At 43.1% G+C, this 256,761-nt stretch overlaps 7 protein-coding genes across 20 annotated transcripts; 3 read left to right on the top strand and 4 right to left on the bottom strand.

Moving 5' to 3' along the window:
- Positions 1 to 23,297: 23,297 nt before the first annotated feature.
- fndc1 (fibronectin type III domain containing 1) lies at positions 23,298 to 56,015 on the bottom strand. Of its 2 annotated transcripts, XM_023806765.2 has the most exons (22): positions 55,918 to 56,015; positions 47,112 to 47,306; positions 46,893 to 46,991; positions 43,261 to 43,425; positions 42,731 to 42,829; positions 42,456 to 42,573; positions 41,734 to 41,927; positions 41,204 to 41,311; positions 40,049 to 40,237; positions 37,711 to 39,777; positions 36,520 to 36,635; positions 36,309 to 36,420; positions 35,355 to 35,708; positions 33,565 to 33,648; positions 31,595 to 31,720; positions 28,927 to 29,157; positions 28,250 to 28,358; positions 25,884 to 25,963; positions 25,771 to 25,800; positions 25,413 to 25,574; positions 25,054 to 25,176; positions 23,298 to 24,335 (listed from the first exon to the last, which is right to left on the bottom strand). In XM_023806765.2, the coding sequence occupies exons 1-22, from the start codon at positions 55,988 to 55,990 to the stop codon at positions 24,220 to 24,222; spliced, it is 4,950 nt and encodes a 1,649-aa protein (XP_023662533.2). In that variant the 5' UTR covers positions 55,991 to 56,015; the 3' UTR covers positions 23,298 to 24,219. The 2 variants fall into 2 exon arrangements, with proteins under 2 accessions (XP_023662533.2, XP_023662535.2); XM_023806767.2 differs by lacking the exon at positions 33,565 to 33,648.
- A 7,599-nt stretch (positions 56,016 to 63,614) lies between these two features.
- On the top strand, positions 63,615 to 113,658 carry otofa (otoferlin a). 2 transcript variants are annotated; one of them, XM_023806632.2, is made up of 47 exons: positions 63,615 to 63,949; positions 67,107 to 67,165; positions 71,281 to 71,369; positions 75,754 to 75,853; positions 77,874 to 78,070; positions 87,674 to 87,741; positions 87,925 to 88,039; positions 88,691 to 88,745; positions 89,531 to 89,662; positions 90,380 to 90,442; positions 90,539 to 90,623; positions 90,710 to 90,869; positions 91,117 to 91,303; positions 91,418 to 91,604; positions 92,023 to 92,243; positions 92,783 to 92,891; positions 93,049 to 93,226; positions 94,413 to 94,533; positions 94,999 to 95,099; positions 95,274 to 95,364; positions 95,866 to 95,982; positions 96,184 to 96,336; positions 96,563 to 96,746; positions 96,933 to 97,057; positions 97,280 to 97,414; positions 98,650 to 98,811; positions 99,526 to 99,645; positions 99,731 to 99,892; positions 100,133 to 100,295; positions 100,480 to 100,550; positions 100,808 to 100,837; positions 101,096 to 101,224; positions 101,818 to 101,893; positions 102,430 to 102,566; positions 102,991 to 103,128; positions 103,288 to 103,425; positions 103,632 to 103,759; positions 104,297 to 104,467; positions 104,595 to 104,755; positions 105,403 to 105,545; positions 106,046 to 106,134; positions 106,755 to 106,853; positions 108,155 to 108,396; positions 108,588 to 108,766; positions 108,877 to 108,977; positions 109,440 to 109,635; positions 111,932 to 112,066. In XM_023806632.2, the coding sequence occupies exons 1-46, from the start codon at positions 63,871 to 63,873 to the stop codon at positions 109,618 to 109,620; spliced, it is 5,931 nt and encodes a 1,976-aa protein (XP_023662400.2). In that variant the 5' UTR covers positions 63,615 to 63,870; the 3' UTR covers positions 109,621 to 109,635; positions 111,932 to 112,066. The 2 variants fall into 2 exon arrangements, with proteins under 2 accessions (XP_023662400.2, XP_023662401.2); XM_023806633.2 differs by lacking the exon at positions 109,440 to 109,635 and having other exon boundaries at positions 111,932 to 113,658.
- A 4,089-nt stretch (positions 113,659 to 117,747) lies between these two features.
- Positions 117,748 to 132,433, top strand: LOC111841130 (frizzled-3). Its single transcript, XM_072702844.1, has 8 exons — positions 117,748 to 117,919; positions 118,289 to 118,439; positions 119,854 to 120,424; positions 126,768 to 126,964; positions 127,465 to 128,482; positions 129,957 to 130,105; positions 130,298 to 130,534; positions 130,697 to 132,433. Exons 3-8 carry the CDS (start codon positions 120,230 to 120,232, stop codon positions 130,914 to 130,916), a joined length of 2,016 nt encoding a protein of 671 aa, XP_072558945.1. The 5' UTR covers positions 117,748 to 117,919; positions 118,289 to 118,439; positions 119,854 to 120,229; the 3' UTR covers positions 130,917 to 132,433.
- A 100-nt stretch (positions 132,434 to 132,533) lies between these two features.
- LOC111841146 (serine/threonine-protein kinase MRCK alpha) lies at positions 132,534 to 213,511 on the bottom strand. 6 transcript variants are annotated; one of them, XM_023806661.2, is made up of 39 exons: positions 213,334 to 213,511; positions 186,727 to 186,818; positions 178,928 to 179,011; positions 178,442 to 178,537; positions 176,684 to 176,832; positions 167,326 to 167,419; positions 163,032 to 163,232; positions 162,687 to 162,935; positions 161,952 to 162,031; positions 160,408 to 160,568; positions 160,193 to 160,315; positions 159,910 to 160,043; positions 159,478 to 159,720; positions 159,060 to 159,170; positions 158,633 to 158,880; positions 157,074 to 157,179; positions 154,153 to 154,277; positions 153,597 to 153,702; positions 153,348 to 153,496; positions 152,966 to 153,057; positions 152,806 to 152,882; positions 151,569 to 151,607; positions 147,997 to 148,116; positions 147,575 to 147,649; positions 147,348 to 147,453; positions 146,413 to 146,549; positions 145,898 to 146,037; positions 145,486 to 145,567; positions 144,831 to 145,050; positions 144,656 to 144,718; positions 142,916 to 143,509; positions 142,471 to 142,568; positions 142,304 to 142,388; positions 140,727 to 140,850; positions 140,302 to 140,419; positions 139,679 to 139,861; positions 137,798 to 137,915; positions 136,756 to 136,916; positions 132,534 to 136,323 (listed from the first exon to the last, which is right to left on the bottom strand). In XM_023806661.2, the coding sequence occupies exons 1-39, from the start codon at positions 213,509 to 213,511 to the stop codon at positions 136,192 to 136,194; spliced, it is 5,493 nt and encodes a 1,830-aa protein (XP_023662429.2). In that variant the 3' UTR covers positions 132,534 to 136,191. The 6 variants fall into 6 exon arrangements, with proteins under 6 accessions (XP_023662429.2, XP_023662424.2, XP_023662425.2 ...); XM_023806656.2 differs by lacking the exon at positions 139,679 to 139,861; XM_023806657.2 differs by lacking the exon at positions 139,679 to 139,861 and having other exon boundaries at positions 147,575 to 147,646.
- Positions 213,406 to 221,309, top strand: LOC111841147 (left-right determination factor 2-like). 4 transcript variants are annotated; one of them, XM_023806666.2, is made up of 5 exons: positions 213,406 to 213,523; positions 219,498 to 219,707; positions 219,979 to 220,222; positions 220,338 to 220,577; positions 220,693 to 221,309. In XM_023806666.2, the coding sequence occupies exons 2-5, from the start codon at positions 219,515 to 219,517 to the stop codon at positions 221,012 to 221,014; spliced, it is 999 nt and encodes a 332-aa protein (XP_023662434.1). In that variant the 5' UTR covers positions 213,406 to 213,523; positions 219,498 to 219,514; the 3' UTR covers positions 221,015 to 221,309. The 4 variants fall into 4 exon arrangements, with proteins under 4 accessions (XP_023662434.1, XP_023662433.1, XP_023662432.1 ...); XM_023806665.2 differs by lacking the exon at positions 213,406 to 213,523 and adding an exon at positions 214,618 to 219,059; XM_023806664.2 differs by lacking the exon at positions 213,406 to 213,523 and adding an exon at positions 214,618 to 219,059 and having other exon boundaries at positions 219,318 to 219,707.
- Positions 221,310 to 223,453: 2,144 nt separating this feature from the next.
- On the bottom strand, positions 223,454 to 230,185 carry LOC111841207 (ADP-dependent glucokinase-like). Of its 4 annotated transcripts, none has more exons than XM_023806802.2 (7): positions 229,871 to 230,185; positions 229,324 to 229,682; positions 228,250 to 228,409; positions 227,533 to 227,723; positions 227,201 to 227,297; positions 226,968 to 227,104; positions 223,454 to 225,873 (listed from the first exon to the last, which is right to left on the bottom strand). In XM_023806802.2, exons 1-7 carry the CDS (start codon positions 229,921 to 229,923, stop codon positions 225,203 to 225,205), a joined length of 1,668 nt encoding a protein of 555 aa, XP_023662570.2. In that variant the 5' UTR covers positions 229,924 to 230,185; the 3' UTR covers positions 223,454 to 225,202. The 4 variants fall into 4 exon arrangements, with proteins under 4 accessions (XP_023662570.2, XP_023662571.2, XP_072558904.1 ...); XM_023806803.2 differs by having other exon boundaries at positions 229,324 to 229,541; XM_072702803.1 differs by having other exon boundaries at positions 229,926 to 230,185.
- Positions 230,186 to 233,715: 3,530 nt separating this feature from the next.
- hnrnpub (heterogeneous nuclear ribonucleoprotein Ub) lies at positions 233,716 to 242,757 on the bottom strand. Its single transcript, XM_023806724.2, has 14 exons — positions 242,038 to 242,757; positions 240,943 to 241,057; positions 238,879 to 238,952; positions 238,529 to 238,668; positions 238,334 to 238,433; positions 237,925 to 238,037; positions 236,245 to 236,508; positions 236,031 to 236,150; positions 235,729 to 235,857; positions 235,470 to 235,638; positions 235,108 to 235,377; positions 234,730 to 234,965; positions 234,517 to 234,615; positions 233,716 to 234,333 (listed from the first exon to the last, which is right to left on the bottom strand). Exons 1-14 carry the CDS (start codon positions 242,537 to 242,539, stop codon positions 234,283 to 234,285), a joined length of 2,382 nt encoding a protein of 793 aa, XP_023662492.1. The 5' UTR covers positions 242,540 to 242,757; the 3' UTR covers positions 233,716 to 234,282.
- Between the last annotated feature and the right edge of the window lie 14,004 nt (positions 242,758 to 256,761).

Genomic DNA, 256,761 nt, shown 5'->3' with positions numbered 1-256,761 from the left:
CAAATAAAAAGTTCAAATTATGAGTGCATTACTTCACTGAATTTGTCTTGTAAAATGCGCAAGTGATTCCAAGAAGTAATGTTCCGAACTAACATTTGTTTGCTTGGAAGCCAGGGTGCTTCAAGGCTGGTTTAATTTAGTGCTTTACTGAGACTAAACATTTCTTATTGATCCCTATGGTAAGATCATCTGATGAATTATATATATTCATGCATTAATTTCGAGAAGATCGTTAATAATGAAATTCCACTAGGACTTGTAGGCTCTGACATAAAAAAGATACCTTTTTATGAATTACTGTGAAATGATTTTTTCACAAGGGTGGCATGTTGGCCTCACAGTTCAAGCGTTCTTGATTCACTGCTTTCCCCCAGCAGTCCAAAAACATGCTAAGGTGAATTAGCGTTGCCAAATTGTCCTTGCGGCGTGAACAGTGTGTCTGGCCTTCCTGAGTTATTCCTTGCCTTGTGCTCGTGGCTTTCGGACAAGCTCTGGACCTCCATTACCCTGCAGAGGATATGGAACATAGATGGACGATTTAGGCACCTTTGTGACTGGCCTTCTTGAACCCTGTTCTGGTGTATCTGTTTTGATCCAACCAGGTTCAACCAGGAAGCCCATGGGTGTGGTTCTGTTATCTGCCTATGACACAGTTATGTTCTGAAATCATGTCTAAAAGCATATTATATTATAATCAGTAGAAGCAAAGAGGTGCTTTGGATTTTTAACTGTCAAAAGACGCCATTCATTTTCAGCCATCTTCCAAAACAATTTATTTAAGCAATTTGTTCTTTTATCTTAAGATATAATCCCATTGGATTTTATGAAAGGGATAAGGATTTTGAAGTGATTTAGCATAGCTTGGAGATTTTATTGGGTTGCTCCTAAGAATGCATGTAAAATCTCAACTGATCAACTCCCTAAAAAATCACTAAAAGATGTCTAATGATATTGGCATATGTTCCAGAATGCTGTGGTGTCTGTCTGTTTGTCTGCCTGTCTGTCTGACTGTCGTGTTCAGTCCCAGGGCCTTATGATTTAATCCAAGGAGAGGTCCTATTATTCAGCTCACTTTTCAGGAGGAGAGAAATTGCTGGAATTCAGGAAATGGCAAGTTCCAAAATTCCAGCAGTTAGAAAATTTGTGGTCCATAGAAAAACGTAGGACTGTAATTCTTGTAATGCCATTGTGAATGTGAAAATAGACTGTTAGGGTAGCTTACAGCAACTGAATTTAGCACAGATAGAGAGGTGGAGGACTTCCCATACTGAAAAAGAGCAGCTTTGTAGTTACACACATCATCTCGTTGAGAGAGAGTGAAGGCTTTATAGCGATATTTCTCACAGAGAGGGAGTGAAGAGTTTATAGTGATGTATCTCACAGACAGAGAGTGAAGGGCTTATGGCGCCATGTCTCACAGACAGAGAGAAGCAAGCTTTGTAGGGATACTACCTATAAACTGAGGAGAGTTTACAGCATTTGCTCGAATGACTGGAGGATCCAATTTCTTAAATGTTGAATGGTTTAACTGAACTGAGAGGGAAAAGAGAATTTGTGCCAATGGACAGACAGGAAGATATATGTATCTTTTCCCAGATCAAAGAGGATTATTCTTGCAAGCCATTTCATCTATCTACCCAAACATGATCAATGACCACAAGGTTGACCCTTTCATCCATCTTCCAACGGCTTATCCGGTCCTGGGTGGATCTAATTACTTGGCTATTGTTCAATGACTTAGGAAACAGGACCTTGTTCAGTCCGTGTTAAGCAGGTGTGGGGAGGTGCCTACTCTAGTTATTGTTGAGTAGTAGAATAGTTTGAGGAACTCCTTAACCTGGTAGATACAGATGTTGGAAACTTCTGGTGGATCAGAGTCTATCACTGCAGCTGAGGTTCCTATGGTGATCAGAGACGTCCATGGTGGGAAGGGCCACAGAGGTGTGATGGTTCTTTCCAAGAAAAACTAGAAGTTATGCAGAAGGAAGATAAAGTGCCCTTGGACTGGATAGCAGGACTGGTGGTCCCTATTTTTAAAAAGGGGGCTTCCTGGGAAAGCATGTGTTAGGGATGCTTTGCCTGATGATCAAACCCAGGATTCAGGATGGACAAGGTGGATTCCAGCTTGGCCATGGAAGAATGGACCAGTTATTCTCCATTGCAAAGTGGTGTTTAGGAATGTGTTAACATGGCCTACATCTGTTCTGTGGGCTTGGAAACATACTGAGGGAGGTTTTGCTTCTAGTCTTGCTGTATATTTCTCCCTGTTGTTTGTGTTGTTCTGCATGTCGTCTACTTGTAACATTCTCAAATACACCAATCATTCTCCAATGTGCTCTTGTTTTTTCATAGGTATTGAACAACCCGCAAAGGCTACTTCTGTCAAAATCAAGTTAGGATTCCTTTACTTATCCTAGATAGTCACATAGTTTATCTGCATTACCTGCGCATGCTGTGTGAAAACATGCTATACAAATAAACTTGAATTAGTGTACTTGGGATGTCAGTGACAGAGAGAATAAGCAAACATAACATCAGGATAACATGTATAACGATGCAGTCAAATGACAAGGAGAATGACATATCAAAACGACATATAAGGAAGACAGGCAAAACGACACAAACGACGAGCATAAAGACATCATAATGACGTCTTGAGATATTTGGTTGACATGCAATACAAGTCAAATGATAGGGAGTTACTAAGATGACAATAAAGTTTGGTCAGGTGAGCAATCAACACCAACGATCTCATCGTCAAAACAGATCTGTCGCAGCTGAAGTACAGTTCAAAGTTGAATAGACAAAGACAAATATTTTGTTACATGTTCAGTCGTCATGGACAGTGAGCTATTGACATATTTTTGGCACAAATGGAACCCTGTATATATGAACGGTACAGCGTTGTGACGACCTGGAAAGTCATGTAGTGTGAATTTAGCATTACCAACTCATTTACATACAGGTGAATTAAAAAAATATCTTTGGAATAAAAAATTAAATAATTTTTCTATAAATCTTTGGAATGAAAAATTAAGTAAATTAATTTTATGATTATGTCACGTTTCGTCCTCCATACTTTACGGCGCTTCATGCCAGCGATGGGGGAAACGACCTTCAAATAATCTGCTGAAATAATTTGTCAAAAACACATATTTGTGAAAACTTTATATAACATTTGTGAATCACATAAAAAGTTATTTTTTATCTTCCTAATTTTCCTTGACAGTGGTCAAAAACAATTTTACTTTCCCTCTATAATTCAAAAAATGGCTCGGCCCTGCTCTTTTAGTGCCTGTTAAACAAACTCATTGGTTGTTCCAAAAGCATCGCTGCAGTGCAGAAGAAGCAGCAGTATTGTATTTCGTTTTTTGTGTAGATTTTTGTTCAGTTTGTCTGAGATGTCGGAGAGGTGAAAAACCTAATTTAACATTTCATAGATTTCCCGCAGACCCAGAAAGATGCAGTAAGTGGATTGTGACAGTCAGAATTGAGAATTGGCAGCCCACTGAATACATGCATTTGTGTATTGCTGATCTGTATGATTTTTGTGTGTTTTTTGTATGATTTATTAAAATTAGATTTTGATTTGTTGCCTTTTTTCATGTTCTGACCTGTTTAAGGGCAATTCTAAATAGGTAAAAATGGAATACTTTTAAGTGAAAATGGAACATTGAAGTGAAGAAATAAGACTTGAATTATATTGTGATAATTATCAATTTAATTAGATATGTAAAAAAAATGTTAAAATGTTTGACCATATCTCCCAGCCCTAGGCTGATATCAAAACTGTTTTACACACAACTGTTTTACATACTGTGTCTCAGTCATTAGACATTGCAGCGTCAGTAAGATAAGGGTAAAACTCTCACCTTCGATACAACTAGGAAGTGACCTTTTCCGGGAATTTCCCATACACCAGTCCCACGTACATGACCAGCCAGAAAATACTTGCAAGCATCTTAGCTTTCATAATCGCTAAACTGCTCATGCCTGTATCGAGACGTGCTGTGAACTTGATAACTAATGTCGATATCATAATACTTCAGGTCGGCGATGTTGCTCATGCTACATGACTCGCTAATGAGTGTGGATCGCGTTTACCAGCATTGATGAGTTTCAGCGGATATCCGATATCACTTGAGATTTATAAGTCGTCATCTAAGAGACTAGATGAAGGAAGATCACCTTTCTGGGTGTGTGGGGCTGGAGGGAGCTTTGAGATAATCTTGTATCATCCTGCAGTGATTTTAAATGCAGTGATGTAATGACCTGTCAGTGGCACCAAACAAAATCAAATGATCCTCCTCCATGACTTAACTGGTCCATCGCTATGAGACAAATCACAGCCAGACAAGTCCTCATAATGGGCCTTCTTAATATGCTGCAAGGTGCTTTAGCCCAAAAGAAATACTGTTAAATCTAATGAAAGGAGACAGTGACAAAATGAATGGATAGATAACGTGACCCTGTGGTGGAGAGGAGGGAAGGAAGATGGCTGGATGTTTTCATTCTTCCGAGTTCCTTGCCCAGAACGAGTCGCGTCTCTCTCATCGTCTGAGATGATGGGACTAACAGCTCGAGGGAACGTCGGAATGCTGGAGCCTGCAGTCAGCAATAGATCATGAGATGCACCTTTCCTTCTCACACCACTGACCTTTCCTTCTCACACCACTGACCTTTCCTTCTCACACCACCGAAAACTGTAGCAATAACATGACACACAAAAGTTATGCAAAATACTAGAATTTTATTTTCAATGCATTGCGTGTAAGAAGTTGGCTTCCCATCTAGGCTGTACCCTTACCTTCTGCCCTGCGCTCTCTGACAGACACTCCAGACTCTCCACATCCTGTACTGTACAAGCGGTTGGAAGATTGATGATGGATGCATAAAAGAAATGGAATACTCTGAATTGGCAGCCATGCTGAATATTGCAATATCGCATTCATAATGCTGCAGCATATAGCCAGCACCTGGATGCGATTTAGGACACATTTGTTGCAGAATGGATTTTTGGTGCCCTCAGGGAGAATATCTCACCAAAATCGCTCCAGTTGTATATTGCTATACAGTGGAATGACCACTACTGCAACAGCTGGATAAAGTAATAGCTTTGCAACAAAAATAATCCAAAATTTATAAATATAAATGACAATATATTAAGGCTAATATTGCATATAGTTTAAGTGTATATATGATGGTTACTTCAATAACTGCTTGTCTGTGTAGGTATGTGTGTCTTTATGTGTGAGATGGAGTGTAGGGGCCGAAAGGTGAGTCCACTGCGAGAATACTGTACTGATTCACTGCACCCCCTTTCTTTGGTATGTTAAATATTCGCCCGCTCTGTCTCCTGTTACCGTGAATCCTTTTCCATGGCGCCCACACCCACATAACATTTGTGCGTGTGTGTTTCTTGCCAAAATAGTTCTTTCTGATTTTCGCATCATTCCCCTCATACTGCCTCGATCCCCTTCCCCCGTGTGCCTTCTCCATACACCTAAGAAAGGAATCCTCTCCAAATAACCACCTGTCTGTCCCAGGTCACATGTCTCCTTCGCTGTTGACTCATTGACTCTCAAAACGCACAGGAGTTTTTGGGATGATTATCTGGGATGGCAGATGCATTCATGCAAATAACTGGGAATAACATTCCCAGCAGCTGTGTGTGTGTGTGTGTGTGTGTGTGAGAGAGAGAGAGAGAGAGAGAGAGAGAGAGTATTTATTTATTTAAGGAAGAGGACATCATACCTTATCACCTTTGTGTGTGTGTGTGTGTGTGTGTGTGTGTGTGTGTTTCAGCGAGTGTATCTGCATTTGTTTGCTGGTGCTTGGGTTCCCTCCTCTGCCAGGGGATTTTCCAGAACCGCTGTTTCATCTAGAACCAGATGCGTCAGGGTTGCTGAAGCCAGCAGACTGATGCAGAAAGCAGTAAAAATAAACCTTCAAAGCATTCCGGTCTTCTTCCTCTTTTAGCCTATACACTCCCGTTCACTTTGCATGGCTTGATAAGTAATTTAGAAAAATGAGGCATTTTCCACGTTTTTTACAGGTGCAAGAATTGTGCTCACATTTAGATATACATTTTAAATATATTGGTCGAGTAAATGATTATAGCTTTACTTGATTTATATAAAACCTTTTTCTGTTTTTTTTTTTTTTTATTTTTTTTAAAGATTTTTCTGTCCTGAGGCTGGAATAGGCTAAATCTCCCCCTGAATCCAAAAACTTTGGAAGGAACAGCTCACTATTTAATAGAAAAAGGAAAACCAATTTGGAAGGAATTTAACATGGAATTAAGAAAAGGGAAAATTATACAGGGCTGAATACGTTTAACAGTGCTGCTCTTTAATCTCTAGATGTTTCAGGCAGGATTTCCAGTTCTCATTAAAGGCATGATTTTAATTCTGTCTGTTGTGCTGTGCTGGACTGATCAAAAGCGTGGCAGAATGTAACTAAGTTAAAGTATTGAGTGCCTGGTTATTATGGGTCAGACTGCATTGTTCAGTTGTCAGGTAGTTACAAGGTTAATGAGTGTCACAACTCTGTTCAGTACAGAGAGATTTAATGTAACATTCATACAGATTGATTCAAAGACTTGTGTAGGGTTTTGTTAATAGGGTGAGATTATAAGTTAAGGGAGCGAAGGGGGCAGTGTGTCTGTGGCTGGTAGGTCGCAGGTTCGAAGCCCGGGGTGGTTTTATTGTAGGGCCCTGTCTGACCCGCCAAAAAAATATGTTGCTTTGGATGAAAGCATCTGTGAATAAATTAAATGTAAAATTAATTAAACACTGAAGAGCTTAGCTTTCAATAGCATTGTCCTAATATTCTTGGTTGAAATCATAGCGTATTCTTTCAGATAGAAGTGGTCGTCTCAGCAAAAACCAGCTGGCTGCTCTCTGTCACAAAGGTGGTGACCCTCTCAGTCCTCTCTGCAGCTCCAACATCAGCTACTGGGATCGCTGGCTTGACAGCCACACCATGTGGAAACTGCTCTCTCCGACATCCCTGAGCGCTTCGCCAAAAACGCGCCTCAGCTTATCTGTAGAAATGGGGTCAATGAGGAGCCTCTAAATCTGCTGTTACCGAAGTTCTGATAACAGAATTATTGAAGCTTAATAAATTTATTTAGATGTGAAGTGACGTGATAAAATTATCATGACTGAACTGTAAAATATAGCATAGAATCACTTTAGTGTATGAGTGGCTTTAGGGAGCAGAGCTGCTGTAGAAGATCAGACCGTCAGGCTGATCTGACATCAGTCTTTACAATGAGACAGTTACAGGCATAAAACAGTAAGACAGATAATAGAGGGCAGCCTAAAGATAGGATAATGTCTTAGGCTCAGTTTCATGTTTGTACTTGGGGGGGGGGGAGCAAAAAAAATATACCCTCTGTGTTAACGCACGTATCTGATGCACGCATAACTTATTTTATCTAGCTATTTTGGGTAGCAACAAACCGTTTATGCAAAGGTGCAAAGTGCCAAAAGAGAACATGCAATGCTGGTCTTGCCAATTAATTGCAATTTCTACTCAGGTGGCTGGGGGGGAGGGGGACACTGCCCCCTGCTGGCCACATCCAAACTCCACCTACGGATAACATTAAGGCATTAAACTACAGTAAGACGACATTAAGGCAGACATTAAACAATGTGGATGGCACGGTGGCACAATGTTTAGCACTGTTGTGTCTCCCCTCTGGGAGCAGGGTTTGAATCTCTGCCATGGCTCCATGTGTGTGGACTTTGCATGTTCTCCCCGTGTCCTTGTGGGGTTTCCTCTGGTTACTCTGATTTCCCTCTACAGTCCAAAAAAATATGGGTGTTACCCATCAGTGTGCCTGTGTGAGTGACTGGTGTGTGAGTCTGTCCTGCCATGGATTGGTGCCCCATCCTGGGTTGTTCCCTGCCATGCGTCCATAGGTTCTGGATCCCCGGGACCCTGAATGGGACAGGTGGCTACAGACAATTGATGGATGGATGGATTAAACAACACTAGGACAACACTAAGATGTCATTAAAAACAGCATGACAATATTAATATTGACATTAAATAACAGTAGGACAGTATTAAGACAGTCATTAAAAAGCATTAGGATGAACATTAAACTACAGTAGGACAACAGAAAGGTGGACATTGAACTGCAGCAGGCCGGCAGTGAGACAGCAGGCATGTGCTGCATCGGTGAGGCAGTTTAAGGGCCGAGGCTGGACACTAGTGGGACGCCAGTGAGACAGAAACCAGTACCTTGCATTTGAGGGTCATTTCTGACTCATATGTTAAGCACTTCCAGCTGAAGTGCAACCTAACTGGTAGAAGTGGCCTGCGATTCTTGTTTTGATTATACTCACTTGCTTTCAGCATCCAACTTTTCAGATTAAACTTTTGAGCTCTTTGCTCTAAATACAGTGTCGGACTTGTTTATAGCTATCAGAGTTACATCATTGTCGGTGTAATTACCCTTTTTTTCCGATCGGTTCTGCTTTGGTACTTCTTTCCTTCTGTGAAATACGAGGGGCTGAATCTGGCAGCTGAGGTTAGGCTAATCGAAGCTCTCCCGTTAGTCTGCGCCAAGGGTCACCGCTGCGGGCCACGCCGGAGATGTTCACCAGCACTGCCGGCGGATCCCTGCGCTGCAGGCTGCCTCACCGATGCCGCCAGGCACGACTCCTTCTGCAAGTGTGTTTTTAACATCAGCTAATGGAGAAGCTGCGAGACAGGCTAGAACCATAAGGTCATATTGCCTGCTCGCTGCTCCTAAGTTATTTAATGTCATTTAAAATTTTTAAATAGCTTGTTATTGATGAACAATTAAGTAGCATATTACTCTTGAAACTGTGGCTAAGAAAAAGTCAGCGGCCACAACTGTTTTTTTTTTTCCATGGACGCATTTCTAGCTCGAAATTAGTTTTCAAGATGTGTTATTTTTGGGGACTGATTCAAGATTTTATGACATCACTCCATTGCCAAGTGGAAAGGAGAAATATAGGGGCTCCTTTCAAAAGGAGTTTTTAGTACATTTATATTTTTAGAATTTTTTTTTTTTAGATTTATATTAGATGTAATTGTTGTCAACAATCCCGTAACCCTGTACTGGAAAAGCAGTTGCGGATGGATATATATCGCTCAAGAAACAAGAAAAAACATATATCTTTGGGGTTGATAACATCGACTACGTTAATTCCGCCCAGTTTTGTTTGTCAGTTTTACTTGAATGCTGTGGAATTGTCAGTGTTTTAACCACAAAAAGCCATGTTTTCCCCAGGATGAAGCCTTTATAATGACTTGTTTCTGTACCAATTTTTTTTCTAATAAAATCTTGTGTAGAGCCCAGTGGTTTGCTTAGTTTCAAAACTTTTTGCATTGATTTTATTCAATCATTCATACATAAATAAAATCTGCTGTAAAATCTAGCCCTTATTAAAGAAAATTCAAATGAATTCAAATGTACAGTGAAATAGGTTATGTACAATATAAAAAATTATATTAGTACAAGAATTAATATCTCATTAAAAGATCTTTCAGCTGATAAAAATCTAATATTTTGTAATATGTCAATTTTCTAATAAATCCATTTTCATCTAACACTCTGCTGTTACATTCTGATCATTTTTATTGTCTGGTTGCCCACATGGGACGTCATGGCGGCTGGGTAGGTGTCATGGCCGCCTCATACCTCCAAATGTGGCCGATTGAATCTCACCCCCCATTTGATTTCTGTCCACCGTGTTGTGAGGGTTTTCCTCTGCTTCGGGGATCCTCATACAGTCCAAAGACATCCACTTAGGTTAACTGACATCTCTAAATTGCCTGTTGCTGTGGTGGGGGGCATGATGTATATATTACCAAATGTCCCCACAATGTGATAAAATCCTGTTACTTTGATGTTGTGGTGACATTTTTTCAGTCCCCACAAGGGAAAACTCAATTTTATAAAAATCTGTGACTGCAATCAAAAAACTAAAAATGTCAAAAGTCTTGTATTGCATTTGGTTACTTATAGTTAAGGTTAGGGCTGGGTAGGGGTTAATGGCTCGGATTAGGGTTATGCGAATAGAAATGAATGGAGAATCTCCACACAGGTATAGATTCTGTGTGTGTGAGTGTGTGTGTGTGCATGCATGGATTAGGTTTATATTACATTATAATATATGTAATATATCTATTAAATGTCTTCCACAGTATAATAAAAACCTGCTTTTGACATTGTGGTGACCATTTTTCAGGTCCCCGCAAAGATCTGTGAATGCAATCAAAAAAGTAAAAATGTCAAAAGTCTCGCATTTTGTTTGGTTACTTATGGTTAAGGCTAGGGCTGGGTAAGGGTTAGGTGATTAGAGTTTTCTCCATGGAAATGAATGGAGAGTCCCCACAAAGATATAATTATGAATCTGTGTGTGAGTGCGTAAGTGCCCTGTGGTGCCCTGGCATTCCATGCAAGATGTACCCCTGCCTTATACTCTGTGCTGCAGGGATAGCCTGCAGGCCCTGACTGACCCTGCTATGGATAAGCTGATGGAAGATGGATGCGTGCAAAATATCTGTATACTTAGACTAAACTGAGAATAGAATAGAATAGACTTTTCTGAAATGTTAATCATATCTAGCAACTCACTGTTTGATTGAAAACTAATTACATTAATATAATGTTAACATTAAACATTTTTGAATAGCCAATTGCTGCTTGGGATGTGGGACACCTACTGTGAAGGTGATGATATTCAGGGCAACATTTTGAACAATGTTGCTGGGGATCTGCCAACCAGGTGAGACAAAGGGCAACTCATCTGGAGGTGGATGATGGCGAAAAGTTGCCCAATGCCAATCAAAGATTTTAAAATAGAAATGTGTTGCTTTGATGTCAAAGGGAAAGTGCCCAAGCAACACTGGTCAGTAGCATTGCTCAAAAAGTTGTCCTTTGTATTGTCACCCTAAATGCTGATTTGTGAAGGCAAACACCCCACACTCAAGAACCTCATGCATTCATGATTGAGTATCGGCTCTTACTGCTAATTAGCTCACAATTACACAGCTGGTTTCATATATAATAGCCAGTATTGCATCTTATTGAACTAAAATGCTCATCAACACATTTGACATTATTTAGTTACTCAGCTGTGCGCCTCTCAGTAACCAATTAACAGAGAGCAGTGAGCTGAATAACCCTCTGCTGTTACCTTTATATCATCGGACACACAGACGTTCATAATGAATCAGGTCTGGCTCACTGACATCTGCTCTGCTGTCTGCAGTATTGTGCCAACTCTTCAGCAACACTGCATTAACTTACAGTCTCAGTGCCATGGTGCCCCACAGCATGCCTCCACAGCCAACAGATTTATAGTAAAATGTCATGGAAGCTCTATTTCAAATATGAATTTCTCAAGGAAACAGGATCCTTGGGGTACTTAGCGTAGTCGAAGTCCTGATGGCCCCTATCACAATCCAAACTGTCGTCAGTCAACTTGACGTCCGTAGGCAAATAATATTCAGCAGAGCATACGGAACACAATTAATTATGGACTGAAAATGATGAAATGAAACTTATTAAAATTATTATGAAATAACATTGTAGTCTATAAGTTACTCCACAAATACATACATTTATAAAATTATTTTTTAGTGAAATATGTAACCTTGACCAGGATAAGATGTTAGAAGATGAATGAAATTTTTAGTGAACCTTGAAATTAGAAATTAAGTAGTAGTCAGTACTACATACTGTATGTTTTAATGCCCTCTTATAAATTGGTTATTACATGTTAGGAACTGGATGGGTGGATGGATGGATGGATGGAAAAATGTCTTCATACTTTCAAAACTAGGCTGAAAACGCAAACATTTTTATTTTTTATGCATGTATTATAATCAGCTGTTGCATTCATTTATTTTTGAAAAGGTAGGGGCTAGAATCCCAGTGAGGTAGGGGCTCGAGTCCCCAGTGAGGCAGGGCTTAGAGTCCTCAGTGAAGCAGGGGCTTGAGTCCCCAGTGAGACAGAGCTTAGAGTCCCCAGTGAGGCAGGGCTTAGAGTCCCCAGTGAGGTAGGTGCTAGAGTCCCTAGTGAAGCAGGGCTTAGAGTCCCTTTTGAGGTAGGGGCTAGAGTCCCCGGTGAGGTAGTGCTTAGAGTCCCCGGTGAGGCAGGGCTTAGAGTCCCTATTGAGGTAGGGGCTCGAGTCCCCGGTGAGGCAGGGCTTAGAGTCCTCAGTGAAGCAGAGGCTTGAGTCCCCAGTGAGATAGAGCTTAGAGTCCCCAGTGAGGCAGGGCTTAGAGTCCCCGGTGAGGCAGGGCTTAGAGTCCCCGGTGAGGTAGTGCTTAGAGTCCCCGGTGAGGCAGGCCTTAGAGTCCCCGGTGAGGTAGTGCTTAGAGTCCCCGGTGAGGCAGGGCTTAGAGTCTCCGGTGAGGTAGTGCTTAGAGTCCCCGGTGAGGCAGGCCTTAGAGTCCCCGGTGAGGCAGGGCTTAGAGTCCCTATTGAGGTAGGGGCTCGAGTCCCCGGTGAGGCAGGGCTTAGAGTCCCCAGTAAGATAGTAGAATGAGGGCTTGGGTCCCATTATTATTATTCTATTAAGTAATTCTACTTTTATTTTTTTTCTGTGTTTATTGTTATGTTTAATTTAATTATTTTAATTTTAATGTCTGTAAAGCACGCTATATAAAAAAGATTGACTGATTGGTGTATTTTATTAGAATTTATTTAAATTCCAGCCTCTCTGCCTTTGGTTTGAGTAACCCTGATTAATATCCCAAGCTGTCTATCTTCCTAAGGTCTGCCCTCACAGGTTTTGGATTGGCTAACCTTCTCTCCTCAAACCCACTCCATTCTGTTTTTGAATTGTCCCTCCCAGTATAGGTAGATTTTATTGGGAGAAACAGAGTTGAATAGTTGTCTTATTAGCTTGTTGTATTGTTTGGAAGATGTTGTGTAGCTCCTGCTCCAATATTGCATACATTTATACCTGGGCCTTCACTGGAAGCTCAGCCTACCTGCATTTATGCCTAGTTGACTCCTGTTAATACCTGTCTTATTAACTTGTTGTATTGTTTGGAAGATGTTGTGTAGCTCCTGCTCCAATATTGCATACATTTATACCTGGGCTTTCACTGGAAGCTCAGCCTAGCTGCATTTATGCCTAGTTGACTCCTTGACAGCCATATGTATGGAATATGCTATTTGTCTTTCTTGTATGTCGCTTTGGACTAAATTGTCTGCTAAATAAATGTACATGGGAAGTGTGAAGCCTACAGATGTTTCCTTGAGGGCATTTGGCCCTGCTTTCCTTAGCACCTCCCCCAGATGGCCGGTGATGTCAGCGTCGCTGAAGCAGCTGCTGGACCAGTAGATGTTTTCCTCCTCGAATGGGAAATCGGGGACCCCAAATAGTCCATGTTTTTGCTCCCTGGCAGGGAGTTGGGAGGGAGCAAAAACATGGACTGTCTGTTACTGGACAATGAATTATGTAGGTCCCGGGGATAAACCAGTTGAGAACCTTTCCTTGACGGCATTATTGAATTTCTGTGAATCTGATGTTTGTTTCATTTTGTTCCTCCCATTTGAATGGTCACCTTGTAGTTAATGTTCAAATACTCACCAGGGCTATATTGGCTCAGTGGGTTTGGGGTCAGTGCCTTTATCCAGAAGGTTGTAGATTCAAATCTCACTGCCCGCAGAGTAATCATATCTCATTGGGTTTTTGAACAATTATTAAACCCCAATTGCTCCAGGAACCCTACTGTCTGATCTTCATTTGTATCTGCTAAATGTTAGCTATTAACCTGAATGTTAATGAATGCAGAAGTTCCACTGAGATACGCACATCAGTAGGTACTGTAATCCCCGTGATCATTCTTCAGTTTTCCTTTGTTTTTCTTTTGTGTTTTTGTTTCAGTGACTCTTCCTCCTCAAGAATTACAGTTGATTTTGTATCTGATGGTGATGTTTAACATCAACACTGCGTTCAAGGATTAATTTCTTTGCTAAATTGACAAAATATCCTACCTCACAGCTTGTTTACTTGAGCCTCAATATCTTCCAATGCAAAACTTCAGTCTCATACAATTCGTTTTTAATTTAGTGATCAGTGTTGACACATCACAGCAACAAAATGCATCCCTCTGCATTTAATCCATATGTGACATCAGGACGTAGCAGAGGGCAGCTAATTCAGCACCCAGGGAGCAATACTTTGCTCAGGGGACCTCAGCGGTGCCTTGCTAGTTGGGGATTTGAATCCACAATCTTTCAATTACGAATGCATTTCCCTAACCATTAAGCCACCACTGCCCACTTATGGCTGTGCTTGCATGTGTGCTGATAACATAGCCTTGTCCCTGTGGTAAGAATCTCGGCTTTCATCTTTTTCGTCGTCTCCCTCTTCCTGAATAAGCAGGTAGGGCCACAGTCATGCACATACCTTTAGACTGACATACTAATTCCACCCGTAAAGCATTACTAGTGATGAGGGAATGCAGCATGCAGTCTTTATGTCCACTTTATTTGTCTGTTTATTTAACGGTGAAGGGGAAAGTGCGTGCGTAAGGCAAAAGGAATCTACGTTTTCCATTTCGCATAGAGAGAAAGAGGCCCTGTTTCATGCACAGGCCTCTTGCATTAAAAGGCAGGCCGCTCCCTTGAGTCACTCAACACACTGCAGTCTTGGTCGCTCTCCAAATGACTCCACCACCTAAGAGTCAGATCTGAGCCTGGGACCCCTAATGAGAACAAGAGTATTATAATATCATTTATTTGCTTGTTGATTTTTATATTACAGGTGTGTATGTATTTTTCTCCGTAGAAGGGGTTGAAGCCTGGAAGAGATTTAAGCACCAAACAAGGTATAGATGGAGTTTGATTATGGACAGTCATTTGTGCTCGAAAGACCAGAGTAAGTTTGGGTTTTTTTATGACGATCTGAAGGAACAATGACAGGAAATCAGTCCATGTTCTGGAATATAATACACACAGTATAAAGCCTGCATATTGTATGCATTACATTGCATTGTTATGCTAACTAAACATGATATCCACAATAAATACAACTGCCAAAAAAGGTAAACATCATAAATCATTGGAATAAACCACACACCAGGACTCCACTCAACTGTGATTATGACCATCCACATAGTTTTTTTCCTCAGTTCCGTGGATAATATTAAATGATGACCAACAAATGACCATCAGTCTCAGAGTAGCTACATTTTATTGGAGGAATAAGACTGAAACACCCCCTGCCATTGGCAGCCACATAGAGCCAGAGCAGTGACACTATCTCCATCATGTGGTATGGTTTGTATCAAGGGCATTTTTTCTGTACTTTATTGTTCGGTATATTTTTTGGTCCCATTTGTTCATAGGGCTTTATTTGGAAACTTTAAGGGCTATTTTTGTACTTTTTAGAGGACTATAACCCTTTTATTGTGTTATTACTCATGGTTTGCATCCCATAGTATTCCTTCTGGTGTTTTATAGGCACAATCTTCTATATAGAGGCGACCGATTTATCCAACACACTGGATTATGTTTTTGTGCTGTTGTTTGAGCCTTTTTCTCCTCAAGTGAAAGTGTTCTTCAGTCATCCTCTATACTCCTTTGCCAAGTTGCTGAGCTCACCAGACACTAATGATTTACCAAACAGTTGGTGTTTGCTAAGCCTGAGGTTTTTGCCATGTCTTTGATCAGTTTAATTTAATCTGTTTCTTGCCTCTTAGTTGCCAGTATTACTTGTATTTACACTTCAAGCGTCTTGGTGTCGGGCAAAAGAGACAGACTCCAAATGCAATTTGGAATTTGAGGTTAATGAAATATAGATGATGGCGCTCTGAAAAAAAGAACCAATGCAATACATGTTCGGCTGAATAAATACTTTTGGAGTTAGTTTTATTTTATCTTTGTCTGTATTACAGTCATACTGATTTCCCCCTAAATAGTCAAGCAGGGAATTCAAAAATGATATAAGTTCCGGTCCGTGCTGATGTGGCGTCCAGTGCTGCCACCAATAGTGACATTATTACCTGAATAGATTAAAGGGGCAGTTTACCCCAACACTGAAAAATGACATGTTTTAGAGGGGCCACACACCAATCGTATCACTGCGCAGAAGATCTGAGCACGAGCTCCCTGGCACACTCTACTGCACCGTGACTCAGTTGGTGTGTGGGGTTCGGTAGGAGAAAATAGTTCCTGCATTAAACTGCCCACTACAAAGTCTGTGGATTATCATGAGTAACTGGGCCATGATTTCTGGTAAGAGACATTGGGGCTGAATTTTTCAAATATATTTTTGGTGCTTTAATCACCAGAGAAAGAATAGAAATAAAGCTCGCTCTAAAACATCCAGTTTTTCAATTTTAAACTGCCTCTTTTATTGAGTAGAAGCCCTTTTTAACAAGGACTATACCTTTCACATCTACTGGATACACTAAATACCAGCTGACAACTGACATTTGAAAAACAAATGAAAAACAAGGCATGGTTAGTAAACTAAAAGGTATCAATGATTTTATGAACTGTGTCTTTATTATTTATTATGCAAACACCCTTTATGATGTTCTCTGCGGTAATCTGGAGCATTTGATCACTACTTGGGGACTAAGACATTAGAAATAGGCATTGATTAAAGAAAAAACAAATTAATTGCAATTATCTAGCAAAAATTCATTCATTTATTTGTATACATGTTTACTTGCTTGTTTGTTTATGAGCTGTCTGAATCTTCAAAGTGTTAATAAGTTGGCTGTCTACGGCTAGCTGCCACATGATCGACCTCCAGTGAAACCTTGAACAAGATCTCAGCAGAACAGTGAGCAAACTGGATAAATATTTATATTAATAATGTTTTCTTTTCTGAATGTTGACATAAGGTTAGAACTTTGGCCTTGTTTCCAGTCGTGGTGGATGGATAAAAACGTTGAATCAGCCATGTCTGTCCAAAGCTAACCTACATCACCTAGTGCCATGGAAATGATATGAATGTGTTTTTGGTCGGTGTTAACGGCATAACTGTAGATTTTTCCACTCGTGGTGACAGCTTCTGCCTTTTCAGGTGGAATGATTTATTTAAGTTGATTTACTAGAAGAAAGAATCACTCTAAAAACAGGAAAACAAACACCAAGGAGCTTAGATGAGAAGGAAACCCTCTAAACTGCAAAATACACTCTTTTCACATTAAACTTAAGACAGAGGCGTGTATGTATTAAATATCTTCATATTAAAACAAACGTCAAAAGTCTTCTCACCATGAACCGCTAATGTTTCCTCATTTCACTCTAATACATTGTACATTTGTACATTTTGTGACTACAACAAAATATATGTGACCTCCCACCGGCTATGTATAGAGAGACGCATGGAATTATTGCATGAAAGATGCGTGGAATCTGGAAATTAATGAGAAAAACATGAAAAAATTACAACAGATCATTTTGGTAACCAAACCAGAACTGCTGATCATCACTCCAGAGCCTCCCTAACAGATTTAGTAGCTACAGAGATGTATGATGTTGCAAGTAAAACAATATTTCATCGTTATCTGTGAAGTTCATCTTTTTATCATTTGCATTGGAATTATAAGCCATTTGCTCATTCACAATTTACTATTTTTGCAATTATCTATAATAAATGATCTTGCCATAAATCTTACCAGACCTCAACATCTGTTTACATTTACAGCTTCACAAAGCTACAGATGTCCAAACATCTCCAGATATAGAGCACTGTCTGAAATCCACAATCTAGATCTTGATCACAGATGCAGTCTGGGAATTCTGTCTCTGAAAGGATGGAAAAAAATCAACTAATGTGATTCATTATATAATTACTAAAAATAACTAAAAATACTCTGACATCATAAATGTACATGTAAATCAGCTTTCAATGTTGCACAGAGGAATAGGTGAAGCCTTGAGTCACTGTGTGGATCATATCATTTCTGATACAGGATGATGTCAGAAATGCCAATAGCCTTAAAGTAGCTTTATGAAATAGCAGTTTACATCAGAGGCAGCATTTGCAAAAGAACAAGAATTAATCTCAAAGGCTCCAATGAAAGAAAGCAGCATTCGGTTGAGTTTTCATTTCCTTCTTGATCAATTTCAACTTTTCCAAGAACCTGGGACTCCAAGTACAAGTTTATTTCCCTGTGGATATGTGTTCCCTGAGCTTACACCTCCTAAGAACTCCTTGATTTCCTTATGGTTGCAGTTCAAATTCCTTTGTCATCCTCCTAATTATTTAAAGATGATTTGATCATTATACAGAGCAGTGATACACCCAGTGGCCAGCCTATTAGATACACCTGCTCACTAACGCAAACACCCTGCCTCTCCAAACAGCAAGTCACAAGGCTGTGACTGAATATAAACTGCATGCAGACAGGGGTCAGGAGGCTCAATTACTGTGCAGCAGAGCCACAGAATGGCTAAGATGCTAGATCTAAGCAATTGTGAATGTTGTGCAATTGTTGGTGTTTGACGTGGTGGTCCCAGAATCTCAGAAACAGCCACCCCCCTGGGATTTTCACACACTACAGTGTCTAGAGTTTACTGTGCATGGACATCACTTCTGTGGGCAAAAACATCTTGTTAATGAAAGAGGTAAGAGAAGAATGGTCAACTTGTTAAAGGTACCAAGAATACCATTAGCATCCAGCCCGGGGTATATGTGCTGCCTGGCACATCCAGAAAGAGGTCAGAAAATGCAGGAAAAGTGGTCAGAAAATAAACGGATGGATGGAGTTCAAGTGCCTTTCTGAATTTGACCAAATATTCAAATGTACTACACTGTTACAAGTTTACATTAATAAAATCGAACATCATCTTTTTGATCCAGCCAAGATGACCAGCACATGGACATTGTCATATGTATACATTTAATCCTAATATTTAGTCAAGCAAAAGTTTTGTAACCAAAGCAGTTTGTCAAAAATTACATCACTGGAATGGAACTGGCAGTTAGGGCGACGGACTTTAATGGAAATTCACGTCTGTTCTCTCCGTTCCCAAAGGACAGGGCCGACTGGCCTCTTGTCTAATTATTCATTTGTTAGTTTCTTTATATTTCAAATGCAGTTACAGAAAAAATAGTGTTTTAAAGTAGTCTACACACTCTCATGAAAAAACAAGAGTGGAGATATATGCAGAAGGGCTAAAAATGAGGGCTAATCATGCTGAATATAAGCAAACACATTTTATATAAGCAAACACATATTTCTAATAGCTGCTGCTTACCTGGTTTTGAATGCTTCTGTCGTTGACTTTTTGTACCTACAGTACATTGGTGTTAACTCTTTAACACAGAGCTTATCCACAATGTCTGATCAACACAGAGCTTCACGAGAGGTTTTTTTTAAGAACAGACCAGCGGAAAACAGCTCATCTTGTAATCTTGTAAAGCAATTACCTTTCGTATGGCTTGTATAAGAAAGGTCTGGGTATTATTTGGTTCATTTATTTATATATATGTTTTAACATAATTAACAGGAACCTATCTAACTCCTCAAGTCTGCTTCTGAATGCCATGGTATACATTATTAGCACCATATTTTGTCACTGCTTCGGGATTTAGTTTTTTTTTTCTTTTATCAAATACTGCAAATGGTAAATGGAATTTCAACCGTTGCTGCTGTTCGTTATGTAGATACCAGAAAGTCCACTTTCTGTGATGTAATTCCTTCTTAAACAGGTAACATCTTCCACTGACTTCCTTTCTATAAAACACTTATAACCATCATAGGGAAAACACTAACACTTTGACATTATTCGCAAACAACCTTGTTTTTCAGTTGCTGCTTTAATAGGCTGTCGATTCTGCATAATTTTGTGTAATATTTTAATATTTTCAATGCAGTCATTTCTGACACCTTTTACACTGATTAGACACATTCTAGAATCAATATTGGAATTGAGGGATATAATTAATCCCTTTCACGAATAAGGTATTTCCCTAATTAGACAAACGTAGTGGTCTCTGTTGATGCAAAGGTGGTTAGTCATTAAATAAAAAACAGTTGTTGACCTTCACATTGTGATCTTCTAATCCTCCAATGAAAGGGAATGAAGTCCTGTTGCATAAATACAGTGATTACTCAAGAATGTGGATTAAGCCAAACGTGTAGGTTAGCACAATCTCTGTGGACTAACTTCTTTACACAAACACACATTTTTTATAATTAAACACAGAGCATGATTTTGATTCAGTTTGTGATTCAAAATACGGCTGCTGTCAACAACCTGATGTTTACATACAATCTAGAATGGAAAGTTATTTATACACAAAGCTAAAGTTTCATGCTGCCGATATGACCAAGCCTATTGTTGCTCCCTGATTCAAGGTTTCCATAATTGTTGTAGCCAGGGCAAATTTAATAACAGTTATTTTGACTGCTTTTCCCTTACCAGTAAGTCATGAGATTTGTTTTCTTGCATTTTTCTCAGACTAAACTCTGAATTGTGCATTTCTGACAGGTTTTCCCTCTTGTTTAACACATACACCAGAACCAGCTGTTTATGACTGTGTCTGGTCTTACTCTGAAAGCTCTGGGCTATGTCATGTGTTCAGGATGACAGGATGTAAGTGATGTCACTTCTAAAATCCATCCTTCTTGGTTCTTCTGTGTGTAGTCAAAACTAGACACACACACAAACAGGATTAAAAAACAACTGGGGTGAACTGCAAGATAAGCTTTAATGCTTGGAGATTCCTTAAAGGTCACGTTTATTATATTAACACACAGGGGCGTCAGTGGGGCACAGATACCCTGTCAGATTCAGGGGGCCCAGCACCTTAAAGGGGCCACAAGGGGGGGGGGGCATGGATACCCTGTCAGATTCAGGGGGCCCAGCACCTTAAAGGGGCCACAAGGGGGGGCATGGATACCCTGTCAGATTCAGGGGGCCCAGCACTTTAAAGGGGCCACAGGGGGGGGCATGGATACCCTGTCAGATTCAGGGGGCCCAGCACCTTAAAGGGGCCACAGGGGGGGGGGCATGGATACCCTGTCAGATTCAGGGGGCCCAGCACCTTAAAGGGGCCACGGGGGGGGGGGGGGGGGGGCATGGATACCCTGTCAGATTCAGGGGGCCCAGCACCTTAAAGGGGCCACGGGGGGGGGCATGGATACCCTGTCAGATTCAGGGGGCCCAGCACCTTAAAGGGGCCACAAGGGGGGGCATGGATACCCTGTCAGATTCAGGGGGCCCAGCACCTTAAAGGGGCCACAAGGGGGGGCATGGATACACTGTCAGATTCAGGGGGCCCAGCACCTTAAAGGGGCCACAAGGGGGGGCATGGATACCCTGTCAGATTCAGGGGGCCCAGCACCTTAAAGGGGCCACAAGGGGGGGCATGGATACCCTGTCAGATTCAGGGGGCCCAGCACCTTAAAGGGGCCACAAGGGGGGGGGCATGGATACCCTGTCAGATTCAAGGGGGCCCAGCACTTTAAAGGGGCCACAAGGGGGGGCATGGATACCCTGTCAGATTCAGGGGGCCCAGCACTTTAAAGGGCTTTTTTTTTTTTTTTTTTTTTAAAGGGCTTTTCTAACTGGGCATTGATACAGCAGAGGCACGTTTTGGGGGGGGGGGGGGGCAATATACGTCTTGTATCATGTCAACTGGAACAAATTACTGTGATCTTCATGTGTGCCAGTCATAGATAAAAAATAGTGACAAAAAATAGATGTTTTAAGTGCAACAAATGACTTGATCTTGAAGACGGGATGAAGTGAATGACTGCGGACGTGCTGTCAGTCCTGAGTTTTGTTTCCTGGACACACAACAAGTGTTTTACCCCAAACCATAATTAAACATGTCAGATATCTGGAAAAAAAAACATGTGGTTCTTTGAAAAAAAGATGATCTGCAGCAGCGTAACACAAACAAATTACAAGTGTCAATGAGAGATAAGCTGCTGCTGTGTTCATGCAGGCAGACAACAGACTAAAGCTATGCAGATTTATTCATGCTCAGTAATGAGGCTATATGTGTATAATACTTTAGACTTTTGACCACAAAGGATAAATCGGCATCCAAGGTGCCTGAGTTTAGCTGAATTAGCTATTGCTCCTTCTAAAATGGAAAGCTACTGTAGATCAGCAGTCGTGTCAAGCAGAACTCAGCTTACACCATGAAAGTCCATACCACCAGCTCGAACCCAGGACACCAACACCCCTGGAGTGACCTCAGGCTTCCGTGCAGAGACACTGCAGCTTCCAGGGAGAATAGTCAGACACATATGGACTGGTTTTAGTTCCACAAATCTTTCTTCACTACATCTGGAATACCTTATTCACTCTTGCTTAATGTGTAATGTTTCACCATGACAAAGGGCATCTAAATATACTACAGGAGCTGTGATGATATCTACAGATTGCACAATTATTCACGGGCTGCAGAACTGCACAATGACCGTGTTACTGTTTCCAACCGGTTTTTTAGCTTTTGACTTTGCTTTGTATTTTAATTTGACCAGTTATGTTTCATGTACATGAAAATGAAAGCAATAACCTCACTTGCATTCTTAGACTTGCAGACTTGTCATTCATCACAGCTCCTCTTTAGACCACATTTTCAGCTGGGGAATTGATAATCAGAGGGTTTCCGTCCTCCCTTTTCCATTCTGCATACCTGTTCTATCAATTCGTCTTCTTCATTTTCTACCAAAACAATCTTTAGACTTTTCTGCTCTATCTACTGCCTCCTACTGGGGACCATCTAGCCCCAAGTTATCAAATGTTCAGAGGGATCCAAAGCTTATCAGCAATAGGTGTTTTGAGAACAAATAGACTTTCTCAGATTATCTCGTGTGCTCACAGTCAATTCCCTACGTCCATGAGCTGGATTGCTGACTTTACCAACCCCACTGGCTGACATTAGCAATTAATCCATTTATGTAATGTTTAGAAAAGCATTTGTCATTTGTTCTTTTTTATAGACACTATTTTCCAGGAGAACTACTCAATTGGCACCTTGGAAGGGATTGCTGAATATTTTTCAGTTTTTTTTCAGCACTGGCATTTATTTTTCTGTTTTTCAGTTTTTTCAGATCCCAGAGGAAAAGGAAAATATTATAGACACTTTACCTTTCTCGACAGGTCACCTGTAAAAATGCACTTCACTAAGATAAAATTTGGTTGATTGATTGATTCATTAATCATAGAGAATATTGTTGAATGAGTTTATGTCGAATCGTCTTTCACAGAATGCCTATGTAAAGTTGTCATTTTTAAACAAAAGTAAAGATTAAAATAAAAATAAAAAGTACATATTTATCTACTAAAATCCAAGAACAGAGATGCCTCCAGAGTTTGCTTTGTTTTACTTATGGTAAATGATGACACCAACATATAAATTACAAAGGCTTTGTAATAATAATAAAAAAAACCTTAAGCACAAAGTTTTGACATCACATTGAAATATTCAAAAATTTTAATGCATCATATAAGTAATGAACTGAAAATCCATTGATTTATCCTTATGCAAATGAAATAAAAACCATAATATATAGAAAATCTAGAACGATACGTCGTGGGATTCTTAGAATATTTTGATGTGGACTTTATTTGTCATTGTCGATGGCTGATTTTGTTATCTGTTGAAAATATACATTTAAAATAAGTTCCACTATACATCATTGAAAGGGATTAACAGGTTTCAGTGGTTCCGTGATGCTTGTTGAATATCCTGCCATTCCTGAGCTATTGTCTTAACGTTCCCTGATTTTGTTCAACAAATACCTTTAGCCCTATTTTCAATGGACCTAAAACAATTAAAATACAAAATCACCTGCAAGCCTGTCTTTCAGCAATGGGAGTGAGTAGTGTAAATTATACAATGTATTATGATTATCTTATTTCTTCTTATTTCTCGAATTTACAGCAATTAAACTGCATATTCCTCACTTTTCGTTAGCCTGTTGACAATGTTTTTGAATGTTGGTTATTTACTGTGCAGTTGCGATCTACTGGGAACAAAGATGGAAATTTAATATCTAGGGACAAATTATTTTTGGCCAAGCACACATGCTTTTCCTCATATACAGACTGCTTAAAAGTGCATGGTAAAGACTACATAAGATTGTTAGTATTTTTTAAGTACTATATTCTCTTAATTATACTTAAAGCAGTATATGTTTGCTTGCCATAGCCTGTGACAGTTCGTCAGTTTCCATGGGAGAGAACCAAGCACGGCTCCATCCACACGCCTCTCCGCTTCATGATACTGTTACCACTTCCCGGGGATGGGGACGCCACACTCATACCAGCCCACGAAGGTGTGAGGGGTGCGCTGACCGATGGGGCCGAAGCGCACTGGCTCCTGGCGGTAAGAACGGTAGAAACCTGCAATGATATCAGAGACGCCATAAAACTTCCGCTTGACACTTTAGGTAGGCATGCTGGTCTCGAGAAGTCAAGGGTGTTTCCAGACATGGCTGAATTTGCAACCAAAGAACTTTTCTAACTTTTGAACATCTCTGTTTTTTCTTTTTTATATAACATTTAACTTCTATAGCACATGCTTTTAACCGAAGCGACATTCATTTCAGAACTCGGGGTCAGTCAGTCCTTGGAGCGACTGGGTTTAAGGGCCTTGCTGATGGACCCGGCAGTGACATCTACCCAGGGGCGGATTAAGGTGTACGGAGGCCCCTAGGCTACAGTAGTCTGTGGGCCCCCCAACCCCGCCCCCCTCCGCGCCAATGGGGGCCCCCTTGCAGGCTGGCACACGTGGGGCCCCTAGGCTTAAGCCATATCTAGCCTGTGCGTTAATCCGCCCCTGCATCTACCGAATACGGAACTCAAACCAGTGACCTTACGTTCGCAGACACAGCATCGTAACCCGCCGATTCACACACCATCCCCAGGTTAGGCATTCAGGATACCCTACAGTTTTAGTGCTAACAAACATACGTGTCTCGGACAGCATTTTTTCCCCACAATATACCTGAACTACTGAATCTTCCATTGGATCTATAGGATATATGGGCGCTTTAGCGTATCCATCCGAACATCACAGTTTTCTGCTTTTACTGCAGTTTTCTGCCTTCTCTGATGTTACCTTGCGTGGTGGGCAGGAACTCAGAGAGGCTGTGTGGCCCAGTCCGCCCCTCCAGGTAGGAATCGACAAACTGGCAGTGGTCCTCACCAAAGCCAAACGTGTCACCTATACTGTAGAAGGTGTCTGCAAATATCAAAGATCACAGGCCTTAGCTAAATTTCAACTATACTTACACGGAATTATTAATATGTCATTGTTATTTTAGTGAAGTGAAAACCCTAAAATGGATCGGTTTAACTTCAAAAGTTTGCTTTTATGGAATACTGGAAACACTGGGAAATCTGAATGGGAAATGCCTTCGATACGGAGAAAGGTGAGCGGAGGGCTGGGCTGAGCACCAGGCTGTAGCATCGGGTTACCTTTCAGTCCTTCTCCCATGAAAATTTTGTACCGCAGCGAGTTGCACAGGACGACCCCGACGAACTTCCTGTACCACGTACGCTTCACAAATTGGCTTCCTTTGCAGGTGCTCTGCGCTGTGTTGTACTTGAAGCTGAAGGGGATCCAGATGGGCTCCCCACCTGTACAAGATGCAAGCAGGCAAAATATTCTGACGGTAGGAATGACATTGGCCGTACAGGAACAGCATTCTGGCCTGAGTGGTTTGCTCCGTATGCAGACCGGCCCATTCAAAACCACAATCAAACCAAATTGCTTCCATTTTACATTTAAATGTGCTGAGTTTAGTTAAAACAGTAATAGTTATATTTGACTTACCAGGAGGTCTTTCTATGAGCAATGGATCATCTGCAAAACAAGTAAGTCATATAAAAATAAAGCAATATAAAAACATGAAGTAAAGAAAAGACTAGAAACTAGAAGATACCAACCTGACTCAGTAACGTATGTTAACGTGTCACTGATTGGGCCCATTCCAAATATATTTTTTGCTTGCACTTTGAAGTAATACCTGTAAAAAATGTGAGTTATTAATCTCCCCTGGAAGTGCTTCTGATTTATATGCATATTAATAAAGTTGCTAGGAAGGGAGCAGACTGAGTTTAAACTGGCTGTGGAAAGCGGCAGAGCATTCCTATGGAATGACTGAAACGCAGCAGCGACTTTCCATGGTGACTCGTGCAGAAACTTCCTAAACGAAATCACCTGCCGACGCAGAGCAGATGCTTGCCTCAGCATCGCTGACACGCAGCAACGCTGCGCCAATTCACTCAGACCACATGTGCTCCTCCTGGCATTTCTCTGCACTTTCTTTCACGATCACCGAGCTTTGTTGAGGTTGTTAGAAACAGATTTGACCAATGTACCACATGGAAGGTAGAGGAAATCTGAATGGGGGAGACGTTCAGCTGAGTGCTTAGGCTAAGCAGCGGTGCAGTGTGAGTTGTGAAGGACATGGCCTTTTGATACAATAGAGAATGAGAATCGGTGGTTGCCTCCATGTCTTATCAAGACCGTTAGCCTAAAGCTACCTAGTGACTGTCATGTGACCTACAGCATTTCCTCAGCAAATCCATTCACATCTTTATCTGATTAAGTCGCTGATCTCCATAAACGGCGTTATTATCTCTGCGATGAACAGATCAACCCTCTACTAATTTTCTAGCTATGAGAAAGGGATATCATTTCAATTTAACTGTAACTTTAGAAAATTAAATAAATTACAAATGTTATCATGATATTGGCAGATGCTATGTAGCTAGACAGCTGTGTTACATAAGGCTGTCTAATCGTGTCAGAACTGAGGCTTCTCTTATGGGATCAGTCACTGAAAGAAATGCCATCGTTGTTCTGCACTGATTTGAAAAGACAGGCGTCACATAATAATTTAAGCATGGAAGTGTTCCAGAACAAAGCATCAAGGTCTCTTTAGCATGTCAGTCATCAAAGGCTGCTTCTGGATTATCAAACAGCTCTGTGATGTGCCAGTGTGGCCCAGCAAAGGTGACAATACCCAAAGGGGGGACAGTAAACATTCAACCTTGGTACATTCCTGAGCTATGAACTGCCTCATTGTGGACATGGTGAAAGACAAATCATATAAAATGTAAAAACATATCCGAGCCACGAGCTTCAGCTGAGCCTGGAAGTCAGAATTTCCACATGTGAGGAGGTTTCAATGGGACCATGTAAAAATCCTTTTAATGAGGTATAACTGCAGATACACATGCGTTAAATGGGAATTAAGGAGCCTCACTGCATCGTTCTCCTACTGTAACAAGCAACGTAAAGACGGGTGATGAAAAGTCACAGTGGAATGAAACCTGCAGATGAGAACATATGACCACTATCCCCAGTTTAATGCTGTACTCCTTAATAAGTAACAGTTGGTATTACTTGTGTCACTGTTAACTTCTTCTACCTACAAACTATACCATATGAAAGAAACACCTCACTCACTACACATGATAGGCCAAGTTCAGAGTACAGGCAACTGCAAAACCAGGGAACCACGTGTGCGACTTATCAGTACAAAGTCAGCACAGAGAAAGATCGTGCAATTCATTATTTTGTTTATTGGTTTACTGTTTGTGTTTCATAATGAGGACCTGATGCTCACAGTTTCCTTGTCAAGTCTCAGTTTGTCATTTAGTGGGATATGGGTCATGATGTTACATCTGTTGCCTGGCATGTACTGAACCGCAGCTTTATGTATTTGTTGCACTCTTTGTAGTGCTTGTATCACTCTAAAGCAGTGGTTGTCAAACTTTTGCCTGGAGAAGCCCCAAAAAATACTGGTCAAGTCTCACAACCCCTTTTGATTTCCTAATAGTTGTCAACGAAAAATATATATAAAAAAAATTCTCTTAATCCAGAAAATCTTCGACCCACATTTTTTGAGACTCACTATTGTAAAACATGCATTAACTTGTCATTTGAAAGAACTGTCGAAAGTTGAATGTTCTGAATGTGCATTTTGTTTGTGTTTATGGCTAATTCACTTCTGCTATTAGTGTTCCGTCTTCTTTAATGTCCTTCCATTAAGCGATGTCATCCTCCTGTTGTTCTTCTCTAAGTCGTTCTTCTCTCAGAACTCTGCCACCATCCCAGCTCATCCTCAGTTCTACACTAACCATGTCTTTCATGCATGGCAACTAACCAACAAACAAACCAAGGCACTTCATGACTAAAGACAATAAAGTTTTGGATGTAGTACATGGGAACATTGAGGTCTTTCACTACAAATGTGCACTCTGCACAGAGGCACAGGTGCATGATGGACATAGTGACGACAGACCTTGAGTTTGGCTTGAGGTTCTCCACTGGAAGATGGGTTCCAGTTGATGTGGCAGAAGACCACCTGTTACTCAGAACGTCATCATAGGATGCGCTGTACACCATGTATCCTGAAGTTCAGAGAACAATTAATGGGCACTATCAACTCTCTGGAATTCTGGTCTTAGAATAATCCTATATATAGTATGCTATAAACCATGCTACGAAATACAGTGTTGTGTGAAAGCCTTGGGCTTCCAAAAATTTTTTTTAATTATCTTTATGAAGGTACAAAATTATGCTTTTATGTTTTTCAGAGTGTGTCAGCTTAGCCATTTCAGAACCACTTCCAAAGTGACCCCTGTATTTGCAGTAACCCTCTAAAATACCCAACTATGCGGATATGCACTTAATACCCAGATAAAAAGCTTTCAACATTTTCTTTACCGGCATAGAATTGTACTATGAGAACTTTGAATTCTGAGGTCATGCAGTGGATTTCAAAAATATATAATAAAAAAAAATTCACACACACCTAAATCACTGTTTTAGAATATACTGTATTTCGACATGCTATGGCTGCAACACCTGGAAACACTTTAGATTTAATATTAGTAAATAATAATAATAAAAGAAAACATGTACTTGTTTAATAGGTGCTGGTTAATGTTAATCTGAAAGCGGTGAGCTCTTGTCTACCTGATACCATGTCGTCCTTTAGAGGACGTGCCCAGTCCAGGATGACAAAGGAGTGGCATCCTTCCATAGCTACCACAGTGATGTTGTGGGGCTTGTTCCTGGGCGGGAGGTTGTGTGCCTGGTTGTCCATAGCGAGCAGGTTCTCCAGGACATCCACCTGCACGTATTCCAGAGCCTCAGTCAGGGAACAGGGAGCCCCAGGATCCTTACGGATGTAGCTGACATAGGGCGCTGCAAAAGGCCAAGAACGGAGGATCAACTCAGCATGGAGGGCTGGGATCAAGTCTGGGAAGATATCCGCTCTCTATATAGGCATTCTAGGATGCAGGGCATTTATAACATTGCAAAAAACCGAAGCCTCTCTTTCTACAACTAAAAATGATCTTACAAACGTAACAAATGGCTGTAGTCGATGACGTGACTTCATCCAAGTATCAAATAGCATTAGAGATTTTTACAGACGAAAATACCAATAGTCTGTCTTCTCAAAATCTCAAAAGTATTAATTTCCTCTAAAGCAGGGGTGTCAAACTGCAGTCCTGGGGGGCCAGAGCCCTGTGTAGCTTAGTTCTTTCCCTGTTCCACCACAAATGATTCAGCTCAACAGCTATGTGGTAATTCGCACAAGGAGTTGAATCAGGTGTGTTAAACGAGGGGAAACCCAAAAATGTGCAGGGCTCCGGCCCTCCAGGACTGGAGTCTGACACCTGTGCTCTAAAGAATGACTCAACTTAGGCTTTTGGGATTTCCCAGACAATTGGTTCATTCATATCAGTTAAAAGGGTGCCATGCATGGTAAATTCCCATAATGCCGAACTCTCCAAAAGAAACACATTGAAGGGTTTTCTAATGAGTAACAAACAGAATGGAAGAGTACAGACATATGTCTTGCTGCATTCTGCCATTGCCTTTGTTTTTGATATTAATTGTTAGAAGAGAGTTTGATATCGGGAGGGGGGGGGGGGGGGAATGTCTATTTATAGGGGTATGAATGAATCCAGATTAAATAGGATCTGGAGGTTATTATCCCAGAACAGCCCAGACAAACGACTTTGTTTGCGTTTTGTCAGCACTGAGACATGTAAAGGACTGTCCTTCCGGAACTCTCTGCTGGGTCGGCTTGAAGTAATGTGACAAGTCAGCTGGCTGAGTTCAGATTGATAAATACTGGAATGTTCTGACTGGATGGTGACTCACTGGCAGATTTTGTGCTCCATCTGTGATGCTGATGTTGTTGACAGTCCTTCCTTTTAAATGTTTATAGGGTTTCCGTGTCTCCTTCATTTTGCTTCAAAGTTTAACAATCTAAAGTTTTTGCGATAAGATTTATGTATATTATATATTAAAACGTTATATATAAGATCTTGTAATAATAATTGTTAATCATTTTTAATAATAATTTTAAAATAATAATAACAATTATAACAATAATAATAACGTGAAAATAATTTGGCAATTAAAGCTACAGTTAGAAGGAAATGGACACAAACTAGAAATAGACATGAAGAGCTCTTCACATCGAAAACCAAAGGTATTTTCATTTCTTCAGTTCAAGAACTATGGTAGAAGGATCAACAGAAGTGGAAGCTGGAAATGAGGAGAATGTAGAATATTATCCCCATAAATTGCAAGGTGTCTCAGCTCCTGGCCAGACAGAGCTGGTGCTGATGTCAGCATTTTCCCACAGATAATGAGTTTCAGATGGGAGCTCTATGCACTGCCGAGACCCTCCATCTCCTGAGATGGCGGGATGATATGGACTGTGTCCGGTCTGAGCTCGCATCTTCTAAGGCTGGACGGTCTGAGGAATCACTTTCTGCCCTCTCACTGGGATGCACTAGGAACATCAGCCTTAGGTCTGCTGACTCTCACTGGGATGCACTGAAAAACCATTACCTACGCCATGCTAACCAGCACAGGAATAGACTATGAGCCCCGATTTTGTTTCATCACTCCATAATAACTCAGCAGGATAGGTCAGGAAGAAATGCTAACCAGCATCGGAAGGCCATTATTTAGAAGAACAAAGAAATAGTTTTCTTCTGGATCCATCCTGCCGACTGCAGTCATGCTACAAAAAGCACAAAAGAATGTCTCGATTTTTCAAGTCCACTTTAGCAAGATACTGCTGTTTTTCACAATGCTGACATGTTAAATATGTGTGTAATTTTGGCTAAAAAAGGATTGTATTGAACACCTTCTCATGAGAAAAAAGTGTCTTTATTACAGCCTGTGTGAATGGTTCCGGTTTCTGATTTCAGATCAGTATCACAGCAGAGAATGCTCAGCTGATACTCAGTAGGAATGGGTTTGTCGGTCCTTGAATTTTGGTCGTAGTGGAAAAATGGAGATCGTGACAGAAGAACTGAAAACACAAAAATCAAAGACAAAGAATTTGACTAATCTATTGCTAGCATCCCAAGTCAATAAAGGACAGATTTCAGCTACCACACTTTGGTTTTTCATGTCACATTTATTATGATACGTTAGCTTTGTCTCCTAGTGTGTGAGACCAACATTTTTGGAATGTCAATGTTACAATACCTTTTTATTGTTCATTTTTTGGCTTTTCTTTAGCATGTAGCCGTTTCTTACCCCACAAAATCTAAAACGACGGCTACCAGAAGACCAAATGGAAACTGGATCGAGGTAATGAGGGCGGTCGTACCAGTGAAGCGCTCATTCCCAGCAGCATCAAACGTGGAGGAGGGACCGGAGTTGAGCGGCTTGGTCGCTGACTGAATCACTGGAGCTGCAGTTGTTGAGGCCAGTGTGGTCTGCATGACAAAGTCTTCTGCAAAGGCAGCAAGCCCAAAACACCAAAAATGAAGAAGAGATTTCCAAAAAACAGGCAAAATAATGCAGCTTTGGTCCTGCTTTGTTCAGTGGTGTATTTATGTAATTACCTTGTACCAAGTAATATGCAACATCTTTGTGGGCTTACATTCCACTATTGTGAGAAATGTGCATATTGTCCTCACATTTAAAGCTATCACACAAATATACTTCTTTTTTGTTAACTGTAACATAACTGAAATCTCATAGCTACCCTAATTCAATCACAGTCCTAATCCCTACAAATGTTACAAACATGTGCATTTGATAAAACAGAAGGGAAATTATAAGAGATTTGCGCTAGATGGACAAATCTTTATAGAAACACTGTAACAGGCCCACTGTTGATTCCTGAATTGATACCCATGTTTACCTGCTTGTCTGAAGTCAGAGGTTTTCTGAGGACCTATGAAATTATTTCTTACTATAATCTGAAGGTACTTAAGTGTCTGCTTACAATTAGACAAGGTTAGACTGTATAATCAATACATTTACAGTTGGCTAAATTGACTTTAATAGTTACAATAAAATCGTGGTTGCAATAAGATTTGATATTTTCACTTAATCTCCAGAAAGCCAGCAGTTCATTTTTGCCCTCTGTAGAGGACATTGTGTCTCTCATACTATACGTGTCGCTCCCTTAATTCCTGTTGCTCCTTAAAGAGGACAGTTATGGCTTTAAGATGACATCACATGTGTGAGGTTCTGCCCTTGCCAACTTCCTATTCCTGTCAAATTAATATTTTAATGAATATTTCAAAAAGATCTCAGGAGCATATATGTAAGAATAACAAGTAATTGTTATATTTTCAGTTCAAAAGACAGACATTGTTAATACATGAAAACAGGACACGTTGTTAAGGACTGTGGTCAAAATGTAATTTAAGCTCTCAGAAAAGTTCCAGTAATTAATTTAATTGCATGTACACGTTGCCTTTTTTTCCTTTAAGTCAGCTTTGGTGCGGATCTTTAGGGGCATTTTTGTGATCATTTCTTCGTTAGGTTTTTCAGGAAAAAATGAAGGCTGATGGTACAATTTGAGTAGAAATAAAAGATGATGTCAAAGAAGCAGATCGACAATTCTGATATGATGACATTGTCACTGCTCTGAGACTGCTTGGTTTTCTCTTTGTGGTTAATTGTTTTCATCAGGGCTGTCTTACGTACTGCAAATGAGAGCAGCACTACCATAATTTCAGATCTAGCCACATTTTAGCTTTTCCCTGGATAAACCCAGTGACTTCCCCTTGGTGCCAATACATCTATTAATCCTGGCTACAATGAAGCCCTTGTACCAGCCCGTGGGGGATGAAGACAGCACTTCCCTATCCTTCACAGTGTACACTGCCAGACAGCTGTTTCCTCCCATCCCCAGAGCCATAAGCAAGTAGCAGATGAGCTCTGTCCCCTAAGGAAGTCCCGAACAGCTCTGACATTGGCTGAATCGGCTACATCCCTCTCAGCCAATGGAGCGCCGCCTTGCCTGTCTGCTGTGGATCCCAAAGCTCAGGCAAGGGTAAAGCATAATCAATATACAACAACAAGGCAGCGGGAACAGCACACATTACAAGCACACATTTTCTACAGGCATATATATGCGTAGCAACTGGGCTAGCTGCCGTTAGCATGCCCTAGCCAAGTTATGTAGAATCCAAATGTATGATTAGCGTGTTAGTTACGGGAATTTCTGACTGTGGCAAAACATGAAACCACACAAGAAGCGGACAAATGCGAGAAGCACGGAGCAGGACATGGGATGAGTAGAAGGTGGCAATACTCGAATGGCCACAGCACAGCCGGTACCTTCCACTACAGCTAAAGTGCCAGGCCTGTGGGTCGACACAGGCACCGTTACCACGGCATCCACATCCATCCCAGACGCACCCTCTGTTGAAGAAGCAGGAGATGCAGTTGCATACTTTCCAACCACAACTCAAACCAATACAGTCACCCCTGTAGGTGCAGCACCACATTGTGCAGCTGGGGTAAGGTATTCGAACCACAGACATTCCCAATTCATCCATATGAAAAGTATGTATAATTGTAAATAAAGAGGGACACATGCGGCCCTCGGATCATACCATGCTCCTGTGGACTGTACCATGCTTCACCTTCATGGGGGGGGAACAAAGTCAGTGCCTGCTGTAATTTGGCCACAGGCCTGAATATTGAGGCTGATGAGGCCTTTAGACAAAGCTACCCACCCGACGAAGAGAGTCTTTTTACTATCCAGAGCTAAATGTTCTCAGTTCCTATATAGCAACGGCACCGCTATAGGATCGTCAGCTCTGAATTATTATGAGACAAACATTAGGAAACTTCTAAAGAAGGAATGGTTTCACTGTTTATTCCCTGCTGTGCTATTGACTTATTTTCCCACAGATAAAATGTGTAGTTTTGAACAGTGTGAGTTTTTAATTATGTGAAATGTTACAGTAAAATCCGATTATAGTGGACTCGCTTATAACGGAATATCGTCTATAACGGACGAGGTCCGCTGGTCTCGGCCGTGCGCCTTTAGGAACATGCAGAAAAAGCATCGGATATAGCGGAGTCGCATATAACGGAATTTCGCTTATAACGGACAAACAATTTAGACCCCTGGGCCGCTTTTAGCTGTAGTTTTGTTCGGCTATAATGGACATGCAGCTCCGCCTACAAGGCGCGTGGCGTGCCGGTGATATCCAGCGCAGATACGTAATCGGGATTATTAATAGTCATGCATCTGGTCGGGTAAAGTTGGATTACTACATGTACAATATAACAATCTATACCACAAGTGTGTCTACTGGGGTGTGGCATGAGTAAATGGTGTCCTGTAGTTGTGTTCTGGCATACAGCAACTCTGGATATAACGGACTGTTTTGCCAGGTCCCTTGAAGTCCGTTATAACAGGGTTTTAATGTATCTAAATTCTTAACTATTTATGCGTACTAAAAAGTAATTTTATTATACCATATCAATAGCATACTGATCAAATATAAAATTCTGTGTAGACTATGTATAAAATTTCAGAATATTCTACATAGTCATTTACTTGTTGTCACGCCCACAGGGGCGGGGCAACACAGTGGATAACGATCAGTCGCTTTAACCAGTCCCCTACTTAAAGCACGAACGCGCTATTGTTGCCATGTACCGGACCATTACTGAGCATTTACCTGTCTCGTGTCTCCTCTCCTTCCTTGCCTGTGTCGTCGTGCCCTGCATTCCTGCCCGTTCCTGCTCACCCTGCCTTCATCCCTGTTCCTGCTTGCCTCGCCTGCCCTGCCTGCCACCTCAACCCCGCCTGCCTGCTCCACTTGCCTTGCCCGGTCCTTCCCATCGTCTCCTCACCCCGTCCCTCTGTGTAGGACTGATCTCCCCGGCTTCGACCCTTCAGCGCCCGACCCGACTATTTTACCGGATTTTCCCTTCGGCTTTGTTTGCTATCGGCTGTGTCAGTCTCATTAAATCTATCTCCTGCATTTCGGGGTCTGCCTCCTTCCTGGATCAGTGTTCTAACACTTGTAATCTAAAAAAGCCTGTAAACAAAGCATTATTATGCTTTACTTTCACTTTTTGTTCCTGCTGTTCCGGGTGCTGAATCTTACCTTCAGGATAACAGTTGAGTATACCGTCCATATCCAGCAGGGGAAACCCTCTGGCATCTGACTTAGAATAAGTTCCAGGAGGACACGTTGGGTGTACTGCTATAGTTGTAGGTTCCACTGTCAGTTTCATTGTAGGTTCCACTGTAGTCATCTCAGTAGTAGTTGGAAGGGTTGTTAATTCCGTTGTACTGGTTTGTACTGTGGTCGTTCTCAGCTTCGGACGGTCCAGACCAATTAGAGGTTTTCCACCCAATGTGAGCATCTTATCTTTGGGATTGACAACTGGCCTGCTGTCTCTCCCATGTCCGAACAGCGCAAGTCCTTCCTGGTTCACCAAGGGGCTGCCCTGGGAATCTAGAGATGGAAAAGTCATGGATCTGTTTAATAGCAAAGAATACATCTGGAGAATACATTTTGAATCTTTGTGGTGAGTATTGGGGCTATAAAAGCTGGTGTTTGATATTCTGTCACATCTCTTGTGACACACCTCTAGTAACCTAGTTTAATAGTAACTATGAACTTTGAGTAAAATCTTGAGGAGAAAATTTGTATTCTAGAAATGAAGAATATTTGTATTGAAGAGGGTCTTGAAACTGTATATAAACCAAACCTCCAGGTATGAACTTACATGCTCTCTACGATTACACTTTCATGTGCTTTCAGTGGAAACTGAGCACTAAAATATTGTATCTAAAATAAATGTCAGCTATTTATGTAATATTAAATGTACTGGCAGGATATCCTCTTACCATGACTATTTTCAGATACTTTTCCCTAATCATCTGTTAAAATCCAGTAAAATAAATCTGCAGTGGGACTGTGACTGTATAGCAAGTAGCAGATACACCAGTTCAGGTAAATATGATGAAGGACTGGCATCCCATCCAGGAGGGCCCTGTGCTGGTTGGGTGGATGATGCATTTTTTTCAATAAGCATTACTCTATTAGACTGACCGAAAATAGTCTGTCCGTCTTCTCCAAGAACTACTCTATGAGGTCGGCCTTCAGAGTCCTGTAGAATTTGTCCATTTTCATTCATCAGGAGTCCTTTGTTCAGATCTACTATCTGCATAAGCCAAGGTACACACACATATCATCATACACGGCCGGCAGCAGGCATTTCGTGAATGAGAACATGTACGGGTGGAAGTAAACCTTTGCCCACCCATTTGGTTCCTTCCGGACCCGTGATAATGCGCTGGCCACCTGGTTTGTTGCTGTTATCTGAAGTAGGAGCATCTTTCCCATTTGCAACTGTAAGATTCGGTCTTCCATTTTTACCTGCATGTAAAATGCAATGCAGACAGGAATGGTTGTCATTGTGCATTATCAATTATTTGTGCTTTCAGCTTGCGATGCACATTTATATATTTTTTTTTATCACATAAAGCATTAAGAATGCCCCAGTCATTTCATATCCAAAAAATGAATCATGAGGATACTACTAACTAAATCATATATATATATATATATATCAGGGGTCACCAACACGGTGCCCGCGGGCACCAGGATGCCCCTAAGGACCACATGAGTCACCCGCGGACCTGTTCTAAAAGTAGCACAACTCACCAGTGAGCAGCGTCTAAAATTTAATTTTATCCTGTTGCTATTCTTCTTTAATCACATTTGCATTTATATGGATTTGAAAATCTAAAAAAAAAATTTAAACATGTTTATTATACATGAAGATTAGATAAGTTTAGGAGGGCGTTTCAAACTGGTAGCCCTTCGTATGGCTCAGTACCTGTGAAGTAGCTCTCAGTTTCAAAAAGGTTGGTGACCCCTGGTATATATATATATATATATATATACACACACACACACACACACACATACGTATAGTACAGTTGTTTTAGGATGTATCTAAGGATGTAACAGATCACTCCTGCTCACTCTGTGTGCTACATTTACATATGTAAACAGTACAAGTATAAATTGAGTAGGCTGGAATGTTGGCCAGGACCTACACAACCAATGCTCCTGCACATCCACTTTACACATGTTCATTGTAAATATGTAAATACTTATTTATTCTTATACTCTTTGCACTACCTGCCACATTACCGCTAATTGCACACTATGGATATTTATGGTCATTGTGTATTGTTTAAGGTCCCATGTCTTGTCTCTTTACAGTTCAGTTATGTTCCCTTCATATTTTTGTCCCTTATACGTTATGTCCCCAGTCCACAGTACGGAGCTAGACAACCATGCATTTCAATGCATATTGTACTAAGTATAACTGTACATGTGAAAAATGAAACTTTGAAACAAATGATAAACAGCATGCAAGTAACATTTCTATAAATGCATGCAAGATACATAGGTGTTTAATCTGAGAAAAGGTAAGACATACCTTGTTCATTGCCATTTTTTTTCCCCCGTGAACTAATATCCATTCGACTGGGATAACGCAGTCTCGTCCCTTGAATGGGTTGACGCAATGATGTATCTGATGGCTGAGACTGCTTTGCTACTGATGATGGTCCTGCACCTTCACTAGATGTTTGTCTGGAGGCTGAATGAGGTAATTGAGAGGACATCACGTGGGAAGACGTACCAGTTCCAGAAGATGAAGGTAACCGTGACGACTCACTAATGGATCCAGAGGACTGTGTATGCTGTGAAGGAAGTAACCTAGTTGGAAGCCTAAGACTGAGCTGACGGTTTTGTAGCAGAGGCGATCGGAATCGTCCATTCGGGCCTACTAATGGTCGCCGAGGCAACAATGGAACAGTGGAAGATCCTTTTCTAGGACTTGAGTCTCTGTCTATACTCTCATTGTCATTTGACTGTGGTCTGCTAGCTTTGCTTGCAGCTGAGGTAGCTGACTGAGGGGCTGATGTTGTAGTAATTTTGTAATTTTTTTCAGAAGTCTCCTTGTTACCATGATGGACATTATCGCTATTTTCATTGCCATTCTCTGATCCAGATTTTTTCGTACTTGAATCACTGGATTCTGTATTTCCCCGGGAAGAAGGTGACTTAACAGAATTAGCAGAACCACTTAAAACAGAGCTCCAATTAGGAAGGGAAGGTTTTGAGGCGCCAGAGGTTGAAAGATGTTTTGATGGGAGCAAATCTGAAGAAGTCTGGCGTGGCATAGAAATACCTGAATGTGATGAAGTTTCCTTCAAGACAGGTCTGTTAGCTCCAACTGAAGGAGCTGACTTGTCTCTGCTTGATGAGACTCTGGGTAATGTCCTATTGCTTACCCCCAATCTATAACCTCGTCCCATGCTAGTGCTAGAATTAGTCCTTGAAAATGGATATGAACCATAGTTATATTCCTTGGTCCTGCTTTCTTGTCCATCTTTTCCATCCTTGGAAACAGGTGAAGATAAAGAATGTAAAGTGGATGCATGAGATGCTGCAGTTGGCCGTTCATCCTTAATCACACCCTCTGTATCTTTGTAATCCTGATTGTTTCCTTCCACTTTTACATCATTTTTTATTAAAGCATGAGAACTACTCTGAGGATTCTGAATTCCAGTTGGCAGGGTAGACTGAGACGCAGCTGAGGATGATACAGGTTTACGTTGACCATGAAAAACTCTTGATGTATTTCGCATCGGACCAAAGGGTTTTCTTCTGCTAAGGACAAGCCCAGAACCTGTATGATGGTTGCCTCCTTGGGTCTGTATCGAAGGTGCTTGATTTAGTTTTGAAGAAGTTTCCTGGTTTGGAGTAATTTGGAGTGACTCCTTCTTGTCTGGATGAGCGTTTGCTGTGTAGTCCTTTCTGGAGAGCGAAACATCCTGGTTGTTTGAGGATGGGGAGGATGTATCAACACGCTCAGGACTGGCAACGTGGGTGGTGCTCTTTCTGGTAGGTGTAGGTAATCTTCTGGGTTTTACTGACTCCATGCCAACATCTGTTTGGGAATTAGCAGCAGGGATAATGCGTGTATGAAATGGTACTCTGGGAACGGAACCAGGCCACGGCTTCACAGGTGTTGCGTGACTTCTTGATGGAGAAGTATCATGAGGGCTTGTATCCGCACCATATGCAGGATTCTTACTGCTGCTCTTGTCATTGTTTTGGGTCACTGTTTGTTTCCTGTTTTCATTATCCTCCTCATCCAAATCCTCTTCAAGCTCATCAGATGATTCTTTGTGTGATGTATGGTCTTTGTTGTTTTGGTCACGTTTGTCTTGCAAAGGAGAAGCCCCATTGCGCACAAGGGATCTTGCAGATGAAAACACACTATGATAAGACCTGGACTGGGAGAGTGGACGGCTTCTTCTTGCCATGGGGTTTACTGTTTTAGGAGAATAAGGTGCAGGTTCATCAGTTTCCTCTGTGGACTGAAGACCGTCATCTTTGGAATCTTTAGAACTCTGTTTTGAGGTCCTGGAGGAGAGGTGACTGCTTCTGTCATTCTCTTGGCTTTTCGTCTGTTGAGATGATGCAACAGCACTGGCTAGCAAAAAAGAAAAGATATTTTTTTAGCATGCAGAATACTTGAGTCAGCCTGTGTCAGTTTCTCGCACAAAAACATGAACGCACCGAAAGTGAAAAATATCAGTCTTACAAAGCATCATGAAACTTACAATATGGCTGCAATAGATAGGATGTGAAAAACCATCATTAAGTCATGCTATATTAACACAGAGAAAGCCATACAATCGATATAACAAAAATCATGAAATATTTGCCCTTGATGCAAACCCACAAGCAGAAAGTATGCTTACTTGCTGGCATAGCGATACTGAAAGCTTTAGTTGGAGGACCTTGTCCCCTCCGGTTTACAGCACGGATCTTAAAAATGTAGCTGTCCCCTGGCTGCAAGCCATCGATGCTGGCAGACGTCTGACTTCCAGGATAGGTGATGGACTTGGCTCCGAACGGCTTGAGAGCAGGGGCGTATGTGAGGATGTATTCTGAAATGGTTTGGCAGATGTTCGGAAGGTGACGACTGTGCACATGGCATTCATTAGAAGTCCATTACTGGCTGAGATTAATCGGAACAGTTACCATTAGCAATACAGCTTAGCTTCCTACTGAACCAAAACACTAAGAAAGTGGAATATAATGTGCAGACAAAATTCAAAGATGAGTTCTTACCTCACATTATAATTATCGTAATTCTGATGTATATGTTAGCATGATCTCATATTTATATATCAGACTATACAGTAGATGAAACAATGCAGTAGTTAATTCCTTCTCTCCGGCATAAGACTGCAAAAATCCCTCTGTAGACGGAAATTTGCTAGTGCAGTTACGATCTGTCACACCACACAGGGTAACAGACATCCCAGCTTAAGCATATTTATTTCAGGGAAGTGGAAAGTTTTTTTTGGTGGTGGCATGGTGGTGCAGTGGTTAGCACTGCCATCTTCTCTGGGCCCTGGGTTCAAGTCTCTGCCAGGGTTCCGTGTGTGGAGTTTGCATATTCTCCCCCTATTGGAGTTTCCTCTGCATACTCCGGTTTCCTCCCACAGTCTAAAAACATGCTGAGGCTAATTGGAGTTGCTACATTGCCTATCAGTGTGAGCGAATGGTGTGTGAGCGAATAGTGTGTGAGTGTGTGAGTGTATGGTGTGTGAGTGTGCCCTGCCTTGTGCCCATAGGCTCCAGATCCCCTGTGACCCTGCATAGGACAAGTGGTTTCAGAAAATGGATGGATGGAAATTTGTTGACCAGGAGGGGGGGAGGTGCTGGTGGTAGAATTACTTGCTGGAAAACTTTACAGCCACTGTGGAATGATAGATTTCTGGGACATTGGACATCATTTGTGGGCTGTCAATTTCCAGGAGACTCCCGAAACTCCCAGAAGAGGTGGGGCGTCTAGCGTTCCTCCTGCTGCCCGTCTGGATTCCTCTGTAGCTGTGTGATGTTCTCACCTCGTAGTCTCCCATTGGGCTCCTCTGGTGGCTCCCAGGTGGCCGTGACAGCTGTTCCTTTTCCTCTTAATGGCTTTACATGGAAGTTTGTAGGTGAGCCAGTGGGGGCTTCATATTCCAGAAAACAAGAAAACGTGTGTGATTCAACGCAATTTCTGAATATTTGTTTGCTGTTTGCACACAATAAATTACAAAAATATCAGTTTTAAAATATAATCCTCTGAATAAAATGTTTCTATATGAATTCAGGTTAAACAAATGTTAAGGTATTATTTGAACAAAATAAGTATATCATGGGACTTGACAGAATCACATTTAAATTATTTTAAAATATGTTTTCAGTTGAAGAAATTATTTATTGTGTTAGTAATAGAATCATAATGCATTTTAGAATAACACACTGCAGTTATGTGCATTGCAGAGACAGAGCAGTCCGCCACATAACCTGCTTCACAGACACTCCCTCATCAACCAAGCACTGAACTTGAAGCTGAATTTCTGGTCCTTGGCTTCTGTAATGCCCGACCTACCAGATTCAGGGGTCCTTTGGAAGACAGAGGCGCTCCAGGGCCCATGCCTGAGTCCCTCTGAGATCCTGACGGAGAACTCGTACATGTGGTCCGCGAACAGGCCGTCCACCAGTAGGCGGCGCTGAGGAGTCTCCTTGTAATCCCAGCGGGCTGACTCGCCCTTCTCCCGGTACCTCACGGTGTACAGCCACTCCCTGCAACAGCAAACAGCGGGTCAGAGATACACAGCCATCATACTGCCCTGGGCCACTATAGCCATACTCACTGAGTTTACCTCATTCATATCATAACTATATGGTGAAATCCTTCATGCTGGATTTCAACTGTCCTTCATAATACTCGTACTTTAAAAGAAAATATTCTTTTAAATTGGATCTGGGAATGATTCACTGTTTTCCTGTGTGAGCAAATTACGTTGTTATATTATTTTTTTCCCCCTAGGAAAACAGTCAGAAAGCCCTGTGTAATTTTATTATTACACAGCATAGATCAGAGATGTACTGAATTAACTGTTATGTCCACTGCTGTCTATTATACCAACCCATCTTATCTAATCTTATCTTATCTTATCTTCAGTGAATGCATTTGTCTTTCATTTGTGCATTTTTGAAATTGAACTGCTCTCGTTGTGCTAGTTAATTTTCGCACAGGCATTATTTCAGACGACACTTCCTGGGTCCCTGGTGGGACGTAGCATGTGAATGTTCGCTGGCGACCTTCACCTGCTGTTGTCGCTGCTCCTCTCCCTGTCGGTGGCAGGGTCCACCCAGGACACCATGACAGACTGTGGGGAATTCACCCTGACGGTTATGTCCTTGGCTTCAGGCAGCTCCTCAGGTTCTGCAGGAAAGACACCAGCATCAAAGTTCATCATCCGCGGCCAAAAGACATTTTGCTATTTACCGACTGCGAGTGCTAATCAAAAACATCGATTCGAGCGATAAGACATGCGGATATAATTAAGTAAACAGCCACCGGTATTCGGGGCTTGGCTCACCTGCGAGTTTTTTTTTGGTCATGACAGCGCTATAGGCGGACGAACTCTGCCGGGGCGCATTCTGTGCCTGCAGTGATACCACATACACGGACTCAGAGGCTACGAACAGAGAGGAATACCAGATACATCCACAGTTTACACTTTCACACAGGCGCAACAGGAGACCTTTTCGGCCCCTGACAGGAAAACATTACACTCACATTAGCACTCTAATGCAATAAGCTTTTTACTCTTAGCATTATGCTACTTAATGGTAAAGTTAACGTTTACTCTATTAATTTGCTTCTTGTTCATTGGCCAGCATAGCCAAGAAATAATAATTTATCGGCTAAGTCAGATACAGCTTCCTTATGTGTGCGAAATGTAAAATGTTAATCTACCGTTCAACGTATAGGCATAAACAAATTTTATATTCACATAGCATTATACAGAATTTCAAAATATGGTGGTAAATGGACACAATTCAAACTGAACAAGCCAAGCTAAATGTATAAGCAAACATGTGATTGGTTGAGCGGCTTGTCACTCACCAAGCTGGTGAGGCCGTTGGCTGCGCCGGCCCAGAGGCCGAGGCTTGTCGAGCAATCTGTGGTCGCTCTGTGCCAAGCCCAGGAGGTAACCACGGTTACTGCCCAACGCAACGTTGCGCGGGGAGTCCAGCTTCTCCCGGATTTCCTCGGTGGGTCTTCTCCTCTCTGAAAATACACGCGTGTGAGAGACTCTGTGGGACCGTGGGAATCAGGTCTCACACAGGTCATCATGCAGACATTTTAGATGACTGGACCTGTTCCCTGAAATATCTGTGCCTGATTCTGCTTGTAGTAAAACACGTTCACTTAGGGTGACCAGAGGGACACTATGGGCTAGGACAGAGTTTATAAAGTACCACTTCAATTAAAAAGACTTGGGTTTCATTTAAGCACTAAGTTCTTGCTGTGTGCTGATTGGTCAGTCTCCTATAATCATGCGTCTGATGTTAATGTGAAACAGCTGGATGAATCTTTCAATGAAGGAAGCAAACCAGTAAGAGCACAAGAAGAATTGAACTAATCAGCCAAGTACAGGAGCCTTTCAGTTTTAGAGCAGTTTGCAAAACCCCCCTAACATGATTAGGCAGTCACCCTACTCTCACTGTGATCCCATAGATATCAGGATTCTGACACTATTATTCATCTGTTACCAGACTATAGACACTGTTATTTCAGCAAATACAAAACTAGAAAACTAATTTACTGTTATCAAACCATTTATCTTAAGAAATAATTAGACTACAGAATCATTGCAGTGGCAGAATACTGAATGGAATTTTTCCTTAATAGTTCTCAGATGAAAGACGAACTCAGTTTTGTCACCATTTGCAATTTAATAATACTAAAACCTAACCTCAAAATTTCACAAACATTTTTAAATGAAGAGGTCAAAACATAACCAGATACAACATTCAGCGGCTGTACTGTTCCTCTTTCAATTATGAATACATATTTATAGGTATGTGTATAGGTATGTAGGTAAACATTTGATTTCTCTGATTTCTACATCACACTCTTGAGGTACAGTAGGAAAACACCACATAAGGTCAGTAAATGCATCATATGTGGAATAACGTGAAAGGGCACACAGGTCATTTTACTCGGCAGAGCCGAACGTACAGTAGTTATATAAATTGCTTCCATGTGACGCTTTGGCCAATGGGCCAAGTCTGCCTCCGGGTGCGGCTGCAGCTGAGGCAAGGGAGGGTCCTGCCTGCCTGCTTTGCTGTCTCGTATCGCTCATTCCTGCCTCTCCCTTGGATCTCACCGTGTCAGACTCACAGAGCCATGTGGGACTGACACTGCTGTCTAGTGTGCTTGTGTGTGTGGGGTCATGTATGTACTACATTGTGGGGATCAAATGTCCCCACAATGTGATAAAAATCTGTTATTTTGACATTGTGCGGACATTTTTTTCCGGTCCCCACAAGGGGAAACTCGGTTATATAAAAATCTGCGATTGCAGAAAGACCTGTATTTTGCTTGATTACTTATGGTTAAGGTTAGGGCTGGGTAGGGGTTAAGGTTGTCATTGTTGCGATTAGGGTTTTGCCCATAGAAATTAATGGACAGTCCCCACAAAGATATGAGTACTGGTCTGTGTGTGTGTGTGTGTGTGTGCGCGTGGTCCTCAGTGTTCCAAACATACCAGTGGTCTTCTAAGAATGCACTGCCCTTCATTCCTCAGCCACCTGATTTTCCCCAGGGGACGCCCCGAGCAGAGCATACAGATTTGCACGCTCTGAGCAATTTAAAAACACCATTTAGCTTAGCAGGATGTCTCTGGGAAGAATGCAGGATACCTGGGCATACACACAACACGGAGTGAGCATGCAGCCTCCCTACACATAGAATGGAGCCAGATTTGAAACATGGGGGGGTGTAGGGATCCAAGCCCCCACCCACTACTACACCCTGACATAAACTCATAAAATGAGCTGAAGAGTAACATAATGAATTTTTCTGTAAAGTCGTACATGATAATTCTGGGACTCTGTTACTGTGTCTTCCATGTGGTCTTTTTCATCTTTATTTATCAGTTCATACTATAATAATTCTGACATGGAAAAAGCCAGCATTTGTTTTCAATTAGCTGTTTTTTTCTGTCTGCTATCATGGGTGATAGTGTATTTCACAGTGTCATCATTGCTGGATTTTTATCGTGCTTTGTTTTCTTGTCCATCTTTCTCATGCTTCAGCTTATGGCCTCTGTATATAATGTATTATCAGCTTTATGTTTGTGAAGCTTCTCATTTAACCACACAACCCCTCAGGCTTTGCAGGTCTAACACCAACATGAGGATGGTATTTCGCTTCTAGCTTCTGTACATTTCAGGTAAATGGAATCCACTCTTTTTTTAAAAAATCACACATATGAAGATGTATAAAAATGTTTCAGGACATTATCTGAAGTTTAATTCTTGTAGAATGACCTGCTATGTTTTTGCAAATCTCACACTCTGAAGGAGCCTTGTGTGAAAATATCCAGTGCTGCATTGACATCAAATACTATATTAGTATGTTATTGGAAAATTCCACTCATTTAATTCAGCATAAAATATCATACTGGTTTTTCCTTCACGTTTTACTAAAAGCAAATTGTTTCTGTTACATTTCTCTATTACACTTTTTCTCCTCCTTTACTGTGTTTTAAGTAGCTTATATTTATTATGGGTTGAAATCTGCTACTCTGCCAGCAGCTGTAGCCTGAACATGATATTTTGCTGGACTCAGAGCTGGGGCTGTCATCTTCATCTTCAGCGGCTTAGAGCCACGCCAAACACAACTGAAAGCAGAGTAGCTGTAGATGACTTATTGAGCAGAATTTCCGATAGGTGTGTCAGCTTTTTTGGCAATTACACTCTTACCCATTGAGAAATCAACTATGTGCTTTACTTTACGTACAAAAAGATATCTTTTAAAGCACTGTTTCACCAGAGATGAGGGTTCAAATCCCATCCTCAAGACCATGAAAAGTCATGGAATCAGTAATTCAAGATGCATCTTGGTGCTCCAAAAACATGGGCGTTGCCTGTAAATTGCCCCTAGTGTATGACGGTGTGCCCTTTGATAGACTGGCATCCCGTCCTGGGTGTCTCGTGCCCTGTGATTCCTGGGACAGGCTCAGCGTGACCCTGTACTAGAAGAATCCTGACAGAAGGTGGATGGATATGTTTTCTGTTGCACTATTAACACAATCTGAAAAATTACAGTGAGTTCTTAGATATGTGATGTTTTTGAGCTTGAGTTGAATAGTGCTATTGATTCAACCAACAGCTGAAGCTGGTCTGTTGGATCAAAATCAGAAGCTTGGCAGGGGCTGATTGAGTATGTAGAAAGCGATACATTTGGAAAACTACAAAATACTGTAAACAAAATTAAAATGCATTAATGAAACCAAAACTTCTGGCTAATTCTTTACACCTGATGGGCTTGCTCTGTAGTATGGCTTATATTTAATATGGAAATGTCTGAACATTTTGCAGGAAACGTAGTGAATGTTTTCAGTGATTTTTCAGTCTTTTCCTTTCTGATGATTGGAGCTCAGCGCCGGTTACCACAAACATTCTTAGTTATGGGAACACAGTCAAGAAACAGACAAATGAAGGGATGGAAAAAGAGGACAAACTAACCCTGGCTTTTAGCTTTAGGTGTCTCTGCTTTGTAGACCGGCTTGCTCATTCCATCGGCGTTCTCAGCCGTCATCTTCAAAAAGTGCAGCACCCCAGGCTCTGAAACGCAGCTCAGGTCATACACATACTACCTGACAGCACGTCTACTGCTCTTTAAAGTACGGCCAACAAAAGAGAGAAAAGACTTTACGAAAATAAATGCTGAAAACCCTTTCTTACCTACATCCTCCAGCACCTGCGAGCGTTCATCTTTGTCCACTTTAACGAAGCGCAGGGTTTTCATGGCCGTGCCGTAGCCGATGTTGTACCAGTCCACCGGCCTCGAGTCCAGCTCATCGGGAGGCCCCCACGTGACCCGTAGACCCTCATCTATGACAGTCAGTTTCACATTCGTTGGCTTTAGTGGGCGAAGGCCTGAAAGACAAATACACAGATTGTTACAGCACACACTGCCTTGCTGGAGGCCCATGGAAACCTGTCCAAAATAGCAGATAAGCTTCTCTCTGACTGCATTTGTGTAGTTCCTGTCCATTGGAGCCCATTCATCCTTATACCTCCCATTCTACAGGCCTTCATAACCTATAGTAACCTATAGTAGTCGTTTTTCACTTACAAGTTATGATACCACATACCCGTTAGCAAAGTCTTGTATTTTAAAAAAGTAGACTTCACCTGCGATGCATTTCTGAGGGAATACAGTAACCCCTTCACATTTACATTTGACATTTGCGGTTTTTGTTATTGGTGAGTTGGCCGTGAACAATTAAACTATAGCATATTTGGAGTTTGCTGAAAGATCGCAGTAACTCGCAGAGGATGTGTAAGCCAAAAATGATGCTGAATATTATTCGGATCGCAGAAAATCATATAATATATAAATATTAGTAATACATAAGGAATACATTTGTTAGTGTAAATGTATATCTTTAGCATGAAAAGTCTTGGCTTGGTACGCGGCACATCTCTGTCTCGGCAGACAGCTTCACTCGCATGTCAGCTTCTCTCTGGAGCGTTTAAACTTCTCAGTGCCGTTCATGTTGCATTTTTAATAATGGATCCAAAACATAGGGCTCCCAGTGCATACAGTTGGGCTCCAGCAATTTGAAATGCAATGTACAGTGCAGTACTGTTTGTTTAGGTATTTGGTAATAAATAGACTTTTTATGTTATTGTTCAGGTTAGTAGAATGTTATGGGTCGGAGTTAGAGGTGTTTATTGGAGTCATTCAGTCCGATCGCTTGGGGCTATAACCCTAGGTATTTTTAAGCCTAGTCCAGAGTACTTTCACACTGAAAAAGAGAGAAGGATCTGTCTGGGGATGGAAAAGGGAGATGTTATAGAAAAGCAGAACTTAACTTGCAACACCCAAAGGATGGGGAAGTAATCAAGCGCTACACAGCGCACAAAAAGGTGGAAGTTGTGCACCCCCAGATGAAATGCTCTGGGTTTAAAAACCTATCCAGCTCTATTTGAAGAAGAAAACTCAAGGTGAATCACTGAATGTGGGTATGCAGTTCAGTTCAATTAGGCTTGCTGTATTGACCTGACCATAAGAAACAGTATTGCCTAAGCACGCTTGGGGAACAGAACACAGAGACCTACATATATGCTATATAGGCATAAGAAAGAAGAAAATGTTTTCTCTTTTGTCGCAGAAGTAAGCTTAATATCTACAAAAAATTGTGTTGTCCAGAGACACAAACAGCACCAATATAGAAGAGATATTTATATGATCACACATCCATCTGTCCATTTCCTGTATCCGCTGGTTCTATTCAGGGTCATGGGGGTCTGGACCCTATTCCAGAGGCTACAGGCACAAGGCAGGAAATTACCCAGAATGGAATGATCATTTAGATCTTATGAAATGCGATATCATCTGGGATTTTGGATATTGTAATATAATAATGTAGCACAGAATTTGTGTCTTCATGGTCCTAAAGCTGAGACGTGACAAATGATTTATCTTGATTAATCTGATGATAAATTGTATTACTGATACATAATAGTAAGTGGGTAAATGCTTCAGTTTCCTGGAACATTATATGGGTCTTGGTAATAACTTATGTGTTTCAAAAAAAACAAGCCCCAGGCAAACTTGTACACTACTGTATACTAAGTAACTCCAGATCTTCACATATATATATAAAAAACACTTCATTCGTTTTCTACATTTTCACAAGAAAGTTACCTTTACCTTAGTTAGATTGAACATAAATGGTTGTGTGATTGATAGCAGATGAATTACACCCACATTTGTAGTGAGTGACAAACTCATTCCTACGGATGAGGTCATATTACAGATTCACACAGGTCACTTTTTTAACACTGCAAAATTATTTCCTACCAAGGCTTCTCTCACATTGCTAACTGGATCACATGACTTTTTAACCCTCTTTACAGGTTGCCTGAAGCCCAAGATTTATTCACATCACATTTTCCAGTGACACGGCTCAAATCATGGATTGTGGACCGTACCGGAATAGCCGGTGCGTCCTTTACTGGAGACCATCTCACATTGTCATTTTACAGGACTGTGCCCACAGTTTAGGTCCACTCACTTCCTATCCCCACTCTGTTGTGAAGGCCAGCATCCTTTGAAATATCACATACTGCAGATGAGCTTTCACATAATTCACCCTCGTTAGAACCTTAACATCATTCGGCTCTGGAAACAATACCTCGGCTGCCAGTACTTCTGCATGGATTAATTAATGTTTCCTCACAAACAATGCTACTTCCATGTCCCCGGGAAGCAGAAAATGCTTCCGCGGAGCTAGATAATATATGTACATATGCTGGTACTTAATTCACTTCAGGCTGGTATTTCATATGTCTTAGAACATTGTGGAGTCGCCGGCCATTGAAGGCCTGTACCATAGGAAGACACATCATAACCATAACGATTACATTAGTTGGGTGATGTTTGTTATTGTACTTAGTGTAACTAACCGTGGTAATCCAAAGGTACTACTGCTATGGATTGCATGGTTTTGTGAGCAGGCTGGTGTAAAACTTGCTCTCTTTGTTAATGTATTATTTAGATAATAGATGATTTAAGAGAAACCTACTGCTGTATGCTATTATCCAGAATGGTGACCACAGCAAATTTTCAGCATTCAGGTTTAACCAGCAGTGGGAGATCAGCACTTGTGCTTCTGGTAGACATTGCGGTCAGCTGGCTGTTGACCTGCCCTCACCTTCACCACCTTCATTCTAGCCATGGCTCACAGTAGATTGAATCTTACATGCAAACGAGTTTCCCAGTTGCATGAATGGTACAAGCTTTCTTTAAAGACTGCAGCCATTAATATGCCTTTTAATATATCCGATCAAACTTAAGGCAGGATATTAATTTCGCAGCGATGAACAACCAAACGAGATAAAAATGAAATCGACCGGTGTCCTTTAATAACACCAGCATTCTATAGTTGTGAATAGACTGGGATTCACGCCCACTCTGGCACAACAGAAGATTAATGGCTTCCATGTGCAGTTAAGTTTGGGAAAAAAAAGAATTGCCATAAAGCCACAGGAAATATGTGATTCGTTCCCAGAATTATATTGTTTTCATCCCTAGTCCTAACATATGTACCTGCGCAGGCATTTTTCACTGCATTGCTGAAATTGAGTTGGGATAAAGCAGAAATGTTTGTGTTGGACTGCAAAGGGATCCCTATGGTGCTGGAAGCACAGTCCAGCTTCCCGTAGCAAAGGATTCTCATTATGTTCAGGTTGCAGGAGGTCATGTCATTGGCACCAGCTTTGTTTTATCACTCTGGAGTGACATCATCACCCCATACAGATTGACCAATCAAGATCAAGAAAGTAGCTGGATTCTTGTCAATAAATGATGTCAACTGTGACTTTTATTTTTACATTCAAGAGCCAGAGCCAGTATATTTTACTAAGAATGAGAAATAAGCAACTTCTAGGCAAGGATGTTGGGTGCACATTGTGGTTTCACAGGTTAATGCATGGTTAGTAGATTGTTGGAAGAAGTTCGGCTAAGATCACAAAATGTTTTGAAACTTGAGTATAGCATAATTCTGGGCCACTGGCTGGACTGTTAACTGTTACACAAAACTCAGTTTATACATGTTTTTATATTTGGGAAAAAAAGTTTCACATTTCTTGAAAATCATTGTAATATAATGTAGTGAAAGAAGTACAGTAGGTGTTCTGATTGGTTTGGACAGTAAGTGAAGTACAGTACTGAAAGAGGTAGGTGTCCTAGTTGGTTAGGACGGTGGTTGAGGTGCAGCACTGAAAGTCGTAGGTGTTGTAATTGGTTAGGACAGTGGGTGAGGTACAGTACTCAAAGAGGTAGGTGTTGTAATTGGTTAGGACAGTGGGTGAGGTACAGTACTCAAAGAGGTAGGTGTTGTAATTGGTTAGGACAGTGGGTGAGGTACAGTACTCAAAGAGGTAGGTGTTGTAATTGGTTAGTGAGTGAGGTACAGAACCAGAAGAGTTAAGTTCTGATGGTTACACGTGTAGCAAACAAACACAACACACTTATTGGAAACATCAACCAACTACAGTAAATGCCCATGACATATAAGCATGCTCACAACATGTAAAAGCCATTTGATCAGTGCGTTCCAGGTAAGTGAGCTCTTTTCTTTAAAGTTTATATTTTAAATTAACAACCCACATAATTGGCATGATAAAACATATCCCCCCATCACTCGTTTAGAATATCATAGATGTAGATAGCATACATATAATAATATAGAATATGTATTTGTAATTGTTTAGGTTGGAAGTACAACAAAATTTTAGTCTTAACATATCCGATCTTGCTCTCTCCAAAGAGACACATAAACAAGGATATACGGGGGAGGCAGAGCACATCAAACCTATGGCTTGCTACACAAATTATGACAGCAGTCTGAGGCTACAGTTACCAATCATTATGGTAGCATATGTGGTTGCAGTCAGTTAACATTTATAGCTACAGAAAACTATGTGTGGCATTCAACAAAGCTGTAAAATCAGGTAGCAATTTGCTGCTGGATAGAGGCCTGTGAAATCCCTCAAAGTTTCTAAACCATGTTTCATCAGAATCTGTTAGAGTTTGGTTCAGATCTCAGTGACCACTGAATGCCACATTGCAGATCAAAATGAAACGTTTTTTATTGTGGTCATCATGAGTGTAAAGTGCCTTTGACCAAAATGCATTTCAGTTTAGTTAGCCCATAGTGTCCTGTAGCCCATAGTGTTCTGTAGCCCATAAAAAATCTCAATCAACGAAACAAAAAAAAATTGCATCAGTTAACAGTGGACTCCGTTATTTAACGTCACCTTTTCTCTGTTTGAGCTCATCATAATTCATACTTTAAGGTTTTAAGTTACCCGAGGTTTGTTGCCTTGGCGCTCGTAAAAAAATTCAAGCTAGCAGTTTGTTTTCTTGTTTCTTTGTTGCTAGGAACTAACATATTACATCAGCTATGAAATATTTGGTTAAAGGTGGCTCTGACATTACATTATATTATATTGTTTTGATATTTTATAACTTTTTTATTTACATAGTTAAGGGTCACGGCAAGTACAAGCTGAAAAAAGAAGCTGGTCTGGAGAGTCACAGAACCAACACTGAACCCTTTTCAAAGTTCATACAAAATACTTCATGGTCCATCTGTTCACACTTTCCAACATCACAGCGCAACAAAGCTTTCTATCCCTCAGGGGAGCAGCTGACAGATTTATAACAGCAAGACACACAGCTGTCCAACCAATAACCTTTCACTGTAATGAACTGGCAGATCATCCTTGACCAATCAGCTCATGTCCTCTAGATGTTCGCTGCCACGTTGTGAGCATGAAATTACTGAATGCATGCAAATGGGTTAATAGGGGATACAAGATAGGAAACTACCGCACAGTTTTGCTGTAACTTCGATAATCTTTGAGGTCACCAAACATTCCTGGTGTTCAGTATATCTACAGTGATGAAATATAAAATAAATAAGAAGACTCTGGCTAGCCTTTTTGACTAAATCAACGATAATAAGATCACAAGTAATCTGCCTGATTAGCTGCAAATTAGACATCAAAAACAATGAATGCTCACATAATTTAGTCTTGCAGTTATTATATTACAGTTATCATGCATTTTTGATTAGATATTTAACCAGGTACACATGTGGGATTTACAATAACCATGAACAGAAGTGTAGTTTGGTAACCCTATTATCTAAGAAAAATATGACCTAACACTGTTTTAAATATTCTTACCAGTATCATTTCTGATCGTTATGGGGTGAGGACTTTTACCATCCCATTTAATAATTTCCTCTACAAACAAAAGTCTCACATTAGCAGGTGATCTAACTTTGCAAAAATAACCCCCAAGTAAATGGGAAATGTCTTTAGTATTCACTAGTCACTTGGGATCTTCTTGAGATATTTTGTTTCTGGTGGATAAATTATGCTCGTCTTGTGGGCCCACAGTTGGTTATCTATAGAGTTTTCTGTGAGCTTCCACAACAAAAATGCAGACGCGCCAGGCACACAATTAACATTTGTAAACATTTAAAACGGATCTGAAGAGAAAGTGTATCTAAGGACAAGGGGGAGGGTGAAGAGCTTGAAGAATTTCCATTGATCTTACTGTACTTCTTTAAGAAGCAATGGTTCAATTCTGTACTTGGAAATGGACGCAGAGACAAGACATTGCGGCCGTCTCACGGAAACATGTTGGATGAGATAAATATCTGAGGAATTAGCAAAAGCCTCAGGCTGTTTTTCCAAGAAATATTTAGAGGTTTCACCTGGAAACCACTTCAGGGTCCACACCTGCCATTTTCCAGGGGCTCAGCTCTTACAGGCAATACCTCCCTGTGCCCACACACCCAAAGCACCTGCCAAGGTTGCTAAGCAGCATATCCATGGCGACTTCGAAACAAGTCAAGAATCTTGACTGTATATAATGAAATATATTATAATATATAAGTCATCCCATAACCTGTCTTTAATAATCGCTTACCCCGTTAGGGTTCATGTGCATGACAGAGTACACCACTCCATTACTGCGTAAACATCATACTCTGAGTAATTTACCTGAATGGTTTAGGGCTGAAGCTTCTAGGTGACTCCCCCATAGAGATGCAGTGTACCGCTAACTCCAGTTAGACAGAATCAACCGTGGTGTGACATGTCGCAACCCACTTTGTCAGGCTACTGGCCCACTGTGGCAGTAATGAAATAAAAGCGTTGATAATTCATTATTTTTCAATGCTAAAAAATCTTATTCTTTGAATCTTTCATTTGGGATTGAGATGGGTTCTGGGAAAAATATTGCTTGTGGAAAAGCGATCGGCCGCTTGGCTGCCTCCTTTGGCTTCTCCGCAATGTCCACTCTCACCCCGGTCTGTGCTTGTTCACTGGTTTACTCTTCTACAGGAGGTGTACAGCCTTGTCCTTGAATTCTCCATTCTCCACGCAAACGGAAACAAGTGTTTCAGCAGTGAGAAAAAAAAAGAGGGAAAAAAATACATAAACAGCTGCTAACTTAAGTCCTCTGATGTGAGTGAGCTCACTAAGGGACGATTCCCAAAGCAAGGCACTGAAGCCAGACGTTATGGCCTGTCTGTCGGGCAGTTCAGACTGGGGGGCCATCCATCCATCTCTGAATGGGGGATTCAATGTCCTATTTGTTCCATTATTTGGGGGCCGCCTTCCTGAGACATTCGTTTGCGCATCAATGTTAGATTTACGTGCATGCCTCGCACTGCTGGTACGAAACGACTACTGGAAACACAGATATCCAAACTTGGCTTTGATTCCCATTTGATGAGAAAAAAAAATCATTGGATCATCTGGTTTTTATACAGGAAAAGAGATTTTCGCAAAACCACTGGAAGATTTATGAAACAAGGCAGTGCTCTGTGAATTCCTCCCCAGAATACATATAGTGCTCACAGTTCCATGTGTCAGTGGAGTGTTGAAAAATGAATTTTCACATCAAGCATACCATCTAAAAGATGTCTGTGGGTTCGTAGCTATTTGTTCCGCCGCTACAGTGAAAATTATAAAAAAAATCCTATTGTAATCCAGTTAGAATCAGTTTTGGGGTTAATGCTTTGCAAATGGCTAGATACATCTGAGAAAGTATGGAGGTTCAGTTTGTCTTTCCGTGACACTGGCATTTGCCCCCACAGGAACTGGAAGAGGTTAGACAGAAGCCTGCTTTCTTAATAGAAATGTCAGCCCACATTTGATGCAACATATGCTTTGTGGAAATGCCACCGACTTGCAATGCAGAAAATGCATACAGTGGACAGTTGGCATAGAGAGGACACACACCCAGCAAAGGGCAGAGAAACTTTCTTTCCTTCAACTGAGAATCTGTTTTGCAGGATCTGCTGTAGCAGCCAGATTAGATCAGACTTTTGGCATGGTGGCAGTCATTAGAAAGCATGGGTAAGCTGTGATCTAATGCTGGGTATGTTTTATCATTACAAAATATAACCTCCCTATTGTGTGTATATTAATTCAATCAGCCTGTTTTTTTCAATAAAAAGAAAAGGCAAATATTTGTTTCAAGACTGTTGTCTGATTAAATCTTGAGTTACTTTATTTTGGTTGGTGTTTTTCAGTACCTTGCTAAGCAACTTCAAAATCTTTTTTGCATATTTCTTAACGCATGCATGCAGACACACACGCACACACACACACACGCACACACACACGCAAGTTTAATTCTTCCCTTTCTCCCAACTTATGACAAAATAATTTCTACTGCCATTTTTGGCAAAAATTGGAATATTTTTAAATATGCAAAGGCTATAAAGTCTAGTAGACTGTGCATTATCTGTTAAGTACTGCTTTTGCCTTATGATTAGATAATTAGGAGATATACAAGGAGATATAATCAATAATTATGTCAATATATTTAATATAATGAACAAAACATAATAGTTATGTTCCACTGGTGATATGCAGAAATTAGTAAATGCATTTTAAAAATACAATACGTGGTATGTACTTGCAAAATAACAGTAAAGGTCATGTTACTTACCTGCCACTCCTAGGATTAAAGCAATGAGTGAGAGGAGAAGACACAGGAGAGTCCTCACTGTGGCTGGAGACATTGTGAATAGCGTGTCAGTCCGGCAACTCTGCACTACAGTGAGATAGAGAGGCAGGGACGTCTCCCAAGTAAACCACCTTCAGCTCGCATAATCCCTTTTCTATGTTTTTGTCTCCCTCTCTTGGACGTGGTGGGAACTGCAGGTACTAGACCCTTGTCTGAACTGCTATTGAAGACTGAAAAGCTAAATCTGTACTTCAGTAAATTTATATGCTTTGAATTGTTCTGTTATGCCATATGTACATGGTGTACAGATGATTATTATACCATAATAGATCATATCATTATATTATTTCTCATCCCACCTGTAAGGGGTAGGCAACAGGTCCAATTCAGATTTAAGACTTAAGATAAGATATAAAACGTTTCATATTAATGCATTTTTATTCACTCTGTTTCTTTTTTGTCTTTGATCAGTCTAAAGCCAGTCTTCAATATCTTTACATTACATATTATAGTATAAAATTAGACTCCACTAGAAACAACTGCTTGGAAAGAGGTTAAAATAGGAAAAATCTGGATGCAACAGATAATGTTCAGATTATAATTTGGTATAAGAAATTCCAGTATATGAAGGGGCTTAATTGTATAGGAACAATGAGACAGTAGGATAAATTCCACCCACAGGACACCAAAAGGTAGGCAATATTAGCTAAGCCATTACATTTCTCATTTTCTTTACACATAAGAAAATAATGGGGCATCTGTGCTCAGGTGTGTGCCCAGGGCCCAGTCTGACCAAAGAGGAACCACCTTAAAGTGTGGAATGGCAAACCCAGGGCCCAGTCTGACCAAAGAGGAACCACCTTAAAGTGTGGAATGGCAAACCCAGGGCCCAGTCTGACCAAAGAGGAACCACCTTAAAGTGTGGAATGGCAAACCCAGGGCCCAGTCTGACCAAAGAGGAACCACCTTAAAGTGTGGAATGGCAAACCCAGGGCCCAGTCTGACCAAAGAGGAACCACCTTAAAGTGTGGAATGGCAAACCCAGGGCCCAGTCTGACCAAAGAGGAACCACCTTAAACCACTTGCTGTCAGAGGCAGGGAGGTATGCATCCGGTGAATGCAATGACATTTGAGGTAGTTTATTTCTAAATATATGTTTTCAGTGCACATTTTAGTACTTTATGTAAGTAGTTTCTACACGTAATTTGCAAACTTTTGCTCTCACCTGGGAAGGGTAAGAAATATACCATTTATTCCCAGTAGGTTCCAGTCTTAAATTTTGACTGGCAGACACCAGTCTTTCTGTGGCTATTTTTAGTTAATCTTCTTAAAATAAAAATATTACTATAATCATATATAGCCTTTATATAGTGTATTTACCTATTTTTCTTGATTAGGTCCAGAATTAGCTTTATGGTACCACTTAATATTAACGTGTTAGGTCTAGTTCTCTGAACCACAAGCAGTGTTTGTTTTTCTTTAACGTTGCTGTCATGGTTTGCATTATAGATCAGTGTTTTTGGAAAGAAATTGATTCTTTTTCGCAAAAGACAGACACATGATATTTTTTACACACCTCTGAAACTGGCAAAAGGACAGGAATGCTCTTAAATGAGAAGGCTGATCATATGGGCTTGGAGAAAAACTCCCTGTGATTGTGTTAGGCTGAGGTATGATGGAGGGACCAACCAAACAGCGGCTCACGAAGCAGAGGGAAGTGTATTTTAAAAAGAATTCCAACAAACCATAAGCAAAAGGGACCACGAGGAGTCTAACAAAGGCAGGGACATAAAACACAAGGTAAACAGACTATAACTAAACATAAGGGGGAAAAAACACACACCAAACAGGGTCTGGGAGCACAAACAAGGAACACACAAGAAGAAATGCAATGACCGACCGAGGAACAAGGGCAAGGGCAGACACATATATACACAGATAATGAGGGTGAAACAAAGGCCAGGTGAGAAACACTGACATCAAACCGAACAATAGGAACTAAGAGTAACAAGAAACAGGTGAATGCAGTTACAAGCAAACACTAAGGATTAGGGCTACACTGGAGACATTGGGAACAATGCAAAACTTACCAACATGATACAAGAACAAAGATCCATATGAACTCTAAAGAACATAATTAACAAGGTAAACAAACAAAATCTCCAACATGGTTAAAACTCACAATGATTCCTAGCCACTCACTTAGTCCATCCAGCCATGTGCTAGCCCAGAAAGCAGGAGAAGACACTGGGAACTATAGGGCTACAACACTGAGGGAGGAACGGGATGGCCCACACCACCTGTTGGACAATCGGGGAAACAAAACAGAACAGGATAAGGCAGGGACTGATCCTGACACATGTGTCTTCGACTAAGCTTCTGAGGTCAGGCCGGATGCTTTGATATCTTCTGACTGTAAAGTGTTCTGTTAAGGCTAATAGGACACTGCAGGGAAAAGCTGTAACGTCTTACAGCACACTGACAGACTGTGCTCCCATTAAGTTTGCAATGCCCACATCATGGGGTGAAAACTTTATTTGCACCAGTAGGGAGTTATGGTGAAGGAAGTGGACGCAGCTACAAAAGACTGAAAAACAAGCACTGTAGCATCGCTGAAAGTAAGGTGTGAAGCTAAAGTTACTTCCATGAACTTTTGTCAGTGGAATTACATATTAGTCTGTATTCCTGAATGCTCAGGAAATACAAATCTAACCGCATTCAAAATTCATTTAATTATAAAAAATACAAGTATCCCTTTTCTTACAAGTCTAATGTGTTCCAGGAAATCAGCTCGTAAGGTAAAACCTCTTTAATCAGAGAATCAATTACTATCAGTTTCAATGGGACTGGTTAGTACTATACTAATTGAAATGAGATTATAAGACACAAGAAGAGATACTGAGGGACCTCCTCCTGGTTGGACGTGCCAGAAACACCTCCCCAGGGAGCCCTGGAGGCATCCTTCATCGATACCTGAATGTCTGGGCTCCTCCCCCTATCTCTAAGGCTGAGCTCAGAAAGAAGCTCACTTCTGCCACTTGTATCCATGTTTTCTTTCTTTCGGTCACTAATCAAAGCTCATGACCTCAGATGATTGACCAGTAAATTGACAGCTTTGCCTCTTGGCTCTGCTCTGTCATCACCATGACTGATACAATGTCTGCATAACTGCTAATGCTTGATTCACCTGTTGATCAGGATACTTGAACTCCTCCACTTGAGGCAATAACTCATCCCCAACCTGGAGTGGTCAATCCACCCTTTTCCGGCTGAGAACCATGACCTCACACTTGAAGGTGCTGATCCTCTAATCACGCTCTATTCATGAGCGCAAAACAGGATTATATTTGTATTTAGTTTGGTTGCTTATGGTTAGGGTTAGGGGTGGGTAGGGGTTGGGGATGTCATGGATGGGATTGCTATCTTTCAGATTGCAGGGGTTTTCTCCAGCAGTTCAATGAAATAAGGCAAATTAGTGTCTGTAAATCGCCCATTGTTTGTGAGCAATGGACTGGCATCCCATCCAGGGTGTACCCAAACATTGCATGCTATACTGGGTTCCAGGTCCTCTGTGACTGTACTGTACTGTATAAGCAGTTGAAAAATGAATGGGAATACAGAAAAAATGTAATCACTTACATTTTATAATATTTCAGAATCACAAACAAAGGTGTGTGGGCAATTTTTATCCATTCTGTCATGCTGTCAGTATACCATATTGCTCCATCTCTGCAGGGACGATTCTCTTTCCGCTGCCTTCCAGGCCTCCCTTCACTACGCTAAACTGGCAGAGCAGCAGACCTCCATGTGCCCCCCCCCCCCCCCCCTGTCTCTGAGACATGGGGTGGCAAGGGAATCCCGAGCAGGCAGACATGTGAAGGAGAACCAGCATTTCAGCAATGCTATATGTGCTGGCTGGGTTAGGAAAGGATGAATCCTGGAATCAGGGCAGGGCCTGGCAGCCAAGTGGAGATCCTGCTGAGCCCTCCACCCTTCCACCCCCCTCCACCCCCCAGAGCAGCAGAAAATACAATTTGTCAGATCATTTATATTAAAAACATTTCAGTAGCGCTCCATCCTGTTCCCTGCCTTGCACCCGCTGCTTCCGGGATAGACTCCAGACCCCCCCACAACTCTGAATAGGATAAGTGGCTTCAGAAAATGGATGGATGGTTGGGTATATGGTTTTAAGATGGATGAATCAATGGATAGATGGATCAATACAAATCAAAGTGTCACACCCCCGAAGAACGGAGTGCACTTACACCTGAAGAAGCGGCTTTAAAATATTCCCTTGGCGTTACTACGACGCAGGTATTGTTGATCGTCATGCAACTTATGTTCTCTCAGTATCCTGTGCAGCCTTGTCCTCCTGCAGAGGTCGGTGGCGAACGCACCCAAAGCGTCACTCCCTTGTATTTGCCGATTTGCCAGCTTCTCCCTCATGGTCTCTTCCAGGGCGGCAACCTGAGCAGCGAAATCCTGCTGCTTACCAGGGCTTGGAGGGCATCCCCTGGCAGTGCCAGTGCATGATGAACTGTGGTTTCCTAAGGGAAACCAGCAGGTGCCCTCGGGCGAGGTAGGGTTCCGGGGGCCCCTCTATGCTGTACTAGGCGAGCTTCACTGGGCTCTTTGTTCTGCCATCCGCCTCTTTCAAATTAACCACCTTTCGCATTGGAGATGCGACTCCATGTGTCTGACATTAGTAGAGCCGCATGCTGACGCCGTTAAATTGCCAAGAGAAAACACAATGCTAGATTCCCAGAGTTCTACTTTGAGTCAGCCTCTTCTGTCCTCCCGTGCTGCTCTGAAATGTGTGGATGGATCTGTATCTGATTCCATTGACAATTTGGCAAACTGGCACCAGTATGGCACAATTTAAATAAGAAAGAGTATCATTTGTTTAGAATGAAAGAATTGTTCTTTATTTCCACTCAACACTGTCTGTCTTGGCAGCTGTTCAGACACAGAAGTCAACAATTTACCTGACAAATGCACTAATAGGTGCGAACTAAAACCACACACGTTTCACACTAAGCATTGAATACTGTGTGCAGTGGTGGCTTGATGGTTAGGGAAGCGCATTTGTAATGGAAAGATTGCAGGTTTGAATCCCCAACTAGCAAAGCACCACTGAGGTCCCCTGAGAAAGGCACTACCCCCAAGCACTGCTCCCTGGTTGCTGAATTAGCTGCCCCCCCTGCTATGTCACGTATGGGTTAAATGCAGAGGACACATGCTATAAGGCATGCTGGTACAGTGCATAATCTGTCCTGCCAGCCAACCCTGCGATGTCACAATACACAGAAACAAACAAAAGGCAAAATTAATAAGTAAATAAATAAATAGCCATAGGCAAAAGATTTCAGTAGCTTTAGGGTGATTTAAATGGTCCATTAAAAAAACTGTCGATCCATGGAGAAGAATTGTCCTAAATCTCATAACTCTAGTTAAGTGTTTTTAATTATGAACGAATTCGACGACGTATGCAACAAAACACTTACGGTTAAGTGCCACCAAGAATTCTTCATTTGGGGAGACAATTAATAAATCATTTTATTTTCTTACTGATCTCAAATACCCTTAGTAGGACAAGCATGTAGAAGATATATAGATTTATCACAGCTCATCTTGAAAGCCACGGGGTCAACACACTTTACTTGAGGGGGCAAAAATACTTATCAGTAACTGATAACTTTGTACCTGAAGTACAAATTATGAACAAATATAGTAGCTACTTGAAATAAAATATGCATCATGATTAATGATGAGCAGACAGATGAGATCAGTGTTTCACTTGTGTAATTCATAACTTGTTCCTTCAATAGTTCCTTGGTTGTTATTTCAGTAAATTCACAAAGATGTAGTAATAAATACAGTAACTGCTTGGGATAAAAGATGTGTAACGATTCATTAATGACGAAGAAACATGAGATCAGTATCAGGCTTAGTTTGTGGTTAATTAATACATAAGTAATAGCATAATAGGGGAGACCAGGGATGATTGTAATATGGGGTATTTGTAACAAAGTCTATTAGTCTATTTCTCAAATCAAGAACGAGGTGCAAATCACATAACTCACACTGTACTGTATATGCTCAGTTAAGGCTTTATTTTAAATGTGAAGAAGGAGTACTCTGTGACAAACAATCAGATTTGTAAGTAAAGAAGGAATTTGAGGTGAGCAAGTAATTTTTTAATTCATTTATTTTTGTGGTAGAACTGCAAGCTTTGTACTTACATTATTCAAACAAATCATTTTTATTATGTGCCTGTATAATTATCTTATACAAGTTGTAAGTGTTAATATTGTTGTTCTTAGCTGCAAGCTAACCTCGTTCATGATTATCACAGTCTGGGATAGTTGTAATGATATTTCTCCAACTGACCATTAGGACACTTATCAAGCCAGGAAACTTCAGCATTGTGTTTATGGAAGTGAAGGGAAAATTGGGTGAAATGCATAGTCTGCATGTAGGCCAGCAGGAGTTCAATACAAATGTCATCATGGTGATTCTGATGGTGACACACACACACACACACACACACACACACACACACACACACACACACACACTGGCCTAATGACATCCCTGATGTTGATCAAATAAATAAATAAATCGTTGAATGACTTGAATTTTTTTGACATCGTTTATAATGTTACATTTAACCCAGGGCTGTGTTACAACTATCCCTGACTATGGGGTAAATTGTAACATTTCACTCCGTATGGTTGAGGCTAAACCATTCTTGGTCTGTTTGTGATACAGAGATAAAAACCTGTGCCGTTTCATATAAGACATATGCAGGTAGTTTGAATGCGATTCATTAAAAGAGCTTCGAGGTACAGTTTACGTTACAACTATCACCGGTCTCCACATCATTTGTGCCCCTTCAAGTAAAGTGTTACCACTGTTTTACGCTAAGATCCAACAACACAAGAAAAATAGCAAGAAACTTATCGTTTGAGATCGCTATAAAACGTTAAATTGTAACAAATAAATATATACTAACATTTAATTGACATAACCTGTTTAATTTTACCCAGATTTCCAAATGACTCGATAATTACGTGGGATAATGTGCGTTAATAGACGAACCCGGGTGCCTTTTCCCGGCCATCTGACAGCAGCAGGCATTTAATACGCCCAGTCATCAATAATCAGGGCTCCTTTCCTTTTGTACGGCATTTCTTTTTAATAACAATGGTTTGTAGACCGGACGCATTCTTTCAGGATTTTAACATTTAATTAAGATCATTAATTGTGTATATCCTAAGGATATGTTACAAGAAAAAGGGTAAACAGGTAACGTCAGAAAACAATCAAGATAAAACAAATTGTTGCCAAGCAACAGCAGTTGCAGATATAAGATATTTTAGCCAAATGCACTCTTATAAATTAACTTGAAGATACGTAATGATATGAAACTTGATCTCGTTGATTTTATAGCAATGATGATTTAAGCAGATTAATAGACCTATGTCATTATTAGTAATGGCATCAGAAAAGACCGTGATTCGAACATGCATTAATTGCATATTTATTTCTCTACGATTTTAAAAATATAAATAATCATAATTACGTTCGCGGTTTTGTTTCGTACTCACGCCCCCTGTTGGCCCAAATTACTATAATTCCCGAGCGTTACACTCTGTACTGGTGCTGAAAGGGAGGAAGAGCCCGAGAGCAGAGTGCGTGAAAGCCAAGCTGCGCAACAAACAGCGCAATAAATGCAGCCTGTTCAATAATTCAGCTTTTTCTCCGTTACCCGATAATGCGGAAGCTGTTTCATAAGGATATATGTATATATTTTTACCAGGAATTATGAACGGAAATTCTGAAACTTAACAATTTTAAATAATTTCAGAAACGTTTTGCGATTTTTTTTTCCGCACGAAAAACTGGTGCTAAATTCACATCAAGTACAGAACTATGGCTCTGGTTGTCCACCTAAAAACTGTTACAGACCTTCGGGGGAAGGCAGACAGGATCGCCAAAGTGTCATTTCGAGGTACCAGGTTATCTTTCATTTATTATAATCGTCATCATCACCATCATCATTATCTTCAATTAAGTATTATTTATCCGCGGAAAGTTCTTTTTAAATGCATTTTTTAATTTGCTATTTCTCTTAATTATAAGGGGCACAGCGTACACTGGCCGCTGAATACAGCAGCTTTGTGACTTCGGCGTTGCTTCGTGCTGTTTCTCACTAGAAACACTAGAAAGTTGGCTGTCTAAACTGACAGCACCTGCAGCATAGCCTCTGAAAGACAGAATATGTGTGTGTATGCCGGCGGTACGTGTACACCCGTACAAAGATGACAGAAGTTTGAATAATTTAATTCATATTTTTACATAAACACTATATACTGTCTTTTCCTCAGCTTTGGTTGTGAAGCGACGTTATCTTTAACATTAATATGCGTGCATAGATATGTTTCATACTTATACATTCAATAAAATTGCGAGAAAATTTTTAAAATATGGAGATTAGATATATTCAATGCATTGCGTAATTCACACCTAGAGACTTCATCTTAAAGTTCAGGTGCTGCTCACACCACCTACGACATGGATTGTTTTAGGAAGTATTTGATTGCAAAAATGATTAGAAAACGTCTTATTTTTAATACTAAGGAGCCTGGGTGTTAAGGAAAGGTAGCCGCTGTGATTAAGAAACGAGTGAATTCTTGAAAATATAGTCATCCTAGAGGAGATCATCCCTGCTGAAGCAGGATAGCTCTGGGAATCCCTATAGTTTCATTCATCCGCACTTGCAGCAATATTTAGAATTCAAACCCCAATATGTGCACTTTACAACCGGGCGGCCCTATAGCTGAGGAAATAGCCAGAAGTAATAACCTTTATATTAACGATCGATCGTATCCAATTAGATGTTACTAATCGATCTTATTTATGATTAGTAATGTTATGTTTACACTATGGGATACATGTCGTCCCTAATGTTTCCGACAAGAGGTTAAATAAAGTATTTCGTAAATTATTCCAATAAAATTGCTATTGGGAGTGTACGTGTTTCTTTTTTTTGGGGGTGGGGGGGGGGGGGGGGGGTTGTTGGAGGGTAGACCTATTCTAATAGCCCTTTTGGTTTGACGGAAAATTGAAGCGACTATCTGCCTAGACTGTAGAGACGATATTGCACATTTTCATATTAAATGGAATTTGGGTGTAAACTTACTAGCCCCTTCAAGTATATGCTGATGTGGCAATAACCAGCAGCCACTCCAATAACCCAGTAACGCCCCGTTACTAATTATCGGGTAATATGTTTATTAAAGGGTCAGTAATGACATATTCACCTTGATATTAAAATGTTGAAAGAAACCTGAAGAAATATGCAATGCCTAGATGTTTTATAGAAGTTGGCTCTCTTTGTTCTTTTGGTACAGCCAAGCTTGTGCGTTAAATTGTGAATTCTTTTTGATCAACAATTTAAAGAACTGAAATGTTATTTCTGCCCCTGCAGTATTAGGTACACGCACATTGTTCCAGAAAATGCACCTAGAGTTCCATGCAGCCCCCTTTCCGTCGCCCGGCTGTTTCCCGTCGCGCTGATAGCACTAATGGCAGGTTTTTGTTTTGGTTCCTCCGCGCTGCAGTTGTTAAACCCGCTCCGTTCTGCACTTCCATTCCCAAATAAAGTCCCGATTCCTTCCTCCCATCCTTGTGTCATGTGGTTTTGTTTGCTGTCCTTCACGGAGCAAGTCGTACAAACATATAACCACGACCATCAGCATTTAAACATCTGCCATTTTAGCAAAAATTTAATCTAGAATTCTGCGTCGTTATGACAAACAAGGCTACTCCTATTATTTCAGATCATAGACTCCTCCCATCATCATGACATTGTTCCATAATCGACATGCTGTCTGTCATTCTCTTTACGTTTTTCATAACTTTTAGCTACAAGTGAAATGTTTAGCACATTTTGTAATCTTCAAAAAGAACATGCAACGGAACTGTATAAAATGCAAACTTCATTGAACTATTATCAGAACTGCCACTTATGTTTCCCAGTTTTAAGTGTAATTAGGAATCACTGATTAATTTTTGATCAAAGTTGCCTTGGCTACAGTAAGCTTCAGGATCATGCATTTATTTCCTCCTGTCTTTGTCTGAACACTTGATTGTAGCAGAGCATCAAATTTAAAGTAACAGCCTATTCTCTGGTCACTGACTATATATAAGGTCAAGTACTATTAAAACACAACTCCTAAAGGGATAACAATGATTAAACAAAATTCAAATTACTTGTATTTCATTTTGTTTCCAACACTTTTGCTTTGGCACTTCCGTACGTGTTTTATCAGTTTTTTTCTCATTTTGCAGCTGTGTTTTATATAAAGTGAATTATAATGTTGTAGTGTGTTTTTTTTAATAAACTTTATCTCTGTCAGTTTCCGCCACCGATTCTACCAGCTGTATCAGGAGGTTTATGCCTTGCCACAGTCTTACCGAGATCATTACAGCAGCCAGCAGCAGTGAGAGATAAGGATTCCCTCGGATCTTTGCTAAAGCTTTACCGCGATGTGTGTTATCACCGCAAGCCACTGCCTCTGCTCATTTAGAACGTTCCTGAGGATCTTTCCAAAGGTACAGGTGCAGGGATGAGGGAAAAAAAGACACCCGCAAAAGAGGAGCATTGCATGACCTGGAAATAACAACAACATTAAACTGTAATAACATTATTAAACATTACTAACGGTAATAATAGCAGACATTATTATTAATTATTATTATTATAGTCACAGTGGCAACTTTTTATTATTCCTCTCAACACTTCAGAGAGGCTACAGAATACTAACACAATAATATAGTGTAACCCAAATGCAATAAGCCAGACAGCCTGCCTTTTGAAATATGCATTTCCATGTATCAGCGATGATTAATAGGAAGCCGGTGAGAGGCAGTTTGTTGAATAATAATATCAATAATACGAACAACACCAACAGCAATGAGCCTAATAAAAAACCTTTATTCACTGATTGCCACTGATTATGGTGCTTAAACCCTTCTAATGTCATCTCTTCATAATGCCCCTCAAGTACCTGCAGATGTGATTCTCACACGCCGTCTGCCGGCACTGCAGCTGCTCCCGCTTAATGGTGTCCTGTTTAATCTGACTCTCAGCATCATCCCAACAGGGCTTTCATTTTACACCCGGGTTTTGGAAAACTGTGAAGAAGAAGCAAGGTTTGATGAGGTCAGTGGGTATCTTGTGTACAGTATATTTCTTGATTTTGTGTTTTGTGCTATCAGTTGATTTGTCTTGCTATAGCAAACCTTCCCGAGTGACTGGGAAAGGATAAAATTACTAATGATATAAGTACACCAGTTAAAATAAATGAATCATGTGAAGGCCAAAAAGTGCAATGCAGGTAAATACAAAGGCCACACATAAGCTAGATATTCATTTAATTAGATAAGCTAAAAACTGTATGAGCTTTTCAGTTTTGTACGGTTCTGGAAAATGAGAAGGAAATTTTGGTTTGAAAATAAGAGTAGCAAAGTGAAATTATTATACAGGAGTTATCTGCATTGTTCAGTGTTGTCATTTCAGCAGATAATTTACAGGTGTTTTGCTGGTGTTCCAGTTCCACTGCTATTCCAGTGGAGTTCCTATAGTATTCCAATGGAGTTCCTGTGGTATTCCAGTGGAGCCCCGCTGGTATTCCAGTGGAGCCCCGCTGGTATTCCAGTGGAGTTCCTATGGTATTCAAGTGGAGTTCCTTCTTCAGGGGCCCCAAAGTCTGTATAATTATTATGATGTAATTATAATAATTATAAGCTACTTCTTTTAAATCAGCTTCAACAGTTTCAGTTTATGTTTGCTGATGTGTATTTCTGACCTTGGTTACATAAGTATGTTTTTTGACTTGGATAAATTATTCCTCTACCTGGGTGTTAACACCTAGAGTTGCCAACCAAATCGATGACACAGCAGTTTGTTTTCACATTGACGTCGCACTTAAAGCCACGTTTTCCGTCACCTTTGATGCTTGACCGCCCCCGACTGTGGGTGGAATTTGCAGGATCTCTGTTCGAGTGAGTTTCCAGGTGTCCCTCTCGCTGTGCAGACACAGGTGGTTTCAGTGGATCTGTGGCTCTAAAATGGTCATTTAGTCAAATACCGCATCTCTTACATAATGGTATGATATAATGAGCAAATAATACATACTTACGAATGAGATACTTTACGAACGGCCGTTCGTAACTTGAAATGTTCGTAAGTCGTTATTAAACATCATTTTAAGGGTATACGCAAGTACAAAGAACTAGGATGCTAGGAGTACACACACTATGCTGCTGCACGGCGGGAGTAGCGGGCAGAAGTCGTATCAGGCGGAATTGGCACACAGTTGATGTTGTGGACAGGAAATGGGAGCCCAATGAACACAATTTGGACTTACAGTCCTTTTCGTTCGTATGTCTGAAAGTTGAAGACATAACGTAAGTTAAAAAAAGTTCGTAAGTAGAGGAGCGTCTGTACATATAGCAAATATTGTTATATGGCATACTATGCAGGGGGGCTTCAGTGCACAGGCTCTCCCAGGCTGAAGCCCAAGGGCCTCCCCTGAAAAGGGCTCTCAACAAGCCTCTGCAGTTTCAGAAGCAGAAGATTCCCTTAGATGTTGTAATTGGTAGTGGCTCTTTCATTAAATACTCCTTGCAGCAGTTGTTCCTGTTTATGATAAGCAAATCTATGATTCGGGTATTCCTTCAAATATCAAACATCCAAAAATCCGCACAGGGAGACCTACAGATGCTTTTAGGGTAGATATTTCTTAACTAGAAGGGCAAGGCCAGCAGCAGTAGGTGTTTTTATACGGATGCAAACAAGTTTTTCTTTCTATAACCCTAATAATTTTTTATAGAGCCAATTTGAATTATAGTGGCTTGAGGACACTTTCCAGTGCCTACATGACATTTAGTATTATTACTAAGCAGTTGTTACTGCATCCGTCTTTTAAACAAATGTTAGACATTAGTCCCTTAGATGAAGGGCTCAGGAGTACTACAACAGCTTCTCTGCTGCATTCGGTGTCACATGAACACCTGCTGCCAAATCTGGGCTATATTTATAGAGAGATTTGGGAACAGGTACAGTCATTAGCTAGTGAAATAGCATTAATCACCATCAAATTAACTATCCTGCTTACTGTGCAGGTACCTAAATTGACTACTGGCTAATCAGAGCAATTTGTTAATTGCAGCTATCACCTTTCAAAGCACAGCTAGATTTCTAATCTTACAGGAGGAATTACATGTAGAGTATGATTTACAATTATACCATTTGTGTCCATGGCAACGGTGAAGTGTAGGAAAGTAGCATCTGTAACATTGCAGAATGCTTGCTGTAGTCGGCTCGTCGCTCTATACATGTCCTGTAGGGCATTCTCTCTGCTTTTATATTGCCTTTCAATTAAGTCCTTTACGTTGTGCAGAGCTGTTTTCCTGCCGCCTCCCTTAAGGCGCCTTGTAGTGTATGACCTCCTGATTTCTCTTTAGCTTATTGAAAAGCAATATAAAACAGGCCCATCTTACTGTCACTGAGGTGGTTAAAATGTGTTCCTAAATACACAGAGCACATTCCTTCATATGGACTTATAAAATATTGCCACGACAATAAAATAAAAATATAACATTTTTAAAATGAATTTGACAGAAATGAATTGGGTGATTCGTACCCCTAAGGCCGCTGTCTTAGGGGTGCGATATAAAGAATGATGATTCTAGAATCTTCCGGTATCTGCCATGCGCAGTGCAACATTGCCTAAAATAACAATGGTAACCTTGTAAATAGCTATAAAAAATAAAAAATAAATTAAATAGCTATGTTTCTTTGGTTTTCTCTAACATGTGACGTTTATACAGAGGGATTGTGTGTGTGTGTGTGTGTGTGTATGTATAAATGCAGATGTGCATACGTACTGCATGTTCTGCTACACAGTGTTTTCTGCAAACAATATAGATAGTTGGTTTTTACAGTCCCTAGCATCTCCTTGAAGAGTCAGGGCTGTCTGCATGCTGCCTGCTTTGCTTACCGCTGAGTTGAGATGAGAGTGAAGTCATCAGGATCAGTCCATGCAGCGGGTGGTGTGGTGATTGAGGGCACAAATTCAAAGGCTCCCAGTAGTTCAACCAACAAATATTCCCATCTTTAAGGTGGCTGTGGAAATTCACGTTGTATGAATTTATTAGCTGTTAGTGCTGTCAAGACAATGGCATCACTAATTCTTGAAAGTATATCTGGAAAAAAAATTGATTAAAAATTCTGTTTGGATGAAAACATTGCCGAAGATACCAAACAACAATTTTAGTAATGGTACACATGCTGTTTATGTGTGGGTGGTTACGTGTTTTTGGGTGATAGTTAGTTTACCTCGTTTCACTTTCATTGTTTATGGTGATCCTGTGGACAGGTCAGTAACTGACTGGCTTCTTAATTTGAACTGTTGCCATGTGACTGATCGGTGGTGAATGACCTACCTTGGGCTGATTGGCCTATATGTACGTGGTTGGTTAGTATTTAACTGTCTTGTTGGTGGATCTTTACCTGCATAAATGGATTTCTGAGTAGTTTAGTGTTTTGCTGTTGGTGATTGGTGGTTAGTCACATACAGGGGACTGGTTAAGCACCTTACATAAGGCAGGTTAACAGTTTTGGGTTTTGAATTGCAATCTTTGTGCTGTGATTTGGTCATCTTTGGTTTGTCTCATTCGAATAACGATATGGCTGATTTAGCCCTTGAACAATTAATGTGTGCTGAGTTTTCTATATTCGAGGATGCTAAATCCTAAGGAGGGTACTTAAGAAAAACTGTGAGTGTGTCACTATTAATTTTGACTCAAAGACATGAAAACCAAACACTGGCTGCTGACATATCATCTTGTCTTTAACGTTTTATTTGGGAATCAACAGCATTTCCCAATCTGTTCCTTGGGGTCCCCACACAGTCCATGTTTACCAGGAGCTGGGAGGGAGCAAAAACATGGATTGTCTAGGGGTCCCTGCGGACTGGATTGGGAAACACTGATTTAAATAATAGCATTAGAGCATAAAAGGCATTCCCCCACTGAGTGTCACGGAGTCAATTATTATATTCCTTAGCTGATAAAAATGTAAAGAACTGCTTTCTTTAAGAAATACAATTTCATAGGAATAACAACCTCAAATCAAGGCCACAGGGGTTGAAATATTGTTGGTACTCATTTAAGAAGTGTTTGATAATATCTAATGACTATCGTTATCTATCTTTCTCTCTCCCCCCCTATTTCTCTCTTGCTCTCTCTCTCTCTCTCCCTCTCTCTCTGCAGACTTTCCGGTGGCCAGTTGCTAGTAAGATTGATGAAAACGAGATGTTGGAGATCCAGGTCTTCAACTTTAGCAAAGTCTTTTCAAACAGGTTAGTCACCGAAGTAAAAACTTTAAAAGACATTTATATTAATAATACAATACTACTACTACTAAAAATATAATTAATAATAATCACAACAGCATCACAACATACATGCATATACATGAATAACTTCATACAAGAAAAGAGTTCTGTTCTTTAATCCCTTGGAAAGGTCTCTGTGTAAGTATGAGGGGAATGACATGGTTAGACTTAGGGTTGGGGTTAGGGTTAGGGTTAGGGTTAATCTACCTCAGACTTGGAGTCCCAGAGACTGCCGGTGAGCCCATTGGTAAGGGGTATGGGGTGCCTACCAAGACTGCTCCCGATATAGCTAATCCAAAGTCATTTACATAGGGTGTGTTAAAATAAAGGTTGCCACAAACAGTATAAATTTTCAGCCACGGGTCTGATTGACAAATGACACCTTTAACAATAAAGCCGCAGGTCTTTACAAAGGCATTTCAAACAAAGGGACAGGTCATTACTTAAACATGCCGCTTGTATGCCATTCCTAACTCATGCGTAAGGCAATATCAGGTGTGGAATAATTTAGGCCTTGAATGTCATCATTTTCCTTATGTGAGACAGTACGTTGTTAGCTGGTTGGTCATCATGGTAACCAACTTTAAGATCTTAGCATCATTGTGAGCAAAAGCAGGAGCAACAACTACCTGAAGAGATCTGGATAGGGGCCTTTGGGGGCCCAGATAGTTGATAATGCTGTGATTATGGCTTTTAATATGTCACAGTGAAGCCAGGACCATTATGATGGTATGTCCTATTATAGCAACGATGTACAAGAGTCAGTGTGCTTCAATCGTACATTAAAACAGCACAGTATACCCATATGTTATTTTACAATAACGATGAGTCAGTGCAATATCATTTTACATTATGACACCACAGAGTCAGTGCTGTATAATCACGTTATATTACAAGACCATGGAGTGAGTACAGTATAATCATATGTTATATTGCAACATCGAGCAGATTAATTAAGCCCCTGAGTGGCTGAGGTTGCTGACTTGTAATTACAGCTTCTTGTTCCTGGGCTTACAGAATTTCCCCAGTCTCTGTAGACTAATGGTTATAACTTTTTAAATAAGGTCCCATTGATGTACTCAAGCTGTACTCAGGCTCACATTGACTTCCATTTCCAGTCAGATTTTACAAGTAGAAGAAATGTGCACATTCTTTCTTTGTATTTTCAGCAATTCCTTCTGGATATCAAATAATACTAGAGGCAGGCAAACCAGAACTATCCTCAGTATGTAAAAATAATTGTAAACATTGATAAGTGGACTGTTTGCCACACCTACGACATATGAATAACTAAACCAAGATCAAACCTTTAACTAAATGTTTTGTGATTAATTCAGACCCATAGTCTGCACCTATATAAACCTTGTTTATGTATTCCATTTTACTTTTTAGGAAGATATTTAAACCAAAATGTCCCATATATACGATTTATTTACTGCAACAAACTAGAAATTAATGTTGTAGTACAGGTATTGTTGTAGTGAAGTATTTTCTGGAGAAAAATTTAAATAACAATAACAATTTAGAGTAATGATTATAAATGCATTTTCCACAAAACTTCCTTCTTGTTTAACCATAAACAATTGTGTGTTTCTACTGTAAAAAATACATGCAAGGCTGACCTAGAAATATCTCACAGGAAACATGGACATCTAGTAAATTATGAAGCAATTGAAAGTGCAATTGTTTGGCAAAATTAATAATGAATGCTGTCTATTCAAAAGCTGATCAAAAGCCAAAACCTGATACCACATTTGTTAATAATTAAAAGGTTGTTGACAATACATAGCTACGAAGGAATGGCAATCGTACATTTTCGGTATCGTGCGTGTTGTGGAGGATAGATACCTTCCATCACAAAGAGAACAAAATTACTTTTTCTATGAGCTGCAGTTTTTTTAAGTTTATTTCTGTATATGTATTGCTGATCACAATATTATCAAATCAAGAAATATATCAGTAATGGTCTACACTAAACTAAATCTGCACTAATGAGTGTTTTAAAGAAACAGCATGAGTCTAAAAACCATCTGTAAAATCTCCATGTATAAATTGATTAATCTTTTCACTGTTATGTCAGCAGGGTTTCAGTCTATAATGTGTATAGTCCATAAATGTACGCTAACAGCTCCTGCTGATTGGATTCTGAAAGCACACTATAAACAAGCAAAAATAACAGGGATAAATACCACTCAATGAAACAAATCACTCCAATAGCTCTTGCCCAATCACGTTTATCTCATATAGCACCAAACACATAATACACACAGAGCTAAAAAGAAAATGAATGCTCAGCCGCCTCGTGAATAATTCTCTGATGGTTCCCTGGCTGATACTCTAGGTTATGTTTTGCCTCATTCATTTTCCGAGAAATTGACATCGGAAGTGCTTGATGCAAAGGCTATACTGTTACTTCTCATTTCTCATATTATCACTTCTCATGTTCTTCAGGTCAGGTCACTGTTAGCCTGTTGTCACAGAATGAACTACAAGCATGGATAAAACAGATGTTAGTGACCTTAGTTCTGGGTAAATCCCTCCCATTCAACTAGCTATGTTGTGCTTGGATACTGTGCAATAGATTGACGGGATATCGTTAGCAGGAAGCAATGAAAAGCGATAAGTTGATTAATTAAGCAGCAATAGGTATTGTCATTTCAGTCAAGCCCAAACCTGGAGTCCTACCCAGTATTAGCAAGAAGCAAATTGCCTCAATGAGCACTATATTCCACTGAAAAGCCATGGAGCTGAGGAGCGGATGGGTAACGTTATTAGGTGTGTCAGTCCATTGCATATGATTACACAGTGTGGGACTCCTCACGTTGTCTAAATCACACAACCTTCTGTCTGCAAGCAAATCTGTGCTGAATAAGAGTAGCAGTTTTGTAATGGTTACCATACAATATTGGGTGATGGGTAGGTAAGAGAGCATTTTAAACTGTTTACAGCCGTCCCACCATCCATCCATCCTGCCATGGTGGGGGGCTGTTTACATTTATCCATCCATCCATCTTCATCCATTTTCTGTAACCGCTCATCCTGCTCAGGCTCGCGGGTGTCTGTAGCCCAGTTCACATCTCTCTGCATTTTATTTTCCTTTAGGTTCTTTGTTTTTCCTCAGGCCAAAAAGGAAGTTACTTTAGGCAGGAAAAGAAATAGATAAGTTCAGTTAATTGCTTCTTTGTTGTTTTTGAAAACACTGATATGGGCTAATTAAAGGAGGGAAAACAGAAACTGTGTTGTGTCCAGATCAACATCAGGGCAGGCAGGCATAAAGAATCCTGTTTATAGTCACCGCATTAAGCCTGTCGGAATGGGATGGGATTTATTATAAAAGTCTGTTTTTATTGTAAAAGAAACATGTATAAAAACATGCTGAAGTTGGTTGGAGTTACCAAATTGCCCGTGAGTGAGACTGACTGGTGCGTGAATGCGCCCTGCGATGGGTTGGTGCCCCATCCTGGGTTGTTCTCTGCCTTTTGCCGCAAGCACTTGTGACTCTGAATAAGACAAGTGGTTTCAGATGATGGATGACAGAAGTTTTTTTTATCACATATCTTCAGATTTCCTGGCATTATGAATATAGTTGGATGTTGTATTCTAAAAGGGCGATAACATTCATTATAATATCATAATAAAAAAAATCCCAACCACGGTCTGCAATACCACCACTTTACTGTGGAAAAAGTGTTTACTGTGAGTCATTATTCCCAATTAATCATGACTAAAAGTGCTCTCCATCAGAAATCTACGTCCACCTCCGGCTTGCAGTAACACTATAGGCAGTGTTAAAGTCAACTCCCTCAGTGTACAAGAAAAAAAACATGAGGAGAGGAAGGCAGACTGGGTGACTCTCATGGTTCCTGGCTTCTCAATAGGATTCAGGAAGCCAAGGGGACAGAGAAGTGGAAACTGATCAGGCCAAAGGAAGAAATGAATATATTTCAAAACATAAGACACATTGGTTAATTAATTTGGGCCTATTAGACATACCATTGTGCGAGCCTGATATTTGTTATCACCTGATATCACTTGTTGGCTTTGCACTCTGTCTCATCCAAAGTTTGACTGGAGCTTTGTTACTCATTGTCATGCTTTTTAATGGTGCACCCAACCCATAAAAGTCCACATTAATTAGTAGTACTATTTTAAAATAATGGATACACATAATTTCTGCAGATTTTTAGGCTCCTTCCCTTTTATATACCTGCTCCACAGAGCCCAGCAAAGACCTCTTGCTTGAGATTTTCAGTTAGCCTGCCAGTACTAAGCACTTCGTAGCACTCTTTTCACAAAAAGGGTGCCAGAGAATGACATTGACCTCCTGCCTCTGTTTTCCCATTCCCAGATTGATTGGAACCTTCCGTATGGTGCTGCAGAAGGTAGCGGAGGAGGCTCAGCTGGAGGTGTCTGATACTCTTATAGATGACAACAACACAGCTATTCGGGTGAGCAATCTTCATACAGTAGGTGCACAGGTAGAGAAATTCGCTTCGGTTCCTGGCATGATCTAAACCCACTCTCCGGCTCAATCTATGGGTGTTTCTCAATTTCAAGAATGCAAAGATTGTACTTGTGGTCTTTCAAGACCGATCTTGATCTTGCTAACTTGCCTCCCAAAAACAAACGTGGGATGCAATGAGTCATGGGATTGTTCTCATTTGACGAGGATACAACTGATGCCTCCTTGATATTTGGAGCAGGGCAAGAACGACATCCAGGGATTTTCACCATCTTCTATACTGCTCTTCTGGAGTATTGGAACTGGTCTTCAGCAATGGAAGATGACGTAAAACGGGTGCATGAGAACACAAGTATGGTCAACCCTGACCAGCACTTTTTTTAATGTTTCCACAAAAATGTTCAAATGTCTCAAAAAGAACAGCATTAATAACTAGCAAGTATTGCAGTACCTTCATTCCAACTAGAGGCAAATGCATTAGGTTATAATGTACAGCACTGTGCAAAAGTCTTAGGCTTCCACCGGAAGTTGTTTAAATAATATTTAAGCTGGTGTGAAACTATGACTTTGTGAAAGTCTGTCTGCTTTTTGAAGCTTCTCCTCAAGTCACCACAGCATTTGCTGTGACAATCCAGCATAACACAGTTTTCCTAGGTCATCCGAGACTTTTGCACATTATAATATGTGCAGAATCCTGTTTACTTTCGAAAAAGGGAAAGTTGTGCGTGTAATTCAGACTTCCCAGTCGATCATGAAGGTGAGACAAAATGATCCTCCAGCTCCATCTGATTAACTGCAGTCTACAAAAAACCCAGCAGGCGAACAGCCAAAGCTGACAGTATCCTGTGCTCCTGGTGCAGGGAACTGGCTCCAGTTACACTGATGTGACAGTGGAGAGTTCATAGGAAGGCCCACAGACAGGAGGCCTCCTCCCAGAAAGGCTTAATGAAACCTTGGCTGCTCATACTACATGAACGAAAGATATTGAAGATAGCAGCCCTGACCTTGATACTACTGCAGACATATTTATGAAACTGCTAAAATGTATTAAACTAGCTAGCTAGCACAATTGGAGGCAAGTGCTGACAGTGCATTGACCAAGCTGGCTGCAGTGGAGCCCCTCGCACATCCACTAGCCGCCGATATTTAAATGAAGCAACAGGGGGTGCAGTTGAAAGAGGCTATTGCCGCTTGGTGTGTAATATCAGTCTGGAGTACTTTAGCTTAAGTTTAACCAGCACTGGGGTCACATGTCACAGGTCATGTCCCTTGCCAGAAAAGGCGTAATGTTAAGTGCTCCCTCCTCAGTTATATCGGTAAACACAGTAGGGGCTGTAACTGATAATGGTGACCCACGGAAGGCCCATCTCTACAATCAGTCACAATACCACAGTGGTGTACAACTTATGGAAATGAACAAGCATGCAAGTTTACCTTACAGCCAGCTAACTTATGACAAGCATGTTTACCCTATATCTAGTTATCTTATGGTGTGCAAGTTTACACTCTAGCTAGCCAACTTATGTCAAGCAAATTTATCCTTTAGCTAGACAAGTTATAACATGCAAGTTTAGGTTATAGTTTGCCAACTTCTGGTTCACAAGTCTATCCCATAGCTGGACAGCTTAAAACATGCACTAATGATGCACAAGTTTATCATATAGCTAGACAACTTACAGTATGCAAATTTAGCTTATAGTTAATCAACTTATGGTGCAAAAGTTTTCCCCGTATATAGCCTACTTCTGGTATTTACCCTATATCTATGGCACGCAAGTTTATCTTATTGCTATCTAATTTATGGCATGCAAGTTAACCGTATGGGTAGCTGACTTATGGCACACAAGCTCACTTAATAGTTAGCCTCTTTTTAAACAAAAATGTTGTCTTTGTGTTTTGAGATTCTGTTTAGCATATGAGATTCAATGGCAATGCACATGAAGTTGTGTGGATACCTCAGATCTGTATTCTGCCAAATCTTCTGTGACAGACATATTTTCCTGCAGACGAACATTACAATAGAGATCAGGTACCAGCCCCTGGATGGGACTATGTGCACCTGGAATGATGGGGAGTTCCTGGATGTGCCAGATGACCCAGATGGCACCGTCCGCTTTGAGACCAGCAGCCTCCTCTCTGGATACAGCAATGGCTCAGGGACGTCTCTTGGGAAGGCCAGCCATGGACTTCCTGTCTTGCGGAAGTGAGTAGCGTCTTTAGAAACTAGCAGATGGAGCTTATCGTCAGTGCATACAGTTGAGATGATAATACATTATATACATTATCTATCTCAGGGCACCAGTCAATCTTAAGAGCTTTTCCTGACCTAGATACTTGGGTCATTCAAAGGACAATTTGCGCTTTTCATTCCCTAACCTGCAGTACTGATGCATATGACCCTTTGTTTCATCACTATTATCCAAGACCTGTAGATTATGAATTACTCTAGGTTATTTTATGAGAAGGTAACTGCTTTCCAGTATTTGCCTTTCGGCTGATGATGCTGATGCCCCTGTATGTTGTTCACTATAGCCATGTCGGCTGTGCTGCTTTCTCCATTTTAGCCACCCTGTTTTTCCACTTAGTGGTACCTTTTTCAGAAAGTGCCAGTATCATCTCTGTTTTGCACTCTACAATTCTCCCCATCTCCTTGGTTTCGGAGCTCTTTGTTTTTGTAATGTACGCTGCCAAAATCACCTCTTCTCCCTTTTCTAAGCACTGTCAAGAGATCATCCTAAGGGTCTTGCTTGCCGTGTCTGCAATAAATGCAGGGGAATATGCTTATTGCTACTTCTTCATTAAGTAGCTCTCTGTCTGGAGGCTAAACAACAAACAGAATGGGAGATTATTCTGGCCTGCCGACAGTTTTGGTGTACGGTCTTCAGCTTCATTTTTATTGGTTAAGAGAAAATCCATGTTTTGTTATTGTGGTTTTATAGTCTGGTTTTGTCTTTTACGATGCTTTCCATATGATCCATGTTCTCCAGAGGACATAGAAATCCAGTTAATACTGCTCAGATGGTGGGTATTATTTAGCTCTCATAGTGGTTTCCCAACAAACCAATGGCTCTAATTAGTGTTTCCCCTCATGCGTTACACTATAATGATCCATAGAATCCTGCCTTTACCATAGTGTCATTCCCAGTGGTAATACTGTGCTGGTGTGTATGTGTGTGTGTGTGTGTGAGAGAGAGAGAGAGAGAGAGAGAGAGAGCCTGACACTGTATTATTGGGTTACTGGGTAGGTTGCAACAAAAAAAACCCCGCAAATGCTTATCTTCTGGTCATTTAGGTGGTCATTTATCTTCTAGGGTTTGACCCGAATGGTAGGATAAAGTGTCTGTGTAACTAACTCATTCATCGAGTCAGGCTTTTCCAAAATAGCAGTGTGAATTTTCAGTGCAGGTAACTTATTCATTCTTTGCAAACAAATCCGCATCATGCAAAAGTAAACTATGGGGAATAACGAAGATCACTTTAGATTGACTGTGTCGCTGAGATGCGCTATGTTATCTAACTATAACTCATAATGCTAGAAGCAGGTGATGCAATAAAACTGCAAAGGGTGGTGCAGTACAACCCATTATAAATGGTGTAGAGCGTGGGCAACCAGTGCTGACCCCGGAGTGCTGCAATCCAGCAGGTTTTCATTTTAATTTCTGCAAGTGTATAAAGTCAACAAATATGGAAGTGTGGAAGCTGCTTATCTGCCCAGTGAACCAAGGAGTGCTGGATATAAGGCTGCTTAAAATGGCGCTTTTCCACTGTCGTACCCAAGTCGTACCACAAACTGACGGTTTTCCATTGTAAACTATCCAAGCCATATCCATGCCGACATAGTCCTGCTTACTAGCAGCGCAGAAAGAGTGACCAAACCAAGCCGGTTGCATCACCACTGTCTCATTGGTTGAAATGCAGGGAGATACCAGTGTTCTGTGTTGATATGCATGGATTATCTGAAGGAAAAAAGGCATATTTCAGGGTTGCCAACTTTGGTCAGTTAGCTGGAGTGAGATTTTCAATTAGCGACAAATCTATGTAACAGTTTTATTACCTTGTAAATGGTCTGTCAAAGTTGCAAACTACCATAACGCTTTTGATTTAGCTAATTTTAGGTTCATAATGGAATAATACAGATTTGCTGTAAGATTTCTTGCTTGAGCGTGAGAGTCTGAAAGTGTGAGTGTGAGAGAGTTAGCAACCCTGTATTCTATATATTATTCATTATTGGTAGTATCGCACATTGAGATGTATTAGCGTATTCCCCATAATTCAGAACTTGAAAATTTCCAACCACCTATGTAAAAAAGTACTATAGAAGAGCTAAATGGAATGGATTCATGTGAACCAAGTGAACAGTAAATAAGCATCTCTTCAGTTTTACGTCACTGTCGCTCTCCAAATCTGGGAACGCCTTTACGGAGCCGACCACGCTGCAGTGGAAAACTGAAGGAAGCTGGACCTATGCTGTAACTAGTGCCTCTGTGGTACAGCTCGGGAACAGGTCCGTTCATGTATGCTAGTGGAAACAAGAAATGATGTTAGCGAAATTCTCCCAAAAGAAGCCCCAGGCATCAAGTTCTATCAACCTTATTATATAGCAATTAATGTGCAAATGTGTGGTCACTCAGTGTGGCTGATTTTGTCCAATGTGTGACCCTGGGAAATGCATACGACTAAGTAAACATAGCTAGCAATCCATATACGCTTTCTGCTTATGGGCTATTTGAGTCAGAACTAGCAGTTAAAGATCGAGAAATGGCTCATGAGGGAAGAGTCTCCTTGTTACTCATAATATTGAGCCACTGTCATGTTTCAGTGCGGGGGGGGCAGCTTCTCACTGGCTTTAATTGCCTCTCCTCCCTTTTTTCGACCTACTCTTTTCAGGCATGTGCTCTGGGGACCAATGGTGATTTATGACTCACCCCTTAATGCGTTGATTCCGATTAAAAAAGAATTTGAATTAACTCATACAGTTTTAGTTTAATGATAATATTATTCTGTTTCAGCATCTTCCTCAAAAAGATACTCAATGTGTACCATCAACTTCATTCCAGGCTGAACCTTCATTATTACTGAACAATACTGTTGTCTATACTAACACAGTATTATTTTATGTACCGACAGTATCACTTTCCAGTCAGTAAACGTGGTGTACATGCATCTTGTATGACCAGTCCCATAACACTACCTCCTCTGGCATTTAACAGGATTGAATTTAGCAAGATAGCAGAAGAGGGCGTTTTAATTGCTTTACGCTATAAGGCTTATTTTCCATCAACTCTGCAGGAAGACTGTAATGCATCTTGATAACATCATTCTCATGCAAATTAGTGCTGTTTTCCTGGTCTGTTTGAAGTACAGATTGACAGCAGAGAAGATCACACGTGGAGTGCTGGCAACCTCTGGGTTCTGATCCCACCTCTGTGCTAGAAAGGCATGAAGTCAGAAATGTGTGTGTATGTGAGCTATGTATATATTACTTTGTGAGGACCAAATGTCCCTACAATGTGATAAAATCCTGTTATTTTGATCTTGTGAGGACAATTTTTTCTATCCCCACAAGGGAAAACTCAATTATATAAAAATCTGTGACTGCAATCAAAAAACTAAAAAGGCCAAATGTCGTGTATTTTGTTTGGTTACTTATGGTAAAGGTTAGGGCTGGGTAGGGGCATTGTTGGGATTAGGGTTTTGCACATATAACTGAATGGACGGTTCCCACAAAGATATGAATACAGGTCTATGCGTCTGTGTGTGCTTTACAGTTGTTATTAATGCAGAGAGGTGCATGTCTTGAAGTGATCAGTCTGTGTTGCATGCAGTATCAAGGATATGAAAGTGTGTTTGTGCTGTGTAGCTTTGGCCTGAATTTTTGCATGTTTTTAGAAGCCCTATTGTTAAGTTCATTGCTTTGTTTGCTTGCTGTCCTGTCCTGTGTTCTGCTTGGATTGCTGTGCTATTTGCATTATATTGTACTGTGCTGTGATATTGCATTGTGCTCTACTGTACTGGGACTAGATTCCTTATTTTACCCTCCAACAGAGGAGGGTGTTCGATTTAAAAGGACAGTTTTATTATTGCTCTGTGTTGCACGAAGCTATATATGGCTTCATCTGCCATTTTATTTATTTTTCTCTACAAGATCAAGCAAAGTTCTCCCTCTTGCTTTACAGTAGGTCGACTCCACCATATTTTATAATTAATACACTTTAGATCCAATAACTTCAGTTTCAGTTCATAATGGCACAATTCTCACTGTGCCTGCTCCACAGACCTAAAGTAAGCTCTAGCAATACCATTTCAAGTATGCTTGAGAGAAAGGTTCTAACAGCATTGCATAATTGGTAACTGGTGCACTTGTGTATTTTTATATGACTGTGATTTTTTTATAATCATTTGGAATTTGAAACAAAGAGCTTTGTTTTTCGTACGTTATAATGCAAGTTATTTAATGGTTCAGGATTTAATGTGCTACAGTGGGTTTGAACCCTGTCCTGGGTTGTTCCCTGCCCTGTGTCCATTGCTTCTCGGATAGGCTCCAGCCCCCAGAGACCCTGCACAGGACACACGGGTACGGATACTGGATGGATGGATGGATGGGTGGATGGATGGATGGATGGGTGGATGGGTGAATTTAATTTGAGCATACACATATTTCTTATTTCTGTGGATAACTGGAAAACGACATTCATCAGGGTCAAATCATAGATGACAATTTTCTCATTTTCAGCTCCTTTGGATTTGCTCTGGCTAATGTTATTTGCATGATGCTCAACTGCAATGGTGTATTGTTGATACTCTTTTCAGTGTATAAAATACATTAATATATATCAAGTGATATATCACATATACTTTAGATATACACTCACCTAAAGGATTATTAGGAACACCATACTAATACGGTGTTTGACCCCCTTTCGCCTTCAGAACTGCCTTAATTCTACGTGGCATTGATTCAACAAGGTGCTGAAAGCATTCTTTAGAAATGTTGGCCCATATTGATAGGATAGCATCTTGCAGTTGATGGAGATTTGTGGGATGCACATCCAGGGCACGAAGCTCCCGTTCCACCACATCCCAAAGATGCTCTATTGGGTTGAGATCTGGTGACTGTGGGGGCCATTTTAGTACAGTGAACTCATTGTCATGTTCAAGAAACCAATTTGAAATTATTCGAGCTTTGTGACATGGTGCATTATCCTGCTGGAAGTAGCCATCAGAGGATGGGTACATGGTGGTCATAAAGGGATGGACATGGTCAGAAACAATGCTCAGGTAGGCCGTGGCATTTAAACGATGCCCAATTGTCACTAAGGGGCCTAAAGTGTGCCAAGAAAACATCCCCCACACCATTACACCACCACCACCAGCCTGCACAGTGGTAACAAGGCATGATGGATCCATGTTCTCATTCTGTTTACGCCAAATTCTGACTCTACCATTTGAATGTCTCAACAGAAATCGAGACTCATCAGACCAGGCAACATTTTTCCAGTCTTCAACTGTCCAATTTTGGTGAGCTCGTGCAAATTGTAGCCTCTTTTTCCTATTTGTAGTGGAGATGAGTGGTACCCGGTGGGGTCTTCTGCTGTTGTAGCCCATCCGCCTCAAGGTTGTGCGTGTTGTGGCTTCACAAATGCTTTGCTGCATACCTCGGTTGTAACGAGTGGTTATTTCAGTCAAAGTTGCTCTTCTATCAGCTTGAATCAGTCGGCCCATTCTCCTCTGACCTCTAGCATCAACAAGGCATTTTCGCCCGCAGGACTGCTGCATACTGGATGTTTTTCCCTTTGCACACCATTCTTTGTAAACCCTAGAAATGGTTGTGCGTGAAAATCCCAGTAACTGAGCAGATTGTGAAATACTCAGACCGGTCCGTCTGGCACCAACAACCATGCCACGCTCAAAATTGCTTAAATCACCTTTCTTTCCCATTCTGACATTCAGTTTGGAGTTCAGGAGATTGTCTTGACCAGGACCATGCATTGAAGCAACTGCCATGTGATTGGTTGATTAGATAATTCCATTAATGAGAAATTGAACAGGTGTTCCTAATAATCCTTTAGGTGAGTGTATGATATACATATTATGTATCAAATATATAATTATTATTGCAAAGTTTGGGTGTTTTACAAACAACACTAAGCCTAATCAAGCTCTGGTTTTCATTGACCATTAAAAAAAAGCATCCCAATCTTTTGCTTCAGCCAGTGCTGCTCCCAGACTCCAGTGCTGTGGTATAAACAGTATGTGCAACTTCGCCCGAAAGCCGCGATCCGAGTAGCCGCTCATATGATGCATGTGATCAGCTTCACTATACTGCAGCTATAATACATTATAATCAAATCTTTATTAATTACAGTCAGTTCATCAAATTGTAATAATGAACAAGTCACTGTTTCAATTATATATATTTAATCATTTAAGAAAATGGCTTTACTGGCATGTCTTTAACAATCATCCCAAATAAAACAAGAAGGAAGGAAGAATGTTTAGCTGAAATTTTACAACAAGGCAATAATGGCTTAAGGAATGGAGTATTTTACCCAAGTAAGTGTGAGGCAGGGCATTTATAAGGCTCTGCGGGATCACAGCTTTGGTCTCTGCTTCACAGTAGCAGCTCCCAGAAGAACACCGTTCAATGGCACAGTCGAGTAAAACAAATCCATAAACTCCAGCTTTGTGACAGCACATTATTGATCTGACCTGCTTTCATGTTTCTTCACATTTCTTCAGCATGTGTCTTGGTCGCCCTGGTTCAGCACCACTGTTTTCTGTTGTTTAGTAAGAAACTGAGGCTTTAGTTAGTTAAGAAAATGTGTCATTGACAGACACTGTGAAACAACAGCATAGATCGTTCCCAGGTCTTCCTGGGAACGATCTATGCTTAAATTGAATTTAGAATACCCAGTTATATTATTTTATTGTGCTGTAATGTAGAGTAGTGGGCTTTGAATTGGATATTTAGAATGTGTGTACTAGCTTACTGTATATTACATGTTTATGACATGACAGCAGCTATAACATTGAACATTGCTGGTAACTTGCTGTTCACACGTGGCCCTCCTGCTCAGCAAAGACAAGGGCAAGGCTGGGATGGAAGGGGCAAATCAAAGGATAAGTGTTTGTAAGGGTGTGTGTACGTTGTACTCTAAGTGACCACAAGAGGCACTGTTTCACCAATCGTCTCTCCCAGTGTCTATGATCTATGGTCTCATATTTCGCCAATAATCACCTTCTCAAAAGCGCCTGTGTTTAGTTAGGTTGAATGAAAATCCTAAGAAAAGCTATTTGAAGATATTGTAGATATGAAATTTGGAAGCTTAGACTATTATATTTTTATTTAAATTTTGGTCATACACAGAACACATAATATGAGTCAAACCTGGGCTGTGGTTGTGTTCTTAGTTCATTCAGAGACGAAACAACGAGAAAATATCAAATAAATAAAATATGCTTTCACAAATCGTTTTTGAACATTCCTGTTAATTTCCATTATATTTTATTTTTATTCATTGCCAGATCGTTTTCAGCTTATTCATTTTTATTTTTACAACGGTGTTCTGGTTTGCTGTTCATATATACTCCAATTTAGTTTTTATTAATGTTTTTTTGCGTTTTAAGTTTACAGTAACAATAACAACCAAAACACAATATGAACTACTTTAATGCAAGAATATGCCAATTGACCAGGGTAAAAAGTATAATACAAACATTCTGTATCCAAGTGCTTTTTATATTTGTGGTAATTTCAGTATTCTATTACGTTATATGAATTTGTTTCCCCTGAATGTAACCCAATCCCCTTCCTTAAATCTTTGTTGATTCTTGGTCGAAGCACATTAGTTTGGCGTCACTAGTCTTCATAGACAGAAGACACACACTGTAAGCGCCGGGACAGCCTATAAAGCTCACCTGTCTACCACACAAACGTCATGCATTTATAAATTCAGCATCCACCACCTCATGTCGTCATTCCCATTGTTCAGTTCGATACCCTTCAAAAAAATCGTTATAGTTCCGGGTGTTATGGTCACTGGAATAACGTGGTAGATGGAGCAGTGGATTCAGGTGATGGATCCAAGAGGAAGATAGGTGTAGCCGTATGGACGGTCAGAGTGCGTGCAGAGCCACAGCTGCTACTGGTGCCCGCGCGTCTTCATTGTTCAGCTCCTGGTTTCACCCCAGCCCAGTGACTGCTTCTGGTCGAAGCCGCCTATGCTTTGCACTTCGTTTGCCAGACATTCGGTAACAGACGCGGTGACGGAGATGTAGGACGGCTGCTTGGCAGAAAGTTGTAGTTTGAAGTTTCTTTTTTTCTCTTTTGGTGGAGTACTTTAGAGCCTTTCTGAGAAGTGCAACTTTTCTACTTTGGTAAGGTATTTGGCACATACCTGTTTATACTGTGGTGCATGTTAATTATATTTAAATTTTCATCCTATGGGTTGCTTGTGTGCTTGTTTATGTATGTAATTTGTGGCGTTCAGCACAATAATTATTCTTAAATATCAGTTGCCAGCACTGCTGACTTTTTTCCTCATTACTTAAAATCTCAATAATGACAAACTCATTTAAACAATGTCAAGAGGGAGATTTTTAAATTGCGCTTCATATGACATTACTGAGTTTTTATTGTTCAGATACTTATTAGAATATTTTACAGACATATAATTAGGCAATTTTAAGAAAACTAAGTAATATATAAATGTTGGTTTTGGCTGGTTTGTGATTGAAGTATATCACAAAGTAGGCTGTTATTCACTTTTTAATTTATAGTTCAAATATATTTTATATTTTTATAATGCTGTTTATTTTGTCTTTACCATTTGAATACTATGCAAGACAAAAACTTAATATTTGAAAACAAAAGTTTTCTCATGTAGAATGTATCTTGAACTGATATTTCACTGATAGATTTTCATCCATTTAATAATTAAAGTTCTTAATTTGAAGTTCAGGCAATGACATCATTAACTTTTGTGGAGGGATATTTGATACACATTATGTCTAATGTCATGCAATACCTTTGCCTTGTACACAGTTGTGCCTGGGGGTAAATATTTTTGTGGCTTGTTTATACATCAAATGTCTGGTTAGTATTTCTTGAACCCTCAGAAAAAGCGTGATAAACCAAAACAGTATTAATTCATACTGTGTCATAATAATCAAAGCATTCAAACTTCTGACATTGACTCACAGTCTTACATATTTATTGTTTTCAAAATAAATGCCTGTTACTTTAAAGGAAAAGTTGGTACTAAGTTTAAGAGGTAAATTTAAAGGTGGTTTCAGAGTATTTTTTAGTCTCAGTGTGTGACTGAGTCTGTAACTTTGGGTGGTGTCTCCCCCCCCCCCCCCCCTCTCTCTCTCTCTCTCTCTCTCTCTGTGTCTCATGGGGATGCGGTGGGAGACTGGGAGTCATGGAGATTAGGGGACCCTGTGACATTATACGGCTTTGTAGTAATGGTGTCAGATAATTAGTGGGCTAGGTGATTCTTTGATCAGGTGCTTAGGGGGCATTTTGTTACATGTTCAGGCAATTGGAGCAGCAAATTAAATGACCAAGTGATTATGAAGCCAGACAGTTAGTGGACAGTCAGTTACTTATTTTGTTTATCAGGCCACGTTAGGATGGAGCAGTTGCCTAGGGAACCAAGAAATTGGGGGCGAGATTAGAATGGATTGGCGCCGTGCTGATAGTTGGAACAAGGGAACCAAATGCCAGTTGATGGCTGGGACAGCATTTCCCTGCGACACATCTTACACACGGTGTAATTTTCTTTGCTGTAATTCTCCTCCTCAGAGCCGGGAAAGGAGTCTTCTCAGCCATGAAGCTCGGCAAGTCACGTGCATCTAAGGAGAAGAAAGGAGGTAAAGGTGCGGGGGCTTGCAACCTGGGGGGTTCTGGGGAGAGAGAAGAGCGGAATGGCAGCCATTCTCACTCTTATCATGTTGCTGTTGTGAATATTTAGCGCTCTTTAGGTCAGGGTGTTAAAGGAATCCCAGTGTAGTGCTCCCAGCTACACTAAGCAGAACGTGCCTGGTCATTTACAGATGATCTGGCCTTCCTGGAAACAGAAGACTTGAACCGAAAGTCCTCTCGGAAGGACCCAGACAGCATCTCTGTGGCTTCGGTTACTGCTGTCACCACCAATGTCTCCAACAAGAGGTCTGACAGCCTCATCCACCACCTGCCTGAGGGCCCCGACCTCCCACAGGCCTCACATCTACATGCTTCTGACATTATACTGACATTATAATCAATGGAGCTTGGCGTGTTCAACCCAGCAAATTACATTCTAACTCTCAAACATGCATGGAAAGCATTTTATCCAATAAGATACTTATTATTCATTGATTGTTTTGTACAAGCTTTTATCTCCAAATTTCCCCGAATAAAATCACAATCATATACTCATTATATAATCTTACATACCTGCAGGATAATCTTACAGTAAATACCAGTATACAGTGTATGACATTTTAGGGATCGGTGATTTGATCCCTTTTGACAGATATACGCAATGTAATTGTCTTTCAGGTGGGTAAGTACCAGTGACGCATGTCATTGCTCTGGTTAATTTTATTCACACTGTTGATTGATGTAATTGCACCTTAAGTGCCATTTTCACTGCAAGAACAGCTGTCTAGTTTCCAATGATTTACTGCTTACTGAAAGCAGATGTTTATAATCAGGTGTTATAAATTGGTACAGAGCAAAACATCATTCACGGTACATATCTGATGTGCATATATATATCTATATATATAATATACACACACACACACATATATTTTTTGTAATGATATTATCTTGCAGATCAAAGCCCGATATTAAGATGGAACCTACCATCGGGAGGCCAGTGGATTATCAGGTACTTGGAAGCTTTAGATGGTCACTGGGTGGCTGTATAAAGACTGTCACCTCCAGTGAACCATGTGATCCTTTACGGAGATGGTCACCTCAGCCTGCCTTCCTGCTTCTTTTTCTCCACGCCTGAGCTTGGTGATCCATGGCTCGTGCTGCTTGGAGACTCGCTGCAGTGAAGGATGCTAAATTATGCATCGGCACACAGAAAGGGAGGGTCTTTCCTGATATCAAGCAGGCAGTGACCTAAATATAACATGTAGCACAGTGTCTCTCACAGTCCACTGAAGTTCCCGTCCACAGTCTCTGTCTCCCTGTCATGACCCCTGAGCACGTCCAAGTTAACTCCAGGACCCGATCAGATGAGTCATGTCATCAGGGGCTAGCTAGAAATTCTGGACCCCATGGCAAAATATAACCTAGGATCCCCTTGGTAGATTTTGCGGGGGTGGGGGACTCTGTAGATTTTGCTGGGGGGGTCTGGTCCCCATCGGGAGATTTTCCCGACTGGGTCCTGATGTTACAATATAAAGTGCTGGGCCCCCTGATTACTGCAGCGTTATATCACACCCTCAGAAGCCACATTCCTGAACACTGAGACTAATATTTTCCCTGTTATGCATTTCACGTTGTTGTCTTTTACTTTATGAATTTATCATACATATAGATGTACATCACTTGCCATATGCAATTCACTCTGTTGCTTATTATTTTCAGCGAATGCAATTTAATTGTCTTAAGCTGTTCTCTGAAATTAACACGATAGAAAAGAGCGTTATAATGTCTTCTTAGATCAGCGTGACGGTGATAGAAGCCCGACAGCTGGCCGGCGCAAACATGGACCCGGTGGTTTGCGTGGAAGTTGGGGATGAGAAGAAGTACACGTCAGCGAAGGAATCGACAAACAGCCCCTATTACAACGAGGTGACTCCCTCATGCTGGGCCAAGCGCCCAGACAAAGGTCAAAGCTACGTACACGAATGAAAACTGCCTTTACCCAAAGCCAGTCTACTCTAGAGACTGTAACAATAAGCAGCTGGAATTAGACACCCAACCTGAGAGCAACTGGGAGAGGAGTTTAGCAAACAAACCCATTTGGAAAGTCCTCAGCTCTCTGTTGAACCCTGAATGAATAAGAAATCCTCAGACTTTCCACATTCATTAGCATTTTAAGCAAAATTACACATCATATGTTCTTTGGTCAAATGCAATGACTTTTGAAATATGACAAGCAATGTTCAGAAGCTTTGTTAACTGGAGATGTAAACCAATAGGTGGAAAAAGGGACATAAATAAATCCACAAGACTGCTCAGTTGTCTAATACAGCTCTTTAATGATCTTGGTTTGAAGATAAAAGTGATTTTATAAAAGAAGTAAATTTAGTTCACAAGGGTTCCACTTTTACAATAAGACTTCCCTTATAAAGGGTTCATGAATGGTGTATAATCAGATTATTAATTAGGTTCAAACACTTTGTAGATCACTAATAGACAATCATAAATAAGTTATAACATTTTTTATTCATGAATTACTACTTTTTTTAAGTGGCAAAAGGGAGGCTTATTAAAGTGACAATATCAGCATCAAAAGAATTCATCATTATATGTTTGATTCATTAATGCACTTGTTTTCTTGCACAGTATCTTGTGTTCGACTTCCACATGTCTCCAGACTTCATGTTTGACAAGATTTTAAAGATATCTGTAAGTACTTTTCCTCACATGCACTCTGCTGTCGTTCCTTCCTGACTGCCAGGTTTAACTCTTCCAGCATTGATGGTCATTTCCGCTTCTCCTCAGGTCATCCACTCTAAAAACCTCCTGCGGAGTGGAACTCTAGTAGGCTTGTTCAAGATGGACGTTGGCACGGTGTACGCTCAGCCTGGTAAGCTGACCCACATCCATTTATCGTCATGATAGCTTTCGCATATGCAATCTGTACATCACCTGCCGGTTTGTGGTCCTTCGCAGAGCATATGTTCTACCATAAATGGGCAATGATCACGGACCCTGACGACATGGGCGGTGGATGCAAGGGCTACGTCAAATGTGACATCGCAGTGGTCGGAAAGGGAGACAACATCAAAACGCCACACAAAACCACAGAGAAAGATGACGACGACATAGAAGGGTAAACGCAATTCAGATTTACAAACTGTGAGGATTCAGTGGACTACGCCTTACTCCAGAGTTGTTCCACTGGCGACTTGCGTATTTTATGTGTTCTATATTTTTATGGGTCCTGAGGAGCTATTATCTGTAAACCAGCTTAGCAAAATACATGAGTACACAATAAATAAGTTTTAATCTTTATTATGGAATGATTCACAGCCATTTTGACAGCGTCTAACCAGTATTCTCTGGCTCTGGATTATCAGGAACCTTTTGATCCCAGAAGGTGTTCCTGCAGAGCGACCATGGGCTCGGTTCTATGTGAAGGTCTTAAAAGCCGACGGTCTTCCGAAAATGAACACCAGCCTCATGGCTAATGTGAAGAAGGCTTTCATTGGCGAGAACAAAGATTTGGTGGATCCTTATGTCCAAGTTCTCTTCGCAGGACAGAAAGTAAGTCTTCTGACCTGAGATATGTTGAGGGTGATAATTCAGCAAATAAAATATTTTTGGTTATTTCTAAAGATTTTAGTGCTTTTAGTTAGTAAAATGTTGTTATCCACACAGGGAAAGACATCTGTCCAGAAGAGCTCTTACGAGCCCGCCTGGAACGAGCAAATCATTTTCACAGAGATGTTTCCCCCACTTTGTAAGCGGATGAAGATCCAAATACGGGATGCGGATAAAGTAAATGATGTCGCTATAGGCACACATTTTATTGACCTGTCGAAGATTTCTAATGAAGGAGACAAAGGTGAATCTCTCACTCTTTAATGCCTTTTGCTGCTAGTTCTGCTTAGGCTCCTGATTCTGCATTTTAAATTTCACTGCATATTTTCTTAAAACTACTCCATTACCAACAGACCATCATAAACAAGTAATTCCATTGTAAAAATCCACAGTAAGGATGATAAATGTCACATCAAAACGTATTTTTTCTATATAAGTGTATTCCTTTAGGCCAGTGTTTCCTAATGTGGTTCTCGGGGATCCACAGTCAGTCCATGTTTTTGCTCCCTCCCAGCTCCCTACCAGACAGTCCACATTTTTGCAATAGGGAGCCGGGAGGGAGCAAAAACATGGACTGACTGTGGATCCCCGAGAACCAGATTGGGAAAGACTACTTTAGGCACATGTGAGCGGGTCCTTAAGTTGTTTTTCTTATTGACTAGGGTTTCTTCCCACACTGGGGCCTACCTGGGTATACATGTATGGCTCAACGCGGAACCACGGTCTCATGGATGAGCATCAGGACCTTAACGAGGGGCTTGGGGAAGGGATTTCCTTCCGAGCTAGGCTACTCCTTAGCATCGCTGTAGAGATCATGGACACCAGTGTTGAGACCCCCACCTCCACCGACGTGCAGGTGGAACCACTGCAAAGTATCTCAGAGGTGAGTCTTCCATCATCAGTCATCAGTCATCATCTGTCTTAAAGGCGCCTGTTCCACACATACTTGAATAACTTGCTCAAAGTTGAAATGTGATTAGAGGAGGTTTTTATAGCCTAAAAACAGGAGAGAGAATATCTAGAGGAGGTCCAACCCAGCAATCATACCCTGTGGTGTGATTAACATACCCGTGTAATGTACATATCTAGTTCAATAAATAAAGCTACTGTCATTTTTTTAATAAATGTTTTGCTCTGGCGTCTGCTTCTTGGCATAGTAACATCAAACTTTTCCTCCCATACAAAATGTAAAGTTTTGTTTGTGGCCTATTTCTTCAGATGTATATGTATATAATGGTATTATGCTGCCAAGCAACATAATGTAGGAATATAAATGAGAGCTATCTAGAGATAAAGGATATAGGTCTTATTATTTGTCATAATTGCAGTCAGTGCAAACAGCACGATCAGAAATGTGGTTTCCGGTCGAAGGGATAGAAGTTTTGTGCTCATGCTGCAGTCTTGTTTTCTTTTCCTTTATAGGAATCTGCAGGGAAAATAGAAGATTTCTTCCTCTTTGGGTCCTTCCTAGAGGCCACGATGATTGACAGGAAAATTGGAGACAAACCCATTAACTTTGAAGTCACAATAGGTGAGTCACTTTCAGAATTATATGGTGGATATAACTCTGTTATATTTCAGCATTAATATCTGCAGTGATTTAGCTTTGGTTCTGTTGATCATTGTCATTTGCTTTGAAGTACCTCTTTACACAAAACTCATTCTGCGGCTCTTCAAAAAATTCCCAGGAAACTATGGAAACCTAATTGATGGCGCAAGCAAGCCAAAAATAAGGAAGACGAGGAGGAACGAAGGCGATGAAGAGTCTGAGCTTATGCATCACGATGAGGGAGAGGAAGATGGAGATGATGAAGATCTGGTCCCAGTGTCCTCCACTCCGCTAATGAAGCCGATGATCACTGAGAGGTTTGGTCGACCATGATTATTTAAATTACAATTTAAATGATACCAACAGCCGTTAAAATTACCTGTCGAAATCACCCATCAAACTCAGTGGTCAGGCCGGAAACAAAACCTAACGTCTGATTCCTTACATTGCAAGCTAAGTCATAAAAGATCGATGTCGCCTAGTCGATTGAATTCCCATTTACAACCGCATTTTGGCTGTTCCATCCTAGAACTTCCTAACTTGCAGATCCTGTCCTATCTGCTTGGTAACCATGGTAACTAGGGTTAGGCCCTGGTTTACAGTTCCTAAGTAATTGTTCCTATCCTAAGACAGGAAATTGTATTACACAAGCTTCTTAACTTCCCAAAATCTTACACAGACAAACATTTTTTGCTCTGTCATGACCGGGTAGCATAAAAGTAATAAAAGAGCAGCCATATGGATTAAATAAGGAGATTTAGGATCTAATTCGTCCCCAGGACAGACCAGCCAAAATGCGGCTCTAAATGAGAATTCAATATTCTAGGCAAGATGGATCTGTTGCGTCGTAGTTTGCAATGTAAGCATGTTATGTTTTGTTTTCAGCCTGGCCACTGAGTTTGATGAGTGACTTTGACAGATAATTTTAATAGCTGCTGGTATAATTTAAATAGTAAATATCTATTATTATTTTAATAATTTAAATGATTATTTAAATAGTCGTTTAGATTAAATATTTTTACATAATAATTTAAATGACAATTTAAATTATAAGTTAAATAATTATTTAAATTACATATTAATTTATTGATCCGCCGAGGCTCCACGTGTGTGGAGTTTGCATGTTCTCCCCATGTCATCATGGGGGTGTCTCCCATGTACTCCGGTTTCCCCCCACAGTCCAAAAACATGCTGAGGTTAACTGGAGTTACTAAATTGCCTATAGGGATGCATGTGTGAGTAACTGGTGTGTGAGTGTCCCTGCGATGGGTTGGTGCCCCATCCTGGGTTGTTCCCTGCCTTGCACCCATAGCCTCTGGGATAGGCGCTGGCCCCCCTGCCAACCTGAGTAGGATAAAAGGTTTCAGAAAATGGATGGATAGATGGATGGATGGATGGATGGATGGATGTTCTAAAGCAACCTTAAAACAAGACACTGTGGCTTTGCAATGAATAATTCACTGTCTGCACAGTTTTAACATCCGCAAAATTTCTTGATTTCAGGAATTATTACCATTTGCCGTATTTTGATCGAAAGCCCTGCATTTTCATCAAGAGCTGGTGGCCAGATCACAGAAGACGCCTTTATAACTCCAACATCATGGACAAGATTGCAGATAAACTGGTTAGTACACAAAACCGTGCCGGACATTGTGAGCCATTGTGCCCCTCCAAATGCCACCCACCAAGAACCCTGTCTTTTATTTTATTTTATTTTATTTTATTTTACCTCAATTTTATTTTTCAAAAAAGGAATTCATCTTAAGACGAATAAGCCTGGTCTCTCGCAGGGGGGGTGGCTCTAGATTGTATGCTTACACAATGCTCCCTCCAACCCCCCGATCGACAAGTCTTTCCATTCCCCCTCACCACCCCCCACCTGGCTTGCACCCCCCTGCCACCCCCGCCTGGCATGCCCCCCCCCCCATCAGATTTGCTGTGTCACTGGCAGTCCTGTTATATTAGTCACATTGGTGAGGTAGTTAACTCAACATGGACATGTGGATGGTGAAACATCTGAGATGCTGCAGTGCATTTGAAGACTGCAGGTAAATGACTGTCACTCCTGATTGCTCTTGGGGCGTAACAGGAAGAGGGTCTGAACGATGTCCAGGAGATCATAAAAACCGAGAAGGCCTACCCGGAGAGGAGGCTGAGGGGCGTCTTGGAGGAGCTGGCCACAGACTGCAAGTAAGAGGAATTTAGCATGTGTGTGACGTACGCTTCCTTTGCTTGACTTCTTGAAATGTCAGCTGCCAATGTTTCAAACTGCAAATTTTTAAAACCACGATTACTCAGATTAAGCCTGGGCAAAATGGCAAACCTTTAAATGCCGTTTGGTTATAACCTTTCTTTTTATTGCAGTCGCTTTTTAACGCTGGCAAATAAGGATGAGAACCAGTCAGGAAGGACCAAGCTGGACCGAGAGAGGCTGAAATCCTGCTTGAGGGAACTGGTATGATTTAATCTAGCTGTTCATTAGCAATTTTTAAACAGCTGTTTTGCCTCCGCTCCGCAAGCATCTGGTAACACTTACCTAAAAGAAAATGTCTTTTCTTTCTAAAAATATTTTGTCTTTTGAGAGTAAAAGGAAGGTAAGTGAAGTGGGAGTAGATGAAAGCAGGGCAGAAGAAAACATACAAAATATACAAAACACTTATATTCTGTTTAAGACAGAGCTCCATGTCTAATGTGCTTCTAGACTGTGAGGGGAGGTTCATAGTTGGTCCTCGAAAATGAAAATGTACAGTATTTACTTGTTCCCTCCATTGTGAGCATCTCCGACACAAAGCTTTTTCCCAACACGGAGACTTTCACGCTGCGTTTTTTGTGCAGCTCTACAATGATGCACAGTGGCCATCCTGCTCTCCATGGAGCTCAGCGGTGCCTGACCTTGGTGCATTCTCTGTCATTTGCGAGATTACTGATTTCTGGTCTTTCCTTATTGCCCCTGAAGGAAAACATCGCCCAGCAGGCGAAACTAATCCGCTCTCAAGTGAAGAAAAACACGGTGAAGGATAAACTGAAGCAGGTGCAGAACTTCCTGCAGAAGCTGCGGTTCCTGGCAGATGAGGTGATGCGGCAAATGCAGCATATAAACTGAGAAGGTTCACTGTATTTTGGTGAAATGAAAAAGTGACCTTTACTAGCATAGGATTGATATTTTATTTTCTAATGAATCATTTTCTGTTGCATTGCATTTGTCAGAGGAGCAGTTGAGATGCAGATGTGTACCAGTGTTATAACTACGGGGTGCCTCTGCCTTTGTGTTTAGCCTCAGAACAGCATTCCTGACATTTTCATCTGGATGATTAGTAACAACAAGCGCATCGCCTATGCTCGCATCCCGGCCAAGGACATCCTCTACTCCATTGTAGATGAAGAATCTGGGAAGGACTGTGGAAAAGTGAAAACCATCTTCCTTCGGGTACTGGTTTCCAACCATATCGTTTCGTTTCTCATATTCTTTGCGAAGCAATTTTTTTTTGCAGACGTTGCCGTTTGTCAAATAAATTGAGGGGGAAAACGGTCTTTTGTAAATGTGATGTGTTAAATATGTTTTTTTTGTGCAAAATTGTGTAAGAAATTCTTATTTATTTATTTATTTGTTTGTTTGTTTGTTTGTTTGTTTATTATGTACATGCTAATTCCAGCTACCGGGTAAGAAAGGCTTTGGACCAGGTGGCTGGACAGTGCAGGCCAAGCTGGAGATGTACCTTTGGCTCAGTCTCAGCAAGCAGCGAAAGGAATTCCTGAGTGGCCTGCCCAATGGCTTTGAGGAGTTCAGAGATGTCCCACCCGCCAACAGCGGCCCCCCCACCACCCTCATCTACAACAGTAAGTCCTTATATATGAAGGGTGACGCTAAACTCCCATGATGCACTGCATACTTGGCCAGACTGCTGTGGGTCATTATTGTTAATGTTGTTGTTCTTACTATAACTAATTAAACTAATAAGCTGACAATGCACACAAGGTGAAGCAGGAGGGGATGGCGGCTGATTTGCCGTCTTTGTGCCGCAGTGAAGCAGGTGTTCCAGCTGAGGGCACACATGTATCAGGCACGAAGCCTGTTTGCAGCAGACAGCAGTGGCCTCTCCGACCCCTTTGCCAGAGTTTTCTTCTCCACCTACAGCCAAGTCACTGAGGTGGGCAGAAATGGGTGCTAAACAATGTCGCTGTGTCCCAACTATCTGAGTCTGGGAGTAAATGATCCATTCCAGCTGAATCTTAATGCCCATTGTGCCCATTGGATTTTATTTTAATCTCCCAGCAAGTATTTTATGTTAATTTACAAAGTATCTAATTGCCTAATCTAATAGGGAAGACAGACTGCTGACTATTGGTGCCCTTCTCTGTTTCTCTCCAAGATTTTGAGTGAAACTCTGTGCCCTACGTGGGACCAGCTCTTGGTGTTTGATCACGTGGAGCTGTATGGGGAAGCCGCGGAACTAAGGGATGACCCACCCATCTTAGTTATTGAGTTCTATGATGAGGACAATGTGGTAAGAAAGTTCATAGGTGCAAGACTGAATTAATCTATGATGAAAGAGATTAATAGTGATGTGGTAATTACATATTTTAATATTTAATACTGTTGTATATGTTATTTTCCCTTCAAATAATTGTGGTTCATCATAAACTTTATCTAATCTAATCTAATCTAATCTATTATAATAATTTTGAAATTAATATTATTTATTTAACCTGTTCAAAGAAATATTAGTGTTAATAGTCACTGAACTCTATACTTGGATCCTAAGATAAAGTGCTATTTTTATAGTGATCTGGCTACTTGACAGACAGTGTTATGATGTTGCTAGCATGTTAGCATGCCACACACCTGATGAACACGGACTATGAATTTTTTCTAAGTTTTCTGACAGTTGTGCATTTATTCCTATGCAAATTCCACCAAACTCTGGATTTAATTGGGCTAAGTAGAGTGTGCACTGTTCCAATAGGACTGATGATTGTTCTTCAGCACATTGTGGATACAGCTGCAAGACATGCAAGAGGCAGACATTGTAACAGACATTCTCCACATTCCCTTTCCATTATATTACAATGTACAATGTTTCTTCAGGCAGTACACAGTGGTACATTTTGACCACAAGGACAACTGAATACAAGCACTTTAAGACCCTTCAATTAACACACAGTACAGCTCAATAAAAGCTACTATTACAGTACAGGCAAAACAAGATGTTAAATTGCCCAGAACGTCACTCTTGCATTTCATCAGCTTCCCTGGTTTGCTGACAGCTTTCTGATGGTTTGCTGAGTGCTGTGACAGATTTTGAAATTTCTAAAGGTTAAGTATAAATCACATGATTTTCACACTATAATTTAATTCCATTTGATTATAATCATCAACACAATTTTTTATTCTTCATGGCCTTGGTAGGTCTGATTTTAGTCTTTCCTTTTCAAATTGTATCTAAACTTATTTAAACTTTTCTAATTATTACATAATTAAATATTTTAATCTAATCAGTTAATCTTAAATTATTTTAAAAATCTGCTGCAGTGTTGGACTGAAATTGTTGAAAACTGGAATTTTCTTAATTATGACTATGACCAGTGGTGTGTTTTCCATCTTGGAGTGTTTTTACTTGTTTTGGGGCATCAGAGAATCTCATTTCTGGGAGACTCTGGAACATTCCAAAATATCCGGGCTGTCTCTCCAGCTAGAAACAGCGGTACAGAGGTTGACAGCACTTTTCGTGTGTGAATCCAGGGCAGAGCTGAGTTTATAGGTCGCGCCTTCGCCAAGCCTCTCACTAAGATGTCGGACGAGCACTATGGCCCCCCGCTCTTCCCGCCTCCGCTGGAGTATTACCAGATTTACCGAGGAAACACTCCTGCGGGGGATCTGCTGGCCGCCTTTGAGCTGCTGCAGGTGGGTTGATACTGGACCTATCAGCAGAGAACTTGCATCTTCAATCCACACAGAACCAGTGCATTCATATTATATACCACAGTCATATGATATACCACAGTCATATTATATACCACAGTCATATTGTATACCACAGTCATGTTATATACTACAGTCATATTATATACCACAGTCATATTATATACCACAGTCATATGATATACCACAGTCATATTGTATACCACAGTCATGTTATATACTACAGTCATATTGTATACCACAGTCATATTGTATACCACAGTCATATAATGTACCACATTCATATGATATACCACAGTCATATTGTATACCACAGTCATATTATGTACCACAGTCATATGATATACCACAGTCATGTTATATACTACAGTCATATTGTATACCACAGTCATATTGTATACCACAGTCATATTATGTACCACAGTCATATGATATACCACAGTCATGTTATATACTACAGTCATATCGTATACCACAGTCATATCGTATACCACAGTCATATTATATGCCACAGTCATATGATATACCACAGTCATATTGTATACCACATTCATATTGTATACCACAGTCATATTATATACCACATTCATATTACAACTAGTGCCTTAAGCAACAGGACAGGATGCAATTATTGGCTCGTCTATGTCTCTCTTCATGATTCTTCACTAATTTCATTGCAAATAAACCTGCTTTTAGATTGGCCCGGGTGGGAAAGCTGATCTGCCCCCGATCGACAGTCCAACAGACACTGACCACGGCCCCATCCTCCCTGTCCCAGTGGGGATAAGGCCAGTCCTGAGCAGATATAGAATTGAGGTAAAAGCCTTATATCTGCCATCTGGAGTCACATTCTATGGTCCGTGTGACCCAAAGTATTTCATGTGTGGAAATTCTCCTTCAGGTTCTTTTCTGGGGCCTGAGGGATCTGAAGCGTGTCAACCTGTCCAATGTGGACAAGCCCCGTGTAGACATTGAATGTTCTGGTAAAGGGATACAGTCAACGGTCATTGCAAACTATAAGAAAAATCCTAATTTCAGCACCCTGGTCAAGTGGTTTGAAGTTGTGAGTATCCTTTAAATCAACTGCCAGGTTTATTATTTGTAATATTCATATTTAACATGATGTTTATATTATTATTTACCCTTGAAAATATCCTCCAGTGCCATTCTGTCCAGTCGAATCATACTTCATAAGTCACAGTCCTACATGGCATGGATTGATTCATAAATTCATACTTTTGTTAACTTGGGCTTCTGACAGAGGTAACATTTTCCTTGAAACTCTTCTGTGGTTCCTTTGAAGGACCTGCCTGAAAATGAGCTTCTTCATCCTCCGCTCAACATCCGTGTGGTTGACTGCAGGGCTTTCGGTCGCTACACCTTGGTCGGCTGTCATGCCGTCGCCACCCTTCGCAGGTTCCACTATACCGGCAACGGCAAGCTGGCCAGCAACTGGGACACTGGTGGTAAGTTTCCTTTAAAAACCTTTCATTTTAACACAATATCTGTTCTTCATTCTCTCAAGCTTCATGGTTTTGTTCTCCCTCGTCTTCCTGTTGGGTTCTGTTTTGATCTGTATTGTCTTTCAGCAAAATTGAGCAACATCTAGTTATGCTTGTGTCTCCTCTTGCTCCACTTCTTCTTCCACAGCGGAGATAATCATCAACATGGAACCAGAGCCGCTAATCAAGAAGATGGATACAGTCGTCAAGCTGGAGGCAGTAAGTCTAGCGCTTATCAGTACAGGGTCACACTACTTTCAGAGAGGCCATGTGATTTAAGGCGCTCCTCCATCTGTCAGTCCATCTCTATGAAGCAATTATCCTGGGTCATGGTTGCAGCATATTTCACATTCATTCAACTAGAAAACCCACTTAGATGTTCCATAAAGGAACAACAGGAATGTCCTTGAACACACATATTTCATGCTTTTTGTATATGGTGATTTTTATTTTTTCTTATTTTTCATGTCCTCCAGTCATCTGATGCCGTTGTTAAAGTTGACATGGTGAGTCCAAGAAATCCTGATCAGACATATAACATACAGTATATACCATATCTGATTATATAACATACAGTATATACCATATCTGATTATATAACATACAGTATATACCATATCTGATTATATAACATACAGTATATACCATATCTGATTATATAACATACAGTATATACCATTTCTGATTATAAACATCATATAGCGATTAATGTCATTATTAGCTATTTGCTTTTGCAACTGATTGCTTTTTTTTTTCCTTCACAGAATGATGATGGCAAGAAGAAAAAGAAGAAGAAAAAGAAGGGAGAAGAGCCAGAGGAGGAGGCCGAGGCGGACGAGAGCACACTGGATTGGTGGTCCAAGTACTTCGCCTCCATAGAAACCTTAAAAGAAGTGAGAGACTTTTCTGTATATAAATAAACAGTAAGATCACAGAGGTATGGTGCACAGTACAGAACATGCTTTATCTCTGACGTTATTAACGATATAAACGGGCTATTACACCAAAAAACAATATCATCAATAGCATATTATTTTGTATATTATTATTTTTATTTATTTATAATGATTGGATAGATATCATAGAACAAAAAAGTAAAATAAAGCTTGCTGTATAAAATCAGTGTGCATGACAGCTAGCCATCAAAACATATAGCTAATTAAAGAGTAAAACATCTGGATGGCAATCAACATGTGCTCATCTAGATCTTTCCCTTTCCTCCAACTGTAATTCAGTATTGCGTTTTCTATCTAACTGGAAAAAATCAAGATTGTCACTCTCTGATATATTTCGTCAGCCTTGGCATTGTAGTAGTTAATATATATCATAGAGCTTGGATATTGAATAGAGCAGTCAGTGAGAAGGGATGGATGGTGTTATGGCTATTTCTCCCGGCCAGAGTGTTCAGTGACCACCTCGTAGAGTTGCAATGATGATATCATGCATTTTTAAATATATGAGCTGGTGGAATTGGGTTTTGTTCTAGCGGCTCAAAGCAGAAGAAGCTGCTCTAGCAGAGGCAGAGGAAAAGGAGGACATGGAGATTGCAGCCGAGACCGCAGGTAAGCTAATGGGTGGCCCCGGATTTGGAGAGCCCCTTAATGCTTAAGACTTTGGGTCATTATAATCATTATAAGTGATTGTTACACCTCTGTGAAATCAGGGCTGGATTGTGGGATGTTTTATAAAAAGCAAAATTCCTGGAACAATGGTAGTATTGCCAGGTGATTGACTGCTGATTGATTGTCCAACATGGAAAACTAAGAAACTCTTAATAAATTTTGGTTTATGTCATTAAAAAGACTGTTAAGGTCAATGTAGTGCAAATAGAGTTTTATGCAATTACCAATATTAGAAAACTTTCACGTTAAATTTATCTTTGGAAATCTGTGTATTATACATCTGCTGCTAATCCATTTGTTTACTACTATGCTGTTAATCAACTTTTAGCTTACCCTTACACTTATCCTACACCACTTCCCTACTTCTACCCAATGCATACTCCATTCCTGCTCAATTTTACTCTATTGCTACTCTACTCTCCCACACTTCTAAACTGCTCCTACTCCGTTCTACCTTGCTGTCACTGTATATGTAGAAATTAAACCTGATGTAAAAGCCTCAAAGGGTAAGGAGAAGAACAAGGAGAAGACCAAGAGCTCCAAAGACAAAAAGAAGAACCAGGCGGCAGAGCTAGCGGAGGTGGAATCCCAGCCAAAAGTTGATGAGCTTCTGGTGAGCATCTCCCTTGCAAGAATAATAAGCAGCACTGGAGCGAGAGCTATTCAACGTATTACAAATGAGGCAAAAACCTAGTGAAGTTTTTTATATAGCATATTTTCAAGCACAAAGGTTATTCAAAGTGCTTTATGGAAAATGAAATAAGAAATATAACACATACAGTTAAATGGACATAAAATATGAAAATGAAAAATTAAGACAACTATATAAATAAACTGACAAAATGCATCATTAAGAGAATTCAGGGAACACAGAGTGCTATCAGACTACTAGAGGTTTTCCTGTAACTGATGGGTCTTGCGGTTTTTCTTGAAGGTGGACGAGGAATCAGATGTCATTAAGACTTCTCACGTGGCGGAGGGATGAATCGTGCTGGAATACTAAACTTTTCTTCATTTGATTCCTTCTTTGTGCCCAGGTATACAACAAGGAACTTGAACATGACTTTAACGACTTTGAAGACTGGTTGCACACTTTCAACCTTTATCGGGGAAAGGCTGGAGACGACGATGACGTAAACGCGACAGATGAGGAGAGGATTGTTGGCAGATTCAAAGTATGAGGATTTTTTTCAACTAGAATTATTTATTATTTTTAAGGATGTAACTGCTTTCTTTCAGTTTTCAGTTTTATTGGTCCTCATTGCTTTTTCACGGATGAATTTTTGATAGATGCAATGAACCAGACCTGATTCTGTTTTGCACGTATTACACAGGGGTCGATTTGTATGTACAAAATGTCACTCGCAGAGGAATTCACCAAAGAGCCGGGATTTGACCCCAATTTGGGCATGTTCCAAGGCATCCCACATAATGATCTGATCCACGTCCTGGTTCGCGTATATGTGGTCAGGGTACGTTTTTATTACGATTTGCTTCTTCATATTTGTGTTTCGAATTTCATTGCCAGAGTATATGCTTGTATGATTTGACACTGCATAAATGCTGTATTTTGAGTATGGCACATTTCTTTTGACAACTTAATTAGGCAGCTTTAGCTTGCTAAAGAAACAGCTTTTGCAGCAGGATGCAGGTGAGACTGAACTTACTGTCTCCGTAGGCTACTAACCTGCACCCTACAGACATTAATGGGAAGGCTGATCCATACATTGCGGTCAAACTGGGAAAGACAGAAATCAAAGACAAAGAGAACTACATCTCCAAACAGCTGAACCCTGAATTTGGAAAGTGAGTCCAGAACTGCTGAACATGAAGCCCACATCACAATGCTGTTGAATTCAAAACGAAAGTTACACCCTCAGCATGAAGACTTTTTACATGGTCGTGGGATTGACACTGTCATTCAATATATTTCTCATAATTTATATTAATCTTGACTGCTGACATGGTACTGCATTTATGATTTTCAATAATACATCACTGGATCTCACCAATAATATAAAAGTGTTTATAGCAGGGTCATTCAAATCATGGTCCTTGAGGTCCGAGCCCTGCTGGTTTTCCAGCCTTGCTTTACCTGTCAGTCAGGTGTGAAGCCTCTGACCAATCAGAATCAGTAATTATTAGACTAACTACTTGGGAGAACTGAAAACAAGGCCTGGATTTGGAATCGAGGTCCAAATTTGAAGAACCCTGGTTTATAGCATTATTTACATTTAAATGAATGAAAATGAATAAAAGGAAGCATACATTAAGTTCCATTTTACATTTTTTGCTGTAATAAAACATTAAAATCTGTTTTCTGCTACCCATTTGTTTTCTAAGGTCTTTCGATATTGAAGCCATTTTTCCCATGGAATCCATGCTCTCAGTGGCAATCTATGACTGGGATTTGGTGGGCACTGACGACCTGATTGGGGAAACCAAAATTGATCTGGAGAATCGCTTCTATAGCAAATACAGGCCAACCTGCGGCATTTCCTCTACCTATTCCACGTAAGTATGTGTGCATTCCTTCAAGAGTCTGACAGATTTTTATTCTGTTCACCACACATTCGCAACATTCCTATTGTATCGTATTTACCATGCTAACCAACATTCGTTCTGTTCTCTCTCAATGCAGTTTTGGGTACAACATGTGGAGAGACCCCATGAAGCCCTCACAGATCCTGTCCAAGCTTTGCAAGGAATCCAAGCTAGATCCACCTCAGTATGGCCCCGGTGGGCGAGTCAAAGTAGCCAACCGGGTCTTCCTGGGCCCATCGGAAATTGAGGATGAGAATGGTCAGGAGATCTATATGTTCTTCTTTACTCTATTTAGTCACAGCCACAGTAAAATTATTATTTATTAAATCACTGAATCCTTCAAATTTCACTTCATTTTACAGTAATGACTGAAGGAAATCCATGTCTCCGGAATGACCTAATAGCTCTCATGACAACTGAGGGCCATAACATGCCCATGTAGCGATTCCTGCCTTTATTTACATTCCCAGTAAACACATTTATTCACATTTGTTTACTTTTCTAATGTAAATTCTATTCTTATTATATTTACAGGAAAAAATATAAAAACATATCAAAATCCATGACTCTTGGCCTGTATAGTCTCTAATTCTGTGGTCTCCTAGCAGTAGTAATTTATATAAGCAGCTGACAGAAACGTGTTCACATTCAGGAAGAAATAAATTTGGGAAATTCTCCATTGGTTGAAATTTTCAGCCCTTTGACTCAGTCTATATGCTGTTCTTGCTAAATATACTGCATCAGTTAGTAATGAAGTGCCTTTATAATCTCAGCTTCAATAAACTCGTAACAAGAGTCTACTGTACCCGCTATGTAATCGCTGTGGTGGCTGTTAGCTCTTTAGGTTTGGTAACGTCTGGAGCATACAGGTCTTGCTCAGTAGGTGGTGGTGGTTTTTCGGACAGGTCTGAAGAAACAGACGGATGAGCATGTGGCCCTGGCAGCTTTGAAGCATTGGGAACAGATTCCAAATGGGGGCTTCAAGCTGGTTCCTGAACATGTAGAAACCAGGCCCCTGCTCAACGTGGAAAAGCCTGGAATCGAACAGGTTCGGCCACCACCTTGTTCCCCAACAAGTAGCACACTACCAGGAACCCTGAACTACATACTATATCCATGCAGACATATGTTTGGCCCCAGGTGTTCTGGTGAGCCCCACCCTCCATCCCCCAGAGTAGCAGAAAACAAAATTTGTCAGTTTATTTATATTAAAAACATTTCAGTAGCACAGGGTATTTGGCTGCTAACTAGCTACCTTGCATCTGTTTCACTAGAAAAGTAGTGAAATATTAAAACTAGTGTAAATAACTGTCATGTCTGAGCAACTACAGCAGGCAGAACCAACCAATCAGATGTCTTGATTCTGCCTCCTCTAGTTGCTTGGACCCACCTCCTCTACCATCTGATTGGTTATCTCTCTGAACCAATCATTTTTTTGATCTGCCCTCAAAACATTTTTGTGTTAGTTAAACTCCCACAAGCGTCTGTTGATAATTGCCCGTGTTATTTCTGTTCAGTCATTTGTATGCCTGATATATCTTTCTGCAGGGGAGGATCGAACTGTGGGTTGACATGTTTCCTATGGATAATGCAACACCTGGCCCTGCTGTTGACATTACACCCAGAAAGCCAAAGAAGTAGGTCATGACCTGGCTCTGGGGAGCCTCCCTGTCTGATTTCAGTGTGTCATTCTTCAGTGTAGTATTCCAGGATTGCTGCTCATCAGACAAGCACTCAGAGCTATGCAAATGGCAGTCACCGTCAGTCCATCATGACGGCGATTCTGTGGATCCTATAACTTCTTATATTCTGGGTATTTTGCTCCTCACGGTTAACACAAATTTATATTAAGTAGTGATGAAGTAATACACTGCTTAAGTGATGTGAAATTACAGATGCGTAAATTTATACTCGTACAGTGCCGCTGTTCATTAGGTGGTAAGTGCTTATTTATTTGCACAGAAATATCCACCAGAAGTTGCATATAGAGGGTGAAAGTAAAATCTCTGTCTCTGTAAAATCACCAAAATATGGAAATTATATTTTCAGTGATTGCATAACTTTCATTTTTCAGTGCTACATTCCAGAGCTCAGACAATTAATTACTATAAAAATTAGATGGCCCAGGCTTCTTTGCATTCAAGTAGCATCCCATGAAAATCTTTTCACGTGTCCTAATGCTTTTATAAAGAAGGCCTTGAAATCTTGGTAACCTTGTGTGTTATTAGTTGACTCCCTGTCCTTTCCATCCTACCAGATATGAGCTGAGAGTGATCATTTGGAATACAGATGAAGTGATTCTGGAGGACGATGATTACTTCACTGGAGAAAAGTCCAGTGACATCTTTGTCCGGAGGTAGGTACAGGCATGCGCACATGCTGCTTTTTCTTGTATGTGACAACATCCAGGGATATTTACCATCTTCTGTACTTGTGTTCATAGTATTGGAACTGTCTTTGTTGTCCAGCTGTGAGCTTTCTGAACAGGTCTGTGGTCCATATTCCTCCCAACATCGAGCCATGTTGACTGAAGAACACGCGTGTAGACCACGTCACTTAGCTACACACACGTATGAGTAAAGATACCAGCCACAGCTACATGCTAATCCTGAGCATTTATAAGAGAACTTGATAACGGCCATTCTCTTTTATGTGTTTTCTAGCTACTTCTTAAAAATATTATATATATAATAGACTTCTATCTAGTATAAAAGCAACAATGACAGCTAGTTTGGAAAAAAATCAGATTATTATCTTATCCTAGTTGAAATTTAGAAACTACTATGGGCCTTTCCTATATGTATTTCTGTTTTTGTTTCTTTTAAAGGAGAAGTGTGGAACAGGCATAATAAAATTCATTGCTATTTCCTGCCACTAGAGAGTTATGTAAACTCTACAATACATAAACTTCAGGCAGTAACACTGAAAGAAGCTGAATGACTAGGTTTGTAGATCATTCAGACGCTGTGAATAGAGACTGTGAGTTCCCTTGAAGGGCATCTGCGAGGGTTCTCCCACTTTCCAGCAGACTTACTGAGCTTGTGTGCCTCAGTCAGACCATGAATGCCTATCGTTTACTTGCCACTTATTCTTCCCAAATGCAAAATCAACCCCAAAGCAGGCAGGAGGCTTTCATTTCATTGAAACAACTTCAGCATATTCTGTCTTGTTGATTGGACATTTTCTTTCCTTTAAATGCAGGCAAGTGAAGCTTCACTTAAACTTCCCAAAAATAGTGAAAAATGTCTCCGTAATATATTATTAACTGGAACACTTCAGGGGAAGTGAGCTGATTTTTTTTTTATTTCAGTTTTAACATGGGTTTAACATACTTTGCCCAGTTCTCAAATTACAGTATTCAGTACTCAAAATCAAATTAACTCTGCATCTTACACTATATTAAAGTAATTTCTTCTGTTATTTAGAAACTGTCCATTACCCCGCTGTCACAGTGTGAGCATCTATGTAGGCATTCTATCTTTTATAATGAAGATTGCCATGATTTTTATTTTGCTATTTGTAGGAGTATACTGTAGGTACAAAGGAATTCATTAATGTCCTGTCTTAGTCTCCTATGAGACACACAAAAGGTGCAATGTATTAATGTTTATACCATCTCTGAGATTGTGATGCACTGTGGGATCTCATGTTCCACAGCTGGCTGAAGGGACAACATGAAGACAAACAGGATACAGACGTTCACTACCACTCCCTAACTGGGGAAGGCAATTTTAACTGGCGACTCGTCTTCCCGTTTGACTATCTGGCGGCAGAGGAGAAGATTGTCGTTTCCAAGAAGGAGTCTATGTTCTCCTGGGATGAAACAGAGTACAAGATCCCCGCTCGGCTCACACTGCAAGTTTGGGACGCTGACCACTTCTCTGCGGATGACTTCCTGGGTACATAGCTCTGTGTTCTGCCGTTGTGCTCGAAGCAACGTGTCAGAGAAAACTGCACATCAGCCTGAAAGCATTTGTTGCGTGTTACGGCGTTAAGTCAGCAATTTCAGACATACTCGATGTATTTTGAAATGCTTAATGTCCGAAATAGCAGGTCTCATCCTAACTCCTTAGTTCTTTTCTTTGCGTAGGATCAATTGAGCTGGACTTAAACCGCTTTCCACGGGGGGCCAAGACAGCCAAATTGTGTACCCTTGACATGATAACGAATGACCAGGAGCTGCCAAGTGTCTCCATCTTCAAGCAGAAAAGAGTCAAGGGCTGGTGGCCCTGTGCGGCCCAGGACGAGAATGATGAACTGTATCTCACGGTACTGCAGAGCTCGGCCGTAACATTCAGAAACAAAGAAAGACATTTAGCATGTAAGAGCATGTAACAGGTGCCAGCTGTTGGACTCACAAATTTCCGGTGTCTTTAAAGGGTAAGATAGAGGCAGAACTGCACCTGCTGACAGCTGATGAAGCAGAGAAGAACCCAGTAGGTCTTGGGAGGAATGAACCGGAGCCCCTGGAGAAACCAAAGTAAGTCCATCAATCCTCAATGTAGACATTTAGTTGCTAATTAGCATTAGCTTTAAATTTCGCTGCATGCTAACGTATTCACGGTCCACTGATTAAGAGCATAATGTTGTAATGTCACAGAGAGAATATAACTTCGGCAGATTCAGCTTATTCAGCAGATTAACAGAGGTACATGACATCAGTATATGGGATTCGCACCAAACTGGTTCCATCAACCTGGTAATAAGGGAGGAGATTCCCCACAATGCAAAGCCTTCTGTCATATAACTTATAAGGTCGTATAGTTTCTTTATATCACTTATAGGATGGTGTGCACCTGTTAGGGCACATTAATATTCACTCTTTACTTATTTGTTATGCCTTCCCTCTCACTCTGGTTCCTTTCTCCAAAACATTTTTTTCCCATCAACTTTGCAATTTCATTCCCTCCCCCTGCGCCCTCCCCCTACATTCACGTAATAGACGCCCAGACATCAGCTTTATCTGGTTCATGAACCCTATGAAGTCTCTCCGATACTTCCTGTGGCACAACTACCGCTGGGTGATCCTGAAAGCGCTTGGCCTGAGTCTGCTGCTCCTCTTGCTGGGCCTCTTCCTTTACTCCATACCCGGCTATCTGGTCAAGAAGCTGCTGGGAGCCTGAGAATGAAGCCAAATGGTAGCCCCTCCCACCCCCTCTGTGCACCGGCTCTCTTTCAGCTCATCCTTGTCACTGTGCTTCATCCGTCACTGTCTCCTTGGTTTTACAAACCCAGTATCTCTCATTTTGTCCCCTTGAAAAACATCTCACAAATGTGAAATACTATATTTTAAATGGATGAAAGTTGGAATGGGATTATTATGAAATATATACAGTTTCAGGATACTGCAGCTAAATTTCTATGCTTTAGTTGGCAGTCAAATTCCACCATACTGATATTTTTAGGTCAGAGGCTCAGATCTCAGTCACTTTGTAGTTTTTCACCCAAAGGCAGCATAAAATTATAATGATGATGCCTTAGTAGCCATTTGTACAAGTACCGTATTTTTCGGACCATAAGACGCACCGGACCATAAGACGCACCTAGTTGTAGGGGAGGGAAATGAAGAAAAAAAAGATTCTGAACCAAATAGTGTCCTACAATATTTTACGTCAACCATGTACAGTGAACAGTAGTCAACAGCAGCATTAAGAACCATTATCACTGTTATTAACAAATAAAGTCAGTACTTCAGTAGGAGACACTTCAGTAACAAAAAACTTTCATGTGTATGAATGATCCATTGACACCTGGCCACATCCCTCCCCCCTTTTATGGCGCTGATGGGGATGTATTTGGATCGTGTTTCACCGTTGCGTTGTTCACCAAATTACCATGCGAATGCGATTTGAATACGCGCTAATGCGGCTATTTAGAATGTGAATAGCGATCTTCGGGTGACAGCGGTACTACACGCCCCCGATGCAGGTAAAACAAAGTAAGGGGACATAGTTTAATTTTTTGCCGATTTAACCTAATTTTAAAAACTGTAATACTTCCGACAATGGACGTTTTGAAAAGAACACAGATTACGGATTTAGCCAGCGTTTTTTCATGATTCTACATTAAGATTTCAGCGAGAGATAAACTGAAATAGACGCGAGAAGTACGCTGCGTCGCCAACTATGCATTCGACCCCAGAGGGTTAAAGCATGTGAGCAGAGCAATATTCGGACCATAAGACGCAGTGACTTTTTCTCCCCTCTTTTGGGGGAGGAAAAGGTGTCTTATGGTCCGAAAAATACGGTACCTAAGAATTCTTTAGTTTTTGCATATTCCATCTTGCTCTTAGATTTATAGCAAACACACAAATATACAGGTGAGGATAAAACTTGTCGTCCGAACGCAGGGTTGGTCACTTAGGGTTTAGGGCCTTGCTCAAGTCCAACAGTAATATAACTATTCTGTTGACTACATGATTCGGAATGGCGAACTTCCAATCATAGATTCAAGATTGAAGGTTCTTTATTTGTCACATACATTTTATGCAGTGAGATGTATTACCTAAGCTGCTCTGAGACTGTGCAATAAAAAGGAGAAGAAAAAGATGACAGCAATAAAATTAGAATTAAAATTTTAATAAAAAACAGTAATAGATAATAAAGGTAATAAAAAATGAAAAATATATACAAGAAAATAAGGATAATAGGCATGAGCAATAAAGTAGCAGTGTACATTGTTTATGGTAGTGAACATAACGTTGAAGATGAACAATGTACAAAGAGGCATTGTGCTTGAGACGGTCCGGAGAGGTCAGAGGTTAGGCATGCCTCTGTAAAGGAGGCATTGGGTGAATCTCATTACCAAGATCATACACACCATGCATGTAGTCTTGCAAAGACTGGTTTTGCGAACTTGCCTTCCAAGAATGAACTTGAGGTGCAATGAATCATGGGATTGGTCTCGTTTGACAAAAATGCAACCAATGCTTATCTAGATATTTGGGGCGAAGCAAGGCCAACATCCAGGGATATTTACCATCTTCTGTACTTGTGTTCATAGTATTGGAACTGGTCTTCGGCAATGGAAGATAACGTAAAATGGGTACATGAGAACACAAGTACGGTCAAGTACGCATATTGAGATTCACCCATTGTCTAAACACTGAGGCACTGAGGTTGAACTTGCTGAGGCACAGACAGATCCTATGTGAGGCTTCACATATTCATGCTATCAGACCAGGCAGGGATATGCACATACTGTATACAAGAGTAATGATGTTAATGTATAAACACATTGGGTAAATTATGAGAAAACTGCAAAAAAAATAAAATTAAACGACCATTGTAATTAAATGACATTATGATGCTAATGGACTACTTTGGTGTAATCTCATTGACTGTGTACAGTTTGGAACATCATGACCTCTTTGCTTGCTAATCACTAACACTTGCACTTCCTGTCCGTTTTCCCTCCCTTTTTGTCTGGCTACAGCCGACCGGATACCACCTTCCTGTGGTTCATGAGCCCCCTAAAAGCCGTCCGCTATCTGATCTGCACCCGCTACAAGTGGCTGATCATTAAGATAGTGCTGGCCGTGCTGCTGCTGATCATGGTAGCCCTCTTCCTGTACAGCATGCCAGGCTACCTAGTGAAGAAGATGCTGGGGGCATGAACATGGAGGGACACTGCACACCATGCCTCAAGCCCCAGCCTCGACTTCTCAGGCCTTCAGCACTACGAGACCCCGACACGAGAGCATCCTCCACACACTACTCCCTTCCATATTGTCATATCATACTTCACCATTAACCTTCTAACCATCACCTGCTTTCTGGTGTTAAAAACTTAACAAATGGCTAATTTACAAACTAGTATTTGCATGGATTTATTTGAGCATTTTTCTGGTAGTACTATAAAATTTTGCATTTGTTTTTTGGTGTCTGGTGGAAATGTCTGACTTGTTTGATCAGTTCCATTTAGGGTATCGGTCAGTCACCGGTCAGTGTTTTTCTGGTTAGAACTTGTAGTAGCACAATTGTACGCTGGTTTATTTCACAAATCACTAGTAATTTTCATTAGGGATCCTGAATATTTGTGAACTGTCTATTGAACATTGGGGTATTTGTTGCTCATAAATTAAAATGCTAAGGGCTAAGGACATCTATTATTTGTAGTCCAACAGGGAATAATAAAGTGTAAAAGTGTAACAATCAAAAAAAAAAAAAAAACTGTTACAAGACAAATTAATATTTTAACAGTTTCTAAGTGTTGCAGCTTGACAGCATTTACTTGGAAATTTGTTTATATAAATGACAGTGGATCAAACGTGGAAGAAAAAGCAGTTACATTTTTCCAAATAATCAGCTATAATCAGCATACGTATTGTGATGTTTTCATTATTTTAGAATGAATGCAGGCATATTGAGTTTTGTCAAAGCATGCACTGTGGAATTGGATATACTGATAAATACCTGTTAAAATTATAAGTGTAAGCTGTCAGTGGACAATACAACGTTCTGTTTTAGTTGTATATTTGCATGTGTTTTTTTAGTCAGCGTTTGCCTTCACAGAAATAGGAACTTAGTGTAGTTTCATTTATAAGCCATTTCTGTTCAGCGTTATGCAAATAGGCCTGCTGTATGCACTGTGTCTACGGGAGAAACGCTGAACTGCAATGAAAGCAGGAGATCATGTGACAAAATAAATTTCGAAACCCTCAATGGGTCAAAATGAGGAGTTGCCGTTTATGGAGGAATCCCATGTGGAACGATGAAACCTGCTTGGTTTCTCAATTAGCTGCCTTATCCAGGGTAATTAAACACCAACTGATGCAATCAGGTGAATTCATACCCACTGTACATGCATGGTGGGCAGGAAGGTGACAAGTATGTGAAAATGCAAGTGTTACAGTCTAATTCAGATGGTTTATTCATGTTGTAAAAAATGACTTCTGTCAATGATGGGATGTCTGGTGTGCCTTGTGCAGTTACTCAGCCTGTGTTGATCCTGCTCGGACACTGATCTCAAAATTTGTATCTTACTCATTCAAGCGACTGCTCACATACACACACGAATGAGAGAAAAACACGTTTGCACTGATTTTGCTTATTTATATGACGGAGTGTTTCTTACTGTTTTTTCTTTGTTGTAGTGCAGTACTTCTTGTCTGTATCAAAGTGATGATGGTTAAATAAAGATGCGAGCAGTCACAGCACTGACCCTGCCTGTCATTCCATTCGGCCTTAGCACCAGTCTGTCCTGGTTGTTCAGCCCGTTGCGTCTGACCTGGATCCTGGCCTGATGACACTACAGACTGGCCTGCCTGGGACCCCTTGCTGCCCTCACGCTGCTTCTCTCCCTGGGCATACTCTTCTTCTCCATACCCAGCTCCCTCAGCCACAAGATAGTTAACAGCCTGGGCCAACTAGCCCTAAAAAAGTTGAGAAATGGGCCTCAGGTCATGTAACGATACCTACTGCCATATGTGATCTCTCATGCGATTTTTCCTATTGTGATTTCTCCATTGATTTCTCCAACTGAAAAATAGACACTATAACATCAGAGGAAATGTCTCCTTAGTCTTCCTCCTGAGTATCAACAGGAATATAGACACTATAAGCTTTAACCTATTTGCTCTTTAAAATGAAATTCTATATGCTTTAGTGTGACATAAAATAAAGCATAATATCATTCTGATCATTGATTACACAGGGAGGAATCAGGGCCTACTGTACATACAAAGATTCATACATTGACTCTTTACCACACACAAATCTACAATTTATCACCAAAATGTAAACTGTTAATCATTAGTAATCACTTAAAAATGTATTTAGATTGATATGAAGTAAATTCTGTGCTCTGTCCTACTTTTATGGTGGGGCATGTTACCTGCAAGAACAAATTCAGTGAGCAGCTCTCAGAGAACAAGGGTTTATTGATTAGACTGAACTGAACACACTGGGGAAGACCACAAAATTAAGGGACCACGAGGGGTCAGAACTAAACAGGAGAAAAAAAAACAACTTTAAAGAACTATCAATAAACATACTAAGGGAACCAGGCAACACAGGGAAGAGAACGAGGAAAAACAGGCAGAGTAACACACCACAGCAACACATGCAATGACAGACAGTGGTGTGGAACAATTAACCAAACAGAAAAGGCACTGGCAACAAGAAACAGGTGGAGTAACTAACAATAGCGAGGGAACTTAACAGACACCACAACTAGGAAACATTAACCACACACTTGGAATTATAACACTAAGATAATCAATACGGAGCAAAAGTACAAAACAGAACCAGAACAGAACACAAGCAGGGAAAACCTTTGACAAGGAAATAACAAACACTGGGGAACAAAAAAACAGTAAATACAAACAAACTGGTGAACAGTGCAACATACAAGTGTAAACGACCACTATATATCCTGCCCTACATTAACCACATACTGAGTCAGATGCCTTAATGTCTGCTGCAAACTCATTCAATGCATCTCCACATATGATAAATCTTCAGTGGGAAGAAAACAAGACTTAATTCCTCATATACATTCGTGTTGAAGCTCGGTGAAAACAAATAACTGCATAACCGTTAAGATTTATTAACAGTGTGTTTCAGCGACGCACACAGACACAGACTTTCTGATGGCCAGGCGCTGGGACAGGGCGGCGACACCAAACGGTACTTCTTGATATTTTCAAGAACGGATGATTTCCCTTGGTAAATTTTCGGGGGAAGGGGAAGAGAGTGAGGTGTTGTCAAAAAAGAGAAATTTGCAGTCACCCCCCCCCCCCCCCGCACATGCCTGCTGTGTTCTGCGTCTCACTTCTTTGATGCCTAGAAGTTGTATTCCAATGTCACCTGCTTCATTTGATGGTTGATGTTCATATATTGTTTCTGGATTTAATTAAACAAACTATTAAGTCTACCAAGTCAACCTACTAAATGTACAATTTAGCCACGATGCTACTGCTAAAGTAGAATCCAGTAACACTGTCACCTTAGAAGCAAAATGAACAGATTCTTAGATTATTTTGTTATTCTTAACATTGTGGGAGGAGAGGATTGATTTCCTAAGGAGAGAGAGAATCATTAAACTGACAGAAGTATAGTATGTTTAATAATGTATGTAATGCTTCAGTTCCTTTGTACCTTAATGAAAACAGCTAAGGAAATAAAGACTAACATTTAGTTAATTAAAAAAAAGTGTAGATCATCAACTCGCAATCAGGAAGATAAGCAGAGGGAAGCTGTAAGCCAGCTGCCCCCTAGAGGGCATGTCAGAAAGTACTCTTCAAAACCTCTGTGTGGACAGACATTGCCCCCTGTAGACATATGTTAGTAATTCATCCATTCATCTACCAACTGCTTATCCTAACCCAGGCATCAGAGAGCACAAGCCACCCTAGATAGAATGCCAGTCCATCACAGGGCACATACATGCACAACCCACATACGTACACAATTCAAGATTCAAGATTTTTAATTTGAAGATGGTGAGAAGCACTCACTACAGCAGCACCAGTGGGGCTGTGTGCAGTTTGGGACAGCCGTGCACAGTTAGGTATGGCTGTGCGCAGTTAGGGACAGCTGTGCGCAGTTGGGTATGGCTGTGTGCAGTTAGGGACAGCTGTGCGCAGTTAGATATGGCTGTGTGCAGTTAGGGACAGCTGTGCGCAGTTACAGTAGATATGGCTGTGTGCAGTTAGGGACAGCTGTGCGCAGTTAGGTATGACTGTGTGCAGTTAGGGACAGCTGTGCGAAGTTAGATATGGCTGTGTGCAGTTAGGGGCAGTTGTGCACAGTTAGGTATGGCTGTGTGCAGTTAGGGACAGTTGTGCGCAGTTAGGTATGGATGTGTGCAGTTAGGTATGGCTGTGTGCAGGTAGGGACAGCTATGCGCAGTTAGGTATGACTGTGTGCAGTTAGGGACAGCTGTGCGCAGTTAGGTATGGCTGTGTGCAGTTAGGTATGGCTGTGTGCAGTTATGTATGGCTGTGTGCAGTTGGGGATGGCTGTGTGTAACTGGTGTATGGCTTTGCATAGTCAGGGAGGGCTATATGCAGTTGTGGAAGGCTGTGTGCAGTTAGGGTCAGATATGTGCTGTTAGGCACATCTCTGTGCAGTTAGGGACAGATCTGTGCATTCAGGGATGGGTATGTGCAGTAGGGGACTGTTGTGCACAGTTGGGGACAGCTGTATGCAGTTAGGGACAGCTCCCAGTGCAGATGCATGGACTCCATCATCCAGGCTATTACATAAAGTGCCCAAATAGATGGTTGAAACTTTAACATGCTTTCATTCGTAACACAATAGGACCGAGTAGACTATTTTTGTAAACCCCAAAAACTGGCTTAACCATGGTGCAGTTAGCATTGTTTTTCAGTGAACAGAGAGTTTATTTTGCAGCCTTATGCTAAACTTGTTTAAATTTTGTGAATAGCTCATAATGGCAAAACAAAAGTAGGACTTTAGAATTTTTTTACAAATTAATTACAAATAAAAAATGAAACATCACATTGAAATAAGTAGGCAGAACTACAGGATGAAGGTCTGTGCATTCCGATAATGTGAGGATCATTATTTTTAGATTAAACTGTATTTCACTTCTTCAGTTCAATAGTTTATAATGCTACTTTTATAGTTTGCTGTTGCCAATCATCTAAATTGAACTAAAGTCTTTGGTGACTGAAGTAAATAACTGCTGGAAAACATCAATTATCTGATATTTGCATATAAAAAAAACTGCACTGCAAGTCTGTGCAAGATGGTCAGGGCTAATTCTAGGAATGCAGGCACCGGACATTGGTTGAACTCGAACTGAACATCTCAATCGTCCAGCCAGCCAGCTGACCAAAGTTGGAAAAACTGACAAGGTATTACAATGAAAAGTTTGAAATTCAAAGATTTTTGTTGTTGTGAATACCTTCAGAACATATTTTCATTGTGACGGCAAATTTCAAATTCAAAAACGTATTTTGCATGTTAATAATAATCCAAGGTCAACATTTTGTAGGCCAATATTAAATTCTTGCATGCAATTCAGCTGGCTTATTTACCTAATTGCATGTCAATCATTATATACACGACGTAATACATATGCAGTAATTTGCATAGTTTCTGTAATCACATTTACCATATAATTTACTTAGAATGGTAATTTCCCTGCAGTTCCACTTTGCGATCACTAGTTGGTATCAAGATAACGTATGGTGGACAAAGGATTTACAGTTAAAAGTGACAATCAACAGTGCCTCGAATCTCACGTTATTTTTCTTTTCATGAGCTGTGTGGCGGCGGGTCTGTAGCACTGGGTCTGTGACAGGAAGTTCGTTGGCTCAAATAATCTCATTGCGTTGATTCACCGTTGGGCCCTAGAGGAGGAACCTTAACTTAAATTGCTCTAGGTACTGTCTAGTCCTGCTTTCTTAACTTCACTCGCTTTGGATGAAAGCGACTGCTACTGTAAATAAATGTAAGTTTAATTTGTCTTCCCCCCCTTTAAAATAATGGTTCGTAAGCGAATCTATCCTAAGCTGCGAGCAATCTCTCATTATCTTTTGTCGACTACCGTTGCCTGAAGTGATATGAATATTAGGTTTATAATAAATTGGGCCGTCTACTCCTTGCATCTGTCTTATTCTGCTAAAGATTAATTCCAAATAAGTATTTACATTACTTAATTCATGCATTACTTAATTAATTTGGACTGGGGTAGAAAAATAGAGGCCTAGATTACAATCGATACTAATGACATATGGAAAAGTGAATGCAGTCGCAATGACATTAATCCAGCCCTTCAATTTACGTCCATTGTAACCTTCCATGCCCATGTGCGCGCAAGGCGCGCATCCGCGGATTCGATTCCGCGTCGCCGAGCGAAAGCACGCTCCCGTGGAGAGTGCGAACCTGCTGCACGGCGCCCAGGCGGCTCATTGTCACACAGCAGAAAGGCAGCTTTACGGCTTCGCCCGTCAAGAACCATCGCGATCGCGGTAAAGTTTGCTATTTATTTATGTCTGCATTAGTACGAAAACGTTTAATACCGCAACAAGTAATACACAGTAACAAGACATTATTAGAAACATTATATGTAGGTGCTGGCAATTACTCTGTAAAGGGGTTTGACGTGACTGTTTGTTGTGAATCAGTCAAACATACTTGAAATTGTAATCTTTTGTGTGCGTCGTGTCGGTATATAAATTATTTTGCTCTTCTGCTTTCGTTTTTTCGCTCTTGTCTATAGTACTGTTCTCAGATGCGGCACTGTCGGTTTCAGAAAATCAATCATTACTCTGTGATTTCTAATAATCTACGCTTTTGATTTATAGCTACTTTTAACTGCACAATAAATGTTTGTACGCAGCTGTATCGGAAATAGTTCTGCTTAAGTTGAGTCTCTTTCTGTAGAAGATAAATGTTGAATTTACTTTCTCTATGTTGTGTCCCATGCATAAAGGTTTCCATTAAAATATACGAAGTGGGATATTGGATTACGGGTGCAGTTTCTCCGGCCGGTGTCAAAGCTCATCCAGCGGGTCGTAGTGATGTGTATGGGCAGGGAGATGGGTTCATTTAGCTCATGGTCAGAGAGATGAGATGACTTAATGCGTGGCCAGTGAGATGGGTTGACTTAATGCATGATCGGGGAGATTATTTCACTTTGCATCGGGTAATTGGACGGGAATGGAAAGCGATATGAGGCATCTCCTCACAATGGATCCAGTTGTCTGTTAGGGCGTGTGCGCGTCTGTACGTTTGCAGAAGCTCTCTAACGTATTATCTAACGTGGTCGTGATAACCTACAACTACATATGGCTGTAGGAATATTATTATTATTATTATTATTATTAACATTCGACAAGTGTTAGTAATTATTTATTATTTTAATCTGTTATATAATAGGGGAGAGAATATTGCAGTTTACATAGTTCTTATCCAGGAAGCTTTGTACTCTGATCTATTGTGGATAGTTGCTCAAGTCTACTGCGGGAAATTAATTTTTTAATATCAATGCAAACAAATAGCTATTGTCATTAGGCTTTCAGTTTTTACGTTCTACTTTGTGCATTTTATTCAGAAATGCTGTCAAAGTTTGTATTATTGTATATCTTTTAATAAAAAATACTTTATATATAAATTGTTAATAAAATTCAGTTACATGTTATAAAGAATAGGACTTGTGTTTCCCGTCACCGGATCCTCGAGGAAATGACAAAAACTAGATTACTTGCCCAGCATGTTCCAGTCCCCTGTAATGGACTTAAATGTGCAATTTTACTGATATAATTGAAATTGTGACTTTTTATATTTTTTTGGTATATCTTTATAAATTTATCTGCTAGCCCCTTTAAAAGGCTTCACACAGAGGCACACAAACCTTAGACTCTGTTTATCTGTTGCTTTCAGGTGCGGGATTTTCAAACCGTTCCCCTGGCACGTTTGGAGTCTCCGAGGGCTCTGGAGCCTGAAGGAGCGTGGGCCGTCCGCGGCAGGAGGTGCGGTGCTCCTCTGGGAGCCCTTACAGAGAGGCCGTGGCCAGGCTGCGGAGGAGAAGGGCCTGGTGAATGGTGTCAGATGATGGCCGTCCCACGTGGAGCTGGTTCTGCACATGGAGGAAGCCCAGACCTTTCCAATGAAAGGCTTGGATTGCGCCGGTGTGGCTGATCTCCGTAAGGGGTGTGGTACCCTCGCACCCTCCTGACGCGCCTCGTTCTCTCGTCAGCCCCTAGCCACCGGTTCTGAGCGCAGGAGCAGGCCGGCCCCGTCCCCCTGACTAGGCACCATGGAGCTGCTGTGGGCGATGCTGCCCCTGTTCGGTTCGGCGGGGGCTATCCACATGGACGCAGTGGAGAGCCACAGCGCATTCAGCTGCGAGCCCATCACCCTGCGCATGTGCCAGAACCTTCCCTACAACACCACCTTCATGCCCAACCTGCTGAACCACTACGACCAGCAGACCGCCGCCCTGGCCATGGAGGTACTGTGCCCGCCTCTCCCTCATCATCCTGCCCTGGGTTCTGGGGTCCGGGGCCCAATCCAGGGGCCTCTCTGAAGATTCACTCATGGGAGCAATGCCAGGCTTCATTTAACTAGCAATGAGATTCAGCTGATGTGCGTCGTCACTTTTTGAAACCTCTTTATATTTTCATCACTTTCTCCAGCTGCTCCTTATCTTATGGGATGTGTGGGTGAATTCAGAAAATCTTACAGATATTTTGTTTTCTGTTCAAGGTATTTTGGAGACGGCTGTATGTTTTGAGTTGCTGGGGGAAAAAAATGTTAGTGTTCCTTCATTTAAAGATTTTTAAGATCTTTAAAAATCTTTTCGTCACTAGTATAGCTTTTACAGTGTAAAACTAGTTTGCAGGACACCGCAAGTGCAGAAATAGAAACTAGACAGAAATAAAATGTAAAAATGTCAATGCTGGGTGTTTTATCCGAACAGGAAAGCCCTGCGCAGTGACATTACTGACAGATGTTTCAATGGCTGGATCCAATACATCCTCAGAGTGATTGTCAGGAAATTTCTGTTATTTCTTCTGCTTGTTTATTTAAATTAGCTGGTGCGTAAGTGTAAGTAATTAAAAAACCATTTGTGCTTTTAAATCAAATATTTTATCTGAATATATATTCATTAATTATTCACATATTGTAACGCTTCTATTCCAGTGGATAATTTGCATTTTAAGAGTTATTTTTTTAGTTTTTTATTAAAGGAAAATTACCTTAAATATTACTTTATAGGATTCTGTGGATTTCCAGATGCACACTTGGTGTGGGCTGTACGGGCTTCACCTCTGTATAGATGTGGATTCGGAGTATGGACTCCATTTTAATATTAGGGCCAAATACTAGATTAATAAAAAAAAACCTTTATAATTATTTTCCAATCATATATATTTCATTATATGATTTCAAAATCTCTTGATTTTCCTTTTTCAAACAGCCATCAGTGTTTCTGGTCCCCAAAACCCACATAAAAAGTGACTGCACTCAAAAGTCTGAGTACAAACACACATATATCTTCTCTACAAATTGCAGTGTGATGTTTTGGGTGGCTTAATTTCACACGTGTGAGTGCTGTCTTTCCCTCATTCTGCTGTGTACGGTACCTTAATCAGAGTGTGAAATTAGTGTAGGATATAAACTGTGATTTCGCCCCTCGCTGGAGAAAAGGTGTGATGCTGCGGATCTCTGTAATGTGCGAGTGACATTAGATGGTTCACATGAATGACAATTAATCCTGGTCAAATGGGCACATTTCATTTAATCCTTCCTTGCAGTTGTATTATAGTGGTGACATTTGACATTTCCATGGTGAAATTGAAAATTGAATGACAGTGTAAAGGTTATTGAAGCGTACCAACATTTATTATGATGGACAAAAAAGCCAAACCCAGTCTGTACGTTTCTGAAGGACACACTCAGAGCTTGTTCAGTTAATTTGATTTTATAGTTTTTCTCTTTTTTTCAAAGGGGCTCCTCTGGACCGGCCCTTTCTGTGCAACAAAGAGTGAGGCATTCAGAGCTCATTGGGGATGTGGGATTCTGGCTCTAGCAGTAAGAATCTGTGGTGTAGAAAGGAGGATGTGAGTCAGGCAGCCGCAGAATTGAGGTCCCCCTGATGTAACCATGACAGCCGCCTGTGGCATTTCTGTGGACGCGTGCAGAGCCCAGCGCCTGCCAATAAGGCCGGCCGCTGTGAGGTTATCTGCACGCAGACGCTGGCCGGTGGCACCCGATGAATGGGTGAGGGAGGATGGCCGTGACACGGTGCACGGGCATGGTGAAAGTGTCACAGCTTGGCGCTATAAACTCACTTTTGGCAAAACCATTTGTGATGAATAGTGAAAACCGAATTGTGTTTTTTTTCCCCCAATGCCAGTATAACTATATACTTCTGTGCCTAGATGTAATCACTTTGGGGACTTGAGTTTCCGCATCTTCGCTGTGAGACAGCCTAGCAGACAAACTCATTATCCCCCCCCCCACCCTCAGTCCTCGTTGGCTGGCTATAGGGGTAGCCGTGGAAACAGGCTCAAATTGTGTAGCAACAAAGGGACACCCCTGCTGCTGTCAGGAGGGGGTCCCGCTGATGGCCTCTGACCCACCAGGATGGGGTCCCCTCCTCAAAATCGGTCCGTTGCTCTGGGAGTGGTTGCCATGGCAGCTGTGGTCTCAATGCAAAGGATGAATGCAAGCTGAGAGGAGGAGGGGCAGAAAGAGAGGGAGAGAGCGACAGACGAGAAAAGCTGACTGATCCAGACTGAAAAGCGAATGGAGAAAAGGGAATGTGGGAGCGAGCTGTCCTTTCTTTGCCTTCTCTTAGGGAAAAAAGAGCAAAGATCAAGAAAGGAATTCTGCGTTTGTCCGGTTTCACACATGGGTTGTGGGTACCTTCTGTATAATGAGGGGAGCAGGCCTCGCTATCGACTGCCACAGACAGGGCAGCCATTGGCGAAAGCCCTAATCCTTATACAGAACTGTACATTAGATTTCAAAGAGTAATGCCACAAATTGTATTTAAACTGGATTAGCAGGTCGATAAGAAGCACTTAAGTAGCTATAGTAACAAAAATTACAGTTGCTGTTTCAGTCTGATTTTGATATATATCAGTGGGGTCTGTATGTGGCATTCAGCCATGTTTGCAACATTGAATTATGGTGATATTTCTAAATCTTTCACAGCAGCAGGTACTTAATGCACAAATGTGCAATCTCTCAGGAAATCTCCATGGTTACATTAAGAATTGCGCTGGATAAAATGGCTAATTATAGTTTTAGTACTTGTGGAAAGCACTTTGAATAATTTATAGTGCAAACAGAGAGCTCAGACACGGGCTCTACTTATCCTCTTTTGCTCAAGTAGCTTTGTATGGAAAAGGAATCAGTCAAATAATGTGTACAGTATAATTACTACTTTGATAATTGGCAGTTAACGAAGGGCAGTACTTATGAGTCCCGATCATCGGCTTGTGTAATCCTGAGGGAGTGTGTAATTTTTGGGATTAGGGAATCAATAGTGTGTTAAAACATCAGCATGACCATTGTGATCTTGTGCATCGTAGCCAGAATAAGAAAGTCTACGTAAAATTAAAATATTCATTGACTTTTTGATGTGGGACATTTAAAACATGCCTTTGATAGAAATAACAGCTTCTGCATGATTTGTTAAATATTATCTGCTTTATGTCAGTTAATCAGTTAATGATTATCGTAATTCTGGGCAGAGTCATTAAAGAGTTTAAGAAGGCCACAAGTACAAAAATAACAGTTCAGTACATAAGTGGTGTGCAGAAAGGCTTCTCTGAACACACAGCTTGTCTATCTTTGAATCATTTTTGGAGGGAAAAGAGTCCTATGTGGTACTACAGGTGTACCTAATAAAGTAGCCATTAAGAATAGGATGGAAGCCCAATGTTCCCTCTGATGCCAAAGGCTGATTTGGATCTTCTCACAGAGGGTAACACACGAAAGCATTGGTGTTCACAGACAGCCAGACTCCATGCACTATTCTGTGACAATAAAGTAGGAGCTCCGGTCCAGCACACCCAACATTACCAGTGGAAGTTACTCCTGTGGCGGCTTCTTCAGTGCTCTTTGGGAACATGCAGCTGTGCTGCAGCACAGAGATGACAGGAGGTCTGTCTTTGGGAAGATGCAGCCGGCTGTGCTGCAGCACAGAGTTGATGGGAGTTCTGTCTTTGGGAACATGCATCTGGCTGTGCTGCAGCACAGAGATGATGGGAGGTCTGTCTTTGGGAACATGCATCTGGCTGTGCTGCAGCACAGAGTTGATGGGAGTTCAGTCTGGGATTTTTTGAGTTTGTTAATGAGCTGTTTCACAGATAAATGTGATAGGTCAACCTGAAGGCACTACAGATATAATAACAATAACTATAGCAATAACAATACAATACCAATAAAGATAGCATTTATAAATGAGATATTTAAAGGACAAAGTAGTATGATCCTGCCCCTCTCGATAAACATTTGCTAGGATGGGGGAACATGTTTATAATTATTTGCGTGCCGTGTGAATCAAATCAGCGACTGGGTAAAAAAAGGAGTCTCTCTCTCTTTCGAATGTCTGTTCTGCTGTACAGTGGATGAACTCGCCTGTCAATTATTCACACCAGGGATATACAAAGTTTTGTTGTTATTTATGCTAAACACCTCTCAAATTGCAATTTAGTGGTAATAATGTTTTTTTGCATATATTTAGTTGCAGTCCAAAGGAATTCTCATTATATCCAGATAATCAATTTATTCAGAAATCTGAACAAAGAGAATCTGTCACTGAACATTAGTCTTATTGGTCTTTTTGTCACGGAAGTGGAAAATACCCCCCCTCCCAAAAAAAAAAAAGAAACTGACATCTCAAATGGATTATATTTACTGGAGATCCTTGGATTTTGCTTCTTTGTGTCAGAGTCAGCAAGCCTAACATCCATTCTAATCCATTTCACGGATCTCTGCTTGCCAAGTTGGACTGAACAGTGCAGAGAAGACTGGGCTCTCACAGACCGTAACATTTTCCGGTTGCATTTACCAGCGTATGCGTCTTCCGGAGTTCACCAACGTCGAGGAGGTGGCCAGAAATTAAAAACATGCATCGTAAAATCATTTACGGTTGATTTCTGGCTAATATACTGTCTTCTGTCAGTCATTCTCCTGGATAGATGGCATGCTGAGAACGATCCCTCAGGACAGACAGAAACCATATTTCTTTGCATATTTTTTAACAGTATCATATACAAATAGTAAACAAATCATTAATCTCCTTTTCAGGTACAATTACAATGGTACCTGTGAGCTGGTGTACAGACAGAGTAGCCAAGGCCTGCTAAAGTGCATTTCCATCAGAGGGAAACACCATTAGAGTTTTATTGATGCGTCTGTTTGTTTATATATATTGTACTTGTACATTTAACTATGTACTGAGTAGGTAAGCTGTCTCTGTGTTCTGAGGCTCTCTTAAAAATCAATTTGACATGTTTCTGCACGGTGCTACAGATAGACAAACAGTGGCCATTTTATTAGACACACCTAGCACAGACCTCAGGACCCACTTGATGGATCCACATTTTTATTTTATCTCAGTTCTCAGCTCACATATAAGGCATTTAGAGCTTCTGATTGCTTGGGTCAGGTGTTCCGGGAACTGGGATAAAACAAAAATGTGGATCTGTCCAGTGTGTCCCGAGGACTGGTTTGGGAAACACTGATCTAGAACGCACCAGGCAGGACTGTCCCTTTGTCTGCAGAGCAGTTCTGCATTCAGAGAAGCCTTTCTGCACATCACTGTTGCATTGGGCTGCTGTTGCACTTGTTGCTTTTCTGTTAACCGTTCTCTTCTGTCATCTCTCATTAGCAAGGTGTTTTCACCCACAGAAATGCTGACTGGATGCCTTTTTGTTTATTTACCTCTGTAAACTCTGCAGTGTGTGGAAGTCCCAGCATGCTGGGACCACCATGTCTGGCACCAACAGTCACACGGCATTCAAGAAATCTTACCCGTTCTGATGCCTAGTTGAAAAGTAACCCAACCTCTTGACCCCAGCCTGGATGTTGTATATATTCAGTTGCAGACACATGATTCCCCATGTGTAGGAGCAGGCTGTTTGCATTAACACATAAGTGTGCTCAATAATAGATATTCTGATGCTGCTCCTTGTTGCACAGGTGAGGGGACGTTTCGCACCGAGTACAGCTCTGCTGGGGTGTGTCAGCCCCTCCCCTGCACCTTGCTTCCACAAAGGCCAGACCCCAGCAGGAAGCGAATGTGCTGGGCCTTGTGCTGGGTGGGGGCCCATTGTTCGCACCACTGGGGATTTGCATGTTAATGTTCTGCCCGGCAGCTGCTCCCTCTCCCAGCATGGCCCCAGCCGGAGCACGCCCAGGCCCCTTTGCGAACAGCGTATCCCTCCGCCTGACACAAAGGCGTCCTCACAGTTGCCGGTGGGGGAGGGAGTCTGATCAAGGGGCGTTGGGTTACACTGTTTGTACAGCTCCTCCTTTTCATATCTCCGTGCCAAACTCGGAGGTGGGGGAACAGGTTTGAGTGGTGCAGGATAGTCCGTTTTGGGTCATATGTTAACTCTGGTGTACTCTGTTCATTAAACAGGAAGCCCGTAAACCTATAGATGAACCAGATGAGTTTATACCTGTTACATCACACAGCACTGGAGAATCTTATTAAGATTCTTGATGGAATTCTGCCTCCTGATTGGTCAGAATGAGCTAATATTTGCTGTATGACGCACTATGGCCCCCATCTCTCTGTGTGTCTTACGTCATGTCCGCCTTCCTCCTGGCAGCCCTTCCACCCCATGGTGAATCTTGAGTGCTCCCCGGCCCTGCGGCCCTTCCTCTGCGCCCTCTACGGCCCCGTCTGCACAGAGTACGGCCGTCTGTCCCTGCCCTGCCGTCACCTCTGCCATCAGGCCAAGCGCGACTGCTCCAAGCTCATGGACGTGTTCGGCGTCTCCTGGCTCGAGGAGATGGAGTGCAGCAGGTGTCCATCTGACCGTCTGATCTACCGCCTATGATTCTGTACAAAGGTGCAGCCAGTAGTTGGGGAGGAGATGCAGTCTTCAGTCCCGGGCCTAGAGGGCTGAAACAGAAATTTGTACTGCCCCTGCAAGAGCCGTTAAGCAGTTATGAAACTGAAGACTGATGGTGGATAATAATCTCTCCCCCCCTCATGGGTTCTGAAGGCCTGTTTTTCTCATTGCTGAATTCTGACCGCTGATGTCGTTAGACCAATGTTTCTCAATCCAGTCCTCGGGGACCCTGACAGTCCACAGTTTTGTTCCCTCTCAGCTCCCAACACACCTGTGCCAGGTATTCAGTGTGGTTCAGGTGTGCAGGGAGCCGGGAAGGAGCGAAAATGTGGACTGGGTTGAGGTGTTTATAAAGGAATGGAAAATGTGAAAAATGGAGATCTGCCTAGCACATTTAATAAGTTTTGATGGAGAAAGGTAACATCTGATTGACACTGATCTCTACCTATAGGTTCCCTGACTGCGAGGAACCGTACCCACGTGCGGTTGACCTGCAGTCCAAGGCTACCAGCACCGAAGACTCACTGCTGTCTGTTCAACGCGACTACGGCTTCTGGTGCCCAAGGGAGCTGAAGATGGAGCCCGAACTGGGCTACTCCTTCCTGGGGGTGCGTGACTGCTCACCGTCCTGCCCAAACATGTACCTCCGTCAAGATGAACTCCGCTTCGCCCGCTACTTCATCGGCGTCGTCTCCATCGTCTGCCTGTCTGCCACCCTCTTCACCTTCCTCACCTTCCTCATCGACGTCACCCGCTTCCGCTACCCGGAGCGGCCCATCATCTTCTACGCTGTGTGCTACATGATGGTGTCGCTGGTGTTCTTTCTGGGCTTCCTGCTGGAGGACCGCGTGGCCTGCAATGCCGCTAGCCCCGGCCAGTACCGGGCCTCCACCGTCACCCAGGGCTCGCACAACAAGGCCTGCACGCTGCTCTTCATGGTGCTCTACTTCTTCACCATGGCTGGCAGTGTCTGGTGGGTCATCCTCACCATCACCTGGTTCCTGGCCGCAGTGCCCAAGTGGGGCAGCGAGGCCATCGAGAAGAAGGCCCTCCTCTTCCATGCCAGCGGCTGGGGCATCCCGGGAGCACTGACCGTGACCCTGACAGCCATGAGCAAGATCGAGGGCGACAACGTGAGCGGCGTGTGCTTCGTGGGCCTCTACGACGTGGCGGCCCTGCGCTGGTTCGTCTTGGCACCCCTTTGCATTGACGTGCTGCTGGGCGTGGTGCTGCTCCTGGCCGGCATCGCGGCGCTCAACCGCGTGCGCATGGAGATCCCGCTGGAGAAGGAGAACCAGGACAAGCTGGTCAAGTTCATGATCCGCATCGGCGTCTTCTCCGTGCTCTACCTGGCACCCCTGCTGGTGGTCATCGGTTGTTACTTCTATGAGCAAAGCTACCGGGCCGTGTGGGAGACCAGCTGGGTGATGGAGCGCTGCCGCGAGTACCACATCCCCTGCCCCTACCGGGTAACCGGCCCTTTAAGGGCTCCGCCCACACTACACAACACACCAGCCGACAAGGACGACTCTTCATGCATAGCTGCTGTGTCTTAAATACTCATATCCTACTCATCAGAATTTTTCTCCTCCAGTTTTAGAGAATTGAATTGGCCTTTATCTCGGGGCCTCTGTGAACCCAGATCGGTGCCGTTTAATAATTAAGCACCTGTGCTGCGTGGGCGTGCGTGTGGCTGCTGGGGGAGAGACCCAGCAAGATAATCATACTCTTGTGATCCAAATGCTTTTGTTCCAGAACTTGTTATTTCACGCTTCCCAGACTGCTGGGAATGGAGGGTAGAGGGATGGTGTGGTAAGGGGGGCATTTTTGATGCCGGTTGGCATGGTAACGAGCAGCCGTGATAATGAGTAACCATGGGCAGGACCTGTAGATGTAGACCTAGCAAAGCCAGATGAGCAGGAAAGCGTCCAGGTCTCCACTCTTCAACAAGCTCAGACAAAGCAGAGAGGAAGGGAGTCACTGAATCATGACGGTGTGGATCGCCAGCGGTGCTATGGGGGGTGATGCTGTCATCTTTCATTTTGTGTTGGTTTTCGGCAAATTAACAAGGAGGAGATGTCATCCGGTAAGTTCCTCCAAGGAATATAGGCGGGGCCAAGAGCATATGCCAGGCAGACAAGGAGGAGTGGCCATCAGTGTCACGCGATAGGCTGGTTTAAAACGCTTTGGATGGGGTCTGGACCGGAACCTCTTTGTCCAGGCATCAGTGAGATGAGACACCAAGGGGGGGCAGCAGGGTTAGATCGGATCATCTTGGCACGGAGCTCAGAGAGTCCCATCAAGGCCGGCATATCCGAACAGACTGCAAACCCTTCATTTTTAATGAAGTACATAAATACCCCCTCGTTACTGCAAATGAGGATGAGCAGATAATAGAGGAGTCCAATTTCTGACCTCAAAGGGAAGCCGAGCTGAACAAACACAGCGGCCCGCGGCCATGTGCGTTGCCGTAACGACCGCCCAGGCTCGCCAAATAAGCGAGGACACGAGGATGGGAGCTCTCGCTTGTCGGGCGGTCCGATCTCGCTCTGGGAGCTGGGCATCTGTCTCTCTGTGTGCCTCAGTGAAGCAGAACCAGCTGGGAGGGGCGAGTAGACGGAGCGTGGCATTATGGGAGGTCCACCGAGTCGGAGTGGGGGGGTGCGTGTGGTGAGCTGTGCAACCTGGGAAACACAGGCACAGCTAGAGAGGGGCTGTGCAGTTAATGCTGCACGCAAGACAAAGATTTAATGCATGGAAGCTCATATAAACAGACCACACCTCTCCTAAATCACTCAAGTCCAGTGACATCATCCACAGTTAGTTTTTAATGATGCTTAAGAGGCTTTAGGCCATTCAGTCACACACGGACATGCCCGTTATGCTGAGTGGAATCACCAGCGTTCCCCCAACAGCGGGAGGATAATGGCAGCTTTCTCGCAGGTGGAGGAGACCAGCCGGCCGGACCTGGTGCTCTTCCTCATGAAGTACCTCATGACGCTGGTGGTGGGAATCCCCTCTGTCTTCTGGGTGGGCAGCAAGAAGACCTGCTTTGAGTGGGCTGGCTTCTTCCGAGGCCGCCGTCGCAAGGAGTGAGTTTTACATCCCTTACAACGCGTCTCCTTCACCTATGAAGATGAGGTTCAGGTGGCCAGCAGGTGGCGATTCTGAGCCAAAATGCCCAGCATGCCCTGAACCGGTGAAATGAGTTCATTTGCTTCTACTGTAACTGTCATAATATTAAATATTTAGTCTCCTTTTGCCCCCCCCCCCCCCTCCAACAGCAGTGCCGTGAACGAGAGCCGGCAGGTTCTCCAGGAGCCCGATTTTGCGCAGTCCCTACTGCGGGACCCCAACACACCCATCGTAAGGAAGTCCCGTGGCACCTCCACGCAGGGCACCTCCACCCACGCCTCCTCCACTCACCTGGCCATGCTGGACGACCTGCCCAGCAGAGCCGGCAGCGTGCACAGCAAGATGAGCAGTTACCACGGCAGCCTGCGGCGATCACGTGACGGCAGGTGGGACGAGCGGACACCCATCTCTCTGCACTGACCATTTATTAATGTAGAGATTACATGGCAAACCCTGCTCGCATTGTAATTGTTCCATTTATAATATTCCATGAAGCCATAATTTATCGTATGATGTCTAACTGGCTCCCTGGCGACTCGTTCCTCCAGGTACACCCCATGCAGTTACCGCGGCATGGAAGATCGTTTGCCCTATGGCAGCTTCCCTCACCTGCCCCCCCTCGACCAATCGCGGCACGGCAGCATGCAGCGCCTCGACAGCCAATCGCGGCACAGCAGCATGAGGGATCTGAGCAACTCCCAGGCCACTCACGTTACCCACGGCACCACCATGAACCGCGTGGTCGAGGAGGACGGCGCCAGTGCGTGACCTCGGTGTACAGGCCTGACAGGGAGTTCCTGTTCCTCCTCAGGGAGGAAGGCGAGATAACCTTGACCATTCAGGGATCCTCTATGCTGGAACAGTGACTTGGGCCAATGGACTAACAGTGAAACAGGCGCCCCAGTCAGCCTTAGGGGGCTTGATGTCATACAAAGGCAGGCAATATGGGAAACAGGAGGGACTCCCAGTAAACATGGTTCTGGTCTCCTGCCATTATGGGACTTAAATGAGACGTGAAAGAGAAGCCATTCGCACTCGTTTGCTATGGTGCACCGTCCTCAGATCAGAATGTCAGTCTGCACATCAAAGAGGGCTCTAGCCTGCAAACTTTAGCAGGGACACGTGCCTACATCCATTGCAGAAGTACAACACCCTTATCGTTGTGCATTTCTGTCCCAAAAGGTACTTCAGTTTTCAGGCAGCCATTGAGAAGTCCTCTACACACCTACTTGTCTGGTTGTAACTTGATCGAACGCTGTACGGGATAGAGCCCGAGACTGAGGAAGGCCACACCCTTTGTGCCTGTGAGCGGAGGTGTAACAGGAAGCAGGACGCGAGAGCAGGGAATTGTCAGCACTTTTGGATCATAAGCCCCAGGTTGACCGTCCTTACACTACATCATTGGGACTCCAGTGATGTTTTGGTGACCCAGAGACCTACCTCACGTGCTAAGATGTCATTGCTACTCTCACTGACAGAGGAGGACCTGGTCCCTGACACAACATCTCTGAAATTATGGTTTGCCTTGTTTTTATCTAACATTCATGCAATATCACATTTCCATCGATTTCTCCGAAATGGATTCCCCCACCAAAATCACAGACAGCAACATTCCTTGGTTTTAAGCATCTTTCAACCTTCCCTGAATGTTTATAATAGCTGGAATGTCTTAAGGTGTGTTTTGTTGTCTAGCTCCAGGCTGATATTGATACATCACTTTTAATATAGTCAGCAGCATGAGCAATGAGCAGTTTGTCCCTCATGATTTTGTCCATCCATACCCTGTTCAGGGGTTTTACCCAAGACCATCCTCAACTGCTTGCGCTGTTCAGGCAACAGAATGTAAAAAATACACAAGTACCTCTTGTTCCCCTCTTTCTGGTCTTCAGACCAATTACTTCACTTTTTCCCCCTGTGTGTAGTGTAGGTTTATCTTTAAGATAAGAAGCTGCTGCAACTTAACTACTGATTCTTCCATTTTCTTGGAGACAAACTATAGAACGGAAGAAGACCGAGTAAAAGTCTCTGAGCCCATTAGCTTGTGTTAGTGGTTTAAATGTTGAATACCCAGGGTAGCTTTTACGCTATGGAAGGCAGATGTAGGTTTGTGTTGTGCCCAGTAGGGGGCGTCAATCTGCAGAAATTATCAGGGAGGGGCGTTTTGACAGACACTTTCCCTACTTTAGTGAACAGAATCAGGTTGATTTCACTTTGATTACTTGTAAAATGTGTAAAAATGTCAGTTTTAGAATTTTGTAAAGAATAAACACAAAACTTTTCGTACAGAGATTTGTGTTATGTCTGAAATGAATGACTGCCTATTTTATAACCCATTTTTAGTAGTATACACATCAACGGCATGCAAGCACACACAACACACAGGAATCGTAATTCTAACAGTTTTCCTGTTTTATTGAAATACATCAAAGTCCGGTTAATATAATAATGGATTTCCCCCCTCCCCCCCCCACATAGAGAGAGTGGTGGCCGGTCCCATACTTTACTTGTTGAACTTCCACCTTAAATAGTTCTGTGCAAAAAAGAATCTACATCAGCCACAGTGGGCTATCCTCTGTAACATCCCCAACATTTTCAAATAGGCAACTCAAATAATAATACAATAATAAAATAAAAAAAAAATCCAGCCTTAAATTCTAACAACAAAAGTGATTACACCTATGACATGCAAAACTGTACATATTCTTACAAAGAAATCCTATAAACTTAATATGATATGAAATAGCAAATAACATACAATGCAGGTAAAACGTCAACGAAAAGCAAAAAAAAAAAACAAAACAAAACAAATCAACACAATTCAGCTTTGACCCCATTGAGCCTGACCCTCTTTGCCACCCACCCACTTAAAAGCCACAACACCAAACTCTCTCCTGTCACATTATCTGCAGAATTAATCACTATATTTGATTATAGCTATGCTATAGCTGCTTATCCGGCAGCTGCTAGTTTCCTGTATAGTCCCGCTTGGAGATATTCCTCATTGCATTATTATAATCATTGGTTCTAGACGGTCCTGAGTTTAACACACAGGCTTCCTGGCTGAGACGCAGTGGAAAAGCCTGTCCCAAGTGAGCTACCTAGCAAGGAGATTCTCTCTCCGCAGCAAATCATTCTGCAGAAAACTGGACTAACCAATACAAACAAAGCCTGCAAATACGTATATCACGTAAGTACACCAAGGTTGTCATATAAGTACTCGGGGTCTGAACGTATAAAAGTGGATTTTTCCTTATCGGTTTAAGTGCAAATGGCGACGATCCCGATATGTCTGAATCGCTTTCTGATTAAGGGTCGATGCCGAGTCCCCTTTGATCCTTTTTTACCACTCAAGCCTCAGGTGGGACTCGATTCAAGATGAAAAACAAAACAAATGTTGGAATACATAGTCATATGGTCCAACAATAATATTAATTATTCATTAATATTAGTTGAGCAGCTTAACTTCACGAGGAAAAGAAGCATCTGGGAAAATGAATCGGTTTAAAATCAGATGCAAAGGAGTTTGTTTTCTGAACGGGCTGGACAAATATTGCTCTATTCTTTACTAAAATACTGCAGTCTACTATAGAAAAGCCGTTTACATTGAGATATTGCTGTCCAGACACAAGTGACGGAGACTTAACTAGCTATTAACTAACATTGTTTCAGCTTTGTAGCCACATGAAAACTTGACTGATTGAGTCAAACCCATGGGAATCCACACGGAAAACAGGGCAGACAAACCACAGGAGCATGAAAACACTGCCAAGTTATTCTCACTGCAGGAACGCTTTCAGTGGCCATCAAATAAATACAATAAAAAAATAAAAACATAGCAAGCAGCTGGTCCAATTAATTATGTGTCCCATGTTTGTACTTTAATTCCTTAAGGCATTACATCCTTTAATGAAGGGGCACTACGCTCATTTAACTTTATTGCGAGCATATGCAAGATTGACAGTGTTAATTAAGAGAAAGTACATATTTCCAAAATACCCATATAACCCCAAATACCCCGCAGGAATGGAGCTAGTTTTTGATAGAATGTCAATAAGATTAAAAATGAAAATAGCATCCCAGTCACTTTCAAAGAATACCGCATTACTACAATGGCATAACTGGTACAGTCTCTCTATTCTATCAGTCTTTCATGGTTTTTGAATGGTAGCGAAGAATTCATGATTGCGTGGTCCGTATTTCTTCAGCAATTTGATCCCCAGACTAATGAGAAGGTGTAGAATCCGTCACACAATGCTGTCAGTTACCATGAGTAAGTAGTAAGACTACTCTAATGTCAAAAGAATTTTTTCTTTAGCAAAATCGCTCTTGGGGTTTCCGCAAAGGTGTACTCAGCTTACCCGAAAAGAAAACCACAGAAGCTATGGAAACAAAGACCTGAACAGAACGACAATAAAACAAATACCAACAAATCAGAAAAGAATATATTTCTTTGGAAGTGTGGGATTATTGCTCCAGTGATAAAAGGTTAGCCAGAGTACGGCAGGTCAGTGGAAGGTAACAAGGCCGTGTCTGTGGTCCCTAAATCCGTGTGTGTGTGTGTGTCTGTGGTCCCTAAATCCGTGTGTGTGTGTGGTCCCTAAATCTGCATGTGTGTGTGTGTGGTCCCTAAATCTGCATGTGTGTGTGTCTGTGGTCCCTAAATCCACATGTGTGTGTCTGTGGTCCCTAAATCCACATGAGTGTGTGCGTGTCTGTGGCGACCAACGGGTGTGAGCATAGAGTAGGTGGTGGTTCCAGTGAACTGCACCGAATTTCACCAAATACTGATGACCCACTGTAAAAGGCAACTAAATGCAAATCAGACACAACAAAAATGATTAAAATGGCTTTTCTGTTTGAATATGCCCAAAGTACTAAGAATTCTATCAAGCTTAAAACAGAAATAAAAATTGCCATACGTGTCACAGATTTCACTTTATAACATTTTTCCTCATATATTAATTTTACTTTTAGTTAGATACATTATTGAAGCAACAAAGTATGTTCCTCTCTAAAGCCTGACCTCTGCTTATCTAATTAAGGCAAAAGCAGAGCAGACGACACCCAGCACTAGTGCCATCTGCGGGATGGATGATGTCACTACAATATGCCCACCAACCCCAAACATTTCCCAGCGACTTACCATTCTGGGAATTTTTACTACGTTAAAGATTAGGTTTCTTTTCCGAGTAATAGCACAGCCTCAACTGTTAAAAGCAAACCAGAAAGAGAAAAGGGACACATACAAGCCATGGAAATCACCTCTTTGTCAGGATTTGGGTCACAACCCTTATTGAAAATAGAGACTTTTTCTTGCTACCACTCAATGTAAAGAAGAAAATGGTAACTGTAGTCTATATGAGAGACAAAGCAGCAGAAGCAAACTGGATAAGTAAATAAAATCTTCCTCCTCACCTTTCAAACACCGATTCAACTGAGCAATCAGTCACACTCCCCGTATGATAAAACGAAAGAAACCCATTCAATAAAATACCTTAACTAAACATCTTGCTCGTGCCGTCTCTACGTGTTATTTACAAATGCTAATTCTCTTCCCCAGTAATGTTCTCCTCTCTCTCGCCTCCTCTGGCACGGCCTGCTGGTGACTCTTGGTAAGACAGTCCCTCACCCACTTACAATGTGAGTATGTATTGGACTGGACTCATCCCAGAGTCACTCAGCTTCAAGGCAGCTTGAGGTGGGGGTGCAAAAACAATTTTTTTTTCTCCCTTTCTCAGGCAGCACACGCACACGCGCACAAACACACACCAGCACACATGTGGTCACAAGCTCCACACCCGCTTCCTGATAAGGGGAGGATGCGTTTACCCAGCAGGGACTTCCTGTCCAGGTGATGTCCATTTCCTGTTTTTCATGCTTATGTTGAGGTCTGAAGGTGTCTGCTTCCATTTATCCGATTGCAAACAGTGGTGCTCTAGCCAGCTGGGGCCTGAGGTCATGATTGGCAGGGGCCATGTGCCTTTGTGTGGGCGTGGCTAAATGGGGGCGGGGCATGTTGGGCATATGGGGTGGAGCCTCCGGCTCACGTCTCCCAGCCCATGCGGTCCGTGCTCTCCAGGGACAGGGACTTGGTCTTGCGCGGGGAGGCCGGGCTTGGGGGGCTGCTCAGGTTGGAGCTGTTGGAGGCTGTGGAGTGGCGGGGAGAATCGGAATCCTGCCCGAAAAGGGAGGCAACTCCATATTAGAAAATAGCATATGCTCAGCTACCATGGAAACAGATTTATTTCCCTTCAAGAAATTTACATAAATCACTAAGATATAAATCTCAAAATTGCCACACATACTTTCATACAGGGTTGGGCACAAAAACACAGAAGTTACTGGGATGACAGCAAGGAAACGACCAGGGCCTGCCCAACCCTTTCGGAGCCCTAAGCAAAATTTTATTAACCTAGTCATTTGTCATCTTCTTTCTCATTTTGACAAGCTGATGGGATGGGGGGCCCCCTGGTGGCTGCTGGGCCCTAAGCACATGCTTAGTTATCTTATGTCCAGGGAAAGACAATATCTAGCCAAACGATATGGAGGGGAGAGAGGGTGCAGGGTTCAGTGTGCATCCCACGCCCCTCCCTAATGTCCCCCTCACCTCTCTGTCAAACTGCGAGATGGGGGCATCCATGGCCCCATCCATGCCCCCACCCGAGGACAGGGAGCTCTCGGAGGGTGAGGTCATGGCCTGCCGCTTGGAGCCGTAGCTGCTGCTGCTGAAGTCCCTCCTCATGGCATTGCCGTTCTGGGCCGTGGATCCTGGGGGTTTGGGAGGTGAGATGCAGTATTTAAGAAAGAGTCTTCATGTCAGGATGCACGTGAGGCCCTGCATACCATGCGGCGCTCAGCAGACCCCGCACATCAGACCTTGCACAGCAGACCCCTCACAGCAGGCCTTGCACAGTAGGCCCCGCACAGCAGGTCCCACACAGCAGACCTTGCACAGCAGGCCCCACACAGCAGAGCTTGCACAGCAGGACCCACACAGCAGAGCTTGCACAGCAGGCCCCACACAGCAGAGCTTGCACAGCAGGCCCCACACAACAGGCCCTGCACAGCAGACCCCACACAGCAGGCCTTGCACAGTAGGCCCCGCACAGCAGACCTTGCACACCAGGCCCCACACAGCAGACCTTGCACAGCAGGCCTTGCACAGCAGGCCTTGCACAGTAGGTCCCACACAGTAGGCCCCGCACAGCAGGTCCCACACAGCAGACCTTGCACAGCAGGTCCCACACAGCAGACCTTGCACAGCAGGCCCCACACAGTAGGCCCCACACAACAGGCTCTGCACAGCAGACCCCGCATACTAGGCTTAGAGAGACACCACCATAGAAAATTCACAATAAAAACTACAAAGATTTCATTTTTTTCCTATTATTATTATAGATTCTTACAGACGTAGGCCTAAAATATATTAGATATAGCATGTAAGTTCTGACTTGGTAAGCCCTAAACTACATTTATTTGTTTACTTTTATATTAAATGAAATGATGCTTTATTTGCACTTTTTTCACATATCGTAATGTGCTCTCTTCTGAGACATACACAGGTGAAAGCAAAGCTTGAAGTCAGACCATTTATCTGGCACCGCCGGAGCACCCCCACGCGCCCGTGTCACGCGACCGCCGGCACTCACGTATGCCCAGGCCGCTGCTGGCGCTCATGGACCGGCCTGGCTCTCCCCGGCCCTTGGAGATGGATGGGATGCTGACGGAGCCACTGAACACAGCCCGGCTCTCCTGGGAACGGACGTTCTAGAGGGCGGGGGGATGTGGGCCCGGTGCAGGATGGGGCAGGAAGAGGGGAGGGGAGAGAGAGGGAGAGACCAGGAACATGTGAGCGAGTTTGACACGGGAAACACAGGAAGGAAACGGAAAACGGAGCAAAAAGCGGCTGGGACTAAAGGAGATGCGGGCAGCATATACACACAGCATTACATTCAGTCAGATAACAGAAAACCTTAAAGTCATCTGGATTACAGAGATTAGTGAAAGAGGTTTTAAGTGACATCACACAAGACAGTAGTGATTACACAAACCAAACAGGAGGGCATGGCCTTTTCACTTTCCCTTTACTGAAACACCTGCCTAACATGAATAATCGTCCAGTGGTGTGGTATTCACTCACTAACAAACGTAAATCAGCCAGGAGGATCTGCTTCTGGCTAACAGTTGGAGTGCGCATGCAGCATGCAGAAAGAGGGGGAAATGAGTAAGCAGGCACCCAGCCAATCAAAGAAGTGATGCATGAAATCACATGATGCCAAATGCCTTGGTGAGCTTGTCTATGCAGGGTGAGGACGCCGAAGGAGCTCAGGAGTGACATGACCGGCCCGCTGGGGTTAGCAGGTGTAAGCGACATGCAGCAAATTTGCAAACACACCTTGTGATACTGCATTGGTACTGGCAGGTAAGTGTACGGACCGGAGAAAAGGGCAATAACTCTGCTTCAGATTTGGCTTATCCAACTGTCAAAAATTTTTTACATTAAAAAGGATATTTCTTGCTATTTGCCAACTTATGCCTTGTCATTATTTCTTCTCCAAACCACACTGAAATTATTTACTGAATTTTCAGCATTCTTTTCACCCTCAAAATAGATGGTTACAAAACTCTGGGGTCCAAAATAAAGTTTGAACAAAAGTTTTTTAGGAGATTCGTAGAGAAATCGTACAATCAACAGCAGAAACCTTCCATGGAAATGAAAGTGAGGTCCCCATTAATCAGTTCAGGGGGTACCCCAATAGCTAGTGATGGACAAAATGAGGCTTTGTGAACCATTTGCTGTATTTTTTGACCTCACTAGATGGTGCTCTTGGGTTGCTTTGGGGCATGATTTGTGCCCTTTTTTAAACAGAAGGCATATAAGAACTAAGAACATAAGAACTATACAAACGAGAGGAGGCCATTCGGCCCATCAAGCTCGCTTGGGGAGAACTTAACTAATAGCTCAGAGTTGTTAAAATCTTATCTAGCTCTGATTTAAAGGAACCCAAGGATTCAGCTTGCACTACGTTATCAGGAAGACTATTCCATACTCTGACTACACGCTGTGTAAAGAAGTGCTTCCTTAAATCCAGTTTGAAATGTTCTCCCGCTAATTTCCACCTATGGCCACGAGTTCTTGTATTTGAACACATGCTGAAGTAACTATTTGGTTGAACAGCATCCAAACCTGTTAGAATCTAGTGGGGTAAAAATATAGCAAATGGTTTATGATGCATTATTTTGTCTATCACTACCAATAGCCAAATCTTGTGTCCCTGGTATCAAAATAACATTCTGACCTATTAAATCCGACCTGGACCAATTTTCAGTTTTTACCTGCCGGTACATAATTACACACAGCAGAGGCCATAGAGTCAATCAGCTACACAGTGTAGCCGTTATAGACAGAGAGGTCAGGTAAGCATGGGAAGCAGGTCCTGCGCAGGTCAGACCACACGGCAGACAGCAGACGCAGTCCTCACGGGGCAGGCGGCAGGAACTGCGCAGATGAGGCACACAGTGGGCCATACCCGGAAGCAGGCCGAGGCTGGGGTCCCGGGGAAAGAGCGCAGTGATGGAGAGTAGCTGGAATAGGGCGTGTAGTCTCGGGGGAGAAAGCTTCGGGTGGTCATGTGACAGACATGCTGAAAGCCGGTGGGGGTGGAGATGAGGCGCATGTGTGGAGAGGGGCAGGGGAGGAGGGGGGAGCCCGGCTGGAAACCGGAAAGAAAAGGCGAGAAGGGGGAGTGCGGGAAAAGGCAGGGATGGTCGGGGGTTAACAGGGCGGAGTCATTATGCGAGACGAGAGGGCGGAGCCACCACCAACCAGCATGTGCAAACTGACACAGTGTGGTATGCTGTCTACGGCCATTTATAGCATCTCAGATCTGTAATCTTTAACATTTATATTTGAAATTTAAATATTTGAAAGTCTTCAGGCCGCTGTTAAAACAAGATTGTGATAAAAACAAACTTTTTGGGCTGAAATAAAATAGCACCTCCTTACAACAATTTATCTTCTCAGGTGGACATTTTTGGCTTTTAGACCATAAAACCAAAAAGGAAAAGAGCCAAAGGAAAGGTGGCAGAGGTCAGGAGGAGGGTGCTGAGGGTCCCCCAGCTTGGGTCCCCCAGAGGGACATGTCTGACTCACCATGGGCAGGTCTTTGAGGATCTGGATGCCGTCGCCGGGCCCCATATGGACGACGTGGTTGAAGTTGGTGGGGTTGGAAATGAGCTTGTTCCTCATCTCAGGGTCCCGCAACATCTCCCTGTATAAGACAGGCCGAGCAGGGAGGTTAACTTTCCACGTCTAAGGTCCCTGTAGAGACACCGCCCCAGAGGTGCATACAGGGGCGGAACCAGAGGGGCATTGGCTACAGCTGTAAGCTGATTGGTCCCCGGAGTGCCCCCCAGTCAATGATTCAAAACATATACAGCTGGCCCCTCCGTGTGAATTATGGCCCCACCTAGAATAGCCCCTGCCCAGCCCAGGTTTCAGTATCAGAGAAGTGGGCTGGTATGTTAAATGTTCAATTTAAGACTGGGGAGATGGCGGCCCCTGGGAGCAGATCCAACCTCCTCTGCTGCATCCTCTCCTCCTCGGGAACACGGAAGGAGAAGCGCCTCTTGTTGTTCATGCTGCGCACCATCTGCTTGCGGCTTTTGTCTGACGTCTCGGGGACCACAAGCTCGTCGCCCTCTGCGGAGTGAAGAGTGAGACTGTTAATGGACTCCAGGGGGTAATGGGACACACTGCGTCAGGGGGCAATGGGACACAATGCATCAGGGGGCAATGGGACACACTGCATCAGGGGGCAATGAGACATACTGCGTCAGGGGGCAATGAGACATACTGCGTCAGGGGGCAATGGGACACAATGCGTCAGGGGGCAATGGGACACACTGTGTCAGGGGGCAATGGGACACACTGCGTCAGGGGGCAATGAGACATACTGCGTCAGGGGGCAATGGGACACAATGCGTCAGGGGGCAATGGGACACAATGCGTCAGGGGGCAATGGGACACAATGCGTCAGGGGGCAATGGGACACACTGCATCAGGGGGCAATGAGACACACTGCGTCAGGGGGCAATGGGACACACTGCGTCAGGGGGCAATGGGACACAATGCATCAGGGGGCAATGGGACACACTGCATCAGGGGGCAATGGGACACACTGCGTCAGGGGGCAATGGGACACAATGCGTCAGGGGGCAATGGGACACAATGCGTCAGGGGGCAATGGGACACAATGCGTCAGGGGGCAATGGGACACAATGCGTCAGGGGGCAATGGGACACACTGCGTCAGGGGGCAATGAGACACACTGCGTCAGGGGGCAATGGGACACACTGCGTCAGGGGGCAATGGGACACAATGCATCAGGGGGCAATGGGACACACTGCATCAGGGGGCAATGAGACATACTGCGTCAGGGGGCAATGAGACATACTGCGTCAGGGGGCAATGAGACATACTGCGTCAGGGGGCAATGGGACACAATGCGTCAGGGGGCAATGGGACACACTGCGTCAGGGGGCAATGGGACATACTGCGTCAGGGGGCAATGAGACATACTGCGTCAGGGGGCAATGGGACACAATGCGTCAGGGGGCAATGAGACACACTGCGTCAGGGGGCAATGGGACACACTGCATCAGGGGGCAATGGGACACAATGCATCAGGGGGCAATGGGACACACTGCGTCAGGGGGCAATGGGACATACTGCATCAGGGGGCAATGAGACATACTGTGTCAGGGGGCAATGAGACATACTGTGTCAGGGGGCAATGGGACACACTGCGTGAGTCACACACAGGCCTTGGGGCGCACTGGCAGAGGGCAGAGCTTGGCATGGGCTTTTCTGCCTGCTGGGTCTAACTTAAATATGACCAAGTATCCAGAGCCCCATAAGAGCTCAGGGACCCCCCCCCCCCCCCATGACAGAAACAATATGCACCTGGGTTGGGAGGATGGGGTGGCCCCCCCTTAAAATGAACAAATAACACCCCCCCCCCGACTTCACTTGTTTACATTTATGCAACTTTCACGTCCCCCCCAAAGACCTGTAACACACTTTGAACACTGTAGGTGTCAATCTATTGATACCGTACTCTGTTTCGGTTTTGGCTGAGAGGCCCTTCCCATACCTGCCATCTTGTTCTTGAAATAAATGAGCCGAACAGTTTCCAGGCCCAGCAGGTTGAGGGAGCCATCTAAGTTCAGGGGCCGGACCTGGGGAGACCGGAAGGGGTGAGCGAGGGAGCAGGCGTCTGCAGGACATGCGTCACAGACCCCGCGCATGACCACGCCGTACCTTTTTCAGGGGAATCGTTTGGATCCAGTCCATGGTGTTGACGTCAAACACGTCCACCGCGTTCTCACTGTACACTGACAGGTAGGGGGCGCTGTAGCCTGGAATGCAGGGCACAGTACACACAGTCATTTTCTACAAGCAACTTACAGAATATGCAAACCCGCTGCCTACAGTTTGAGAATTACTGTACAACTTTGCATTCCAGCATATACATTGTATACTCAGAGGCCATTTTATAAGTTACATGCTTAACCCACCAAGGCAGCTGTGCAGAGAGGCTTCTTTGAACACACAACTCACCAACACATGAAGTTATTCTGGACTTATTCTTATAAAGTACTGGGCCCCCTATATTTGTCAGGGCATCCAGGCCCCTACTGCACCCCTGAGCATTACAGCCGGCCCCCTTCTGCCAAGGGTGCTGATTGGACGACCCGGGACTCACAGCAGGCGGTGGGCGTGGCCGGCCACATCAGCTCCTGCTGCCGCGACCTGCGACCCTGGCAGTCCACGTAGATGCCCAGGGAGCTGAAGCAGAGCAGGAGCTCCTTGCTGGAGATCTCCACGGCGCAGAGCGCGTCCAGGTTCTGCTGGCCGATGAAGGCCAGGGTGGGGTCCTCTGGGTGCAGCAGACTGACGGGTGCAGCCTCGCCAGGCAGGCCGTAGCGTACAAAGCCGGCCTGGTAGCCCAGGCAGAGGCGCTCGCCCATCAGCGCCATCCACTGGACGGCCCCCGGTGCCTGGATCTCGCGCAGCTTGCGGTGGCGTGTCTTGCTCTTGTTGATCTCGTAGCAGATGACCTGCCGCTTCATGGCCACACACAGGCAGGTGAGGGCGCCGTGCCGCAGCTGCCCCGACACCAGCGCCTGGCAGCCCTTGGTCTCCGGCAGCTTGAAGGAATCTGTCTCTCTGCCGTCCAGCGCCCCCATGGGGAAGAGACGCACGTGGCGATTGCGGCCCGAGATGACGGCCAGGAGCTGCTCGGAGGCCAGCAGGTCCACGTGGTGCACCTTCTTGTTGTCCCCCACGCGGATAATCTCTGAAAGGGAGGGGCATCCAGACCCAGGCTGAGTGACACTATGCCAGAGATGTGGCTGCAGGACAGCTGGAAGCGGGGATCTGCCAGTGTGCAGTGAAAGCTCTCATACCCGGTATTCAAGTAACCGGCATGGGCAATTAACCAGCACAATTCTAAAATACCAGTATAAAAATAAAATATTCATAAAAATAAGTTACAATTCTAGAATTATGTACAAAACTAACTAAAAAGAATAAAGGAAAAACATTGCGCAATATAAAAATGTCAGTTCCTGCATGCCTGCAGTGCAGGCTTCCATGTCCCACTCTCGCCAGTGCGGGGAAGCAATAAAAAAGGCCAATAGGATGTTGGGGTATATCTCCAGGTGTGTGGAGTTTAAGTCAAGGGAGGTGATGTTACATTTATATAATTCCTTGGTGAGACCTCACCTAATATATTGTGTACAGGTTTGGTCACCATATCTTAAAAAGGACATAGCGGCCTTAGAAAAGGTGCAGCGTAGGGCCACAAGAATGATTCCTGGTCTTAGAGGAATGTCATACGAGGAGAGGTTAGCTGAGCTGAATCTGTTCAGCCTCAAGCAAAGGAGACTGAGGGAGGGCATGATCCAGGTCTATAAGAGTCTAACAGGTTTGGATGCTGTTCAACCAAATAGTTACTTCATCATTAGTTCAAATACAAGAACTCGTGGCCATAGGTGGAAATTAGCGGGAGAACATTTCAAACTGGATTTAAGGAAGCACTTCTTTACACAGCGTGTAGTCAGAGTATGGAATAGTCTTCCTGATATCGTAGTGCAAGCTGAATCCTTGGGTTCCTTTAAATCAGAGCTAGAAAAGATTTTAACAACTCTGAGCTATTAGTTAAGTTCTCCCCAAGCGAGCTCGATGGGCCGAATGGCCTCCTCTCGTTTGTATAGTTCTTATCTTCTTATGTTCTTAGTACACTTTAGTAACCTTTCCACTTCCACTGCTATCATTTACCTCATGATCTCTTGTGTTCTATTAAATATCTGATGTAAAAGATACACAGTAAAATAATCCTTAATGTGTGCATAATAGGATTCATGCAAGTGCAAGAAATGTGTTACTGTATAATTCAGGGATTCGCAGTTCAGTGTGGGTTTGTCAGACGTTTTATTCTCACCGTCTTTGGTGACGTGCACGACATAGAGGCCCTCCTCGTTGCCGAGAGCGACGCGCTCGTGATCTGGAGTCAAGCGAGACAGACGGTTCAGGGTAAAGATCGATATGCGGGTTGCCAAAACCCCACATGACCTCTGGGTGAGGTCAGGGGTCAGGGGTCAGGGCGCCGGGCTCACCGATGATGGCGGCGGCCTGCGTGCTCTTGATGAGCGGCAGTGTGCTGTCGTAGGCCTCCTTGGGCACGTAGACGGAACGCTCCTTCAGTTTGCTCTTCTTCAGGATGCGCTGCAGCTCGTTCAGGACGCCCACCCATTTGTTCCTCTCCTGGTCGCTGTCGGCCAGGATTAGCACGGAGCTCCGGTGGCTGCTGCAGGTGCACAGCTGAGAGGACGTCACCTGGAAAACACAGAGATCACATCAGGGATCGGCAAAGATCTGCATCTAATGAAGCGACAGTTCTTAAACTTTTCACACTGCAAAGCACCTCAGAAAATATTAGGCTCTCCGTGCACCACCACAGTGACAGACAATCATAAAAAAACCCTAACCTCTACACATCACTAGAGGGAGCTCGCAAGTTTGAGAAATGTGGACTATCAATGTTAGTTATCAATGGTGAGACTTCATCTGTAATACAGCATGTATTTCTCCACTGCCATGGAGAAGCACATTAAATACAACTACAAATACAACAATGTGTTCCAGATCTGTCCCAGTCTGGACTCCCAGAGCACGATGCAGATACTGGATATATGAAATCTGTCTACAGTGACAGAAAGCAAAGGAGAGATACGATAGAGCAGATGACTGCTCCTGGTTGCTGACTCCCACCCTGAAGATGCAGGGGACGTCCTTCCGATTGGCGTGGATGACATCAGATGCCAAAACCGAGCTGACGGAGAACTCCTCATCCCTGGAAAGGAGGAAGCAGCGGTGAATTTCCGTCTCTCTACAGGATAGCTGGGCGACAGGATGGTGTGGGCAGCGACAGGACGGTGTGGGCAGCGACAGGACGGTGTGGGCAGCGACAGGACGGTGTGGGCAGCGACAGGACGGTGTGGGCAGCGACAGGACGGTGTGGGCAGCGACAGGACAGTGTGGGCAGCGACAGGACGGTGTGGGCAGCGACAGGACAGTGTGGGCAGCGACAGGACAGTGTGGGCAGCGACAGGACAGTGTGGGCAGCGACAGGACAGTGTGGGCAGCGACAGGACGGTGTGGGCAGCGACTCGGGGTCTCTCACCTCATGTCGATGACCTGGCTGACCACCACGCTGGGCTGGGAGGCCTTGCCCTCCGCCACGTCGTACAGGAACAGCTTGAAGTCGCATACGACCGCTAGCGCCCTCTGCCAGCCCTTCTTCACCCCCGCCGGCTTGGGCACCTGCAGGACGAGAGGGGTCATCCTGGGAACAGTATGGGGAACTTCTCCATCTCCCCAACATGCACACACACACACATTGGCAATCACAGCTATACACATTCTACCTTTCACACATGCACACAGGCATGGATGCACAAAGCAGCAGCTTCCACCGCAGCAAACAAACTACCTCAGAGATTAAAATTTTACTAGCTTTATCAGTGACTGCTTGCATTGTCAAATACATTTCTTACCACAAGGAGTTAAAAACAGTAAATAAATCGGTTTAACCCAAATTTACAAACTCTCAAAAAACAGCAGGATGCCTAGTCACTGGCTGAGACAGGCGTCATGTGACCGAGCTGGGAGTACTTAGCCGTGAACAACGCAACCCACCCGGACCAGCCCCTCATAGGCGGTGCCAATGCCCTTCTGCGGGTCGATGCCCAGCGGGCCCTTGGTCTGGTCCGCAGGGATGGGGCACACCGCAGGCGCCTTGTCCGCGCACGTCACATGGCACGAGAAGTTGCAAACTGCAGCAGGAGATGCATGACCATGAAGAATGCGAAGATAAACATCTCAGAGGGCAACTGGAGAGCAGTCTCAAGATCAACGTCAGCAATGAAGCCCGACGGTCAAACAGGAGCTTTTGTACCATTTCCATGGTACACAACTTACTTTCCACTAGCTAATTAAGTTACAGAAAAATACAATATGGAAGAAAATTCAGACTGGAATTATATTAAGAAATTCAAACTGTGCAAATGTTCTAGGCAAAGGAAATGTTTAAAATTTAATTTTGGTTATAACTGTAATTTGCTCAGAACAAAAATCACTGAGATACTGATTAGCTATACGAGGTGTAGTGATTGGCAAAATGATACTTATGAACCATTTGATGTATTTTTGACTCCACTAGATGGTGCTGTCTGCTCAAAAAAGGGCTCAAAGCATGTCCCAAAGCAAGCCAAGAGCACCATCTAGTGAGGTCAAAAAATACAGCAAATGGTTCATGAAGCTTCATTTGCTCATCACTAACGAGGTGTGCTAGTGATCGAATAAAAAAAAAACAACACGCCTATATTGGACTGTTGCTGCAAATACAGGATTGATTTCAGAAGAGGTTTTGATATGGAACCACATTTTTACAGACATAATATCATAGTTTTACACCAACATGAAGATCAAAAAACTTTTGCACAGTACTGTATGTCAACAGAGCCATTATGTAGAACTCTAGTGAGCTAAGCAGCCCAGGGTGTGTCAGTGGGGATGGCATCAGAGATGATGTACTAAGGAAAATCAGCCCCTGGAGATTGCGGCTCGCACACCTTCACAGGTACAGCCCTGCCGGATCAGTCCCACCATCAGCGATGTGCACTGGTTGCATTTGGTGGGGACACTGAAGGACTTCACCACAAACTGGTGAGCTCTGGGCTGCGGAGACACAGGTGGGGAGAGAGGCGGTTAAAACCGGCATCGTGTGATCTGTACCCCCTACCCCGACTCCCACAAGCCAAGGGTGTTCAGGGTGTTATATGTGGCAAACTGGTCCCACCTTGGGCGTTACGGTGCCAGTGCCACAGTAGGATGGTCTGGGCGTCTGCATGGGCCAGGCGTGCGAGTCCGTCTGCTGGGTGTGAAAGGGGACGGATGCAAGTCATGGCTGGGCAAATGTCATCATTTATTATTTTAGTGAAGGAACTCAAGGTGCAACAATATATTCACTAACTCTCGGAGTGACTCTGCAGTACTAACTACCAGTAATATCACAAAAAAAAACATGATATCTTATTAACGATTTTTGCCTCACTCATTGAGATTGGTCTCCAGAGTCAGGGAGGCAGTAGGGGTATGGATACCCAGAATTTCGAGCTACGCCCTATCAGTGAAGGTAATGCAGGTACGTTTCCAGTCTTTCGACATGGTGATTTCAGCCCATTCCACACGCTCACAGAATCCAGGCCGGACTCGGGCTACCTCGAGCGGCTCCACGTCACTGGCTGTGGAGGGCGACCTCGACCGCGAGATGAGGTGTGACTTGGCCTCCTCGTCACGGGACAGAGTGTTGGACAGGGGAAAGTTGTCCACAGAATCGGTCTAAGAGGGACAAAAGGACACGTTCAGGGAAGAACAGAAGGAATGTGGACATTGGTGCGTGAGGAGTGATGATGGGGAGCCACTCAGAGCGAGGGAGGAGCAGGGAGGAGCAGAGAGGAGCAGGGAGCACCGCAGGAATGCTTTGCTGGCCGCTCATACTCTTACAGTAAGTCCCTTTATATATAATATAATACAGCCCTTTCTGAAAGTATTTAAATGGTACGGCCAATTCATTTGTCTTTACTACACACTGAAACTGTTCGGGTTCGAGATCAAAAGACGAATGAGACAGGAATTTAGAATTTCACGTTTCCTAATATTGACATCTGGATGTAGTAAACAGCATAGAACATAGCACCCCATTTTTAGGGAAGCAAAATTATTGAAACAGACCGTCTTGACGTAAATTAAAGTAAATAACCCTTAATTTTTGGCTGCATATCCCTTGCCTGCAGTAACGGCATCAAGCCTGAGACTCACTGACACCAGATAGTTAGTTTCTTTTTTGTGATGCTTTTTCAGGCTTTTGATGCAGATTCGTTCAGTTCTCATTTGTTCCAGGGATTTTCTCCTTTAAGTCTCCTCATCAGGAGGCTCAGAGCATGCTCAGTTGAGTTAAGGCCTGGTGATTGACTTGGCCAGTCTATCTCCCTCCATTATTTCCCCCCTGATGAAGCCCTTTGTGAGTCGGCAGTGTGTTTTGGATCATTGTCTTGCTGCATGATGAAGTTCCTCCCGATTACTTTGCATTTCTCTGTAAATTGGCAGACAAAATGCTTCTGTAGATTCTGAACTCACTGTGCTGCTACCGTCATGAGTTACATCATCAATATAGATTAGTGAGCCTGTTCCAGAAGCAGCCATGCCTGCCCAAGCCATGACACGACCTCCACCAATGAGCTGCTATGCTTAACATCATGAACAGATCCATCCTTCCTCCATTCTTTGGCCTTTCTAACACTTTGGTTGTGGGTAATCTTAGTCTCATCAGTCGATAAAACATTGATGCAGAACTTTAAAGGCTCATCTTCATTGCCAATTCCAATCTGATTCCGATTCTTACTGCATCTTGTGTCATGGCTGCTATATTTCTGCTCTCAAAGTCGTCTTTCAAACAATGGATTGTGATACCTTCACCCCTGCCCTGTGGAAGCTGTTGGTGATGTCACTGGCTGTTGTTTTGGGTTCTTCTTCATCTCACAATATTTCTACCATCAGCAGCTGCTGTTCTCCTTGGCTGACCTGTTCGATGGGCCCGTTACTCAATACACCAGTGGTTTCCTTCTTTATCACAACATTCAAGATTATTCTATTGACTATGCCCAATATGCATTGCTTTTCTCCTATAGACAGCTCTCTGATCTACCCTATATACTACAAATACAGTCTTCACAGGTGAAACCTAAAGCTAAAACCAAGGGCAGACATTCAGAGCTATTTATTGGTTAAACAATCAGTCTAACAGGAGACACCTGGGTAACAAGAAACAACTGTCAGTCACAGGATCCAATACTTTTGTTCACCTAAAATTGGATGGTCTGAAACAAACAGTTGTTTACCACTTTTAGATGTAAATACAGGAAGTAAAAGATATATTCATCTCGTCCTATATTCATCATTTGTCTCAAATCGTCATATCTTCAGTGTTTAGCATAAACAAATAAACTGTCCACGTCATTCCGATACATTCAGAAGGGACTGTATATTAGAAATCAAAATACCAATCCCTCCAAACTTTGTGAGTATTCAATGAACCTGAAGTCAGAGGCACTGCAAGACGTCCACATCCTTTAATATGAATGAAAGGATGCAAATCACCTATAAAAATAAACCTTACAACATAGGGGTGGGTAACAAATGTGATGATCGCCTTTTTAATTAAGACATAGATATGCAAAATTACCAGAAGGGCAGATTTTTTCCCCCCTTGGCAAACATTTAGTTTCACTGCATAAAGAAAGGGTTTCTGGGGCGGCACGTATCACTAGCATGACTCACAGTGCATTTCTGTGATCTGTACACAGCCATCGACATGACATATTACTATTTACAATGAGAGGCTATGGATATTACGGCAGCTTTCCACACAGGAAAGAGATCAGCATATCTCACCTTAAGGTTCATATTATGGTTTCATTTTCTGAAATCAGACATTCATAACTTGCTCTGTATTTAAATTCTCCCTTTCTATACTCAAGATGGTGGTGGATTTGCAGAAGAGGAGTCACTTTTTCCATTGCAGGTTATTAAAAGTCTACCAGTGGTGTGAATATATAAATCTCAGAACTTGCTGTTAAATTGATAATGGATAACAGACCTTTATGTATAACCTGAGTGTTTTACCACAGATGGTGGAAGGATTCTGTTAATTATGGGGAAAAATAAGGAAATATTGAATGTGACAAGTGATTTATTTGAATAAGTACCTGGTATTTCACATTAGTCTATATATATATATATATATATATATATATATATATATATATAAAAAGCATTAGGCCAACAGAACTAAAAATATGTCCACAAATTAGTGGCTTTTGGCATCGTCACAAACTGGGCCCAGGACAAATTCCAAATTATTATCACCCCACATGCTGTAAAAGAGAAGGAAGAAGGACAGAGACGGACTGTGAAAGCGAGCATCAGTCGAGGTCAGGCAGATGTAGCGCGTCACCATGTTAAATAGGCCAGCATGCGAATGCTACTAAGCGTCTTTACAATATCCCCGTCAGAAAAGGGTGGACATGATATGAGAAAAGCAGCCGTAATGGGACATTCCACAGTGCCACACACTGGCACCAAGACAAACACATACAACAAATCACTGCTCACAAGAGACCCCCGACTTTGCCCTCTGTTGTGGATAAACCATTCATATTTTGCAGATATTTCTATTGCTATGACATACCTTTCCCATGCAGATCAAAACACACTTTATGACATCATACTTTGTTTCCAGCAACACAGACTGCAGGTTTTATTTTTTACCAAATTTACAAGCAACAAGAGTGGATTAGAGGTAATCCTAATGTTAAGGTTACAGGAGCCTTAATAAGATTAAATAGTAGCCTAGCTACATGAATCATACCTGATTGACTGATCGCAGCATGCTTGTGCAAGCACCTTATTGCATGCCCTGTAATCTGGACAAACAGCTATGCTTTGGGAAAACTATAGTTAATCTTTGCATCCCCTGATTAAGGTCTTAACAGCCACACCTGCACATACTTCCTATTATTTACTAGTCCTAAAATAGTAAGAATTGCTTACAAAAGAATGCTTTGACAACAGCCCATAGTGATGGCATTTCCTTGTTTTCGGCCTGTAGTCAGAAGCAAAACGATGCACATCGTGCCTAAACATGCAGCACGGCCACGGAAAGCAGAGGCAGCAGTGAAGCACCACTGAACGCCATGCAAAGAGAGGGCAGCTGTGACAAACTGGGGCCTTACGCGTCTGCCTTTGCTAGGACGAATACAGGCGGGAGAGCGCTTTAAAACAGAGAGAGAGGAAGAGAGAGACAAAGGGGATCTTCAGACAAAAGGAGCAGCACGCCAGTGATACACCAGGGTACCACAATCGCAGCACGTAACAGCCAAGAAGGTAATCAGAGGACAATAAAATGAGACACATTAGGTTTCTACAATCCAACTCCATCACAAATTCTCCCTTGGACGTACACATTTGGATATCAGGATTCCAGTTATTTCCAGGGACTGAACACACTAGTGACAAGGGACAAAGACCACATCTTCTACAAACACCAGACGCTCATCTACTTACAAATGAGATACATTCCAAATGGCTGTTCGTAACTTGAAATGTTTGTAAGTCATTAATCAACATCATTTTAAGGGTATACACCAGTACAGATTACTAGGATGCTGGGAGTACACACGCTACGCTGCTGCGTGGCGGGAGTAGCGGGCAGAAGTCGTACTAGGAGGAATTGGCGTGCAGAAACAAAAATTGATGTTGCGGACAGGAAACAGGAGCCCAATGAACACGATTTGGACTTACAGTCCTCTTCGTTTGCATGTCTAAAAGTTCGTAAGTTGAAAGTTCGTAAGTAGAGGAACGTCTGTACTCTCAGGGAAGGAGTAATGTTACGTTATAAAAACAGATCTAAAGAGTCTTAATTAGAATATATTAATTATAATCTACAGATATGTAATAGTCACAGAGAGGTTCTCAGCATTATCAATTTCAGTGTATCCCCTCCGAGAGAGAAAATTACACATCATTCTTTGATCAATGAACCGAAGGCAGGTGAACACAATGACTGATTGAACAGACAAAGGTTGGACTGGATCTAGACCAAAATGACAGTGCTGAGTTCATGGTGTACGTTAAGCTATGGAGCCTGACGTCTAGCTAGCATATTTACAGAGACTTACGTCATTCCAAAATTGATTTAAAGAGGAGGATGAGGAGAATGAGTCCTGATGGACCAAAAAATTATAAGTAATGAGGCGGAAAAGCAAAACATAAAAATATTAATGGAGTCACATGGAGAAAACGTTTATTTTAGATTGATGTGATTTATAAAAAATTCTGCATCTAGGAAACCCTAAATTATTTATCACTAAATCAATTTCCATTGGGCAAATTTTTTCAGAGATTAGTAAATTTCACTAACTAACTAACTTGAGTGCTAACTAGTACTCAAGAAGCTGTTCCAGTACTTACATCAAAATGATCCAAGGCAGAGGTAGGAGCATTCAAAAATGCCAGAAATGAATTCTGGGAGTCTTGGTGCTTCACACCTAAAAAGGCCAGAAGATGGAAGGTCAAAGACCAGGCTCATGTTCACCTGATGGGACCCAAACCCCAACCACAAATGTCTCACCCTTCCCCACGCGTAGATCCTCAATCTCCTTCTTCAGTCTCTCAATCTCCACCACCAGATCCTGGTTCTTGTTCTCTGACTCCTGCAGCTTGCTGGATCAAGCAGAGTGTGAATCAATTCACAGTAGTGTGTCCAGTGACGGCAAAGCCATTCACAGTGACAGGAAGACAGCTCTGTTGTGGAAGCTCTTAGAAATGATCAACTTGCTTGCAGACAATTACAATGGAAAGACTCAAGTCTTACACTGATGCCTCCAATATATCTATCCATCCATCCATACATCCATCCATCCATGTTCATATAAGACAATTAGGAGTGGCAGTTAAGAATTAAGAAAACGGCATCATTGTATCAGTATCAGAAGAAACAATAAGGATTGTACCACTCGGTGGAGATGCTGGAGGCCTTGACTTTGTTGAGCTCATCCTGGATGCCCTGCTTGGCCCGGATCTCAGCATCCAGGGCTGACTGCAGCTCCAGGCGGGCGGACATGTCCAGCTTGGCGAATCGCCGCATCTTCCAGGGCATGTCCTGCAGGCCGAGGGCAGAGATGCACGCCGGGTGGTGACGGGACAGGAGTGGGAGTGAGGGACAGGAGAGCACAAGGTGGGGAGCAGCGGCGAGGACTCACCGTAGGTCTGGCCCCCAGGCTGGAGCTCCTCAGACCTTCCAGCTCCTCCGTCATCTTGGTGGCCAGAGCCTGCAGGTAGCCACGAGCATCCTTTTCATCGCTCACCCTGCAAGGGCAGCGACACTCATCAGCAGTGCTCATTCTGCCTGTGATCGGAAGGTCGCTGGTTCCAGTCCCGGCTTTGGCAGCATAGTTACATGATCACTGGCCATTAACATCCCCAAATCATCCAGGGGTGCCAGATAAATGGCCTGACCCAGCACTCAGAGCCCAAGCTTCACTGTCATTGTGTGTGTGTGTGTGTGTGTGTGTGTTTCAAAGGAGAGCAGGAGAGGAAATGCCAAAAGAAGCACTGCAATGTACCTGCACTCATACTTGTGCAAGTGGCACATAAAGCTTCACTTCATTTTATTATTTCATACAGAAGCAGAAAAAAAGATTTTGAGAGCAGTGACTCATGATCAGGAAACAATGACCACTAGGGGGAGACAAAAATCCAATGTTTAATTGCCCGTTGAAACCACAGAGCTTGTGGCAACATCAGGCAGACACACACCATTGGATGATCTCGGTGATCTGGGCCTCCCAGTGTGCCACGCTCTCCTTCCTGTCTGCCAGCTCCTTCATCTCCTCCTCCAGCTGCTTGTTACTGCTGCTGAGTTTCTCGAACATGGACGTGGTCTGAGGACACAGAGTCACAGAGTCAGGGTCAGAGCTCTGCGGCCGTTTGTGTTACCCGTTCAAGACACATTTACAAATGGCAGCCTGTTAGAATTACCCGCAACCCCAGAATCTGTCACTGCAGCAAACTGTGGCGATACAATAAACCAGAAACTTCGGGACACTTGACAGAAATTTTACAAGCTGGTTTCTTTTTGCACAGTTTAGTTATTTGTCAAGAAAATAACCATAAAATACTCTGAGAAGTCACAGAACTACAAATATCAGAGGAGAAAAACTGTTATGATTCCAGCCCTTAGATCTTTAGTACAGACGATATTCTCAGTTCGATGCAATGCCACACCATGTCTCCATAAACTCGCACTGACTACATTTAACAAAGCGATATGGAACAACAGTGATGCCCACTGATTATGTAAATGAACTTTTAAAAGGCTTATAGATTAAAGAAGATGTTACCATTCTTAGTACTGATTTTTCAATTTCTTCAATTTCAGTGTCCCATATAATTATTTTCACAAGTGTAGTAAGCTACCCAAAGCTGTCTTTCAGCTGTTATAAAGCACACAGATTTATGGAACAAAAAGCAATGTAAAAAATGTGAATGAATATAACTGCAAATGACATTTTTTGTTAAATCTAATGCCAGGATCATTTATAATTAAAATAGTTAAAATGACGCTTTCTGTGAAGTCTGCATATGCTGTAGATATGATGCCAGTTTCCATTTCTGCTTCCACAGATTAATGGAAATATGTGGCACAGATCATGTGCTATAAAAATGCCCATTTATTTTGTTTGCTTAAAGGGATGGGTCACATTAAAGGGGAGGATCCTTTTCCATTATAAACAGCGGGCCGGGGGTGGGGCTCCCGCATGCTTGAGTGATCTGCTGCATATATAATAAGATGGTAATATGGGCGGCTAAAGGGGAGCTTTAATTACATGGCCATGATGTATCAGATAATAGTCTGGGAGAAATAAATCAAGCAGCAATGGGGTATCTGAGCGGGACACAGACACCCAGCAGGCAATGGCAGATGCGGCGATTTCCTGTAGCCGAGAAAAGGAGCTCGACCGACCGGCTCGCAGTAACGGCGAACTGCCCTCACCTTTTGCCCAAGCCCCCAAGTCCACATAAGTAAATATGCCCCCCTTACAACTTTTCCATTCCGCTATAATATGAATTACTTTGCTAAGTGATTCATAGCACCAAAGCATTCCTGCTTGGCTTTCTCCTACTGTGGAGTTTCACTGTTTTTACTGTGATTTATTTATTTTTGTCCATAGTCATTTACCGTTACTTCAACTTTCAAGATTCTCGGGGGGGGGGGGGGAATCTACGGTCGCTATGGCATTTGTGTCTATAAAGCATAACTTTCATATTAATGAAACTGGATATGACTTCAAAGCCACTAAACTATGCAATAAACTAACAGGAAAAGTTTTATAAGCCCCCTTACCCCCCCCACCCCACTCGGAAGGGATGTTCAATAGCGGACAGCCACAGGGACTGTTTTCCACATCAATGCAGAGAATGCCATGCTTGCTTCATACATCTCTGGGCCAGGGGGCTGCTTTGTTTAAGGGGACAGCATCTTGTAACAGGGGGCTCTCCTTTCCATCGCACGTCAAAAGCGGGGGCTTTTTGTGCAGCTCGGCACATTTTGGGATATGGGCATCACGATATCGCTGCTTTCTGACAGGCCATGAGCGGAGCCGGACGGAGACCGGGGTTAGCTAAACACGGCTACACGACACAGCGGAACGCAGGGCTTGGGATGACGAGCCTCCCCCCCCCCCCCCCCCGCTACAGCCCAATGCGATAAGGCGCCCGATAAATCTTACTGTGACTCCGTTCTACACTTAACAGAGTAATCGGTCAATATAACCCTAACCGAGGCTAAACACAGACGCGAAAATGAAGACAAAGGGGGTCTCGCCTTGGTTTTACTGTGGATTTAGTAGTCACTGACATTTTCACACTCCTGTCTTCAAAGAGATTCGGTTTCGGTCATATCTCAGTTTCGATAAAATACGTAATCACTGTGATCTTCATTTGCATGACAGAATAGGTGAACGAAAAAAAAAAATTAGAGGGGAAAAAAACAAGCTGTCCTGCTGGATGTCAAACCTCCCACAGAGACTTTTCTCAGGAGCTTCCACACCCCCTTCTCTCATTTTTTCCCCATCGTCCAAGGTCAACAGTCCCCCGTCCCAGACAACCATTCCACTGGCGTGCAGAGCAGACCGCAGCTGGGCCTGCCAGCGCTATTTTACAGGCTGCCAAAATGGGAGGGGGGGGTCTGATAGCAGCGGGAGAACAAAGAGACACGGGGAGGTTAAGACGGCAAACCCACACGACGGGGCTTAAACCGCTTTGAAGCCTGGATGCCGTGGCGACTTGTGACACCAACACCTGCCTCCCTACTTTGATATCACGAGTTGTGATTCCCTCTACGGCCTCAGGGGGGCGACAGAGCAGGGAGCAGCAGCAGCTAACGGCTTCCTGACAGTTCATACGTTACGGCAAGAGCCCAGAGACGCCATACAGCTATGGTACGCGCTGCGGAGCTGCTCTGAGAAGAGGCGTGAGAGCGCCCCCTAGGGAATCCACAGAGACCCCCCCCATTGCAACTGTATTAGACCAATCGGTAATCTGCTTTTTGCTCAGGGAAAGCCCTGCTGGATGATCCCTCTGCGATCCTAGTAATGGATGGACGGTGAACACTGGGAAGAAGCCTTTCACAATGGGGGGCCGTCTATCCCGCATGCGAAGGGGGGGCGGAGCCTCACCTTGTCCAGCTCGCTGGACAGCTTCATGTTCTCCTCGCCCAGCAGGGTCTTCTCCCTCTCGTACTTCTGCTTGGACTCGGCCTCAAACTCCTCCCGCTCGCTCTGACTGTGGGGGGGGAAGGTGATCATGAGGCCTGCGTGACGTGCATTGAAGAGTCCAACATTTCCTCATATTCCACAACAACGTGCACCCGTATTTGGTCAAATTGAAGAGATTACTTCTGATTTCCTATGTCGTCATGATAGAAACCCCATATTTCCCATAAGGCCATTCTGCCAACCTACATCAACATTGCTAATTACTCTAGGTCAGTAACAACAGATTGTCCTGTTGTCATAAACATCACTGTTGTCATAATGTGTCATTCGGTTTTTGGAACTGAATGACACATTATGACAACAGTCATAAACATCAATAATGTGTCATTAATGTGCATGACATGTGTCATGTCATTCTTATGACGGTGACATGTCACCCTTATGTAGATTGCTTCAAGTAAAGTGTTGCCGAAAGACTTAAATGAGTGTATGTAAGCTGTATAATTCATACTTTCAACTCTTGGTTGTAATATATTCTTAGACTTCTCTTCCCTTAATCTTTACAGGCAACTGGCAAAAAAGCTAACATCCATCCATTGACCCATGCACACCTAAGGGCAATTTAGCAACGCCAATTGACCGCCAATCCAATGTCTTTGGACTGTGGGGGGAAACTGGAGTACCCAGAGGAAACCCCACGACGACATGGGGAGAACATGCAAACTCCACACACATGTGACCAGAGGTGCGAGGCAACAGTGCTAACCACTGCACCACCATGCCGGCCCCAAAAAAGCCAACATAAAAACCAATATAAAAGAAAAATCACCTGAAGGAAACAAAGACTCCACATAATCCTATCTAAACATCTGAAATCGTTCTCTGACCTTCATGGTCCCATAATAACAAGTTGCGAATTACAAACACTCAGTCAAAGACCGTGGGATTTCTCGCTGGCCTTTTGAGGAAAGACTTCAGTCTCTACAGAAACGCTATTAATACCCAGAGGCTCACTTGAAAGGGCACAGAACCTTCCATCGCATTTGGAAACGATTCCTCTCATGTGGCAGCCTGTGAGGTGGAGACGTCATGGAAATGCACGGAACACGATGACACTGGTGTGGCAGAGAGCACAGCGCAGATACCCGCCCGACGCGCAGATACCCGCCCGACGCGCAGATACCCGCCCGACGCGCAGATACCCGCCCGACACGCAGATACCCGCCCGACACGCAAATACTATCATTATACTTGCTGAATGTTTTCCTTTAACAGCAGGACAGATGAAAACTAGCCAACTGAAGGCTGGCATAATGGCTTTGAGAGTAGCCCAGTAACCTCAAACCTCCAGCTGGCTCAAATCATGCATGTACTCTGCATGTGTGGAATCTGCACGTTCTCTCCATGGTATATGGGTTTGCTCCCACAGACCAAAGTCCTGGGATAGGCAGTTGGATGGATGCATGGATGGATGGATGGATGGATGGATGATGTCTGGCCCCCAACTCCCACACACTCACCTCTCACGCCGTGTCTTCTCCAGCTTGTCCTTGAGTACCATCACCTCCTTCTTGAGGGCCAGATGCTGGGCCTCAGCATCACGTAGCTCCTTCTTCAGGGCTTTGAGCTCGTTGGTGTGCAGCAGCTCACGCCGGGACAGCTCCTCCTCGTAGAAGACGGTCTTCTTCTCCAGCTCGGTCCGCAGCCGGCTCAGCTCCTGGTGCTGCTCCGAGGCCCCCACGCCTACCGGACGGCCCACCTGTTTCTGCTGAACCCAAGTTATAAGATGCGACATCCCTGTCAATCAGGTGCCTCGCCATAACAGTCTGGTCTAACCCAGATTTTCTTTGTGCCCCTCCTAGATGTTAGCTGTATATAATAGATATGTCCCCCGTGGTGCGCTCAGGTCTGCCCCCTAGTGGTGAGCACAGGTCTATGCCACCTCACCTTGAGCCCCTCCAGCTCATCCTCCAGCTGCCTGCTGTGCTGCTCGCTGTGCTCCCTCAGCTTCCTCTCCTTCTGGGCCTCCGCCTCCCGGTCCTCGGCCTGTATCTCCAGCTGGGCGGGACACGTGCGTGTCAGAGTCCTCACGTGGCACGGCAGCACGTGAAGCGAGAGCGAGACAGACAGAGGAGGCGGTCCGAGGAGATGGGACAATGGATGGCGTGCCAAGCGTGCCAAGCGGCCCAATCACAGACGGATGCCAGGTGGCCGGGGACATTTGCAAAGGAACGGAACGCGACTGAGGGTCATGAGACTCAAAGGTGGGGCTGAAGTGTGATGCCACCATGGACAAAAAGCAGAAAGACTGATGGGAGAGGCTGGCAGAGAAACATGTCCGCAGAAGCCCTGGCGCTTCCCTCACCTCCTTCTTAACCTTCTCGACCTTGCGGACCTCCAGGCGTAACCCCTCCACCTTCTGGGACATGGCCTCCACCTCCTCCTCCTTGTCCCGGAGCTGGCGAGTGAGGCGCTGCTTGTGTGAGCGCAGGTCGGTCACTTGCTCGCTCATCTCTGAGAACCCTTGCACGGCCACCTTCTTCTGGCTGTGCGCCTCCTTCAGCTCCTTGGTCTGGGACCTGAGCTTCTCGTTGGCATCCAGCAGATCCTGAAGGAACCGAACGGATACAGACAGCTTTCATATATACTGAAATCATTCTTAGTTATTACTACACTATTATAGAGGCTTTATTTTTTGAGTCAAATGACCACAGCTCTCACAAGAAGCTCCATCTGCTAATCAAGAGGAATAATCTAGGTGCGAACCCATGGACGAGGCCTGCCGGAATCACAGTACCTTCTGCACGTCATCCCTCTCCTGCTTCAGGCTCTTTATCTGCTTCTCCAGAGACTTGACATGTTTGGAGGACTCCTCCAAGTCCTTGCGTGCGACGCTGGCCTGCTCCAGCTGCTGCTCCAGGTCGCCAGATTCTGAGGGCCAAACATGCACAGTAGCACCACAATCCGGGTCACCTTAATGGCCCTTACATGGCAACCCTGACATGAGCATTTATTTGCATTTCTAAGTACCTCTGGACCACACTGGCTCTCCAGTTGTGGATCCGAATGGGGTCACACACCTGCAATCTGCTTCTTGAGGTTCTGGATCTCGTCCTTCAGGCTGAAAATCTCCACCTCCTTGCTGGCCACAACTGGCCCGTCGATGCTCGAGTACTGCAATGCCTGCACCGTCTGGGTGGATTCTGCATGGGGCAAGAGGAGGGCAGCATTTGCACCAGGGAGCAGTGCTTGCCTCCACACTAACGGTACCCCTCCGCCCTCCGAGCCCCAGCACCTTGAAGTTTGCGACTGAGCTCCAGCTTCTCCTGCTCCAGCCTCCGTATGCGCCGCTCATACGCCTCGGAGGCAAGACTGTCCTCCAGGCTCCTCTGCAGGCACACGTCCATCTGGCCGGGCCCCGCAGACTCACGCAGGCAGCCCCGGTCCGACACCATACTGCGGGCAAGGAGGCAGCCGTGAAGACAGAATCCGCACGAACGGCAAAAATAACGGTCCGGTCACACATGAAAGCCAGACCTTAGGGTCACAGGCCCAGCATTCACCGCGATCTTCTGCTTGCAAGTCATTTAGTTAATAAACATCTAGCCTGCTGCTTCCCCACCTTACAAACCTGCAAGGTCAGAAACTTCTTTGCTAAATTGAAATATTTAACCACACTAACCCTGTAATTTAAAAACTGGGCAAAGGGATGGACTTCTTGGCATCGGTGCTGAGGAAACCGAAACCGAAACCCATTTACATCAACACACCCACTCGGTATTCAAAGTGAAGTATTGTTGTTACTTCACTATTTGATTATATTTATTTAGAAATGTAAACAGACAGACAGGCAGACAGACAGACAGACCGATAGGCAGGCAGGCAGGCAGGGGGACAGACAGGCAGGCAGGGGGACAGACAGGCAGGCAGGGGGACAGACAGGCAGACAGGCAGGCAGGTATTCAGAAAAACAGACAGACAGGCAAACATATGTTTTATTAATCTGAGGAGTAAATTTATGATTTTGCGTTTTTTTTCTTTTCACTTCACTAACACTCTGTTAAGTGCTCAGTTCCTAATGGCGGGACGTCTGAGACCCGGGGTCCGTCTGAGCATGCATGTGTGTATGAGCTGGCCATCTTTACAGGGCCTCCTTTCAAGGGAATGTAGCAACAAATCCATGCCTGAAAAACAGATGTACAAATATCCTCAAAAAAACCTTTGTCATGTTTTTGATGTTTTTATAAGTTAATCTATGCCACCCTTTTGTGACAGTCTCCAAATTTTCACCAGCTTTTAACTTTTATTGTGGATGAGGATCAGGATTTATTAATCACACTAAAGTGAGGTTAACAGGAAGTTGCCATAAAAATCGATGCTAACAGAGAGAGACGCAGATGAAAACAATCACATTTGGGATTTCATGGGGTCCACATGCTCCTCGAGCCTTAAAACGCACAAAAGTGTCACGGGCACTGCTACCTGCCACTGCAGTGCTGCCTTGGTGTCCTTCCCGTGAGGAAGGGTTAGGGTGGCCCACTGGAGTTTTAGCACAGAGTGACACGAGAGACGCAGACCATGGTACCAAGGCCTCCCCCATGAGGCAAAGTGGAAGATTCCATTCATGTTTGTTTCAAATGCGACAATTTGGTGGTAAGACTATGCTTAGGAGCCTTTAGGGGGTGGTGCGCAACACTGCATTCAATAATAAGACATCTGCTGCTGAGGAGTAAATATCATCCGGCACTGAACTGGGCCCAAGCATCAGACTGAGACCCGAGACAGAGAGAACAGGACCTGCTCTGGAGCGGAGAGCGCTGGCAGAGGACAGCCACTCACCATTTACTGGTGTAGGTGAAGCCGACGAAGGGCAGGTGATGTCCAGAGAAGGCGGTATGAGACGGAGGGGGCATGGTTTCCTGAAATGGAAAATAACACAGTATTACTCCCATGGTGGGCTGGTGCCCCATCCTGGGTTGTTCCCTGCCTTGTGCCTGTAGCCTCCGTGACCCTGAATAGGACCAGCAGTTTCAGAAAATGGATGGATGGATGGATGGATATTCCCATAGCAACATGTTTGATGGCTACTCCAGGCTCAGCCGTTAACAGCTGCAGGGGTGGTGCGCTCAATTCCCCAAGCACTGCGTGTGTGATGCTTGAATTCCCTCATGTTTGTGTGTGTTTCCTAGAGGTAAAAAATAAATTAAACAAAAGGATTTAGATGAATTGACGTCCCTCAATTGCCCATGGTGTGCACTGTGGCAGGCTGGCATCCTGCCCTGTGCATTCTGGGATAGACTCCAGGCTCACGTGACCCTGTACTGGATAAGTGGTTATGGATGAGGCATCATTTCCTCCAATGAAATTCTTGCACACTTGTATAATCCATATACGGTCTATTACACTAGTGCATTAGAGATTAATACAAATTGCCATGTTCAGCAGTGGCTGTTCTGGCAATATGAGATGGCAGCTCACATCATACAACGAGTGTGTTTATGTGCGAGACCTGCAGGAATCTACCCCCGTTAATGGCTGTATAAAAGCGAGCAGCGGCTGGCCCAGGTAACGTACGGTGTTCTTCAGGCAGTCGTCGTCCACGTCAAAGTTGGACGTGTCCGTGGGGCTGCTGACTTCGGGGATGTAAGGGGCCTCACAGGAGCGGATGTTGTCCCAGTCGATGCCCGTGAAGAACGGGTGCCGCTTGAAGTCCTCAATGCCGTTCTGGCCCAGCCGGTGCTCCCGCGGGCAGATGAGCCTCCGGATCAGGTCCTTGGCGCTTTCCGAGATGTCCGTCACCTGGGCCGGAAACTGGAAGCGCTCCTGCGGGGAAGTACCAGCGTAAAGGATCAGCTTTCTGATCAGCACACACTCCTGTTTCCTGCTGCTGACCCCCAGCCACCCATGTGTGCTCCTCACCTTGTGGTTCATGATCTTGCCGTAGGTCTCCACCAGCGACTCTGCGTAGAAGGGCGTCTCCCCGTACAGCATCTCGTACATGCACACGCCCAGCGACCACCAGTCACACTCGGGGCCGTACTTGCCCTTCCCATCTTCCATGGCTTGCAGGATTTCGGGAGAGATGTAATCTGGGGTGCCCACTGCCACTGAGGACTGGACCTGGACCAGAATCAAAGGAGAGAGAGGGCAACAACACATTCACTCACCCAGATACCTTAGAAAATTGGAAACAGAGCAAAATACCGAACTACTACACCAAGCAACACGGGCCTCGTGTTAGTAGTCAAGAGGAGGAAGCCCAGTGTGCTTACCCGTTAGAGCAGTGTTTCCTACACCAGTCCTCACGGAACCCCAGACGGTCCAAGTTTTTCGTTCTCTCCCAATTCCCTGAGACTTGGGAGGGAGCAAACCCATGGACGGTCTGGGGGTCCGGGGGTCCCCGAGGACTGGTCTGAGAAACACAGCTTTAGAGAACCCCTAAGGAGCCGAGACCTTGACAATTTACTGAGAGAGAGACTGTGGGCTCTCACTAGCTTTGCGGGGGAAGCTGCTTCCTTGACCCGCTCCTCAGTGAGGCCGTGTGGCCAAGCCCCACCTGAACACAAGCTCACAGCAGCTGTATGCAAGCGGGTGAATGTGCTCAACCTTGGCCCTGTAAATCTGCCTTTCCCTTGCAGTCATGCGCATCACGCAGCCATTCCACACACTCTGAGGGAAGGGGAAAAATCAGGCGAATTTAATTCCCCCTCTTCCCTGCACATTTTTTATAATGCTCTTTAATACAGAGCTGCAGTATACACTAAGGGCTTTGTTCCACACTGTGGTTACGAAACTGGAAATGCATCCGGCAAGTTTCAGGTTCAAATCCCAGTAGGGGGCAGCATCCTTCAGGAAGACGCCTAAGTACTTCTCTAAGGATGCAGATGAATAAATAAGAACTATTCTAAGCTGTATGCTTTACTCAGATACACAGATTTGCCATAAAAATAAAGCCACAACGCTAAGCAACCAGCTCGTCGTTAATGTACACAGTCTTAAGTTGTGATGCATTATTCACATTTTCTACATAGCTTATGTGTTTTTTTTTGCTCTCTGTCTCCACCTACACCAGCACTCCATGCTGCAAACAAATCCCAGTCCAAACTGGCCATAAACCCAGGTCTACAGACACAAGTCACTGACCAGCTGTTTACATCAGCCTGAAATGCAGACCGGCTGTGTGGGAGTTCTTTGTGTGGGGATCGTGTGTGTGTGTCTCTCTTAAGTCACCAACGGTTCAGGGCGTGCACGCTTATAACAGCCAGGGATCGTTTGTTTGGGGTTTCAAACGGAGGAAATACGGGGAGCTGAGCCCCCAGGAAAACTGCTGAGCGCCCAGTCAAATGGAAACTGTCTGCCCAGATCACAAATAAAATCCATCTGGAGGGAAAAAAAAAAATGAAATGTTGTTTTGCTGTTGCATCTGGTGATAAAAACATATACAGTCAAACCTTGGATTGCGAGTAACTTGGTCTGTGAGTGTTTTGCAAGATGAGCAAAATTTGTAAATAAATTTTAACTTGATAAACGAGCAAGGTCTTGCAATAGGAGTATTACGTATACGCTTTGTCTGCCGAGTGTCACATGATCTCAACTGAGCAGATGGTTCTTCTCTCTCTCTTGCTGCGGGATTGTGGGTAATCATCTCCCATACTCGGTCTCAGTCGGCATCTCCCATGCTCGGTCTCAGTCGGCGTGCCTCACTCGTATAGTCAAAATTTAGAAGAAAAGCACCACCCAAATAAGGGCGTAGCAGTGAAAGCGATGAATCTGTTTAACGACAATGCAATGTCCACCTTTCTGGGAAATCGAAAAGGAGGCAAAAGCGGCTGTCATTGGATAGGTTCATTGTTAAAGTCACACAAAAAGAAAAAGATTCCAGTGAGCCAACAGATAGCAGTGATTCCGTTAGTTATAGTGAAAGTCGTCCTACAAAATAACCCTCCTCTTCTCCTCTCTCTCGTCTCCCTCACACCATCCATGATTCTTTTCAAAGGTAAAGTGCAGGTTACTTTGTTTTGTTAATGTATTTTTACTTTACATTTTGTATTAATCATTTTTTATGAATATTTTCGAGTTGTGGAACAAATCATCTGAGTTTCCATTATTTCTATTGGGAAAATTCGCTTTGATATAAGAGCACTTTGGATTACGAGCACGTTTCCGGAACGAATTACGCTCGCAATCTGAGGTTTTACTGTATAAGGAATGTTCCGGCTTGTTTCGTCTATCCAGTTTCAGTCTGGTCTGAATTTCACATACTCTCACAGCTCATCAGATTCATTAAAGATCGTTTACTCTTTAGTCTTTACCAGGGGTTGAAGTGGGTAATGGCAGGTGGGGGTATCCTAAGATCTGGTGTTGCAGTGCAGTGAGGAAAAATGACTCACCTCAAAAATAACCCCCAAATCGACTATGTCCACACTGTTACATTTTTGTTAAAAAGCTACTATTGCTGTACAATATCACGCTCCAATTTTAAAAATATTTGTGCTTAATATTAGACTATCTATAAAACAAAAACGCAGATGAAATTTACCTGAAATAAACTATAGCCAAACAGAACTTGTAGTTATCTACGAACAGATTGTGTCAATTAAAGTGGTGCCGACAAATGTCATTACAGGGCTTTAGATAACAGGTGTATATATTTGTCCGGATGCCAGTTTTTCGGTACAATACAGAAGTTTACTTACACCCACAATTTGATAAGCAGATTAGCAGTATTCCTAAAATATTATTGGGAGGCGTATTAAGAGGTCTGAAAGAGTTGCGGCTGCTGAGTTGCCCCTCTCTTCACCACTACTTCAGTGTTTATCATGTCCATGATTTACAGTAGCATAAGGTGTGCTCCACTAACAGAATTTAATAAACATAAAATATGCCAAATTTATACAGATTATTGACTGGCTTGATATTTTGATGTATGAAACTGTCAATCAAATGTATTTATGTATTAAAGAAGGGTGCTGAAACAGCATTCTGATTCGTTGCAGCCCATTTTCACAAAATTCTTTTCCAGTTCAGATTTGACCTGTATGACAAAAATGTGTGTGCTTTTAATGGTGTTTAGCCACCATACATAAGATAATAGCTTTCAATATTTCATTGGGCCACCTTTATCTTTCATTTCATTTCACAAGCTTATTTGATTTGCCTTCATTTCTCACTTAGATCTTGTATTGATGATAGGTGAGTCGAACCACTCCGTAAAGCCTTCTTCAGCAGATCTCAAACACTTTCAATGGGGTTAAGGTCAAGACTCTGTGCCGGCCAATTCATGCTCGTGAACTTTTGACAATTCGAGCCGGACATTGACGTCCTGGAATATGCCCGTGCCATTAGGAAAGAAAAAAATCCACTGATGAGATAACCTGGCTATTCAGGAGATTCAGGCACTCAGCTGACTTCACTTTATTGCTGCATAATATTACTGAGATATAATAATGATCCAATCATTGGCTCTTCAACACTTGCTGATTTATATTCAAACGGTGACCTTTTTTATTGGCCGGGTGGTGTATGTCAAAATATCTGTGCAACGAATGGCCTTTTACTCCTGATATCATGATTAAATACAACTTCCCAAATGTGCGTGATAGCTACTCTATTTCGGTTCTACAGCTAGCTAACTATAATCAACCCAGTTAGGGATACACACGACACCCACAATGATGATAACCCTCACTCACAGGTGCATGGTGCATGCAGACGCCTGAGTGATCTTCAGCAGCTCCCATGGCAACACGGTGTTTGTGCCCAAGCTTTTGTTAATTCCCCTGCTGTCTTTCTGCATTGTTTTTATCATCCAGGCCCCCATCCACGCACACACTCACACCGATAGACATCCCCCATACGTTCTGGGGCCTGCCACGACCCCGGCTGCAGGAAGCCAGCTTCTGAGTGAACGCTTAAAATACTACTTGGAAACCAGGACGCAGAGCTGCAGGAGCGAGGCTGCTACGTGTTCCTTTGTGTCCAAACGGATGAGGAAGATGGAGAGCGTTCAAAGAGCCTAATATGGTCTCAGAGCCGTCTAAGGGAAGTGCTGTACTTCTCCCATCAAAACAATCATGACGGCCCTCGAGGCTCCTCTGCTTATCCGGCGGAGACTGAATATAAACGCGGGATGGTGGGCTTTGGAGCTGCGGAGCGCTCTATTTGGGAGACTCGGTGTCACGGTTTACACCAGGCTCGGTTTACTTGGACCTACCGTTCCGTCTTCCATGAGCTTGAGGCAGGAGCCAAAATCCGCCAGCCTGATGTGGCCGTTCACGTCCATTAGGATGTTGTCTGGCTTGATGTCCCTAAAAATAAGTGGGGATACAGCATTAATGGAACCTACTGCTTCAGGATGGGGGGTGCTGGTAAAGAATAACCTTAAAGAAAAGTTTAAATCAGGCTTCTGGTCACACATATGGTCCATTATATACACTTGTGCTCCCGTCCAATTAAGTTCTGTTTTTAGTCTTTGGAGCATTTTTCACTAATAAATGATTATATTTCTAAGGAAGCCTAAGACGTTTCATAGCAACACTGGGTAGTAGTATGAAGCTAATGGATGACTAACTCTCCTAGCGCCCTCTGCTGGGCCACCCCTCACAGCGCCCTCTACTGGGCTGACTCTCACAGCACCCTAGGCCAAGCTGCCTCTCATAGCATCCTCCATGGTTAGGATGCCGAGGAGCCGGGTTGGGGGAGGGGGTCCCCCCCCCCCTGTAGAAAATCCTACGTCTAAACCACAGATCAGACAAGTATGCCACTGTGCAGGCAAAGGAAAGATGGAGACGTGCCCCCTTCCCCAGAGACCGAACCGAGCCACAAAGTGTCGCTGAAAGTCTTAGATCTATTGAGGCAGAAATGGAATTTGTTCCACTCTCCTGAAGGGAAACATGTTCCTGAGACAGGCTGAGGCACATTCACAGGGACGTGTGCAAAAGGCAGCTCCACCTGGGGTTTTAGAAAAGCCATCGGCTGTGACCGGCGCCCCCATGTGACACCCAGCGTGCCGACGAGGCCGCACTCATTACTAAATTGCAAAGTAGAAGTTTATCTTTTCTCATACTTCACCAAAAGCTAAGCAGTTCTCAAACGCCATTGACAGATGCTCTCAAACTGATCCCAGGGGCTCCCTGGAGACATCACACTCGACATTCCTTACAAATGGGACCTTTACAAGTGCAGGCGCTGCAAGTCGAAACAAGAAGCTGCATTCCCATGATGCACCTGGTCAAGCTACACAGGCACTCACTGAGGGTTCCATTTGCTCCTGGAATCATATTTCTGCACTTCTTTACTGAAGTCTGGCTCCGGTGGATTTGGCCCCAATCAATACTGTTTCACCGTCCTGGCCGAGGACTCTGGTGACACTAGACGTGTCAGCTGGAAGAAGCCTTTTGCAAAAAAAAAAGTGTTTTCCTTTGAATTCCTCCACCTCACTAGGGGGCACTGTTTATTTGTTCCTCACTGCTACTGTAGCGCCCTCTGCCCCTCACCCCAGGAGGATGGGGCTGTTTTCCCACAAATTCTGTGGGGAGCTGTGGATTATCTGCTACCAAAGTGATTTAGTAACCTGTTTTACAAAATAGATACGCAACTGAAATATAAACCTATGAGGATACAGTCCAAATAACTGTCAGAACTACAATAACGTGTTTAATTCTATAAGAGAAAATGTCCAGTTTAAGTATTTAAAATTTATGCAGAAAGCTGGTGACTGAATCAAAATTATACAGAATATAGTTAAAGGGGAAGAAATCTGTTCAGGAAGTTTCGTGTGGATGTGTGATTCCTCCAGTCGCTGGCAGGCTCACTCCCACACTCAGAGCTCCTTGTGAGAGCCTCAGGTCTGAAGGTTACCAGGACTTGTGTGTTTACCGCAGCCAAGCTGACCTAACAGGTGTACACATCCTGGTAATCCCAGCCCCTCTGCCGCCTCCCACGCTTCTGCTCATTATGCAGTTACTGCCTTAAAAATAGCACTACTTCTATTAACCCCCCAGTTCTTTTGGCGGGGCTCCCTTAAACCTCTGACCTTAAGATTCCTCACCCTAAACAGTTTTATCATTTATTACAGAGCCAAGATCTTGGTCTACATTATAAATACGGCAGCTAAACAACTAAACCCATGTTGAAACCAGGCCTGAGCAAAATGCAAGAATGGACATCGCAGAGAATGAAGTTAAAGCTTTAACTCAAAAAAAGGCTAAAGCTCCACTTAGCAAAATAAAAGTGTTGGCACAATAAAGCACCCAGACTAACATCCTGCTTGCTAAACTGCCGGACAAGACAGGGGTTAAAATTTTTTTTTTAAAAGGCTAAAGCTAAAAGCTAAAGCTATAGCCTGCGCCTTCAGTCTGGGTGTGTCCACATGCCTGGGTGACTGCTTGGTGATGGGTGTTCATACCGGCAACACTTATAGGCACAGGAAATACAGCAGCTGCATGGGGCAGGTGCTCCCCCCCACCCTCACCCCCACATCCTCATTTGAGCCAGGCTGACCAGACCAGATGAGACCCACAGACGACCCGTCCAGCAGCAGCAGAAGATAACCCATAATGACCAGGCACTGTCTTTAGCTGGGCTGCAGTGACCCCAGGCCGGTCCTCCATGTGCATACCTAACATGCCGATAGCTGATGCAGTGTGGGGAGGCTGCTAGCATGGCCAGAGGCAGCCCTGCACACAGGAAGCGGAAATTTCCGTAAATCAGGGTTTGCCAATCCGGTCCTCGGGGACCCACGTTTTTTTAGGCAGCTGGGAGGGAGCGAAAATGTGGACCGTCTGACAGGGGGCTCAGAGGGAGCAAAAACACAGACCAAATGTGGTTCCACGAGGACCGGATTGGGAAGCACTGCCATAAATGAAAAAGCAGCACTTGTCATAACAGTCAGGTAATCTCCACTAAACACAGCCTAATCCCACCGAAGATCCCAGCAGCTTCAAAAAATAAAGAACAAGCAATGATGACGCTGAGAGTCCACATCAATAACCCCACTGCAATGCCAAATGGTCCACTTCCTGTCTATCCTTCAGGGACATTGAGGAATTTTAACTGTGTCGACCCCACGTTAATAATAAATGCCCCGTACTTCCACATAAACGGCCGATACTATCTCCAGCGCTTAGCGTCCGTCGGACGGCTTCCCTTACAAGGAAAGGTCATTTTTTTCACCCCATTTGCGCCTGCTAGCAGAAAATGCAGTGCCATATGCTACACCCACAGCCGGCATGGCCTGGAGAAGGCAGGAGGGGGGAGTGGCCGGGGGGGGGGAGGGGGTTAGCTGTAGCAGAAAGTGGCTAGGCTAGGGTGAAGGCCTAGGGAAGAAACAGCCAGCCAGCTGACCAGAAGCAGGAGAATGTGAGTGCGAACGATGGGCGAACCGTAGATGGGGGGGTGGGGGAACTGCCGGAAATATTGTCTGGGCAGAGAGATTTCCTATTAAGGCCAGGCTCCCACTAGGAAGCCGGTGCCACCTCTCCCCATCTAGGTGCTGGGATGCTTATCGCCTGCTGGGGCTTTGCTTATGGAGGCTGTGGCTCGGATCCCAGATCTCTCACAATCCCAGCCCTGCAAGGGACCACGACAGTCCAGCACGGGCGAGGTGGCCTGTGGGCACCTCTCTGCTACTCCTGCGTATAACACGTCCTCCCTCTAAAGCGCTTAAACGGCTCCATAATTGACATCTCAGGGCCATAAACTCTGCGTTTTCCCCGCTGTAAACACGTACTTTCCTCCACGCGCCGTCAAACTGGCCGCTCGTCAAGCTAAACAGAGCCACATTCAGCCAAACTCACTCTGCCTGTAAGAAAGCTCCACATATTGTCTAGATTATGTACGGCCGTCCCTCTCGTCCGTCTGTGGAGACGCGGACAACATGGAAGGGTTTGGTGCCCCAGAAACCACAACAGGACACCAGGGATGCTCACAGACAGGAGGGAAAGACCAAACCACGAGCCAGAGCTTTCAGGGTTGATAATCCTGTCTCATCCATCTCTCCCTTGAAGCTTTATATTAATTTGTGTCTCGTCCCATCATTGCCCCTACAAATATCCCTAATAAACTGGAGACAGGTACAGCATCGGGCTTTTAGACGAGCCTCATGGGGTTTGCTGGGCTTTGACTCGCTCTCTGAAGGAGGGCTGGGTCGCTGAAACAGGAACGAGGTAAGCTCCTTCGGGAGGGACACTCCATTTGCACCATCTTACCACCATGCATCGATCTCCGGGATTCTCCCCTTCCAGGAGAGGGGATCCCCGACATCTGATCCCCCCGACCAGAAGCCCCCCACAAACAGAAGCGGATGCACGAGGATGAATGTCGCTCCAACACCCAGGATCCATTACCGCTTCCTGTCCTTGATTCCTCATTTCCTGTATAGAGGTGCGCAGTGCAGTAACTTCCTGTGCAGCTAAATTCTCTCTCTCTCTATTGGTTATATATTAAATGAGCACCGTCCACTCTCAAATTTTATTCTTATATCTTTCATTAGATATTAAATATCAGCTTCTTCCCTTGACCCTCTCAGTGAAGCCAAAAGAATGAACTGGGTTGCTTATGGTCACGAGTCCTCAAATGGTCAACGGTAAACCTTAGCAACAGAAAGCCACCCCACATTCTACAGAATAGCCCTGCACCAGTAACCCCCCCCCCCCCCCCTTAGTGTTCTCTGCGTGTGTGGAGCTCTCTTCTCTACCCCTGAACCCCTTTACATTAAACCTTTCCAAAAATCCCCCCTCTGGTATTTCATCAGAGTACAAACAGCACCTGTGTCAATATTCGTTACACAACAGCTTGGCTCTGAGCGAAAGCCCCCCCAAGCTACACGCACACACTCAGGTGCCTTAGCCTGCCGCTTGCTGAGAGGCATTAACAGCCTACTGTTGTTACTGACAGCACACCTACACCTGTGCCACTGTTTACTTCAACCACAGCAGCGGAGCATTAAGCAAACACTTCAGGTGCAGTAAGCTGAGGAGTTGCAGTGCCAAGTTGGATAGTTGGGGGGCGCCAATGACTCCCCCAGAGATATACACGTGGGGGTGGGAAGACGAGACGTGCTTTGGGGGAAGCAGCTGCTGGATAGGGCCACTCCTTCCTTATGGACACCCCAGCATTCCAGCTCGTGGGGGCTCAGATCGCTCCCCATGGAGACAAAAAGGCCCCCACCCTCGTCTGTGCATTTCTCACATGCATGCCAGAGGCAACAGGGCAGAGCTTCACACATCCCGCTCATATGACTCACGCCATTCGGCGTAAAATTAAACGGATAAACGTTATGGCATCGGGAAGACTGCAGTGCGGTAGCCAGGATACATTTACAGCCTGGAGAGCGACCTGGACGCGATGGAGGGCTCTCCACAGAAAGATCAGGAGCCCTGATCAGCTTCCTGGTGACGTCAGGGCTTTATTCACCGTGTTCACCACAGTGTCGCTTCAGATAACCTCACCTCACACAGTCTAACCAAAGACTGTTCATTCGAATACATAAGACGGGAAGAGAATTACACACAAACACAAAACTTAGTCAACAACTATTAATATGTTGTAATTCTTTGGAGGAATTGCATGCCATCCAGGGAGTTCTCCTGCTTTTGTTTCTTGGGACGGCTCACAGTGACCCTCCACTGGGGTAGAGGTGTAGAGGATGGATGGATGGATGGATGCATTAAGCTTCATAAATCACTTTACATGTATTGAGAGTCTATGTTATAAATACAGTCAATAATATATAAATTGGCTTCATGAATAGCATTGAACCACAACCTACAAACAAAGAACAGGTCTTCAGTTACGTGGTGCTTTTCCACTGCCTCCAAGAACCGAGTCGTACCCGAGCCGAACCGAGAAGAGACGGGTTCCCATTGTAAATTATCCAAGCTGTAACTGAGCAGTACTCAGGCTGGCCAGGGCCGAGAGCGTGTCTAAGCCCAGATGGTCGTGTCACTAGCATCTGATTGGTCAAAGTACAAGAACGAACCAGTGTTCTGTATCGATAAGCATGGATTATCCGAAGACACATTCTATATATTATTCATCATTAGTAGTATTACACATCTATTGGTGCATTCCCGATAACTCAGAACTTTAAAACTTCCAGCTTCCTACTTGAAAAAGTACTAAAACAGCTGAACGGAATGGATGCAAATTTACGAAAGCTAATGTTAATTACACTAGCATTTCATGTTAAGATAACACAGCTATTCTCACAGACTTGCTAGTGGAAATTAGCATGTAGTAAATCATGAAGTACACTGAGTGAACAATAACTAAGCTACTCTTTGTTTTTATGTTACTGTCACTCACCAAACCTGACAACGATTTTAACGAGCCTTCTGCAGTGGAAAAACTAAGTGAGCCAGAACCGCCCTGTAACTAGTGTCTCTTCACAGTATGGGTTGGGTGCAGCCTGGTTCCTGTATGCCAGTGGAAAAGCACCAATAGATGACCAACAGTGAGGTTTTAAATTGTTCTCAGAGACCATGTTGTAACAGCCTGAGTGTCAGATATTCTGCATCGTCACTGCAGCAACCCGAAATCCACAGCATACATGGTTAACCAGATACGACCAAATAAGGGCACTGTGCTCATCCTTCCATAACTCACACGTCTCAGTTACTGGTTCCCATCAAAATCTCACATTCTAGGCACAATAATGTTCAAAACAAGACCTTGGTTTATAACGCTACATTCCAAGTAGTAAATATACTGTTAACATGCCTTAACTTTTACACAAATGGCCATAATGTTAACCATGAAACAGTGTGAGCTGTCAGATTCCTACAAGGCCAGTTACCGTGCTGAATTTACATTAGAATGCCATTCATTGGGAGCATATTCCTCCAAAACATGAAAAACACTTGCACATACATCTCTCTATTTTTATTGCCAAATGGATCATAAAGCATGTTCCGGCTGCGAGGCCTACCCTACGTTATGGGCTCCGGGGTGTAAGGGCCTCTTTTGTTCTGCGAGTGCCTGTGCTACTCCTCCCATTAAAACCGCAACATTTGGCTTTTTAATTGTTACGCTAAGTGCAATAAATGCGGTCGAAGCACGCTGTTAGCTTTCTACCAGGTGGGCTACTATGCTGCGTCCGTGCTTTTGACATTAAGAATGATCAGCGGGCCATTCTGCAAACCCGTTACATTCAGGACAAACAAAATGAACCCAGTGCTCTGTGACTCTGCCTCTGATCCCAAAAAAAATGAGATCGTTTTTAACATCTAGGCCATTTCTTGCTTGGCCTACTTGCGCAAATGGTCAAAATAAGTTACTCTGGGGAGTAATGCTCAGTACACAGGCCTCGCTCTGTCTTCAGTGAGCTTCTACGGCTTCTGCTTGGCATGTCATGCTGGCCCAACCGCCACTCGAAGTGATACTGGTCATACGATGCTAAATCTAGCACAACGGTGATGCTGCACCACCTCCTTTTTCAGCCAGACATCCAAAATCAGCATGAGCACCATGTCACTATGTTCCCTGTCCTCCCCAGGAGATCTACAGAGGGTTGGCAGCCAGGATCGTCACCCTGCTTCTCCCGTCCAGGCACAGGACACATGACTTAGACTGGCTGGGGTGTCCATTTTATCTTCACGACTTCAAACAGGGCTCTGAAGGGAGACCCAAAGAAAGCCAATAAAAGACTTTACAAGGCCTGAGGGAGGAAGAAGCAGTCATGGCTCCTACAGTGGAACATCGGAGACAGATGTGGGGCGGTTGGTCTGATGGGGACAAATATCCCCCCCGATTCAAGCAGATCAGACCATGGTCCATAGTCACCCAGGAGTAACCCCGGGTGCACCTGGGGAACTGTGTATCCAGAGTACTGGACACCTATGATGCTCAACGACAAATAGCACTCGGTTGCGAATAAGTTATAAAGATTGACGTTGAGGTTTTGGAACCTCCTCTGCAGGTCTACAAAAAGTCTTCTTTGCCAACTGAATCATCCTTAACCTTCTCAGTTGAACAGCCCTGACCCTAATAAGCCTGTAATCCTTCCCAAGCAACGCTGCCCCTCAGTCAAACGTGCCTTGTAAATCAAAACACAGGCACAGACACAGTATTAATTTTATACGTTAAAATCCACAGCGTGCTGTTACTACACACTGGAACACGGAAATTCCTCCGGCAGAAAGAACCACGGTGCTTTGTCTTGGCAGAATCGCAGGAAACAGAGTGGCTCACTTCTCCAGCTTCACAGGGAGAATTGATTTCAGTTTTCCACAAGCTAAACCGAATGTCCTCCATCTAGAGTTCAACTCATGATTACTGATGAAAGAGCTCCCTCCTGCCGGGGAGGAGGGTGACTGCTGAGGACTGGGGGCTCCTCTTGCCCTGGTCTTCTCCCCTCACCCACATGGTGCAGCGAGGTTTTTGGCTGGGGCCTTGGGCGGGATCCACAGGAAGATCGCAGACTAGCCGGCACAGCACTTCCTGCACCACTTCAACCAACAAAGGCAGCCCCGCCCCAGGGTATCGTGACTGCGGTTCCAGCCCTTGGGAAATGTGGCAGGGAAAGAGGTCACCATAGCACTGGCAGGCCTGTCCTGTCTACTGTCTTCTCCTCTGAGAGGAATAGGGCTACCCAAAAAAAAGCACGTACATGGGAATGCCTGCATGCAATGTTCTTCTATAAATGATGGCTTCTCTGCTTTTCGAGGGAGTGGGCTGCTGAGACCCCACCCTCCACAAACCAACAGCAATCAGGACTCTCGGCACCACAATGCCAACCAGTCATTATGATTTCCACACTGAAAAAATGACCACCCCACCCCAAAAAAGAGTGTACAATTAACAAGAGCAAAATAAACCTAAATCTCAGATTATTCCTCTTGGGCCCACATACAAAGGCTTGGGGGGCCCTTTCACAATCGTAGCCAAACATAGATTAGTTAGGGGCAGTGCTGTGGATTCTGTCCAACACCAAGGAGATGTATACAGCCAATGACTTCCAATGTCACAGAGTCACAAACATTTCCCACAGCTAGGAATCCTTAGAAGTCCCAGACACTGCCTCTATTGTTTCTGTGCATTGCTCACTTAAAATAATAAAAATTTAAAACGAAAAACAATCTCAAGGTCACTAGTGTAAAGAAGGCTGTTGGGAAATTTGGTGGTGCAGTGTCTGTTACTCACCAAGTTTGACAAAGGGAAAATGAGGACATATATGAGCCATTTCAGGAAGTATCAAAATACTCAGGATGAAACAATAGTTATGACAAATATGTAACCCATATTCAAAACAAGAGTAAATAAATTGGGCTTGAAAAGGCATTAGCATGACTCTGCAATATATCCCCGGCAACCACATATCCCACAAAATGCTTTTTTGGGAAATTATTGCAGCCATGACAGATATGACCATTCTGATGTCACTCAAGACCCAAAACCATGAACAAACTTTCGACCCCTCTCCTTAGTGATGCTGCATTCTTCAAAGAACACAGCCTTGCTGCTAAAGAAAAATGGTATGGATTTTTATTTAGACATGATGGAAAAAAATCCATATTAAAACAGAGCCTGGTGGAAGTGCACTCATGATGAACACTGCCTCCTGCTGGTCTCACCTGTGAACATAGTGTAGCTGGTGCACCGAGTCAATGGCCAACACCATCTCTGCCAAGTAGAATCGCGCCATGTCTTCCGGCAGCCGGTCCTCAAACTTACTGAGCAGCGTAAGCAGGTCCCCTCCCACGTAGTAATCCATCACCAGGTACTGCGGAAAAGACATGAGCATCAAGAGGTCTCTCACCTTCAAAGGGCTATGCAGAGACATAACTAAATCTGGCCAAGCGCAGCTATCATATTAGATCCATAAGATATCATGGCGGATTACCAGTATTACTGTGTCTGGAACAAATTCATATCACTCCTTCAAAAAAGCTGTGACGATTTTATCAAATGTGACATACAGCTTCTGAACTACAGTGAAGTAATTAGGGTTTTGAGTACAAAAGACTTATTACTTTAACCTCAGCATGGCAAGACAAAATATTCAGCAGAAAGAATCTTAGGAAAACCCTAAACCAGGGTTCCCCAATTCCAGTCCTGGAGGGACAGTCTGCAAGACAGTTTGCAGGATTCTGTGCACAATCATATCTTATTCAGCTCACCAGCTAATTGCCAGGTTTAGTATGTGTGTTTCTGCTGGGAAATCTGCAGATGGGCCCACCAGGACCAGAATTGGGGAACCCTCCTCAGAACACTTCAAATATACACACAAAAAAACCCTTAGCAGCCCACAGAGACCAGTGAACAAATAATATATATGAACACTTGCAGCCATGGCCAACACAATAACATCCTAGAGGTGCAGTTTGGAAGGGTGGGTCTTGATTGTTCCTGCAAAGACATATTGCTAAAACACATGGAAGACAAAATAACTTGTGATTTATTTGTCCTGGCAGCAACAGGAGAGTTTTTCCTGGTGAAGACATTTGTTTTGAAAGTCATATATAACTTAATGACATATAGAAAGCTGCTCTTAAAAACCATCTTCTTATTTTTTTGCAAGGAAACTGCAGCTCACACTTGGAATCATGAGCCAGCAGAGCCGCAACAGATAGACGTGAATGGCATAGAAGGAGGTGTAACACTCAGGGCACGTTTGGCTGGCTGTTTGCCGGATTTAAATCAGTTATAAAAGTGGTGGAAGTTCTGCCAGACACGCGTCGTGAGTATAGGGTATCTACAAAAAAAAGCCTGACAGGAAGTTCACGGGGTGGTACGCCCACTGTAGCTGGCTGTCCACGGACTGCTAATGTGTCAACATTCCGCTTTAGGTCCGCTGGTGCGGGTGACAAAGGCAGAGGACTTCTGAGCAGGAGATGAAACGGCCAGACGCCTCGCCTTTCACCACCCTGACACCCAGACACTTGTGTGTTTGGCAGGAGATCAAGAAACCCGACCCCAGGTAAGCCTGGCACCAGAGGCTGAGGGCTCTTTGCCGATGCCATTTCAAGACTTATCAACTTCTGGCTGCCTCATCAACACGCAGTGGCGTCAGTGTTTTTGTTCACTTATCTGCTGTAGTTATACATTTGCATCGCACACGCAGACAGAAAGCCAACATCTACATGAAGAATGAAAGCAGACAGCGTACAACCTACCCAGTGCGCGCACAGATGCACTACCCAGACAGACTAATGCTTCCAAAGAGATGCTTGGAAATCAATTGGACTAGCAGACTCTCTCGTTTCCCTCACTCACACGAGAATCAGACGAAGCAAAAGACTCTAGAAGAACACTGAGAAGATCTCTCTCCAAAGGTGAGAACCAGCTGGCACATAGAAGAGGACAGCAGTGTCTGTTATGCTGTGACTCACCAGGTAGTTGTCATCCTGGAAGGCATAGTGCAAAGTGGTGATCCACTGGCTGTCCCCGTTCACCAGGACATCCCGCTCCTCCCGAAAACAAGCCGTCTGCAGGAAATAGAAAGCAAGGCTGTCAGTCCCCACACTCGAATGGAGCCTAAACACACAACTATACTGAGATTTACTAAGCACACATTCATCCACCACGTTTTTTATTTGGGCACAGGCCGTAAAGCTGCTGTTGCTGAGAGGCCTTTCCCATGTTACGGGCTGAAACCTGAATGCGATGCTTTGTTCTAGCATACGGCAGAGTCAACCTTCCCCGTAAAACTCTCCCGAATGGCTGAACGAACATGGTGTTAGATGAGATCTGCGTGATGGTTTCAGGAGCCTCTAAACGCTTATGAGAGAGGTGGGGGGGGGGGGGGGGCACATGATCGAGAACAGGTGTCGACTTAGTTACGACGATTGGCTTATTCAGCGAACGGTGAGCGATACCTCAGCTCTCTTCAGCATCTCCCACTTGTTGAGGATCTTCATGGCAAAGACCTTATCAGCATTTTTCACCTTCACCACTGCAACCTGAAACACGGAGGAGGCTTCAGAACAGAAATGAAGAAGAGTAAAGGCTATAGCATGTTGTTGTCCCACAAGCTCCTCACGGCCGCAGCCAGGGAAGCAGAGGAAGGGACACGCTGCTACACAGCCAGCCGGGCAGAGTTTTACAAACGACTTCTGTTGTACGGCCTTGGGGCCTTCAGACGCTTCTCAAAACATTGTGTCAGCTGGCTCCCACAAAGACGCACAGCCGGTCGCTAGCGCGGCAAAACCGGTAAACATTTAACCAAGGGTGTAGGTTTGGTTTCAACCCTGCTGGGGACCAAATTGAGACCAAATCAGCCCCAAACCCCCCCACCCCCCTAAACACACACAGTACTCCCACTGAAGATGTCACTACAATCCATACTCAAATCTACACCCTTCAATTTAATGTGCATTTAAACTTCTGGCACATTTCTGTTTCAATAGTACTTTCATCAAAGCTTTTGCCACACAGATTGAAACTGGCATGTAAAGATTCCCTTTGCTCCTGTATGCAGTCAAACTACATGCCACATACTTTCAGCTGATGTACACATACCAGCTGATATAAAAAGACACAGACACAATGAGAAGTATAATAAACTTCTACAGAATGTTTCCAAGCTGTAAATGACATGACCTTTATGGTGATGCATGAGGAGTTTACTTTTGGCTGTTTTCTATCCAATAACAGCTAATCCCAATTAAGTCTCTCTCTGTAGCACGTAAGGTTTAGCACATAATACCGGTACATGGCAGGGTGTCCGTCATACACGAAGGGCAATTCTGAGTCATCAGTTAACATGGACAGTTTTTTGGACAGTTGGTACATTACAGTGACAAACGGACACAACAGCAAAACAGGCACACGACTAGACATGACTGATAAATAGACAAATACACACACATAAATATGAGGCTAAGAAATTATTAGATATGTCATAAATTATACCAAAACTTTGTATGGACGTTTATCAGGGTTCATATATTTTTTTAAGCTTAAGATCCATTAATATATCATTTTTATATATTTTTACAGGCAACCAAAATATGTTTTCAGTATCTGAGTGTCAAAAGCAATACAGGCATTGTTTTTTCAAATCTGTCATTGAGATATGCTGTTAGTGAAAGCCATATGCTGTATGTAAGCCAGTTAAAGCAGGATTTGTTCTAAATATGTGTAGCAAGTGAGGCGAGTTTTATTTAATCTCACGTTAGATGCTGAACTGCAGCAAGAGATTGAGATGCCAGCATTTCAATGTAGTAAACAAAATGTAAACGTAAACACACACACACACACACACACACAGATACACTTTTGCATAAATATTTTGTGTAGATCATCCAAAAAACCTTAATGCCAGCAACGACAACCTTAACCCCTACCCAGCTCTAACCTTACCCATAAGTAAACAAACACAATACGAGACTTAGGGCATTTTTGTTCCCTTGTGGGGACCAAACAAATAATATTACATTGTTTTTATAAATGTCCCTACAATGTGATACATACATACCCCCCCCACACATATTTAAACCCAAATAAATTCAGTCTGTAATCATTTTATGCATGGAAGTACAGCTACAGGAGGCCTTTGTCTTTTCTTTGGGGATTAAAATATTTAGTTTAGGCAAACTTGTAATTATGCCAGTCTCAAAACCTCAGCCTCCACCTGTCTGTCTCCTCTACTTGTGTCAACTTGTTAAACAACATCACAAGGAACGACAAAATATTCCTCGAACCTGCTGAGCAGGGAAAGGGGGAAATTCTTACAGCTAGAACAAACATGCAGTAGTACATTACAGCGGCCATATATACATTTATGAATACAGATAAAATGTAAATCAGCACAACGTTAAGATGAGGGATTAGATGCAGCACACATAGATTACAACTGCAGCATCATAATGCTTCTTTGCTAATAAACGATATTTCATCACCTTGACCTTGCAGCTTGGCTAACATTTTACAAGGGAAGCTGATGTTGTGATCACTTTGAACAGGTCAGCCATCTACCTGTTCCCTTAGTGACACCACTCATTCAGGTGACCGAGTAAATGCTAAGCAGTAGTGCACTGGATACAGCAATAAAATATTATACCTTACATTACTGGGGCTCTCAAAAACCAGCATTAAGTAAAGTTTAAGTAAATATCTGTGAAATCTGCCTGTTTCAGCCCACTTGCATTAAGGAATTGAGCAAACTAGACTTCTCCATGTCCTGGATTGCTCCTCTTCCTGGCCGTCTTTTGCATTCAGATGTATAAGTAGGTCAGCTTCCTATGGGTGACAGACTTTTGCCTGTCAAGGCCTGAACGATGGTAGTTCGCTTTGGCTATCACTAGGGAGGGCACAGTGGTGTTCCTCGACAAAACAAAGCATTAGGCCAACCGCAGCAAAGCCTTACAAAAACAGACCAATGAATATGTCAACGTTCAATTTAAATGCGTGAGAAAGGCACACGCAAACCACTCACTGCGCAAACAATCTTCACTTAGTCTTTCCATTGCCACATCACATAAACACTAGTAATAAGAATAAGTGTTTATCTGGCACGTTGTTCACATTAATTTCCAGTTTGACTTCTGAAGCTGCTTAAGTAATTGTCAACCGCATTTCCTTCCTGTGTTGTGTTTGTGGCCATGCTGGATTCAGGGGTTTAAACAGCCACTGTTTTTTCTCCTTCCTGTCACATGATCCTAATCCTGCAGATTTATTGGACAGATGTACTAAGTGACCCACCCTACTGGTCAGCACAGGTGCCCCTACACTACCAAGTGTGACAAACACTGCACACCTTGGAACTCCTGCTTGGAATGTGACCACACAGAGACAAAAAACACTCCTCATGTTAATCTCTTCTTCACCAGGGCAAAGACGAGTAAAAGGATCCGACATGGAGGCCAGCACATTTCCACGCAGAGTTCTAGCGCTGTTATCGGAGGGAACAAATTGATTTTACTCCTTGTCCTGTAGTTTCCACACAGGAAACTTCCCTTCCATGCAGTAACCAGGAAGATTTCCAGTCTCAGTAAAAGAAAGGTCATAGATCCATATCAAGTGAGCACTGTAGCCCTTTGCCAAGTCATGCATGATTCTGCAGTGCCACCCCACTCAGCAGTAACCCTGTGAATAGCTGCTCCCTGACAGCTCACTCTAGCTGGGTCACTCTGGGATCAACAGATTCTGGGTCACATAACTGGCCCACGGCTTATGGGAGATCCAATACCAGTGACATGAAAGAGATAAGGCCCGGTTTGCTCAAACTGCCCTCTTTTCAGTCTAGCTGCAGGGTGTGCACCTCAGGCTGCATTTCTATTTCAACTGCTATGGCAACAATCTAGCCAATGAGGATGAGGAATGGAACTGTGGTGCTTTTTGAAGATCCATTAATTCATCAAGTGTTAAACATGGACAGAAGAGGGATATATTTAAATGCCTATTATTCCTAAGAAAATTATAATTTAATACTATGATGGCCACACAGTGGCTCTATTCAGACTTGATTCTCCCATTAAAAAGTCACAGACCAAGATGTAAGCTAAGACACAAACCAAGGCATAAGCTAAGACAAGCTAATACAAAAACCAAGGTGTATGTTACGTTATAAGCTAAGACAAAGACCAAGACATAAGCTAAGACATAAACTAAGACAGACCAAGGCATAAGCTAAGACACAGACCAAAACACAAACTATAGCCCAGATTAAGACACAAAGACACAGGCTAAGACACAGGTTAACACACAGACTACAACATAAGACATAGACTCACACATATGTTAACACATAGATCATGACTTCAGCTGGAGGATGTGTATGTCTAAGTCTTAGTCAAAGATCTGAAATGCAAGACATGTAAAGCATCAATAAACTGCATGAATGCTGCATAATACAGCCCTGGACAGATGAGTCAAAATTCCACTTTGGAAAACATCAACAACAATCATCACTATTAAGCAAGGTCTGTACTCCGATGGCTACTGTGCATAAAACTTGTAGTGGCCAATGGGGTGAAGTGTTTGTGGATGTCTGGAAAGAGGCAGGAGACGTTCAAAAACAGAAACACTGAAAACAAACGAATTCCAACATAGTTCTTCCTCTCTGGAGACTCTGATCGGAGACCATACTGTCCTTGGCTCCGGCTCCCCCACTCAGACTCTGCACGTTCCTGTCACGTGCTGGTCATCCGCTATGGTGCTCCACGCCGCCTCCCTGTCAGACACATTCACCACCATCACACAAATCTGAAGAATAATTGCTATTCACTCAGCACTGGTGGGACGGGAGGAGAAAGTTCTCCTAAAATCCAGAACACTGCAGTCATCACAAGCATCACTGACACTTTCTCGCATTGCACAGTTTTCCCTGCATTCTTTGGCAGAAATCATCAAAATCTAGGTGAAGCAACTAGGTGAAAAGATTCAGTTATCAGTCCAGACTTGGGTGGCAACACAACACTACAATCAGGAATTCAAAACATTCCGTGATACTATTTTTCATTCTTTTCTTGTTCCTTAGATGATTGCTAACTTGCGCTTTCTCAAGTCAGACTATAAGAGTCAAAGACCTAAGGCCTACAACAGCTCACGGAAACAGCTGCATACCATGGAAAAACGTGCTCATCATTAAACTGTGTTGTTACCTCCCTTGGATGACACTTTAGAAAGGTACCTTTTATTAGTATAATATTTGCTAATGCTTTTGCTTACCTTAACTCTACTATACATTAATAACAAACATTATACAATTATAATGTTTGTTATTATAACATAAAGTCTGTTTTAATGTATATTAAAGCTACTAAGGCATGTTAGGACATTAAGGTATATTTACTGATTATGAATGTTCTATGAATGCTTTATGAAGGTGCACTGAATGTTGTACAAGTGCATTATAAAGAAATTATGATGGTGCAGTTAATGTAAAGTATTACCTAACATTTTTCCATCTGTTAATTTGTAGCAGTCCCTTACAGATAACGGTACAACCCAGCTGGCAAATAACACTACACTACTTCCAATAACGATACATTACTTCCATTAACAAAGTTCTAAAAAGCATAGAATAGTGCTGATGTCCTGATTTATGACTAGATGGCAGTGATTTCAGGATGCAACTGAATTTTTTTGAATGAGCTGGGATTAAGAAAAGTAAGCAAACCAGCCATGTTGGAAGTGGAACATAAAAAGAATTTATATACATTTATGACTCTGAGCTGTGTTTTATTGGTCAAATTCAGTGACTTAATTTCTTAGAAAGGGTCTTCTAAACAGAATATTTTCAGGAATTTGATTAAAGACAATATAGGGCAGAGATTTTTTTTAGACAGGAGACAAGATGTTAAAAAAAACCTCAAGACTTCTGAATGACCTAATTTTGGGGAATTCATTCATCCCTGTTGTGGTGTTGGTCAGGACATGTATGTTCCCAAAGCCCCGGAATTTAATAATCAGTAGGAGTAATCTACTAACACTTAACACTCCAAAGAACAAATACTTTAAGACACAAAAGCATATGTACTAAATATAAGTGCAAGCATACTTACTAAAATGAGTCACAAATCATAAAAGGAATGAGAGATAAATTTTACATACATATACATTTATTTAAATATAAAAACATGATCAATATAGACATATAACAGAAGAGACTTGAAATGTATAGATATTGAACACTGATTTAACCTATATATACACTCCTTCAAGTTACTTAAGCGATGGAAAATATTTTGGCATTTCCTGTGACAAGATTATTTGTAACCACTGAGGCTGGCGCCACGATCCAAGACCCAGAAGGCCCAATCAAATAGCGTCAGAGCCAGAAGGCCAATCAAATAGCGTCAGAGCCAGAAGGCCAATCAAATAGCGTCAGAGCCAGAAATCCAATCAAATGACATCAGAACCTGCAGTTCCCATCAAATAGCCTTCAGACTGTGCAGCTGCTCGGTCAGCAGCCCGGAGACCCTCTCCTTTCATCCTGAGATGCTCCTCCATTTTTATTACTGAAAACCTTGTAACATGAATCAAGCCTGGTCACAAATAACAAGAAGAAAATGCGGTTGACAACATGCCGTATCATTTTTATAAAAATGCAGCAATACACGAAAGCAAATTAAATAGCCAAGCGAAAATTCATTTCTCAACAAATTCGTAATTCATAAGAATTAATCTCTGTTAGGAGTGTAAGAAGGGAATTACATGTAGTTTACTAACGGAATATTCCAGATATTGTGCAAATCTTGTTTTAATTTATCTAATCTTCGATTTTTTTCTTATTAAACTTGACAAATCCTTAAATTATTGAACCATTATTTGGACATATTAGAAAATATGTATTTCACTAAAATGCTGTCCTGGTTCATACAGCTAGCTGTGGAGTAGACGGAGGGCTTTGTGCTACGAGATTTTCTTTTCAATTCTAGAAAAAATGAGGGGGGGTTTAAAAAACTTCCTATAACCACTGCCATGCAGACTAAAGACAGAGGGGAGGGGTTAAGGGGATCTGACCCTAAACATGTAACATTACTCGGTTAAATAGAAGCCGGGTGTATATCGGAGTCAGCCCTGCCTGCACTCTCATGTAACGAATCCAGATGACATCACTGCTGTGAACTCTGCCTCCACAGGTTTCTGAATACGTGCAGCGCTAAGTCAGAGGCCAGGAACGCAGCTCCCAGCTGTCTGTCAGTTCATTAAAGGGTTACAATATATTATCTGATGAACCGAAGAACAATAGACAGACGGGTGAACAGAAAGACTCTGGTTTTTCAACTGAAGTAAAAGAAGAAAAAACAACTTTGAGACACTGAAAAAGATTAGACAAAGCAAATGAGCCGAAGAAGAAAGCAAGGCAAACAGACAAACAAAGCTGACGGGCCAAGCACACGTGACGGTTTGCTGAAGAGTAGCAGGCGGCTGCTGAGTTACACCGAGCTGCTCCAGGCTGTCCTGTTTCTGCCTGCCTGCGTTCTGAAGGACCCCAGATCACCAGGACCCGCAGGCACAGAGGTGGGCAACACATAAACACAGTCTAGACTGCATAGCCAGCAATGGGACAGAATGAGTTTAAGCTCCAAATCATACACTGCTGTAGCGTGGCGAGGAGCCAGCATCAGACCTTGCCTGTGGAGCACACCTGTCACTGTTTACCCCCCTCAACCCCCTCAGATATCCAGGAGGTATAATCAAATCTCCTCCATTCACAAACTGTAAAAGTTGAAGAATCTGGATATTCTTCTTTCTCAAAAATAGCAGAGCAGTTTTAATGAAAGGCTTTTCCACTTAGCGCTCCGTTCATCCCTGAGCGTGAAATTGAGAGGTATGGAAATATACATACACACACACACACACACACACACATACACACACACACACACACACACAATCACTCATTATAAACACGTCAAATAAAGTTCAGTCGGTATTAATTCTGGCTGCAGGATTTTAAAGTGGCTAAATGAGCCCTGATTCTTTTTAAATTTTCTTTTTATTATTTTGAAATGGAACAAAGGCATTTTCTTTCAACAAATTGGGTCATACTGGAAATATGCGCTGTATATTTATCCAGCTAGGAAACGACGACGACAGGCAACTGGAAATGAAATAGACATCGTAATCCAAGCCATTAACCATTCTGTTTTTTCCCCCGGCTCTGAATGACTTCATTTTGCTTCTTCATCAGAACTTCACTCTTTGGCAGTCAATGGGGGCTTACCTCTCCAAACGCTCCACGGCCAATCACCTTGAGGATCTCAAAGTCCTCCTTGTGCAGCCTCATCTGCTTGACTGTTGATGTGAAGGGCTTGGCTATGGATGGAGACAGAAAGAATGCGCGGAAATTACTTAACAGGCACGAACCCACTGATCATGTCAACAGGTGGCCGGTCCCACAGTCAGAACGGCTGGGAATCCGGCGCCGCGGGTCACGGTGATGAGGTACCACATGGATTTTAAGATGAGTGAAACACCCCTCTAAAGATGGAGAGCCACCAATCATGACATACCCCATCCCAGGGATGCTCAGTCACTTCCGGTAGGTTGACGGCCTGCATATTTTGAATCAAAGCGAACTTTCATAGACCTTGCTAATGAGCGTGGGAGCCAGTGGACATCAAACACTGGAACGATAAGGCTTGAAAAATCTCTAAGTATTTACAATTCTGAGAAAGCAAACCCTGGCCAAGGCCACTCTCCCCAAGTAAGCAGTGACATTACACTACTACATCGTCCCAAGAGGTTTTTTTAGACACAAATTAACATACTTCATTGGTGAGATTCGTCTTGCTCCGAGCACTGCTGTCCCTGGGATCCGGTGTTGACAGACATGGAGAGCAGTAGACTAACAAAATAAAACTTAACCGGAACCCATAACTTTAATCAAAATTAAATGTCTGACTCTAAGTAAAAACAGAATTTTCCTTCTGGTATTTTAAATTCCACAATTCCAAGCACTAGGGAAATTGATCTATGAGATTCGAGCAAATATTTACTTTAATCAAAGACTTTATAGACCCAGCACGGTTTGCTGCTTGGTTAGTTGTGAAACATACCACAAAAAACAAAGCAGCACCCCACTGAGGCTCCGGTCAAGCCAACAGCATCATGTGCCCAGTACACATCGCGGTGGGGAGATGCCCTGCTTTAACAAGACCGGGGCAGGTATGTTCGGTGTTAAACGGGCTTTCCTCATGATGGCAAGGCAGGGGTTGCCCACTGTATTTTAATGTGATGTAAGGAACATATGTAAATTTGATATTCCTTTTTCCATGAAAATCACTATAGTCACTAAAACAGCCAACGCTACAATTCAGCTGCATACATAAACACATTCACCTACAGATGGACCCTGTTCCATCCTAGCCGACACGGACAACAAACTGCAAACTTTATAAACTTTATATCATAAGTGATAACCATAATAATTATCACTAGTTGAAAAGATGACAATTCAGACAACAGACACGCAACATTTAGTCTGAAAAGCCCATTACAGAAGCACTGGCATGTTGGCCATCCATGATTGTCAAGTGGCAAAGCATGAAGCAAATGATTAATTCTTGATAAATATCAGCCCAGCATCAGCGTTTGTGTTTTATGCAAAGATATAAACAGCGCTGTACCAATGAAGGCACAGGCTCTCCTTAGAGGGCGCGGAAACTCCTCTGGCCAGCGTTAGCAGAGAGAGACACACGGTGGAGCTTAGGCTGCGGGGGAAGCGCCATGCGGGGTCACCCTTGGGCCACACAAACACTGCGCTGGCAGCGAGAGCAGGTCCTGCGGCTTCACGTTCCCGTGTGGCCTGACTCGGCCTGGCCTTTCCCCTCCTGCCAGGAGAAACACTGGGGGCGTTTTACTGGAAGAGCAGACCAACGCTGAAAGGGCAGCAGGAAGAGATGGGTATTTAAGTGGCAGCAACCGCTGATCGGGCCTCACGCTCAGCCACAGCTACTGCTCCTCCATCCATTACTACAGCCACAGCTACTGCTCCTCCATCCATTACTACAGCCACAGCTACTGCTCCTCCATCCATTACTACAGCCACAGCTACTGCTCCTCCATCCATTACTACGGCCACAGCTACTGCTCCTCCATCCATTACTACAGCCACAGTTACTGCTCCTCCATCCATTGCTACAACAACTGCTACTGATTCTGAACTAAGAAGATCTAACACAGCATTTTCCCAAAGGCTAACGGATATCTGGCACTCTTACTGTAATACATATACATTAGTTATACTACTAAATCAAACTACTTTTTAATCTTCCCAATGTCACACTACCATAGTGCTGGGTGATATATGCCCTTAAAATGTCATCACAATATTTTCAGAGATGTTTACAATATTTATCACGATATTAGATATTATAGAGAAAACAGTAAAATATGACAGGTGGGTTTTTTTCTGATTATGACGACCAAATTGTTTTACTAATAGTTATGGAGCATATGACAGGTGTAATGATAAATTACAGCAACAACAGACTCATATTCTGATGGATTTTGTTTAAAAATAATGACTGAAAATTATGCAAGAAAACTAGTGCCTTGGCTGTACCACAATAGTCATGGTATTCTAATCGATTACAACATTAATGCACATAATCACAGTATGATATTTTAGCGATATATCGTCCAGCTTACTCTACTGACTCAAGAGCAGGAAACAAAAATCATGACTATCAATCATATTGTTTGATTATCCATTGCTGTTGCCAGTAATGGCAACAAAAAAACCTGCTAGTTGTAGAGACTGAGACCGGGTAAGGTGTGAGTAAGCAGCAAGTGGGTGGTCGCTATTAACGATTGACGTTGGCAAATCGCTAGCTGCCAAGCCGTAATAAGATGAGCCAGTATAGAAAGCTTTAAGCCAACACACTGGAACGATGTAGAATGACCTTTTAATGTCAGATCAGTAAGCCGCAGAAATCTTTCCATAATGACATTAATTCTTTTTGACACATTTCACTTAAAATATCCAGAACTCATCCAGGCCAATTTCTGTATATGCAGCTGAACCATTCAATGCAGGGTGTTTCTTCTGGCGTCCAACTGGCACAGCGCTGGTGATTACTTATACTGTCGATGCAAAGAGACAGGTTCCGGTCATGGCTAAAATCAAAAATCGGTTTTGTTCCAACGTGTAGCAGTCTATCCGGGGCAAAGTCAGGACATCTTTGGGCCCAGTCAACAAGCATCTCGCTAAAAATGTCACACGCAGCCTGGCAGACCGAGCTAATTGAAAACCCGGCAGATGGATTTAGTTTTAATTAAACCGTGCCATGTCAGGAAGATACCGCACATCTCAATACCAGGGGAAAGAAATGTCCATCTCGCGAAAATAAGCCACCTAAATTATCCCATTTTAGACAATCATGTGATAAGTAAACGCTTAAAGTCATAACATAGAACAAGATGTAATTAAGATTTAAAAATACTTCCACTAATGTCATCCGTAAATATGCAATTGCAACTGCAAACCCACTCATCCATAGTCAAGTGTAGCGACTGCTGTACACAGCTAAACAAGCTGTGATTTATGAAGGCAAACCGTTAATGAGAGGCACTTAACACAATGTTCTAAACTGCAATGAAGTGTGACTATTAGCTCAGTTGAATTTACCCAAAGGACAAAGGCAAATATGTCACTGTACACTCCATGCCATTACACATTTATCAACATTACAACAGTTATTACAATAAGGAAAGCCACATTTGACGCCTCTGTTACTCCATTTGTGTCATTACATGAAACTGTACAACATTTCTAGTTATAAGTATCAAAACATATATATCAACATACGGTCACATTTCAGTAACATGTCATGGATTTGTACTGTTTTTAAAACCAGATGCCATATCCAATTTGTTGATGTAATATTCTTGTTACTGAAGACTGTTTGGTCTTGAAACCGGAGGATAGGTGACAAAGACCCTAAGAAGAATTGAAGGGGTTTGCCTGTCCTGGTGAAACCCCATAGTCTTCTTTAAAGATCAGTTGGATGTGTCATCACACGAATGACGTACAGTGAAGCACAGTGGCCTTACTTGAGAGCCTGGAAGAAACCGGGAATGGAAAAGCTCTGCTTTCCAAAAGCAAAAAAAAACAGCCTATGTTGTCACTCAGGACCAGCTGCCGCGGTGGTGACGAGCTTAACGCGATATAGACTTTCATTACCCGCCCCGTTGACTCGGCAAAGGCGCTAAGAGAAACGCGATCGCGGCCGATCGTGCGCCAACTATTCGGTTTGTTCGAGGGTAGAAGCAGTGACTTTATTACCCGTGAGCCCTCATATTGTTCAAGACTGCTAGGGTGGATGAAATGTGATTACGCGTCTTTGCCGGTCCCCCGGGGCTCTCGCTCTGCGCGCTGCCCTCCGTGTCATCGCAAGCATCAGCACAGACGCACCCGCAGCCAGCGGGGTCAGCTGTAAGGCAATGCTCACATCGCAAGGCTGACTTCACGATCAGCATTTACTGCAAGAATCTGTGAGAACTGGGTTTTATGGCTTTCATTTCTGTTTTTTTGTAGCTCTGCTTGGGACAATAAAATAATATAATAAAAGAAGTTAGTGATTATGGTTATACCCTGCTCAGAGACACAGGGGGCTCTGTAATTTAATTTTGCTGCCCCTGCTTTGGAAAGGACAGGAAGTCGTTAGATGAACAGACACACAGCATTAATGGGTATCAGTTGGCGACATCGGTAGTTAATACCTTCCTGTGTGCAAAGACGCCACGGCGAAAAAGGGCAAGAAAAGTAAGGGGAGCCTGGATACGAGTCAAGCCACAGAAAGTGACAGAACACGGACGCAGGTCCATCCCTCATACCGAGAACTGCGGTCTGTTCCTAGAACTCCTGGAGTAATGCGAGAGCTTCCTCTAACCTTCATTTGAGAAGAGTCGCAGAAAGGAACAAACAATTTCTGGAATTTTTGAAATTAATTTTTTTTTTGACTGTGTTTACCTGAATAATAAGTACGTCACTAGCCAGGGAACCAGTGAGTGTGTAAACTGGGAACCAAAGTAAAACAGGTTAGCAAGCAGCCTCAACTGTGGATCCTGGAACGTGTGCCATGTGGGCAGGTATGGGCCGGGCATGCTGGGAAGACGCGGGCGGCAGAGAGGCGGGCAGAGGAAAGTCTCTGTTTTCTGGTTCGAGTGCTCAGAATAGCAGCTTCCAGTAGGCTTCAGTCTCACTTCCACTGTGCAAGTAGAGGGACATCTGGAAGTAATACGGAGGATTATTTACAGGCACGGTGAGCTAACTGCTTAAAAATGCTCCAGAAAAGCTCTTCTCGACTTCTGTGATGAGACCTCGGACTGGCCTTTGACGGCGTGACCCAGACCTCCTGGGTCCTCCGTGCCTGTCGACCTCCAAGCTACATGTGTTGGAGCAACACCAGAAGTCCAACTGGCACCTGTGCACCCCTCCCACGATGGGGGAAGTGGAGGGAACAGCAAAGCACCCTACCCGTCGGTCTGGAAGATTCCCATACGTGTTAGATGGAAAAACCCCAGGCCATCCATTCCTGAATCGAATAGAGCTTTGTGTATGCAACCACCATCAAAACAAATGACAAGAAAACTGAATCCGAATTAATAGTTCATGCAGCCAGGTTCTACAGGTTCTAACATACAGATAACTGAATAGATGTCATTAGAAATGGCAGACAGACAGCAGATTGGTTTCTGACTCCGCTTCATATAGGATCTCACAATTTTACCATTCATAAATATTAACTAGATAAGGATGTAATGGGGTATAGCACTGAAACTGAAATATTCATAAACACCTACCTAGATAAAACGTTTCTGGTAATTGCTTACATATAGCGCGAACAAATTCACTGAAGTGTTAAATATAATTTAATGGTACAGTACACACCAGTGGAACCAATACCCGCAGAGAAATAGCTCAGAGTAGCACTCACGGGAACGTGAGGGAGATGATGTGAAATCTGCACTCATGCTAGTACATGAACAGGATAAGCCAGCAATGTAACGGCGGGAGGGGGTGAGAAATCAACAAACAAAAAATGTAATTTGTTTTTTTTGTTCACATGACTGTTGCTTAAATGATAGCATTGTGGGATACCCCAGCTTTGGAAGACAGAGCCAAAAGTAATTGCTAAAAACACAAACATGAGACAGGGACAAGGCAGGTCAGTTCTCCTTACCCAATAAGCAGAATTTACCAAGTAAAAACAAAATATTATTAATAACTATTGGCCTGCTTCCCGTGACCCTGACCAGCACAAGTGGTTAGATGATAGATGGATGATGTCATTTCACTACTGTGTGCTATGAATCACAGCTGGGCGATTCTCTGATCCTGAACCACACACAGACCGGACCAGCACAAAGGTCTCATCTCTGCGCTTAAGATGCCTGGCCTGTCCAACCAAATCAGAACCTTGATGCACAACAAAATTAGAATGAATGTAAAAGTCAAACCCTGCTGGTCATGTCGTTTGGGTAGGAATGCGTCGTTTGGGTAGGAATGCGTCGTTTGGGTAGGAATGCGTCGTTTGGGTAGGAATGCGTCATTTAAAGTTCACACACTGATGTCACCCTGGTCAGGGCCACATGTCAGATTCTAGGGTCTGTATAATCACAACTAAACATGCATAATCGCAGTTTGTTTAGGAGACATGGATGTAAACATTAAGAGATGTGGTGGATGAGCCAACGAAATCCCTCATCCTCCATTTTGGAAAATGGCTGATCATACAATGCAGTCATCTCCCTTACATAGCAAGTATGTCTTGACCTCTGGTGCCACTAACTTTGAAAACTGACTAAAGTCCAAATATCGACCAGCAATATTGCGCAAGAAGACGCCAATGTCTTGATTTCTAACAAAGATCGACCGATACAGATTTGTTAGCTGAAATATCATGTATCTCTAATTCTTTTACTCCTTATTCACATTTTATTAGTATTATTTTATTATTCACCTTCCGGAGTGTGGGACTGGACCGTGTGTCTGTCTGGGGGGGTCACCAGCTGGGATGCCGAGGAGGTTCGCTGTGTGATGCATCAGCTCATGCCCCCAACCTGACCTGCCATTATTCACATGCTATTTTATTCCTATCCAGTGTCCAACCACTGTATGATTACACTGGCAGGCACATATAAAGGGTGCAGCTCCACACAGATGTATAACCGCCATCTCTGTCCTCCACAAACCAGATGAAGTGTCTGGGTGATCTGGGAAACACCAGCAAAGGTCAGCCTGCCTCTCTGCTGAAGCGGAGATGTTTATTCAGCACAAAAGTCAGAAATAACTGAAAAAATGAAAAATAATAAACAAGACTTCTACTTTAAAAAAAACATATTGTGGACTACGGAAGGCGCAATAAAGCTGACAGATGACTCAGACTCTGAACAGGAAACCACGTTCTTTGAAACTGACACATACGGAGAGAAAAAACATAGAAAGAATTCTTTTTAAAAGTTCCCAATTACAGATATTAGGCAATGAAGCTAATTAAAAACAAAACCCAGAACCTGTTTTTCGAGCTCTGCTATGAAGGTATAAATAGAGACACAAAAGCTCCTGATTGGCATTTAGAGACGCCAGGCCAAGGAGGAATCTTACAGCGCTTAAAGGATTCAGACATTCATACGAGGAGGTTGTTGAAGCAATTCCCCGACGGCTCTCAGTATGACGCATCGCTACTGGGAGAGCTGGGTGACAAGGCTGCGGATCAGACGGGCCGCGCCTGCTGACCTCCCAGGCCGGGCCGGCCATCCTCACAGATACCAGTTTAACTATCCACACACACACACACACAGCGCCTGTAACTCTATCCCTTTTACTCTTCTCCAGTGCCGCATTCCTGTACGCCTAGCTGCCGCCGGGACTTCAAACATGCTGCACAGACATCAGAAGCCCATTGGGCAGTACCGGCGTATGCCCCTCCCATGGAATGGGCGTGGCACATGGGACTGCGCCAATGGCATTATAGCTACACACCAACAGCTAGAATAACCCGTCAACTCTCCTGTCTACAGTCACCTGGGTGACTAATCTGAGACAGTCCCCTGTCCCAGCCGAAGTCTTGGATGTCTGGTTAATCTGGGACAGGCCTGGGCTAGTCCCAGGCAGCACCTCAATTCATGTCAGAGGCCAAATTCTAAAACCGAATATTGGTACAAGATCTATACTGTTCTATATGGTAGGCTTTGGGATGAAGGTCTACCAAAAACAGAGGTGAGGAGAATATAGTTTAACTAAAACCAAAAGGCCATCACCATGGAAATCAGTCCCTTCAACACAGTGGAAAACCTAATTAAAACCTTCTGAACGAAAGGAGGCATAACCACAGAGGAGCCCCCCCATTTCCCTACGCACCCCCGAGCTGTCCTCAGTGTCATTCCCCATTCCTGAACCCACTCAGCTGACCCTACCAAAACCCAGATGAAGCAATTAGTCAAAGCAGAACCATTAACTAGGTTACCTGGAAGTACACGGTTGGTGATCAATCACTATGGAAACGGTACGATGGAAACCCAAACCCGGCCCAATTATCTCGCTGGCCCTCCTTCCGGCTCACATTTAGATACAGATTGGGAGGGGTTCACGTCCTTCACTGACACATTCATTTATTTTTCTGGCCCCTTCCCTAATAATTGGACTCATTCGACCATCCGACACCACCATTAGCTGAAGTGCTCGATTGGTTAAACGGCGAGGTGCGTGAGGACCGGTGAAACGGTGAAAAGAGGGGGAGCCGTTAACTGGGTTCCAAGGGGGATACCGGCCAACACACAGCCTGACAGGCAGCAACGTCCCACCCCCCCCCGAATTACAGCCCCCTTGATCATACCTGCCATTATCTCCACAGACTTCGCATGCTAACTCATCCATCTCACATAATAATGTAATGCCTTCAACAGTGCTGCCTGCGGCAAAGCGTGTGTGCAGAGAGGCCGGGGTAATTCTACCTTGCCCATTGTCTAAAAGGCTACATCAAAAGGCATTATCGCAGGTGGCTCTCCACCACGGCTGGCAGGGATATCCGAGGGATAGGTGGGGCTGAAACCCCATCTGATCACCACAAAGGGTCTCATCCCACTACGCACAACACAAACCCCGAGAACTCCGGCATTAATGAGCACTTTGCAGCATCATGCATGAGCGTGCACCTTCAAAGGCACCGGGAGTGTCCACTGTATTAACATACACAACTGAGTGACAGGCGGCCATTAAGGAGGGCCATTTCTCCAATAAACAAAGCCTGATGGGGAAAAACGTGACCACGGGGCCACAAGGCACGAGTGCCTCCTGTTCTGCATGCAGAGTAGGACCTTCAGGGACGTCTAACTCTGGAACCCATCCGTGGCTTTTCCAGACCTCGTCAAGGAGCTTTTCACCACGGCCACTTAATGTTAGCAGACAGAATCCATCACACGGGAATTAAACAGATTTATTTAATTTTCCAAAACACTGCTGGATTACAAATGAAAGGTCACATAATACTGGATTTACACAGCCTTGGTTGTAGAACATTCTGGAGTCCATGCAGATTTCAGAGCCACTTCTTGGACACAAGTTCAAAGCCATGTTTTTAGATGCCATTACCGCACAATGGGTGCTGATCTTACTAACGTCTGTAAAGTCAAACACACGTCTGTCATACACACTCCGCTGCACCTGTGCATTAGTCGCCTTCCATTTATGGGAGTCCACAAGAAGGCAAGAAGTTAGACATTCGCCAGATGACCGCAGCTAAAATTAGAGGGCACGAAATTACAAACTTTCTCCTGCTTCTACAAGAAGCGGAAAAAAACAGGGTGAAAAAGGCACTATAAATACTGATCTCCACGCCTGCAGTACAGAATCTTTCTAGGCCAGGAACAGTCCCCTAGGCTGAGGCCAAGCTGCTAATTATACCTGAGCAATTGCATCAATGCTGGGAATTTGGACCGTGTGCATTGTGGAAATATGCAGGACGGCACACATGCTGCGGCAAGTGCCTCCCCCCACACGCGTGCAGACACATGCACAGTAAGAAGAGTGCGTCTACACCCAAACCCCCCCCCCCCTCGAGGCCCACCCATGCCGACGCAGCCCTAAATATGGGTTTGCGTAATAACGTCAGCAAAAGGTACAATAAACATTAAAGGAACATGTAGTATGCAAACTATTTACATTTTGTGACATATATATATACACCATTAAGGATTAGATTCAAATCCCCGCAATTGCTCTCGTTGTGTGGAGTTTGCATGTTTGCAATTTGTGTGCCCTGTCCTGGGTGTGTGTGTGTGTGTGTGTGTGTGCCCTGCGATGGGCTGGTGTCCCGTCCTGGGTGTGTGTTTGTGTGTGTGTGTGTGTCTGTGTGCCCTGCGATGGGCTGGTGTCCCGTCCTGGGTGTGTGTGTGTGTGTGTGTGTGCCCTGCGATGGGCTGGTGTCCCGTCCTGGGTGTGTGTGTGTGTGTGTGTGTGTGTGTGCCCTGCGATGGGCTGGCGTCCCGTCCTGGGATACGCCCTGGACCCCCACGACCCAGAAATGGCACAGAAACCGAATGAATGAATGAATGAATGAATGAATATACACCATCAAACAATGTCAATGTTAATACATCTGAGGCTGGTCAGCTGAGCCAGAAATGCATCCATCTCAAATAATCGTGGTCTGACCAGGCTGCCACTTGTATTACAAATAGCTTTATTTATGCCCATTAAAAGCTCCCTCAGATCAATACTATGCATTGACTAGTGCAAATATATACTTGAAAAACAAGATGCAAACACAGAAAAGGCACATATTCATACGATACTGAAAGACAGATCTGATCCACGTCCAAAACTCTCCAACCCGACACCGTTACCCCATACAAGCTAATGACAAAAAACAACGCCAACTTCTCAAGATCCGCCCATTTTCTTTTTTAGTTTACCCAGTTCTCCCAGAGGAGAGCTGGGTAATGAAAATTTTCTTCAGAGAGCATCTCTTCTCCTAACAGCATGGTCTAAAAAAAAAAAACAGATGTTTTCCACTGATACCTCCACAGGGCTCAGGAAAGGCTGAAGCACTTAAGACGAATACGTCCGCCGAACCCTCCGTGTGGAGCACTGTGGAGTTGGCCTGCAGCTGGAGCACCAGAGATCTGTGGATCGCTAAGTAAATGGTTTAATCACGTCAAAGGCAACCATAAAATGAAGTCACTTCCTTTTGGAATAACCATTTCAGTAAATAGAGGGGTTAAAACAAAGGCCAGTAGCCCTTGGGGACTGAAGCGATCGACTTCAGGGCCAAAGGCCATGCCTATCGTTAGGGCCCCGAGTCTGGTTACACCAGCTAAGCATTATTGCATCCTCTCTTACCTGCTGGACAGTCTTCATGCCCATTTTTCATTGCATAAGCAATAACTCTTTTTTTTTTTTTTTAATCCCACACCAGCAATGAGCAGAAGCCCAGGCGTGACAGTGCTTAATGTTTTCTCCTCCTGCTCCCCGTGACCCCCCTAACCCCCACCTGAGCCCCTTCCCCCATCCTCGCTCTTTAATTAAAACGTGCATCGCAGAGATGCATGTCGACAGGACTCATAAACAGAAGACTCGTTCCGCTACCTCGATGCTTTTGACAAGCGGACGGCTATCTGGAGGGCCACTAAATTTACTAATGCAGTCGGCGCAGGCTCAGGCTCAGGCGGCAACACTGCGGGGGGGCTTTCAACAAACTATGTGCCAATTGAAGGGGAATCACCACCAAAAAGAATAAAGACAATCATTACCATTTCATTAATTCTGCCATGTTTTCAGGTTCATACATAAGAGCCAAAATGCGTATTACATAATTATACATAATTACATACAAGTATAAGTGATCTCTCCAGAACTGCCAGACCCTACATTGTGCTGAACACAAACCGCATTAATAACATACACATTCAGTTCACCTCATATATGAAACATTGACCAACAGCAGGTTACTGCAGTGTCTTAGTGTAAGAGAACTTTGCACACAGACTATACCATGTAGCAGCATAACAACCCGTAGCCTGGAGGAATGAAGTTGTAAATCACATGAACCGTATGATCAGCCCTCTGTATAAAGACCAGAGATCTGCCATTCTTCCATACCATGCATCAAGCTGATGTCAGCCCTAAATATTATACACAAAGATACATTTTAAATAGTCAGTGTTCAGTAGCTGTTCCATTCCTTTGGTGGTGTTCATCCTGGTTCACCTCTTCCCAGCATTATGGCCTTCTCCAATACTCCAGATATTCTCACAATATGCGTACAGTAAACTTAAATTTGGTTGTTTGGGCTTTAAATGAAATTTAAGGCTTGTTTTAACACTGGGCTCCAGATAAAAAAAAATACTTTAGGAGCCAAATGCTTTTTTTAGGAGCCATAATCTCCATCACATGCCAAATTTGAAATAAATAAAAAAAAATACTTGCTTGTCACATTTTGTCTCCAGTCTACCTCACACTGCCTTGTCTGAACTATGTGATCTGCCTTCTGCATTCTTATACATAACAACATTATAATAAATGACACAGAAATATGCAATATGTAATATGCAATATGTTAGCAAGACAGATGGGCTATTGAGCGTCACACTGAAATATTAAAATTCATAAATAAATCTGGCAGACCAAGGGGTGTTGCTTGCTTTTGTTGAAAGATATTACAACTGTAAAACTGAATATAAAGCTAGCTTCACTGCAGTGAAGTAATCAGGGTTTAAACCCGAACCCACTTTCGGTTATACCTCCCTAGTATTCTCCGTTGATGCAAGTGCCGATATGCTGGTCTATAATGAAATATTCCAGAAAGCGGGTTCGAGTTTAAACCTTAACAGCAACACTGTGGAAAAGTTAGATTTCCAGCTGTAATATCTTTCACTGTCTGTAAGATTTTTCAATGTTTGTGTGTGCACTTCTCATTCAAAAGTGCAACTGTTTAAAATCACTGGCGTAAAATGGACAGTGCAATTATTAAAAAACACGTATAAAAACACACAATATGCAAGTTACATGGTGTGCATTGTCCCCCATAGTTTGATGCTGAAAGCAGACTTTACAGGATATATCTGTATCACTTAGGTTTATACTTATTAGTCCATAAACAAATTTTATCTTTTGTACTTTGCTTTAAGGGAAAAGTATTGCGGCATATCGCAAAAGTCCATCCCACCTTTGCAAGAGTCCGTTTTTCCCCAGCCATCGTTTTTTTCTCCGTTCCATGTCCCTTTCTGGGCTCTGCAACAGGTTGCCAGATAGCATAAAGAGTTTGCAAAGATTTGATAAAACCCGCTCAATCTGTCAACACTGCTCTGGATCTATCCACGCTTTGATCACGTGATAATGTAGCAGGAAATACAGACGTGCACATAATTTAAAGCTGTCACTTTTCTTGCCTTTTTATTATTTTATTTAATTTTTTCTAGGATTGTGCAGTAGCCATTGGCGATTGGAATGAAAAAAACAATCGCAAAATAGAAAATCTAGTCGCACTGGTGACCATTTTAGTCGCCATCTGGAGCCCTGTATTAACCACAAATCTACTTTGTTTTCCTCATGGTCCATGATGTTCTTGAGAGTTTGTGCCAGCACTAAAGTTCAAAGGCATTACTCTTCCTGTCCCGTTTCTTCATTGTCCAACTTTCATATCCAAAAAAAGCTACAGGAAATACCATATTTTGAACAACTCTGATCTTTGTTCTTAAAGATGCATCAAAACTTTTGAAGATTTTTTTTTTGTCTGGGTCCTCCATCAAACCTAGCCAAATACCAGCGTGTGACCAGCTTCTTCACTGCTGGGTCCTTTGTTGTTGATGATGATTGGGCCAAGGAGGTAAAAGCCATCAACTTCTTCTGAGTTTTGACCATAAACACTAAAGCTAGCTGTTGATCATGTGATCATAACCTTTGTTTTTTTTTCTTCTTCAAAATTTTGTGATCTTCCCAGCTTCTGTTCTTCAACTTCTGCGTTACACATGTGGTGTCGTCGGCGTAGTGTTGCTTACTCATGTCTCTCCCACCGATGTCTTCTATGTACAAGCTGAATGGGCACTATGCATCCTTGTCTCACTCTTTTGCTAATCTGGAACCAGTTTCTCAATCTTCTGTGCTGACTGTGTTTCTCTTATCAAGATGAGATTCTTGTTTAGAACAATAGGAATCTCAGACACACCTAGTTTTCCTAGGAACATTCTATAGTTTGACAAGGCTGATACAATTGAAGGCTTTATGATGATAAAGTTTCCTGGAATCCTTGTTTTTTTTTTATTATCCATTGTGCATCTGCAGCGATGTCTCCTGGTCATCACCCTTTGGTGAAACCATCTTTATAGCAGGCTATTCTCTTCTGTATTCTGTGTGAGGCTCAGATCTGCATTTAATATTTATATTACCCTTATTGGCATGTACAGCTATACACTCCACCAGATCTCTTTCTTTGGTATTGCAATATAAACTGATCGCTTTGCTTTCCATGTTTGTTGGCATAATTTGACTAACACTGTGATTCTTGTAATATTTTTGTTGGAATGCCTGTAACTACCCAACTCAAGGCACTAACATGAAAGGAGGACACACGCATTTAACTCCTCGTCAACAGTGACCTCAGGGCAACTCTGACCTCTACCATTTTTGATGGTCCTTCCATGTATATGACATCATTAATATGTCTTGGCTGCTGATGTCTTCACCTGCTGAGGTCTTTTGTGCATTCCTTCCATTTCTGATCTGTGTTCCACCAATTACACACATTACGACCACGGACACATACATACACACAACAAAAAGTCATCGTGCTTTAGCAATTCAAAGTTCACACTAAAAAATAAGGACACAGATTCAACACATCATGGCTGATTTTATTTTTAAAAAATATAGAACAAAGCTTATAACCGAGATCCTGAGTGCAACTTTAGGCCGACAATGACTGATGACATTGACGATGACAGCCAGCCCTGAGAGGTAGCAGCCTTCCCTTGAAGCACCTCGACCATAACAATAGCTCCACTGAAGTAGATGGCTGCATTTAGCTACAGGAATGACATCCCCAAAGACAACTGCGACGACAGTCGGCCCAGTGCAGGATTTCCTGACGTTGTCTAGCAGGACAGCGTCATTCTGCATGCTCAGGCCAGAGCTTCCTATGACAGTATCCAGAGGGAATGCTTGAAGAGTTCAGCCCCACAACGGATACTCCGTACATCTCTATATCGCAGCCAAGACTGCCATCAGCTCCATAGATATCTCCCTGACTTTCTGAAAGGCCAGATGAACTGATGTGTGTAACCAGCCATTAGAGTGGTCTGTGCCTTCTCCTCTGATGCAAAGTCATCTCGTTCAGGATGCCGCCTGCCTCATGCCCGACTTCCTGGCGAAGACACAGCTAGAGGTCCCTAAATTTACCAATACACTCGCATGCAGACATCTATATCTACATCTACACCTATATAACTGCTGCAGGTTGTACAAATTTAAGGCACCTATTCGAAGTAGATCTTAGCAAGAACGTTACAAAAGAAAAACCGGCACTGGGTCAAAGAGTTTATATTAGGGGCAATATCTGAAAATCTTTAAGATTCAAAAACATGTTGCCTAGTTCAGATACATTCCTATCTATGTTTTATCTCCATATACAGTGACGTCCCTGGCTAATATCTGGCAGGCACTTCACTGGGACCCACATCTGACCTCCTAGGCTTTCTTCACTTCTGGTGTCCCTACATGGCTCAGCTGCTCAACTTATTTTGCTACAAATTTAGATTGGGTTCAGAGACCTGCCACCCACAAATCTGCAGTGCAAAGGGTCATGAAAGTACACATGCTGATTTATGCAGAGTAGGGAACTACTGAAAGGTCTGCAGACCCCTCTGAGGAACATTTTTTCCTGCTAAAGCCCCCTTTTCCGGAATTACCCACCGTAACACCACAGAACGTGCCTACTGAGTCTGGGCCTCACATGTGCTGTGAAACAGGGTAACAGAAGGCCATTCTTCCTTGATTCACTCTGTCACCGTAATGTCAGAGACCACCAAACCCAGGGCTTGGGGAGAGAAACCAACTTCAGTTTCTGCCAAATGACTCATTAATAAATCAAATGAATGCTGAAAAATTTGGGCTTCCACCCGACTTCTTCCACCAAGGGACAGATTCTTGAAAAGAACTAAGACCACATTACTCACAATCTCCAAACTGTGCTCCTGGGGAAAAAAATGCATAGAATGCAGGAGGGCTTCACTCACTGTGTAGTGCAGCTCAGAGAAAAGGAGTTAGAGTCTACTAGCACCATATGGCACCCGGGTTCTTTCACAAAGACGTGGGGGGTGGGGTGGGCAGCTGTGAAGTAGACTAATATGGTCACTGTTCTTTGTCAGCTAGCTGTGAGACAGTGACTGTGACAGTGAGGATCATGTGATGACACATCTGCATTGTTTCCACATTGCTACGGTTACAGGAACTTTGAGGACGATTCCACCATATGAAGTGACCAAGCGAAGTGTGCAAGTCCTTCCAGAGAAGAGCTGCATGTCATTTCACATAAGGGCAGCTGGAAGATGATTCATTGTGTCTATTTAAGCACTCAAGGCATTCAATAGAATGTGGCGGTTTTTTATGTTTGTTCGCAGTCCAGTTAGCTGTGCTCTCGACTGGGGGAACATGGTGCTACTGAGTACTGTAGGGTCTATACCTCAGGAGGACTGTGAGGTCATCACTTCTGAGTCAGCTTCTGGCCCAGACAAGAGACCCAACCCCCATACACTAGGCCAGGCTGTAACCGTAACTCCCCAAAACACTGAAATAGCTCTCATTTCCCACCTAATTTCAATAGGAATGCAGATTTCAACAATAAAGGAGCCCCCCCCCCCACCATCCACGATTTCAAGGAACTTACGGCTAATGTTCTGGTGCAGAGAACTTGCACATTAATCACTCATTATATATTGGGTTGGTGTGTACATCGATAGGCTGCTGGTTCACAACCCATGGCTGGCGGAAGGATTGAAACTTTCAGTCAATTGTTCGAGGGACACTGCCTGATCCTGCTCTCTGATCCTCACTTAACCGCCGCTTTCGACGCTACTAATGAATGTGATCTATTCTCTTTTCTGATTCGTATCTGCACAATCATCCATATCAGGTAAACTGACTGGTAAATTGGTTTTGACAGGAAGTAATCCATATTAGAGGACTACAGATCTCTTTATAATGGAAGATAAGGGCTTCCTTAAATGAAACAGTTACAAACTCGAGAGGGGAACACTGAGAAACTCCCAGAGAGAGTGAGAAACTAGAGGAAAGGAGAGGACAAGGAGGCAATGTAAGCAAAAAGACTGACAGGGAGTCCTGAAGAGAGAGGAGCTGGGCGGAGCCTGTGGACAGAGAGACTGTAAGGGGGATATAAAAAGTCTGGGAGGGCAGTGCAAACAGATGTCTGCAGCAAAGATCAGCACCCCCCATGCCTCACATAGCACGGCTTCCCCACATTCCTCTGGGGGGGCCTGACTCAGCACTCTCTTTCACACACGCCCCCCCCCCTCCCCCCACCTCACAGCGTCATGGTACGGCTCCAGTTCAGGTACCCGCTGTGAGTTGAAAGCTCAAAGTGAAAACACAGTATCGGGGCATGTGATCGGCAAAGCCGACAACACCTAATCGCTGGCACACACATGCAGGAACGCTGGGGGACAAAAGCAGCCCAGGCCTGATCAAAAGGCCATCTTGAGAATATGACAGGCGGGCCAACATGACCCCAGTAAAGCACAAAACAAGCTTTATCTCTCAAAATACAGCATCCGCAATGAGGAACCATCTTCAACACAAATTTAAAAATGGAACATTCAATAGTCAGATACTAGTTCCACGGGCTAAATTTCAGATCTGTATCTACAGTGCGAAAAGACTCTCGAGCAGAAGATTCACCACCAGGTCAAAAGTGCATCAGACCGATTTATAACTGTGCTTAAAGAGTCAATCACATGCCAGAGCAAAAACTGCAGGTCAACTTCTCTCTTAATAAAATTCACCAGTTCTGAGAGCCTCTAAAAATGTTCAACAGATGGATCCTGTTGACTGTTAAGAATCATACCACAGAGACTATAAAAGAATACAATCCAACAAGCAGATTGTTATAGCCTAACAGTCATAATATGTTTCCTGACTGGCTGTGCACATAGAAATCTTTATTTTTAAGCAATTATAAAAGAACCAAATCTATATCACACCTACAGTAAGATATTGGAAAGATACTACAAACAAACCTATTGTGTCGTATTAAAGTATATCACATACAATTATTTACAGTACGTAATACTTGATCATGATAATAAACAACTATGTTATTTGTTAATGTACTTACTATAATATACTTTTAATTGTTACTGAGCTGCCAGTCAAATAAAAGTATAGCACATACATTTACAATGTACAGTACTTGATAATGATGAATGTAATTTGGGCTATACCATCTAGCCTATGTGTGTAGTAGGCTACACCATCTAGCCTATGTGTGTAGTAGGCTACACCATATAGCCTAGGTGTGTAGTAGGCTACACCATATAGCCTAGGTGTGTAGTAGGCTACACCATATAGCCTATGTGTGTAGTAGGCTATACCATATAGCCTATGTGTGTAGTAGGCTATACCATCTAGCCTATGTGTGTAGTAGGCTATACCATCTAGCCTATGTGTGTAGTAGGCTACACCATATAGCCTAGGTGTGTAGTAGGCTACACCATATAGCCTAGGTGTGTAGTAGGCTACACCATATAGCCTATGTGTGTAGTAGGCTATACCATATAGCCTATGTGTGTAGTAGGCTATACCATATAGCCTATGTGTGTAGTAGGCTATACCATATAGCCTATGTGTGTAGTAGGCTATACCATCTAGCCTATGTGTGTAGTAGGCTATACCATATAGCCTATGTGTGTAGTAGGCTATACCATCTAGGTTTGTGTAAGTACACTCTGTGATGGTTTCACAGGACCTGGGAGGGAGCAAAAACCTGGACAGTCCTGGGGTCCCCAGGGACCAGGTTGGGAAACACTGCCGGAAGATGGGTGTACAGATGTATAGTGATACCAAAACTAAAAATGAAAAAGGAGAGAAAAGAAAAAAAAAGACCTCAAAATGTTGGGGCCCCTTTGTTGGCATTTTAACAACATAATCAGAAAATGCTACAGCTTAAAAAGTGATTTCGCTTGCTTGTTTCAAAATTCCTCAACCACTTACGGAAAGTATTCCAGTATACTAAATCTGGCCAATTGCAGTCTAGAGATGAAATATAGAAATAGCTAACCAGAGAATCCCACTGCCAGAATAACATTATCATCTAGCCTCTAGCTAACCAGAGAATCCCACTGCCAGAATAACATTATCATCATCAATAATGATGAGTGTTTCCAAGGGCAAGACAAACGGCAAGAATTTCCTTACGGCAGGAAGTCGCTGAAGGGGATTCCTCCGTGGTTTTCCCATTCTCGGAAAATCGCCCAAAAAAAGCCTTGTTCAGTTAAGATACAGCTTCTGCTCATCAGGGTGCAAAACACTCAACTCAACCGAGCCAAATGATAGATAACATTATTATTATTATTTTTTTATTAAAGCATCACACAGACTTCCAGCTGCAGCAGTCACACTTCCACAAAAATACTAAAAACCTTCCATTCCCACCAGAGACCCTCCAGTACATCGCAGGGGGCCAGGAGTGCGGCTGTATTTCAGACACCGTTTCTCCTCAGTTCTGAACCACCAGCTTCTGGTACATGTTCATCCAGATGCTGATTAAAGTCACCGTCCACAACGGCTTCTCCCGTCCCTGGGCGTGCTCGGGCACTGCCCCCACATGGCAACATTTCAGGGCACACTGGCACGGTGACAGGCGTCACTGAGGACAGCCCTTTCTGTCTGGGCTCACAGCCTGAGCGGGGGGGGGGGCGGGCGGGGGTCTGGTGCATGAATATCATTCACTCCATATGCTCTCCTCACTGCTTCAAATTAATAGGCGAGGTCAAATCTACCAGCTGTGATAATGGGCGAGCCAGTTGTACACAATTTATGCTTGTGCTTAACTAACATTAGCTACAGACCTGGTATTTACCCTTTTTGTGCAGTAGAAAGTGTGCAGTGACGGCAGCCCGAGCAGTGCAATCCCACACCAGTGAGGACGTTCCAAAATGGCTACGAATCTGGAGGGAAATCACTCATGTGAGCGTGTCTTGGCGCACACACTTCCATACGCACACATATTCATATGCGCAGGGCGTGGCGGAGGAAAGAGTCTGAAGACCGAGGAACATTTTTTTGGCAAGTTACCACACAATTAAAGTTGGGTCTTCCCGTGCCAAGCTCTCTGTGGGACACGCATCCTGTGGGAGAGAACAACAGCAGAGAGAGCCTGGCTCCAACTCAAATTATTCATCACGTTTTGACGTGCTTCATATGCGCCATTTGATGAACCGCAAATGTTCTTATTCTCTTAAATGGAAGGGGCATTCCTGGATATCCACTTTACTCGATGTCGTTTCTGTTCTGGGTATTATTAAAGGATGTTCTGCTACCCAGAATGCCTCAGTCAAAGGCAAGATACCACAGCTTCATAGCTGTTAGGGAGAAGAGGAATGAATCCAATACAGCCAGAGAGCAGCGGGTCAGATTCAGTCAAAAGCCAAAGCAGCTTTCGCAAATTCATAGGCTTACAGCTTCAAAAAGTAGCTCTTGGTCTTTGGTTTAGAGTCCAGCAGCAAGGGAAGGAGATTGTTAATTATTCCTTTAACTGAAGTGACCTTTAAATCTCTGGGAAAAAACTCACTCTTGTAGCACAGACAATGCAATTTCAGGCACATCCAGTTACACAAGCAACAGGAAAGTACCAACTTTTTCAACCCCAGTTCTGTGATGAAAAAAACAACAAAAATCACATTCAAAGTTTCGTCGGCAACAATGAAGCATTCTCCGACAAGAACACGGAATAGATGGGCACCGAGAGGCGGATGAATAGTTTGGCCTAAAATAACACTGGGGACATCAAAGGGCTGTAGAACACAGGTTTAGTTTAATTCGATCAAACTGATAGTACCAGTGCTTAACCTACATTTCACAAGACACAGATGTGGGCTTCCCAGCATTACATAAACGCCCTATTATGGTGGCAGGAATCGGGATACCTTTACATCACATCCCACCTCCAACATCCACATGGGCTCTTTTTCAGATGAAAAGGAATCTCATTCTAAAGGTCACCCCCACCAGTACTTCACCACTGCAACAAAACTACCGCTCCTTAGCTCACATACTATTTCTAGGAAGCTCTGCAACAAGACAGCAGTCAGAAGGGGAGTAACCAGGTGGTAGATGAATCCCTCACGATTTGCCTATAAACGACAGCTTACCTCCCAGGAAAAAAAAAAAAACATTAACATAAACCAGACGTGACCATTTAAACCAGCTTCTGGGATGTAAACTGGGATTTATCAATGCTTTTTTTCCTCTTGCTCATTTAATTAAGGCCATCTGCGTAAGCTATACATGTGAGACACCAGAAACATCAAGAGGAGCATACAGACTACAGAACATCGTGCTATCAAAAAGCTGTAGTTCATACAGATGCCATTGCTTGCACTGAACTACACTGTTCCTCTGTCTTTACAAAAAAAAAAACCTCTGTTAGGCTTCACGCCTGAGAGGTTAGTCAGTGACTCCTACAGCGCCAATGCATCGCCTTTTCAAACGTCAGAGACTACAGCCAAGGGTTTCTGTGAGATTATACACATTCCATTTTATTTTGGTTTTTAAGAACCCAACTTTGGTTCCAATATCGATCCATCTATTTTCCAGTTCAGGGCCGCAGTGAGGCTGCAGCTAAACCATAAAGCAAATGTGCATAAGACAAAGGACACCCTGGATGGATGGGACACAAACACAAGTTAAGAACGACTTGGAAACAGTGATTCGCCTAAATGCATGTCTTTGGTGTGTGGAAGGAAGCTACAGTACCTGGAGGGAACTAAGGCAAACCCAGGGAGAGCCTGCGAACTGCACATCACACAGAGCAATTATGGCAAAAATCATAATCCCGATTATTTCGGTCAGTACTGAGATCACAATTAGTTGAGACGATTACTCAATGACTTCAACTGAGAAACAAATAAGGGACTGGATTGGGGTGCGCTGGATGTGTGACCCAAGACAAAATGGGAGCATCATTGCGAAACGAAATGTGGTACAATAATCGTTTTATCTTGATGATTTGTTTTGATAATCATTGGAAGCCAAAATGATTATTGAAATTAAAATCTGATTAATCTCCCAGCCCTAGACAGAGCCACTGGCTGGACTCAAACTGGCAGCTCTGTGGCTGCCCACTGTGCCACCTTGCCACTCTGTCATTTATTTAATACATATATTCACCCTCATCGCTTTTTCTCAGCTCAGCCATTGCTTAGAATTAAGCAAACATGCAATATGATATTGTGTGTGTGTAATTTTCACAACCTCGAGATATGGGGTTTACTTTAAAACACCTTATGTGTACATGGCCAGATAAGTAAATGTAAGAGTGAAATAGCTCTCATACAGTTTAACTTATAAACTAGGTACAGTGTAAAACAGCCACACGACGCATCAAATCATCTTCGGCATGATTATGTTTCATTACTGATTTCCAAACACATACACAGTAGTTTGCACCGCTGCCTCACACATCTGGGACCACAGGTTGAGTCTCCAGCCCGGATCTGTGTGTGCGGAGGAAACCCCAAGTGTCATCATGGGATTTCCTCCGGGTTTCCCAGTTACCCCCCCCCCCTCCCCCCACAGTCCAAAAACATGCTGAGGTCAATCGGAGTTACCAAATTGCTCGTAGGTGTGCCTGTGTGAGTGAATAGTGTGTGAGTGAATAGTGTGTGAGTGAATAGTGTGTGAGTGGATGGTGTGTGAGTGGATGGTGTGTGAGTGAGTAGTGTGTGAGTGAATAGTGTGTGAGTGAATAGTGTGTGAGTGAGTAGTGTGTGAGTGAGTAGTGTGTGAGTGAATAGTGTGTGAGTGAATAGTGTGTGAGTGAATAGTGTGTGAGTGAGTAGTGTGTGAGTGAGTAGTGTGTGAGTGAATAGTGTGTGAGTGAATAGTGTGTGAGTGGATGGTGTGTGAGTGGATGGTGTGTGAGTGAATAGTGTGTGAGTGAATGGTGTGTGAGTGAATAGTGTGTGAGTGAATGGTGTGTGAGTGAGTAGTGTGTGAGTGAATAGTGTGTGAGTGAATAGTGTGTGAGTGAGTAGTGTGTGAGTGAATAGTGTGTGAGTGAGTAGTGTGTGAGTGAGTAGTGTGTGAGTGAGTAGTGTGTGAGTGAGTAGTGTGTGAGTGTGCCCTGCAATGGGTTGGCGCCCCATCCTGGGTTAGTCCCCACCTTGCATCTGTACCATCCGGGACAGGCTCAGGACCCCCGAGACCCCGCATAGGACAAGCGGGGGTGGAAAATGGAAAATGGCATCGCCCAAAACGCAGCGGTTTGGTGGCGCAGAATCATTGCAGAACTGCCTGGTTTGCCCCAAATGTCTGAATTATTGGGGGAACGATCACACAGTCTGAAGATACAAGACAAATCGTGTCCCATAGTGGTTCAAAACAGGATGCAGCATTTTATTTATATTTTATTTATATGGCCGGCCACATCTTTATAATTATTTGATAAATCTGGGCAGCAGAATAATCTTGTTTTCCACAGAATTCAAACGTAATGTTATTGTTCTGCCAAGTTTCACTGCCAGCCCGACGATATTAGACAAAAATATATGTTATCGATCCGATTTTCTGATGCAAACGTAGAGATGCAAGCAAAAAAAATATTCATTAATGTTTTTAATGTAATTGAGGTACAAAAATAATTCCATCTGGTTAATCTTTGCTTCTCTACTCCTATCCCGTTTCCCTGCAAAGCTTCCAAGTTAGCGCCGTTGCTTGTGGTCAACCAATCAGCAAAGTTTATCACTATAAGCCCCGTCCACTAGTTCCCAGTCAGGTGAAAAGTACCTACTTAGAGTAGGGACTAAATAAATCTTCAGGAACTACCTCAGAGGAACTACAGTCGGACCAAGTTCCTTTGGTGGGAATGAGACAGAAGTTCCCTGTTCCTGAAAAACATTCCTGTGGTGGGAAAGCACCTCATCTCAGGGTACTTTAACGCAATCCCATCTCCCAGCTTCACCGCATCCCGACCCAGCTAAGCTAAAGATCAAGAGTCTGCAAGGAGGCCCAGCAGATTACTCAGTGAGTCATCTGTACAACGGCTGACCCAAGGAGAACATTTAACTCACTCATACATCCCATGTCAAGTCAAAGCAATTACTTCTCCTCTTATGATTCTGTGAAAAATTTGCAGTAGCCGTAAGAAGGATGAAACACAAGTAAGCGCAACACAGCCCATCTATCCAATGTCTGCCACATTCTATACAGCTACTGGAGCAAATTGCTGACTTCCGTAGGTTTTTGTACAACTCAGCCAAACTTCATTCTCCCTGGGTAATTTACAAACATGCACACATTTGTCAAAAGGGAAAAAACAATAATATGGAGCAGTTTCCTGCTGTGACATCATAGACCAAAACCCTGGTACTTCCTACAGCTGCAGTGACTTCCTGCCACTACAAATAGCCACAATACAATAGCTGCCCCCAAGTTCGGCTTCTAAGCCTACACCACGAACGTTGATATTCTTGTGCTCCTACAGAAAAACAAGCATTTTAAACAGCTACATGGAAACCAAGGCACAATTTTCCTGCTAGAACAGCTCCTCACTAACCTTAGCATGAAGCTAAGCTAACATCACCTCAGAAAGCAGTATCCATGCTAACATTTTCTTTTTTTTTACTTTTCAGGCCCATACAGAATATATACTGCATATAATACACTAGTAGTTCTGTTTCACCATTGAACTGACTATTCCTGATTTAACAAAAGTAATTTAGACTGTAACCAAGAGCAGCTGAAATCAGATTGAGAAATTTTAATATTGTCCAGCAAGTTTTACAAATAAAATATAATAATGTATGTAAGCTATTTAAAGCTCCAGTATTCATGTGATTGATGACTACAGATAAACAAATTCTAGAGTGGACATTTACTGCCCTTACACCGTAAATGAGTTTAAAATATTCCTTGGATGGAACCAGGTGTGATGAACCAGGTGTGAATTCCCCTTCAGTCTGGGAAAGGTCTCTGTAATAAAGCTCAAACATTCACAGTCATATGCCTTCAGGAATCATTCAGACTTTGCAGAAATATTTGCCATACCCACAGTTTCATTCAGGACTAGAGAACACATTCATCTTAATTGCACCAGGAGTGGACCTGACTCAGTCAGAGCCATAATATACAACTACACTGCAACACCAACACCAACAATGTAAATTCACTGGAGACAGAATGAGCACCTGATCCTTGCCAGAATTGACACCATGAGATATTTCAGGTTTTGCAAACTGCTCTAAAACTGAAAGGCTCCTGTACTTGGCTAATTAGTTAAATTCTTCATGTGCTTTTACTGGTTTGTTTCCTTGATTGAAAGACTCATCCAGCTGTTTCATATTAACATTAGTGACACATATATGATTATAGGAGACCGACCAATCAGCACATAGCAAGAACTCAGTGCTTTAGTGAAATCCAGGTATTTATAATTGAAATGGTTAAAATGGCAGTTTACAAACCCCTTCCTACCCCATAGTGTCCCTCCTAACATGGATTAGGTGGTCATTCTAGTTGTAGATATTCTTCTGAAAAGCCTATAATTACATTACCCAAAAGTTCATTACCCAAAATCCAGCACACAACACCTATGAACAGGTCTGTAGATGACAGCAATAACAACTGTATGGAATTACTTATTATTATTATTATTAAGTCCCATAAGTCTGATATAACTAAATTAGCACCGAAAGGTCGAATAACAGGTACCCGGACTTGAGATTAAAGTTACCTGTTAACCCTACAGTGGACGGCATGCCCGCCATCTCATACAGCATCTCAGCCGGCATGACAGCATGCTTTTCTGCTGTGTTTATTTTGTGTCAACTTGTCACACCCACAACAGCAAATAGCTTACAAAATTATAATATCATACAAGACATGTTTGCAGAGGTGTCCTTCAAGGCTATAGCTTCAAGTGCATGGTGGACAAAAAAGCATCTTGTCGGTAAATTCCAGTTATTTAGCCATAAATTGAGCACTTTCTTTCACCTATCAATAGGTGCCTGGTAACCTGCAGTGATCTTTGTACCCAAGTGTCTTGTCAACATCAAGCCGACATGTTAGACATACAACTCTTTCTTTTTGCAAATGAATCCCAGTTTTCTAGCAGATTTCTGGGATTTTACTTTTTTTATATACATTGATTTTGCCTACGTATAAAATTACATCAGCGAGTAAAAAAAATCACCACCTTGAAGTTGAAAGGCACATGACGCCAGTCACTTCATGTATAAATGACATTTTTTCTGAAATCCACTCTGTGTAAAAGCACCCATGGCCGGGACAAACCAGGTTAGTGGCAGGTTAATATCAACATGTACAGAATTGCACTCCAAAGTAAAGGAAAATACATTTATATTGGATACTCCCATATTTGTATTACAGTGATCTGAAGCCAGTGATAATGGAAAACAAAGACACGCTGAGAACGTGAATAATGTACTGTATTAATACTTTTAAATGTAATTTCTCACGGATAAAAATTAAAACAATAAAGAAATGCGAGTGCCGGAAACTAAGGGGTGGAGGGGGGTATTGCAATAATACAACAGTGAAATTATATTTACAGAAAACAAACTTGTAAAGCGTTCTTACCCCAATCCAGAAACTCTAATACATTTTTCTCTCTCCTGAGCGGCGAGCTGCTGCATTCATCATAGAGGCAGATCAGGACATCCAGCAGCGTCTCCACGCTGAAGCACTGGCCGCTGGACTGAGCCGGCCCGTCCAAGATCAGCTTCTCTAGTTTCTTCAGACGAACCTCACCCGACATGATTCAGGCTGAGTATGATTGCACTTTTTTTAACCCAATAACAGGAAAAAAAAAAAAAAAGATCACGAAGTGTTTAGAGCGAAGCCGGGTATATAAACACTTCTATCTTACTCTCCTTTTAGATCCCTCGCCATGTCTGAGGACTAAACGAGGGAATCATGATTCTAATTACATAACTATTATTTTTGATCATACCTTCCTTCATTTTATTAACTCCCCATGGGATATTCCTCAGCCGCTGGATGAGGACCCACGACTGTAAAACCCTCCCTCTGCCGACTGTTTTGACGTAACTTACGCGCTGGCAGCAATGTTTCCTTTCGTATTTAAATCAGCCCCTTCCACAAATCCACAGGAAATTCATTCCTCGACAAAGAGAAGTCAGAGCATATCCATCGAGCTGATGATCGGCAAAAAAACGCATGAATGGCAAGTCTGCAGACGCTGCAAAGCACCAAGCGCCCCTCCTATGTGAGGTCCGCCACTGAGGTTAAACGAATCGTCAGCTAGTTTTTTAATGCCATTACCCCTACTATTTACCATCTATTCTTTAGGGTCTAAAATTTGGTATAAAAAGGTTTTCCTTCATGGCTGCGGCTGTGGTCAATCATGTGTTCCCAGTCCGGATCGTCCTTCGTCGTGCCGAAACGTAGCGATCTTCCTGCGCATATCTCTGCGTGTCCCTGCGTTATTCCCGAGCCTCCGGGTCTCCTGCCTCCTGAGCCACAGCTCGGCTGCTGCGGCCGAAATCCGAGACTAACATGGCGACCGTGACAAGCCGCTGCCTGCTGCTGCAGGGAATGCAGGGATACTGGAGGGAAGGAGGCATTGTGAATGGAAACTGCGGACGTCAGTGTGGAGCCTGATAGGCAAGCCGCTAGGAGGGCTGTAACGAACCTCCGCAGCCGTGTCATCATATATATGTGTGTATATATGTGTATATATATATATAACATCAGCATATATGAATGATATACATATATATACTGTATATATACACACACACACACACACATATATATATATATATATATATATATATATATATATATATATATATATATATATATATATATATATAGACAGACTGACACATATACGTGTGTGTGTAGGTCGATAGATAGATAAAAATCTTCAGGTATCAGAAGGAATCATTTATGTAATGTTAAGCATTATCAGTGCTGTGATGCATTAACGTGTTTTAATATAAACAGTCGTAATAGGCCTATATATCAAAGTTCTAAAATTTTTGCAGGACACAATATGTGTCTGTACTAATAACTTGACATATGGACAGTTTTCTTATTTCTTATCTGTGTCAAAATTACAGTCACTGTTGTCTGTGCCAAGGTCAAGTTATATTTAGAATAATGTTAATATTAATTTGTTTGTAAAGGTTTATTTTGAAACTTTCAGGATATGTTGCATTAGTCAACTAATATACGCCTACTTTATGTTAGCTTATTGTATTTGGCTGAGTTGTCGTGATGCTGTTTTTAACAAAAATAAATTAAGGAAATTATTTTGAAATTTAAAATACATGTATAGCTTTATTTGTTTACTTTGTTGGTTTGTTGACTTTGCAGTAGAGGTTGCGGTTTGCAGTAGAAGTATGGTTTCATAATGAAACTAAAATATGCTCCAGAAGATCAACAAGTCCCATCTTGCTTAAAGTAGAGGAAAGCTGGAAATGATAGTATAATGCCTTATAAAACAGAAGGAATTCGACTTTAGCGGTGCTTAATTAAGGAATTAATTGAAAGATTTTTTTGTTTGTTCGTCGTTTCATTACACAACAGAGGACATCGATGATCACCGCCCCTTGTTAGTCTACACAGTTTAACCGCACTAGACTTGATGTTCAATATCTCACAGAAGCTGAAGCAAGGTCACTTCAAGGCAGAACTCCAGAAGTTCAAAATGAAATATCCATCCATTTTTCAATAATGTCTTATCCAATTAGGGGGAGGGTGATCTGAAATCTGCCTATGAATGCAAAGCCAGGCTTACATGACACGTTAGAAACAATGGCAATACACCAATTCAGATAGTAATGTATTAGTCTAAAGCGGGTTTAATTGATTAAATTGATGAGATTAAAACAAAAAACAAAAAAGCTCTGTTTGAAATCTTATTTTAAACATAAACAGGTATTAGAACTGTGTATATAGGCCTAAAGCATGAACCTTTTGTTTTATTGTGTATGAACTCTGGATACAGAGAGAGAGAAATCAAATCAACAAAGCAACAGCAAAGGACAACTCGAGTATGACCTCTCAGTACTACTCGTTTAATTTAATAATGGGACGTGATATTACTTGGGTTGAAATTAAAGTAAAATGTTGTCTCTACCCTGTATAAACATATGCTACAGTAAAAATGTACGTCATTAGGAAAAGTAAATTTAAAACGGATTATATTAGTTGTATGAGGTAGATGTATGAATGATGTTAAAACGTTTGTTTAATCTGTAGACGTGTCGATATAAAAAAAAACCAATAGATGTGGAAACACAAACGTTTTTCATATCCTTATACTGACATCTAGTGTCTGTAAGATGTCGTTTAGAACAGAAAACCCGTATGATTTGTTTCATTTTGTCCGCATCAGTATACGCAGTGAGAAGTTATTACAAACACAGACAATTAATTTATTGTGAAATATTTTAACGCATGCTGCACATCATGGCATATGTTGAACACTGGCTTCCACATATATGCATAGGCTAGTTGCATATAACCTGGATAGACGTATCCTACTTTTTACAATCGATGTAAAAATCGTGTAATTTTTCACATAATGTTGTAGCTGGGGCGTTATTGCTTAAAATAGACTTTTGGATAATTTCAGTTAATCCCAGTCCCTCCCTCTAAATATGAGATTTTAGCTAACAATTCACGCCTTTAAGTTTCGAATTAGTTTCAGATATCTTATCTTCAAAGAAGCAGTCATTTGCGGTTAGGTCGGCCTGCAGGAATATGTTTCACACCTACTCAACACACGTCTCCTAATTTTACGAAACTTTACATTTCGCCAACTGTATGCAAACGATGACGATCACTACAAAAACCCATGTTATAGTGCATGCATTTTCTTATAATTAATTAGAACATAAACGACTTTAAAATATAGGCCTACTTAGTAGTACATAGTGCGACATATCCATGCAGGCCAATCTATCATCGAGAAGAACTATAGCAAAGTGCATAATGATAATCATCATGATAATTAAATAAAACTGATTTTTTTTTAGCTCCCTGACTACACATTAAATTATTAGGCTTGGCAAAAACAACACATGACATTTTTGAATTTCACAGGAATCACCAAAAATTTCAAAATGTTCTTGAAATGCCTAAAAGCGAAGAATTTAAGCTACAATAGCACATTTTTCAGTACCACAATAACGTATCTGGGCTATACAATAGGACTACTGCAGGTCAGCATGAATTTCTGAAATGAAACGTACCAATTTTGGAGTAATTTTTGAAAAACAGGTTACTACTCCGTCGTGGCACCGAAGTTAATGTAGCAATATTAACAATTAACGAGTTAAACAGTTAAACACCTCCACATAATACCATCTCTTAATGAGACATACAGTTAGTTTTGGAGACGATATTGAAGCTGGGGAATAACAGACTTGCAGCGCAGCAGCGCCCCCTATCAAATTATACCTTGTTTTGCAGAACATCTCGGTTTAAAATTACATGCGTTGTAATGAAAATGAAACAGATTAACAGCTCTTTTGTATAATAAGTGATGTTACAATCCTTTTAATTAAAAGGAATGGCACCTGGCTGAATTAAATACATCTATTTGCTTTCTAAAAGGCGTCTTTATGAGGAGGGGCGCTTCGACTCTAGTTATCGAACGATGTATTTATAAATCCTACAAAAAATAAAGACCTTCTGGCAGGGGCGTATAGGTAGAACCCCTCCTCGCCAAAATGTCACCTTGGACCGTCTAATAGGGTTGCACTTTTTTGAAGAAATACAGGACGCCACCCTCCGACAGTAAAATTTCCCATTTATTATATACAGTAGTTAAGAAGTCTTGGGACACCTACTTAATTCAGTAAAAATAATGCAGATGTAGAGGTTTTCTAACAAAAAGTCATTACGTTATTCATTTGTTTACAAAAATGTATATCACATTAGAAATAATCTGTAGTTTTAAGTTAAACATTCATTTTAAGTAGTAATAAATTGAAACCTAATTTATAGTTATAAAAGAACCGTTCTGAGTTAAAAACTTAATTGACAAGCAATCTCATTTGTTGCTTTTTAATTCAGTGACACATTTGGGTAACATAAAACACTAATGTTTGTGTTTAGTTTGGGACTACAAATAGGATATATACAAATTTACTTATGTCTTAAAATACAGAATATTTCAATTGGATGTTAATTTTGCTTACCCCTTTCTTCAGATAAAATATAATTTTAACAAAAATATTATATGTTCTCATATTATTTATTATAAAGTACAATCAATGTAAAACAATCTTATAACAGCCAGACAGCACCGAAAGAGAAAACAATAATTTAGATCATTACCTGTTTAGAATCTGTACCCATCCATCCATCTTTTGTACCCGCTTGTCCCATGCAGTTTAATCAATATATTTATATGCATGAGTCGTGCCTTTCAGTATCAAGACAGTAAAAATATTTGCATGACCATGACAGTCATTTTCGGTTAAACATGTATCAAAATTCTGACTTCGCCTATATGTCGTCAGCTCCCTGTATCCCGCAGCCCCTAATACACAGACTTCCAGTGACATCCAGCTCCTTTTCGATTGTCTGCTAGACAAAAAAGCCATAGCTAATCCCGTAACTGAAACATATAAGCACCATGTTGAAAAGATCGCCAATACACATAGCCTACTCACAATAGTCCTGGATTAACTGTCTATTTGTTAATAATTTTTATATGCAGAAGGCCTGAAGGGGTGGTCTCCCCGGAATACGCATTTCATAATCTTGGATTTTCACCGAGTCCCACATATCGGCAAATTGCTTTGAGGCAAATGGCGGTAAAAGCAGAACATTTTATACTGGGAGACTTTCTTCTAATTTCTGTAATTCCTAGTAGTGGATCATAAACTAATTCAAGGCTCAACTGCTGAGAACATTCAAGCTAAATATGGACACCCGGGGTACACGTGTGAAATATTAAGCCTATATTATCTCATTGGATAATAGGCCCATATAGGCCTAAGGAACAGACAACCTCCGACAAAATAAATAAACACTGAGATTGAAGATTGTGACCTAAATAGAGCTACACAAAAAAATCTTAATGGATATCACTTTTTGATACGTCTTCTAAGTATTTGATCGACATCATGCGGCTTCACCTGGTTAGGGTCGAGATTTAATGTAGGCCTACGTTTTATTTTTTTTAGTAGGCTACGTTAAATCGATACGTACATCGTATAAAATGTAGAATATAAAATATGTACAAAACAAATAAAAATTAAAAATGACAGTTTATAAATTAACGTTATTAAATCCTACAATGGAATGTTTTTGTCAAGATGGTAAGTATGCCTGAAATATGTCAGTACTTGTACATCTCAGTCCGTATTGAATATAAATAGGATTAATGCGTAATGAATTGCAAGTTCTTCGTGCTAATGAATAATCTAATGTGAAACACTGAAGTTGTCAAAGGCCGTGCTTTATGTTTACCTTTCATCAGAAGGTGTTATAGCTTTCGTTAGGGAGGAGTTCGGCGCGATTTTGCCATTATGTCCCTAATGGGACAAGACTTTGATGAAGATGTCTTTCTTCTGAAGTCGGACTCCACCCACTCCTGCATGTGTGAAGTGTTTTTCTCGGAGTGTGACAGAGGAAAACCGCATATAAGGACAGTCTGATGTCAGTGACCAACTATTATCCAGCTGTTCTCCAGAGAAGAGTCATGGGTCCATTCAGCGCTTTCCTTCTTTGCTCTGCTCTGCTCGCTGCTGTCGAAGGCTTTACCCTGGAGAACATGAAAGAAGCCATGCTTCAGAAAGTAGGACTAAACGAGCTTCCCAGGATTCACAAGAGGGACTTGGAGAACCTGGTCATCCCACAGCACATCAAGAACAAATACGTCTCCCTGCTGAAACTGCAAAATAAGCGTCGGCGCAGATCCCTGCCCAGCTTGGCTGGCATCCTGCGAGGCATCCCGGGAAATGCAGGTGCGTTTGGCTCACTGGCATGTAAGATTAACGTGCCTCATTAATGTCAATCTATTTTGTTCGTGTAGAGTAATTAGTTTAATGGGTTGGGTGAAAGTCATGTGTGATAATTCTGCGTAAAATTATGCATAACCAAAAAGTACTAATGTATTAAATGAAGCAAATAATACTGTATATTTTCAAAACATGTTCAATGATTTAGTTGCATACATCAATCGAGCATTGGTTGTTTGCACTTTGTCTCAACGGAGGCTCAATATTTCCATTCCAGATGTTTCGGGAGAAGTGATGTACTCAGACACTCACCGGCAGCGACTGGTTTTTGACATGGAGACCAGAATTCCAGAACACAGTGAAGTGACCATGGCAGAACTAAAACTGTTCAAGACAGCACCGAAAAAGCACCCAAAACCCGAAAACAAGAACCGGCGTCCGGTCAACAATGCTAGAGTGAGCATATATTGGGTGAATGTACTGGAAGATGGATCAAACCACACATCTCTTGTAGATTCAAGGTATTAAAAAAAATACAAAACATGGATTTTCTTTTTTACTCTCTGCATATTTAAGTGCAATGACAATAGTTGAATATATGATTATATATAATTAGGCCTATTAATCATTTTACAGGTTGGTGCCGATTCATGAAACCGGCTGGAAAAGTTTTGACGTGACCCAGGCGGTTCATTTTTGGTCTAAAACCCAAAGAAACCGCCCAATGCATCTAGAGGTCTGGGTCGAAGCTGAGAGACCGGGCAGCTACGCCGCGGAACTGGCCAAATGTGTAAGGTTCGCCACCCAGAGCCCTAATGACATGGACGCCGGGAAGCCGGAGGTGGTGTTGTACACCCTCAACATAGAGGAATTTGGGTAAGCATTCCTAACGAGTTCTCAATGCGATTTCTGAATTACACGTGGAACAACACAATCGTTGAAAATACACCTAATTTATTTTCTTGATATATGTACATTATTTTTTTAACAGTTCCCGTGGCGATTGCTCGGCTGGAAAAAGCAATGTGTGCTGTAGGGAAGAGCACTTCGTCAACTTCAGAGAGCTAACGTGGACGCAGTACTGGATCATCGAGCCGGCGGGTTATCAGGCTTACCGCTGCGCAGGCGGATGCAAGAAGCCCAATCGCAACTACGGATACAGAGAGCGGACGTGCGCGGTGGTGGAGAGCGCTCCGCTGCCCATGATGTACCTCGTGAAGAAGGGTGACTACACGGAGATCGAGGTCGCCGAGTTCCCAAACATGATCGTAGAGAAGTGTGGCTGCACCATGGACGATATGTCGGTCGTATAATGCACGCAACGGCCAAATACTAAAGATAAAACCCGGAGTACTTCTATATAGTTCTGCAATGTTGCTGATGTTGTGTCGGAATGTGGTATCCAGTTTTTTGCACGATACTTCCTTGCTTACAAGCACTTAAATGTTAATAATCTAATTTAAAACTAAAGTCTTTATTTTTGCATTTGTGCCCAAAATCCGCATGACCTAAACATGACATACCAAGGTATTATTATATTCATTGTTTTATTTTGGTTCGTAAATATTGCGGATCGAAAACATAGACTATCATTGTGTGTTAATTCTTGAAATAAAGCATTGTACATTGATATACCGTTTACGCTCTCGAGTATATTACTACAATTAAAAAGAAGTGTGATGACTTATAAAAGTTTATATTTAGGGTTATTTTCAGATACCTAACGTGGGCGCCTGCAGCTGGGGCCTGTACCATTAGGAGGGATTAACAAATCTTATATCATATTTCAGAGTCAGGCTAAGAAAAACCGAAAGCCCAAAAGTGCGTTTAATCCGGTTCCAGAACATCTGATTTTGATCACCTCTGTCAATCCGGATAAGTAGATTCAGATTCAAGTAGGCTGACAATGTGCAGACTGCCAGCTTGTTCAGCCGTCTGTACAGGGGACTCAGAGCTGTCCGCTGACACTACTGTCTCTGCAGTGCCAAGGCATAAGAGACCAGGCCTCTGCTTTTATCATGCATGTGGTGACAAAGCTAAAACGTTCTGAGTACTGCAGCCCAGGTACAAGTTCTTTACATTGGAGGTTGGTGACTGGGTCTCGGTGGACCATCTGAAGTCTGTGCATTTGGACGGGGACGCTTCAGCAGGAGGCTCCCCTGCGGCTGTGTGCAAGATGCTGGGCACCCGATACCCAGCCCCCCCCCCCCTGCACACCATGACCCATACTGGGCGGGCGATACAGCCTTCCAGAGTTGGACCTGCCTGTATTTGTAAATGGGGGGCATGTGTAGGAGCTACTACTGTTTAGACAGAATTCGAGTGTCTGTTTAGACACTCCCTTACGCATGTTCATGTGTGTAGGTTAGAACAGGTTGTGCATGCCCTGGCTGGTTTGGGGGTTTGGTCCTGGGTTTGCTGCTTTTCCTTTTCTGTCTCTCTCCGCCTCCACACTCAGCACGGTTCCAGTAAGCCAGCGACAGCCGACACTGCCACACATCCGCCGAGACTTCATACTACCGGGGAAAGAGCTAAATATACTGTAATAATCAATAAAACATGTCGGTATCAAGCGGAATATAGATAATTAACCTAATAAAACATGTCAGTGAAACAACATTCTTGACAAGTCAGATACACGTTTATAATTCATGAAACATATCGCTAGTGAGCCGAATATACATTAATAATCTAATATTATTTGACTAATATAACATGTCAGTTATACAACCAAGCTAACAGTGCAGCCACACATCCCAGTCAGAGGAAGAATCGGCCATATTGGCTTTAACCTTCATCCCTGGGGCATAGATGGAGATGAATGGATGGGGGAAGAGTTTTTAATGTGGGGGCGATAGCAAACTTATATATAATATAAAAAGCTATTAAGGACTTAAGCCAATAAATACACATTTACTTGGGGGGGGGGGGGGGGCTAGTACCTCCCAAAAATAGGCCAAACTACACCCCTGCTTTACCCTCTTTTATTTAAATATTTGCCTTGCCTTAGTTATCTGTTTTGTACAGCACTTTGGTTGACATCTGCTGTTTTTTTTTTAGAATGTGCTAAGATGGCTTGACTATATATAATACTGTAAAGAGTGCAAACATAGAGTGTGAATTTTTCAGTGGAGTATATTGGGGGTAAAGTACTATTGAGTTAAAGCTGTAACCATAGCAGGTAAAATACCCTCCCAAAAGCACGTGTGTGCTGGACGATGGTGAAGTGACAAAACCTCAAGCCACTGACAACTCAAAAATCACAGACCAACCTCTATCGTGGCCAGTAGTGTGCTCTCTCAACTTTTTCTGTAGTTACTATTTCGGCAGCTTAAGCCCGACAGAGCCCTCCAGTGGACATTTCAGATATCACAGGCCCAATTAGTTCTCTGTTGGGTTTTTCTTTGTTGTTCTGTGAATTTCAGCACAACAATGTGGTTTTGGAAATGAAAGTCAGTAGCATCAGGATGAGAGACTTCATAGATGACATTGGCTACCTATGGTGCAATTTTCTTATTAATATCTGTTTACATTGCAGAGAGTTATAGTCATGGTACTTTGAATCATGGCTGTGCAGAACTGAATCAGGAGATTCTGTCCCGTATGTATACAGTGTTCTGAAATAATACAACCTCTGCCAATTTCATTATTCCCCAAGTGATGTTTCAGGGAACCACTGAATCTGTGTTTCGGTCAACTGTGCATTATTACTACTAGAGGATAATCCCCTTAAATAGAGGAAAAGGCAAAAATTAATTGAACTATTATTTTATTCTTTCCATACCCTAACAAGCCCTCTGATGGACATTCACAGATTTCCTTTAAACCAGCACATGGAGCCTGAGTTCAGCACCATAAGTTGCTCTGCAACTACACCCACAGACATAATCCCCGACACCCACCCCACAGCATTGTGGTCAAGAGGATGGGAGCCTGCTGGATAGATTCCCACCCACAGTTGGGATTGTGTCCTTTCACAGAAGACAGAGCCCCCAGCTCATTTTCAAAATTAAGACTACGGGAGTGGATAATCATGAGAGCAGCGGAATAAATTAAAAACCATTGCAGAATGGCACAGAAAATACGGCATCAAGTGTCTCTTTGTATAAGAAAGGGAATAAAGTTACCACAGAACACAAAGGCTAAACCAAGGCGGTTTAGGAAGAGAGACAATAGCAGAGATGGTTATCTACTTCCCTGGCCACAGTGTGTCCCTGAGAGGTGCTGTCGTCAGCAAGCACGAGGGCCATTACTGCGACCTGCCGCTTCCCCACGCCGTGCTCTTCATATTGCATCGGTTGTGGGATTAGGCACAGGAGGTACATCTAACATGCTGCTGTACAGTGATGCTGAAATGAGCTCAGACCAGCCCCCGACACGAAAAGCACAAACAGGCCACCAGTGGCTGAAGTGAAGCACACCGGGCTTTTTCAGGTGAACACGAGCTCTGCAATTTCCAAAACATTTTAAATATAGGATTTACAGCACAGCCTTCCAGTCCTAATTTTAAATTCTCATACAGAAATAACTGAACTGGCGATATCAACATCTGCATTCAGGCATACATATACATATATATATATATAAAAAAAAAGAATGATATGGAACAGAGAATAGACTTCAAAACATATCACAAGGGTGGGAGAATAAAAGAAAAGAAGCTTAAAAACAAACATTCAAAATGTCCCACATCCCCTCATTATGAAAAAAAAAAATCTAAAGATTTTCCCACCAAATCTACCTTCACAGTACAAGACCATTCATTCATTTTCAAACTGGGAAAGCTAAGCGACAGGGACCTGAAAAGGACATTGATCCCAGGGTTTAGTAAGGAATGACTGAGAAAAATGGAGAAGGATAAAAGGCATCTTAAGGTGTTCCATAACAGAAGGCAAAAAGATCTCGGATCAGCCACTGTCTTGTATACAGTGATCATCCTTTAGTAAAAATAAGCAAGCTCAGGTTCTCATACAATATCTAGGAGCAGAATTTCATTGGTTAGGCTGCTAACAATGGACATGAATTTTACTTAAGACCTGATGGTGTTCCACGAAGCAGGATTTCTCTGTTAGCTGGGTTAACTTAATCTAGTTCTAATGATTGCGCAATAAGGTGAGAAGCATTCCTATTGGACAATCATGACTTCTGTTTTAAATTAATCCAGCTAACTGGAAAATCTTGCTTGGTGGAACACCCCTAGGGGGGAAGAAAAGAAAAGAAAAGAATTTTATATATATATATGGTTTTTTTTAATTTATATATATATATATATATATATATATATATATATATATATATATATATATATATATATATAAAAATAAAAAAAAACCATTCCTCAGGGAACTACAGACAACAGAAATGACAGCTGGTGAACAAAAGCACACTAAATCCCATCTTCAGTAGCATACACAGCTTAACTAAAAGATAACTCAAAAATTAAAAGATGCCGTATGGGATGCCTCACTTATGTACGAGCCCTGAAGCCATCACAGTTGTGGTCATATCTGCAGCACCAGGCCTGCGGCAGAGATGTTGTCCCCACCCCCCGCGGTCTGGTACACCTCGGTGCACACCAGCACGGGGGCCACGCACACCTCATAGTCGTCCTCGTGCCAGCAGGACACTGGCCGCGTCTCCTGGAGCGGTATGCGCTGGCTGCCCTCCCTCCGGCTGACGGAGAAGGACTCGTCCAGGATGAGCTTGGCCTTGCTGAGGTTGATATCCGGCGAGCCGCACACGTGCCGGTTGGCGGTGAGCGAGGCCTTGGCTGTAGCCGACATGGTGTTCTTCCACTGGGAGCCGCGAGTCACGATGATGGCCTGGAAGGCCAGCGTGTGCACGTGCACCCGTGTGAGCGGCCGGCCGACGCCGGAGTCCCGCCGCTGCCGATTCACCAGCCGGTAGAGCTCCCGCATCTGGTCGAGCACGGTGGCCACGCGTGGGTTGGGGTCTGACAGCAGGGTGACACTGCCGCCCCGCAGCAGGCTCAGCAGGTTGGGCAGCTCCTGCTCGTTCATGCCCAGCGAGTCGGCGCGTGGCAGCACCAGCCGCAGAAGCTCCGACAGCAGGCCCTCGTCCACGAAGCTGGCCATCTCGAAGTGCACGCCCATCCCCGGAGAGCTGGAGTCCAGCAGCTGCGCTAGGCGGTCCAGCAGGGCCTCGCGCTCACCTGCGAGGGGGGAAGAGAGCGTGGGGGTGCTCAGGTTAGAGAGGAAAGCTGCACCCTCCACACTCAGGCTGATACGTATCTGCACACATCCACCATCCCAACATAAACCATGAGACACAATCCTGCCGCCACCCAGCCCAGTCGTAACATCAGCACTTCATCTTTGAAACAATAGCAACATACAACACCAATTTAAAACAAAGCATACACATTCACAGACATCAGATATATTAATCTAAGTTACTTCCTGCGCAATATTCAGTTTGCACCATATTCTGCCTGTATACAGTGCTTACTGTTTATACTGTCCGTACTGCACTATGGGTCTGTTTTTCACTGCTTGTGTATCTGAACTTTCTGTACCTCACTGCTATATGCAAACATACTTACCACTCGGGAATCAAAAAAATACATCTTAAAATAACATTAGTACATGAAACAATGTTTCAGGGCTTTTTTTTAACACGTGCTCACGTCCGATTAGTACTGGTAAGGAAGCAAAAGGACACACACAGAAACCATCGACCAAAATGACAGGCGGCACAAGATTCTGACCTGGGCTGATGGGCGTATCCAAGAACAACTGGTTACAACACACAAAATATTTGGTAAAATATGGGAATTATTCTTATACGTACAATAAATAAAATAAAAATGGCATTGCTGCATACTAAATACATCTAAGAGGGTTTTGTGTCATCGCGCCCAAAATGACGCCACAAAATAAGGACAATCAATCATGAATTCCATTCTGCTTTGTGACAGCGCTTTCCTTCCTATGTTCTCTTCAGCACAAAAAAGTTGCATGGTGATGATGAAAGCATGCTCAGACCAGGATCCTAAAGCGCAATTAAAAGGAGGTTTTGCCGGTTATGGGTGCAAATTGATACAGGAAAAACTTGGGTCTTAATCAGCAGATAGAGCCATACGACTACAGGCGGACTTACATTTATACCAGTTCCACAAAAATATACTCTCCCACAGCCTCCAGTCATGAAGCCCTTCACAGATCACATGCTTATCTTCAAAACAACAGCTGGCCCACAGCTACTCTGTCTCCATCATGTCGCTGCTGGTGTTTATATTGTCATCACCTTTCCGAAAAGGGAAGTTGTCCATCATCTGCATGCCGCCAACCACCAGGAGGTCAGGGTGGAAATCCTTCAGCTTACGTTCAAAAGCTTCCATTGAAGCCAAATATGGGTTGTGGTCATCGCTGTGGACAATGAACCTGCACGAGAACACAATCCTGTCTTTGAGCATCTATTGCGCACAACACGTGGGAAATTATGAGGAGAATAGTAAAGAAGCCCCTCCCACACCCCACCTGTTAGCCCTTTTTGAGGTATACTGCCCCCAAGTGGCACCAGAGGGATACTCCAGGATGAGGTGGATGTCAGGTTCCTCTACCACATTGCCTACCACTAGAAAAAGGAGAAAAAAGGGAAGGATAGGAATGCAATCCAGCAGTGCAAACTTATACAATAAGAACATGATATTCAACATACATGTGTTAAAACTCTTGGACCTTCTGGTTTAATTCAGTGCCATTACGCCATTTGTACGTTAATCTGTGCACTATGTTCTTACTACTATTTGCATCAGAAATTCCCCCATGGGATCGATAAAGTCCATCCTAATCTTAAAACGCTGGCATACCAGTTATTTGCTGCGGAAGCACGTCAGTGAGCTCGGGGCTGAAGTCGGCTCCAAGCAACACCTCACAGCCCTCTAGCGCCATGCGACTGGCCATGACAGCCGCGTTGCCCCCCAGTGACCAGCGGTTTCCTGGTAACTCTCGGGACGCCTCCACCAGCTGACTGAAGAGGGTGTCGTTCATGACGAACCTCCTAAAGGACGGGAGTCACGCGAGGGAAATCGTGACCGAAACAGAGGAAATTATGCATGAGGAAAAAAATCATTACAGAAGTATAACAGAAGTAGTCTCTGAAAACACTTTCTTTTGCTAAAACTTCTAATTAACACCTCATTTATCATTGCATAGCTGCAATTCTTTGTGTAAATATCTTTCCATTTTAATATTGACTTTACGACGTCCAGATTTTGCGATGACCCATCCTGCTGTAATGGTAAAAATTTAAATGGCTGCAGTTTTACAGACGAATATCAGTTTTCACCCGAGTCCTACAGAAAACACTGACGGAAATTTCTAGGTTTCTAGGTAGTTACTGGTGCTGTTTCGCTCCTCGGATCTGGCTCTTATCTTGGTCACCTGAATGCTATGATACCCCAAACATATCCAGCAAAGTCAGCTCAGCCCCTGGCCAGGTTTCAACACCCTGCACCCAATCTGCAGCGCTGAGGTACTGCGACAGCAAGCCGCGGGTCAAGTCATGCGAAGTCAGGCTGACTCACTCGGACGCAGCGCCTGGGGGGAAGAAGTAAGCAAAGCTCTGTGCCAGCTGCTCAGCGTTCTCGATGTAGTCGTGGTGGAGAGGCTGGCTGCTGGGCTCCAGGCCGACCTTGTTCAGGAGCGTCACGCCGTCCACGATGATGTCCACACAGCCCCCGAAACCTGAGAGACAAAAACATCAGACCCGAACTGCTCTGTGCTGCCAAAACATTACCGACCATATAGCCACAAACAGGAGGAAAGCAGGATCAGGGCGGTGTGCGACTCTGTGGGTTAAGCCTCTTGAGTTCGGATGGTCGCTGGTTCAAAACCAATGCCTAGTATAATGACGTTACCGTTGGGTCCTTGACCAAAGACACTGCCTCACCCAGCTTTCTCGACTGTACACCACTTTGGACAAGGCGTCTGCTACATACATAATGTAAATGCCATAAAACTAAATGTTAAAAACGCACCACGAGAGCCCTGGAATAACATTAGCACTGTTTGCACTATTTTAAAGAAGCCTTCAGCTGTTTTCGGTTTGAGATTATTTCCATGACCCTGACCTGGACAGAGAGGTATACAAACATGTTTGCTCTAGGAGGCCTAGTAAGTATTACGAACCATTCCCAACATGCCTAAAAATGTAAATCAACACATAGTGGTAATAGCATTAATAGGTTTCCCTGCAGCATAGACAGAATTCACTTTTTTTGTTTTTTATTTATTTATTTATTTATTTATTTATTTTTTTTGGGGGGGGGGGATTATCCTGAAGTTATCTGATCGAACCATTCAACAATTGAACCACAATTGAACCACAATAAAAAGTATTTATATAAAGTATTTTATAATAGAAAAAGAATACAAGAAAGATTAAATCATATCAACTGTACTGGTGATTTTTCGCAATCATTAAAGTTTATATATATTTCTGTACATTAACAGTGTTCCATTGATTTTAACTAAAACTAATTCACCAGCTGACACCAAATTTTAACGTGTCGTTTTTGTTTTAACTGAAGTTTCGTCATATTTTAGGAAACACACCGAAAAACTACATCTAAAAGTTTAAAAAGCGGCGATAGTCTCACCTATAGCGACTCTGGGTCTTGCGAAGTCACTGAGGCCCGCTTTGCGCTCGGCTCGGAGCAGCGAGGACAGCACGGTGTCCAGCCTCCCATCAAGCGTATCCCGAACGGGCGGGCGCAGCCAGTACGCCAGCAGGACCATCACGAAAGACAGTACGGTGCCGTATTTTATCACCACGGCACTGTTACCGAACTCCACCGCCATGGCCAACTTCGAGGAGCTGAAAATCACACCACCGTCAGAGGAGCATTCAGACGACGGAGGTACATCACCTTCCAGCAGACGGTTAACATAAAAGCGCGCAGCGCTCGGCAGCTTGGCGTCCGGCGAACTCGGCGAACTGGCAAACCAGGAAGTGACGCTGCAAGCGGAAATGACATTTCAACGGCCAGTATTCACCCTCTTTGCTGTGTACAAGGCTTTTAAAATACATCTTAAATGTAGAGTTAGAAGCATGCAGTAAAAGACATCCAGATTAAACTGCATTAATAAAATATTAACAGGGCTATCTTAATTTAAAAAGACGACAGCAAATAAGTAAATGCTTACGCAGGCTCAATCTTATGTTTGGCGGTAGAAATAGGGTGAATCTCAATATGCATACTTGACCGTATTTGTGTTCTCGTGTGCCCGTTTTACATCATCTTCCATTGCACACGAGGACGGTAAAAAAAAAAAAAATCCCCGGATATTGGTCTTGCCCTGCCCCAAATATCAGGGATACATAAGTTGCCTCCTCACGGAACATGACCAATCCCTTGATTCATTACACCCCAATTTCGTTCTTGGAAGGCAAGTTCACAAGACTGGTCTTGCCAAGACCACAAGTATGGTCTTTGAGTTCTTTGATGGTCGTTGTGTCATCCTTAGACAACTTCTGAGGGCAAAATGAAAAATGATTGGTTCAGAGAGATAACCAATCAGATTATACAGTATGTGGGTCCAAACAACTAGAGGAGGGGGGATCAAAACATGTGGTTGGTTGGTCCCGCCTCCTGAAGTTGCTTGGACACACCTCCTCCACAATCTGATTGGTTATCTCTCTGAACCATGTCTTCAGAATATTTTCGTGTAAGTAAAAATCCCATGAGCTAGAAATAGACTTCTTGATGCTTATGCATTTAAATAAATTGGATTCATTTACAAAAAAAAACTTTCAGATGTGGTTAAGATGTTTCATATTTGGTATTGGATTTGTAATTTCTCAATTACAATCGTAAGGGTCAAATTGAAATTTGTTGAAATAGTACTACAAACAACATATATATTTTTTTTAAATCATAGAATTGTTTTAGCTCCAAAATGTAAAAGCAATATGACCAAATGTTGGTGAGAATTGTAGGTGAATTTATGTTAAATAACCAAAAAATATTAGTTGTCATTTTGACTTTGGCAGAAATACCGGTAAAGATTATAATTAAAATGTTAGACGTATGCAGTTAGACGTATGCAGTTAAAATGGTTGAATGGATGTATATGTATTTTTAAAATGTAATTCACAAATATTATTAGAAATGCAGCACTTAGGTGGAAGTGATAGGGTTTTCCATAAAATGTCTCAGTTTCCCTCAAAAATTGATTTCCCTTTTACAGAATAATAATTCTCTAATGTGTTTTTGGTACAGTTCTTACTAGTCATGCAATAAAGATGCTTAAAATTCTTGCATAACAGTAACAGATTAGATTGATCTTATACGTTGGCAATGAAACAGACATTCCAATATTGCAAATAAAAGAGACATCATCTTGACTGTAATACAACCATTCCCTAATATTCAGTTATGTGGAGAAAAATCACAACTTCCAAAACAAAAGAGCTTGTTGATAGAAGATAGAAAGATTACTGATTGATAGACTAAGAAAGTGTATTACGTGAATTGTGACAGCAACTTGATGCTTATGTGTCAATGTCTGTAACAGTGGTGGATTAAACTGTCCGTTGGCCCTAGGCTGACATCAGTAGGGGCTGCTGCAGTAGCATGGATGAGCCCAGGCCAACCTAGATGGAACTCAGGCCCATTCAGCATTCACAGCAAGTGATACAGTATGATAAAATGATTGTGTCTGACAGGTATGTGTGCACATGGTTAGATCAAGCGAAGGAAATATGCTGCTGAGAGCCAAACAGATTTTTCTTTCTCTTTGTTCATTTGGTCTTAGTAATGCCACGGGTCAATTAAAAACTGAACGAAAATATGTAGTCTTCTATGTGATTTTGTCACCTAGCTAATTGTTCTGGGACTGGCCCATCTGATTTCCTGCCTGCCTACCCACACTATGATTTCTGGTGCTGCTACTAGACCGGGGGGCCCATAGTGGGCCATTTGAGCTATTCTTTGATCTGTAAGAGAAAGGATAGAAAATTAAAAAGGATGCAGCCTCAATAATATACAGCTGGCAGTAAAATTTGCTGCTCGGGGAGACAGGGTGCTAGTGGATCGATGGGCTTTTAACTGATTTTGCAGGGGCCCAAGGCTATAGCCTAAGATAACCTATTCATTAATCCATCCCTAGCCCCCAGCTGTGCAGACCCATACTACTCTCCACATTTGGCACTTAAAAAACCTAGAGATGTGCCATACTTAAAAACTGTGTCCTTGCATGTGGCAGCCGATTCTTGGCGTAGCCAGTATGAAAAGCAGTTTTATTCAGTGAGCTATCAGATGTCCACATTGCATGAGTTCTACTTGGTTTTGTCTAGTTTGCCTAATGTTTAAATTGAATCTTAATTTGTTCGCAAGTTAACTCACCATTATCTGCAATTCTCGACAAAAAAGTCCTTTCCTTTATTGTTATTAACAAAGGTCATTAGACCAAAATTGGCTTTTACTGGTTCATCAATAATCATCACTTTATTCATCATGGGGAAATTCTCTTTTTTCGCCTCCCTCAACTTGCTCTTTGCAACAACTTCAATTAACCATCCGTTCATCTTCCAATCACTTATCTTGGTCGGGGTCACAAAGGGGCATAGAGCTTATCACATGCCACACAAGCATGCAGCCTCAAAAGCAAAGGTTGGGATATACTCTGGACAGAATACCGGTTGGTTTCTTTAAAAAAAGATGCCTCAGTGATTCACATAGTCTAAATGAAAACATCACACAGAGGAACATTTCTTTATAGAATTAAAAGAATGCAGCAGATGTAAATGTTGGTTATGGTAACAGAAGACCCCCTGACAGGCGGGGAGCTGACCAAATGGTCTTCTGCAGTGATGGTTCCCCAGTAGCATATGGCTCAGATATGACCAAAAGTAACCCCATTCCTATGGTTTATTGCCCTTGGGAAAAAGAAAATTGTGACTTATTCAGCTGCCACTTGTGGGGGAAAAATAGAATAAAGTACTTGGCATCCTCATCTTTTTAATTTTTTTCATAGCAAAATACAAAACATATCAAGGTATAAAAACAAAACTTGTCTATTTTACAAAAGTGGAACATTATCTCAGTGCCGTCTCATTCAGCATCCAAATACTTCCGCATACATCCAGACATTAACACGCAAATTCACCTCAAAGCGCCTCTTTTAGACAAGCAATCAAAAACAGTGTCAGTGATCAAAGGGATGTGAGCTCCTGTAGACACAACATTTTATTTGTGTGCAGGGAGAACTTGAGACTCAGCTTATATACACAAAGGTTAAAAGAAAACCGCAAGATGAGCGTGTCAGTGGAGCTTCCCGATCTTTTAAATCTAACCTTAAAAAAAAAAAGAAGCTATTTACAGCATCTGTAGCAACGTACACGAGTATAATCCTGAAATAAAAAGGTTAATCGTGTAGAGATAAAAATCAGATCAATATTTTGTATCGTAGAATTATATTTTCAACATGAACATACAAAAGCTGGGCCTTTTATTAACATGAAAAAAAAAAACCACACAACTAAGTAAAGGTTTTATATCAAACACCTGAAGTGGAGTAATTTTCACAAAATAAGATATATGTATCGGGGCGACCCCCTTCAAACACACCCACATCCCTACCACAGACTAACCCCTTCCCTTGTTTCCAAGGTGCAAGTCCCAGCATTATGCTTGCACTCTAGCCTTGAATTTATAAATAATTTACATATATAAAAAGCACTATAAGTATTTCTACACTACAACAGTACATCTTAAAACATGGGGGTTATTACAAAGACAGCTTTGACTGAAAACACTGAATCAACTTCTGTAATCATGATGGGTTCTTTTAAAGGCGCCTTTATTCCCTAAACCCCAGACCTCCAGGGGGCACTGCAGAAACACAGCATTAGTGTCAGCATCCCTGGCTGGAGGGGCTCTCTGTTGGCCTGACCTTGGGTGACAAAGCAGACCGATACGTGGCATTCCGACTCAGTCAAAGGTTGCTTAGCACCTTTGATATGGATTGTAAAAAATAAGCCATACAAGTTAAAAAAAGCAAAGAACCCGTTTATTGTTAGCCTATTGTTAGCTATTACAGGGTTTATGTCTTTAACCAACAAGTTAAGGGGATAGGGGTGTGGAAAGCTTAACCGTCACAGGTTCACCTATTTGAAACACATTTGATGCTGCAAGACTACCAATACAATTTATTACAATGGCAACATGCTTCTAAAAGGAGCAATAGCTACTCCTGATTTGTAAGCGTTGAAAGTTTACACTAATAAAGGACAACTGATACTATGCAAAAAATGATACTTCAGTAAAAATCACATTGTACAGATAAAATGCAGAACCCTGAAAACATCCCACCCTGAATCAATGCTGAGGTTCCTGACAAGTTAAAGCAAGGGACTTAAAATAACCAATATACACAAAAAAAAAAAAAAAGATGAAACCATAAAGCTGCAAAAGAACCCACAGGCACTTCTCCTAAGATGTGGAATGTCTTTCTGTTAAAAGCTGGGGGGAAATGAAAACAAAAACAATAAATGTAGGTGTCCACAGAAAGTGTGGGGGGTGTCAGTGTGCCACAGTCCATTCTTCTGCTATTGGTCAGTAATATCCTGGATGATACTGCTGGCTCCAGGGCTTCTGGTTCCAGAACTAATGATGGAGAAGGAAAGAGGGGAAAACGGGATCAGAAATACTGATCGCAGAGCTGCTTTAGCATCATGCATGTAATCTGTGTCCTTAGGACTGAAGATCAGACGTCAAGAAAGCTGGATGGGTGTGACTCCCATAGAAGGACAAGTGCAAAGACTAATGAAATGTATTATATGAACGTACCCCCTGTTGCCAGCTCTGGTTGAAAGCCTGCGCCTTGTTCATACCAAAGTTGCCATCCTTGAAGCCACGGTTGTTCCCACCTCGGCCTCGGAATTTTGGCTGGGGTAGCAGAGTATTAACACATTAGTAACCAGCCACAGGCAGGTTACGAATCAATCAATAGAATCGCAGATCAGGCAATCAACCCTCACACGGAATTCTGAAGAGACTCACCTGGTTGAAGTTGCCTCTGTTGTTACCCCCTCCACGTGCCATGTTTCCCCTGCTCATAGCGCCGCCTCTGGGGGCCATGTTGCCCCTGTTCATGGTGCCTCCTCTGGGAGCCCCACCACGACTAGGGGGGCCACCGCCTCGGTTGAAGGCGCCGCGGTTCGCGAAGCCCCCTCTGAAAGCTGGTGGTGGCAGGAAACCTCGAGGAGGCCTGACGAATCCCCCCCTGGGTCCGGGCACTGTAGAGACAGACAGGCTCTGGTGTCTGATTCTCACCACGTCCCTTCCACTGTCTAATCAAAGGCCCACAAAGCATGCTTCAAGTCATGGAGCCACAAGTGAAGGCGGCACACTGACTTCAGCGGCTATACTCGGCCTTACCTCCCCTGAAGTTGCCTCTGTTCTGGAAGCCGCCCCTGCCTCCCCTCTGGCCTGGTCCCCCGCCACGGTTGAATGGATTCTTGGCACCTCGGCCCCGGTTGCCCCCTTTCTTGGAGGAGGGACCCCCTTGGTTAGGCTTCTTCTCAGGAGGCAGAGCGCTCTTGCTCTCCTCCTTGTACTGCTCTAGCAGCTTGGTGGCCTCCTCCTTCTGCAGCTCCACGTAAGTGACTTCCGAGAAACAGTCGCCCTCCTCCGGCAGGGTGAAGATACCTGCAACGTCATGACGTGTTCAAATTCCACTGCAAACAGTAAAGAACAGACAGACTGACCCAAGGCCTGCTGTCAAAAAAAGAAGTCCACACCTTTCATTTTGAGAACGGCGTGTTCTGGGACGTCTTTGCCATCTGACTCTGCCTTCTTCTGTGTCCTCTGCTTGTAGTCCTCATCTGTGGGGCAGACTACAACAGCTTTGCGCTGGAAGCCTGCGAAGAGGCACATTTTCCTCCTCTGGGCTGGAGCCGACACGTTGGTCTGACGAGAGACAGCGCACAGAAATACTTGCACGTTTCCCCACAACAAGAGATTAATAAAGAAATAGAGGAATTAAGGTCCCCCCCTCACCTGGTCCAGGATGTAGTTCCTTTTCTTGCGAGCTGCAATCTCGATGAACTTGCCCAGGAAGAGAGGAGCACGCTGGGAGATGGCGGTCAGCTTGGTGGTGTCCTTCATCTGTCGCTTCAAGCTAGAGATCTGCACATTACACAAACACCCACATGTATTAACATTTACATAGGCAGGCAGAACAGCCCAGAACACACACATGAAAAACAAACATTTAGGTAGCAAAACCATTTTCGTACACTGGCAGAACACATATACCCATCAGTAAAACAAAGGAGCAGGACATAAAAACATGAACTAACCATCATCTTCTCCAAGATAGTGTTGGTGCCCAGGACATTGTATTTCCCAGGGTTCTCCTCGATATGCTTCTTGACCCAAGCAGTCTTGCCAGCCCCAGGAAGGCCAACCATAACAATCACCTGTACAGAGATGGACCACAATGAACACTGGCGGGAGGCAGAGTGGATGTTACAGTAATGGCATGTGAGAAAGCCCAGCAGGGCCACGCCGTACCTCACAGTCAGTCTTGTTTTCCGGACCCTTGGGCCCCCGGACTCTGTCCTCCACGGAGACCTTCTGCAAGAAGGTGAAGCCCTCCAGCGGGGGGAAGAAAGGTGTTTCCCGCTGGCCGAAGTTGAATTCCACAGCGCAGTTGTGACACAGAATGTGGGGGTAGAGGGGACGCCCCGCCAGCTCGTCCTTGTTGACCTTGAAGGCCACGCCCAGGTCCCGGCCGTTCTTGGAAAAGGACAGCTCGACTTCGCTCCCCTCGAAGTTCTGAGACACAAAGAGGTGTCAGCACCTCCGTACACGGGCACTAGGTAAAAACGCAACTTTATATGCTGCATTCCATATGAACTGGGAAGTTGGAATTTCCAAGCTTTCGGTCCAAAATTTCAAATGGAACACCCCCTGAAGTCGAAATTGCGATTCGGAAAGTCATGGAAACCTCAAGATGGCTGTGCCCTTCAGGGAAAGCTGGGGTTATTTGCCGTTTATTAGAATTTACATCTTATCTGTGACTCATTAAATCTGTCACACACATGGTACTGTCCAACCGCTATCTGTGGGCCAAGGTGTTTGCATGCACAAAATACTGCAAAATGTGTCAACTAGTATTGCTAACAACGGCTAGAACTGGGGCCTGTTTCAGAAAGCAGGGTTTCTTGCTTAGCTGGATAATTTGCCAAGGGTGCTTTTCCACTGCACCAAATACCATACTTTCCTTTTTCCACTGACTTTGGTCAAGTACCAGTTCCAAAAGTACCAATACGGAAAGTGTCAAACCAGTTGGGGTACTTCTTTGGTACGTTGAGGCAGGACTTGAAATGCTGTCTGTTTATAGGCTATTTGCATAACCACCCTCTAAACACAATACAAATGCCACCTTGAAAACAGTTGTGAACTCAAAAAATAATAAACCAAGCTTTAAAAAAAATGCAATTCGGTTATAAGAACGAACACAACAAAAAGATCCAGGTGGCATGACAAATTAAAAAGTATCTTGTTCAATATACTAGGACAGCAGGCACAGTGTGCTGCCCTAACGATGTGATTGTGTTTCAATAAATACTGGGGTATTTCTAAAACAAAAATGGAGTTCATGAATTTCTCACAAACCTGTCAGTGATTTAAACGGCAAGGATAAAAATGATCGTTTCAGGCAATGCATGCAGCGCTCATGCAAAAGCAGTGAAGGTAAAACTCATTTTTAAACATATAACCTATAAAAGGAATAATAATTAAAATTGCAAATTAAAAATTTTTCCTATGACTGAGTAACAGGGTACAAATACTTCAGAGAAACTTTAACCCCCACGCTATAGTGTCCGTACCGAATTGAAAGTAAGAAAAATAGCTGACCAGCAATGTTAGTATTGCATTTGCATAACATGCAATGTCGGTATTAATATTGCACACCACCAAGCCATTTTTCGAATTCAGTACAAAATACCCACCAAGTTGCGATATCATGCAACCAACACCTTTAAGTACTGTACTCTATTGGTACTCTCTCAAAGTACCAAAAGTACAGTACCTGGAGTGGTGGAAAAATGCCTTAAATGGGTTTCCGGCGTCTTGTACTGGCACGTATTAACTCGGGGGTGACGTTATTCCCAGTTCCAACTTCAGAGGTAAATGGAACGCAGCATATAACGCAATAAAATCTCTGCATTAAAACTGAACACCTACAGCAAAGCAGCCAATGACGTCGTTCTCATCATAATTCTCTCCATAATCTTCTGTCACGCAGTTAGCGGTTTTCTTGGCCTTAACGGAGAAGGCATAGGAATGCTCTTCCTCCCCTGTAACAGAAAATAGGGTCACTTTATCCTTCCCTGTGGTGAAAATTGTTCCTGTGCTTTCCATGAAACAAAAAAAATCTGGGGGGGGGGGGGGTCACAGTTCAGGGTTGGCCAGTGTCCAGTGACCCTGGAACAGCAGTGGTTAAGGGCCTTGCTTTCGGCCGGAAATTAGATTTAAACCAGTAATCTTCTCATCACAAGTCCTTACCCGCAGAGCCAAACACCACCTACAAATGAGGATTAGACCAGATGCACAAGCAGGATGAGTGGCAGACTTTGGTGATGCAGACACTCACCCAACAGCAAGCTCCCACTGGCCAAAGACCAGCCCACTTGGACCTCGTGGATCTCAATGCCTTTGCTGGACACGTGTTTCACAGGGATCTTCTCAGTTATCTGTTAAAGATCCCAAGAACAGACTAAATGTGAGCTGGAAATACCAGTCTGGGACTCTATGACCATGCTTAATGAAAACAAGACCGGCCCCTCACCTTCATTTCAAAGCAGGCTTTGCCCTTAGCCACTCCGTACGTAGCCCTGCCCCCAGCCCACAGGTAAGCGAAGCTTTCCATAGTGAGAGAAGAGGCGCTGTATCGGTCCCGAGACACTTTGAAGTGCAAATCGCTGTTGTCTGTTCAAAACAAAGGCCGTCTACGGCTTCAAACTGGACACCTCAAAGTCTCAACACTCATCTGTCTTATGGATGAATAAATCACAATTTTATATTATGAGATTTTGGTGGATTCTGGTGCAATGACAGCATAAACATTAATAATTCCATGCTGTCTAATCTCAAAAAACATACTTACTCCATGTGGGGAAAAAAAGCACAAATACTCACAAGTGTCAAGACAGACAGTGGTGTCATCGAATTCCTCGTCTTCCTCCTCCAAGGGGGGCTGTGGAGACTTAGCCCTACAAGAGGACACATGGTCAGTAAAATTAACCTCTCAAGGAAAGAATTGGCGGATGTGGGCCTCTAGGGAGCAGTTGCCGGATGAGGGGCGCAAAATGTATGCAGGGAGATTCAATTCCTCACTGAGAGGGAGCTGAACACTGAAATGCATCTCAGCGGAGTTTAAGCCACTACACAGTAAACACTGCAAGTCTGACACACCCGCCTGCAGTCAAAAATAGATCTCAGCTGCCACAAGTATAATAATTAAACTGTTATTAGCACAGCACTCAATCAAAATCCACAAAAAAAAACACTACAGTGACCATCACAGCATCTAAAAGTAATCTGTAAAAGAAATGAGCCCTAAAGGAAAACAGACCAGACACTGGCTGTTGTCAATACAAAAAACAACTATGTGCTATGGACTGTATGAAAAATCCCTTTGCCAAATAACCAATACTGCTGTTCATCACAGCCAAACTAAGCTATGTCCTAGACAAAAAAATTTCAGTAACAGATCTACAGACAGGTTTACACAAGTTCGTGTGATCCTGTGGGTTCTGTTAACCACGGGAGAAACTTCGCGGAAGGCAGCAAAACCAGTGAGCGTGCAGAAGGAAACTTTGCATTTGGCAACACCACCAATAACCTCTTACCTTAATCAACCAGCACATCTGAGACGAAAAGGCCGCCAAACACTGTTTACTTTTTGAATGGAAGTCTTACGGTTTCTTTTCTTAGTGCACGCTTTAATCCAAAGCAACATAAAGTTGAGCACAGGCCGGGACAGTCCCAGGAGCAATCGCGGGGTTAACAGCCCTAGCCCTGCCCAATGGTCCAACAGTAAAAGCACTCTGCCAACCCTGGGATTTGAACTAGTGACCACCTCGGCACAGACACAGTGTTCTAACCTGCCAAGCCATATTATGAACTTGAAAAGGGAGCACTGTATTCCATGAAGGGCCATTGATAAAAGTTACAGCCTTAAATGAATTACAGACAGAAAATTAAGATTGAAAGCTTTTTGTTAAACATAAATGCAAGGTCACTTACGCAGCCTGATTTTTAAAAAAGCCGGCCCACAGAACATCCTTAATATATAAAATATTATCTTGACCTCATTTAGAAAATGCATGCTTTCAAGAAAGTCAGTCCAGATCAATACAGACATTAGTAGGTCCCCAAGCTGAATGAATCCAGAACCAGGATGAAATATATGGTCCTTCGAGAAGCTAAATGACCCATTTAGCAGCCAGGCTGTATAGAACTAAAGAAGGTGAGACACACAAATTTGAAATTAAATACATCACAAAAACCAACCTGTCCAGAATGAAGGGAAAGGAAAGCAGTAAAAGAAAGAAACGCAAGCAAAAATAAAAAAAAGTCCATAAAAGGGAAAAAGGCACATTTATACCAGCAGTAATCATCTCATCGATCAAAAGGGAAGGATAATCCCGATGACGTCACCTGCACAGTGGCGTGTCTCCGCCCCCCAGAATAAGCGCATTCGGGATATGGAGATGAGCACATAGATACTCGATCCGAGGAACCGACTGCGCATGCGCCCTGACTCCCACACCGCACGCCTTTCACCGTACGGCCACCATCCCCCCAGTTCCGCACAGCTGCTCCCCTCCTTTGTCACTCTGCGAGAGGGAAACCTCACACCGCGTCCGCTGAATTGCACACCGCAGCGTCTCACTTCCTAAGGGTGCCCCCCCCCCCCGCCACATCTACAAACGTCCCAATATTACTCGATGAATATACCATTATATTTAATAATTACATATATGGTACATAGTGAAAGCAAATGTCTCCTTAGCCAGTTTTCCTCCTGCGTTGTCCTGCATCAAGGATCGCAGACAACACACGGAGGTCATCGTCACTTAATAGATAAGTACAGTAAATGTAGGATGTAAGCATTGGCGTTTAATGCCAATACAATATTTCAAAAAAACGTCGTGTGGCACTTCAGGCATACCGAAGGCCAAACTGTACCATCCTTACCGGCTGTATTTGCTTTCTTCAATAAATTCAAAGTAGCCCCTTCCATGTTCCTCCCGACGTCTCTTAACACCCTTCTTATTCTTCTGTTCAGCATTCTTGTCTTTGTCGGCATCCCCTTTGAAAATAAAACAGTACAGAGAAATGAAGCGTGCCTCCGTGCTGGACCGAGTGGTTACGGTCGACCCACACGAAGGTTTGGTCTTTCTTGGACGGACCAAAAGTCAAAGATGCACCCCTGATCTTCGAACGGAAAAGTGCGAACTGGGTTCACATGCCGGTTAAGGTCGGGTTTTAAAGCTCCTTACATTCTGCTTGGGAGCGCAAACATGTGCGCTGAGGAAACACGCATTTCACACAGAGAACGGATGAATGAATGGATGCAACGATCACCGCGCTGACAGGCAGCCGAGTAAAAACATTTTTATCCTTCAAAAACCCTCACGATCGCCATTTGAATGTGTGCATGTGCGAAAGAGCCGGGAAACAAGGCTTAAAGAATCGGGGATTTTGCAAGATCTACCCGCGCAACCTCGGCTATGGGACGCCGAGCCATTGTCTAGGCGCCATGGGAGAGCAGCTGGCCGGCCAAGGCCGAAGATCCGATCCGCAAAACCGACATAAAACCGAAAGATAAAACAGAACGTATGCAACATCATAAACCACCTATAAAACAGCAGCACGTTAACCGAAAAATAAAAACTACCGATTGATGTTCAAAGATCCAACGAATCAGCGGGAGACGCGGGTCGAAACAAAATGTCAGAATCTGTCCTTCCTCAACAATGGAGCCGGATCCGTCCTCCTCTCGCTCCACAGCCTCCATGTGCATCTTTGTCTGTAAAATCGACTCAACACGTCAAACGTCTGCAGATGGCCGGGGGGGGGGGGGGGAGAGCCTTTGCATCATAACGTTACTGAACTGGAAAACGCTTAAAATCCATATTAAAACAATATAGCAATCAAGCGATCAGACTACGGCAAAGGACAGATGTCGCCAAAAAGCCGCACAGGTCTCCCAATATCCGCTTTCTACACACAGACCTCACTGCGATACCACACAACGATTTTACATTCATCTTTAAAATGGAGACTAACCTTCGGCCGGCTGGGACTCGGCAAGACCATCGTCGTCGTCCAGCTTGTCCATGTCCTCGTCGTCTTCCTTGAGCAGGGCATCCTCGTCTTCGTTCAGTTTGTCCATCTCTTCCCCGATGTCCTCATCCTCGTCACCCATCTCGTCGTCCTGCTGCTCGGCGGCGTCTCCGCAGCCTCCCTCCACGTTGTCATCGGCCTCCGCTTCGCCCCCGTCTCCTTCCTCCTCCAACGCATCGGCCTCCATGCTCTCCCCGGCTACGTCTTCCTCCAACTCCTCGGCCATCTCGTCGACGGGAGCTGCGCTGTCGTCGTATCCAGCCTCGGCGCCATTCTCGTCAGCCCCGGGCCCGGGGAAATCGCCCCCGGCTTTGGCCTCTTCGTCGAGCGCGGCCTGCAGCCGGTCCATCAGCTCGGCCTTCAGCCCCTTGTCGGAAAGCTGCCGTTTTTTGAGCTCGTCCTTCAGCTCATTTACTTTCAGCTTTTTTACATTGATCGAACTCATTGTGCGATTATATTCCTGCCTATGAATCCCAGCAAAGAAACTCCGATCTATAAAAAGGCGAGATATAACACACCTTCTTAAAAACCAGAAAACAAACCTCGCTCGTGGAAGATAGGATTGAAAGAAAGCAGAGACAGCCGCCCACGATTCGTACTGCGCCAAACAGCACCCTCCCCCCGTCGCTTCCAGACTGCAACAGGGCGCTCGCCGCTTTCCAGCCTCACGTAAACGCAGCCCTATATCCGTACCGTAATCCTGCGAAAGGAGGGGTGGAAAATGGGACCTCAGCTACCGTAATACGGCTGTGATAAGCTCACTATAAAATTCATTTCACACCTTCCTATAGTGGCTTCGCGTCTTGTTTGATGTCATTTCTGTGAGGTAGGGAAGAAATATGACGAATAATCTAAGTCTCAGTAAGACAAAAGTATCCATACTTCTATGTAATTATATCATCGACTTAAAAATATTACCTGTGTACAAAGCACTAAATGGTCTCGGACCTAAATGCATTTCTGATTTACTTGAACATTATGAAGCATCCAGACCCGAGGTCATCTTGGAAAGGTTTACTCAGTGTTCCCAGAATCAAGACCAAGCAAGGTGAAGCCGTGTTCAGTTTCTCTGCTTCCCATCTGTGGAACAAGCTTCCTGAAGACCTGAGGTCTGCTAAATTTGTTGGACATTTAAATCAGGGCTTAAAACATTGTTTGCCGCAGCTTTTCAATAAATTAAATCAGTGTAGTCATACACTGTCACTACAATATAACTTCTTTTCAGTTAACTATTTGTTTGTTTTGCTATTATTATTATTATTATTATTATTATTATTATTTTGTCTTTTAAACATGATGTTTACGTTAATGTGTTTTATTGAAATGTATTATTTTGCCTTTGTAAAGCACTTTGAATTGCCTTGTGTCTGTATTGTGCTGTATAAGTAAACTTGCCTTGCCTTGCAAATTGTAAAATGTATTTGTAAACAATTCATTTACGAATGAAATGTCTGGTAGGTAAAATAACACACAGGGATTGGACAATGAACCTGAAACACCTGTTTGACGTTTTACGCCTGTATATGTGCGGCCTGGTGGCCATTTCTCACTCCATCAGTGAGAGCATATTGTGAAGGTTCAATTAGCAGAGCATTAGCACAGCTGTACATAAAATACTGCAATCCACACAACATAATGGGAGACATATCAGAGTTCAAAATGGGACAAATTGTTGGTGTGCATCTTGCTGGCGCATCTGTGACCAGGACAGTCAGTCTTTTTTGTGTATCCAGAACCACGGTATCCAGGGTAATGTTGGTATCACCACGAAGGACAGACCACATGCAACAGGAGTAACTGTGGACGAAAGGAGGAAGGTATCTGATCAGGATGCCTGGGTATTAACCTGGATTGTATCCAAAATCAAAACTAGAGCAGTTGAACTCACTGCAGAATTAAATGCGTAACTTAACTCTACTGTTCATCAGGAGCCCCACAGGGTCAATATTCATGGTCGGGCTGCTATAGCCAAACCTTTGGTCACTTGTGGCAATGCCAAACGTAGGTGCCGACAGCAAGAATCTTGGGCTGTGGACAATGTGAAATATTTATTGTTTTCCGATATGTCCAACGTCACTGTCTTTCCAACATTTGGGAGAGTTACGGTTTGGAGAAGCCCCCAGAGGCTTACTACCCAGACAGTTAGGTACCCAGAACGCAGCATGGGGGTAGATCAGTGATGGTTTGGGATGCAGTATCATGGCATTCCCTGGACCACTACTTGTTCTAGATGGGTATGTCACTGTCAAGGACCATGTTGACCCAATGATTTAAAACATTGTACCCTGACGATGGTGCCGTGTATCAGGATGATAATGCACCAATACACACAGCAAGACTGGTGACAGAATGGTTTTATGAATATGAATGTTGAACATCTCTCATTGCCTGCATACTCAATAAATCTGAATATTATTGAGCAACTTTATGGTGTTTTGGAGGAGTGAGTCAGGAAATATTTTCCTTCAGCAGCATCACATAGTGACCTAGCCAATGTTCTGCAAGAAGAATCGTTCAAAATCCCTCTGGCCACTGTGCAGAACTTGTATCTGTCATTCCCATGACAAACTGATGCTATATTGGCTGCAAAAGGAGGAAATAGATCATTATTGTGGCCTAAAATCAGGTGTTTGAGTTTCATTCTCCAACCCTTGTACATCTTATGTTCAGATTAAGGCGTTTAAGGCTTTTACTTTGTCCCCCGCAATGCAATAAAAACCTGTTTTTTGACATTGTGGAGACCATTTTTCAGGTCCCCGCAAAGATCTGTAAATACAATCAAAAAAGTAAAAATGTCAAAAGTGTTATATTTTGTTTGGTGATCATTGTTGACATACAACAATGAAATGTGTCCTCTGCATTTAACCCGGATGTGACATAGCAGGGGGTAGGTAATTCAGTGCCTAGGGAGCAGTACCCTACTGATTAGGGATTCAAACCAGCAATCTTTCAATTACAAGTGCACTTCCCTAATCATTAGGCCACCACTTGCCTGCTTGTGGTTACTTATGGTGAAGGTGAGGGCTGGGTAGGGGTTAAGGTGACGATTAGTGTTTCCCTCATATAAATGAATGGAGAGTCCCCACAAAGATATAATTACGAACCTGTGTGTGTATGTGTGCTCGTGTGCCCTGTGAAGGGTTGGTGCCCCTCAGAGTTATTCCCTGCCTGGTGCCCGTGACTTCCTAGATCGGATCTGGACCCCTGCAACCCTAAGTAAAATAAGCAGTATACAAAATTGATTAAAACATAGTTCCACTGATAATCCATGTAGTTTACTAGTGGCTAACTAGCAAAGAAATATTTTGATGCAATGATTAGTGAAGGAGAAAATACACAATCCTGTTATTTGTTTTATTTTTTTTTATCATATTAATGTGGTTGCTCATTGCCAATTAGGTTTGTAACCAATAAAGTTTTGCATTCAAACCCAAGAAGACAAACAAATAAGTACCTTTTAAACACACCTTTTATTTGTTTAGAATGTGCTGTTAAGCAGTTAAGAAATGGCAATTAAGATATTGTAAATCAAATAATTTTACATTTTCCATGCTATGAGGAATTTCACTGTTTGCTGCAATATAAAATCATTTTGATTTTGCATTAAGTATTCATCAATTAAATATTAACCCAGTAGAGACTTGACAATCAGCAACACTGCAAAAAAGGGTGAAGGCCATTAAAATTTCATGCCTTGATTTCCATCCATCCATCCAGCTCCTTCCACTGGTCAGGATCATGGGTGATGGGGGGTGGGGACCTATAGCCTATCCCAGGCAGCACAAGGCACAAAGCTGGGGTGGACCTTGGATATGAAACCAGTCCATCACATATGGACATAAACATACACACAAAATCACACATTCGTCATTTGAGACACCATGCTACAATTTGACACCCATAAATTTATATGTTTTCCTTGAGAGATTAATTTTGCGCACTGATAATTCATCATAACATCTTTGCACCAGTAAATATTATTCATTAATATATGTCAGTAGGGGCCCTATGCCTTTATTATTGTCTTGACTTGCGGGGATGGAGCGGGAACAGAGGAGCAGAAGTCCAGGGAGTCGGGGAAATGGGGGCTTTATTTGGGGAGAATACATCCACAAACAAAGATTAAACAGAGGACTGAGGTCAATGACCGGACTTGAGAAAACATACAGGACCCCCCCCCCCCCCCCCCCCCCAAAAAAAGTGTACACTCCGGGCGCGCCAAAGGGGAGCAAAGAACGAGACCGGGGGACACGACGAAACCTGGGGAAACGAAAGCGAGAACATTAACCCTCTGGGGTCTAGGGGTAGGAAACACACTTTCACTGACTGGCGCATGATCACACATTTCTTCAAATATCATAAACTTAATTCATGGCTGTCACACAAGGGGAGAGAAAGAGGCTCGGACCCAGGACTGCAAGGAGTAGGCCTACAGGTTTTTAATCCTATAAATGACAGGCAGGTTGACAAGGGTAAAATCGGCAGACGAGTGTCGTGGTCGTTGTGCGGGAACGAGAGTCGGTTGCCAGGTATTCAGTCCAATGAAGAGGCTCAGGACGGACGAACACGAGGGTGAGAGGACAGGCGAAGCCGGGCTCAGCAGGGCAGGAGCGTTAGGGATGGGAGCTGGACTGTGGGAGGAAGGCACAACAGGTAAGGATCCAACAAAAGAGGAATTGACAAGGTACGGGGATCTGGGAAGACAAAAGACAAGAGAACGCTCGGTATGGCTTATTTTCATTAGCTCAATACTTCGCGAGTGTTCCACGGTCTCCCTTCCCTTTTAAAGGAAGTCTAATCAGGGGCAGAGGAGCTGTCCCCGTCGAGCCCCGCCCCCATGGACGTTACAATGGCAAATAAATGATTTCTTATATGTTTGTTTTGCCATTACACTCATCTTTACTTGTATATTGTATATTGTAAATATGTCAGATTTTTGTTAAGTTCGTAATTTGACATCAAAGTATAGACATTGCAAAATGCAGTTTAGAACACTTGCAGAAACATTATAAAAGTACATAGTAAGCAATGCTGGCAGTTTGTTTTGATCCCAGATATCTGATCACCAAAGTCTTGACTACATGAAGATGACTAAATGGTGTAGTTGCAACATTCAGTTGGATAAATAAATAAGAAAAAGGTAACTCATGGCACTATTTCTGGCTCATTTCATTGAATATGTAGCAACTTTCACGTGTATGAATGAGCCATTGTCACCTGGCCACGTCCCCCATCCCCTTTTATGGCTCTGACCCGGATGTATCTGGATCGCGTTTCACCGCTGCGTTGTTCATTTGATTACCATGTGAATGCGATTTGAATATGCGCTAATGCGGCTATTTAGAATGTGAATAGTGATCTTCGGGTGAGAGCGGTACTACACACCCCCGATGCAGATAAAACAAAGTAAGGTGACATGGTTTACTTTTTTGCCGATTTAATCTAATTTTAAAAACTTTGATACTTCCGACAATAGACGTTTTGAAAAGAAGACAGATTACGGATTTATCCAGCATTTTTTCATGATTCTACATTAAGATTTCAGCGAGATATAAACTGAAATAGACGCGAAAAGTACACTGCGTCGCCAACAATGCACTCGACCCCAGAGGGTTAACAAGGCACGGGGAACAGCACGGGCACACAGAACAGGCACAAGGATAACAACTTGGACAACAAGCAACAAACCATGGGGAACGCAGACAGACATAGGGGCATCAGAAAAGGAAACACAGGACCCGGGAACACTAAAGGGGACAACACCAGGGGACAAACTAACAGGAGGCACAAAGGGACCAGACGGGAACAAAGGCACAGAGGCATGGGGAGCAAAACCAGAGGGGAAGGAAGCAGAGGGCGGGGGGCACCAGGGAGCCAGAGGGAACCCCGGCAGGTGAAAGGCGGAAGCCACAGGGACAACGGGCGACTGCGAGGCTGGAGCAGGAGGTATCCTTGGTGACCGCGAGGCAGGAGCCGGAAGGGACACCGAAGGTGGCGAGGCGGAACATAGAGGGACTGATGGAGGGGGCGAGGAGGAAGACGGAGGGGACAACGGAGGGGGTGAGAAGGGAGGCGAAGGGGACACCGGAGGAGGGGAGGAGGGAGCAGAAGCCACAGAAGATAAAGGTGCAGCCACAGCTGGCCAAGGCGTTGGTGACTGACGAGTCTGAGCAGGAAGAACCGCAGGCGATCGACGAGTCGGAGCAGGGGGCACCACAGGCGACTGATGAAGCGCCGGAGGAGGGACTGAAGGCGCCCGACAAGACGCTGCAGGGGGCACCACGGGCAACCATCGAGCTGGAGCCAGGGGGACCCCAGGCGACCGCAGAGGCAAAACCAGGGGGACCGCAGGCAAGCCGGGGGGCAGGACCTGACTCCTGCGCAGATGTCCTCTCCCTCTTTGGGACACAGAGAGCCAAGGTCCTGGCAGGGATTTGCCGCGCTGGGGTAGTGGCTGGGTTGACCCCCCCAGAGGGGTGCACTGGGGCAATCAGGTAAATCCCCGAGGTGTCTCATTCGAGGTCCTCCTCCATCTCCACTACAGAGGGAGGAGTAGTGGTCTGGCAATCAGGGACCTCCTTGGAGACAGGGACTGGGGCCATGGGAGCCAGGAGCACGGGAGCAGGGTCCAGGGGATCTGGGACCTCCTTGGGGACAGGGACTGGGGTCATGGGAGCCAAGGGCACGAGGGCTGGAGCAGGAACCGACTGGAGTCGGAGGGTCAGAAACCGCGGCGGGCAGAGCAGGAACCTTGGGCGGCAGAGCAGGAGTTTGCGCCTTGGCAGTGGGCGCCTCCCATTTGGGGATCTTGGGGACCTGCGGGATAGAATACCCAAAAGACCTCACCCCTTTAAAGGCCAGTTGCGTCCCCAGAAAGGGGCGAGCTGCTGGTGGCAAAGCGGTGGCGATGTGGGCTTTGGGTGCTTGCTCGGGAGAAGCGATGGTGGTGACGTCAAGTGTGAACCAGGGTTGGGGCCATTACGGAATGCATTGATCAATTCCAGTCCAAATCAGGAAATGGAACTGGAGTTGGAACTTAAATCTCCCTGAAATTCAAATTCAACTCCAATTCTGTTCCCTGTAGTTTTTTTTCCAATCCCAGCTCCAGTTCCATTTCCTGATTTGGACTGGAATTGATCAATGCATTTCCGAATGGCCCCAACCCTGGTGTGAACACGGTCGGATTCAGTATCCGGAGGGGCTCTTCCCGATACCCAGTAGGGGAAGCAGCGGAGATTGAGACAGCTCCTAGGAAGACCCCCGGCGCGTCTTCCTGTCTACGTTTTCTCCGCTTCTTCTTCTGGCTTGCTGCTTTCGGTGGAGTTGCGGGCACCTCTGGCAGTTCTGACAGCGGACCATATGGTAGTCCACTGTCTAGGGCTACCTGCCACATTTTTTACTCCGCCACCCCTCTTCTAAGCCACTGAAGATTTTCACGCACCTCATCCGCCAGGTGCGCATCCCCGTGCAGGGACATTTCCTCTATAAGATGTCCCTGCTCTGGTTGGCTAGAGCCCGAGCCATGTTGTCGTCCCGGACTTCGGGCTGATTTAGCCAGTAGATCACCTCGTCTGCAACACTGAGGTATTCCTCTACAGACATTCGAGGCGTCTTCTTTTGGAGTCCCATCATTGAAGTCTGACGTCTGTTTGATGTTTCTGTTTTGTTCATTTCATTTAATAAATCCTCGTTCACCCAATTCCTTGGCTCTGGCTGCTGCTTCCCCGCTCCGTGCTCAAGCTTAGCTAACTCTTGTGACGTCTGTTGTCCAAGTTGGAAGTGAGTTGGAAGCGTGTCCGGCGATTCATCGAATCGTATCGCATTGAATTATCGCATTGAATTATTATACATGGCAACAGAGGTGAACCATATTGTTTTGCATTCATAGGTGCTTTGTATGTGTCTTTAATGTATTTGATCATTGCCAATGCATCAAGATGTGTGATGGAGACATACATTCCTAATGTGCAAGGAGAAAAATGTATAAAGATATTTAATTTTATCATAGTTAATGTACACTCCAATGCCCACAACATGGAAACTAGAGCAGATCCGAGTGCAGAAATTATCTTATGACGTTGTTCACGTGTGATTTATGAAATGTTTGTATTTCACTAGTCACAACATACGAATGATTGGGCATCAATAAATGTGGCAGCTGAAAGCAATCGTCATTTAAATACCGTGCCCCTATTTATTCTCGCTTTTTAAATGTCTCGCCCCTAGAGTTTACAACATGGAGAAATGAAATACAGCGAAGCAAAGAGCGTGTTTCTCAATAATAATAACACAAAGATCGTACTTGGAGGCCGGTCTTGCTAACTTGCATCCCAAGAATAAAATGGGGCACAATGAATCATGGGATTGGTCTCGTTTGGTGAGGATGTAACCGATGTATCCTTGATATTTGGGGCGGGGCAAGAATGACATCCAGGGATTTACAGTAGACTGCTCTCAGGGGTAGGGTTAGGGTTTAGAAAAAAAAGTCAGAATTCTGAGATTAAAGTCAGAATTCTGACATTAAGTCAGAATTCAAATAATATTTTCATGGTGGCCCTAATCCTCTTCCGTAGTTCTTGAGTATTGGAACTGGTATTCAAAAAAGACAAGTATGGTCAAATGCACATATTAAGAAAGACCCAGAAACTTTACTGACATGGAAACAGACATGTTAGTGTTGCAAGTACAATTGAACCAATTGCTTCTAATTGGCAGCCTTATAAGTGGTGCTAAAGAAAGGCAAAAAAAGAGGTTTGCCACTGTCAAGAGAACTCCAGCTGAAGTTTGAATATTTCAGTTATACATATGTGTAGGGTATAGTAGCCATATACTGTTTATGGTGGTAATAATCGGCAATATCGCAATTCATTATATTCAGGTGAGGAAAAAAATGGTCAGACCTCAAACTCACCACCAAAAAGCACATTGTAGCCCTAAGGCGCGGCCCCACGCTGACTGGATGAAGCAACGTAGACCCCAGCCTTGCATTGTCCCGGCCTGAGGGCCGCATGGTGTAGCTTATCGGCTCTGCCTCAATTTCAGGCATAACAGGTGGCTGAGGAGTAAACAATTAATAGCCTAGATGTTGTATTTTTGTACCCTATGTTTAATTAATTACACAATTGGAGTTTGTTTCTTTTTATTTATTTCAGATCAGTCTGAGCCAGGCACTAGTGGTGTTCCACCTTTGGGTAGACAAACTGGTCTAGAGCCAGCCCCACAGAGCCAGGCAACCATGGGTCGTGGGAGGGAGCATGTGTCCTCCACTGTCCATGCTGGCAGACCACGACCCTGGGTCCCACAGCAGAGGTCCTAGAAACAAACCAAAATATGCCAGTCAATGGCAGAGCAATCGCACAGTACTAGCAATCAGTGACACTTTAAAAGATCAACGATAACCTGAAATGTGCATCACATAGATAAAATGTTTGACCAAACCTTATGTATTGTTGGTTTCCTGTTTTGAATCGCCTACTTGTCATTTAGCACTTTAACTTCTAGAAGCAGTGAATGAGGTCCTGACTCCCAGGTGGGGCTGTGTTGGCTACGGTTTCCTGGGCATAGGTTCATCTGGCAGCATCGGAACTGACTCCAGTGTGTATAGTAAAGTCCCCCCTGCCAATTCTAGACAGAGCAATCTGCCTCTAAGCAATCTGATGCACAGCTTCACGATGGCCCGTGTGCATATATGTGCAATATTGAGCCTGGGCTCCTGTTCTGTTGCAGGGTTTGCCAGTGGGGTTATCAGGTATTCTGTGAGGAGATAACCTCTGTCACCTAGATCATGAATCACACCACAATGTTAGTCATTTAAATACTTTTACAATAGTAATTTAATGCAGTAGTAACTCACCAAGGAGATGATTCTGGCCATGCAGTGTGGTAGCAGTGTCCCAACACCGCTGTTCTGGAAAATGAAGGAGTCATGCCCGGGGCACCGGGCTACCACATTTAGGAGAGAGAGCTTAGCATCGCAAATAACTTTTATGGAATAATAGTCTTGGCGATTGATGAATGCATAATCAGGCGCTTCAGGCGTACCTGGGTAAAATTCCACCAATTATATTAGGAAACCCAGCAATCTCAGATAATTCTCTTTTAAGTTTGCTGGGCATCATTGTAGGGAAACTGGATGTACCGACGACAAAGCCTCCAGTACTACTGGCATCGTTATACTAGCTGTGGGCTGTGATATGCTGGGCCTCTATCCCCAATGTCCTGCTGAAAGGGCCTGGTAGCCAGAAACCCCAACGTGGAGAGGATCTGCACTGGCACTGGTATGGCATTCCAGCGTCGTGGAGAGGATCTGCACTGGCACTGGTATGGCATTCCAGCGTCGTGGAGAGGATCTGCACTGGCACTGGTATGGCATTCCAGGGTCATGGAGAGGATCTGCACTGGCACTGGTATGGCATTCCAGCGTCGTGGAGAGGATCTGCACTGGCACTAGTATGACATTCCAGCGTCATGGAGAGGATCTGCACTGGCACTGGTATGGATCTGCACTGGCACTGGTATGGCATTCCAGCGTCGTGGAGAGGATCTGCACTTGCACTGGTATGGCATTCCAGCGTCGTGGAGAGGATCTGCACTGGCACTGGTATGGCATTCCAGCATCGTGGAGAGGATCTGCACTGGCACTGGTATGGCATTCCAGCGTCGTGGAGAAGATCTGCACTGGCACTGGTATGGATCTGCACTGGCACTGGTATGGCATTCCAGCGTCGTGGAGAGGATCTGCACTGGCACTGGTATGGATCTGCACTGGCACTGGTATGGCATTCCAGCGTCGTGGAGAGGATCTGCACTTGCACTGGTATGGCATTCCAGCGTCGTGGAGAGGATCTGCACTGGCACTGGTATGGCATTCCAGCGTCGTGGAGAGGATCTGCACTGGCACTGGTATGGCATTCCAGCGTCGTGGAGAAGATCTGCACTGGCACTGGTATGGCATTCCAGCATCAGGTTTCTCTCCTTAAGTGAGGTTCCAAACTGTGACATATTTCTAGAAGGAGATGCCTGGCCTGCCTTTGTGATGCCAGTCCTGCCCGGTATCCTTCTCCCTCGCACCTTCCTGCTGTGCTCGCCTCCGGTCTCCTGTGTCTGTGTAGGATGGCATACATAACTTTGTTTAGCAAAAATAGAATCTTTTCATGGCCCCCAAACTATGAAACTCTCTTCCACAATCTGTCTGTAACTGCTCTTCTTTCTCTTCCTTCAGATCTGAACTAAAGACATTTCTCTTCCCTGAACATTTCTCTTCTGTAAGGAGAAAAAGTCCTTTACTGTAAAGGAGGAAGTTTACTGATTACTTTTTTCCCCCTGTAAAGCGACCTTGGGGTTGCTAAAGGCGCTATATAAATGTAACTTTATTATTATTGTTGTTGTTGTTATTATTATTGCACGTTATTATTATTATGACAGACATTATTATTATTAATTAAAAAATCTGTCATTCTTCACATCTATCTTCATGCAATAATCCTTACACACTGTTAAAAGATCCATTTACATTGATAAAAACTGTCTGAAACTGCTGCTCTAATATTCTTATGAGTTTATGATTTGTATATGTCCAAATTACCAAGGATTTATGAGTGAATTGTTCACAAACACAGAACATTAAATTTTGTTCAGCTAATTTGACAGTAATCCTTAGCTCTGCTGTCCTAATCATGATAACGTGGAATAATCTAAAAGCACTGCACAGCACAGGGCAAGAAATAAGGAGATGCACCAAAAACATGATAAAGTGTCCAAATCGGTGCCCCTCCAGTGGATTAAATGGGATGCAGTGCTTTAAAAGGTACTCCTAAGCGGAGAGAAAACATGATAAAGTGTCCAAATCGGTGCCCCTCCAGTGGCTTAAATGGGATGCAGTGCTGTACAGGGTACTCCTAAGCGGAGAGAAACATGACAAAGTGTCCAAATCGGTGGCCCTCCAGTGGATTAAATGGGATGCAGTGCTGTACAGGGTACTCCTAAGCGGAGAGAAACATGACAAAGTGTCCAAATCTGTGCCCCTCCAGTGGATTAAATGGGATGCAGTGCTGTACAGGGTACTCCTAAGCGGAGAGAAAACATGATAAAGTGTCCAAATCGGTGCCCCTCCAGTGGATTAAATGGGATGCAGTGCTGTACAGGGTACTCCTAAGCGCAGAGAAAACATGACAAAGTGTCCAAATTGGTGCCCCTACAGTGAATTAAATGGGATGCAGTGCTGTATTGGGTCTCTATACATGTGTGAAAATGAGTGAAATTATCCTAATATCTCTGATGGATGCCCTTCCAGTGAAGATATGGTGCTCCACTATGAGATGTAGTTTCCTGTATATTCCAGAAAAGTAGGTGAAATAATGTACCCTCTAGGTGTTCCTATTTATAAGAAAATTTGATATCTAGGTTGCCTCTGTAGTCGACAAAACATTAACTGAATGATCTTAATTGGGGATGAAGATTACTTCACAACAGCGTAGCCTTGCATTACTGGGGGGGGGGGGGGGGGGGAGGTGCACACATCATGCAATAGGTGCCCTTTTTATTTGTTCACCCTCACCCTTCAAACTTAAATAGCCTGAGTCTGCCACGAAGATGGACAATGTATAGGAGGAGGTCTACAAGGAACTTTACACTTGGTATATGCATAGGGTGCACAAATAAGTTGACATGCCATACTGTACATGGTAAATTTTGCAGTCGGCACCCTGCTGTGATGGACCTGGGGGCAGTTGCCCCTCCGCCCAGCCCGCCTCTCCTACTACTGGGGTTCTCAGTAAATTGTTGTGAATTTTGTGTGATCACTTGTTATGAAAAGGGGCACTTAGTAAAATATGTGGGCGGGGCATCCCCCATTGTAAATTTCGCAGTGAGCCCCCCCGTCGTGATGGGACCAGGAGCGGATGCTTATACCTCTGTGCCATTATGCTGTGCGTAAGAAGTAAAAATAATTACAGTTAATGACATTATTGTTCACTTTCACAAAACGAGCGACATTACAATGCCGCCGTGTGGACCATAATTACACAGCTCTCGGATTTGCTTTCAAGGACACATGAACTCAATAGCCTTAAAAGCATACAGAGAGAAAAGTCAGTGTTGGTTCTAAGATGCGTCAAATGTAATGGCCGCAACTAATACTGAAATGTGGTGTTACTTAAAAAATGTTCGTGCATTTCACACTCTAGTTGTCACAACCTGACGTGTCCATTCCCCGGTATGACCAGCAGATGTCGCTGCTGGTCCTCCGGATCCCTACTACTTCTCCCCAGTTGTGTCTTGCTCGTTATCCCCAATCCTGTTGTGATAACCGTCCACACCAGTATTGTATCAGCCCCTCGTTAGGCCTGTGTGTAAGTGGTTCCCAGTCCTGTGTTCCCCAGTTTGGTCATTAATGTCAGTCCTCTTGTTGCCTGTGCCCTTCCCTTTTCTAGTCCCCGCAGTCTGACCCCTCGTGGTCCTCTTTTGGTCTAATAAAGCCTCTTTTTGTTTTCCTGATGCCTGCCCTAGAGTCCATTCTTTTTCATGTCACAACACCAGTACTGTTTATGTGTACCGACATGCTTAAATGTTATAGAGGAATTGTCTGCTGTTCATGTATGGGTGACATATTGATTTTTCACTGACTGGATGTCATACCTGTCAAGTTTTGGATTTGAAAATAAGGGAAATTTTCCGGCACCCACCGCGAGCCACCCCACCACCCCAACCAAGCTCCAGTATCCCTTACATTTTAAGACAGGTGTACAAGAAATCTAAAATAACCACTTGTCATTTACATTTTATTTTCATTACACAATTTCTTTTAATTTCTCATGTTCACTCGTGTGGCTCTCTGGCATTCACCAATGACTTATTATACAGATTTGTTGCAGACTTTGTATCCTTGAAGTCGTCACAGAAGGTGAAAGTAACGTTGTTTTGGCACACAGCATTGCCATTTTAACCTCCGCATTTGTGACCTGGTTAATGTTGTAAATGACCTGCAGACTACTGCAGGTGGCAGTTCTCGTGAGGCTACTGGCAGTTGAGTTTGGAGAGGCAGAGGAATTTTTTTAAAATGATATTATAATACGGGAGATTTACGGGAAAATACTAATATGGGAGGACGGCGGGAAAGAGGGGTAAAATACGGTAGTTTCCCGGCCAAAACGGGAGACTTGACAGCTATGGAATGTTTGATTAGTTAGTATCCAAGACTGTATTTGGCAGTGAGGTCTGATTTTTGATGTAGGATGTAACACAAACCCCTCAAGATTTCCCCTCCAGTCTTTTTTGTTAAGTATGAACACTGAATGCCACTCTCAGCTCCAAATCTTGCACAGTAACTGAGTTGTAATATAACAAATGCTGATATATATCGGCTACACTCTGAAAAACAGAACTTTAATGTCTAACTATAGACTGATGTTAAAGATCTGTTTTTCACATTTTAGCCAATATCCAGTGGGGCACCATGATCGAAACTGAAGAAGATAAATTCATTGTAGCAACACCCTATGGTTTGCAAATGCACTGTGAATCCTATTGTCCATAGTATTGAATGAGTCCTGAGGTGAAATCTTAGTAGAACTGTTAAACTATTCTAAAATAATCCATTTAAAGCTAAATTTACCACTATGTGTGTAACAATTCCAAACATTTTTAGTATATTCTAGGAGATATATCGCA

The sequence above is a fragment of the Paramormyrops kingsleyae genome, chromosome 19 (assembly GCF_048594095.1).
Source record: "Paramormyrops kingsleyae isolate MSU_618 chromosome 19, PKINGS_0.4, whole genome shotgun sequence".
NCBI classification, from domain to species: domain Eukaryota; kingdom Metazoa; phylum Chordata; class Actinopteri; order Osteoglossiformes; family Mormyridae; genus Paramormyrops; species Paramormyrops kingsleyae.
Note: the sequence above shows the minus strand (reverse complement) of the source record. Positions and strands in the feature narration are given on the sequence as shown.

What these genes read in the sequence shown, in the direction of transcription:
- fndc1 (XM_023806765.2), bottom strand. Translation starts at nt 55,990, where the DNA reads ATGTCTCCAGCCACAGTGAGGACTCTCCTGTGTCTTCTCCTCTCACTC. An exon ending in AAAAAATGGCAATGAACAAG is followed by an intron (nt 36,636 to 37,710) that starts GTATGTCTTACC and finishes TTTTACATGCAG; the next exon opens with GTAAAAATGGAAGACCGAAT. An exon ending in AACCTCAAGCCAAACTCAAG is followed by an intron (nt 25,964 to 28,249) that starts GTCTGTCGTCAC and finishes CATTTTTTACAG; the next exon opens with GTATTACTTCAAAGTGCAAG.
- otofa (XM_023806633.2), top strand. Translation starts at nt 63,871, where the DNA reads ATGGCTCTGGTTGTCCACCTAAAAACTGTTACAGACCTTCGGGGGAAG. An exon ending in ACACCCAGAAAGCCAAAGAA is followed by an intron (nt 106,135 to 106,754) that starts GTAGGTCATGAC and finishes CCATCCTACCAG; the next exon opens with ATATGAGCTGAGAGTGATCA. An exon ending in ATGATGAACTGTATCTCACG is followed by an intron (nt 108,767 to 108,876) that starts GTACTGCAGAGC and finishes GTGTCTTTAAAG; the next exon opens with GGTAAGATAGAGGCAGAACT.
- LOC111841130 (XM_072702844.1), top strand. Translation starts at nt 120,230, where the DNA reads ATGGAGCTGCTGTGGGCGATGCTGCCCCTGTTCGGTTCGGCGGGGGCT. An exon ending in CCGCCGCCCTGGCCATGGAG is followed by an intron (nt 120,425 to 126,767) that starts GTACTGTGCCCG and finishes TCCTCCTGGCAG; the next exon opens with CCCTTCCACCCCATGGTGAA. An exon ending in CGAGGCCGCCGTCGCAAGGA is followed by an intron (nt 130,106 to 130,297) that starts GTGAGTTTTACA and finishes CCCCTCCAACAG; the next exon opens with CAGTGCCGTGAACGAGAGCC.
- LOC111841146 (XM_023806661.2), bottom strand. Translation starts at nt 213,511, where the DNA reads ATGTCGGGTGAGGTTCGTCTGAAGAAACTAGAGAAGCTGATCTTGGAC. An exon ending in AGCTCATGGAAGACGGAACG is followed by an intron (nt 163,233 to 167,325) that starts GTAGGTCCAAGT and finishes ATTCTGGTCCAG; the next exon opens with GTCCAGTCCTCAGTGGCAGT. An exon ending in ACGACTGCCTGAAGAACACC is followed by an intron (nt 162,032 to 162,686) that starts GTACGTTACCTG and finishes TTTCCATTTCAG; the next exon opens with GAAACCATGCCCCCTCCGTC.
- LOC111841147 (XM_023806664.2), top strand. Translation starts at nt 219,398, where the DNA reads ATGTCAGTGACCAACTATTATCCAGCTGTTCTCCAGAGAAGAGTCATG. An exon ending in AGGCATCCCGGGAAATGCAG is followed by an intron (nt 219,708 to 219,978) that starts GTGCGTTTGGCT and finishes TTTCCATTCCAG; the next exon opens with ATGTTTCGGGAGAAGTGATG. An exon ending in CTCAACATAGAGGAATTTGG is followed by an intron (nt 220,578 to 220,692) that starts GTAAGCATTCCT and finishes TTTTTTTAACAG; the next exon opens with TTCCCGTGGCGATTGCTCGG.
- LOC111841207 (XM_023806802.2), bottom strand. Translation starts at nt 229,923, where the DNA reads ATGCATATTGAGATTCACCCTATTTCTACCGCCAAACATAAGATTGAG. An exon ending in GCTTCCGCAGCAAATAACTG is followed by an intron (nt 227,298 to 227,532) that starts GTATGCCAGCGT and finishes TCCTTTTTCTAG; the next exon opens with TGGTAGGCAATGTGGTAGAG. An exon ending in CAACTTCCCTTTTCGGAAAG is followed by an intron (nt 225,874 to 226,967) that starts GTGATGACAATA and finishes CCCCCCTCGCAG; the next exon opens with GTGAGCGCGAGGCCCTGCTG.
- hnrnpub (XM_023806724.2), bottom strand. Translation starts at nt 242,539, where the DNA reads ATGAGTTCGATCAATGTAAAAAAGCTGAAAGTAAATGAGCTGAAGGAC. An exon ending in AAGCCTGCTTTGAAATGAAG is followed by an intron (nt 238,434 to 238,528) that starts GTGAGGGGCCGG and finishes GATCTTTAACAG; the next exon opens with ATAACTGAGAAGATCCCTGT. An exon ending in CAGTGGGAGCTTGCTGTTGG is followed by an intron (nt 238,038 to 238,333) that starts GTGAGTGTCTGC and finishes TTTCTGTTACAG; the next exon opens with GGGAGGAAGAGCATTCCTAT.